This window comes from Coturnix japonica, chromosome 5, assembly GCF_001577835.2.
Source record: "Coturnix japonica isolate 7356 chromosome 5, Coturnix japonica 2.1, whole genome shotgun sequence".
In the NCBI taxonomy this organism is placed as follows: domain Eukaryota; kingdom Metazoa; phylum Chordata; class Aves; order Galliformes; family Phasianidae; genus Coturnix; species Coturnix japonica.
Genome location: NC_029520.1, coordinates 8,178,599 through 8,449,049, shown reverse-complemented (window position 1 = coordinate 8,449,049; position 270,451 = coordinate 8,178,599). Strand labels below are relative to the sequence as shown.

The window sequence follows — 270,451 nt, the reverse complement described above, 5'->3', positions numbered from 1 at the left end:
AGGGTTTTTCTGTCATCACTTAGACTGTATCAGTGAGCATTTTAGCCATGGACTCTATGCACTGTCATTTCTCTCCTACATATGGCAGCTGCTCCCTTTTACTACTTTGCCAGTAGTCCACCTCTCCCTAACCTTATTTAAGGGGCTGGCTGCAGAAGGGAAAGCATCTCTTTTTGGAGGTCACCTCCTTTGGGAGTTTCCAGTGAACCCTTATACTCAGAAGGGGGTAAGCTATTCCTGCCTTAGTACTGAATTGTGATCAGTACTATTTTTGGTGACCTGAAAACTGGTTGATGGCAGCTATAGGCCTTTGCCTTGTACTGTACACGTGTCATAAGATTTGGTATTCTGTGTGTATTAGCAAGCACTATCCCAACACAGATACTAAAGAACTGAAGTCTTTGGTATTCAGGTCTTGCTCTGTGGTAAAACCCCAGCTGTGTCTTTCTCAAAAGTATTTCCCCTCAACTCTGCATGATTCTGCTTTTCTCTGCATTCCTGAACAACAACCACGACAATCATCCTGCCTTCCACCACTTTATTTTACAAGCTCTTAGGCTTTCAGCAGATTACTGTGATTGTTCCCATGGGGTTAATGGAGAAAGGCAGAATCAGAAATGTAAAATCAGAAGGGATCATTGTTGTTTCCTAACTTCATCCTCCTCATTTGACGAAGGGCACAAAACTCCTTTCTTTAAGCCTAGAGTTGTGTCTTCTAACTTGTGGTTTAACTGGAGAATTGCTTGGATACCAATTTCCACATACCAAGAGAGCACATCAGAACAAGTTCTGGATCAGACCAGCAATTTGTTTATCCTGGAACTATATTTTTCTAAGCGCTAAAATACTTAATGCTTTAAATGACAGACAAAAACTATAAATGACTTAACATTTTGATAGCAAAATTGAAGGTAGGGTATTGACCCTAATACTTTTGGGTGCTGACATTAGCTGTTTCCTGACAAGGAGTGGAAATGGTACAGCAATAAAGTAAGATGCCAGTACAGAAATTTTGATATTGCAAGTGTCCATTGTGCCAGTGCACATATTTTTTTAACTGTGCTTGTGCAGACACATCCACTACATCTGGTCTAAGCAGTAACCCTTCACCCTCTTCAGAGTTGCAAGGAGGACTTTTCTGTCCTTCTATGTGGAACTCCACAGGCTCCACAATGACAGTGCTGCCTGCACTATGCTCATCACATAACAACAGTTTGTCCTCACTACTTTACCTTTTGCTGTTGATGAGGTCTGAGGTCTTGTTTTAAGATTCTAACTGGAGAAGCATTATTCTTTCAGGACCCTCAAGGTATGCTCTGAACGTTAGCAATTTCAACCACTGTTCAGGCTTTCTTATATCATACAACTTGGACTACAAAGAAGGATTTTTTCAGTCTAATTCTGAGATGTGTGCAAGGTAAAATACTTCTCAGGTACAAGCATATATATGATGTGAATGATCTTTGGCCTGTTTGCAGGTCAAATAACTGAATGAAATTTGGCCCAGAGTCACAAACCATCCTTCTGCTTGCCATACTTAGGATCAGAAATGCAGTCTCATAGCTGTGCTTCTCAAAGATTCCTAGAGGGAGCAAACCCTGCCCAGATGATCCTAATTCTGAGCTGTGCAGCCAGAGAGATGCTGACTGTCAGAGAGGATGGTGAAGTTACTAGAACCTTGCAGAAAGCTTCTTGTCTTTTGTCTGTGTAATTCAATACCATAATTTTCAGTTACGGAATCAATTTAATCTGGAGAACCTTTGCAGGAAAACGGTCTCTTTAATGAGAAAACCAAGGCTTTTCATAACATCACTTAAATTCTTATGAGTAGCAAAAAATGTGTCTGTTTAACACTATTTAACCTTGCCCTGTGAAAACAAGCCTTGCTGGCTCCTTTCTCTTTTCAAGGACCTTGGCTCAGCGTGATCCAAAGCTTTAGCCTCCTTTATGGAAGAGAAATAAAGCAAACAGTTTCCTTTCAAAAGGAAATTTGTTACTTCTCAGAGTTGTATCATCTTCCAAAGCATTCTGTTTCTGAGGGCCCTCAAACATAAAACACTCTGATTTACAGTATAGTGCCCTAGTGATATATGCCTTATTAAGAAGACAGTGATACTGTATTAAGAAGTTGTTAATAATGCAAATTCCTCTTACACATCATCACTCATGGGTAGGCTAAGGCTTGTAACAAAGCTCACTGAAATGGACTCAAAGCTGATTGAATTCAGAGTACTTTGGATTGAGTGGAGAGATATGTTCTGTCTTTGGTACACATTGACATGCAGCCCATCCCTGCAGTGATAAGAAGTCTTGGAGGACTGAGTGGCCTCTGGAAAGTTATTTGCCTATTTCTGGCTGTACCTGCATCACAGCAGATGCTTATAGCTGCCCTCACTGATAGCAAGTGGAGAGGAACATGGAACTTCATAACTTGATAAATGGCTCCTGCCATGTCTGAGGGGTACTGAGAATAGAACTGCAAAATCACAGAAGCAGTGATCCTTGCTGAGCTGGCAAGTTACTGGTTTTGTGTGGCTGTCTAAGGCATGCTCAGTTTTCCACTTAGCCCCTTACATAGCCTTAAAGTTTAGACTTGAAGCCATGAATTAGATCTGTCCCTCCGTATTGCAAACAGAAAGAGGGATGAATCACAGGGCACTTCCCCTGGCCCAGAAGGCTGCCGAAACAGTCTCTCAGGGAGCAGGGGACAACCTGAATCATAACATTTGTTGGCCACAGAATATGGATTTCCACCAGGCAACTGGGAAGCCAAGGTGAAAACAGAGGGGAGTGTGGTGTTAACAGGAGAAAATGAGCATGTGCTTTGGGCTCTATTTTGTATCAGTAACCTCTGCCTGTAGTGCAAGCTTTATCATTAGTCATGAGCATCTTGTCCCCCCACCTCCTGAAGTTTTACTGTTGTTGGTATTTGTGTTTGCTTTGGTTAAAGATTTACTTTTGATTTATTTGTTTCTAAAACCAAGTTCTTTCTAGAAGGACTCAGCATCTTTTGTTCTATAGTGGCCTTACTCCACTTTCGTGATTGTCCTGCTGGCTAGGGAAAGGAAACTAGGGCCTAGGTGACATGCATTTGTTTCTGCAGTACCATTCAGTTTCTTAACAACATTCTTAAACTTTAAGACCTGATTCAATTTGCACGTGTTATCTAAGGAAAAGGCGTTTGGGACAGTTCCAAATATTAAGACTGTAAATTTTACCATTGAGCACAATTGCATGGAGGAAAGGGAGAGATCAAAGACAGAGAGCCTGCTCTGCTGCATTTGTCAATGTCTTCATTCAGACAGAATCACAGCAATGTGCTGAATTCCTTGCTGTGAGCTATAAAGCAAGAGTAGTGTTTGTCTGTATGCCTGGCAGCATATCCCCAGTTTGGAGGAAAGGAAACTGTGGCAGAGGAGTACAGAGCAACTTGTTTTAAGCCGCAGAGCAAGTCAGAGCAAAAGTCCAGCTGCATGCTTTCCCAATGTGGTGCTTTCCTAACATTGGAATGATTAGTAATTCTGCTGACAAAGAACCCTAAAGGAAATCTCTTTGAGAGTGCTAATGGATTACGGTGAGATCTGGTGCTCAGAAACACCTTGGTGTCAAAGTAGCTCCATCTGAGTGCATCGTGAATGTCCTATATGAACTTCTGACTTGCTTGCAGAGGCTTAAAGCATCCTTAACCCTAAGTGCAAACAAGGAAGTGTGGACCTGCCTGTCATTCAAAGTTCAGTGTTTTGGCTTCAGTTGCCAGGGAAGGGGGGTTTGAAGTAAAATGTTAGTCTGGAAACTGGAGCATCCGGTATCTTCTCCCTTTCTACCAAATGTGCTGCAAAGCATGTTACTTCTGCAGCAAGGCTGACAAAAATCTAAGGACAGTGATGTATTAAGGTGCCCCAGGAAGTATTTGTGAAGTTTGCCCATCTGAATCTGCAGACTTACCTCTATAAAAGTTCTGCAGTGGTTTTAATCATGTACAAATTAGGCTGGAGGGGAGCATTTCTTTTAGAGGCAGCTCACATCTTGATTTTTCTGCTGCATTTTAGGAAGGGAAAATGCTCCTTTATCTTATCTCAGAAAGAAGTTATTATTATAAGACAGTCTGAAGATCAAAGTAACTATATAAATGATGAAGTATGGTTCAGCATTGCATTTGTGTCTGTGCAAACTCTTACATATGTACCTATGCACTGTTTACATTCACATCTCATTTGCCACAGACTGATCCAGAAATTCTTTGCAAACTGTAAGTGCTTCATCCCCCTACATGGATATATACAAATACCTTTGCACCAGCATTCTTTGCAATCTCAGTGTCTGAAAATGCAGAACCGAAACTGCCAGAGTGGGTGAGCTTACAGGAAGAAGCAGAGGCTGTCATCTGGAGCTGGACCCATCGCGGTCCTGAGCCAGCCTCCTACCCTGGGAAGAGTGATGTGGGATCTCCAGGTACACCATGTTGTCCAGCTCTGCTCAGCTAAGAGGCTGCCTTCAGTACTGTTTATCTTGGTGATGTGAAACCACACCACTGAAATGAATTGCAGAGGGAATGGAAACACAAGCTGAGCACAAGAAACAATCAATTGCTACAGTATCCCTCTTATAAGCCATCATCTAAGCTGACCCTCTGGAAGTTACAGAATAGCATATGACAAGATCACAGCCAGCAATACTATGGCTGCAGGCCAGGAATGAAGGAAGAAAGGCTAGTTCTTCAAGTCTGAGTTTTGCTGACACTGGCATGTATTTTTCCATGCTTAGTGTTTGGATGCCAGTCTGCTGAAGAAGAGGCAGAGCTGGTTTGGCAGAACCCTCCTTATGTTACAATGAGATTCCCAGAGCAGTGAAAATTTTCATCCATGTGGAAATCTTTTGATGTTGTGAACTGTATTCAGAATGGCAACAATTCTTCCAGAAGCCTTTAGCCATGAGAGTGGGGATAAAGACTTGAAGCAGAGGGCTGGAAAGCTCTGGATGAGATCTGTGCAAACCCATTTGATACAACAGAAGTAAAAAATAGGACCAAAACTAAACCCTTTTTTCCCTCTCTCTTGCCTGTAAGGGGGCCTACAATCTGAGAATGCCTGTGAATCTGTTTGTTTTTTTATCAGTAAGATGAATCAGTTGAACCAGCTCAGGTAGTAGTCTGAGAAGGTAGGGTGGAAATCATTTGAAAGTAGCAGTTCCTTGCACTGTGAACATGTCAGCTTAGAACTTAGTTATCAAAAATTGTTGAAAGATGCATAAGGTTATATTTGGTTATGCAGTAATCTGGACCTACATGGGGAGTGCAGAATTAAGGCGGCACAAACTTTGCAAACTTTCAAATGATGTTCCATTACTGTGAATCCTGAGTGTCACATTAATTTGGATTACTGTACTTTAAATAATTCATTCAGAATGTAGCTAAAAAAGAAGTCTCAAAGCCTTTCAGATTCATCTTAAAATTGAGATATTAGGGTCATACTGTGGGTGAATCCAAGCAAAACTTCCAAATTTTTTATGGCTTCCACCTGAAATCACCGTGGGCAAACCTCTTCCAAAAGCTTCTGAAAGTGAGCAGGATCCAGAGATGCTAGTAAAGCTGTGGTTTAGTGCCAAAACCTGAAATTTAATGAAATGCAGATGTTTGATGTAAATGGTCTGCAGAGATGCAGCTGGGGCATGTGGGCAGGCTTGAATTCTAGAAGCATTCAGTGCAGTGTGTCTCGCAGCACACCAAGCTGGAAAAGGTCAAACAAAAGAGCACAGGAACAGTGTATGGTGACAGCCTACATGTAGGGAAGAGACTTCTTAAAAATCTTATGCATGCATAGTCTTCTCTTGTAATGAGGGACTTATCTTAAATCATGTCCTACTCATCAAGAAAACAATGGCACAGAGTGTGAAAGATCTGGAAAGAAAGTTAATATTGAAGTTGATACTGAGTCTATGCAGCCCTGAGAAGTAGGGAAAGCACTGAAGGAAAAGCATCAGATGGAAATTAAAAGTTCCTGTTACAATTAAACTGGAGGAGTAAAGAAGGCTGCAACGGTACGTACCCAGAAGTGTGAGATAAGGACACTGGTCTCAGTAAAGGTGGCAGGAGGTAAGGCAGAGTATGTTGTGGAAAGGTTGGAGGTGTCAGAGGATCACGTATCCTTGTAAAAAAAAATAATAAAATAAAATTCTGTTTGCTATGGAAGGGCTTAAGGTGACTGCACAGAGCAAGGGGAAAATAGTACAGGGATTTGGAAGGGACTGGGAGGGCGTTTCTACCAGTAAGGGATATAAAAAGCCTCCTGACCAGATGGTCACACAGCACAGCAGTAACAAAATTCATAAACAGCCTCTTTGGTGAGTCTGGCACTAGAAAAGGCCAGTGTGAATACACTAAGTCAGGAGATCGATTGCAAATACAAGTCCAAGGTAAGAATGCTGAAAGGGTCCTTGAGTGCATGTAGCTGTATCAGTTAGGAAACAGTTAACAGGATGAAAATTGGTGGAAAGCAGAAAAATTCAATGCCAGTGAGGTAGCAGTCAGCACGAATGATGAAGGAAGTATGTAGAAGTTGTAAAAGACCTAGACTGTTATTCTGAAACGCTGACAAAGTGCAGAAAAATGTGCATACCAAGGAGGAAAGGGATTCCTCATGTGATGAGATTTTTTTAAAAGACTGAAACATAATTCAGCAAAATGAAAAGGATTTTCCAATTAACACTTGCAAACCCCCCATCACTGGCAGTGGCACAGGCAGTGTTAGATAAATATGTCAAATGGAACAGTTAAAACTATCTGTGGAGAACTTTTTTTCAGAAAAGCAATACCAGAGCTGGGATACTGCATTCTGCCATTCAAATGGAAAGGGAAAAGGCACAAAGACTAAGATACAAGACATCTAGCTTGGAGTTAAGCACATAGGTCCCTCAGTCTGATGAAGAAGCTACCTGCTACTGGGCTTCAGAAGGACAGAAGCTGTGCTGCATGGCAGGTTCTGCAAGCTTTAAAAAGGAGCCTAGAAGAAAATTGTGCAACATGGTGAAGAGTAAAGGAACCATTAGATCAGGTATGATCTGTAGGGATCACAGAAAGAACAGATGTAGGACTCCATGAGAACTCAAAAACAAACAAACAACCCACAAACCCAACCAACCCTCAAAACAAATGGAAAGGGTTGGTTTCAGTTGTCCATAACACTGAAATCCATCCTGATATGAAATGAGCCAAATGAATAAGTAAATTGAATGCAATGGCAGGATTTTGACAGATCATCTTGAACACAATGTGCTCCAAGTTCCATACTTTGACAGCACTGTCTGGCAGATATTGCATTCTTAAATGGCCTTTTTGAGTATATTCAGCGCAGTTCTTCTGACAACCGAATAACGAGCCCAGGTCTAGAAGAGAAGAAATCCAACACCAGTAGCTTAACAAACTACTCAACAGGGGCCTGTAATGTCAAAGAAAAGTAGAGAGACAGGACTGGAAATTGTGAGAGTTAATAAACTTGAACCAAACAAGGCTGAAAATCAACTCCAAAGAAGAAAATCACTTGTCTAGGATTATGAGACTGCTCTTGAAAGAAAAATGCTAGAGAACATAAAGACTTGGGCCATACTGAACATACAATCTGAAAAAAATCTTAAACTGTTAGTCATGGAACAGACTGCGTATCGACATATGGAGCGTATGCTGCCATGTATATTTATCATTACAAGGCAGGACCTGTGTTGCAACTCAGGGACTGCAAAGCATTTAATGGTTTTGGATGAACTGCTCTATCTCTGTTTATACCTCTCCTAGTTCTCTTCTATGTCCTGCAGCTCAATGTTTTGTTGTGCTTTGCTCTTTCATAGTTCCTGTTTTGAAAATCCAGAGAAGTCATGAGGTCGCGTGCTTCCATATGTCAGAATTTGTGTCTCTTTTCAATTTGTTTGCTCCTCTTGTCTCAGCTATTGTAGCATTATGTGCATGCAAGACTGACAACCTGTTCCATGGGCTTATCTGAAAAAAATTTGTAGGATAAGCAGATTGGTAAAACTGGCTGAAAATCCCTGACATAACATGCTTGCCATTATCTTTGAGCAACCTGAAGTATTTTATCTTTTGCAGTTTGATATCTTTACAGGCTTTCAAGTGAAAGAGGAAACTTGAAATGGGATCTAAAATAATGGTATATTTTGATAGAGAATGGCATTTCTTAATCTGGGGTCTATGAGACATCAGGAAGTGGGCTGCAAAGTATTTTCTATTTATTTTCTTTAAAACCTACGTGTACATATTCCCACGCATTCAAACTGGGGAAATTACCTAAAATTTAATAGCATCTTACAATGTATCTTAAGAGCACGTTCATTACATAAGAAAGTGTACAGCCTATTTTAGGTGCAACAACCATTTTTGTAGCACTCATACTCACTGTACCTAAATTTACTTTGTTTTGATATGACTTGACACAGTGACAAAAGACAGTGACACAGGAACACAGCAGTAAGTGCTTGTCCCAGCTACCTTAAGTACTGTGTCATACACATGAAGGATGGATGGGGAATCTAATTCGTGGGGGGAAATTTCTCAGGCTGATAAGATGCTGTGGGATTGGAAATCCTGGCTTCTGACAGAGGAAGATTGGAGAGGTTCTGGATTTTACATACTATAGAGTAAGAAGTTTTATTAGTTTATTTTGCATATAAGGCCAGTTTCTAATTAAAGTTTCTTCCGGAGATCAGCCTTGCTGTTCAAGCAGATATCATTTGTTTGACTTCAACATCACACAGTTGAGAGCTGAGCACTATGAAATGCTGCACTAGTGGCTCTAAGGAGCCTGGCAGGACACATTTTGTTCTCTATGCTCAAATTGTCTGCATTGCTTTGTGCTCTGCCTGGTAGGTTATCCCACTGAGTATTTGTGTGATGTCAGATTTTCTCTCTAGAAATTTACCTTTGTAAACTTGTATTTTCCATATACTTGCCCATATTATGGCAACAGCAGAGCAAGCTATAGAAAGTAAATTCTTCTTGTCGATCCTCGGTCTTGTAATTATCAGCTGCTGAGTGATTTTTTTTGGCTTTATCTTGATAGCTTGTGAATCAGAGTAACTGCAGGGTACAGTTAACTCACCTTCTGGTTCTCAGATGAACTAGGGGGGTGGGATTTAATTCACTGTTACTGGTAAAACTTGCTGAGACCGTTGCCTAAAAAGAATTGCAGAAACAATGGCAACATGACCATGACTTAGAAATTATTTTATACTTCTGCAGAGTTCAGGAGAAAAAAAAACAAAAACAGGGAGCTTCTATAGTAAATAAGATAACCTAATTTGATAACAAGAATAAAAATGTTAAGTTTTGGCAATGTAAAAGCATGGGGTTTTGATTTGTGGAGATAATAAGACTGCTGCAGGGAACTGGTTGCAGGTCCCTAAAGAAAGTTCCTTCCATCCTGTCCCAGGTTGGATCAAAGAGAGCCATAAGTCAGCTCCACCAAGTCTGCCTCTGTTGGTTCTGTATGTCTCTGTATGCCTCCAGGACAAAATCTACATCAGTTTTAGCCAAAGCTTGGAGCCAGCCTGCTCTGTTCAATTAGCAGCTCCAGAAGTAGCTCATTTCTCTGTCTAAGGGCTGAAGAAGAATCAGTGGGAAGCTGAGAAAGATTTAAGGAACAGGAATCCACAATGGACACAAAGAACTTTCTGTTTGGTGTTTTTCTATTAAAAAAAACAAAACAAAAACTGGCCCAAGCAATGCACGGGTGGAGTTGCATGTCCTTCCTGGGCAGGGACTGGCACCTGGTTCCATGCCAGCACAACCTTTCTCCTTCGCCTGGTGCGTGGTGCTGGGGAGGGCTGCCCTGGAGAAGGGAGCACTCATCTGTAAGTTGCTCTGCAGGGAGTTCCCAGAAAAGCTGAGTCCCTTTGGATGGGTGCTTAGGGACCTTACTCTGCAAGCTTTACAAACCTGAATTCACAGTTGTCTTCTATCAGAGCAGACAGGGCTGAGGGGTGCTGTGTAAGGAAGATGAATCATCATCTAAGTGAGGTCAGGACTCCCTGCAACTTGCAGGAGCAGCTGGGGCTGCCTGTGCCGGTAGGCAGACTTGAGACCAGACGTATCAGGGGTAGGGAGGGGCTGACAGTCCTACTGCTCCTGTACTGCTCCTGCCATGCTCTGGAAATAGCTGTGCTGTTATCTATCTCATGCATCGCCTAAAAGTCAGGCAGACTTGACAGCAAATGAGACCAAGCAATAAATGAACTCGCACTGTGTGACTTCATAGGTCAACAGGACAGGGAGGGGAGGAAAGGAGGAGGAGAAAGAAACAACAACTTCAGCTTCATTTCAGACTCATTTCTGTCTCCACTGCAGTCAGATGGGTTCCTGTTTAAATCAGGCAACTCCATTTTTCATTCTGAATGAATCACTGCAATTTTGAGGTGGAAATAATAAAAGATCTGTCTATTGTAATATCCAGCCAGGTTCTCCTACACTTTTGCCATTCTCTGCTACCCAAATCATTATGACAGCTCATATATGGCTAATAATTGGCATTTGCCTTCTTCAGGACTAAGGGTAAAGTAACTGCCTCTGTAGGAAACGTTGTGATGCTTTTTCTTTTTGGGTGGGAACATCCTCTAGCATAAGGTGAGAAGAAAGATTGATGAGTCCTGGGCAGTTTGATCTAAGGATGCAGGAAGCAAAGTTCTATATGTGGCTTTATATTTGAGAATACTGGCACAGTGAGGCGTTACTCCCTTCTCCATGAACGTTTGCTCCTAGGGAAAGGGAGGAATGGGACATAAGCATTAAATTGTCAATTATTGTTCTCAGCTTTTCTTGCGGGGACATTCTGCTTGTGAAGTGGGTAACTGTGCTCAAAGCATTGATCTGAGCCTTCCCTGATGTGTTGTGTAGCACTTGGCATGGGCAAGTCAAGCCATACTCTCACTGCAGAGGTGAGAGCATTGGGGAAGGGGTGCTCTTGGGGAAAGTTCCCAGTTTAATAGCAGCAAGGGCTGGGTTAATATTGGGATGAAATCCCCCTAGGGCACCTCTGTGTACACATCAGTGAAATCTGTCCTTGTCCAAAGCAGAGAGGTCTGACAATGGAAAAAGGGTGTGATGGCTGTGTGCTTGATTATGGGAGGCTGTGGCTGTGAGAAGCCATGTTGTTATGGTGCCACAGGTGGAGACATCATTAATGCCACTCTCCAAACACTGCTGCAGTTGCACCAGCAATATTGTATCTTATTTGGAGGGCCCACAGCCAAGAAAGATTATTTCATGCTGGAATGAATGTGTACAAGAAAATGTTGCGAAGAAAATCAAGGGATGAGGATCTTATTTTAAGTGAAGTGATCAGGTGGGCTGTGGCTGCTCAGCCAGGTAGTCTGGAATGGAGGAGGAAAGATAATTCCTGCCTTTAAATACAACACCTGTGTAAACACAGGCAGAAAGAAGAGAAAGTTAAACTAATGACTGATGTTGGCACAAACCCCAGCAAGTTTAACTGGGATATAGAGACGGTATGTGTAGACCTGAACAAGAAGTTAGAAGGCTTTTAGCTGTTCCAGAGATTCCTCAGCTGCTGGGCAATGGGTTTTAGAATAAAAGCCCTTGCTGTTTCCTTCCAAGGCCTGCAATAAAGGCATTATTTGTTTCCCCCCTCTGAGGAGGGAAAGCACGTGTCCCAAAATATTTCCAGCAGACACATGGAGTAGTTAATGTTCCTTCATGTGCAGTGCTATGAGATTTCATCCTAGGCTGAGGCTTGCAAGAAGTTTTAAAATGAAGAAACTGGTTTTTGTTCTACTTCTTCCCATCTTGTTTTGTCCTAGACTCCCTGGTTACGTACAGATATGACAGGCAGAGCTGTTTCTGTGCTAGCTAAGCTGCTGTGGCATGAAACAAAGTCGAGAGAGGAGACAGGATGAACTTTCATGCATCAACCATATCATATTTGCTCAGCCATATCATAGGCAAAGTGTTTTTTATGAACTTCAGGAACACCCCCTCTGAGCATAGCACATCCCCCTGCTTTGCCTAGTCTAAATCACACCTACATGGTGTATGGAGAAGAGGATGAATTTGCTTTTGAAAATCTGGAATGGTGCTCATAAACCCAAGCAGAGGCTTCTGTTCTTATATTCCTTCATGTACAGTACTGAGCAAACCAGTGTCTGAAGAAAGCACTGTCCTGCTTTTTGTATGGGGTGTAGAACACTGATAATGAGTCTTTGTGTCAACTGAAGATCTGTAATACTGGAGAAGAAGTAGCATCCATTGCTGCTGGCTTGAGGAGAATTTTAGTGCGAGATGAAGCTACTAGCACTGGGCTTAGTGAAGGCAAATCTGCTCAGTTTCAGGAACAGGGAACAAAGTAGCAGCTGAAATGCAGCCACAGACAGATCAAGCAAGGCACACTAACCAAGGAAGAGAAGCTCCTCTGACAACATGTTTACTCTGAACACCACATTCATGTTACAGGCTTCAAAAACACTGGGAATCATCCTGTCGCCTAGTGAAGTACTCCCATAAAGGCAGTGATTTCGTACCAATATTGCTGCTCATTTTTCAGCAGTGAGGAGGCAGGAATGTTGAAAGGATGGTTTTTTTTTGACCAGGTCTAGAAGTATTAATGTCAGTGATGAGGACTTACTGACGGCTCAGCTGTAAATAACCATGATAGTGTTTGTTAGCAAGGTCACGTTTACTGAGACTTAAAATTAGTTAGTAGCCATATCTCACAAGGCTGTTAAAGCCTGTGACATCTTTCGGGGAACAGAAAAGATCTATTTTTGGCATTTCCTCCTTCTAAAACTTGCTTCCTTTTTTGGGAGCTTTGTTCTTTATTGCCAGGGTGGTGCCGACTTCCTCCCTCCCTTCCCTGACGCACCCCTCCCGTGGCAGCACGGCTCTCTGTTGTGTTGTGACGTCTCTTTCTCTGAATTTGGTGTCACATTCTGTCACACTCATGGGCTGCTGTGCTACTGCCAAAAATAAATGCTGCAGTGGCCCTTCCCGAATGCGTATGGACTCAGCTGGGTCTCCAGGACTTTTTATAGCCCTTCAGCTCAGTCCTATCTTTGGTAGCATCAGCATCCCCATAGCAACCAACTGTGATGTCAAAGTAACATGTTTTTTGGTGAGAGCAGCAGGGAGCAGTGAACTCTTCATAAGCAAGGATCCAGTTTTCATGCAAATGTCTCTCCTAACGTTTGCCAACCACTGTTTGTGGTTCTAATCCTGATTACCTTGCTGTTACCTCTCTGTCCGCCATCTGTCCTACCCACCTGTTGTCTCATCCTTAGCTATGCTGCATGCACTTCTTTTCAGGGATATGCGTGTGCTGTTGAGGAGAAGGCTACACTCCTCTCAGAGCAAAAGGAAGCAGTAATATGAAAGGAAAAGACAGAGCAGTACCGTGTTAAATACAAACTTTTTTTCAGTAAGCCAGGACTGGTATATATAGAGTTAATGTCGGCCATTTCCAGGCCTTTCCTCTTTTCCTGGTGATGGGTGGATTGCAGTGATGTGAATAAAGACTCCTGACAGTACCAGTGGCTTTCTGTGGTGCTTTTCAGGACCTCTTACAAGCATGATCCCAGTATCTTTCAGCCCATAGGTGAAGGATCGTGGGTCTGTGTATTATGCTGACAACTGTAAGGGAATGGAGCAAACAAATGAGCTGTTAAGTTATGGAGGTTACTTGCTAACTGTGCCTTAAATAAGCCCTCAAAACCAGAGATTCCTCTCTTGCTTCATCCCTCTGCAGAGCTGCCCCTCTACATATCCTCTAACCCAGAAGACAGCAATGAGCAGTGGAGGATTTCAGCTGTAATAGGATCTGTCCGTCTTTATCAGCAACACTGCATATTCTTTGGACTGAAAGACTCACGTGATTCAGACTGCCCTGTGGCATTAAGGATTAAGCCTGTAATTTGGAACAAGTTTGATTTGTAGGACAGAGTTCCCCCTCTGCTGAGGGTGGAAGAAACAACATGTTGTAATTTCATGCTGCGAAAGAGTAGAATTTATCTACTCAGAGCTCTCCTAACTGCTATCTGCTTTGTTGGAATGATCATGTTTTCAGGCTCCTTGCTGCTGTCTCAAGAGCAAGGTGTGCTGCAGGCTGGAGGATGCTGGGATGTGTGGGAAGCTCTAGGGCTGGGAGGAAAGTAGGAGGGCAGCAGGCGGATTGGGAATGCAGTGAGTTCCCCAGCCTCTCTGTCAAATGGGAGCAAGGGCAGAGGGCTGCAGGAGGAGCCCTGGGAGTGCTGGGAGTCCAAGGAGAGGGCAGACTCAAACAGGGAGAAGCTTTTATTCATGGAAAATTCACTTACACCTCAGTGATGATATCAGTGAATGAGATTTACCCAAGTCTAATCTGGGCAATGGAGAGTCAACCTGCTCCTCCCTGCCTGACCTGAATCAACAAAGAAATGAGTTTACCTCCTCTTTAATTACAGATACATCATTGGCTCAATGGCAACTGAAAATGACTTGTGGTTTCTCTGGCTTATATATATATATATATATATATATATTTATATATATATGTATATATATATATATATATATATTTACAAGTATATACATGTAAAACAGATCTGAGAGAGAAAAATGAGTTACTCCATGACCCTGCAGAGAAAACAAGATCACAGAAAGCCTCCATCTGTATTTACTACATGGGACAACGTAGGCAGGACTCCTATTCATCTATAAACTGGTTCACAGACTGGCTTCTCCTCAGGGCTGTAAAGTGCAGCGACACTGGGGGAGATAAAAAGAAGCAAGCCAGGCCAATATGCAGATTTGAGACAGGATGGAAGGGAAGGAAGGGTGGGCTGCCCTGCATCCCCTGGTGTTATGCTGAGGAGGTGGAGGCACCTGCAGGGGCTGCCTTGTTCAAATGCAGCCCTATGCAGCAGGGGCTGGGTGCAGGCAGAGGGGATGTAACAGATGCTCACTGTGCTGTATATCCTTTGTCAGGGCTGAAGCCAGTGCTTTGCTTTGTTCTCTTATTTCATTGCAAAAGATGGCCAGTGTGCTGTCCTCCTGATGTGCTGTGGACTATCATCTGGTGGAATTCAGCATAGAGTGGAGATCACTGGCAGAACAAAAGGAAAACCAATCAATCGACACTTTTCAGAGGCAGAGGCTGTGGTCTTTCCCCCTTTTCCATTATTATCTTTGGAGGACAATTCTGTACTGGCCTCAGGTTGGGAAGAACCTCCCTTCTTGAAGTCTGGTGCAAGGGAGGCACTCACTGTGCTGAACTGGCTGGTGGCTCAAGCTGCCCATGGGACCATTTCTGCAGCAGCCTGTGTTCACCTCAGTGTGGTCATTAATCCAAGATGATGACCACAAATCTGGTGATGATCATTAAAAAACAATGTACTGGCACATTTAAAGCCAGTACCACCATAGTTCCTCCTTTAATATATGTATCCACAGCTTGCAACATGCAGATGTTCCAGTTCCTGGTTACAAACTTACTGCAGTTTGTTTCAGTGTCACCACTGCTTGAAAACAGTGTTTTCTATTCGTTACAGAGTTTTTCTGGTCATTTGTTGACAGTGGGAATTGTCTGAGGACAAATGTGCATCATCCTCCACTATTATTATTATTATTATTTTAATCAGAAAAACTTGTTTAGATTTGTTGAGAAAATCTGTGTTTCTGTGATCTGAGAATTCACACGTGTGTTCCTTCATGCATCTGATTGGTGTCTTAAACACACACCCATTCAAAACATCCATTCCAAGCTCTGTGGAGGAGAAAGGCCGTTAGCACCAGACTTAGCATTGTAAGGGAGCTGAAAATAATGCTGTGTGTTAATGAACTGGTGAATGTGAGTGAATCCCTTGGCTGCGACCATGTATCCCAAACTGATTATTCATCCATCCAGTCTTGAGCATGTAACTCTATGCAAAAGCAGTAGACAGCTGAAAATGGAAGCCCAAGAAATTAAAGGATTGGATGGCAGAGCTTAAGGGACCAAATCTGAGTGTCAGTTGCATACCTAGTTAAAATCATGCCCCAGAGTGGAGGCCAGGAGCATTTTGGTTCTGAATACATGTTGTTTTCTCCAGCAGAGCCTGAGTCACTGCAGCCTGTTGTGCAATCACCCCAGGGAAATGGTGGAGGGAACATACATTTGTATTCTTCCTAGTCAGGATGGAAGAACCACAGCACTCTGGGACTGTGGGTTGGAGAAATACACCCTCAGACTCCTATCTTGTGCGTCTGGAATATGCTGCCATGGTGCTGATATCACCTGCAATGGAGCCTTCAGTCTATTTCTAAAGACATCTCCTGAAAAGTCTTTACATTGGCAGCAAACTTCCATGGACTCCAAAGGGAGTTGTGAGCTGACAACTGGACACAGAGTTTTCACAGGGTTCTGTGTAAATCTAACCTCAGATTATGACACTCAGTTCTGGTGTCATGCTTTTTTTCCCAATCCTGGGCATTTTCTGAATTTTTTCAAGCCAGTTTTATATTGTCTTTAGCTTTTCCTAATGGCAAACTTAGGGTATATGGATTTTGATTTTTGTAACTAGTAGAACTCTGCAGCCCTTCTAATCTGTGAGATGCAGAAGATCCTGTACCTCTGGAAATCAAAACATTTTCCAAAAGGTAGCCAAAACCTCAGAACCCCCAAATGATGGACCACTATGAGAAATCTGGCCTTGTTCTCATACTGGAGAAGGAAGATAATTTCCAAGATGGCAGGAAATACAATAAACTGCTTTGAGATCTTCAGGCTGGAGCCATGAAAGATGAGATCTTTTGCTTTGAGATCTTCAATGGTTGAACCATGAAAGCTTTTAGACTGGAGTAGGAGTAAAGACATTCCAAACTCTTCTGGATAATGAAACCACTGATTAACTGGAACCATCTTTGCCTGGGCTGAAAACCGTGTAGCTCCTTCTGAAGCTGTGTGATTGTTCTACTGCCAGAACTCAGTGCACTAGGGCATCTGTCTTTAGAGTGGAAGAAATAGAAACCCTTTAATAGAATTTGGCACTGCCACCCTAGAAAGCCTAGAAAAGCTCTGAGGAGATCCAGCTCTTTGTACAGCACATAAAATATGGTATCACATATAATGCTTCAGAGAAGCTCATAACACAGAGGAGATCAGCTCAGATAACCAATGCCTCCTTAGGGAGAGCAGACAGGTAATTCCAAAGGAACTTAAGGAAAGATCTGTCAGTGCTGAAGCACTCAGCACAAAACCCCACACGTCCTGTTCTCAGAATGTCCAGATCTTCTTCATGTGCAACACCATCATTAAGATTAGACATTAGTGCCCAAGGAACCCTTATGTCTGCCTCTCTATAGAAATGGTGTTTTGGTGCTAGCAAGAATATTAGAAAGTATTTTTTTTTTCTTTTTATTGCCAGCCTATTTATACCTATGAACTATTTGCAGACTGGTTTCTAGCAACCCCTCTACATTTTACCCTTCCAGTTGAAGACTCTGAATGAAATAATAACATTTGGTATCTCTTTGAAGCAATAGGGAAAAGTAAAGAGCTGTGGAAATAACCCAGGGCTATGCAAAATCATCTCCTTCTAGTTTTTGGATTGCAGTGTGATTTTTGCAGCTCTTCTGCAGTGGTATTTTCTGCCTTAGTTTTCTTTGTAACAGCGTTAACAATTAGCCCAGGACTGGACATTATCTTCAGGGCATTAAGTCATGTTCTGGTTCACATACGGTGCCAATAAATAAATAAATATATATATATGGAAAAATAATCTGCTTATTTGAAATCCTGGATAAAAATGTTAAGATTCTAAATGGCTAAACTTCTCAGCAATTCCTCTAGGATAAGGACCAACTGTACTTGGCCAGTGCTACCTAGTGAACAACCTCTTCCTATTATGCCGTAAAGTGTAACATGGGATTGTAGCACAGCCTGCATTTGTCTGGTGGTTTTCTGATAAACCACTGTGATTGTGATCACAGTTGTTCCCTGTGATTTCTAGTAGCACTTCAGATCTTTCAGTCTTTGTTTTTAAGGTGTTATTCATGTCCTTGTAGACAGTAAGAATGCTCCTGTCCCCACATGTTCCAGTATCCAGTAGGGATACAGAAATGTGTAGTTAATTTACTCAGCTAGCAATGTTTATTCACTTATCCAAACTGATTACAGCCATAGGATTTGTTGGTTGTACTGGATAAGGGCTCCAAGCAATTTCAGTCCTAAATCTTTGCAATTCTGGACAGAAAAGAATGGAGGACACAAATTTGGAAGCTGACATGGCCTGCAGAGAGGAGAGCTGTGTGTTGTCCTGCTGGCAGTGCAAAGGCAATCTGCAAAGATAATGCAGGTAAAAGAACAAAGCTGGTGGCACTTTAGGCAAAGCTGTCTGTAGCTGCTGTATTTGTTATATGAAGCTGTCTGGGCAAAAGCAGTGGTTAGAGCAAATCTGTTGTTTGCTCTGATATCTATAAATATGAGCCACTTGCTGTTACTGGTGCTACGTCCTCAGCTTTTGCCTAAATGTTTGTATAATGAAGGACACAAACTCCACCTTACTAATTTTTCTCTAGGAAAAGCTCAGGACTTAACTGATGGCTGTTCCACAGAGGCAGTGCAACAGGCACCTCTATGTCTGCCTGCTCTGTGCATCAGGGGGGAAAACAAGGTAAACAGGTCCATCTGTACACCTGACTCTTGTGTGTTATTGATCCTGCATTCCCATCTTCTCCCTGTCAGCTCCCATTCATTAACACAGACTGTCTCAGTGTACAGGCATAACAGTGCCTCTGTGCTGTGCTTGAACTGGGAGAAACAGTGGCAGCACACTGGCAGAAGCCAACACAGTGTTGATTTAACGTTGGTGGAGCACAGAAGAGCTAAGGCTCTAGAAGCTGCCTCTGCAGCATCAGCTTCAAATACCTTCCCGTCCATCTTTGTGAGGGTAGAGCCTCACTTCAAGCACAGGAAAAGTGCCTTTTCTCCTTGCACTGCCCACCTCTTCACAACTGAATTCTAGGGCAGATCTACTGTTTTTCCCTACCCACATAGGATGTGTCAGGCCAGAGCAGACTGGTTGCTGTATGCCCTATGTGACATATTTAAGCTGGCTGTCCACGTTGGTGGATCTGCTGCTGTCCTGCCTTTCAGACATTGGACTGAGCAGATTGTGAATGACTCAAATGCTCTCATCAGCAGACTTTGACTCTCCCCCTTTCACTTTCCAGGAAGGAGGAAAAGATTGATTTCTTCATATCGCTGGGGTGGCAGAGGACGGAAGCAAACACTAGTAAAGTAACAACGTATTCTCTGACATTATTCAGATCCTGAGGTTTAATGCATGCAATCTACCCTCCCAGGATTTCAGCCTTCTCATGAGTGGTATTTTAATTTGCATCCAATTACAAATAAAGAGTGCATCATTTAACTAAGGGAACTCTGATAAGATGACATGAGGGGCTCCTTGTAGTTTAATATGCTATCATTATTAATATAGCTTTGCACCTACATATGTGTGTGCTTATGGTTGGATCACTGCTTCTCAGAGGGGCGGGACTGCTTGTCTTTGTCACATGTTCCATACTGCAAACTGCTAAGGGAGATTCTTTTGCTCAAGCAGTGATAGGAGAAAAGAGAAAGTGAGAGGTGAGAAAAGAACAGCACACAAATCTGCCACCCTGCTGTACTGAGGTCCTGAGGGAAGACTTGGTCTTATTACTAATATTCACTTTTATTACTATGACAAGGCAAGGCATGCTGCAAACATAATAAATTGCCTGTCACCACCTCCTAGATTACCAGTGATCTAACAACCATCAGCAAACCTGAAGTCATTAAGGCTGGGAATTTGCCACAGCAAAGATGCAGATCACTGATCAACACCCCTCACAGGCTCAAGCCTTTCACAACCACTTCATGCCCTGAAGTGCTGGACTGCTGGACCTCTTCCTGGACTGAAGGCCAGCAGTTGGTTTCACCACCTTGGCTTATGCATTGTAGAACCTGCAAACTGCTTTATCAGCAGAGCGCACTGCTGGGAGGAGGCACGCTTGTCTGGCCTTTTTTGTCAAGACATGTGCCTGACTACAGGGCTGATGTACTTTAACCACAGTGCTCTTACTGAGTTATCTCCTTGATGCAAAGTCCTCAGGACTCACCAGAGACACAGGCAGCTCTCTGGAGGAAGGAAGTCTCTGCCATCTTTGTACACAGGATCTAGGACTCTCCAAGCAGTGGGCCCCTGCCACAGCTTTGGCTGCATGCCTCCTCTCTGTGCTTCCTTGGCAGAAACACCCAGAAAACATGCATTATGTCTTGCCAGCAACAGTAATAACTCCAGTCATGTACAATCAAGACTGACCTTTATTGCTTTTCCTTGTTCCAACAAAACAATAAAATTCCAGTCTCACATGCAGCAACTCCTTTTTCCTCTGAAAAGCACCAAACCAAACATCTAAGCTATGATCCCTGGGGCCTGTGACTCTTATCTTTGAGTGTAGCCTGGTCTCTGGAGTACGTGCACCAAACTGTGCAGCCTTCACCCATGAATGGATTTACATTTCTTTCCAGAGCTTTACATCCTGACAGCCAAATCTTTCTCTTAAATACCATGCGAAGAACAGAAGCACTTACTTGGAGGTTACCATGAGCATCACTTGCCATGAAGTATCATTCTGAGCCTGGTTCCACATTGCAGCTTCAGCCTTGATGAAGTAGCTTACTTAGACTGTGACAAGAAGATTTACCTACTGTGTGGGCAGCTTCCTGGCTCATTTTTGATAAAATGAAATCTTTAAAAGCTGGTTCTTCTTTATTTACCTCATAACTTTTTAAAACGTTTTTACTGAGCGAATCTCAAAGGAATGTTGCCAAGACACCATATTCACTACTAATAAGATTTATTTCTTAATTACTTCACTTGCCTTTTTTTGGTATTTTAATATTTAAGGGCATTTTCTACTCCTGGTGTTGTTTTTGCTGAGAGGTGAGGACACCCATGGAAGGGTATACCTGAAAAGCTTGCTGGCCTCCCTCACATGAAGGGTGGGCTCTGCCACATTTCCCATGGTGCTGACAGGAAGGTGACTCTTTCCTTTAATTCCCTTTCCTAATCTTAGGTAGTGGTTGAGTTAATGGTGATGCCGGCCAGAGCTGTTTTCTCCTCTGGTACAGGAGTTTCCCTCACTCTTCCCCGCTTTCACAGATTCTGATGGAGGACTAAAGCCTGAGATGACAAATAGTGAATCATACGTGGTAAGAGACAGGAACCTCTGATGAGCTGACATTTCCTGACCAAGCAATGCTTTGCCAAGCAATTCCCTCCCCTCAGCTCTTTCTCTGCTTCCGTTCTCTGTGCCAACTGCTAGAAAATACTGTGTGGTAGTGGTGCTATTTGCATATCATTATTCTGTTTTAAAGAGAAGCTGAGGCAGCTCTGCTGAGCTGGAGCCTGGAAAGGAGTCACAAGGGAAATGCATCTGTTTGCTGCAGTGCAAATGGCGCAGCATCCATCCTGGCCTGTTACAGGGCTGAGCCCAGGCACGTGTGGACTGCTATCAATCGTGTCTGTCTTCTGCTGTCAGTCCACGAGTATAAAGAGCAGAAAGGAAATCTAAACACTCCTAATCCATTTTCCCTAGGCTGCACTTCAGCCTCTCTCTGGACACATACCTTTTGTACACAAGCAGGTGATCACTCTTTATGTAGAAAGAGCTAAGCATGGCTGGTCCTTTTCTCTAAATGTTTTCCCCAAAGTAAGTAGTGCAGCAGAGAAAACAGCATAAAAGACAAAGCCTCCTGCAGCACTTAGGCTCAGTTACATTGCTGCAGTGTTAATGTGTGGCCATGTGCTACTGAGGAACAACTGGTGTGTGCCATAGGATCCAGGTCTGATCCCCCTTTCCCTGATGTTTTGGAAACTGCTGCATTGAGCTCTGGGCAACACTACATCCTGTGTCTGTGGGCTTGGGGGACCCCACTGGGTGCAAACAGCAGTGTGCAGTGCTGGATCACCAAGCACTGGGCTCCCTCTGGAGACAAGGACAGGACAGGCACTTCCTGTCAGATAGGGACCAAAGGAAAGGCTGAGAATCTGGCCCTGGGAACAGAACCTCTGCTTCTGTCTGCAGCAGAGCTTATCCCTGAAAAGCACCATCCCACTCCATATCCATCCTTTCTTTCACTCTGGAGGGTCCTTTCTATGCTGATTAACCCAAGAATTCCTCTAGTACCTAACACCCAGCTGTGTATAACACCCAACTGTGTAGTGCCTGTTGATGACCTTCAGGGTAAAGGCCTTGACTTTTCCAAGTGCTCCTTACCCTGTTCAGGAGGCAGCAGAATGTTAAAAAGTAAAAAAAAAACAAAATGACAAACAAAAAAGCAGGACTGCCATTCTCAGGGAAGCACTGGTGAAGCTAAATGCATTAGTTGAAACAGCCTCAAGATGATCTGTTCCAGCAGCTGTGTTGTGCACAGCAGGAAGTCCTGACAGGATTACAGGCTCCAAGACCTATCCACAACATACAGGGACCTGCTGATGATAAAGGAGCATCTGGGGCTGCTGTTGATGCCCGAAATCAAAACAAAAAGCAAACTGCTGCCTCTGGTAAACACTATCCCTATCTGAGAAATACAGCTTTATCCTCTTGCCTGGCTGAATGGTCTAATAAAAGCAATCCAGCATTGGTGAAGTGTTCCAAACCAATGCAGAATTGTGCCCCACTTCCTGTGGGGCATCTCACAGAATCATAGAATCATTAAGGTTGGAAAAGATCTCCAAGATTATCTAGTCCACCTGTCCAGCTACCACCAATATTGCCCACTAAACCATGTCCCTCACAAGAGCATCTACCCTTTCCTGAAACACCTCCATGGATGGTGGCTTCACAACCCCCTTGGGCAGCCTGTTCCAACACCCCATCAGTTTCTAAGAATAAATGTTTCCTAATATCCAACCTGCACTTCTCCTGGTGCAACTTGAGGCCATTTGCTCTTGTTCTATCATTGTTACCCAGGAGAGGAGCCTGACCCCCACCACCTTTCAGATCATTGTAAAGAGTATTAAGGTACCCCCTGAGCCTCCAATCTTCTTTAAACTGAACAGTCCCAGTTCCCTTGAGCACTTCTCCAAAAAGCCTGTACTTTGGAACAGCTCCACTGCCCTTCTCTAACACACTGCAGGGCCTCAGTGTCTTTCTTGCAGTGAGGGACCCCAAACTGAACGCAGCACTTGAGGTGCAGCCCCACCACAGCTGAGTATAGGGAGAAAATCACCTCCCTGCTCCTAGAGGCTACTCTATTACTGATACAAGCCAGGATGCTGCTGGCCTTCTTGGCCACCTCAGCACACTGCTGGCTCATGGTCAGCTGAGCATTGAACAGCACCCCCAGATCCTTTTTGTATTCCAGACTGAAAGGCCAAACATTACTGTAGATTCAGCTCCAGGGTTTTTTTCCACTTCAGAGGCCTGTTGTCCTGTATGGTGACAAACAATAAAAGATAGTAATTGTAAATACCCAAAAGGTTATTTACAAAGAAAACTTACCCATATGGAAGCCTTCAGTCTACAGGGAATCACTGAAGCAATCTCCACCAAGGAGTGATCTCCAAGAGATGCTGCCTTAATGGAGATCAGCCCTTAAATAAGGTCTAGAGGAGATGGAGTCAAGCTCCACCCCTTCCGGGAGCACAGCTCAATTACTCTCACCTGTGTTCTGACAGCTGACCCAACACTTGCCTCAGCTGATTAATCAGAGGTTCAGGCTGTGATTACCGATTTCCCATACATGCCCTCAGAAAACACCCTGGCTTTTCTCATGTGGCAATGGTTAGTTATCTCTGTATTTCCCATACCATCTCAAGCCATTTTAATCATGTCAACAGGCACAGAATGGTGGAAGGTTGCAGACTGTGTACTCTGATCACTGCAGTCAGTCAACATGGAGTGCTTTGATAGAAGACTCGGTATCTCCTGTCTTCCTTTGAAACAGCTGATTCTGGAATTTGATGGCATAAAGGAAAAGAGATGGAGATACCCAGGCAGATACTTCTCTCTAGTCTTGCAACTGTTAGACTCTTTCAGAGAAAAGGAAGCTACTAGCACTGTGAAACCACAACATCTCTTGCCTTATCCTAGGCTGGCTGCTTGCCAAGCCAGTGAGGCAGATCAAATCCCATCACATCTCACTGCTTGCAGTGACCTGATGCTGAAAAATGCAGCTTTTCTGTCCATGTCTTTACCTGCTACCTATCTCCAGGGCCACCCTTTGGGAATTCAGTTTGAAGCAGGGGGATATTCAGCTGTGCTTTACACTTCTCCAGAGAGACGAGTGTTTTTTAATATTTTATTTATTTATTGAAGTCAGAGATTTTGGAAAACAACCCATGCTCTCTACAAAATGCTGCTTGAGAGATTATGGAGATAGAAACAGTAAGGCTGTGGTCTCCGTTTCATATGAAGCAGAAGCAGGCTGCACCTCTCTGCTTTCTCTCTGCCTTTTTTTTTTTCCTTTAAATTTTATTCTTCAAGTCTTGATGGGGCCCTGGAGATAATTCCTTCAGACAGCCAGTCCCCAGCAGCTTAGAGGATACTACTGCCTGCACAAGAGCAGCTGGACCCCCCTTCCCCCCTGCATGCCCATGGGGCTAAAATGCACTGATTATTTCACTGAAGAAGGTGGAAGGGGAGAGATTCACTGTGCCTGCCTGCTCAGCCTCAGCACACAGAACAGCTTAACCCCTGCACTGCTGCACCTCCTGCTCTGCTCTTGTTCTGGCCAGAGCATGTGTGCAGCTTGGGACAAACCCAGGTGCTGCATGAATGCCGCCACCACTTCTGTAGTGGTAGAGATGGTAGAGGAAAAAGAAATGAGTAATGACAAGACTGTGGCAAGTACAATGGAAGGTGGTACCAAACAGCAAGGCAGAATGCAGAATTGAAAGCTTGAAGCATCTGCAATTAATGATCTAAGGCAGATAGCAGAGAGGAGTTGTGGCAGGAGCCCCACAGGGTGAGCAATGCCCATGCTGCTGTGACACATGCCACAGAAACAGTCGTTAAAAGGTGGTCCCTGGGTCCTTCAATTTGCAGGAGTGTGAGTGCAGGCTCTCCAGAATGCTCTGTGGTGGTTTTCAAGCAGACTCAGGAACTGCTTGTAGCGTCCTCCCTATCTGGATCACTGTAGCTCTTGCTCTGAAATACTCCCATGTGCACCTGAACACCAGTCTGTTCCATTTCTGCAGGGCTCTTCAGTGTATCCCAAGCAAGGAAATATTGCAAAGGAGGGCTTTCTACCCCTCTGTAGAGCCTCCATTTCTCATCCCTTTGCACAGAGTTCAGCCTTCTCTGCTGGGCACAGCCACATCCAGGACAGAAGGGGATGCGCTGCAGATACCTCAGCAGCCTGTGCTGCTCCTGTCCTGCTTGCAGCACTGCTGAGCAGCAGCAGCATGAGGGAGCTCTGAGCTGAGCTGTCACAAGAGCAGGAAGCTGTGGGGAGAGAAAAATGCATGGCGGACACCTGCTGTTGGTATGTTGAGAAGGGGGAAGAAAGCAAAGTTCTGGGGGAGAAATGTTGCCCTGTGGTAATACCACAATAAAGGCAGGGGAAGAGGGAGGCCTGTCCCTTCCCAAAGGAAGTTTTCAGCATCTCTCATTCTGCCGTCTTTTATCAGGAGTCCACTGCACCCCTTGGGAACTGATTAATCGTATTTCAACTGGACTTATGTCAGCAGGAATCAGCAGAGGATGACAGATGAGGTGGGGAATGTCAGCAAACCAGTGGTGCCTTTTCCTGCCCAATCCTTCCTTTTTGCTTTGAAACCAAGTATCTGCTGCCTTTACATGGTGTGGGATTTTTTTGTCCATAAATACAATTTGTCTCTCCCTGACTCCCACCCCAGAAAACAAAAACTTAGGGCATCCTCCAGGAGAAAATTTCTCTCACGGCAGTTTGTGAGCCACCACACTTACATAAGGTTTGGCATTCTTCCCCTTCTGCCTCCCATTTCCTTCTCACACTCTCTAAAATCTTGCAGACTCATTTGTTTTCTCTCTTGTGTGTCCTTGGCAGGCGCTTCCCTGCTCTGTGTTTGTCTGAGGTCTGAGCAGACCTTGCATTCACCTGTCCTGCACAGCACTCCTGATGGTGCCAAGTGGACATTTTCTGTCTGCAGCGTAACCAAGGCCATATTTGCAAACCCACACTGGTGTGGTGCGAGAGCTCTGATTCATTCATGTCTCATTCAGTGATAGGACCTTTAATTCAACCAGTGGAGTCCTGCAGTGATGAATCAGTTTCCAACTGACAGAGATGGACTACAAATTCAAGTGTAAGATGTGACTTTGTTAGGTCCAGATACTTTATATATATATATAAAGGGTTAGTTATTATTTCCCATGGTAACTTTTAAAGGGAAAGAAGACATTTTGCCATTTATTGTAGTAGTTATAAAATGAGAGCAAGATGTAGGTTTGGAGGTCTGGACTGTTTTCTAGGCAGTTTTTAACTGTTTTAGGAGGAATCTTGCCTCCTAAATCTCATGTGTAAACACAGACCAGTCTGCAATGAAAGAACCTGCATGTTCCTCTATACATTATTCACCCACGAGGAGCCTCTGTTTATGCAGAGATTTCCAGCAGTCAGCTGTCCTTCCTAATCCAGCAGCCAACAGTGCAATCTGAGCTGTGTGGAAGGTTGTCTGTTGCTGTGGCTATTTCCATTGGTGTAAGCACCCTGCCTTAAGAGGGGCAGTGATTACCTGTAACAGCACTAAGAGGAATGGTTCCAGGAGCAACTGATCACACCTGAGATGATACCTGAGGAAATCCTGCAGGCTTGAGATCATGGGTTATCCAGGCATCTCTGACCTCGCACATTTTGCTCATTTCTCTGTCAACTGATGTTAAATCCACATTAGTGAATAACAAAGAAGGAAGAGGCTGGCTGGCAAAGGGTGAATTTGACAGTATTGCTGGAGCCCTTCAAGCCCTTCTGTTCTCATTTGGCAGCCACTGCAGTCCAGCCCTGAGGGGGAGACCTTGCTAGCTGAGCTGGAACATGAGGTTTTTTTTTGCATTGCTGCTGACTCAGCTCACCTGCAAGGTGAATTCTGTATCTGACCTATCCATTAATGTTTCCTTCAATGTCTGGGGAGACAGAAGATGGGAGCAGACCGTTTGTCACTCCCAAATCAGAAGAAACACTTTGAAAGACTCACTTAGAGATTGAAATGTTCATAGGTTAGCGATCAAACTTTCAGCTATCTTACCCTTGAATAATCCCATATGGGTTGGCATTGGCAGGAACCAGAAACCTCTAGTGTATACAGGCATGCTGCATTATGCATCTGAAATGCATAGCCATGCATGAATATTGCCAGAGTCAGGCAGAAACAGCTGCAAAAACAGCGCCAGGTTTGGATAGAATATGAATTCAGCCCATGGACTGACAGAGGTATTAGGACACGAGCTGCAATGGGAAAAGGAATTATTTCTGAGAGCACAATGAGACTTTTATGTCACTATTGGCTTTAAGGCTTTTAGCCCTGCTATGACAGTGAATGCAGTTGTCAAAATGTGGGTTAGCTACCAATTGTAATTTGTGTACTGATTTTTTTCTAACCAAGAGAGCATTAGTTAGGGATCAGATCACTGCTCTGCTCTACCTACACAATTTGTTGGAGAGAAAGCACTAAAAGCTAAGCTCAGCTGTGCCTTGACTGTGAAGGACTGGAGCCTTATGGAGTGGAGATGGGAAAACTTGGTTGGCAGGAACCAGCTGAGAGCCTGGCTGGAGATTTCATTAAGTGGCTTCAAGCCTTAGATGTTTGCAGAGGGCAAGAGAGTATGAAGGCATTGATACCAGGGGCTGCTGAAGTGTGGGAGCGGCATCTGGTTTCACTGCCTGGAGGTACGGGGGAACACATTCTATGCTGAAGTTGCTGCTTTTTGTTCAGCCCTGTGGAAGGGCCTCTGTGCCTTTTCACTTCCCTTTCATGAATGCTCACTATGTGCCTAATGCTGCTTTTTTTTTTTTCTTTTCTGCAAACCATTGGCAAAATGAAACCAGTCTGAAAGCCCAGCTGGAAAAATATGGCCAATAACAATTTTAATTCTTATGTGATGAGCAATGTCTGCTGGCAGCTAGCAAGCTGTCGACATCAAGTTAGCAGAAGTCAGAGAGGAGGCTGAATAATGCCATGCTCGGCAGTGACGTCAGCAGGTGATAATTCTGCAGCCTGAAAGTAGTTCCCAATACAACTTAAAATAATAACTCGCCTTTTCTGGTGCTCAGTGGGTGGGCAACTGTGGAGCTGGTCTTGGCAGCAGGGAGTGCTGCCCAGTTATGCAGTGAGTGACTGAGATCCCGGGGTGGAGAGAATTGTACAGTCAACTGTATGGAGAATTATTTAGCAATCAGTTAGTTTAGGTTTATCTGGCCATCCATGGTGACAGACTGTTTGTATTGGCTAATAGACTCTACAAGCCCTTTTAAAACTCTTACCTTTGTTACTAAATGTGCTAATCAGCTGGACTCCAAGGCTCCAGGCTGAAGGAGGATCTTGCTGTAAAAATGATGTGCCTTGGAAATCTTATGGTATATAAAGAAATGAGATGGTGAGCAGGTGCGGGAAGCACAGAGAGCTGGGGCACAGTGAGGTGGTTCCAGTACACTTTGTTGTGTTTGTATTGAGTGCCCATTCTCTGAGGGGCAGGCATGTTGGAGGTATCTTTAACTGGCAGCTGGAATCTCTGTTCCCTCTGAAATGCTTGGCATGAGAGGTGAGTGGAAGATTAGAAAAGAGGTTTGTAGCAGTGTTGGAAACTAAACTCAGATCTGCTGAGTTTTGAATTGGAGTAGCAAGTACAAATTAAGCTGTTTTGCTAATATCTGGAAATATTACAGTGCTTACTGTGGCAGCTGTATTAGCAAAGTCATCCATGGGCCTGAGGGGGCCACAAACAATTCCAAAAACCTTATACGTAGGCAGTTATCTTCACACATACCACAGAGCAGAGTTACTTGACTGAATTTGATACCTAGTCAAAGTCCTGTGCACTGCTCAGGGTGTCTTGTGACAGGTATTGGTATCTACTGTATCCTCTTCTCTTGTGATATAAAATCACTTGCAAATTCAGCATTACACTATTTCAGCACTGCTGGGACTGGAAGAAGCATGGCATGGTAAGGGTACTGTATGGGAAATTGATAATCACAGCCTGAATCTCTGATTAATCAGCTGAGGCAAGTGTTGGGTCAGCTGTGGGAGCACAAGTGAGAGTAATTTAGCTGTGCTCCTGGAAGGGGTGGAGCTTGACTCCATCTCCTCTAGACCTCATTTAAGGGCTGACCACCACTAAGGCATCATCTCTTGGAGATCACTCCTTGGTGGAGATTGCCTCAGTGGTTCCCTGCAGACTGAAGGCTTTCATATGGGTGAGTTTTCTTTAAAAATAACCTTTTGGGTATTTATCATCATCTTTGTTACCACTTTATAGGTGCCCAAAGGAAAATGGTGGCTAGACTGGACTGGAGGTTGTGGAAATCTTACCACTGTGTTTCCATCACTGTGCCCCTCCCAGTGCTCTCAAGGTGAAGGTAGGTTCCGTAAGGAGAAAAAAAAGAAGAAATCTCCAGAGTCAGAAGTACATCATGTTGGGTTTATGCCCAGAACTGCCCTGTTATTCTGCTTTCTAAAGATAAGTCTATAGCAGCTGGTTGAGGTTTTATAACTGAGATCACCCTTGAAGCACACCTGCTGCTCCTGCAGCTGTGTAAAGGAACATACATCATTGAAGTAAGCAATGCCTTTCTTTGAGGAAGATACCCAGTGAGCACAGTGTTTTCCCTGCCTCTTGCAGAGGCTCCAGCCGTTTCAAAGGGAAAGCTGTGACCTATGGTAGTGATGCATGAATATGATCTGTGATAGGGACTTTAAAGGGTGCTAGCCCTCTCTCACAGGAGCTTTCATTTCCCCTTCTGCACTCTAGTCTACTAAATTCACCAGAAATCATATTCTACTACAGGTAAGAGTCAAAACTACTAAAAATGGTTTGTAATCTGTTGGAAATCCAGGGAGTTTTGTCTAGCAGTTTTGGGAATCCTGCAGGTTGTGTGAATTATTTTCTAATTTGCTTGGTCCGCTTCAGATCTGATGTATCTTGAGTGATGTAGTGAAGTTGCTGCACTTCATCACTAATGACTGGAGGGCCATATATCTCACTTATTCTGTTAATATTGTGCCAGCGTAGATAGATATTTTTGTTATGTTGTGTTGTTACTTGGCATGTTATGCAACCAGTCCAGTTTTGTAAGGACTGCACCCAGTGCCGCCTTAATTCAAACAGCATGTTGAAAGCTTCAGCTGGAGTGGAACTAAGGACCTCGTGCAGTGTCAGTGGTTTGTTCACATTGTTTTCTATGCCAACAGCTGTGAACATTTTGTATGGACAGAATTAGTGATGAAACTTCTGATGCTCGAGTTCTTTCTGATGGCCAAGAGATCATAGAAGAGGCATTTGTCCATGTTGCTTCATACTGGCAGAGAAAAGAAGCCTGTGAATTTATTTGTTTGCTTAAGGGTTTTTCTTTCTTGATGTGATTATTTATTTCTTTCTCTGTGCTTTTGCAATACCAGAGATGTCAAGTCCTCTTGTATTTCTCACTGTTGATGGAATACTTGGAAGGTACCTGAGTGGAGACAAATGTTCAGACATACCTCTGGACCCTGAATACGATTGCCAGTTACCAGCCAAGAATAACTCCCAGATTCCTCTTCCTGTGCTCTCCCTATAGACAACTCTAGGGTGTACAGACCTTTGATATGAGTTCCCAAGCCAGTAGCACCACCTGCTACAGCCTCACCTGCTGCTCTTTGTCTCTTGGCATGAAATGCCTGGTTAAGGCTACTGGCCCCAAGGACCTAACAGCTGCTGAACTGGATTATTATTTGCAAGAAAAGGAGCTAGGGAAATAGAGAGGCTAGTCAGTTACTTGGTGGTTTGGGTTTATTTTCCCTTTAAATAGGGAAAAGTCATGGGGGTAAATGGAAAGAAAAGAAGCTTTGTTTGAATTGCTGGTTTTGTGTCCAGTTCCTTCATCCCTTTAGAGTAATCAATCTATACAGCTTCTGCCAGTGCAAAAGTACCTGATTTAAGAAAAAAAAACAAAACCCTTTTCTTCTATGCCAACAGAAAATACAGCTGGCTACAGTTAGTCAACATTCTTCATAAAAACAGGGATAGCATTTTATTATGGACCTTGGCAGTGCTGGATGTAGAAGATAAGATCACATCAATCCTCACTCTTCCCCTGTTAATGCGCCCTGAAGTTGTATTTTCTGGTTTTGCTAAGACTTTTGGAAGGTTCTCTGTGTTTGTGTTCAGCTTTTATGTTACAACATTTACCGTATCCCTGTCCAAGACACATCCTGCGCCTTTCTCTATTTCAAACCTCTCGTCAGCTTGGAACAGAACTCTTTATTTCATGGTGGTTGTCCTTCCACACGGTTGTATTAGAAAGCATTTTGATCAAGTGGGCTTATGGCTGAGAAATCCAGATCCTGCCATACCGGAGTGGTGGCAGATACTCCCTGTAGTCTGTAAAACATTTTGCAGGACCTCACCTGCTCCTGGGCACAACTGTTGGATGTAGAGCACCACAACAGACATCCCTTCCCAGGCTGGCAGGGTTTGGGGCTGGAATCGTAGAGCTAAAACCCGCCAGGCAAAGGGCCAGTAGCACCAGGAATTTTAAGTCCAGTTCAAACCTGGATATAAAGAGCACAGAGAGAGAAGTGCCCCATATGAATAAAGAAATGACCATGGAAAGAGCTCTGATGGGTTGGTCTCTGCATATATGCAAACTGCATTAGAAGGCTGGACAAGCAGAACAAGTAGGGTTGACATCATTCAGTGTTTGCCAAGCAGTCGTTTTCTGTTTTGAAGGGAGGCTGTGATGTCCTCAGCACAGAGGCTGTCAGATGGTGATTTCTATTACAATGAAGGAGTACTTAGGACTGTCTTCAAATATAAGAACATACATTTTACTATCTTTATAGGAAGCGAAACATAGGCTGCACATAAAGGACAATGGATATTTTGTTCCATTAATGTAGATGCTTGCAAACTTTGTAGTTTGCTGTAGTGTTAGGCAGTGCTTCAGCATTCACTTTCAGCCTGTCATCTTAACGAAAATAAAGCATATGAAGCAAAGAAGGAAAATATTTGCCCACTGATGATTTAGGGACACGGATGCCTTATTATTTAAGAGAGAATCTAGTTTTCTTTTGTCTTTTTCTCCCTAGTGCTGTCTAGAGGTGTGAATTCAGGGTAGGAGAAGGACAGGAGTCATTCTGGCGGGGCAGGAGGGGTGGAAACCCTGCAAAGCTGCCCAGCATCGCCTCCGCTCCTTGACTTTCTTCAACCAGCGCCTCTTCCTGACTCTCTGTGTTACGCGTGTTTCTCTGTCTCCGTATTGCCATCTACCGGTGAGACTGCCAAGAGGCCACAGGGGGTGACCAAACTCCTCCAGCTGAGGGAGGTTCAGCCCCAGTGTGATGTGGGGCACATTCCCCACCGACTGACTCTAGCAGAAGGGCCGGTGCCCCGCAGCTGTAGATGTGTGGTGTCACATATACGGTTTGAACATTGTTGTTCTGCTTCTGCGGTGAGGTGGAGTGTGGAAGAGAACTCGGAAGAAAGCCCAAAGTGATCTGAGTGAGTGCTGGTGTCGGGGCATTAGGGACTGAGTTCAGCTCTGCCCCTCAGTTGGTTTCATTCTGCTGTCATCAAAGTGGTGTGAGGGCCAGCTTCTATCAAAGATGCTAATTTTGGCTGATGTGACAGCAGTGGGTTAATCAAGCAGAAAAAGAAAAAAAGAAAGAGCAGTGAAGGGAAGAAGCTTTAACCCTTCTCTGTTTCCTCACAAGCTCTTGAAAAGGGAGCTGGTACCTGAGCCACCCTTGGATGTGTAAGTGCCCCTCATCCAGTCCTGCTCCTCAGGGGTGTTTGTGCAACCAGCTTCTACCATCCCACTCCTTCTTTGATTCTTCTAGAAACCCTAGATGAAGGCTGGGGAATCAACAGAGCTCTGGCAGGCCAATGAGAAATGTCTGCTGGGGCACCTGGCACGGCCCCATAATTGCTTCCTCCTGCTGCCCTTTCCCCTGCCAGCCCCAGGGTAGTTTCCGAATCTCTCCTTGACTGGGATATATCCCCCACGTGGCAGAGGAAAATCCACAATCAGCTCTGTTAATGTTAAACAGATTACTTTCCCAAACAATTGCCAGAAAGTATGTTACTGGTTAACCACCCTCTCTTGCACTGGCAGTATCTGATGGTAGCAGCAGGATAAAGGCACTGCACAACACTGTTGTGGTGGTAAGAATGGTGTCTTCTAAAAATGCCTCTAGATGTGAGGCTGGTAGAAGCACTGCCAGGCATTGCTGGAACAATCTTTGTGCCTTTGAGATACGCAAGTAGTACAGTATCTTCATTCTGTGCCTGTCGAAGGCCAGGACGCTGGTGGTTCAATGGATGCCACTGTTAAGGCAGGGAGCAGAGAGAAAACAATTCAAAATTCATCAGCAAATGCATTGTCTGCACACACTTAGACTGGAAAAAGCAAAACCTCTGCAATGCATTTTACAGAGCATTCAGTCAGCCCCAGCTTCAGCAGCATTAAATCCTCAGGTGCTCTTGGCATAGGATTAAGATCCTGTTCTGTGCTGTGAGGAGGTTTGAAGCAGGAAACACATTTTCACTTGAATAGGTTATGCTGCAAATCAGGTGATGTGCAATGCCTGCTATTTGATTGGAGAGGGAGCTCCGTTCCTTCTCATGGCTCTCCTCTTCTAGCAGGACAAACCCACCTTTCAGCACAAAGGATCTAGGCTTAAATTCCAGGTTATTACTTTTAAGCACTGAAAACATCTCCCTTCTCCTTTTCCACTGCCATCAATAAAAGCAAAGCCTTTCCGCTTTGGACTGGCGTGCCATGGGTGGACCATTCATTTGTACTCAGCTAAGAGATTTTCCAAGTTGCAGTGTGGTAGCAGGGTAATGTCATAGGACTGTGGTTAGAAACTTCTGTCTTATGCCCAAAGGCTGTGCTAGAAAAACAAAACACCAGGCATTGTGGGCTCCCTGGGCCTCATTTTAGATTGGTGGGCACCCCATTTCTGCCCTACCTCTTGCACAGCACCTGACTATTGTGGGCCAAGGGTGGAGGAAGCCTGGGCTCACGTTTCTCTTTATCTCTGTCAAATGCAATGGGCTTTGCAAGGAGCTACACATGGAAGCAATGCTAGTCAGTGCTGAGAATGCTGGTTGGGTACTGGATGTTGGAGCAAATTGTTTCACGTGTCAGTTTCAATACGTGTCTGATAATGCGCTGCTAGAACTATCTCCCATGCTGCTTCTGATCTGTGAGGAGTTAATGCAGGCTTTCACTTGTGCTTCAGGGATTGCCATGGCTTCAGGAAGGCAGGACTTGTGGCAGAGCACGAGATCCATTTTTCATGATGAAGCTGCAGCAACGTGATGCCAGTGGGACAACAGAGTTTGAACATAACTGGAGCATCCTGATGGCTTGTGAGTAATGTTATATCCATAGTTCAGTGAATGCACAGAGCTGATCTTTTTTAGCTGTTTGCACGTATTTAATTCTTCATAATAGCTCAAAATGCAATCATTTGGGTGTTCTGTCACTGTGACCAATTCTTTAATTAGGTTAACATTGCTACGAACATGGTACTACATGAGAATCTTGGCTTTCAAATAAGTTTATAAAGAGTATTTGGAATTTTAATTATAGAATTTTAATTACAGAATTTGACTATTAGGTAATTGCTTGCAGTGAATGGAAACCCCTATGCTCGGATAGGAGGGGGTTAGCTCACTGAAACTGCAATTTGCTTATCTGCATTTCCACTTGTAGGGACATATTTTCACATTGCCCTGCAAACACCAAATCCAGTTTGAAATGACAGTCAGGATTCTCATTCATCTTGATTGAGGAAGCCAGGTTCTGAAAAGCCCCAACTGCAAGAGCTGGCAAGACTCACAATCTGGTGGGACTGAAATCAGGGCAGTGCAGGATGTAAGACCAGAAAGGAACTCCAAAGCATCACAGAATCACAGAATGACCCGGGTTGGAAGGGACCTCAAGGATCATGTAGTTCCAACCCCCCTGCCTGGCAGGGCCACCAAACACACACCTTTACTAGATCAGGTTGCCCAGGGCCCCGTCCATCCTGGCCTTGAACACCTCCAAGGACGGGGCATCCACAACCTCCCTGGGCAGCCTGTTCCAGGGCCTAACCACTCTCCTAGTGAAGAACTTCCCCCTAACATCCAACCTAAATCATCCCTCTTTTAACTTAAAACCATTTCCCCGTGTCCTGCTCTTGTCAGCCCTTTCCAAGAGTTTACTCCCCTCCTGGGAGTAAGTTCCCTATGGGCTTTTTATTCCTCCCCTCACTATGTGATTTTCATTAGTCATTTACTCAGCCTAGCAGATGCTAACATGAAAACTATGCAAAGAGCAAATCTCTTCCTCAAAGCGTAAATATTTACAGATCGTATTCAATGGTATTTAGAACTCTGCAAACATATTGTCAACAGTTCTAGCCAGTCTCTTCCCTAATTGCTGCCTGAGAGTTGGCAGAGGCATGTCCTCAGTGCGAACATGGTTATGGGGAAAATACAGAATGACAGCAGGCTAAATAAGTTTCTGGATAACTTATTTACTTATAATTTATTTACTCATGTCACGGTGCCGGCTGCAATGCAGCTCACACACCGCCTGACAGCCGGCAATCCCGGTCACCCGCTACGCCCCTCCCTACGTAACTTCCGTAGGCGGCCGGAGGGGGTCGTGGCTTGAAGAAGGGGTGTGGTATTGCCGGGTTGGGAGCGGGGCTTAAGTCCTGCGGGCTAATGGGAAGAGGAGAGGGGCGGGGGTAGATGCGGTGGCGGGGCGGGGCGCGGCCGAGGCATGTGGCGGGGCGCAGCGGTGCGGGGCTGTGCTCCTTCCCCCGGGGGCTGCGCTGTTGCCGGGTATGTGGCCGCCTCCGCTGGGGTGAGTTTTAATTCCGGTCCGGTGCGGGGCTCTTGGGCCTGAGGGACCGCTGGGGAGGCGCTGGGTGCGCGTCGTGCGGGGCTGGAGGTGACGCGACGTGCGTGGGGAGCGGGGAACTGCTGGGGTGATCGGGGGAGATGCGGCCCTGCGTGCGTGGAGGGCTGCGAGAGAACTCCGGCCTCTGTGCTCAGGTAGCGGGCTGCTGCCGTGGGTTGGTGCGCTGGGACCTGGCGCACAGACCTTACTGTGTGCTGGGGGAGCTCGGGAACGGGGGTGCTTTCTTGGTAGCATCTCTTACAGAATCACAGAATTATCAAGGTTGGAAAAGACCTAGAGGATCATCTAGTCCAACCATTCCCAACACTTCCCGGCTAAATCATATTCATCAACACAACATCCAGACGTTAGTCCCGTGTGACTCTCAAGCACTACCCAGCGGTTCCTCTGGTTGCCCCCTAGACCATCCCTGAGCTGTGGTGGCAGTGGTGCTTACTGGAGGTTGGAGAGATGTGCCCAGACACCTCCTGCTTGAATAAATAACGTCGGCTGCGTGGAGCTGGGATCACCTTTGTAAGTGGTGCACCACTTTGGCGTTGTAATGGAATCTCTTATCTCTTCATACCTTAGAGGAAGGTTCTCAGCATACTTAGCTGTCCCCTGGGCATTGCTGTGGTGCAGGTAGGAGGCTCTGAGCTCCCAGTGCAGAATCCTGGGGGCTGGGGTCAGGGCATCCCCAAGCCCTTCTCTGCAGTGTCCCAAACTTTGTCTTGTAGGATTGGTCAAGTCAAATCTTGTTTCAGTGTGCTTTTGTATAGGGTGTGTAGATGCCCATGCATTGGCTGGCCCAATCCCTTGGTCAAACAGCAGCACTCTTTCCCAACTAGCCATGTTATTTGGCTGCTTATCGAAGGCACAGCACAGAACTGCCAACCCTCCCTGCCTGAGCTAATCTGCAGACTTGTTGTGCTGGGTGAACTCCCTGATAGCGAGCACCCTGCGCCCTTTAGACCTCACAGCTTCGTGGCTGGCTGACAGTGTGTCTATAAGATCTGTGTTGATGTGGTGCCTCTCTCAAAAGTGTGTGTATTTCTGTATTAATCTCATTCATTTACCATGATCATCCACTATAGGTATATTAGTTCAGCCCATTACATAATAATGGGTGGTTTAGAAGGGGGTCATTCCATTCTTATTAGCTTGCATGTCTAAAGTAGATCAGAGCGCTTGCTATGTGCATCTCCTGCTTGGTTATTGTTGAAATGCATTGTATGCATTTATCGGCACAGATCCTTTTTGTATTTTCCTGGGGAAAAAGTTTGGACTGCGTGGCCCTTAACTTGTAGGTGCAGGCATCTTTGGTGTTTGTTTTAGTTGTCAATTCCCTGCTGGATTTGTGAAACCATCTGCCAGAAAGCGCGCTTTGCATCTGGTTATCTGCTAATGAAATTCTAATTGGAACCTCCGTGCAACCCTCAGCCTTCCAAATGAAGTCTCCTGGTGCAGACTTTTCAAAGGCGATAAAAGTAAATTAGCAAGTGAAATTTCAAGCTTCACTGATGAAAACTGTCCATGCTGAAGGCCTGATAATGTGTTTTAAAATCTCTCACTGCATAGCCTGGATTATAGGGCAGGTGCCCTTTTAAATGCAATAGCTGTCATTTCCAGCAGTGGGTGACAAAGTTTTTAAGGGAAAAAATGTTGCAGGGATGTTAGTGAATGGAGATATTTGTTTTAGGCAGCGTGTGCAGGAAGTGTCCAGAACTTTGCCTGATGAAACCCTGAAGAATGGATAGGTTTGGGGGTAGGTTTTTGCTTCCTTTTGTCTCTGGAAAGCCCATAGGAAACATTCTCTTTTAGTACACAGTCCTGCTGACATCTCCGTGTGCTCTAGTGTGTAGCATTAAGTGAACACATGTTCTGTGTGCTGTCATTCACGCTTGAACCAGTTTCATAAATGGAAAGCTTTATAAAGCAAGCCCAACTAGAGTTCCTGCCAGTGTTTTTAAAGCGAGAAATGATGGGGAGCGTGGAAGTAGGAGGAATGAACCTGTGAACGAAGCTGTGTGCTCACACACCAGAGAAGCAGGTGTGTGGCAGAGGCTGCTTCATCCTGGTTGGTGTGCGTGTTGTGGGCTTGGAGCAGTGCTGTGCTTGGTGTTAAAGTGTTTGGTGTTCCCTTTACAGGTGTGCTGCGGCTCTTCTGCTCTGACCTGTTACCGGGTTGGAAGTCTGCTGTCATGGTTGTGTTCGGCCAATGCACTGTTTTAGTTCATCCTTCCCCTTGGGCTGTTACTTGAGGTTTGATCGAAACTCCTAACATTAAGAGCAATTACGCAATGGGAAAGCTGAAGAACCCACTGCTTCCTCCTTCCTATGCAGATCCTCAGCTGCAGCGAGTTGCTCCAGCTGTTGTGCAGAATGATGGCAGCCCATGCCAGCTGACTGCCTGCCATTTGAAGGGCTTCCATCAAGGCCAGGTGACTTTTTGAAGGGGATGTTCATCCCATTAACATGTACCTGGCACAAAGTTCATTTCTGTGACAGGTGAGAGAACCCCTGCTCTGCACAGTGATTGCTGGATGGAATGTTATGGCTTGTGCTGAGCTGGAAGCCAGGTTGTGTGTTCTTAGCTTGGAGAGGTCTCAGCTCATTCTGATTCATGATAGCCACCCTGCTACTGAGATACCCTGCACGTTCAGGTTGAGGATGGCTCTCAAAGGGCAGTTGGGTCTGTTGGCTGGAAAGCCAAGAAGCCTTCCGAGGTTAACTGTGTGAAATTCCTTGAGTTCTGTTCTGAACCGCGTGGAATTAGCAAGCACTCTGTGCTTTTTTTTCCTCCTATCAGTCATGTTGCTTTGGACAGAGTTTGCCATTCCCGTTCTGTGAATGAGATTTGGAAGAATTAGTGAAGCTTGTGAGTTTGACAGCTGGGTGTAAGGAAGCTGCTGGCACTATGGGCGTGATAGCGATGCTGGAAATGAACGCTGGCAGGAGTTAGCTGTGTGCTGTGCAAATGTCACTCACAGCTCCTACAGCTCTTGGCTGCTGGTGCCCCAAGAAGGCTGCCTCCCAGGTGGCGTACTGTATTACCTGCAGCAGTGTTCCCTTCTGGGTCAGGCACTGTCTCCTTCCAGTGGAGTCCCTGCTGTAGGGGTGTGTGATTCAGGGTGAGGGTGGAAGCTGATGGCTCTGCTCTGGCGTTACCCTGGGTATCCCTGCAATGAGGCCTCCTCAGGTCCGTTTTTAATTCAAGCATTGTAGGTGCCAGAAGCCCTGGCAGCATTCTACTAACTTTGACGGCTTTGCTTTTCTCTGCTGCTGTGGGCTTTGCCTCCATGATCTGATTTTGACTTTTGGTGCAGAGAAGTGGAGGTGTTGTTGCACTGACACAGCTGCTGCTGAGCATCACTGGGTGGGACTGTTGGGTCACCTTGAAAGGGGAGGTTATTTGTGTACAAATGCCATATTTCTTCTTCTCTGAGCCCTCTTCACAACCATCACTGCTTCTTCTAAGGACAGCCCTCTTCCTTTGCCTGTAAGGTGGATGCGCAGTGGAGTGAGTCATCAGCATGAAAGGCCTTGTTGAGTCCTTTAGATTGCTGTGTATATGGGAGAAGCATCCTTGTACCGGTGGAGAACTGGGGAAGGAAGGCACTGGGATTGCCTTCCTGAAGCACTGGGGAGATGGTGCTCAGCATGGAGAACTGCTTGGGCAGAGAATCTTCAGCACACACTTCAGACAGAGAAGATGCAAGGGTTTAAAACTGGCTTGAAATAAGAATAATAGAAGTTAGAGGACTGTAATTTGGTGGAACGGATGAATGTTCTCATTGAATTCTGTGTGTATATTTGTGTTAGATTTATATTTCCTGGGCATGGGGAGGATTTGCACTACTTTAAATAAATCTGGCTTTAAATCCACTTACTTAAACTCCGAATACAACTTGAATGTGAAGACCAGGCTGAAATCTCATTAAATTTAATAGGATTAAGCATGTTCTTTAGCCCAGTCGTCTTCTCTATCTTTCTTTGTTTGGCTTCTCTGTATTAAATAACAGGATAAACCTCTGTTCTCTACCATCTCTTTGGGAAGATGCTTTGACAGTCTCAGGGGAGTGGTTGCATACAATCATATTTTACACTTCTTTTTTCCCCTGTGCTTTCAGCTGTAGCCATTCACTATGCTGGCTTTTAATGGCTTTTGCTCCCCTGAAGGCCTGAGAACTCTTGACAGCAAGTCACAGTTACAAGTGTTTGTGTGGTTTCTACCCTCAGAATGTTTTCTGCAGTGAAACAAGGTGGGGGAACCCTGACCAGTTCCTCTTCATGTCCTTTTGTTTCTGAAACAGGTTCTCAGCTGATCTGGGACAATGATGTTGTCTCTAGGATCTCTCAGTAGCTTCTCTGAATCTTTATCTGGGTTTCTGTCACTCTTTGACCTGAAGAAGCTTAATAAAGGAGCAATGTGCTTTCCTGGCCTTTCTCCTCTGGAACATCTTACATTTTTTTTAGTTCACATGTAATGAATAGCTTCGGAGATTTCTCGGATACGAAAGACAATTTCCTGTTACAAAAGCTGTGCTAACTCTTCCTGAAGCCTCGAAGCCACATGTAATTACTTTTTGGGTGTTGCTTTTCATCTTTCTGGTGTACGACAGTGCTTTTAGGGAGCGGCCTACAGTTTGTATTTGCCACACAGATAAGGCAAGCTCGCTGTATTCTGGCTGTGGTGACATCTCTGAGATGCCAGACTGTTGGATGAGGCACGTGCTGTGGTTGAAATCACACTTTTGCCAATTTCTGGAGATTACGTGTCTCAGGTGAGGGTATTTTGGGCAGTGAGCCCTGTAGGAGAACTTGTCTGGAATGGTTTATATTGAGTTATTAGCAGGGTGGCACATTGATCCCTTGGGCAGCTTTGTAAGCCAGCAGGGATCCATGTGGACTGGTGGTGCCCACTGTGTTGAACTGCAAGCAGCTCCATCCCTGATGAAGGAGAAAATGTTGACTTGAGTTTTGTTTAAAGAAGCAAACCAGTCCTTTGCAGTAAAGCAGCATGCATATTGATATGGAAGTGCAATATCACAAACCTGCCAGCGGTTGTGTGACTTTGTTTTATGTAGGTCACAAGTTCCATTGGTTCTGCTAGACTTACTCTCATGCAGAAAGTTATTTGTTTAACTTGGTATGTTTGAAGAACTGGTGCTGAAGGCAGGTAGCTGGCGTGGGAGCAGCTGATAACTTTCTTTAGGGTCACTTGCTGCTTGAATTTTAAAGAAGTGTGTTGCCTGCATGGATCTGTAACACAGATGGCTTTGCTGCCAGATGGAAGTAGGGCTGCATGGCAATGAGTTAATTTCTATTTTAGAGAGCAGCTTTTGACTGGATCGGGTGTATTTGTAGTTTCTCACTTGTTCTTCTGTCCGTTGCAAAGGGAACGGGGATTTCTTGAACTCAGAAATATCTCGTTATATCCAGAAGCTGGATTGGAGTTTCTGTGTCTGCTGCTTTGACAAATTGCCCCTAAAAGTGGTAAGTGCTGTCACTGGTGGTAGAAGTACCTTGTGTACAACACCTGCTAGGTATATACCATGCTGCACCCAAAGCATGCATGCTTACAGTTGCTCCTGCGCAGGATGCAATGGAGTCTATTCAGTGAACATTCAGCTGTAACAGAAGCGTATTTCCTGTATTGATGACCCATCTTCATAAGGAATATCTGAATGAGAGTTTTGGAATAAAATGGAAACAGAAAGTGCTGGTGGGAGGGGGGCCGTTCTTCCTCTGCCTTGCTGTTGTAGGTCTTGGTGCTATTAGCACATCATTCTTTCTGCTTTCTATGTTCTACACTTGGTCTTTGACCCCTCTGAAACTGGAAGCAGATGTAATGCAAAGTGGAGTAGGCAAATGGTCCCCTGGGGGTTGACTGGGAACTGCAAACCATTCTGTTAAATGAGCTCTTAGTTTATTACATGTCTTGGAGTAAACCCATTGATTTGTAGAAATGTATTGTTATCAGAGGTTCCTTCCAGCTTTAAAATACCCGCTCCACAATTATGATCCATTAGGTTTATCCCACAGTGCACTCAAGCATTCACGTTTACAGTTGCTACCACTGAACATATCCAATGAACACATGGTGCCATCCAATGAACGGAGGGCTGTAATGCTGGGTTTCCTATAGCAGTGATTAATCTTAATAAAGGGTGACTGGATATAGAAGAGAATTTGTAAATAAAATTCACGCACAAAGTTGTTTTAGTATTTCATTAGATTACATGCGTGAGACAACAGAGAACCCACAGGCAGATTTACCGTGTTTATGTATTTCCGTACCTATACTGCCACCCTGATAACAAGGTTAAGGTGAAGATGCTGAATGAGCAAAGATGTTAGAACTGAGTGTAAACAGTAAAGTGGAGCATGTCCTGTCTATTCTGCACTGAAGTAAAATGCACCTTTTTCTGGTACTGTGATAGGTTTAGTAGGACTTCGTCCTTGGTAGGTTGGGATTTGCTCTGTTGGCTGCTGCTGTGTAAATCCAAAGGCAGATTTCTGTGAAAGGCCAAAGTGCAGCTTTTAAAGAGGTGCTTCAGCATTCAGTCTACTGCTCTGTAGTGCAGAGTTTGACCTTGGTCTACACGCTGGCCTCAGAGCTGGCTTTTGTTTGTAAAAATGCAAGCTTTAGAATTACAGAAGCTTTACCACTAGCTGCATTTTACTGAATCAAGGACATCTGAATTGGTGCCAGTTCACCTTGTGTACCTGGCCCTCAACTGGTGCAGCTCCCTGTTGCAGCTCACTGCTGTGTTGTGCATGGCTGAACAATCTGTAATGGGAACAAGAGCTGCCAAGGGGTAGACTTGTGGGTGGAGGCCATGGCAGCCAGCTGGTGAGTCTTTCCAGCCCGTGAGGTTGTCTGATGTGTAGTTCTGAGGCTCCAAAACTTGCTTGTCTCTGTCCTCACTTATCAGCAATTATAGCCTCTTCTTATTCCAGGTTTGCAGAGACTTCAGCAGCAAACTGGGTTTGGAGCAAAGGTGGCATTTAGTAGGCAGGAGGTACATGTTAATTCAAATGCAAATTATTTAATTCTTAGCATGCCAATTACTATATGTTTGATTTCATTCAGTCGCAGCCTGTTTCACTTGTTGATTCTTGACTTGTAATGGCCTTGAGCCATTACAGATGAAATTAGACAGGTTAGTATTTTATTAGGCTGGAGCTGAATTCTTCTGAACAACATGCAGCATATTGACAAAAGTGATAAGAGTTCCTACTTGATCTAGCTGTAGGTGTCTCTGTTTATTGGAGGGGAGATGGACTAAGTGACCTTTAAAGGTACTTTGCACCTCAGGTGATTCTGAGATTCTACTTGTAGTGTGACTTTCACACTTATGTCCTTATTTCTGTTTTTGCTGTCCATGCTTGGTCAGCCTACATCAGACAGTCTCTTGTCTCAGATAATTAGTGTATGCTGACCAAAGTGGGCTGTTCTTGTTATTCTTTTGGTATTTCTAGTCCAATATTCCCCGTGTTACAGGATCAGAATACCTTTGGCATAAAACCAATGGCCAAGTTTTGTGAAGGGGTTCAGTCTGTTGGCTGCTTTTACAGTTCACAACATCTGGAGGAGTGAAACTAAGCGTAACCCGAAGAACCTTATGTTCTAGATGGAGCTTTTCTGTTTCAGTGAGGGCCTGCTGGGGTGGTTTCTCTGGGGGCAACTGCTGAAAGCAGTTTAATTAGAAACACGTGGGGTCAAATGCCCTGTGTATGATCTCCTGTTCCTGTGAGATAACAGTGAACCTGAACATTCAGCATCATTTTGGGTGTAGGTCAGAACAGGCAAGGTTGCACTTCTGTTGTACTGCACAGTTTCATTGCTTGGAAGAATTTGTGTTGACAGATTTATTGTCGGTTCCCAGCTTTATACGGTTACCCTTTGGCAGTTCATTTCTCTTTGTATGAAAATGGGATTGTTTCACGTTTTCTGAAACAAGCTGCATTTTCACAAGTGAAACAGCTGTCCAGTCATTTTTCACAGGAGAAGCCCTGTTGAGCAGTAGTTCTCACCATGTGAAGTACAGAACAAGGGGGTGAGCGTGGGTGAGGAAGGAAAATGAGTGGTGATGGGAGGGCTTCTTGTGTTTTAGGCTTTGACAAGGCTTGATGTGTGTTAGGAATGAAGCCTCAGTAGTGCCAGCATGCATCGTCCTCATTAGTTAAGTAAGAACTGTGCAAACTGCCTCATGCTCGGTGATGGAAGTGGGGAGGGGAGATGGGAGCTGAGGTGTTCTTTGACGTAGGAGGTGGATAAAGCTGATAAACATTCAAAACAAAACCAAACAAGACAAAGCCAACCACAAAAACCACTGCTGCTTTATCTGCCACAGACTGTGAGTGAGTAGCACAGCATGGCTCCCACAGGAAGCAGGAGGTGGAGAAAGAACCTGAGCTTTGGTTTTGTCAGCTGCCAGACATGGGTTCTAACTGCTAAAACCTCCTTCCTCTCTGGATTCTCTGTAGGGAAAGGAAGATTGAGTGAGTTGCTGAAAATCTAGAGCCTAAAGGGTGCAGTGCATCATCCATGGGAATTAAGTCTGCCATTCAGATCCTGCAATTAGTCCATCTATTGCATGGAAATGGCTTCACATTTATTTTTGCTGGAGCACAGAGGGGTTAGAGGGGATTTCTGGGCATAATCTAGTCCAACCCCTGCTGCTTTTCCCCGTTGCTATTACCAGAGAGCTTTGCAGAGCATGGCCTTGGCCCTGTTTCATGTGTCATACGTTGGTCAGCATGGAGACTGAAGTGCTTTCTACATGGGGAATGTGTGTGTGTCAGCCAAGTCTCCGTGTGATCACAGAGCTTCTCTGCCAAACTTGGAACTCCCACCGCCTTTTGAAGAGTCTTTGAAGTGTTTGTTCCAATTATGCAGAGTGTTTTGGAAGTTCTGATCACATTAACTGTTTGGCCATTTACAAGCAGCAGAATGGATTTTCTTGCAGTAGTCATAGGTGGCAGCTGGACACGTGCTTGCTGCAGCAGGTGCAGACTTCTTTTGAAGGTCACCATTTCCACAGCAGGCTTTAGAGCCTGCAGCAGTTCAAGCAGCTTCACCGGAAGCTGCCCTTAAGAATCTAGCATGGTGGAGTTTCTGTGGGCTCTGGCTTTGTAGGATTGGTTTTGTCTTTCTTATGGACATAGGTAGGGAGAAATCTCAGCAGAGGCAGTGGCAGACCACAGTGGTGTCCATCTAACGCTGTGTTCTGTTCTTCCTGCTGCAGTGAGGAATGCCTGCTGATGTGGAGGAGTGCCAGTTCCTCTGTAATACATGGGCAGCTGTGCACTGTTACATTCTGAAGAAGCTGCGTGATAGGAGAAGAATGTCATTTATATTCCTTCCTGACTTGCACCGACATCTTATTTCAGAGCACATGCAGCTTGCATCCTTGTGTAGCAGCAGATGGTGCTTCTCTTTGTGAAAGGGTCTGACTCCCAGCAAGGAACAGGGAGATGTTCACCTGAGAACATTTCTGTGGTTGTAATTATTTAATGCTGTTAAACATTCTAGGCAGTGCTTGTAGAAAACGAGTGGGTTTTGTACATCCCTGTCCTTATGCTGAGCTACTAGAAAGTGTGAGCCGCTCTGGGGGCACAAGCCTTGAATGCCCTGCTGGGCACATCATCTCCCAGTGGTTATCAGATACAGCTTGTCAGGCAGCAGCCTAGCCTGGCTGGTGTATCCATGGCTGACTTCTAGGTGTGTCTTTCTTGAATGTTCCCTCGGAGAGTACAAGATCTCTGCACATCCCACTTCAGTCATCCTCCCAGTGGAGAGTTTTAGTAATACTGGAAGTGATGGGGAGAGTTTTCATTAGAACTGCATGTGGACATTTGACTGCAATAGCTTGGCTTTGCTAAGAATGTAGGCTGCTTCACACAGTGTAAATGTCTTGGAAATAAAGGAATTGAGCTCAGACCTGGGACCTGGTTGCCCAGAGAGGTTGTGAGTACCCATCCCTGGAGGCATTCAAGGCTGGGCTGGAGCTGGCTTTAAGGTCCCTTTCAACCTAAACCCTTCTATGATTTTATGACCTCCTACCTAGACATCAGCAATATATTCTCTGCCCTGTGATCCACAGCACTCCTGCTTTACAATGTCTGATCGGTTTGTCCTTTGTTGTTTATAGCAGGGGACATTTTGTAGAAACAGCTGTGTCATTTGTCATTAACTCAGGGACTAAGGCAACTTAATGACTCCAAGGCTGCTGTTCAGAAAGTGATGCAAGTTCCTCTGGCTGTGCTCAGCTAGCCATGGGTGGTGCCCAGTGGGAGATGTTGGGGAGGACATATTAATGGGGGTGTTGAACTTGCCTTTCAAGCTGTATTTACTTGCTCTGGGGGAAGTTCTTCACATAATGTAGTTAAAATCATTTGAAAACTATCTAACTAGCTTTTTTTTTTTTTTTTTTTTTTTTCCCTCTAGCAAAGTAGCAATGTGGTTTTCTTGCACATCCTCAACCTGGTATGTGACAGACACTGTTATAGATACAAATCATGACCAAAGTAAAGCTTTCTTGCTGGGATAAGCAGTTCCCTGCTATTATCCTCGTTTCTCCCTCTCACCCACTGGTGCAGCTGTGATTCAGAAATCTGCCTTGTTTGCTTGGGTGCTGCCCCTTCTGTTCCCAGACCTGTCCATGTGTTGCCACTTCAGGGGCAGGCTTGGAAAGCCAAATGCTTCTCAAGATTGTAGCACAGATTCTTTGCCTCCTGTGTTCTGGCCTTGATTTGCAGGACAATATGTGCACATCTTTCCTTAGCAAAGCCTGGTTTAATTCTGTTTTCTAAAAATGTGAAATACACACTTGTTCTGATAGCTGACATCACACAGAATATTTAGCAACAATAGCAAGTTGAAGCCAGGCCTTATGTCTTTTCAGCTTAATGTGAAAAATAGCCTCGTTGTTTATAGAGTGCATTCCACCCTTGTTTTCTCTGTGTTGTTGTTGTTCTGAGGACACCAGGATCCTGTAGCGTGTCCTCATGTTATTTCCCTGCAGCACGAGGAGCCTTGCTGAGTTCCTTTCTGCTCTGGCCTGGCCCACGGGAGCATGAACTGCATGGATCCCTTTCTTGCAGTGAAGAAAGTCCCTGCGGCTGCGTGCCATGTTCTTTTTCTTTGGATTCCTTTGGAGTGGTTCTGTGCTATAACCACCTGCTGTGCACCTTCCTACCTTTATCTGTGCTGAACCTCAAAGTTTCTTTGCACCTTCTGTCAGAAACGGGCAGAGATGCTCCAGGGGAACAGAAGATGATTTATGTGCAGCTCTCTGACCTTATTTCGTGCCTAGTCCACACACACTTGTTAGTATGAGTTTTCGAGCAGTATGTGCTGACTCTGAGAGCTCAAAAGAGCACATGCTGCCCTAAATGACTTGCTTTGTTTGCTCACTTTGCACCTGTGATCTCTAACATACTCTTTCCCTCCCTCCACATACTGGTCTAATTGTACCTCACTCCTTTTGCCATGCTGCGTTCAGGCAGTGCATGTACCTTGCAGCTGCTTAACCAAGGCTGACCGGGAGGGCATGGAGCCAAGAGTTCATATTCCAGGGGCTGCTCTTGCAACATCACCTCATTCAAATGGATGCTGTTTAAAATAACACTTTGATTTTATTTATTCCACTCCCCCCATCATAGATTCCTTTGCTCGAGTTCAGGGAAATTAGCAAGAATGGAGGCACACTTCAGAAACCCAGCAGGCAGTGCCCTCTGGATGTCTGTGTACATTGCAGAGCCATCAGTCATTCAGTTGTTGACTCAAAGTTATTCTGGTTTTGTTCCCTGTTGATTTGTAGCCACAGATGGTAAAAGTAAATTTTACACTTCTCAGAGTCTAAGTTTGTTTTTTGCTTTTTTGTTTGTATTTTTTTTTTTCCCTCAGATTTTATTCCTTCACTGTCTTTTGTGGTTTGGTTTGACTTTTAATTTCCTCGGGGGATTCTTTACATATGGAGAAGGTGGTGCTCAAAGAACAAATTGTGCCTGGATTTCTCAAAGTTGCTTTTGAAAGCGCTAGTGTTGATTTTTGTTGTTTCTGACTAAAGCAGGGGATGGTTTCTTCTGGGGAGCAACAGAGTCAGGAGGGGAAGCTTTAGCAAGTGCTCTTCTGGGACGTTCTCTGTGAAGTTTCTTGGGGGCAGAGTACAAATGGAACCATATGGGACAAGTTAAAAGCAGGAGAGGAAGGGAGAAATAAAGCCTATTATTGCTTGTAATTATAAAAGGTGGTGATTAAGTTGGAAGAGCTATCTGTAAGTAATTCTGACTCTTGCTATGGACATATGGAATTGTGTGAAGGCTTGATTAATCTGTATGTAGTCTCACCACCACACCACCCATATTTACCGCCTCCTGAGCTGTGTGTGTGCCATGTAAGCATGTCCATGCTATGCTATCTGTTCTTAATCCCCTACTAGTGCTGTGATTGGTGCTCTCCCAAAGCCTTTTGGTCATCGGGTCCAATGACTGCTGAGCACCAGCCATGTTTAGAGTCATAGAATCATTAAGGCTGGAAATGACCACAAAGATCACCGAGTCTGACCACCAACCCATCCCCACCGTGTCCTTTAGTACCACATCTAAATGTTTCTTGAGCACCTCCAGCACAAACAGTGCTCTGAACACCTTGATTGTTGCACAGGGCTGTGGTTGTGCAATGCACAAGTCTCCCCTCAACAGAACTGGGCTGGCTGGCAGGCCTAGATGGGGCTGGTGAGCTGCCATTCCCTGCCAGGGCTTAAAATGTTTCCAAATGCCAAGTGGGGAGACCCAGGCATGAACTTATGGCTGGAATGAGAAACCTACTTGGAAAAGGCTCTTTGTAACTGGGATAAATATGAGATAAGCAGGAAGGGTGCATTGGGAAGCATGTGGCACTTACAGAACTTACAGAGCGACTAGGGATACTCGATTTGATACACTGCAACTTGCAGTCAGGATTCGTTCCCACCTCTGACTTAGTGGCAGCCCAGCACAATCTCTAATAGCTGTTGAGGCTTCACCCATTTCCAGACAGGATAGTTTTGAGTTTAAACCTGTTACCCTGATCAGGACTTTGGAAACTGGAATTAGAAGAAAACTCAGAAAATTTCCTTAAGACATCAGAATGTCACAAACTAGAGTTAGTAATAAATATTATCATGGGTTTTTGTGGCTGGGGGGTAGAGGGCTCTAATGCAAATTCTTAAATACCCAGATGTGGCTGGGACCGGAGTTCAGAGCTCAAGGTAAACCTTGCATGTGTGTGGGAATCAAGATTGCAGGCCGGTGCTGATGGCTGTTGGATGCTTTCTGCTCTGATGGCTGTTGGATGCTTTCTGCTCTGCTATTTATACCATTCACACTTGTGGCTCATTCTCTGTGCTATGATCTGTTTGCGTCTTCAAATGCAGTAGTCATGTACACCTCTGAGACGTCAGGCAGAGTTGCATCTTGACACTTCTTGAAGCACATGATGTGTCTTATCATAACTTTGGGTTGAAAACTAAAGCTTGCTTCAGGAGTGAGAAAGAGAGTTGCCTTTAAAAGCACCTTAGGGAAGAAGTCAACATGGTCTGTTGAATTTGACCATCATCAGCAGGAAAATCAAAGCAGAAAGGAACCAATCCTGATGATTGATTGTGATTGACTTGCCATTAAGGCAGCACTGGGTTCTGGGTATATGCAAGATCTGTCGATCCCTATATTACCAGTATGCTCAGGTTGGTGAAAGCGTTTCTACTGAGCCTGGAGACAGATGAAGGATTCCAGACTGAGTCCAGAGGCACCACATCTGTGCTGCCATGGCCGTTCAGTTTGGCTTCGTACACTATGGGTATTTGACAACAGCCAGATAAACTCTACCAGCTGAAGTCGGAGCAATACGTAGCAAAGCTCTTCCTGCTCTTTGTTGGTGATCTTGGCTGCAGAAGATAAATTTCATATCTTAAAAACCTTTACACCTTTAAACCTTTTCACCTTTGAATGTTAAGGAGAATAAAGGAATAAAGTATAACTTTAGTTTATACTTTTAGCTTTTGCATTGAGTTGTTCTCTGTTGGAGTCTAAGAAAGGGAGAGCAAAATGCTGTTTCCAAAGAAAGACACAGAACTTGGGAATAGTCTTTTCCTGCCTCTGCTTCATTGCTTTTATGTTGTGCAATTATATCCACTTGCCTTTTGCACTTTTTTTTTCCCCCATTCCTGCTGTTAGGAACATGTTTAGTAAAACACTTCAAGCACAACCTTTTCATATAAATCAGCCATTTTCTTCTTCTTTTGTTGCAGAGATACAGCAGCTGATCTGAAAGTGATATAAGAAAGCATTCTCCTGTACTGCAGGCTTCTGGAAAGAGAGCTGCCTGCAAGGCCAACGCTGAAGATGTGGACTGCCATTGTATTCTTCCTACTGGTTTCCTTCTGTATATGCGAAAGCAGATTTTCTGTCCTGAAAGCCCAAGGAGTGCATGTAGTGCAAATAAACAGGCTGACAACTGAAGAGCAATGCAGGCAGGCTTGTAAAGGCCCAGCTGCTTCAGGTAAGGTTCTTGTTTTTTGGGTAGGAATTCCAGCTGGGTTTTCCCTTCCCTAAAGGTCTCTTCTGCTCCCCTGATAACAATCTTTTATTTTTTTTAATAGCTCCAGTTGTTTACAGGCATTTATAAGCATGGCTTCTTTGTGCTGTACTTCACTTCTAAATAATTTCTGACAGCTCTGGTTAAATTGAATCCAGAACAATAATTTCCTATGGCCTTTCTAGCTTTCATAAGAAACAGCATTCATGTGCACTTAGTATGTGGTAGTAGCGTGCAAATGGTGTTAGGTCACTTGACTTGAAGGGTAATTCCATGCTGCCAGATGTGTGCAAGTGAACAGTGCTACAGAGTAGACAGCTGCATTGGAATGAATAGTCTTTGCTCACTGGTATTTGTATAGTTGTTTTTTTTTTGGCCCCTTAGAAATGAGTTGTTAATTATCCTGCTATCAAGAACAGAATTAAACAAGACCAGGGAAGGTGAGAGCCTTGTGGTGTCTACCTCTGAGATGTTTAAGCCTCCTTTAGAAGTATAAAGACTTCTAGACAAGTCTTTGAGAGGTGTCCTTGTTAAGGACCCTGAGTTATTTAGCCATGAGTGAAAGCTTGCAGCGCCTACAAAGAATCAGTGATGCTGTGGTAGAGGTGAGACAGTAAATGAACGTTTGACATCCAGGTTGATAGGAACATCATAAGGATGCCTTCTTTTAACACCTAGAGTTTTCCAGCTCTTGGCAAGGATCTGTAACAGTGCTGACCCCATCCAGCCTTTTCTGAACTAATTTGAACTGATGTAAACTGACTTAGATGTGTGGCTAATGCCAAGTATGGTGATGGATTTTTGTTTACCCAAGAAGCAAGAAATGACACAACTTACAATTGTAGGTGGTTTGTGAGTCTTTTCTAGCATAGCTTGTCAAGAGAGGAACAGAAGGTGGGATTAGGAAATGGCACATTCAGCTGCATGTAGGGGGATTTCTTCGAGCTCATAATTTTTCTCCAAGCTCTTCTGGTAACAGTGGTAGCGTGAATGTTTTATTATGTAAAGTTCAAGCCTCTGATATCCTTAATATTCTCAGTGAAGGTAACTCTCCTGGTAGATAAGAACTTTAAATAAAGCCATATGTACCACATGTGCCTGTTCTTTGCCCTTTCTTAAACTTCTAATAGAAGGCAGAAACAAACTACTGCTACTACTGTACATTTAAGTTTTCTTTAATCTGCTGATGAGTGGTCAGTTGGACTCGTACATGATTCATCACATACTGAGTGTTCTGTTATCTTCTCCCGTGGCCGCTTGTTACAACACATGCTATTTCCCAGTCCCTGAAATGAACCACATGGTATGGTGATATTAATATAGAATTACAGCATAACTAAGTCACAATGGGACCTGTTGAAGATATCTGTGGTCCAAACCCATGTCAAAAGCAGCACCAGCTTTTTTTCTTCATTAAGTCATCTAATGTCTAGAATGCTAGCATTTAAATGGGATCGAGGCAAGGTTTTGAAGAATCTGACTGAAAGTGAAGTGTGTTCTGGCCTGAAGGCTTTTGAGGGTTCTCTGTGTGTCTTACCAGGATTACTGACCAATTACTTGTCTCCTGCTGTTTTTAGGTAACCATCAGTGCAACTGGTCTGTGTCCTACCAGAGTCACTGCGTCCTCTTGCGGTGTGACCGGTTGAGCGTGTGCCGGAATGCTGGAGAACAAGACCTCAGAGATCTTCTGGGAGGTAATGCCATGCTTCAATCTCTTGCTAAATCCACCATCCGATCCTTTTGCCTTAAATTTAGACCATCCACGGCTTTCAGCTTTGGGAGATGGGCTGTGAAATACCTGCATAATGGTTCTGTAAACTGGAAGAGTTGTTTTACTTGTTCGGTAACAGCTCTGGCACTTTTGTGTGCATGATGTGCTTTTGGGTAACTTTTATTGGCCTCTCTATTTTAAAGGCATGATTCATTCAGGCCATTTGTATTCGACACTTTGTCCTTTGGAAAATAATGGCATAACAGTTGTACTTGTATTCTTTTAAGAGAAAGTATTTTGGCATTGTTGTTTTCTTTTTATTCTGGAATTTTTGTGCCAGAGGCAGCAGGCTGCTTATTTAATCAGGGCAGCCTTAGTAACGTTTTAGTTTCAAGGCAGAACACTCAGAAGTCACCTCAAGCATGCGTGAGTGAGGTCAGATTTGGGCTTCAGAGTTTTATTATTAGGGAACTCATTGTTTCTTTCTCTTTAAAGAAGTTGTCTTCCGGGGAAGGGAAACTCTCCTGTTTCATCACCAAAGCTATCAACAGGAAAAAGAGAGGACAGTAAATGCACAGGTTGAACAGCGCAACAGAGAAAATGGTTTTTTTTCAACCAGTCAGGCTTACAGGATACGCTTGAGGCATTTGCTTGTTGCTGACTCAGAAAATACAGGGGCAACATCAACTGCAAGCGATGGTACCACCACTGCATTGACCACCAGCACTACCACAGTCATAGCGACTGGTAAAACGATGACTGTCCTCACTGCAACTTCTGAAACAACTACCGAAGCCTCCAATGCCTCTGGAAGTCTCCAGACTACAGCCATATCATCCACTGTCTTTTCTCCCACTCCTGCTAATGTTACTGCTTCCACTTCCAGCAATGTCACCAAGCTTCTGATCACCACTGAAAACATAGGAAATAATAGCTTTGGTTCAGTACTGTCTACTTCTCCCACTTCTACTTCTCCCCTTGCTGCCACTTCTAAAGCAGGTACTCAAATGAGTGTAACACAGCAGTTTAACCCGGCAAGCACATCCCGCTCCAGTACCCTCACTTCTGTTGGAGTTGGGCTGAAGACATCAAGCCCAGCATTAAACACCTCCACCCAGCAGGATGCCCAGACCTCTGCTGCACTCACCCCTTCTGTCAGTCCACATTCTGTGAAGCAAACAACTGTAATGTTGCCAAAAACAAGCAAAGCTCCAACATCCTTGAGTGTATCACCTTCTTTGCAGGGTTCTACCAAAGGTGCCACAGTTTTGACTATTGGCCCTACATCAGAAGCTACAACTGAGCATGTAATAAAGTCAACATCTCGCGTTCCCTCTACTAAGCATACAACCGCAGCTCCAACAAACACACCTGGTACAACAACATTGAGCGCTGCAGAAACTCAGGGCATGAACAATGAGTATCTTCTCATCGCTGCTGAGCCTCTGACTCAGTACTTGGTGGATAAGAGTTTGCTTCTTGCGGTGCTTTTATTTGGTACCTTTTTTTTAATAACTGTTATAGTTCTTTTTCTCATGCAGGCTTATGAAAGTTATAAAAAGAAGGATTATACACAAGTGGATTACCTGATCAATGGAATGTATGTGGACTCAGAGATGTGAAAAGGTGGGAATGAAGTAATGGGAAAGGGAGATGGAAAGGAGACTGAAAACCTACCCAGCTTTGTCTTTCCCATTTGCCTATAACACAAACTGAAAGTGCTTCCAAAGTTACTTCTGGTGCAATTTAGGAGAAATGCCATGTACTGTAGTATGAAAAAATATATATATTTTTTATTCAACTGCAAGAGATCGCTTTAAAAATAGTCATTCTTAAAACTTTTCCATAATGCACAGTAGCTTTGGCCATTATTTTTCATTGCAAAACTAACCTATCACGAGGTAAGACGGCATCCTCTGAAAACAACATGGTGCTTTTTGCACTGTTAGAGTGCAAGTTCATCATGTTTCATTGGCTTCATGTGCTCTTCTCTGGAAACAAAGCAAAGGATGTTCCCAGCTCTTACAAAATGCTCTGACATCACTAGAAGTGCAAAGTATTGCTGCAACAGGGAACTTCTAATCCAATGTCATATTTTGGTACGCTTCTTGCTTGTTAAGCGGTCTGTTTACAAGGCATTGTAAACACTGTCCACTGCTAACCCAAGATATCTTTTCACCGTGGAGCAGATTACTGTGCCTCTACATTTACATGATCTTATTTTTGTATTCATTCAATAAATGGGGCCCTGGAAGGGCATACCTTGTTGTATTTCTGTTTTCATTCGTGTCCTTGCCAGCTTAGCAGCAGAAAAGTGGCCTTTTGGGGTTTATGGAGATGAGCTCTGCTTGAATGAGACTACAGAGTCTTAGAAGGCTGCGCTGGAGCTACAACTGTGTTGTAGGAAATGCTGATCATCTTTCCAAGTATGGCTTCTGTTCTTTCAGAGTATTATGCTGTCATTCTCCCAGGTATGCAGACACACACTGACCTTAGTGTGCTTATTAACTGCCATGAATGGAGCATCAAGCTCTTTTCTTGCATTCTGGACCAGCTTAGAGTCACTGATCATCTGGAACTCTTACTATGTGTGTACATGCAGCTGACCTCAGAACTGCAGCTGAGAGAGAGTAGAAAGCATTTGATTTTTTGGCAAATGAACACTTAATTTCACTCTTATTTGAGCAAAGTATGTTTAATGCTAGCAAAACATCAGATCAACGTGCATTGTATTTCTCTTAGCTAGACTGATGCATCTGATACAGCAGTGTTGGGAACGTCCCTCGTTATAGCCTGGGAGTTGCTGCCAGTTGAGATGCACAACTGCTCTGAGCTATTAGCAGATGTCAGGCAGATGCTCCACAACTGCAAAGTCCAGAGACTTATCTTTACATAGAGATCTCAGGTTTCACCTTAATTGCATGACTTAAGCAGGTGAGTCACTAACCACAGACCTAAGCATGTGGTCTTTGCGCTGTATTCAAGATACTGAGATAAGAGCTGTCTCAGCTCCCTGCTGTCTCCTGAGTAAGGACCTGGGTGTTGTCTTGGATTCACTTCTCTACTTTTTTTCCTCGTTTAGACATCTCAAATAGATGCTTGCATTTAGGTAGGGTGCATCCAGGCAATAGTGCTCTCTGATTTGATCTCTTGCTGTGTGAGTGAATTCTCTGCAGGAAGTGCCTTCCTGCATAAAGAGTATCGCAGCTGTTCTATAGTGATTTTTCTTTCCAGGTTACCTGAGCCATTACACCGGGGCAAACATTGTCATCGCTGCAATTGAAATTGCTTGTTTTGGAAAAAAGAATTTTCTGAATGAACTTCACACCAACGGTAGCCTTATTTCTGCTGGTCTCCGTGGATCTCCTCATTGAAGAGGAACAGAACTCAGATGCCAAATTCTGTGGAGTGGAGCAGAAGCTTGTGAAGTTGTATTAATTATTTGTTCTCCTCTTTAAGGTGATGTTAGAGCCCTGTACTGATTTCTCAGAGTGGGAAGGCACCATTACTCGAGACTCTTTTTTTTTTTCTAAAAACAGATACTTTTTAGAGTTTGTTTATTAAAACACAAAGCCCTGCAGGGATAATTTAAGCATGTATGATATAATTATGAGAGTTGGAGTTGGGTTACAACTGTATTTACAAGTCTGAAGGAGTTTCTCATGGACAGAATGAGGGTGTTACAGATGCATCGCAGCTTAAAGAAACCACCATCATAAAAATCCTTGTGGCTTCTTGACAGGTTCTTACAGGAAGGTGATTCCTCATCAGGAGCTTTCAGCAGTTCCCACAGCCCCATGTATGTTTACATCTCTCTCTCTTCCTTGTATACTGGCACAGTTTGTCATGTGTTATTCTTAGTTATGGCACTTCCAGCTGTGGATTACTGTCTCAGCAGAAACTGAAGGTTTTAGTGCAAGTCAGAGCACTAGAGTCTGTCTTGCCTGGTGCAGTTTTACACACAAGGTAGAGATCATCATGCAAACCATAATGATCTCAAAGCACAGTGCCAGCTGGTGACACAACAGCTGGTATATTTGCATCCCAGTGCTTTTGTGAGACAAGATCAGTTTATACATTAAAAACAATTGTCTGGAGCCTAACCTTTAAAACCCAAAGTGTATTTTGGGGCTTGTACATTGAAACCAATTGTAAAGATGTGGCAGCTTTGCTGCTTTTATAATGCTTTCACATCCTGCTACTCAATGGATGTGAGAGAGGGTGGGCAGTGGGTCTGTAGAAGCTTGCTCGTGGGATCCTCTGATAGGCTCTGCTCTAGCAGTGGCTTGATAAACAAGTCAGAAGGTATGAGAGCTTCCTCCCTGCTGGCTCTTAATGTGTTGGAGGGCACCAACAGCAAACACTGGGTTGTTTCTACCTCAAACCCATTCTTTCTGTTGGGGTGACAGCCTGCCTCCCAGAACATACTCCTTTTTCTTGGTAGAGTGCTGCAGTAGTTAACAGCAAGTACGTTAAACACGGAAATGCAACACCTTCTGAATGTTTGCTTGCTGTATTGATAGTGTAACAATACTCGGGGTCCTACCATGCTGTCTGCCAAGAACAACACTGCTGCTGTGAGGCACAGTGTATCTGACGCACACTGGGTTTCAACCTGCTGCATGGCCTCTTTCTTGAGAAAACACAGGGACATCCTGGAATTAAATTTAGATTTCATTAGTTCTAGTTTAACTTCCCTACTATTTACTTGCCTGTAGAGGTATGCATCTCCCCTGGCCATGGCAGCTCTAGTTGTTTCTTCTCTATGGCCTCAAAGCCTCATGAGACTTCACTGCCTTTGTTGTGCTTTGCTGAAGTTGGTCCATGCATTCAAAATGGAATACTCTCATCCTTCACAAAATACAGGCCTGTAAGAAAAAAAAGCAGGCTAAACAACAGGAACACCTAGAGCTAGTATGACTCCCATCTGCTAGAATGTCTAGGTAGTTCAAGGCTAGGGCTCTGCTTTGATATGTTGGTTTTACTGAACAGCTGCTTCTCGTGGGCAAAGCTGGTCTTTGCTCTACAGCATTTGGGGCCAACATCCTTGTACTTTCATGTCCAGATAAACCTGATCTCCTGCAAACACACTTATGCTGTTCAGTGTAATTGTCCAGCCTGTGTCAGAACAGCCCAGATGTGGTTGGGGGGGGGGGTGTAGCAGCACATTATCCTATGCTTTGTATAAGTTTCTTAGAGTCTTGTCTTTCTATGCTGTTCATAGGCTTGATTGAGTGCTGAGAGCACCGCTGCTTTGACTGAGCTGTGCCAGCAGGCTGTGCTGCGGGGCAGCTCTTCCCCAGCCTGCCTGCTCAGCATCCCTCTGGCAGGGAAACCCCAAAGGTTCAGGGAAAAGAGGTTCTGCCTAATCTTGGGCTTTCTGCTTAGCCTTGGGTGATGCTTTGCTTGTGCCTTGGCTGGAGTTCTGTTTGGATTACCAACTAGGTTTGAAGGAGAGATCTTTTGCTGGTGCACAGAACTTGCCCCACATCCTGCTGCTCCAAATAAATGGGCTTAAACTATTTGGACAAGAATGCGCAGTCTGTTTGTAAAAGCAAACAACTTATTTTTGCGAAAAGCAACATGTGTTTTAACCCCTTCAAGCTGGGCCAAGTGAAAGCAATTATGTTGGTTTGAGGGTCGTGAACTTGGCCAAGTGGTTCCTGTTTTTTAGTGGAAGCAGATGAAATTCCCAAAGCTTGTAAATGTAAACACTGTTAAATCCTCCAGTATAACTCCTGTGGAACTAAGTTCAGTCAGCTTGAAAATGCTCATGTTTAGAGGTGACCATTCATAGATGGGAAGAAAAAGAGGTCAGGATCAGACCAAAGACTACAATAAAATTCATTGGAGATTTCAGACACTGCTCAGATTAGAATCATAGAGTGGCCTCAGTGGGAAGGGACCCTTAAAGGCTGTCTAGTCCAACTCCCCTGCTATGAACAAGGACACCTACAGCTCAGTGATGAGAGTTTTCAAAGGTACCCAGAAAGGGGCATTAAAACCCCAAAGTTCTGCTGTGATTTCTAACACTCCTCCCCTCACTGCAGGTGCACTTCTGGGGAAATCTGGCTCACCTTTGGTTATTGCAACTAAGCTGTGTTCAAGTACCAGTGCAGACAGGGCCTTAAGCACTTTTCTTACTGAGCATTAGTACCCTTTGATTTTGAGCAAAAGTACGTGTGTGTAAATTTTCCCCATTGAAAGAATACACAAGTCTTGTTTTGACTCTTTTCTTCCAAGGCTCATGTTGCCATTTTAATTTCTTTGTTCGCCTTTTTCCAACTTCAGAAGCAGTGAAGATTTAAGCGCTCATGATTCTGGGGCTCAAATACCTTTTGTGCAATACTACAGCAGCAGTGGAATGCTTCACTCAGAAAAGCAGGTAAGATGAAATGAGAAAATCCTGGGGCAGAGTGGCATTATTGTGTTCCTGGTAGAAGGTGGCTTTGAACTGGTTCCCTCCACATACATCTTGGTGAATATTCCCAACAGTGAGAGACAGCAGTAGTGCTGCACATTACAAATCAATGTCTAGAGATTCCAGAGAGGAAAGCTGTCCAATCTGTAGGATAAAAGTCAGTTCTATCTCACTGTTCTGTTTGTTGGGTATTGCAAGGATGTTGTAAGGGTTGAAGGCAGTTTTATTGCTGTTGTCTTGTTGATTTGACATATTTCAAAGTGAGGGGCTCTTCTGTAAGAGAGAGGAGTCTGGTCCCTGAGCACTTTGTGCCATGCAGTGAGCATCCCATTTGGGAGGAAATGGTGAGCCTCATTAACACGGCCTCCGCACCACTCCTAGATCACATGCAGCCCTGGGGTTTGTTTGTAGCCAAGCAGAGAGCTCTTTCAAAAGATGAGCTCATTGCTTTAAAACCACACACATGTGAAGCAAAGCGGGAAGGGGAGCAGTGGCTGGAAGGGATGGAGGGCTGCACATGGGCAGCACATGCATGTGGCTTGCACAAGGACAACCCATGTGTTTCACCAGTTATAAGCATCACTTCTGCCCTCAGCATGCATGGGGCTGAGCAGAGTGTCCTTTTCTTTGAATGTTTGCAGTTTTGTTAGTCAGCAGGGAGTTCTGGAAAATGTTAGTGAGAGCTGTCAGGCTGTAATGAGCTCCAAAGGGAATGAGCAGCAGCCCATGGGAGTTCAAAGCCACGAAGGGCTATTGTAGCACAGGACAAATCCTAAGAATGAATAGGATCATGGAATCATTTGAGTAGGAAGGGATCCTTAAGAGCCATCTGGGCCAACTTCCCCACATCAAACAGGGACACCTGTACTAGATCAGGTGCTCAGTGCATGTCCAGCCTCACCTTCAGCATGTCCAAGGACAAGGCACCACTGCCTCCATGGACACCTTGTGCCAGTTTCCACCCTTACTGTAAACATTTTTTTCTTACATCCAATCAAAGCCTTTCCTCTTTTAGTTTGCAGCTATTTCCCTTTGTCCCATCAAAACAGCCCGTGCTAAAGAGTCTGTCCCCTTCCTTCTTACAGCCCCCCTTTAGGTACTGAAATGCTGCTGGAAAGACTGAGAACTCTTGTGAAGAAGTAATGAATGATGGAGATCAGATCAGCTGAAGAGAATTGTGGGCATGGTGTCACAGGTTACCTAGATTTACCTGTGCCCAGGACTGGGGGCAGCCACCTCATAGGGCCCCCAGCCTGAAAAGGAAGGGAAAAGGGAAATGGGAAAAGAGAACAACAGTGGAAATCTAAGGAGGAAAACTTATTTTAATAAATATGATATCAGAATACAAGATGCAAAATATAATACAAAATGATTGAGGATAATAAATCGAACAAAACAGAGAGAGTCCCCTAAAACCGAGGCCTACTGTGAACTCTAGGCAACACAGCTGGAACGCTTCCCACTCTTTGAGAGGCCAAGAGAGAGAGAGCTCCAGCCTGGGAGTGAGATTATATGTGTCCTCTGGCCATGAAGTCCTCTGGGATATGTAGTTTTCTTCTGAGAGCAGAGTATTCAGGATGTTGTTATTCCATGGAACTGGAGTATGAACCTTCTTAATGATCCATACTGCACATGCTGTTTTAATGTGGAATATTGACAGCAACATTACAAAACCATGACACTCCACCCCTTATTCTACGTTATTACATCATGTTTAATATAGATACACATATGTATATATATATAAACATAGAAAACTATGATAACTAAATAGTACAATTAAATGTAATATAACTAAATGTATAACTATAATAACTAAAATACACTACACATGCAAATATATACATAGATACATAGAACTTTATTTATAAGGGAATTTTTGAAATGCTTCCCATTATCAGACTCGATTCTTTCTGGGGTGCCATGTTGCCACAGGACTTGTTTCTGAAGACCCAATACGGTGTTTCAAGCGGTAGCATGGGGCACTGCATGTGTTTCAAGCCACCCAGTGGTCACCTCCACCATGGCAAGCGCATAACACCATTGTGAGATTGTGGCAAGGTGATATAATCAACCTGCCACACCTCCCCATATTTATACTTTTGCCATCGCCCTTCCCCCCAGAGAGGTTTCATCCTCTTGGCTTGTTTAATCATGGCACATTTCACACATGAATAATTTGCACAATAGCGTCCATAGTTAAGTCCACCCCTCGGTCTCTGGCCCACTTATATGTCACATCTCTTCCTTGAAGGCCTGAGGTCTCATGGGCCCACCGAGCCAGAAATAATTCACCCTTATTCAGCCAGTCCAAGACGATTTGAGCCACCTCAATTCTGGCAGCTTGATCTACCTGATGGTTTTGTTGTTGTTCCTCAGTAGCCCAACACTTGGACTGACTTGATTCTCCTTTACCTTCAGTGGCCTCTGCAACCTGTTGTGTGGATCAGGGTTGTACAACATTTCCACCATGGCCATTTCCCTCAGGTACTGGATACCTTTTTTGATGGTATCCCACTTAATAGTTTGAGGCTTCAAAGCATCCTTGTAGGGGTACCTGTCCCTCACAGCTTCTAACAGTTGGTCCCAGAGGGTGGCAGCTCCATCTAAACATCTGCTAATCCCTCTGTCGATAGCTGGGTCTCTGGCAATGCTTCCTAGCTGGCAAGATTCGTTACTATCTGGAGACAAGCTGTTGGCCATGTTGTCCCAGCAGTGAAGCAACCAGGCAAGGAGACCTTCATCTTGACGCCGTGTAAACTCCTTTCTTGAGCCTTGGATTTCAGTCACCTTCAGAGGTCAACAAACAGTAACAGCAATTTCTTCCTCATCACTCTCTCTTTCATGGCTCTTAGTTTGTTCTTTTGCCTTTCGCAGTGCTGATCCAGACCCATCACCTGGATCTTCTGCTGCCTCCTCCTCCACTTCTTTTTTCCGTTCTAGACATGAGGACACCCATTTCCATTTCTTGCCTTCCACAGGGGCAACTGATATTGTTACTGGTGCCTCCTGTGATTGATCAGCATTCACCTGGGGATTATCTTTTGTGGCTTGAATGTCAGAACAGAATCTCTCTCTCTTTCCAGAATAGTATTATACAGAGCACAGTATGCATAAGCCAAACCCCAAATAAGGTTTACCTCCTTAGATCTCTGTAAGCCGCACCATCTCTGACTCAAATACTCACTTAATTTCTCAGGGTCCCTCAGGTGTTCAAGAGTGAAATCCCACGACACTGCAGGTCCCCACGCTTCTAAGATTTTTCCTGAACCTTTCCATATTCCCTGCCAGTCAGTATTCTCTGGTTCTGGAGGAGACTTCTGCATAGAACAAATGTATTGGAATACATATACATGCATTGATATTGATAACATAAACATGAGTATGAACACTAACTCGGCTATTGAAAAGCATGCAGCAATCTGAGAAGACAGCCTGTACACTGGATTAAATATAGTAGTGTTTGTAAAATTGGCTATGCCAATTGGGATGCAAGTGTTTGTAAAATTAGCTATTCCATCTGGGAGGTAAGTGCCAGAATTCAAATTATACCACATCACATATAAGTACCAGGCAGGTGTCTCCATCAGTGCCCTTATTTGGTAATATATGAACACAATTCCACAACAATAAATCATGGGATTGACAATTGGCCAATACATTGAGATGATCATAATTGGTTTCAACCCCTTAAACAGAGCAGTTGGAATGGAGAGTAGATTCATAGCTGGTAGTAGGGAAAAGGGAAATGGGAAAAGAGAACAGCAGTGGTGATCTAAGGAAGAAAACTTATTTTACTAAATATGATAACAGAATACAAGATAGCACAATATAATACGATATGATTAAGGCTAATAAATTGAATAAAACAGAGAGGGAGTCCCCTAAAACCAAGAGGCCTACTGTGAACTCTAGGTGACATAGCTGGAATGCTTCCCACTCTGAGAGTCTGAGAGAGCTCCAGCCTGGGAGAGAGATTATGTATGTCCTCCTCCCATGACTTATCCCTGGCCACGATGTCTTCCGGGATACGTAGTTCTCTTCTGAGATCTGAAGAACTCAGGACATTGTTATTCCACAGAACTGTAGTATGAACCTTCTTAATGATCCATACTGCACATGATGTTTTAATCTGGAATATTGACAGCAACATTTCAAAACCATGAAAGCATGGTAAAGGACAAGAAAGACTAGGTGTTCCCATGAAGAAAAGTATTTTCTCAGCTGTGCAGGCCTATTAGTCTTCATGCTTCAGGGTGTCCAAGATTGCTTGCCAGGTGAAAGAGAACACACCTCTGCCGGCATTTGTGCACAGCTGTCAGCAGAGGGGATTAATGACCCAAAGAGAAGCATTTGAGGTACCCAGTGTTAGTGCTGGGGAGAAGTTACCTGGCTAACTTAAACTGCTAGCTAGAGATACTGGGGTTTTCTAGTTGTTTTTGTAGCAGTGTCACAGAGCCAGTTTCTGGTCACAGGGCTGTGTAAAGGCTTACTTCATCAAGCTGTCCTCTTCCCAGCTCCACTTTAGGGCTTTTATTCTGGTTTATTCTCAGTCTGGTCTCACTATGGCTTTAAGTAAGATGGCCTCTTCTTACTAGGGTGCTACAGGAGGGTTTCTCCTTATTCTGAGCTGTTATTGCACTCCCAAATCCCTTTAGCACTGCTAAATTAAAACTAAACTCTTCTTATCAAATAGCCACTTACCTTCCCCAGAGCTGCCATGTGCTGTTTGTTTTCTTATTGGGTTTTCTGGTCATTCCATTGAGCTGAAGAGATCATAATGTAGATGAAGATAATCTACAAGATAAAACATAATTTGAAGCAGCTGTATTGTAGAACAACTTTAAACCTGAAGAAAAAAAAAAGGCAAGGACAGTTTTAACCACAAAGTACTCATTTAATTGAAACCTGGGCCCAAACTGACCTGCCTGCCTTGAGATACTGTGTGGGTTGGGTGGAGATTGAGACTGCAATGTTAACTTATCCCTGCAATATTTACATAGACAATTTTAGCCTCTGACAACATGAAAACTATTTCTGGGCAGCCTTTGGCTTGGGCCACCCACAAGCCACAGGAGATAGGAGACCTCAGGGGCACACTCATAAGAGCATTGCTGTGCAGGACTACTTCTAGAACAGGTGATTTGCAATCTGTCTCCCATTTTCTTTTCTCTTGCTGGAGATACAGTAGCTCTGCTGAAGGCTTTTTTATTTTTCAGCTTTTTTCTTTTATTTCCCAACACAAATCACTCTCAATTTCCCCCCCCCCCCCTTGTGTTTACACAGACTCTTACCTTTACACGGTGCCAGCTAGAAACAGTGATGGTAGAGCTGAAAGCAGGTATGGAACAAATGGAACAACCCCTGCATAAGGTGGAAAAACAGTAGCAAAAACATTAACAGATATTCAAAAGGTTATTTTGAAAGAAAAACTCACTAATACAAACACCTTCATTGGGAAATGCTGAACCAAAATCCACCAGGCAGTGATCTGCAAGAGATGCTGCCTTGGTGGTGGTCAGCCCTTAAATGAGATCTGCTGGAGGAGGTGGAGTCAAGCTCCACCCCTTCTGGGAGCACAGCTAAACTACTCTCACCTGTGCTCCCACAGCTGACCTGACACTTGTCTCAGCTGATTAATCAGAGGTTCAGGCTGTGATTACCAATTTCCCATATACCATGTGACAAACAAGGGGTTAAAGTGCCTCGGCTGGAAATTCTATGCTGTGTAACCACATGCTTTGTAAGGTTTCCAAAGTACCTGATTGTAGCAGAAATGTTGCAAATCATAGCCCGACCAGTGATTGAGAAGCTGGGGGAAAAGCAGGGCTAATCCAGGGGAGCTCAGGTGTCTGCAATATACCTGAGTGACCAGAAGGGTTAGAGCCAGGATCCACCCCTTCCCAGACCTCATTTAAAGGCTGGCAGTGGAGGTGAGGTTTTCTTGTTGAAAATCCCTGCCTATCTGAGGTCTTTCAAGTGTAAGTAGGTTCTTTTTTTCTTTGTTTTTGTGCTTATGGCTGCTGCCTGGGACTTTGCTACTCTATTATTATTGCTGTGTTTTCCATCTTATTACACTGACCATTGTGCTTCAGTTGCAAACTTTATGTTGGGGGTGTGCTGCAGTGTTGCCTGTTCCTGATCCAGAAGAGCTTAGACAGACATAGGTGTGCTGAGGGGAAATCCAGGCTGGTTGGGGTCTGGCCTTACTTACTGAAACAATTTAGAATACGGAGAGTTTTGAGCACCACTTGTACTGAACATTCTCTGAGAAGCTGACCAAGCCCCTTCTGCGTGGTATGGCTTTCACCAGCAGATCTTCAGTTATGTTAAAGTATTTCAGCTGTGCTTCCCACTGTATCAGGCTGGAGGCTGACATGTATTGGGAAGATGCACACTGCTTGAAGGGCTTGTGACAAATACAGAGTAGGTGGATTAGGGCTGGAAAAGAAATGTGGTACACAGAATGAAGTGGTGAATGACTTAGGGGGAGGACAGGAGTGTGGGGAGGGCCAGAGAAGTGGCTGGGTCTCTGGTTTCCAGACTATTGCTCTCTCTCATCTTCCCCTAACAATGTGGTTTCTGTTAATTTGGTAGAAGAATGATCCATGGTGGGGAGGAGGGAGAACAGAAGCTGCTGTGCTCAAGAGGCAGCATTAGTTTTGCTTTGGAGCTTTCCACAAGACATCAGCTCACCATCGGAGGTGTCAGCTCCAAATAAAACTGTTCCAGGACATTTCCTCAGTGTGCTGCTCCGCAGCAGGCTGCGTTGGCTGTGACACTGAACAGACCCTGCAGGGCGGTTTGGAAGAGCAACAAACCCACTGCCAGGAAACACGCCTTCATTTTGTGGCAGGCCAGGAGAAAATGCGTACAAGGCTCCAGTTGTTTTGTGTGTAAGAAATGCTGGGCGTTTTGAATCACAGGAGAGAGAATGTGGTACTGAGGCTCAGCGTGTCTTGAAGGGGCAGTCAAGAAATGATGTTCCAATTAGGAGGTCTCAGAGTATGTGGATTTTCATACAAATAATTTTCTAACTTTGTCTCTTCATGGGTTACAGTAGCTTCACAGAACCAGGGGGGCTGGAAAAGACCTTTGTAGATCATTTCATTAAACCCTACTGCTAAAGCAGGTTACATAAGGTGGTGTTCAGATGGGTTTTGAACATCTACTTGCTGAAGTCAAGGTACACAACACCCACTGCTCTTTCCTCCTCTACCAAGCAGGTCATGGCCTTGTGAAAGGCTACTGGATTGGTCAAGCATGATTTCTGCTTGGTGAATCTGTGTTGACTACTCCTGATAACCTTTGACTCTTACAAATGCTTGGAGATGACATCCAGATTAAGCTGTTCAACTGCTTTCCTGGGGATGAGGTGAGGCTGATTGGCATGTAGTTACCCAGCTCTTCCTCCTTGCCCTTTTTAAAGACTGGAGTGACACTGGCTGTCCTCCAGTCTTCAGGCACCACTCCTGTTCTCTCTGACCTTTGAAAGAAGATGGTGAGTGGTTGGGCAGTCACTTCTGCCAGCTCCCTCAGTGCACATGGGTGCATCCCAGTGGGACCCATGGATTAGTGTGTGTGGAGTTCACCTAGATTCTCCTTGACCAGATCCTCCTCAACTAAGGAGAAGCATTTTATTCCCCAGACTCTCTCTCATCTTCAGGGTCTGGGATTCCCAAGAGGCAGTCTTAGCAGTAAAGACTGAAGCAACAGTTTAGCAACTCCATCTTCTTGTTGTCCTTCATTACAGGGGTACCCACTTCATTCAGCTCTCTCTTGTGCTGATTCAGCTATTTCTGCTGCTGCACTCTGTACTCAGTTGACAGCACAACTCATTCTGGGGGAGAGAATATTGTTTGCTTCTCAGTTTTTCAACTACAACAAAATCTTGAAGCTGGAATTGGTTCATCTCACAGGTGAGTGTTATAGCTGAGCTGACCCCAGTGGGATCATTAGCAGTAAGAGGGGAGTAAGGGAGAGGAAATGTTTCTTTTCATTCATGCTGCGGTTGTTGCTCAGAAGTGCTTTGGCCCAATCAGCTGTCTGGGTAGAAAGCTGAATATTGCTTTATCCTAACATTGCTTTTTCCTATTCCTGGTTGGGGTTGATCCCAGAACCACCTTAATAATTTCAATGCAGCAGTTTCCAGTAACCCACTCCTCCCTACCCTGGTTACTCTGTCCCTGTGAAGCCCATCTGCTGCAGGCAGGTCTCTTTCTAGGACTGAAGAAGGGAACTTTGCTGTGTCTCTTCCCCACACCCATGGGTGAGCTCCTTATCCCAGGAACAGGCTGTTCTCTGACACCCTTGTTCTCTCTTCTGATGCTGGACATGACCTTTCCTTTAAAGCACCTTCCTCTTCTCAGAAGAGCAGGCTCTGCAAAGAGCCTTTCCTAGCACCGAAGGGGGGTCAGGACCTCGATCACCACTGCTGCTATTGAGTGGTTATTGCCTAAGAGACTCATCTCCGGATTTGCTCCTGGATTTTAACTAACGGATTCTGGGTAGATTAGAGCTCAGTAGGCGTTGATGTGATTCAGTTAATTTGAGATGTGTTTTTGCTGGAGAATTAACAAGTGCTTGTCTGAGCCAACATGGGAAGTTCTCTCTATGAAGGATTGCTCAAGATGAGGTGACAGAATATTTATTTTAACATTTCAATTACGGCAACAGTTGCATTTTTCCCTGCCTGCTTATTGCCTTAAGCTGAAAAACAGTTGAACCAAACCTTCCAGAAATAGGAGGCAGCAACCCAAAGGGCAGAATTCCAGCTGAAAAGGTTAAAGTCCTAAAGAAGCTGCTCATGCCTGAAAAAGCTACATGAGAACAGATGTGATTAGGTGGCCTTAGAAAGAGTCCATACATGTTTCTCTTCTAACATATACTAATGGCATAAGGGTGCTATATGGCCAAGTAGCATTTTATAGGTACTTTAGGTATCCAGGAAGAGTGCAAGAGTCTCTTATGCAGACATGTCTTAGCATTATATGGCAGCACTACACAGCAGCTCTTCAGAAGTGGAGGAAGATGGTTCTTGCTGAAAACTGGTTTCCTTTGAGTATATGAAGAGAATTACAGTTATTCCAGCAGTACTATGGCATGGCCAGTAGAATTTTAGTGTGCTGGAGGCTTAATGGTTAGTTGTTCACTTTGCACCTCACATGGAAGCCTCCTAGAGCAAAGCAGTGTTAGAAGATGCAGAGCTCAGCCTAGGAAGGGAATAATCTAAAAATGCAAATGCCACCTCTGGCAGCACAAGGTTTGTTATTGGCAGCTGCTTATTCGAATGTTGACTAAGCCTGTTTTTTTTTTTTTTCCTGGGATCTGACAAGATCAAGAGCCCTGAAGGGTTATGGCCGTGAGCATTAATAAAGCAATCTTGTTAAGAGATAATTAAGTTACGTTTATTAAATTCCTAATTAAGAAGCTGACTGTAAGTTTGTTAGGTAAGGAATGCTCAGCTGGAATTATTCACTTTCCACACCCTTGCGAAAGATTAAAATGGAGGAAAAAAAGAAAAAAAAATAATAATAAATAGAAGAAATTCCCCACCTTCTGAAATAGAAATTACATTCTAGGTGTGGTGTCTGTGGAGGAAGCAAAGGCCAGAGCCTCTGCTCCACTGAGATGGGCTGATTAGCATTGGGTGGGGTGGGGGGCTCATTACCTTACCCTCATTATCCGGGGGAAAAATTGCACTGTGTGAACAGTTGGTAGCACAGCAGTAGCTCTGCATAGTTACCACTCTTTGGGAACAAGAGAAGTGCAAATCTAAATGAGTAGCAAGTGATCTTTTTTACATCTCTTGCTATCCTGGGTTAAACTCCTGCTCTGCTGTGAGCCCATTGCTCCTCAGCGCAGAGTTCTGCTCTTGCCTCCTGTGAGCTTGAGATCTTCTTTGCAGAACCTCACACAGATCACTTCTTTCTCTGCTTAAAGCAGGGAAAGAGAAAGAAAGTACCAAGCTGATATTTCCTAGCCTGGGAACTTGAGTTTCCAGACTGAAAATCTGCTTTATTTTTTTTTTATTTGTTGGACTGTGGAGGCTGGCAGAGGGCTCCCACAGCGCACAGCAACCTTTCCCAGAGCTGGCAGGGGTCGGCGATACCGCGGTTGGGCCGCACCTAGGGAGGGAATGGCACACAGCTTGGCCTGGGGCTGCAGGGCAGGCTTCGAGGTGGAGCATAACACCCTTCTGCGGCTGTTCTTCCCACTGCTGACAGCAGCCCTGGAAGCTGAGCTTGGCTGCTAATATGGCCTTGATTAATAAGGCTTTATGCTTTTCAGTTCTTTTCATGGTTTTCAAGATCATTTGCCCTTCACCGTTGCAGGGCATGCAGTTCCAAGATCACACGGCTTTATTTTGACTTGCCCAGCTCAGGCAGCCTCAGCTGACCTGGATGGTGGGGTGTGAAGATCACTCTGGTGATGGAGCAGAGTCACTCTGGCAAGGAGCAATTCTTACTGCTTCATTGCTTGCATCTTCAAGTCGTGGAAACTGGTACAGAGTAAACAGCAGGAGGTGTTAGTCTAGCTCTGGGCTTGTGTTCTGACCTTCTCTGAAGGAAAAAGGGTGCCTAGGACATGGGGTTTCAGTTCCTGAAAGACTCATAGTGAGTGGGTGGCAGCAGCCAGAGCTGTGTGATACCTGGTGCCACCCATGGAGAGTGGCAAGCAGAGCTGGATTATTGTGCCTTAAAGCTGTTCACTTCAAATCTCTTTGGGTGTCAGTGTCATTGCAAGCTGGATGGATGTTGGCGTGGAGGGCATCACATTTTTGAATTCCTCCTTTTTGCTGTGCAAGTTGCAGGACCAGCATTCAGAGCAGTATTTTCTTGATCATGTCTGGGTCCCATTAGTACCCCCCAGTGTTTATTTTCATTTCAGGCCGGTGGGAAAGCAATTAGCACAGAGGTGAGATCTCTGATAAGATCAATCCTTTTTCTGGCAACTGCTCAGAGTCTGCAGTCATTATGAGGATGCAAAGTACTCGCAAAATGATCCATCAGTGTTGCCTCCCCTGTTGATCCAGGTCTGGAGTTTGGTAGGAAGGGAGGATTTGAGTTAGCACACGGAGCTGGCTCTGCCACACTGTGGGCACCACCCAAAGCTGAAGTATCCCTTCTATGTACGTTGATTTTACTGATCACAATTTGCACTGGCAGAAGCTTGAGAGGCGATCGCCACTTGTGTAGCTGTGTGTTCAAACACATTCATTTCTATGTATTAATAGTGCATTTTTTTTTCACCCTGTTTTCTTTCTATTAGGTTTGCTTTCTCCATGTGAACTCTGATTCATAGCAATGCTCTTTCTGGTTATGCGGATTCCTTTTCTCTACCCTCCTCCTCTTGCCTCTTTCATAGCCCAAGCCAAAATATTTGTCTACCACAAGCGATCAATGCCAGATTTGTTGTGTGGGCAGGACTAACACAGCGAGGAGTAACAAAACAGAGAAAATTGATGCTTTACTAAAAATAGACCTGCTGCAGAAGGTTGAAACTGGTTCCTCATGTCAAAGCCGAAGGGTAATTAATTGAGCAATTGGGATGAATTTGGAAAAAGATGCTTGGTGAACCACATCCTTCCTGTGCTCAATGAGCAGACAGCGAGTGCGCTCTGAGGGGCAGCATGATGCAATAAAATGAGTGCAGTGGTGGTGAGAGGGGCTGTGTTTACAGCTGTTGGTGACTACAGATGCCCGTCAATTTGTTCTGGTGTCAGAGGTTAGAGCTTTATTGCTGAGGCACGTGCTGGCAGTTTTTGAGATCTACCTTTCTGAATGAGGAGGATTCAATATGGCTCTTGGTCTCACCGAGCAGAGGGAAGGTGACAGGACAAGGTTGCTAATAGTGGCATCACCAATGTCTTTCCCTGGGCTTGTCTGCTCTTGGATGTGCTTTGCATGTTATGCCCAGAGGTCAGGGGCTGTCACTTGCCATGAGCACAGGCAGTGTCCAACTCTCTTTTTAATGCGGAGCAACCATGATCTGGTCTGGTACTGCTGATAGTAATTTAGTCTTAATTCCGTCTTTTGTGGTCCAGATCAAGCCCTAAAACATACTGCATCAACACTATTGGATCTACTGAAGAGCACTCTGTGTTCCTATCCCTTGACCTGTATCCCTTGATTTCTGCACTATGTAGCTCAAATCTCTAAAGCGTGGGGTGGTTTCCTTATTTTGCTACAGTGGATTATAGTAATGTATTCCTGAGGCAGCATCTGGTATTTAATTATAGCTAATAGTTTGTCAGCTACAAGAACCACAGTTGCCAACCTGGGGAAGAAACCTGTGCCAGAAATTATCTGTCACCCCTCCTGTGGAACTGGAGGCTGCTGGGGGAGTCTGGTGTGCTCCTCTTTGAAAGAGTAAGATGGAAAGTGAGAGTAAATGGAAAATGGCCTAAAACATCCATGTGCAGAACAGGTCCTGTGATGCTTTTGTTGTCAATCTGCACTGTTAACATGGTTACATATGGACTGAATGTATGAAAGGTGGGCCCTGCCGTAAGCACTGTGTCCTCTGCCATTAGTTAGGAGCTGTAACTGTAGAAAAATACCTTAATAGGAGGTCATATGGAACAGTTCAGCTCAGTGTCGGGTGTCTCCTGCTGATCAATAATGAATAGGGAAACCTATTCATGATTGTGTTTATTCCATAAGACTGTCATAGCTTTCAGCAATCAGTGCTTTAAAAACTGCCTGTACTGGAGGCTGCACATATATCATCATGTTAAACAGACCCTCATGCTCTAATTGGTTCCTCAGTTTACATGCTATCCACACAAAAAGCTGTCTTTCCCACAGCTTGTCTTAGATGTGTTTGCCTGGCAGTTTATTCACTGCTGCCTCCTTTCTCATTGGCTCTTCCATTGTGAGAAATAGCAAATGTTATCCATGCCTTCCATATTGTTTGTGTTTGCATAGGCCTGTGGCATACTTCTTATCTACTGCCAGTATATATCATCCCTGTAGTCCTAGAATAAGATTGACCTCTTCTAGACAAATTATGTCAATCCGTCTCTTATTTAGTTTGTGCTTTGGACTAAGTTGTGGAGATGTGATTGTGAGCCTGAACTGTGAGGACTCAGGATTATGGGCTCTCATAAAGTAGACTGAGAACCTCTTTCATCTGCTGTGAGTGCTGTTTCCACAAGAGAAAGTCATAATTAAATGCTGGGCCTTAGCTAAACTTGCCTGTCAATTCTTGCATCCTATTTGGTATTTCCCCATAACAGTTCCATAGAATTTCCACCCCCTCACCCCCTTCTATGAGCAGGGTCACCAACCTCCAGACCAGGCTGCCCAGAGCCACATCCAGCTTGGCCTTGAATGCCTCCAGGGATGGGGCATCCACAGCCTCCTTGGGCAAAGGATCCCAAGTATCATCCTAAAGCTTATGGATGAGTGGTAGTGCTGGGATCTGTGATCCCTAAAAGCAAGTGGAAAGGTCCGTTGAGTTCCAGCAGCTGCCTGTAAGATCTGGACAGCTGGATGACAACCTGCATCCCATACCAACCTCACACTCTGTGTCACCGAGCTGTGCTGAGCCACCAGAGGGAGACGGAGGGTAAATTTCTCAGCAGACCTGATTGCATTCCAGCTCCTCTGAAACCTTTCCAGGTGCTGCTGTATCCCCGGGACAGCCCCTGTGCGCAGGTGGGTTCCAGCAGCTCCCTATAAGGTTTGGATGGTTGGGTGATAACCTGCATTCTGCTGCCAACCTCACACCTGGGTCGTAGCATGGGCTGTTGTGATCACTTCCCTCTCTTCCTTATATGAGCTGTTGGGAGCTGCTCATGAGAGGTGCCAGCGTTTGATGTAGAACACTCCTTAGGCAGTTGCTAGAAGGACACAACAAACATTCAGTGGGATTTTACGGAACTTAGAAGGAAGTCTGTTCACTGGGTAAGTCATGAAGGTAATAAGAAAATCAGGAGCTCTGCTGTGATGATACAGTTTGGAGTAACCAAACCTTCACATTTATGAAAGTTATGACTATTCCTCAATCTATTCTGTAACTACTTTCCTGCAGAGAAATGTCCTGCACAGTTTCCTCCCAAAATACAGCAGCAGCTGCTCCTGCCTTTCTGCGATGCCACAAATCTCCTGCTGAAATAGGGGGTGAGATGCTGCAGTTTCCTGCACAAATTAACCACAGATTTCAGCTGCTGAAGTAATTGCCTGTGGGAAGGGGACAGCGTGTAATTTGAGAAAGGGAAGGCAAAATCCTACTGTGTGGAGCAGAAACCTGCTTGGCACATATATATATATATATATATATATATATATATATATATATATATATATATATACCCAACACTGGGAAACTGGGGCTGGGGATTATGGCTGCACCTGTACTCTCTAACCTCCCTGTGCTTGTATGGCCCATAAGCAGGCTTGCTCACTTCTCACTTCTTTCACCTCAGTCATGTTACTGGAGGGGGTTGCTGCATTAAACCTTAATTCTGAGATCTGTGCAGTCCTTCATTCTGTTTCAGTAATGTTATGGGTCTGGTTTAATTGACATAAATGCTGTATTTATGCCTATAAATATAATGAAAGGGCTTTGTTTTTTCTCCTCTTACTGCATGTTCTGCATATCTGACCTCAGAAAAGTTGCTGGGAATCTTCCATAGAACACAGCTGGGTGTGGGTGATGATGTAAGCAGGGGGATGTAAAAACCATACGGCAGCCCTGCCTCTATATTAAGTATAATACAGTTGTGTGTAACACAGGAAATCACAGGCCGAATGTTGACCACTGTGTCCTGCATAGATTTTGCTAAAATTGGGCTTGATTGCCAACTGGTGGCCAGAAACCAGCTCTGACTCAGTCATTCTCTATGGCCACCCACCTGGTTGCTCCAAGGCACTGAGGTAGGCACATTGCTTGTGGCTGCAGCAGATGATCTGGCCAGAGGTCAAGTGAGCAAGAGAAGACATTTCTATGCCAGGGCACAATGGGTTGTGTGGATCCCATCTTACTGATAGATCTGTTTTAGGAAAGAAATGAACTGGCTTAATGTGCTGTGGTATTAAAACCTATCATATATTTATACTCCTCCTTCTATTCAAAGAGTACAAGCATCAGGTCTTGATGTTAGTTTGTGGAAATCCATTGGGAGCGCGCTGCACTAAATTGCCTGAGAGACCCTGGAGGAAGGTGAACCTTGAGACAGTTTCAGGTGGGGCTGGGATGGTCTTACCTGTTCAAAATGTAGCTGCAAGTACAAGCCATAGCATGTCCAGTGAGGGCTGGTGTTTGCTGTCTGTGTCTTTCAGGTGCTTTGATGAGTATGACCTTTGTGGGATATAGGAGAAATTTGCTGACCAACAGGAGTAGGGAAGGTGTGGCATAGAAGGATTGCTCCATACACAACCTGTGTCTTATGCTTTCTCAGCTGACTCTTAAACCACACAAGTCCTAATAGGCTCTTAAACAGAAGGAGAAAGGTTAGGTGAACTTTCAGCCTAACCTAGTTTTGCTGCCCTTTTTATGTAACTGGAAATGAAGGGTGGTGTGACTGAGCCAATGGATCTTTCAAGATGAAAAGGCTTAGCTGAGGCCTCTGAGAAGTGGTGTGTGTGTGGTGGTGGGGATTATATTTTGCTCCTTTGATCTAAAAAGAATTGAAGCTGTTTTTGAAGCAGACCTGAGAGAATGAGGTCCTTTGCAATCCTTCAAGCTCGTCTGTCCCAAGTGAGCTCCTCACCTCTGAGTCACTTGAGTGCATGAATGAGCATTGTGTACAGAGATGAGAACAGAAACAGCCTTTCCTTTGTGGAAACCATTGCTTTCATTAAACTTGTAATTTTTAATTGCAGGGGCTAAAGATCTCTGGAGACCATCAAGTCGAACCCCCTGCTGAAGCAGGTTCCCTACAGTAGCTTGTAAAGGAAATAAATATCAACCTTCTTGTAGCCCTTTTGGCTTAGTGGGTTAGATGCACAAGGCAGCTAAATTTCACTATTGATTTACCTGTACGGAGGAGAAGGAAAAACCCTGCAGGCCTCTTCTATTTGTGCATCAGTCTACTCTGGGGAGGAACTAGATTGAGCATGCTGCCCATGTAGCGGTGCTGCTAGGCTGAGAAGCAGAACCAGGTAAGGGTTAAAATGCAGGAAAACTTGTTCTTTGGCTGTCAGGCTGATAGAAGGCTTGTCTTTCTAAGCCACAAGAATTCCAGCGTTAAGGAAATTAGTTCCTGAAGACAGCTTACTGAGGAGTAATGTCTTCAGTAAAGGTCTTGTGGGAGAAAAGCTTGCTTTTTGACCTTCCTTTGCTTGGCTCTGCTTTCAGACTCTTAGTTGTTTGCTTAATGCTAGGACAAATTTTAATAACTTATGTTGCTGGCCTGGAACTCTGTCAACTGGAGAAAAAGGGATAAAGAAAGTACACTGCCTGTATTTCTCCCTGACTTGAGACCACTCCTTTCCCCATAAGCTCTGAAAGTCTTTGCATGACAAGAGGTTGCATAGAAATGTACTGATTGTGTCTGAAATCATTCAGCATGTCTGGGATATGTCGATGACTTGCATATGGTTATTCTTTCCTCTGATGAGTAGCTAAGATTACAGATGGTAACATTCTGTAGTTGGTAGAGAGATTCAGATCAGTTTTTGTATTCTCTGGGTTCCTCAGAGAGCAATCTACCCAAATAAACAGAGAGGAGAGATGTTCATCACCTGCCAGTTTTAAACAGGATTCCACCTGGTAAGACGTTCTAGCATGGTTCAGTCAGATTCACGTTGCACTGCAGTGATTTTCCTATCTCTTACTTCAAACTGCCCTCTGCGGTGTTTTTAGAGATGGAAAAATGTGCTGCTCTGCTCCACAGAAGCTACTTATAGCAATGTTCATGGTGCTGGAGGGATGTCAGCTTTGCAAAGCAGTGGGGCAGGGGGGAAGCAGGGACTCGAGATAAGAATAGTACATGAAATCTTAAATTTGACAGGCCTGTCAGGGAGGAAATTACAGCTTGGAGGAGGAAAAGTGGTTGTCTTTTGGGTTTTCTGTAGTAAATATAAAGTCTGGGGGTTTTGGCGGTGAGGAGGCAGTTCCACCAGGAATGTGTAAGGCTTTGTTTGGGACATGCCTGCCACAGCTGTTTCTCATTATGAGAGAGAAAGAGGAGGACTTGGTGACAAGGATCCCTGTATGCTATGGCAAAGCTAGTGTAGAAGGCAGGCAGTGGTGAGTGTGGAGAGAGAGGGGCTTGGGGCTGGAAGTTCCTGGGAATCACTTGAACAGCCCAAGTTGCACTTGAGTGAGTTTGGTGTAGGGGTTGCCCTTTCCTTCCATTTCTACTGAAACAAGAACTTGCTGAGCTCACCTGGCAGTAACTGCAGTGCTGTGTCAGGGGTTGGACTGTTGTCTCTTTATGGTCTGTGTTGAAGAATGTGTTGTTTGATTCTTAAATCGTATTTTAAATTCTGCTCTCAAGCCGGCTTAGACTTTTACTGCATCAGAAATGTTAGCACTTACAGCTGAGTTTCTGCAGTGATTTGTGCCAGAAGGGGAGATTAAAGATAAGCAGAGGAGCTCTGTGGCTCCTATATAGAAATGTGCTGGCACGTATACATGCACTATCAGTTGCTATTCACAGAAGGCAGAAAGGTGAAATAATGTGCCTGGGGCCACACACCAAGCTGCTGGCAAAGGATAAGCACTGGAGCCACATATCAGCCCCACCTGCTGGACTGCTCTTTTCTTGCTAAACAGTCCTAGCAATCCAGTGATACTGCAGTGTAATGCTTGTCTGTAGAGCATCAGCTTCTTTTTTAATGTTTATCCAGTCTTAAATATGTTTCCATGTAAACCAAATACAATCTGGAATGAGAATAGAAGAGAGATCCTCTTTCCTCCCTTTACCCCCAACCAGGCTGCTGAGAGAGTTTGGTGCTGTGGTGGTGATGCTACTAGTGATGTGTGGTTATTGCAATCACACTTCTGTGAATTTGGTATCTTTGAGCTCTCTGCTGTTTGTTGGTTTGGACAAAAAGGGTTTAAAACTTTTCAGGAGAAGAGAGGAAAAAGCTGATCAGCAGGCAGGCACATGGGAACTGGAACTTGGTGATCCTTGAGGTTATAGAATCACCAAGATTGGAAAAGACCTTAAAGATCATCCAGTCCAACTGTTCACCTATTACCAATAGCTCCCACTAAACCATGTCCCTCAACACAACATCCAGTCTTTCCTTGAACACCCCCAGGGTTGGTGACTCCACCACCTCCATTCCAGTAAGGTCCCTTCCAACCAAAGCCATCCTGTGTAGAATATTGTCACATAACCTGTAAATATAGTTCTGTTTCGGACCAGCTGTGGCCATTTGAAGGGGCAGTGGTGCTCTTTGCATTGTGTATGTGAAATGTATCTGGACATTTCACTTTATTCTTCCTGATTGTGTTCCTATTTTGAGGGGAAGGCGGTGAATGAATTATTTGCTTCTAAGTAAGCACCAATCATGTCCTGCCTTACAAGAATTACCAGTGTGTTTGGCCATTGAATTCAACTCTTTGGTCCCATCTATTCCAGATTGGATTTAACTCATAATCTGTAAATTCCTTCAGAGACCTCTCTTGTTCTTCTAGCTAAAAAGCAAATGAAGGGGAGTTCTTAGCACAAACAGAAGGGAAATAAGGATGTCAGAGCCAGAAGCTGTCCTGCTGGTGTAATAATGGGGAGCAGGGTAGCTGGTGACTAATTCAGTATAGTGCCGGAAAGCCTGTCTGATGATCACTGCTCCTCCCAAGGGTCTGGTCCTGGCTTCTTCTGGTGACTTCATGGCATGAAGAGCTTGGGTCAGAGGCAGTCATGGAGACCAAGCTAATATTTAAGTGAAGGCTGATGAGCACATGCTACATCTCCAATGTCATGCGTTTCTCAGAAATCTGAGCGCTAAGAACTTGAGCATTTTCATATTGCTTGTAACAACAAAGGCAACTCCTCAGGCAACTTTTCTCTCCTCTTTCAGCTCTTCTCCTACCCTAAGGTCCCGAATAGCCAGTGTTAATCATTTAGAAGGCTTAAAAGTAGAAGGGAGATGGCGGTCGGGGGGAGGGACAGGGATTCTGTAGACATTCCTATACAGGTAGCGTGGGCTGGAACATGAGGTAAGCAATGAGTACTGTGTCCTTACTCCTGGCAGAGGCCATTCAAAGAGGGTGTGCCAGTCTTATTGCCAAGGAGCAGCAATACAGCATTGCTGAATTTCAGGATAGTTTGAGAGCCTGGCTGTTGTTTCTCCAGGTCTTTGTTCTTTTTGGCCCCCCACACAGGCTACAGTTTATAAGAACTAGTGCTGGTCTGGCTCCTGCTTCCCAGTCAGCTGAAATTCCACAGGATGTGGCTTCTCTGCTTTTCCTTTCTAGTCCTCCAAGACAAGACTCTAATGTTCCAAATACAACCACTTCAGAGAGGAGATGCAGGCAGATTTCCTCACACCTTTGTTCTCCAAGCAAGTGACTTGAGTGCTCTCCCTTTGACCAAAGAGTGAAATGCTGAGGGCATTCCATGGCTTCTTACTAAAATGAACTGCCTTAGATTTAGCTATCACTTGCCTTGTTTGAATTGTAAATTATTCAAAGATAGTAGACATTTTTAGGTTGAGAAGGATGAGTTCTGATATATTGTATTAATTAGATTGGTCATATTTCAGCCTGCTGTTTCTGGAGGCTTTAAATAAAACATTTGGTTTTCCTCAAAACCAAGCTGCTTAATAACCTGTTGCAACCTACACCTACTAATTGTCTCTGACACAGAGCTACTGCCCTTTATAGTCATTTTTTTTCTCTTTTCCATGGCATTCCTTCTTGAGGTTGATCTTGTAGTCTGGAAAAACAAGGAACTTGTGTTTTATCTGTCAAGTAGCCACCCTATACTTTCCACTATGACTTTTTATTGCCCAGTTGCTAAGGATCCTTTATTCCTGTTGTGTTTTCCTTTTATTTTCCATTTGGTTTTGGATTGTTTCAGAGTCTATAGTGTCTCTTCACAATAATAATAGATGTCAACGTGGCTTCTCTCATGTCACAGTGTGCGCAGATCAAAGCAATATCAACCTTTGTTGAAATGGGCCCATGCATACGAGCTGGCAACATATTCTAGAAGTCCTATAGCACTTATCGGAAGGTAATGATTAATAGATTTATGCTGCAGAAGCTTTAGAACCCTAACCCTGCCTCACTAATGAACTGATGGACCTGGTTGTAGGTATTATGTGATGGTCTTGTGCACTTGAAAACATTGTTATTCCAGGACAGCATCAGAGTCTGTGATGCTGAAGCTGTTCTGCTGATTGGGTAGAGTATGAAGAGTGGCCTTGGAGTAAGAAGCTGTGTACTGAAAATTTGTAGGGCTTGGAAATAGAAAGCTTGAAGTCACAGGGAAAAGTATGTGCAGAAGCTGGGTGGGCATCTTGTCACCTTACAAACCCAAAGTGGGTAACATCAGACCTTTGGAGAGTTGCAGAGCATTTCCAAATCCTGTGGCTTCTTCCCCTGTGTGGATTTATGCCACAGTGACTGTTTAAATGCTAAGAAGTACTGCCTTGTCTAGGTGATTGGTTTCATGGCAGCCAGCATCAACATCCTAATGTAATGTTTTTGTAAGAAAACATTAAAAGCAGAGTAAGCAAGGGAGAGGAGGGGACCCCAGGAGGTCAATGCCCTGTGCCTCAGCTTCAGCACAGAATGGGCAGTGTGCATTAAATCTTAGAGGTGTTTGTCTTACTGGATTGCTGAAATCTCTGCTAGGGCTGGTTGCTCACTCCCACGTGGATTCTAACTATCCTTATTACTATTATGTTTTTTCTTTCTTCAAAGCTGAACCTCCCTTGCTGTGGTTTGAGCTTCCTGACCTGTTACCATGGGCAGAGAGGGTAGATCTTTTCTCTTTACAGAAATGACTGTTTTCACTTTTTCCTCTTTCCTATGGACCAGCCAAGACTGATGACTACTGCAGCTACTGATGCAGTTTTCTGATGAATATCACAGCTACTCTGTAGTATTTTCATCCAACCCATATTTTCCTGCTGGATGCTTCCAAATGGTACATTAGTTTTATTTTGTCTTGGAATTAAACTAATTGTGTAATACTTCGAGTCCTCCCTTTTCAAAGATAAACACTCTCTTTATGGCTCTTCTGCCTTCCAGAAGCACTTCTAATCCTGCACTGGCTTTCAGAGGTCACCAGTAATGGCTCTGAAGGTTTCACTGAATTTCATAGCTTTTAGTTGGATGAAATTAATTCTGTGTATTGCATCTTTTCTTTCTGAAATCTAACATGAGGTTTTCCCCCATGTTGCTGTTGTGTTGACTGCCTGATCCATAGTGATTTTTTAAAATAGATACTGAAGCAAAAAAAATTCATTACAAATTATACCTGTTTTGTGACAACTAACAAGAACTTTCACTGCCTTATGATAACTCAGTTCCTCACTTGTTTTCCTTTTGTTATTGTAGCAGTGCAAGCTTTATCATCATTCTTCACCATGCCAATTGTATTGTACTTTTGGCTGTGGCCTCCTTGATTTTTATCTCTGTACACCTGTACTGTTGTAAGGAAAACCCAGAAAGGAGAGGTGAAAATCAGTAAATCAAAGCTAGCTTTGAGGCTAGTCTGGCTCTGCAGTGTGGTCAGTAAACTGAGGGAACTAGTGGAAGCTTCTTGTGAAGACTCCATTTTTCCATGGACCAAGACCTTAACTCAGTCACGTCTTCCCCTTTAGCAGAGTGTTCTAATGCACTGACTTAAGCAACTGTTCTGATCTTGTCCAAGAAGTAATAAAGCCTCAACTCTTCTGTTACCTAAGCAAAATATTGTATCCTCTCTATTTTAATTGATCAATATTATGCTGATACTTTCAAAGTAACATGAATTCTTGTGCATAGGTTCTGAGCCTCCTGAGTGATGCTTCAGCACCACATTCCTGAGCCTCTATGTGTAGTGAGCTGTATCGTTCTGTCAAAATGCATGACTATTGTGTATTTGTACTGTGCAAATGTTGTATGTTTAAAACATAATCACACTGTCAGACCGAGATCTGTGAAGGAGGGCCGTAAAGAGTCCAGAATCGTTAATGATTGAAAAAATCAAACGCAAAAACCTTGCTTCCCATCAGTGAAAGATGCTACAGAAAGTTCCTATGAAGCTGTGGGTGTGAGCTGGGCTGCCTGAAGCTGCGGTTTAGCTGATGATGCTCACCAATGCTGCCATCTACGGGAAATTATTCGCCATTGCGGACCTTGAGGCGCATCTCTCCCTGCTGCACTGCCGTGTAAGTAGCTTCGTTTTTCTGTACAGTTTCAGTCGTCTCACTTGCCAGATAGGAAATTCCCAATAGGCGTATTATAGGTTCTTATATTTGACAAGGTGCTGAGCTGATCGTGTTCAGGTAAATGCTAAATGCAGTGAATTTGTGTGTATCAACACCTGCATAAATCTTGTAGAAAAAGCTTTATCACCACTCTTTTCCCATTTATTCCTGTCTTCAAATTTTCCCTTGCATGCCACTTTTTTTTTGTCCTTTACCTTCCATATCCTTTCCTTGGCAGCTGCCAGGAGCTTTCAGCGTAATCCCATCAAGCACCACTCCAAGTGCTGTCAGCAAGCAGTCAGCAGGTAGAGTTCATGTAACAGATTGTTTTCAGGATCAGTTTCGACATCCACCATTTTAATATTTAAATAGTCATGGCTCTGAGCCGTATCGTGGGGCCTTTCCCATTGCGTACAAGAAAGATTTCTATCTTGCCAGGACAGAGCAAGTCTTGCCTGGCATCTGAACCGCCCACAAAAATTAGTCAGGCAGTAACTAGTTGAGTGTGGCTTCACCTCTGCTTACAACAGGCTGTGTCTTAAGTACCTTTCAAGAGTCAAAGAAGTTATTTTTTGTGCTGCAAATGTCAAAGGAATAACTTTTATCTGTGACTTCTCCTGTATTGTAGCTAAGGGTGGCATCTTACCATCAGTTTGTTCTGAATCGTGGAATTGTTAAGGCTGGGAAAGTCCACTAGGATCATCTAGTCCAAACATCAGCCATATTCATTCTGATGCATGTCTACAGTTTCTAAGTCTTCTGATCTTATGGCACTTGACTTGACAATGTTTTTAGTGGTGCAGGTGAACTTTGTCTGGCATGTGTTAATAGACCACCATGTTTTGCAATGTTTCCTCTGTACACTCAATTTACTCTGAAAGGGAGACCACACTATAAAGACTGCAGGCTCGATGGCCACCTAGATTCCATGGTCACATGGACTGTAGCGGGTTATTTTAATAGTATTACTTTATTATTTTGATTCTGTTTTACAATTTTTATGATATTACTTTAGATGTTGAGTATTAACCATGATTGATTGGGGATAAGGTGAGGCAGGACCTGGCTGTTATGTGAATAAATGCTGTGTCTCTGAAGACAGATGGATTCCAGATTTACCTCTTGCATTCCCAGTAATGTGGGCTCCTCAGCAGCTCAAGTATGACTGTGGGGAGATTCTATTTGCAACCACTGACTGGAATTTTGCCATCTGTATCAAACCTGTGGTGCACAGAGGAAAGAAGGCAAGTATGTGAATATCACGTGAAAGCAATGAACTGGATGCTGTGGTTTAAAGCTAGTTATCGTGGGCAGGCAGATGGAAGGTAGGGAGTGATCACTTGTACACTGAAAAACATAATGCTTTTCTTCCAGAAATTTATACAGGGTTACTCAGTTCTTTTGAAGGATTCTGAAGGTCTTTTCTTGCTCTACTTGGTACAGGGCACCTGTGCTGTGCATGGATGCTTGGAGCAGTATAAAGACATGTAAAGATGCTGGACTAAATCACAGCACTTCTGTGTGATGCATTCAGCATCTGTTCTTGCATCCTCCTAATGAGACTGGCTCTGTTACATTAATCCTGCATTTGGAGAAGGAATCTCGGGTGCACTTTATCCCACATCACGACTACAGCTAAAACACTGCTTAAGTGATTCCCGCCTGATGGATAGCACTGGAGTGAGGCTGAAGGAACCTGCCACTGCCTATTGTCGGAAGGCCTTAGGAGATACCTTGTGGCAATGGGTATGCAAATGTGAAGTTTTAGGTCGCTGCATGCACTGCAAAAGGGGAGATGCATAGCTGCACAAACTGACCTACTTATCAATTGCTCAGATGCAGCACAGGGTAGACTTAACCCTGCAGTCTGGAGCAGGCAGAATATATTGTAGATGACTTTTTACTTGAATTTCTTTTTGTGTGTTTCACTGGGGGATTTTTACAGTACTCCTTGAATACTTGTCTCTGTGCCCACTCCTTTAACTTTTGCTGACGTTTTAGATTTCCACTGCAGTGTCGGAGTTGCCTGTAATAAAAGACGGTTCCTCATAAAGAGCATAGGAAAAAAGAGAACTGCTATGGACTTTGTGTTCAGACAGTCACTCTCCTTTTGTAGTTCCCATATTTGCCACCAAAGGGACAATTTTTTCCTCTCTTTGGAACAGAATTTTGTTGTCTAAGAACTAGACAGAAAGTGTGGCTCCAACACCAGAAATAGTTAATTTTATAAGCAGCTCCAAAAGGGCAGCTGGAGTGGAGGCTTAAACAGCAACACTTGCTCGTGCAGCACAGAGAAATGCGATGACTGCTGTTCTGGTAGCTGCAACAGGGAGTGTAGTTACGACCAGAAAAGCATTCAGAGTCCAAGAATCACTACCAAAAAACCCACTGAACTATTTTTATGTTTTCAGGACTTTTTATGGTGCCATGTTCCTCCTCCTCCTCAGGCAGTGCCAGCTCCTCTGTTCCTGAGGCTGCCAGCCTGCAGGAGGCTTTGGGAACAAGCTCTTTATCCTCACTGTTTCACTAACACAGAATACCCTGAAGTGGTGTTTCAATTGGTACCAGTAGGACACTGGCTCAGGATGGCCTCAGCTTTCTGAAGCATGTCCTGATGAGTCTATGACCTCACCCACCCCTTGCTAAAGTTTCTTTGGATGTCATCTTGGGAGCTGTAATCTTAACTACAGCTGTTGTATGTATATGTTGTCCTCCTTGTGTCGATTTCTTTTGGAGGAGATGAGGGAACCTGCATCCAGAAAGTATTTTCCTCAGTCATTTCTAACTTACTGTAGACTACCTATACGCATCTTTCACTTGTGGTAAATGGTGAGAAGGACTAAAAATCCCTGTGTACATTTAACTCGAGGCTGCTTTCTGTCTGAAAGATGGGTGAGGAATTATGAAGACCTATATCCAAGATGCTGGAAAAGGAAAGTGACCGTCCTGTAGCTTTAGAGGAGGAAACTGTTTTGTTGCTGTCTTTTTCTACAGTTCTCTTTACATCCCCTTTGCAAATCCTCACAGAACCTCTTCAGCCTGTTTGGATCTGGTGACTTTGTCTTCAGTAAACAATGCTGACCAGGAGGAATAAAGATGCATGTCTCGGTACTGATATTTGCCATAAAATGAACCTGTGTGTCATTTATAAGGCAGTAAATTCACTTTAGGGGCTTCTGCAGTTGTCATTAAGTGTTTAGCTCTACAGGAGCTCAGACAGTTCTGGCAGCTGGGAGAGGAGGATGCTGTAAACTGGAGTAGGAGAGAGAAATCCAGAAGGAGTAAATATGTAGAAAGCATTTAGAGCATTTCAGTAGAGCCAAGTTTTCCAGCTGTGGTGGGATGGCAAGGTTATCCTGGAGGACATCCCTGGGAGCTCAGATACAGCTGGGCTCTTTGTTTTCCTTTCTAAGCCTCTGCACTTCCCTCCTTTCTCTGTCAGAGATGATAACAATGGCAGAAAACAAGAGCTGGCCTGCCTGCAGATCCGGGGGGAGTGCTGGGCTTGCAGTCTGCATTTGTCCCCTTCCTTCTTTGCACAGCCAGGACCTAAACCTGCTGTGACTTTCTCTATGTTACGCAGAAGGGATGAAAGGAAATTTATTCTCCCTGCCCCTTTTATGTAGGGGAAACTGAGGAAATGCTACACTATGACTTGCTCAGGTTTACGTAAGAAAAGTTAGGTGATATGGGCATTGGCTCCGTGCTTGGAGTCCTGTGTGCTGGGACCATACAGCCTCCTCTGAAAGGAGTCCCTCTTTCTTCCAATAAGAAGATGGGGGGAAAAAAAACAAGTGAGGCCTGATAAGGTTACTTTTAACCTGTTTTTTTTTTGTTACTTCCTAACAAACTTATGTCAGATGTTTCAGGAATGTCGCAGCTTTGCTTCCCCTGGCTTTGCTGGAGGAATTCTGGCCGGGCTGGCAGAGAAGTGGGAGGCAGCTTCCTCAGCATGGAGCTCAGGCTTCTTTTCGCAGCTGCCCAAATTTAACTTTCTCTAAACGCCCCTGCAATATATGAATGGGTTAAAACTGCATCTCTGTGATTGGAGGAATACTGAGCTCTTGGCAGCTACTAGATTTGCCATCGCTCCAGATTGTGACCAATGTCCTTTTAGCAAAGGTGTTGCTGTTAAAGTCTTAAAGATGCATAAACATAATATCTGATAAATATAAAATCTGATAAGTCTATCTTTCCTAGCTGCCTGCCTCCATAGCCTGGTCTTCCTTTTCTCTGTTTCAGCTTGGAGACTGCACTTTAGTCTGTTAATTAGAGAAGGGAGAGGGCTGCCAAGCAAGAACACCACATACTTTGGAAATAAATTTTCATTCCAGCTCTGCACTACTGCAAAGGACGAACTTCCACATGGTGTGAAGCTCGGTGGGCTGTGCCTGCAAATAGTCCTTCATCACAGCAAAGGTTGGTGTGGGGCTCTGAGCAGTCACTGGTGGATCTTCTCAGTCTCAGTAACTCTCCTTACAGCAGGTACTTCCCTTTGAAAAATGCTGGTCTCTGTTGAAATCTCTCAGTCAGAACCATCTTTATCTCTTTGTACAAAGTTTTGCCATTAGTGTTTCACAGCGGCTCTGATCTGGGCTCTGGTTTATTGTGGAACTTCTATCAAGGAAGACCAGCTGCTGGTTTTCCCATCTTAAAGAACGCTGAGGTTTAAAATGCCTCCTGGAATCGGACATCTTTAAAGTAAGCATTCTTTATGTGTTTAACAAGCAGGAAGGTAGAGCAGGAAGCTTTATTTTCCTTTGTGGGTTAGTGTGAAGGTCAGTGCTATAGACCTTCTGTAACTCCTCAACACTATCCCAACATTAAACCCTTCTTAAGAAAGGGGGAAACCTGCACCTGGTGACCATCAGGTCCCAAAAGAATTCCTGAGCTTTTAGTCCCACTGTTGGAGATGGGTAGTGGTCCATTGGGCACTGAGAAGAAATCTGAACCATGGCTGCAGAACCTACAGCAAGGCAGATCTATTAGGACACATCCATTGTCTGAAAGGAAAAGCAACTTTTAAATATCTATTGGTTAAGCATGTGATTTATGAGGGAATGCCTTGATGATGCTGTCTGTGTATAGACTGTAGTATTTCTATTTCCTATGGTAAATTTGGTGTTGGCACAAGGGAAAATGGAGACTCCAAGGGAAATTCTTGACTCCGTCCCTGCTGTTGAGGTGTTTGTGGTAGCTGGGAATGAGGGAGATGTGGGATGTCTGGGTTGCAGGTGGCACAGCTCAGCCCCTGCCATGTGTCACAGAGCAGCTTCTGCCCATTTCTCACCGCTCATGTACTTGTATCAACAGGCTGCGTGTTTGATGGGGGGAAAAGCAACTGAACTGCTGCTGGAAAGTGACTTTGTTCGTGATGCGAACACAGAGCACTGTGAGGAGATGCTCGTATTGCTGGGAAGAGGAAGGTGAAGGAAAACCCCCACCTGGGAACAAAACAGCTGCGTAAAGGAGCAGGTAAGCGCACACTCAGCGCAGATGCACAAGTAGTTTCTTTGTAAACACACAGTGAGCACTTTTGTCCGCCCCTTCTCGTGCCCCTCGCGTTCTGGGGGGAGCCGGGAAAGAAGCAAAACAAACCCAAACGCTTCGGCAAGAGACCAGGAGCTCGAGGATCCCCGGCCCGAGCCCGATCCGCCGCTCCCCGCCAGGTGCACGGCGCGGGCCTGTGCGGACGCACGGCTCCTCCCCGGGCCGCCTCGCGAGCGGGAGGATCCCAGCCCCCTTCGGGGAGGCAGGAGCGAGGGGGGAGCGGGCGGAGGAGGAGGAGGAGGAGGAGGAGGAGGGCCGGGAGCGGCGCCTCCCCCTTCCCGCCTCCCTCCCCGCCGAGCGCAGCGCCCCGAGCATGGAACCTGCCTGAGACGCTCGGCGGGCTCCGCTCCGGCAGCTGCTGCTGCGGCACAACATGGAGGCGGCGCCGCCGCTCCCGCTGCTGCTGCTGCTGCGGCTCCTGGCCGCTTCGGTGCTGCGCTGCGAGCCGGGCTCGGCCGGGGGTGAGTGCTGCGGGAACGGGAAGGGGGGGCGGGGAGGGGGGGGAACGGCGGAGGGAGCTGCTGCCCCTTTTGTTGGCGGAGTTTGGAGAAACTTCCCCTGAACTCCGCCGGGGCGAGACGCGCACATGGACGGGACGGGACGGGCGGAGCGGGGCTCCCCGGGAGCGGCTGCGGGAGGGCGGGGAGCCGGCGTGTGTGCCCGCAACTGCCCGGCCCGGGGCGCGGAGGGCTCCGCCGCACGCAGAGGCCTCCCCGTCCCCTCCTCGCGGGGACCGGGCTGCACGGGGGGACTCTCGGTGGCCGCGTCCGGTCGCGAAAGAGAGACAAAAGTCGTGTGCGCGTTCCCACCCCCCCCTCCCCCGCGCCGCGCTTCCGCGGTCCCGGATTTGTGCGGGGTTTGGAGGAGCTGGTGTCGGGTGTCGCTCACGGGCGGAATCCGAGGCTCGGCGGGGCTGCCGAGGGGGGTGGGGGAACGAGGCCCCCCCTCGGCCCCCCCTGCGCGGCCGGGCTCCGTCTTAGGGCCGTGGGCGGCGGGCGGGCGCTGGGCTCCGCACGTGCGGGGCTCCTGCTGCGCGCTGTGCCGCGCTGCGCTGCGATGCTTCCCGGCCGGCTGCGAAAAGTCGGTGGTGCGGCCGAGTAGGGCAGGAGGGCACCACGGGGCCTCCTTTATTGGGCCACCCACCTTAACGAAGCGGCTGCAGTTATTAACGCTGTCATTGGGAACGGGAGCGCTGGCTGCTGGCATCGCCGCTCTCTATTTTTAGTTGGAAGTTCGTGTAGGTGTGTGTGAAGTTTTGCTCGTTCTGTCCTGTTTCCGTGAGGAAGGTGTGCATCTCGGAGTGCCCCTTCTCCTAACGCTGACCTCCGTCTTGCCAAATAGTTTCAGAAAAGCCAAAGTGAGACTCGTTCCATTCTGAGCACTCGTGTCGGTGTGAAGATGTTCGGACTTGAGTGAGTTAAGCTATGCAGCTTCAAGAAGTGAACTCACAGCTGTTTTATATGGAGCATGAGGAGCTCATAGTGTTCCTCGTGGCTGCTACACGTTTACTTGCTGGTCTTACAAACGCCTTTGAAATATTTAGTGGCCTTTGACTGGGTACAAGGATGAAAGTTTTTACAATAAGGGTGGTTGCCCAGGGAGGTGGTGGATGCTCAATGCCTGGGGACACCCAAGGTCGGGCAGGACGGGCTCTGAGCACCTGATCTAGTGTAGGTGTCCCTGCTCATTGCCACAGAGTTGGCCTTTGAGAGTCCCTTCCAACTCATGCAATTCTCTGGTTCTTATTTATTAAGGAGAGAACTTTTAATAGTCTTAGGGTAAAAGCATAATGCAGTTCACGGTGATGTTAAGTTGTAACTTGGAGGATGAATTTGTTTCATCTCATTGTAGAGGCAGCGCTTTTGTTATCGTGGCACTGAGTTGCTGCCTTCCAGACCTGTTGATGAAGCTGTGAGCCCCAGGGATGAGCGTGCTCTGTGCACGTGGGGCAGAGCAGCTGTGTGTGCTGAGGAGGAACCTGCTTCCAGCTCCCCGGCCCTGTGAGCAGACGCCTGACTTTAAGGGGCTTTTACCTCTCAGAAGTATTTTGATGTGCTTATCTCACAAGTACGTAAATAGATCAGCAGGATTGGGAATGTGCTGGAACTTCTCTGGTGTTGAAGCTTCAGCTTGGTAGAGTGGATTTGGAATGCTATGGCCATGAAATAACTTCACTGTGGAGCAGTGTCCTTGCTCTGTATGTGGTCGTGGCAGGAGTTGGTTTTATTAACGTGGCTTGGAATAATGATAAACCTCTGTGAGATGTGTGTTGCACTGACCTGGAGGTGAGGCAGGGCAATTGCTGCACTTGCTGCTTCTGTGGAGGGAGGGCTCTCTGCCTCTGAGAGTTACTCAGGAACTATGGCAAGGGTGTATTTTTCTCTGAAAATATTGAAGTGCTTAATGCTGTATAGCAGATGTTTTATGTCTGGCTCTTAAAAAGTAGAAGCGTTTGAAATAACTCTCGTTAAAACGTTACCTTCAGCAAGAATTGCTCTTAAATTCACCGGAGCTGGGTTAGCTGCTGCCTGTGGTGTGCTGTACTGGGAGATGGTGATTTGCTTTAATGGGATGATGATTTGTCCGATACCAAGACGTGCAGAATAAAGACATCTGAACAGAGGAGTGTGCTGGATCATGACAGAAGCTTGGAGCTTGGGATGCACTGTGAAATAAAAAATGCACTTGAGCACAGCCCTTACAATGGCTTTTAATTCATACTGTTTTTCTTGAGATAATCTAAAACTGATGAAACTTCTCACTGTGCCTAAGTGTGGAATGTAGCAAGATGGAACACGTGTTTAATTTGGTGACGAGGGAATGTGCTGTGTGGGAGTCCCTATGACTTCAGTGCCGCTTCAGTCAGTCCTTCATTGGCTCAGGGAGCTCTTCTGGTAACCACTGCCAGCACAGCACGAGTCATGGGCACAGGTCCTCTGGGCTAGAGAGACAACACCGGAGCTTCAGGCTTACCATGAAGTTTAAGCTCATATTTTCCAAGTGCTGGCTGTTCTGTCTCCAGACGAAGGCTTTCAGTCTCATTCAGGTGTGGTCTCTGAACTCATTTGCTAAGTCTGAGCACTTTAAATGTACTCTCAGGGTAGATGTTTACATAATGAATGCATCAGTCAGACACATAAGGTCAATACTTCAGAAGAGCGTGAATGTATTTCAGCAGTAGCCCAGTGTGAATTCCATCATTGCCTTTTGCTATTTTAAAAGTTGTGGGTTTTTTTGTGCTTTTGGGTTGTTTTTTTTGTTCCTCAGCTGCTTTAACTTTTATTTTATGATTGTTCTCACTTGCTTATAATGTAATAATAAAATAGGCCTTGGTGTTGTTCCAGCGGTGAATTATTTTCTATCCTGCTTGTTTCTTGGATAATACAAGCCAAGGTGACTTGTAACAAACACAGATTGTTTCTGAGAACTTGTTATGGTAAGGTCTGTCTGTAACAACAAATAAATGTTACAAAACCTCTCCTGGAATGAACACTCACATGGCTTACAAAAGAGCCTCACAAGGGAGTCCAATGTGAATTCGCTTCTATTCAGCCAGTAAGGCAAAATTGAAAGTATAAATAATAATAATAAATCAGAAACAGCTTTAATGGCAGCAGTTTGGTTTGTTTATTCTCACATTATGTCTGTGTTTTTGGTATGTGTAGCATATGGTATGAAGGCAACCTGTCTGCTTGGGGTAGGGAGCAGCTGCTGATTTGAAACCCAGTGTTAGGAAGAAGCTGCACGTTGTAGGTGACTTTACTGCTCTTTGTTATGAGACATGTGGACAATTCATGACCAGTTGTGATAGTGTTGGCTGTGGGGATGCTGGCTGGCTTGAGCCACGTGCTGCTTGGGCACTTGGGATGTTCCAGAGAAGTGCCAGCTGGGCGTTGTGAACTGGAAAGTGCTTCTGGAGGGCCCTGCACTTGTCAAGTTAGGCCATGGAAAACGTCATGATAAGAGTCAAAGGATATTTTGAGCAGATTTTGAGGTTGTGGCAGATCAAATGGTTGTATGTGAGAGGAGGAGAGAAAACTGGAAGCATGCCCCAGAAAGAGCATTGTTCCATACAGCTTTTTTGTTAGGAGTTTATGTGCCAACAATTCTTTTGGTTCCTTCTTGTACTTGGAAAGCTTAGAATGGGGAACTCACCAGTGCTTCATCTCGGTGGTTTCTGTTCTCTAAAGAATAGACGGGAAATGTCAGTCAAGCCACAGGATTCTACTGAGAAGTTCCAGGGAGTTCCAGGAATGAGTGCTGGGTGCTGAGGGTCTGGGTAATGAGCAGGGGTTTTAGTTTAGCTCTTGTTTCCTTTGCTTTTTCTTGTCTTGTGCTTTGCCAGCCAGCGCAGGCACGTGTGAGGTGGTTGTTTTGTATTAATGCAGAGTGGTTGTTTTGGATTAATGTTACATTACTTCTGCAAGGACACCAGTAAATTGACACATGCCTGGTTTAAATTGGTTAGTTTGCTCTGGATGATAAGAGTTAAAGCAATCAAACCCACTTGTAAGCCAATAAATACATTAGGTGAGCGTGTTACGTTAAATTAGCTTCAGGGGGGCAGGCCTACAGGAATATATCAAAGAGCATCAGCTACAGTATTGCTTCATTTCAGAGTACGAAGGTTTATTGCAGTGGACAGCACTGATAGCGCATGCAGTAGGAAGTTCCTGGTGCAGCTGTGAATGGTCTGAGACCATTGAATGTGGTATCTGAGTTTAATAGTAAAAGGTGCTTAATAGTTAAAGATGTTGAATACTCCTTAACTCTTTTGGGTTCCTCAAGTGTTTTAGGTCGTTTTGAATAGTCTTTTTCCCCAGATTTTTCTTGTGAGTTCCTGTTAAAGGCCAGGTACTGCCCCATGAAAGTGAAGCCGTCCTAATGTGGGGATTCTCTTTCTTTTGTTCCCAGAGGGCTCCCATTGGTTTGAGGTTTGCCTGGGGCGGCAGGTGCTTGGTTACTGGGGGGGGCTCTTTGAGGTCTCTCCATTTGGCTCAGAGGTTGCCAGAAATTTGTGATGATGGTTTCATAGAACCACTGACTAGACTGGACTGAAAGTAACCCACAAGGACCATCGAGATATCAGAGGTTCTCTCTTGCCCTTTCTTTAGGTTCTTGTGAGTGTATGTTGACTTTAATTTCTCAGTGATGTTGCATTCCATTAATGCTGCGGTAATTTAAACCTCCTTTTTACAAGTGGCTTATTACATGTGATAACAAAGGTGATAAATTAGCACTGATGGACTCTGGATGCTCAGCCTGCAAGAACTGGACAGATCTGAAGGAGGAGAATGCTGCAAGTGAAGACAGAAGCTTGGCTTCTTCTTTCTGTGGTGTTGAAGAGTTAACGAAGCCAGAGCGTGTGAAGCGGGCTTTGTCTGCTTGGTGTTTCTACACCTCTCAGCTGATGAGGAAAATCTGCTGATTGAGAGGACCTGCTGAGTTAATTTCTTGGCTTGTGTTTGGGAATTAGATAGTGTTGCTGCAACGCTGTCTTGTAGAAGTTCATTTTCTTTTCTGCTGTTCTCTGCTGTTGTAACTACACCAAGGGGAAAAGGAGGGGAGAATGCAAGAAAACATTGCTGCTGTAACCTATGTATTTTTGAGGGGTCATTTTGGAGCTGAGAATGTGTCTTCAGTCATATGTTAAAGGTATTCAATTAGGCACGAGTTACGCCTAACAGCAGTGGCCCACCTAAAACCTTGTCAGTAACTCAGGATACCTTCTGCACAGCTTTCAGTTTTGCCTGGATTTTGGGCTCACTCGTGCTTTGTCCAGTGCTTGTACTTTACTTGGATTTCATTTTGCACTGACACATTCTGTTCTGCCTTTTCAAATTAAAACTGTCCCGACTGGACTTCAGAGTAGGGAAAATGTTTAAAAGAAATGTAATTAAGTGCTACTTTTTATGCAAAACTTCATACTATAAAGTGTGACTGTGTGGAAGCTGAGTTTCTTCTTGTGGTGCCAATATGTATTGAGAGGGATACTTGACTGGGACCAACTGGCAGCGTATGGATCAATTGAGACAGAATGCCTTTGCTGGACTTGTATTGCTTCTAGTTACCCTGAGCATCAGGTATCCTGGCCTCAAACTTCTGCCCCTGGGTAATGCACTTCCCACCCCATTTCTTCCATTCCATTTTCTCTAGGTGATACTGTAAGAGGAAGATGTGCTTCTTTCTTAGTGCTTGTAGCTTAATGGAAAAGCCAGAATGCTTGAAGAAGTCTACAAAGTAGCAGCACATCTTAAATCTCAAAATGAACCCTTTGTTTTATAGACGGTGTCACCTTTAAGCACTGAACCATAGTTTAGCGGTGTTAAATCCATCTCAGTCACACTGTATGTTGTGCACGTTTTGCCTGGGTTTAGAGGAGCTTTAATTTACACAACTTTAGTCCTAATTCTAGAACAACCAAGGAGCTCATGTTAGAGTTGCCTCGTGGTAGGAATGAATTTTGTTGTAATTTCTCTTATAGTTTTCATCTTGCTTTTGATTTGTTTCCCCAACATGTGCTTGAAGAACATGTTTAATTTATTATTATTATTATTATTTAATGGAAAAATGCATTAACACCAGAAAGCTGGCAATGGCTTACCTGGATGTACCTTTGCAAGAGCTATGAATGCAAACTAAAGCGCTGCATTAGTGGTCACAGCCTCAAATGAGAGCCAATGGGATGAAATGCATGTGGGTAGCGGTACGTTTGGAAGGTATACGCAGCTGTGGGTGATTAAAAGAAGTCTGTACATTCTCTGCGTCTTCAGTAGTTGAGTTAAAGCAATGTGTGCTGTGGAGAATTTCTGTCTGTCGGGGATTGAACAGCTTGCTTTTTCTATCTGGATTAAGTTAAGGCTGTGACTTATCCTTGTGCTTAAACTCACTTTGCAGGTGTGGGAGCGCTGGAACGTGCGTATGCAGAAATAGTTAAAACATCTGGACCCATTTGGGCACAGTGAGATTCAGGGAGGGTGCGGCTGATGCAGGCACCTTTGCCTTTGGCCTGCCTCAAAACCTGTACAGACCTGGATCTTCATCTCCCCTGATCTGTGTTCTCGATAAAAACCCCTTCCCCCCCCTCATGCCAACTGCTAGAAGAAACCCTCGTGCCATAAGGAGCCAGGAAATATTCCTGGATATGTATTCTTTTTCTTCTTTTGAATGGAATAAATCCAGTATTCTGGAGAGGTTACGTCATGGTTGCAGACAGATGACTGAAGTGAGCTCTGTTGTGCCTGCAGATGAAACCTGTGCCCGTGGCAGGGATTGGAGCTCAAAGATCGTTAAGGTCCCTTCTAACCAGGGCTGTTCTGTGGTTCTGTGCCAGCTGGACTTTGAATTGTGTGCTTGACACTTAGTGAGTGGTTGAGGTGTGCTGCCTGGTCTTTGCTACCTGATAAACTCTGACAAACAAGTACTGCAGATGGTTAACTTTTCAGAGAAATTCTGTCTGTTCATAGCCACTTTGTGGCCAAAAAATGTGGTACACGTGATTAATTTTCTCTCTGAAGTGTTTTCTTGGCCCTGGTCATTTCCACTGGTTGTTACTGTTTGACTGCAACTGGAAGCGATACCTGTCTGGGAAGATCTTGTCTTTCAAAGGCAGAGGGTTGGCTGTCCAGTCAGCTTAGCTGCTTTTGGGCTTCCTGTCTGCTACGAAGGCAACAGAAGACAACGTGTTTGCTGGAGTTGGGAGGCTGCAGTCCTTCTGCTAGAATGAATCTTGAATGGTTGTGACAAAATCCATGTGCTGGGTGTCTGTTAATGCTGAGGTCATTCTGCTGTTTGCAGATTTCACTGCTTTAAACAGCCTTCCAGACATTTATGGAAAGCGAACGCATTTTGCCTGAGCCAGAGGCCTGGAAAATGCCAGGGCTTTATTTAGTGACTGGTAGTTGCTCCGAGTTTAAATGTGCTACCAGATAACTCAATTCCCCAGGGCAGAGACGGATTTGCTCATAGTTCAGAGAAGTGCTGACACTGGCAGAAGAAATCTCTTGCGAGGCCCTGGCTGGCTCATGCAGAAGTATGTGCATGGGGAAGGGTGTGAGATGTTTGAGAAGGGGATATATGCCATATATGTCTGTGCGTGTATATGTGCGAGTGTGGATATAATATGTATGTATGTTCTTATGTGCTTAAATACTTGGTTAACCAGTTTCTCCTGCTCTGTTTTCTTCTTTCATTCCAGTGGTTGTGTTACTGAATAACCTCCTATTTCTGGGGGGTGTGGGGGGGAATAAAATAAAATAAAACCCCTGCTTTTTACACAGACTTTGCCTCCGTATCTGTATATATAATTTAAAGAAGGAAAGTTTTGCAGTCACTTGGTGTTGGGCTGCAACTCAGCATGCCTGGTTTTGCTGTCACTTGGTGTTGCAACTGCGGTCTGTGAACTCCAGCTTTGCATCTGAGGAAAGGTGACAGTGATATATGGATGATCTCTCTGAACACATCTTGGAGTGTTTTACACAAGAAGCCCCTCAGAATTATCTTTTCCTATACATATGCTTTTTAAATAACCTCCTGGCAATAAACCAGCTCTATTTGACTACATTGTATTTCTCTGTCACTGCATGGTGTTTCGTTACAAGAAAATGAGGCTGCACACCAGCAGAACTGTAGGTAAAGTATCCCGGAAAAGGCAGGAAGATGCGTGTTTTATTAACCAAAATTGCATGCATGATCAGGTTTGTGCAGCTGAATCTTTGATCTTACGTAACTATCACCTTCCAAACTCTTTATTTTATCATCCCTGCATGGTGTGTCCTTCTCCTGTGTTGGTAGTGTTGGTAGTGTTTTCTCTCAGCCTGTAAGCTGTTCTAGGCAGGGCTCTGCTGTATTATCTTTCTTTCTACCTGCTTGGTTTCTGCTATTTTCCCACTGTCTGAAGAACCACGATTGCTAAAGGCTGTAATGTGTGTAGGTGGGTAATTAAAAACAGTGGTCAAGAGAGCTCTTGGAAACTTGCTGGGTTACTTCTCTGAGCAGGATGATGAGACAGCATCACTGAATGGAAGAAAAAAAAAAACACCAAGACAGAGAACCACCACCCTCCTTTTCCTGGCAGCTGGAAGAGGCAGCTTGCTGTCCTCTCAGCCTGGGGTTCTGCCAATGGTGTCTGCTCCAACAGACTTGGTGAAACTGGAGCAGCTGCAGCATAGCTGGTGTTTGAGGGCTGCTGTTTGGCTCTCAGACTCTCGCACAATGGAGAGGAGATGAGTAGGTAGAAGTGCTTTGTTTGTGACTTGTTCCAAATCACCTCTCGACTTGCCTGGTCTATGTTAATGTCTTCATTGTCATTTAACAGATTTAAGTGATCCAAGATTCATTTACCTTTGGGATTATCACCTCAACACATGCAGCCCTTCTCCGTCCTGCTACGATAATTACAGCTCATGGAAAATAACTCTGGCTGCTGCTCCCCAGGGTGTGGAACTGCTGGCATCTAGAGATGGAGCACATCTGGCTCTGGTCCTCAGAGGCAGGAGTCAGCCAGACAGAGCTTATTGCATGTGGGGAATGATGCTGGTGACTTGTTTTATCTGAATAATGATCAGGGGGTCTTCGAGCTTTGGCCTCTCGCCTCCTCCTGCTTATTCTGAGTCCTTTCTGGTTGGTTTTTTGTTTATTTATTTTTCCTGCGGAAGTCTGTGTGCACTGAGGGAGGATGTGGAGTGCCGTTATGTTCTTGATGCAGTCAACCCAGTTCCCCAAGCCACTCTTGTTTGGGACTGTAGCTCTTATGCAAGGAAAAAGCACGTGTACAGGCTGCCAATCCCAGCCATGAGGCAGCTGGGAGATATTGGTGCTGGTGTGTTTGTGCTTTTCTTGACTTTTAGATTCCATTGGGTCGATATCATAGGGACGTGCAAGGCCTGAGTTTCCTTTTTGAAGAAGGTGCAATTCTGAGGGTGTTTGAGAAATGCTCTTGGGACCTGTTCACATCACCTTTCTTGTATGGATTCTGAGGCTTTCATTAGGGAACAAAACTTGCCTAATGGAATATGAATTCAAAATTGAGCAGCTATTCCAGAATAACTCTCCCAGGAGCGCTCTTATTTTAGAATGGTTTCCACACAAATATCTGTTCTGAAATATTTGACTGTAGTTCTTTCCCAGCATTAGGCTTGGAGCTTGTTTCCAAGTATAGGAGCTAGGACTGTATAACAGGCTCAGTGTATTCAATCTGAATATCTTCTGGTCCCATCGTGATGTAAACTCCTCGACTAGCATGGTTGTTCATAACATAACACTTGTTCATATGCTTGTTGACAGCCTTTTCAGACCTTCTTGTGCATTAATGCTGGTTTCTGAGGTATTCCTGTATTTCTTAACACATAGATAAGGGCTTACAAGAACATCTCTGAGGCCATGTGGGAAGGGTGCCTTCTCCACACGTGTTTCTTGACTATGACACTTGGTCATTGTGGAGGTGGATGGAAGGACTACTTGAATGGACAACAGGGAAAGTAATGCTTGGTTTTGCAGCACACGTGGCAGGACAGGTACGCTCAGAGGAGTGAACCAGTGTGTGGCAGGAGTTTGTTCTTGTAGATTCCGCTGTTCTTGAATTTCAGCTGCTCGTCTTTACTGCAGTTCCGCAGCTATTAACGGGAAGAAAGCTGCTGTACAGAATCACAGAATTGTAGGGGTTGGAAGGGACCTCTAGAGGCCATCGAGTCCAACCCCCCGCCAATGCAGGTTACACTTCTTTTCCAGTGCTTTGAGACACTAACTGCAACTGTATGGTTATGGTCTGTGTTGGAAACCAAAATGACTCCATGTCTCTCTTCCCCGTTGTGTGACTGCCATTGCTACTGCAGACCGCTGTGTTGACAGAACCTCATCACTGCTTCAGTAAAACTTTATGGCCGTTTAGAGGCCGTATACCTGCTGGCACCTATGAAATACTTTTGCAAGTTTTCTGGAGTCTCAGGCATCAACACGTGTGCAGAGAGGCTGCAGGGATGAAATTGCACCTTGTCAGCTGCTGTGCTCTGCATTACAGCTGTATTCAATGCTTTGTCCTGTGTAGCTTGTCTGCTGCTTCATTGTGAGGCAGAAGCAATGTACTGAGCTGTCACAATCTCTAGGAGTTGTCCAGGAAGAATTTTGATGACTTTTGTTTTTAACTGGAGTGTTGGTATGCAAGAATAAAGCAGTGAAGCTCAGTAGGAGGGTAAGCATTACGTGCACACACTTAAGATTGTAAAAAGAAGCTTTAGCACCAGTTTGTTATTATAAAGTCTGAACTAACGTTGGCTGTTTACGTAAAGGAGTGGACTTTGCAGGGTTATTTTCTTATTTAAACATCAGCTGGACACTGGGAAATGATTACTGTGAGCGTTTGGGTAAGTTGTGTTTGCTTAGTGTGCTTGACAATCTGTTTCTGTCATTTAAAGCTTTAGCTGCTTGAGCTATCCAAGCTCAATTTCAGAACTAAAGAACTGAATTAGGAAGGTAAGACAGGTACTCCTTATTTATTAATGATTGATATACATGGTGTCAGGTGAATATGTGACCAGAATTGAGTGTTCTATTATCTTCACTTAAAAAACCCCTGTGACTCAAGAACTGGCAATCAGTTCCAAGTCCTGTAATAAATATTGCTTGTTCCTAGAAGGATCATTTTTGCTGGAACATTAACAACTAGATCTGTCTGCAGCAGGTAGTATTCTGCTCCAGGTTTTCTCTGGTCCTGTGGAGCATAGATCAAATGTGTGATCAGACTCTTTGCTGGACGCTACATCTCTTCTGGCTCTGATCCCACTCAGTGAGCTGGTGTCAGTGGTGCGTTGCTGGGGCAGTCATGTTTCAAAATGCTTCCCCGTGTCTGAAGCAGCATGAAGTATTCTGGTTCTGACAGTGGTAAATTCACGTTAAAAACTGATCTCTAAATAAGCATCCCTGAAACTTGTCCATCAGCAACTTCAAAGGACAGTTTTCCATACAGTTGTAAAATTGGCAACAGCAAAAAAAGACTCAATTTGAATTGCACAGAGAACTTTACATGCAAACCCCAAATAGCCCAGAATTTTGGTTTATCTGCAAGTTACAGTTTAGATTTTAATTAAGTTTTTCTTCTTCCCTGGAGTCTGACTGGAGATTTAAATGCATGCAACAGGTAGTTCTCCTTTTGCTTCTTAAATGCTATACAAGGGTGGCTCCCCACCCCCCCCTTTCTGCTGACCCAGGATGAATGAAGGGATGTGTCCCATGCTGTGGATGTCAAAGGAGGAGTGGGGGGATGTTCAAGGTGATGGCGTTTGTCTTCCTGAGGAGCCATCCCATGTCATCAGCCCTGCTTTCCTGGGAGTGGCCAGACACCTGCCTACTGATGGCAGTCAGCAAATGAATTCCTTCAGGACATCAGGGGTGTTTGTGGGGGGGAGGGGGAGATGGGGAGGCTTCTTCATGATATGGGGCAAAGTATGAATTAAATCATTTTAGTAGTCCCATAAAATTGTGATACTGCAAGATGAACGGTTTAATGGGGGTGACATGCTGAACTTTGAAGGAAGGGCAATGCCACATGTTTCCATGCCATTCAGATGTTACACAGCCTGTGTTGTTTTGTTCTCTGTTCTGTGTTGGCTTTTTTTTTTCCCCTTTAAATTCTAAACTCAATGTGTTATTTTTTGCAAGTCTTTAATTGTTTGTTCTGAGCCTCATTAGAGGCAAGAATGGCATCTTGGAGGATCTTCTGAGGAACACAGTGGAGCATGTGTTTGCATTTACGAAGTGATGTTACAGGGGGTTAATTGTATGGATTTAGCTGTTATGCAGGAGTAGATAGTTGCTTTCCTCTTTGATGTTGTGTTGTTCTGTGGTGTGCCTGGACAATTACTGCATGAGATGAAACTTTTGGTTTGAAGGCTTCAGCTTAAGTAGCCTTAAGAAATGTTAGGTGTCATTTGATGTCAGGTCTTATTACCATATTAAGCGTGTGTCTACTCATGCACGCAAGTATGTATTTGTCTATATGTAAGAACATACAAGGCATTTTGGGGTTTTGCAAGGTTTTATAAGGGAGGGAACGTAATGCTGTAATTGGTGAGCACCTTATTATATATTTGTATTTATTTATATATTTTTATGTATTATTTATTCAGTTTTTATACACATAGGATGGTGATGCACTGAACAGGTTGCCCAAGGAGGTTGTGGATGCCCCATCCCTGGAGGCATTCTAGGCCAGCCTGGATGTGGCTCTGGGCAGCCTGGTCTGGTGGTTGGTGACCCTGCACAAAGTAGAGGGGTTGAAATTAGGTGATCATTGTGGTCCTTTTCAACGCAGGCCATTCTGTGATTACTTACTTACTTACTTATGCTGTGTTTGCTCTTTGTGTCATGCCACAGTGCTTCCTGCCAGCAGGAAGCAGAGGTTGCCCCTGCTGAGCAGGTACGTCAGACTGAGGTGCCCTAAGCTTGGGATGCAAGCGAAGGCCTTCTGTCAGCTGTGCTTCAAGTCCCTGCTTGTTTGTGTGGGCTGGGTTGGTTTGTTTGTTTGTTTTGGTTTTTGTTCTCAGGAGAAAGCTGAGTTTCATAAAAAGCAAGTGCTTTTGTGGTCTAGTTTACATCTAGTCTTTGGTGAAGGTAGGTTTCCCTTTAGTTTCCAGTACTCTTGTCGGTCAGTTTACCTTCCCTCTCTGTCCATGTTACCAAGGCTGAGTGGGTGCAGACACAATCCTTGATTTTCTTGCAATTCATTAATGATTTTTGAGATGATGGTGTTGTTTAAATTCTCAGAAACCTTATGGTTGGGTCAAAATATATTTTGAAGGAAGTCTTCCTTGCTGTGGTGTATACAAAGAACGGCTCTCGCCCTTCCCTTGTAAATGTGTGGGTTAAGCTTTGTGCGTGTAAGCTCCTGTTGTGTTTTAAGAAGGTAATGTGTGCTTCTGTTCTTGGTCGTATCAGAGGGAGTTAGTGAAAGACACGTGGATGTTTGCTGCATCTATTTCATGCTTATCAGCAACTCCTTCCTGCAAGAGATTGCACAAAAAAGGTTAAAATGCAGTTGTTAACTTCTCACCATGCACGGATGTCTGGCGTGTTGAACATGTCTTATCTGTTACCTTTCTGGGTTGGAAATATGGCTTTTAGGCTGTGAGTCTGTGGCTTTCTTTATTAAATGGCACACTTTTTATTAATGAAAAAAAAATGTATAGGAGGAGGCAGAACCCACAGCATTGCAACTTCATTGTGCTCTGCAACAGCTAGACGTAGCAGAGATGGGAAAGCTGGTTGCATTAAGCTTACTGTGGTTAAAGGGCATTGGCAGGGGCAGTAATGCTCTGGCCATGAGTAATGCTGTGTTAGATGCAAGGCAGTGCATTGCAGCAGTGGATGTATTGTCTGTATTGTACCTAAGTTACGTTTCTCAGTTTGGCCATAACATGGAGTTGGAAGTGTTTGCTGAGTTGTGCTTGGTGGTTGTTTGTGAAAGTACTGGATGTTTTCCAGACACAAAGGGAGATTGCTTCCTGCTCTGGGAGGCGTGCAGTCTGCAGTTGTCTGTGCTGCTGAAACAGGTGTAGTTATAACTATAAATATTATTATTATATATATTGATAGAGCAATCTTGCTGTAAATATCCTGAGATAGAGTCAGTGCAGCTCCATGCAGCTGATACAATCTCAGGTGAGGAGTGAAATAATGGCATTGGCTTTTCGCTCACTGTAGAAGTTTCCTTCTCTCTACTGGCATCTTGGCATTGAAAAAGCACATTACATCTCAATGTAATAGTTGCATCTTTCCCTTTAGCAAGGAGGACGCACTTAAGTAGGATAGAGGAAAGGGTTTCCATTCGCAGAACAGGATAATGAGATCCCTGACAGCCACAGGTTGTTTGAGTTAGCCTTGTTTTAGTATAAAGAAACGCGTTTTGTTCAGCCCTCTGCAATGCTGCTTCCTTGTGTAATGCTAATAGGCTCATACCCTTCTTCCTGCAGAAATAAGAAGTACTTTGCTGACTTAACAAACTAATAAAGAAGAACAAACAAAACCCCCACCGGTGGATGTTTTGTCACCTGTGTTCTTTGAGCTGATTCAGAATTTGTGTTTTAATTATCTGTGGGAAAACCACCTGTGTTCCCATTTCCCTACCTATCCTTCCAGCAATGTGCTGCTTATGTTCGTGGTCTTCTGATTTGGGAGATGAGCCAAGTGTCTTTTGATTATCAAAATGGCAGCTTGTATCCCTGTTTTACTTTGATCTGACCCATTTGTTTCTGTTTTTCTTTCCCCCTCCCTCCCCCCTTTTTTTTTTCTTCTTCCGCATTTGAAACAATTGCTCTGTAGTGTAGCCTGGGAGTTATTTCTTTTGGCACTTTAATTTTCTGAAACCAGAGAATGGAGAAGGTGGAAAAACACTTAGTCACATTTCTCTTGATGCATTGTACACCAGGATCCACGTGCTGTTTGCTTGCAGTGCACCTTATCCAGGCTGCTTATGGGTTGGGAGGACTGGGTGACTAAGAGCTTCCCTAATCCATTTGCAATAGAAAATGTGTGTCTTTCGTTATTCTAAACTTTGGACTATTTTAGATGGAAAATAAAAAATAAAAGGCTTATTCTGACTGGACAGAAATGATGGTTATGGTTCAGTGCTCCACTTGGCTCTTGTGGGTTCTCATCTTGGCTCTGCCATGGGCTGCAATGGGCAGCCACAGGCAAGGCCCTTAATCCCAGCCTTCTGTTGAATTCTTTGTCTTGTGTATCTAAAGAGCAAGTTCTTCAGGTTGGCAGCCCTTTAGAGTATGTATCTCTATGTAGATACATGTATCTATGTAGTCTGTATCATATAATTCAGAGTGAGAATCTCCATTCTGACTTCTAGCTGTTACCATAAGTTATCGTGTAAAGCTTGTGCTTTTTTTTCTTACTTTTTTTTCCCTCCCCATTATTTCCTTTCAGTGGAACATACTGTATTCCTCTTCATTTTAGACCTCTTCTATGGGGAACTGAAAGCTTTTTAGACATGCATTTCCTTTCTTGTTTGGGAAAGGCAGATATGTGTTGGGTTAAAACAATAATTAGGCCTGGCTGTTTATACAGGTGGGGAAGCATTTGGGCAGAAGTGAACTACTTGGAGTGAACTGGGAAGAGAAGAATAACACATTTTTTTTCGCTTTAACCTGCTGATGAGATTGAGGTTCACAGAAGTTTTCTAGTGTTTGATGACTTCATGGCAGCTTCTCCTCTTCGTGCAACAAGGACGGTTTGTTTCTTATGCCAGTAGTAATTCAGTGAGTAAGTCAGTTGGAAATTTCAACAGGTGTATAGGCATAACTTAAAAAGAATGGAATAAAAGTCAAATATGAACTGTAATTTGTTGCAGCTCTACATGAAAATATTCTGTGATAATAATTTTATGAATATGTGGGTGGCTGGATTGGTGGTCAGACATCAGATTTGCATTATCCATAGCTGCTCACATACTTCAGAACAAATACTTCTCTCTGGAGCCTATTACACTGCCTGGTTAGCTGATATTAATTTTGTTGGCTGTTTGCTCAGACCATGGTTGTGTTGATCTATTCTGATGTGGAATTTAAGAAATGAATGGCTACTGCTTAATACGAGTTTGTGTGCCTGGTGTCCACCCCGTTACCCTGTCTTTGCAAATTATATATTATATATTATATTATGTATTATATTACATATATTTGACCCAGAGAGCTACAATAGGAATGGATGTTCTTGGGGTCACGGTACTGGTAAACCACTTGGTAGATTCTAAATTCATTTCCTTTCTACCAGACCACCTTGTGCAACCACTCTTTAAATATTGCCACTCTTTGCATTGATTCTGAGAAACCATTTCATACTTTAGAGATTTGTAACATGCTAACATATTTTCTCTAATAGAGCAGGTCACTCCTTTCAATTCCATAACTGTGTTTACCATTTTCAAGCCACTCTGGAGCTGTCTGTCAGTTGATTCAGGGCAGTTGTCTTTGTGCAAATGAATGTGGCACTGCGCACATAACCACAAACACTGGTAACAGCCTGTCCATTGAGATTTCTGGTATTTTCTGATTTTAGAATAAGCAGAAGCAGCACTGAAGTCGTCTCTTACGTGGTATTGCAGTTGGGCTTTGTCAGAATGGATAAGTGCAAGGGCAGTGCTTAAAAATAGGGATGGGGATGTGGCAGGAGAAAACCATACTTGGATGTTTCACATTCTGTGATGCGGAGTACATGGCAGTAACTTTGCTGTTGTTGTTTCAAATGTAGTAGGCATCAATTCCAGCCTGCCCCCAATGTAAGGCTTGGTGCAATCTTAGAACAGTAGCTGAAGCTGAAGATTTGTCCTTATTATGCATCAACTTGTTTAGAAAAAAGCGGGTGAAGGGGTTCCTTCCTTGAACACCCAAATGCTGGTTTTGTTTTGGGTAACAGTTCAGGTCATGAACAGGGGAAAAAAAAACCCTGCAAAACATTGTGTCCCCTTTTAGATTCTGGATGCCAAATGTGTGTGAAGGGAGTGAGGTCTCTTTCTGGGTCATTTGGTTGTGGTTTTTTTGGTTTTTTTTTTTCCCCCAGTTTATTTTATTCCTCCTTGGTTTGGCAGACGACTGTCTAGCCAATAATAGTAGATTATGCAGCAGTGACGGTTCCAAAATCTTAATGGATAAAATAGTGGTTCTACATCATTTGGAAAATTTGGCTTGCAGATTTTCTCCAGGACTTCAACTAATACAGGCTTGACAAAGGTATGCTTGTTTCTGATCGGAGTTGTTTCCAATTTCTAGTTCATGTTCCAGATGTTATGTTAACTCCAAAGGACACAAATCTTAAAATAAAAAGCTGGGAAGAGACTTCCCTCTTTATTTTTCTGCACTAAATGTGTAAGTGTCCTTGGAAATCTAATGTATTTGTAAAACTGCTCAGAAGTAACACATGGTTGAATTGGTGGCAAATGTAATTTGTGACAAGTATAGTCTTGTCAGACTCTCTGTCTGTAGGTTCTACAATATGACTTTCTTTTCTTTTAATAGTTAAAAATATTTTCCCAAATAGAACTGTCTTGTTAAGGGAGACCTGACGCACGGTGCTGTGCTCTAGAAGGTAGGAACAGGGAGAGGTTTTTGACGACAGGTTGTGGTGAGGACATTTGTGCAAATCGTTTGGATGTCAAGTATTCAGGTTTTGTTTTGTTTTGTTGATAGCTTGTCAGGAAGGAGGGCAAATGCAAGATGAAGTGAAAAGGATTATTTGAGATCATGAAATCTGAAGTACTGTGCTTGTATTCATATAGTGGATAATGCTGGACTTGCTTCCTCTAATGTAGTGCACATACAGTAATCTACTCGGAGCTTTGTAAATCACTCCTTGCTGGAGATGATTCTGCCTCAGCCAAGAACGTTGATTAAACTAAATTCATTCCTTATGGCTCCTTTTCTTTTTTCCTCTGCAAGGCCAGTGTTTGTCCTGCTGGAACAACATGAAGGAACATATATGTATTTTTTTCTGCTGTCTTCTGTATTATTCTATGAGTCTGACTGTAGTTGAGTGTTGTGGAGGCAAAGGCACAAATGACACTAATGAAAATGTAGCTTCTTCTGAAACATCTGCTCAAAAATAGCTGGAATTGAACTTTTGGGCTCTTTGGGACCTGCCTGCACTCACTTAAGGATGTTTCAAGACAAACAGCTGTCATTCTTGTACCCCCAGCATCAAGCTGGCTCTCCAAATTTGAGTGCCTGTAGGTTATGTTCAAAAGAAGGCAGATTCTGATGGTCTCTATGTAACTAGTTTTGTAGGTTGTGTGTTCAGGAATTCAGCCCCAGAATTACCTTACTTGTTTTCTTGAAATAGGTGTTGAAGGTTTAGAGATTCAAAACTGAAGAAAACCTGGGAGAAAGTAGAGATGTGGGGCCTTGCAACCTTAAAATTTTGAGTTAAATAAGAGATATTTAGGATTTTTTATCTGTTTTTTTGCAGCTGACTAATTCTCTGTTCAATCTCATGGTTATTAATCTGTTGGAGTCTTGTTTTCTCCTGTGATACACAGCCATGGATAAAGCCCAAACATGGGTGACATGAGAAACATGGCTGAGGTGGGAAGGTGGCACCAAGACTTGGAAACAAGTTCTGGGTATGATGGGGTCCATAATGTGCAGGAGAGGAAGCCAGAAGCTATGTGGCTATGTGGGAGAGGCTTTGTCCTTGCTTAACCATCTTCTGTCTGTTTTCTCCTGTCAAAATAGGCAGGTTTTCATGCAGATGGGCATGAAAGCTGATCTGTGCTCAGAATGCAAGAAGGCCCTTTACAGGTGGCTTTGTGCATTTAATATATGTATGGTGACACAGAGGGGTTTGCTTTACTCCTGCAGGAAGTGGAGAAGCCCTTTAATGCTGCAGTAGGTTTGCATTTAACACGTACTCCAACTGGCGCTCCAGTAGAGACGCCAATGTATTCTCATTAAAAGCCATTCTTGTAGATGGCAACTGTTATCTTAGCTGATGTGTGAGACCTATGATGTACAGCTGGCTGCTTGTTCATCAGAGCTGGGTTGTGAAAGGTCTGGGATTTGCTGTCTGTATTTATGCAGGGATTTTTAGTGGATCTTTGGCCTTCATCACTGACATTTGATGGTAGTTCTCAGTTTAAACACTCTTGGAACTCAATACAGGTTGAAATCTAACCAGTACCAAACTCAGCTGTTGACTTTTGAGCAGGGTGTGCTTTCACAGTGCTAGATTTCAGAGCTCGCTATTAATTCCCACTTGGAAGAAACTTGTCCTAATCCCAAATAGACACCATATTTGCTTTAAAGCTGTTTTGTACACTGTACTTCTTCAGAAATGCTACGCTTAGAATCACAAGTTGCAGCAGGACCCTCAGTAGAATAAACAAGCTGTTGTGAACAGTATGCTTTTGCTTTTTGCTATGTTGAAACTGGAAAATCCTTTGGCTATTTTAACCTCTGTAGAATGCACAGATGGGAAACCTGAGGTCAGGAAGAGGTGGAGGTTCAGTCTGTGGAGATATTATCTGTTTAGCATTAGCTAGACAGAATTGCATGAGACTGCAGTCCTCACAACTGTTTGGCTGAATACCAGTTGTGCATTACATACAGAGAGATAGCCAAGAGCCAGGAGTTTTGCAATAATGTTTAGAAATTTCCTCTTTTTAACAAAACAGACCAGATGAAAATTGCTTTCTTCTCCAGTGAACTGTGTTCTCCTCTAAATAAAACAGCTAAAAGTGCTTGCAAGTCTCGTCTAACGCATATCTGAGTGGCTTCGGCTATGTTTCCCTAAATCTCTGCTGATATTCCGTTTTTTGTTTAGTTATTCAGCAGCTCTCTAAACACGTTCTGTGTGCTGCTTGGTGGTCTGTGCCGTGTTGGCCGCTCACATGGGCTTGGCTGTCCTCCCTCCCAGCTGCTGAACTCTGCTCGGAGATGATGAAATGTGCTGTTCCATGTAACTAATTTCAGTATTTGCTACAGGGATATTAAGGACAGTCTGAGAGCTATTGCCTCGTACGCCAGGAGGGGAGTGCATGTGGTGTGCTTAATGGGTGGTCTGTGGGAAAAGAAAGAGAAGTTTGAGGAACCCCCCCTTGAAAATACGTCCATAGGAAAATGATCTTAAAGGCACACTTGTCCCCAGCCTCTGCAGAGGTGGAAGCGTGTTGGATTATGCCCACCAAATCCAGTGCTTTGCCTTCTCTGGTATGTGAACGCTTTTTACTTGAAGTAGGTAATGTAATTACTGGTGGAAGCAGGAAAAAACAATGAGCAAGTTCAGAGTGTGCTGTCGGAAAGTTTCAAAACAATTCTTGCCCTCCCAGGGAATCTGAACCAATCCAAAGTTTCAAAGAAGGGGGGGGGGAGGGAGGAGGGATGGGAAAGATTGGGGAGGGAAGTGGGGGGTGTATGAAAAGTACCTTTGGATTTGTTCAGAGAAATCCTTTCACACCTTTCATCCAGGGGAGGTGAACTAATTCAGGCCTGTTGAGATGAAATCGCGTATAATCACAGCACCATATTTAGTTGTAAATAGCAATGTTAGCAATAACAAGCAAGAGGCTGTGGATGAAATCAACATTAAATTCAGCCTCTTTTCTTCATAAAACACTGTTTTGGGGGAGAATCCTTCACAATGCAGAAAATACCACAAGATCTTTAAAAAAAAGCTACCAGCATCTCGTTGTTTATTTAAAAAGCAGCAAACAACAGAAGCTGGCCAGCAGTTTATCCTTTTTTTATCATAATGTTTGATAAATGTACTAAATGCATTGGTTTTGGGTGGCTGAGAGGAGCAGTGGTGTGACTGTTACATTACTGGGATAGGTGTGTATGTTTGTCCTGGTATTTGTTGCTGAGCACTTCAGGGCACACAGATGAAACTCCTTTACTGGGACGAGCAGTGGTTGTACAATCAGTGTTTTGGAGGACTGCTGTCCATGGGCACTCAGACATCTCCTTTTGCTAGCAATTCTACAGCTTTTGTAGCGAGTTCTGTTATCTTTGGTGCACTCCATCCGTGCTAAGAAAAAAGGCAAAGCCTGGACAGAACTAACATCTTCAGTATGCCCTTTGTCCTGTCACTGAGAGTACATGATCTTCTAAAAGCTTTTACTGCTTCGGCTGTTACTTTGCTCCTCTTTTTCTCTCTGCCTCCCCAGTGCAAACAATACATTCTTCAATTCTTCATGTCTTTTCTGAACCTACTGAACCTTTTCTTTGCCCTTTTCTGTGGGCCCTTTCCAACTTGCTGCTACAAAGCCAGATGTCTTTTAAGCTTATGAGTGATTTGTGTAAGCCTTCCCTCCAACATATGTGTACCTAAAGCTGCTTCTCATAGGTACGTTGGTGGATGAGCAGCCTCTTGTTGCAGCCTGATAGCAAATAGGTGGCTGAGGTCCTATGTGTCTTCTAGTGTTTAGCAGCAATACTCAATATACTACTTAGCATATATAAATAAAACTGGTGTCAACATTGAGACATTGATTACACTTGAAAGGAAATTAACTCTAATGAGGAAGGAAATTAGCTCAGATGGATCTACCTGGATGGTTAGAGGAGCAGGATAAGGGGGAAGGAGTATATCTTCCCATTGAAGTGGGAATTGAAGCTGTCCATCCCTAAAGAGCTGTGCCCTTACAGCTCATTGACCCACACACTCACTCCCTGACTCACAGAGGTGTTGGTGGCAGGGATAAAAGGTGTAGCACATTGCGGGGCCTTCTGCTGGAAGCGCTTTGTGAACAAGCACTAGCTTGGCTTCCAGACAGCCTTCTGGGATAAATAACAGCAGAAGGAAGGGGAAGTTTGTAATGGGTGTTTTTTTTTCCCTTTTTAATTTAGTTTAATTTTTTACAAATGAAGTGAGGCTGCTGAGGCACCTGCCTTAGTCACTGAGGTGGTAAATGGAGTGGAACTGAGCAGCCTTGGTTTTGAGTCAGCTCAACAAACTGCTCCCTCTGTGCTGCAGCGGGAGTATTCTTTCATTCAGTAATTACAGTAGGAATTCACCTTATCTGGAATAATGGGTTTTGAGGATGGAAGTTGCAGTCCTCTATTCTTTGGACTGTATCTGGCATGTTTAAACTCGGATTGAATGTGTGCAGTGTGTACAGGAAGATCAGCATTTAATCTATCTTTTTGAAGTTGGTGATCAATGGATTTCAGATTCTCTGCTGCAACAGCAGCTGCCAGCAAAAAGAACTGGGGTTCGGAATACAGAGCTTGGGGTTTTTCAGGAAGAGGAACTCTCTTTTTTTGTTCTTGAGGATTATATAACAATTGTGTTAAGAGTGTAATCAACAGATGTGAGTTAGTGGGATTTGTATATGCCATTCTCTTCCTGCTTAGTGAGGTGCTGGATTTATTTTAAGAGGTGGGGTTGGCAGAACTCTTGGTTCCTGTCCTTTCTCTTCCATGTGTGATTGTTTCTCCTTTTTACCTTCTCTCCAGTTGTATTATTCGTGGTAGTGGTTTGGTGTTTTTTTTATGGCTCTAGTAGCCTCGATGTGTTCTGGCACAGGAGTTTCCTGCTGTCACCAGCTGCTGTATCTCACCCCTTGAGCTAAGCCATGAAAAATAGGGATTACACCCAAAAAGGTGACGGTATGTGGAATAACTTCCTTCCCTGAATGTTTGGAAGCAGGCTTATGCTTCATATCAGAGGCCTAGTTTCCATGTGTTCCAGAATTAAGCTGAAAAAGAAGACAGATCACTTAATTCTGTGATTCTATGCTGAGATGCTGGGGACCCTTAAAGACTACCTGGTCCAGCTCCCTTGAAATAATCCAATGGCATCTACGCTAGATCATGTGCTCAGAGCCCCGTCCAGCCTGACCTTGGATGCCTCCAGAGGCGATGCACCCACCACCTCTATGGGCAAAAACTTCCCCTTTATATCCAGTCAGAATCTCCATCATTATTTTACAGCCATTTCCCCTTGTCCTATCACAGCAACCCCTGCTAAAGAATGTGTTCCCTTTTTTCTTCCAGCCCCCCTTTAAATACTGGAAGGCCACTGAAGCACTTTGTCTGCTAGAACTGGTTTATCTGCTGGCTTTAGAGCTGGTGTGACCCTACTTACATTCTCTGTTTCTGTACAGTGGCTGTTTTTAAGTCTAGAAAGCTGATACATGCATGCTGGACCCGTATCCCCTCTTAGTGTTTCCTTAAGACTGTACGCACTTGGGTGCGACAGTTTTGACATGTTTGTTTTTGCCATCTTGTGTGCCTGTGGCAGCGGGTGTGGGGGTTGTTTTTGTTCCATGGTAATGAGTGTTTTTGTGGTCTGGGACATCGACTGCTGCAAGAATTATATGCTCTTCTCGCTGTCCGGCACTACAGACAGCTTAACCACAGAATTCTCCTGCACGCTTGTCTTGCTAAGAATTGATAGAATATTTAACATATAAGCTGTTGCACATGCTGTTACTTTGTGTAGCTGTGTTACCATGCTTCATAGAATGAGGCCTTGGTTCTGTGTTGTCAGCCAGGCTCCCTAATCCTTGGTCACTTCTGTTTATAAGCACAGCCAAACCTTTCCATGACCTTTAGCCCAGTGAAGTGCTTTAAGAATGGTTAAGCAAGGCTTTTCTCTTGTGTTGTTCAGAGGGTTCTGCTCTTTCAGTGTTCTCGAGAGGAAGAACTGTGCGCCTGTCTGGAATTGTCATGTCTTCTTCAACTGTAAGGAAGTGCAGTCAAAATGTAGGCATGTAAACAGGCACAAGACCACGGTATAAATATCACTGTTTAAAACTGCGTAGCCTCAGCTTGTCTTAATAGAACTACTGGAGCGTAGCCAGCTACTCTTGATGTGTTCTGCTGTCAATTCTTAATGATCATCTTTGTCTTGATACGGAAATGGGTGTCAAACTGGTTTTCAGAACTATTACTGAACCTAACAGCAAAGCCTATTTCTGAAGGCTGCATATTTGCCTGAGTGCAGTTGTCAGTTTCTTTCGTAGAATCATACAATGACTTGGGTTGGAGTGGATTTTAAAGCCCATCCAGTTCCACCCCCCTGCCCTGGGCCACGCTGCCCACATCCCCATCCAGTCTGATCTTGAGTATCTTGAGGGATGGGGCATCCACAAACTTCTTGGGCAGCTGTGCGAGGGCCTCACTGCCCCCTGAGTAAGGAATTGCCTGCTAACATCTAACCTAAGTCTTCCCTCTTTTAGTTTAGAGCCATTCCCCCTTGTCCTATCACTTAGTAAGATAAGGACATATGTAAGGGAGCTGTCGTAGGCTGCTAAAAATGGCACTGTGTGTAGTGGCCAACCAAATGAGTTATACAGCAGGACCACAATTCCTCTAGTTTTATGTATGCACTGGATATTGGGTAGTTAGGTATTGGAATAGGCTCCTCAGGGAGGTGGTTGAATCACCATCCCTGGTTGTGTTTAAGAGCCGTTTGGATGTGGTACTCAGGGATATGATTTAGTGTAGGGTTTTTAGAGTTAGGGTACTGGTTAGGCTGCGGTTGGACTTGATGATCTTCAGGGTCTTTTCCAACCTGGGTAATTCTATGATTCTATGGTATCTTTTCCGATGCAGGTAAAAACTATCCTGATTCCATAGTTAAACCCATCTAGCACTGAACAGGAGGTTTGCCGGAGAGCATTCAGAAGATCTGTAGCAAAGCTGGAAATTGTGAGGACTGCTTTCAAACCGGTTAATGAACTGATGAGAAGCTGTATTTTCACCCTCTTGTGCAATATTCCTCCATGTAAATAGCTTTGTCATAAACCCAATTATGTGTTTTCCAATTAGCAGATCACTAGCAAAACAACGTTTGTTGAAATATAGTGTCTTTCTAGAATGGAGTGATGTTCTACAGCTATTGTGTGATAGTAAAATTGCTACAAATCTGTACCTGAACTATAGCAGTTTAGGTTGTTATCTGTTTACGTATTGTTTGATATTTCATGGGACTTTAGATTCTCTTTTTTGCTTTATCAGAGGATTGTGAGCTGCATCTACGTATGGCAGTTTAAAGTACTGCCTATTATGGGAAAATATGAACTGTTCTAACTTTACTGAAAAAGCAGACAACATTTTTTTTTTTGCTGTCTACGTAAAAAATGTTGCCCTTGCAGCCTGTTACCACCCAACTGAATGAAAACAGCTTGTCCTCCACGTTCATCACTGTAATGTTTATTCTTTTTTCTTTTCAAAATAGAAGTTGGTTTCCCTTTTCAGGCAATTTGCAGTTGTCAGGAGCATTGCTGATCAAAATAGAATGTAGAACTAAGCCTTCCTTTGAGACCCTTGTAACTTGCTAACCGTGAAATAATTTCTCAAGCGAAGTATCTTGCATCTTGTTGTTTAACAGATGAGTTCATTTGAAGGTCAACTCTAATCAAAGCTGTTAGTTTTTGGTGTCCTCATCATGTCTCTCTCTTTCCCTGCTGTCCCAGGAGGTTTCACAGAGCCTGGAATAGGATGCAAAGTGAGCTGACCACATATGGGTTTTATATACAGCCTGTAGTGTCAGTGTTTACAAATTACTGCTTCCACTCAGACTTCTGTAGAAATGCATTGGTGGTTCAACAGAATAAACACGGCTGAGTTTTTGGGGTGAAGAAGTTGGAGACAGTGGTAAGAACAGAAATTGTTATTAACTGGCTTTTTATTGTCATTAATTGGCTTTCTGGTTTGCTCTGTTGAGAGCTGTACAGTAGGCTTATGAAGATGAAATCACAGAAGGGCTTGGGTTGGAAGGGACTTCAAGGACTACCTAACTCCAGCCCCTGTCATGGGGGAATCTTCAGGTCCTTCAAGGATTCATGTGTATTAGTAAGACAGAATGACTCGAGATTGTTTTTTTGGCCTTCTATTCTAATAGGACTCTGAGATTGGTAAAACATGGTCTGAATAAAACAGGATAGTGGGAAAGAGTGGAGGAGTGAATGTAATTAGCAAAATCTGCAGAATGTATTTGTTTATTTTGCCCTGAAGGAAATGAAATTCTCATTTGTTTTCAGAAAGGATGAACTTAGTGCATCTTTCAATGATCAATCGGTTTGCATCAGTGTGCAAATGCAGTAAAATCTTAACACAGTTGCAAGCAGGTCAGCACGATCTTCCTGCTGGGTGTTCATAGGGAACACAATGCATCTGTTCTTCCATCAGGACAACTCCAGAGCACAGAAGTGACAGTCAGCACAGTAGTTAATGTGTTATCTGTATGCTGTTGTCCTGCTGTGTGCGTCAGTGGGGAAGAAATTTCTTGAAAGCGATGGAGAACTGGGATAATATTGATACTGATTGGATTAGACGTTGTTCATGTCTGATCTTTAGTTAAGAAGCTGTTGAGTTCCTCTGCTCTTGATTGGACTTGATGTTTCAGGTTGCTTTTTCCATTGTAGTGCTGTTTATAATGGCTTCAGCGTGGAAATGTCTAAATGAGAACATGTCTCTTCATATTCCTTATAACATTTGGGGGACTATATATATATATATATTTAATCTTGTCTGTAGACTTTTTATGGGTTTAGTCTTCGGCTCGATATGTGACAAGTCTGGCAAGGAGATTATGCATAAATGAAAAATTCTCTGCCCCAAAGAACTTGTGACTTAAACAGAGCCTGCTAACATCAAACTTTACAAGTGTTCAGATGGTTTGGTATAGTGCCACTTAAAATAGACATAGCTTTGGGGAAACAATGAGTCGCAGAGCAGAAAGCAAGCACTCTGCATTTTGAATGTTTTTTCTTCTGCTTTCAATAACTAACCTGCTGGACTTTCATGATATCACTGGTGCTTTTAAAGACAGCAGAGAGAAGGACGTGGCAAGTCAGGAAATGAGATGGGAGTGTTGCCAGGACTTCGTTTCTTAACAGATAAGTCTGTCATTGCTGCTCTGTGCATTGAGTGGCAAGCTTATACACCTCTGCTGGATGTACACTGGAAGCAGAAGCATCAATTCAAATGATGACGTGTGAATCAAGAGTAAGCAGTTGACTGATGGAGACCTCTGGCCATTGCTGTTTGACCTAGAAAAATTGGGGTGGGGTGGGGAAGTGTACTGGGGCTCAGGGTGAGAAACAACAAGGGCAAATAGAAATTTTTTGGCATATGATCCCTACCAGACTTCTGCTATGTGCAGAGGAGTTGAGGGAGCTCCATTCCTTCCAGCAGCTAGTGGCCTTTTTGGAATGCTGGCATTCTCCTAAGCAGCTGCTGGTGTCTGCAGCTGTGGCTGGCATAGTGACATAATTGCTGCTGTCTCTGTGGCCATACCTGAAGATGAACATTTTTCTAGTTTACTTCTGGGTCAAGAAGCAAGACTGTATTTTTAGAAGAGAGATGAGGCGGTTTATTTGGCTATTGTCAGTAAAAGACCTGCTTAATGTCCTCTTCTGAAAGAAGCAGTGGGATCAAATCATGCCCTTGCCTAAATCTACCCTTTATCTCGCTCCCCATCTGTCGTTGCTCTCCCTTTCCTAGAGTTTTGTAGTACTCTGTGGGGTGGGAACAGCTTGGTAAGCACTTGATACAAGCATTTCAGTTGGTGGTACCTAGTACTGCTAGCTTCCAGCCTGCTGCTGAACAGGTATCAGAACTTATCTTCTATGTGTCTTTCTAGCTTAGTGAGAAGCTTTAAACCATGTGGAATTTGTTCTACACCTGGGTTGTGAATTATGTGGAAAGCCCCGTGCTGTGTGATTTGGGGCGCTCACAGTTTAACTGGAGAGTGTGTGTGCAGTTTGGGGTTTGTTTTTGTTTTTCTGTACGGACAAGATGTCAACACTAACACTGAAAATACCTCACCTGTGTTGGTCTCTACTTAGATGCTCAGCTCACCTGCTAAAATGTAAGAATGAGTTCTAAATTAGTTTGTCCTGAACAGTCAAAGGTCCTCTGTGTAAGAAACTGGGTCTGTTCATCCCTGTCTTTCCTTCTACTCCTTTTTCTGATGAGTGGAGGCAATAGGTTATATGGGTACTGTGCGTTTTTCTCTTCCTTGCTGCTTCCGCTTTAGTGCCTGTTCTGCTGGTGTATTTATTCTCTGTGCTTTAACATCTGTAGATGCTGATAATGCTAATATGTTTTTGTTCTTTCTTCTGTAGCGTCTCCATTCCTGCTTTTTGCCAACCGTCGGGATGTTCGGCTCGTGGACGCTGGAGGCACAAAGTTGGAGTCCACTGTGGTGGTCAGTGGTTTAGAGGATGCTGCTGCGGTTGACTTCCAGTATTCGCAAGGCATCGTTTTCTGGACAGATGTGAGCGAAGAAGCCATCAAGCAAACTTACATTAACCAAACTGGGAATGTGGTGCAGAATGTCATCATTTCTGGTCTGGTTTCCCCGGATGGCCTGGCATGTGATTGGATTGGGAAAAAACTTTACTGGACAGATTCAGAAACCAATAGGATAGAAGTCGCTAATCTCAATGGAACATCTAGAAAAGTCCTCTTCTGGCAAGACCTTGATCAGCCCAGGGCAATAGCTTTGGATCCAGCTCATGGGTAAATATTAATTTGACTTCAATGCTTAAATGGATACGGTGGTGATTTATGTTGGTTTTTTAGTTCTGGGAAAGAAACACGGTCTTTTGTTTTAGTTTACATTTTCCCAAGGTATTTTTCTCAAGATCTAGAACTGAACATATGTTTAAACTTAAATATTTTGTGGCAAGAAATGACAGCCCAGAGCCAAAAAGAAAAATACAGCTGCTCTTAGGTGCCAAGTCAAATACTCATTCAGTACCATTGCCTAACGCATTCATTGCACTTCTGAAAGGCAATTAATTTTTCAAGCTTTTTTATTGTTATTCCCTCAGTTGTCTTGTCTGGTAAATTAATTTTCATTTGATGTGCAACGTACAGTGTGTGCAGTCAGCAAGGTGTGTGTATCTCTATGAGTCAAAATAGAAATTTGCTCTTGATGTGCTCTGGTAAATGAAACCAGGATATTTTTAAGTGGTGATTTTGAACAATTATGTTTGTTCTGGCAAGTGAACGAACCAAGGTAACGTCAGGGGCTCCTTCTGCTTTAAGGTGACCAGGTTTGGATGTAATAAGAGTACAGGATGGATGTGTCGCTGTGGCTGGCCAGGTGCTCGTAGTGCTCTTGAAAATGCTGGTGTCTCTTTGTAGCTTCTCTCTTCACTACTCCCATCTCTGCACATTTTTGCTACCGTATGCATGAATAGTGCTGATGTTGTTCACTTTGTGTGCCCCATATTAATTGCAGTGATGACTGAAAGTCTGCTATGCTAGCTCTGCAAGTGTCCTCTGCTCTTCAAAGAAGTCATACTAAAAACAATAATAGAGTGAGCAAAGCTCACATGCAAGTCTACTTGTTGTTTTTAATCTATTGTCATTTGTACTTTTTCTGAGGAGTTTATCTTCCTCATCTGTTTGGTATGTGTGGTAAGGTTTCTTATCTTTAAGAAAATCTAACATCAGTTGACATTTTCACCAAGCCCATCCTCCTTTGTAAGAGCATGGTGAGTTAATACAGGGGCTTGAGATAAGCCACAAATATGGAGTCATATTATTGTATATTGGCAAAATGGAAATCACTGCTTTGGGAGGGGGTGTTTTCTGGAGGGGATGTACCTTCTTCAGGTGTGTGAGAAGGGAAAACTGAAACTAAGCAATGTGATCGCCATATTAGCAACTGCAGACTGGAGCTCTGAAAGTTTATTTTTGCAGTGATCCCTGCATAGTGCTTTCCAGGTGCATGGAGGGAGTTATGGGTACACTTATGATTTATATATGAACGATACACAGGTACTAAGTGAAACTATGTGTAACCAAAGAAACAAAATCCTTAGTTCTGTTGACAGTCCAAGTGCAGGACCTGCCTGTGTTTCCCAGATGACTGATGGAAAGAGAAGTTATAGTCAGTATGAGGAAAAGAAGAGTGACTTTGTTGGAACACAGGACTTTGAAGAGGGATTTTATCCTCTTAAATCCTCACTTTGCCTCTGCTACTCTTGCCTTCAGGTGAAAGGAAGAAAACGGGAGAACTGACCTACAGGGGTCAACAAATTCAGCATAAACCCTTAGTTTGAGTTTAAGCCGCCCAGTCAGGATGGTGACGCTGGTGAATTCAGAGATACCTCTAGATCAATTGTCCTTGTCCTTGTAAGTGACTTCAACTTGTCAGCCATTAATTGGGAATACCACACAGGTGATAGAAACCCTGAACTTGTATGGGACTTGCTGCTCCAGCTGGATGCATATAAATCTATGGAGCATGATGGGATTCGTGCCAGGGTGCTGAAAGAGCTGGCTGATGCCATTGCGAGATGTCTCAATTATTTTTCAGCAGTCTATGGAATCTGGAGAGGTCCCAATAGACTGGAAACTATCAAATGTTGTCCTGGTTTTCAAGAAGACTTCAGTAATTATAGGCCTGTCGGTGTCATTTTGGTGCCTGGCAAAATTAGGGAAAAGATTGTTCTGGGTCTTACTGAAAAACATGGGAAAGACAGTGCAGTCATTGATCACAGCCTGTCCAGGTTCATGAGGGGGAAACTCCTGTTTAACAAACTTAATCTTTTATGACAAGGTTACCCACTTAGTTGACCAAGGGAAGTCAGTTGATACTTGCCCAGCCCTCTACGACACGTTTAAGAAGAGCAAGTGCTGGGTTCTGCCCCTGGGATGGGGCAGCCTTGGCTATAGATACAAACATGAAGCTGGAGAGGAGCCCCACAGAAAGGGATCTGGGATTCTGCTTGATGGCAAGTTTTATGTGAGCCAGCATTGTGTCCTGGCAGTCAGAAGGTGCATCTGTATGCCTGGTTCTTCAGGGCAGTGGGCATGGCCCCAAGCTTCTCGAGTTCAAGAAGGATTTGGACAACGCTCTCAAATGTGGAGTTTGACTTTTGCGCAGTCCTGTGTGGAGCCAGGAGTTGAACTCAGTGATCCTTCCAACTCGGGATATTGTATAATTCTGTTACGTCAGGCTGACATTTTGTAAGTGGATCCAGTTCTTTACCTTCTGATTGTTTTCTTTAAGGTTGCTTATGTATTAGTCGTGGTAATGCATTTCATGCCTTATTAGGTGATCTTTGACTACTTTGAAAAACTGAGGGGATCTGTTGGGGGTTTCTGGTAGCATACTACTCCTACACTAGGTTAAATGCAAAAGTACTGGTCTTAATAAAAACTGGATTGAAACAGCTGCAAAAGAAAATGTATCTGGTACAGTGTAATGAAGAGCCTTTGCTCTTTGTAACGAAGAGGCTCAGTGCTCTTGGTGAAGTTTTACTTCTGTAAATCTAATCTTTGTGCTTGGAAAAAAGGGGGGATACAGGCATGGTTAGTTCTACTTGACTTTGAAGGGCAGTTCTATATGGCTTTACTCTTCACAGAACGGATGTGCAGCGTTTTTTCAACATACACAAAACCCAGTATGTGTAACAATAGAAGACGTTGTTTCAGGCTTGCTTCCCACTGCCCTGGAGTTGTGCTACATTCAGCTCACTGCTCAATATTTGGTTTCTGGAACCACATTGAAAGATTAAGTATCCAGTGTCAGCACATGAAGTTACCTCACATTAGCTTTCTGGTGTGTGCCAGGCATCATCGTACCTTGGTTTTACCTTTCCTCGGGTTCTGCAAAAACCTCTTTTTTCCCTGGAGGACTCGTCTGTTTCTCATTACATTTAATCCTTCAGGGAAAGTGTGCAAGTGTGAGCGATAACTGTGGAATGGCGTAGTATATCAGGAACAAAATTGATTTGCCAGAACAGTAGATGTCTGCAGGTGAGATAGTCACCTTGCAGCATTCTGGTTTTGATCATAATTACTTCAGATGAGGAGAGAATGACAGTTCTGATTTTTGCACAGATAAATTTCTTGACTTGCTGGTGTTGCTTTTCTGAGCAGTTAATTCAGTCTGTAAGACTTTTTTTTTCCCCCGCTGGGAGCAGCAGCTTGGTATGAAGCAACTTCGTTGGCTTTAACTTGTGGTAGGCGTTCTTAATGTTTATCCTGTTTGATTTATGTATCAATCCAGTGCTTCAAAGCAATGTAAGCCTTAAATAGCCCATGAAAATGAAGATACATGTATCCTTTATAATTAACCAATTTTTCTCTGTTATGGTCTATTAAAATCAGCCTCCATAGAGCTGCTGTTGTGGTTAAAATGACAAATGCCAGTATTGCTTAAATTAATGAGGGTTGTATAAAATTTAGGGTAGGTTTACCCAAATAAACTGTGCCCATAGTTTAATACGGTAAACTAAAAGTATCAAATCATGTGTGACATACATTTGAGGAATAACAAATATGAAGTTAAATTGATTTTACAATTGATTTCATGTTGTACTTCTGAAGTATTTTATTAGTGCATCCATGAGGTAGTAGTCATGACATTTGATTTAGGTACAGCAGGCTCTGAGTTTGGACTCTGCTAGAAACAGTTGTTCTTTATTTACAGATGTTTTCTGCGGAAGGGAAGTGGGTGACAGAAGGAAACGGAATTTGTTAATACATTCTCATTTGTCATTTTGTTAATAGGCTCGTGTAGTCACATAGCTAATGCAGTTATTACAACTGATAGAAGAGTGATGAGAATTAGGGCTAAACTAGAAGGGAACACTTGAGTAAGGTTGTCTTTTTTTTCCTAGATCATGAAATCTAATTAAAGTTAAACTAGGATTCTTAAACTGATTGATGCAGTCTTGAAGTTGCTAGATGTTTGCTTGCAGTCTAGAGGAATTTCCATAGGTGTGATTTTGGCCATTAGCATTTTCTTATGGAGAACTGGGGGGAAGCTTAGAAGATCAGAAGAAAATATAATGCAGCATTGGTTCTGTTAAAGGTCCTGTTACTTGGGATAGGTGACATTACACAAAAAGAATTTCGAATGAGGCAGTAGTACTAATTAGAGTATAATTCAAAATGGAGGTGTCCTTCATCCACCGCCTACCTCCAAACAATCACTGAGAATATTCTTAGAACTTATTGCTTTTAGGACAAGCAGTGAGGCTATTTTACATCATCTTTGGACCTCTGCTTTTCGTAGTGCTGGTGAAAATTTAACGTTGAAGTCCTGTGGAAAATCCCTAGAAGTGTTTCAGTATCTCAACCATAGATGCATTGTTCAGTGGCAAAGAAGGAAGGAAATAGGGTGCTTAGTTTGCAGTCTAGAAAGTTCTGTAGTAAGTCTGCAAAACTATTTCAGTGTCTCAGTTGCTTAGCGGTGAAGAAGGAACGTGCTTTGTGTGCTTAGTTTGCAGCTGGAATTAGGGAACCAAAAGTGCTTGCCAAAGAGGGTGCAGAATGTATGGGAGGATGAACAGCTCTACCTCCCATTGTGCAAGTGTAGGCAAATTCCCCTATTGCCAGAGATGCCTGTATGACTGGTGTGATAAGGGGCTCTCCAACTCAGTTGGAAAAAGGGTCTGTGCTACCATTCCCCCTTCCATGCATGTGCAAATGCAGAATCCCACCTACTGCCACCTTGTGTGCAAGCTACAGATACGTATGCAAAAACAGTCCCTTTTTGCAATAAATAAAGAGGACTATGACACAGTCATCTGGTGTGAACCCACCACTGGGATATTACCTGACCAGAGGCTATGCTGGAACCAGGGGTGGTGATCCAGATTGTCTGTTCCTCCCTATCCAAATAGCACAGTTGTTTTCTTGTAATGTAAGAAATGTACTCAACTGTAAAACTGGTTATGAGTTGTATCCAGTCTCCTGGTGTGGCTGTGGTTTCTGGGAGCTGGAAAGCTGTTCATATGTTATGTGCACCAAATATCTGCAGATAGTTTGCACGAGAAACTCGAGGTTTTGGGGGGAATTGTTAATTCACTCTAATTTTCAGATGGGTGCCCTTGACAGCAAAAGCCTCTCCATAAGTGTTTTGTCATTTTCTTTTATGTTTCCTTTTTTCTGCTCATAGTTATGTCAGAAGGATGTAAATGGTTCAAAGACCATTCGCATTAGTTGTGCAACAGAACAGAGCTGTCTGTTCAGGGAAGGCAGAATAAAGCACTTTTTTCCCCTCCTTTACAGCTGAGATTGTGTGGGGAAGAGGTGGAAATGTGTAGACTTTCTTAATAAGCCCATTGAGCTCTCTCCTCGATTAGCACTCATCACTACAAGTCCTGCGATTCTTCACATCCTGAAAAAAAGAGCTGAGTCCTGGCAACTGAGATTTCTTTGTCTTGGATGCATGTAGCCTTCTTGAGTAGTTTGGAAATAATGGTATTCTTACCTTTTTTTAACTACTACACTGTTTGTTGAGGGAACAGAAGGGTGCTGATAGAATGCAGCAGGAGGCTGGCTTTGGTTGTCTCAGTGCCAGTATTTGTCCTCGTGTGTTGGACGTGATTGGTTATGTAGCGTTTGCTTTGGCTCTGAGGCCGAAGAGATGGGAGAAGCTGAAGTTCTCTTTGATTAGGAGTCTTGATGGAAGCAGCTTTTAAATCCATAGGGAATCATGGAATGTGTTGAATGTGAACTTAAACAGGGCTACGCATGTTTCATTGTGTTTGAAATTGCGAGCATGCAGTTGAACAAATCATTGGCTGTCCTTTGAGCTTTCCCAAATTTTGAGTTGATGCATCAATCAATACACTGAAATAAACAAAATGTATTAGTTTGAGTGAAGCATATAAGGGTACTTAGGTACAGTGTCTGTGGGTAGCAAAGCAACCAACGTTTTCTTTGTGCAGTTGGTTTACTCATGTTCAGTACATCTGTTTGATCTGTGCCCTCCATTAAGTCAGTGCATATGAAATGTCTTCATCTCTTCTCAGAAATGTTTGGGAAGAAAATGTTATATTGCGTTGTTCCTTGTACCTTCCTTGTGTTATCTGCTTACCACGCAGAGTAGCTCTAAGAGCTTGTTTTAGCTAATCGTAGTTTCACTATTTTCTGCAGAATTTTGTCATATGAGTGTGCTAAGCAGTCTTTCACAGAGGGGAAAGGCTTCATCTCCATCTTCCTTCACCCCCCTCTTCTTCCTAGGAAACTTCGCAAGTGCAGTTTCTTTCTGACATAAGTATTGGCCTGACTTGTGGTAATACTGCATTCTAAGTTACAAATTCTCTTCCTTAAACCCCTGAGCAGTGCTATAACTATCTCCAGTGCTGCCTTCTTCCAGCACAGCGTACTTGAAAGTCTTCTTGGGAGTTCTGAATTACTTGCACCATCTCCCCAAGGATTCCTTGACTTCATGTAGCCCGACTTCTTAATAGGCTGTTGAAGCCATGTTGAATAAGTGCTTGCTTACCTTTGAGAAACAACTATGATGCCTTACTCCTTTCTGTCTTGATAAGCATATGGAAAGAAGTGCTCTTCCCTTGCAAGCAGTTCATTGTGGTAATATTTGAGCACTGATCAATTGATAGACTGCTGTGTTTTGTCTTCATCCAAATCTGACAGGTAGTGTGCATGTATATATACATATATATGTACGTGTGTTTGTGTATGGAGTGATTAGTTATGATTGTTGCCTGCATGTTACTGGGCTGGAAAGAGATCTTTTAATGCAACACTTTCTTTTGAACATCATCTAGATTGCAAAGTGTGTTGCTTGGGGAGGGAAAAGGAGGCAACTTGAGTAACTTGCAACTTATTACTATGCAAGGCAGCCCTTCTTTTTCCCTCCTGTAAATGATTGGCACCGTTTCATTTAGCTGTAGAGTTTTTGTAGCTTAAGCAGTGGGGTGGGGGAAGTGAGTTTAAAATGTGCCGGATTCTAAACTTCATAGCAATTTCCTGTGAACTCCTGTTTTTTGCCCTGGGCTTGTGTAAGTTTGGGAACTTTGAAATTGGAGAAGTCTGTGCTGATTTACATCATCTGTACCACTGGCCCCTTTTGTGTAAGCAGGTTATATAAGATTTGGCAACCATACTGCCTTTGGGAAGGTGGAAAAAATGTTCAGCCCGTGTGACTTCGTTTTATTATGGCTGCGATACCTTCCAGCTCAGATGGCTGATTGGCTGCTTGTTGAGGGCATGGCTGCGATTACTAATCTTTTCTGAAATGATGACCAAGGGGATGAAGTACCAGGAAATAAGAAATGACCTGCGGCTTTAAAGCTGAAGGGAAATATGGTCTTCATCCTGTTTTTGCTCCTGCACCTGGAATTTTAAAATTAAGGCCACTGGGCTGCAGTTCACCAGCTTTATAATCTGTTTATTTTGCAAGGTGGCTTTCAGTCCCATTCTTCTGTCGTTACTGAAACATCGTTTAAGCCCCAGTTCATTGCAGTAATTAAGTATGTGCCAAAATCCAGTGACTTGCTGACCGCAGTTAAAGTGCATTTGTTTAATTGTCTTCTTACTGGAAAGCTCCTTAGTGAAGCTTGCAGCTACTGTGCTAACTGCTGCTAATAGAGCAGTAATTGGATTTTATGAGCTCTATTTATTCTAGCACTTTTGGCTACTGGATTATTGATTTGATAGTCTGTTAGTGGTTGTGTGTACAGAAGGGTGGATGTATTTGTTTTCTCACTGATGATGCTTTGGATTTTGCTTTGCTTGGTTCCTGCTACTTGTGTTCAGCTTAGGGGCAGAATTGGCAGAACTGTTGTCAAGTTATTGTTCGATGTTGATTTCCTCCGCGGTAACCCTGCACTTTTTGGCTTGAAAGTTTGGTGTCAAAGGAGAAGACCTAGTAAGGGTTAAGAAATAAATGACACTTAAGCTTCCCTCAATAACTACATAAAGAAAACAGGGAATTTGTCCCAGGGTTGCTTTTTGTTCTGAGCGCCTCAAGTGCTGTTTGTTTTTTATTTGTAGGAGTATTGAATTGTGTTAGTTGCTTAGCAGTGTTTTTTACTCACCATGGCATTTTTTATTAGCTCTTTAGGAATTGATGTTTTCGTTTGCTTTTATAGCCTCAGTGTTGTTCTGCTTGTATTGACCTGTTGCAACCCAGGTGGTTGCAAAACTCCTGGGATGCCAAATCGTAGCACTGAAAATGCAGACAGCGTAATGTGCACAGAGATACAAGCTGGTGCTTTTGGTTCTTTTTGCTCCTTGCAATTGTTACGATTCACCATAGCCCCAGGGGTATTTAAAACTGTGTAACCTGCTCTTAACCAACCAGCCACCTTCCCTGAGCAGCCCTCAAATAGCCCAAGTGAAAAAAAAACAGACTTTCCTAAGTGCATGTGGATGACTCTCCAGTATTATTTAGCATATCTGTTTTCAACAGGCTTTTGGAACAGCGAGCATTTTAATAGCACGGGCAGTAACAGACTGACACTAACAACGGAGTTTGTTAATGTTCATGTTAGATGCCAGCAAAAAATAAAATGAAAATATTACATAAATATTTGAAAAACAAGAAAATTGTCCAAATACCATCAGCTGTGCATGAAACAGTGGTGTCTGGGCTTTTTTGAAGGGCTTGGTTTCTGCTAAGGACAGAGGAAATGAGTACAAATGAGACTATTGAGTACATTTTTAAAGCAGAAATAACGCATTGCTTAGCCCTCCTGGCTCCTGAATCAGTTTAATGAGTTTAAACTCTCTATATCAGGTTAATTCAGATTTCTTCCTAATGCATCCAGCGTGCAACTGCAGCAGCACGTGGCCTGTGTCAGTGGAGCCTGACTTTCCTTTGAGAAGCCACACTGAGTTTCCTGTCTTGTTTTTCAGTACCTCCTGCACCCTGTCCCCTGCCAAGGCCATCAGAGCTGTCTGATGTGTGCATGACTGTGCCCTGTCCTAATGGCGTTTTGAAGATGCAAAGTACAAGAAGCAACTGCTGTTAATGGACACTCTATAATACATAATTTCTCTACTGTCTTTCCTGTGTGGATCTTGCTCCAATTAACCTAAATTAAACAAGCAGATTTTAGTCGTTTGTGTAGGCTCTGATGTTCTTGATCCCTGTGCTGTTTCAAGGATAGGTTTGAAGCCAGGTTCTCTCCTGATTGCATCAAGAAAATAGGCATGTTGGTTTGGGTTTTTTTTCCTTACCCTGAAATTTGTATCCTGTGGTGTTTGAATGATGAATGATTATACGTATATGTACAGTTATACTACGTACAGATCCTGATTATTAGTTTTCTAATTTAAAATTGGTGAATTGTTACATGCATTTAGCTGCTTCTGGTGTGAAATTCTTGCTACTCTTGCTGTCTCTTCTTCCTCCTACCCCTTTCCCTTGGCACTGTTGCTCACCTGGCTGCATTAGTGCTAATATTAAGCCTCTCTGCATTGGCTGCTTTTCCACACTGCTTGTGACTATATTTTTGGGCAGGTTGTTTCCTTATGATACCTGAAGATCGGGGAACTTGTTTCCCAGCCCCTTGCTGACCTGTCTTAATGTTCTGACTCTTACAGACTGACTTTTGTCTTATACTTCCAGTTGGATTTGCAGTGCCTCGCAAGCTGAACTCGTGTCATTCCTTCCATAACTGGACTTATTCACAGGGTTTATAACTTGTCTGGAAAGTACCTGTCTTGTATGACTCTCAACATAGCACGTCTCATCCAGAGACTGCACGTACTTAATTTGGTCTGAACTGCCTTTGTCACTGTTGCAAAATAGAGGAGGATAAAAAAGGCAAAGTTTGACACTGTACATTCTTGAAAATCCCACACAGCCATCATTTAAAACATGTCATTTTATGGCCTTATTAATGCCTTGTGCCAAGTGCTGCATTGTGCTTTGTGATGACCAAAAAAAGTCAAAACAGCCTTGGATGGTGCTATGGTGGGAGAGGAGGGCTGAAGAGGAGTGTGCTGGGTGGTTGTATGGTCCAAGGCATGTCTAGGCTGGTGGGAAGTGTAATGCTGCTTTCTCTGGGGATGTTACGTAACGGGATTCAAAGTTAGTAATTCCTTCTTATAGGGTGTTAATGTCAGAAGCAGGGATAGGAACCAGGGAAGGACCTGCTTGATTTGGCAACAGTGTAATTTTAAATAGACTTGCATAGACCAGAGACTCGCATCCCCTGCTGCAGGTCATCTGTTCTTATAGTGATGTCTTAACTCCTAGTTTAGTCCTGATGTGTTAAGAGATCCCAGGAATGGTGTTGACTTGCTGAAATTCCTGGCAGTTCAGCAACTGCTGCTTGCCAAAAGAGTGGAAAGCTGTTGGAAAAGGGCAGGAAGCTATAGCTGAAACCAAGAGTTGCTTTTGCTATTCTACTGACATCATGCCTTCTTGTGAGATGAACCAAGGGGCACTTGAGAACATGTGAGGTGCACAAAGCTGTCAATGGTGCTTGATGACAAGGTGCTTGATGGCGATGGAGACTCGGTATATCTTGAAAAACTCTCCAGGAAGATCATCTTTATTATACTTACAGGATTGCAAGGACACCCTACAATCAGGGTGAGGCGATGACAGGGTAATAATGACCTTTTCAGTGTTGAAGTCGAAATGGGAAGGGTGTGCTTTGAGAGCTTGCTGCTTGTGTACAAACCATTCTGCATCTTGTCCAAATGTACCTTTATGCTGCTAGCCTTTCTTACCACTTCCGCTACTTTAGCTGTTATTTTAGAACTTTAAATGATTGAGCTCATTACCTGTTAATTAGCTAAAAAGTAGGAATATAGCTCTTCTGTGGCAAATTGTTTGTAAAGGCAAGTGTATGGGTATTGTCTGGCAGTCTCTGTAGCAAGGGTGTGCTCTATGAGAAGGCATATTTCATGAAATAGGGCAACAGGTTTGAAGGGCAGAGGGGAGACACTTTAGAACTGGAGCTCTTTTGATACAGTTGAAAAACCACGATGGCCCGTTGGCTTATAGACCTTTTCATTATTTCTCATCATCTGATCACGTTAAGCTTCAAGGCAAGCTGCAAGTCTTGGTTTTTTTAATAAGAAAACTGCGGATGAGAATTTTGCCAGAGGGTAATTTAGATATTTTTTTCATCCTTGTCATTTAATGGGACTTACCTAGTTTTGTCTGTTTCATTTTGCTTTTAAATAATTATCACGTGCTTTCTAATTTTCTTATAAGCTCCTGTTTTGTCTGCTTTTGCGCATTAAAGGATGTGAATAAATGTGATACTGTCATAATCAAATTATGAGGACTGCTTTGAAAGTAGTGCCTTCTATTTTATGATGTTTGACCGATGATACCAGAGGTGGATGTTGGTGGTGTAGCAGTAGGGGTTGAGCCTTCCTACCAATATTCCATTACATTTTGTTGCCATGTGACAGGTGGCGGCAGAGAGGGGCAGTCTGACAGAATGGTGTTGGATATGAAGGTGTGAATGTAGCAAGGGTAGGGCACTGAATTCATCCATGTGGAAAAAAATGGCACCATTAATGTTCATTAACGCTTGCTGAACATATGTATAGACCAAACAGTGGAGTTCAGCAGAGTGGTGGGTGGTGCACTACAGCAATAGCAACACTGACATGAAAGACAAGCTGTGTTCTGGATGGCCATGCACAGCTGTCACACCATAAGATGGAGAGTCTCAATCAGTTCATCCATGCAAATTGTCAGAGAGCAACCAGGAAACTGTTTATGGAGCCAAATATCAGCTTCAGTGCATTGGAAACGATGGTGGCAGCATTGGAACAGGAAGAACACCATGTGCAAGTTGGTCAGGATCTGCTGAACCAATGCAAGGCCAAAGATTGCTTCCTGGATTGCATCATTACTCACCAGTAATGATTACTCACAAAATGTTATTTCACCACTGTGAGTCAAAACTGTGGTCCATGGAGCGCCAACATATGCATTCTTGATTGAAGAAAAAAGTTCAAGATGCAGCCCTCAGCAGTAGAGTAATGTGCACTGTTGTCTGGGATACAAAAGGGTGATCCTCCAGGATTTCCTGGAGCCTGGATAAACCATCAACTCTGACCATTACATTATGACACTGACTAAGCTGAAGGCTCAAACTTCCAGAGTCCAGCCAAAGCATGAGACAGTGTTTCTCTTGCAGCATGAAAACACCAGGCCCCATGCCAGCTTGAAGACTGTTGAGCACGTTGACAGCACTGTCTACTATACCATCACTGTTTATTTCAGGAAACTGATGTTTTGTACCAGAGAATTTGCTCTATCAAATAGTGTTATTGTGCGCTTAGTATCTGCTACAGTTTTCATGGGAATAAATAGCCCTTTTTGTCCATTTTCATTCTTCTGGAGGTGTCTCAAGATGTCCTGTTCATACTTGAAGCTAGTTTAGCTGTGCCAAATCTGAGAACCGATTTCACTGAAAAATGACCTGACCAACAATGACTGTACAAGGACTATACTCTCAGTTTGATTCTCCAGCTTGTTGTATAGACGGCTGCTTTAGTATCTACCCCTCTCTAATTGTTTGTCAATAGCTGCCTCACCACACAGTTTGAACTGCCACAAATTACAGCCTGACCTGTTAAGGAAAACCAAAATGAGTGGCAATTTACATTCATATGTCGGCCTGTGCTCTGTGGCAGCTCAGCTCCTGCTTCTGCTTCTTCAGGAGCAGTTGGCCTGTCCTGGCTGCTGGAAGTGGGATGTTTTGGGGAAGGCATTATGGGACAGAAACACACTGCAGCCATCCTCGGGTGAGCTGTCTCAGTTCGTCAATCAGAAGCCCAAGGCCTCGGGTGTATGGCAGTTTTACCAGTTCATCTGGCAGATTCCTTGTTTTACCCTCCCACACTCATGCATATGTGTATTGTGATACAAGTGAGCCCTTTCTTTCCATCTGTACTCCACTCTCCAGTGAGATAAACAGGCCAACAGTGAAATGCATGCTTCTGTGATCAGAATGGTTAAAATTAATGCTGTGGCATCAGACAGAAGAATCTTATTGTGTGGTACGACTAAAACTGGAGCTGTGGCTGGAGCAAGGTACAGCACCTGCAGCGAGATCAGAGCATTTTAAGCCTGAGTTCTGAGGGATGTGCACTGAGAATAGCTGTCATGACTGCTGTTGCTTCACTGAGAGGATGGCTCCAGCTGCCTGTGGAGGGGCTACGGACATGATAACAATTAGAAGTGTTGTCCCTGCTTCCTTCTTCCTGGTAGGCAGACTTCTTTCATAAAAGAAATTATGAGGCCTTCCCAGCCTGTGTGCGTGCTCAGAAAGCACTTTTGTTGACCTTTGTGGTTCCTAGCATGGTTGTATAGCTCTGGCTGTCTTCTTCAGGGGATTTGAGACAAACCAGATTACAAAAACTGTAAGCACAGGTTCTGCAAGGCTGGAGAGGTACCACTTCACTGTAGTTTCTGGACTTAGCTCAGATGTAGCTCAGTACAAACGCTGAGCTGGTGCCTGTCTGCCACTGCTGAAGAAACTGGAGCGCTGGTGAGTTCCGTGCATAGACATCTAACTGGTTTTGTTTGAGAGCTCGCTCAGGTCAAGGGTGACAAGGAAAGTGAGGGCATTGATGGGAGAGGGAGAACATCTGGAGTCTTAATTTAATGTAATTCTAAATTTGCATGGATTTGTGCATTTTATTTTTGTGCATCTTCTTTCTTTTTTAGATACATGTATTGGACTGACTGGGGCGAAACACCCAGAATAGAACGGGCAGGAATGGACAGCAGCACACGGAAAATAATTGTTGATTCAGATATCTATTGGCCAAATGGACTCACAATAGATCTTGATGAGCAGAAACTTTACTGGGCTGATGCGAAACTGAGTTTTATTCATAGAGCAAATCTGGATGGCTCCTTTAGGTAAGTTTCCTTTAGTCAATAATATAGCGTGAATTATTTCTCACCCCCTGTATTTGTTTTGAACAGAGACTTTTCAGTAATGTAGAATAATGCTTATACCTTGTTGTTCATTAGTGTAGCAGAAATGCTAACTCAGGGCCTGAAGCAATGATTGAGCACCTGGTGGGAAGGCTGGGCCAACCCAGGGGAGCTCAGGTGCATGCAGTATACTTGAGAGACTGGAAAGTGTGGAGCCAGGATCCACCCTTTCCCAGACCTTGTTTAAGGGTTGGCAGTGGAGGCAGAGGTGTCTTGCTGGAGATCCCTGCCGACCTGAGGCCTTTGGAAGGTGAGCAGCTTTTTTCCTATCTGCATCCACAGCTATTGCACTTAGACTTATCCTCACTTGCTGCAGCCTGCAACTCTGCTATCCTGCTCTCATTGCAGTGTTTTCCATTGCATTATAACATTACATTTGTGGGGAAAGAGTGGAATGTTGTTATCGTATAGTGCTGTGTTGACTTGTGACTTGTCAGGAAGTGTGTCAGAAGCACCCTGAAACAAACTGGAGATAGCATAGACCTTTATGTAGCGCACATGAACTCTATTTCAAAACATTTAAAATTTCCCTGTTAGGCAATCATTCAGTATCGATGGAAATTTGGGACTTTCTTATACTCCTGTCTATGTTGTATGTCTCTCCCCCAGCAGGTAACACTGTATTTTCCATTGATATCTTTCAGTTTTTTGCAGTTGCATTCCACGCCTGATTTTCATACTCATGAAAGAGGCATAACGATATTGACGTCCTTTATAAAACACTCTTAAGTTCTATTGAGAGCACTCTGTTAGAGCTAGATAATGGTGGCATTGTGGTGAGTGACAAGTACTAAGTGACTGTCAGAAGTGTAGACAAGGAAAGGGTCCTTTATAGAAGGGAGTGGGAGCTCAGAGTCTTGGTGTAGGCTCATAGAAAGGAAATGCTGTTTCAAAATTCTAAATCTTAAGATTTTCATGCAAATATGAATATGTTTCTCTTGTTTAGGGATGGGTGACAGCATAAGTTTTCCAGTCTGATTCTGCAGTTCTCATGCACATTACAATGTGATAAACTTTACTTGCTTGTTTGTGTAGAAATTTGGAGTTGTAATGCATAAGTAAAATGTATTTTGCTCATATTTAGATAGAGGGAGACCACCTGAAAGAGTGCATTTATCCCAGCTGTTGGCCTTTGTGATAGATTTGGTGTATGCCCACCCCCCATGCAGTGCTATCAGCAAAAGTCTTAACACAGTTATGGTACTGCAGAACTACATGAGAAGAAAGTTTGCACTCTGCGTGGTGAATTAATGTTACCAGAGCAATCTGCCTGTTATATTTGCAAGATTCTAAGTGTGTCAGCTGGAATGTAATTACAGGAGAGGGGGAGACTTAATACCTAAGAATGATGAAAATAGGGACAATATATGGTGGAAAACAGCTGCTATGGTACTAGAATACAAGTGCAATATGTGAAAATGCTTGCATATGGGTTTAAATCTGTCCTGTGTGTGCAAGACTGATGTCTCAGTGCATTTGAAGAATTCTGGGAGTACTTTTTATTCCACCTTCAGAAACTGCAAGTGGTAACTATGCTGAGTTAAAAAAAACAAAACAACAAAATGAACCTTTCCCTCCCAAGTCTTTATTGTTATTAACCTCATCTATAGAAATAATTCAAATGCAGATTGGAATGCAGGTACAAGAAAAACGTGCTCCTTGCTTTCCTTCAGGATGATGCTGGGAGTTAAAGGCCTCTCAAATTTGTATGCTGATTTATTTGAACGCTGCTTGGCTGCCTCAGAATCCTGGTTTAGAAGGCCTCTATACACACTCAAAATGCATAATTCTTGTGAAAACTGAGTTTGTGTTATTTTGACTGAGGAGGAATTGTCAAGTGTGCTTTTATTGAGTGGGCAGACCCTTGGATCTAAGCTGCATGAATAAATTGCAGTGTGTATGAATTTGGGGATCTCGTGAGTTCAGAAAATGCGTTGGAGGTTTCATATGTTCTGTGGCTTCTGGTTCAACTCATAGCAAATGTGAGAATATATGCATATACAGAAGAAAGGGAGTGCAGCTGAATGCCATCTGAAAGTGTCTGGAGTGTTTTTGATTTATATTCATCACGAGTATTTAGTCTTAAACAAAGCATTACTGACAGGAGACAAACTGTTGACTGCTACCTTAGGGAGAATGCTCAAAGAATTTGGCTTTGAAGAGCCTGGATTTTGTGATGGACGACCTGTGTTTTGTCAGCTTGTATTGTACAGGGTTGTTTTGAGGCAGACAAATGGCCCTCAAGTCACTTCTTCATTTTCTTGCTCTGAGAAAGTATTGGCTGCAATTGATAATCACAAATGTGAAAGTCCTTGGTGAAGATGTCATGTATAGCAAATGAGGACAGGGAGGGGGGGAGATTTTAATGGGAGGAGCACATTTCAGACCTGTGTTTCCTCAGAGAGGTGGTAGTATGTGGATGTTTGAACAGCTCTGTTAAGGAACTCTGGTGTGGCCTTTCAGAGGTCAGTGTGTAGCTGAACCAGTTACTGTGTTGCTATGAAACATGGTGTATTTGTTTTCTTATCCCTGTGAAGGGGCAAAGTCTAAATTGTCCTTCCCACATTTTTGCATAGCCAACTATTCATTTGGAAGGCACTTGCCTTTGCAAATAGGTGTAGGGGCATGCCCCAAGTAGGGGCATGCTGACGTGAAGTGACTTAATGGTTGCTAAAACCAGGTGTTTTTCTTTCATTCACAACCTTAGAGGTTAATTGTTGAGTTTGGCCTACTGTAGCTGCTGATAACTGTGGTTTATTTCAAAGCATTTTCAAGTTGATGTGTGAAGAAAACTAATTTTCAAGTTAAAAAGACTGAAAAAGATAGAGAAAGGAATTTATAATAGAAATCATGAGTGTTTTTAACATACAGTACAGGAGGATGTAAGCAAAATATATATATATATATCTTATAAAGATAAGCAAATAAATGTCAGATGTGTGTTTGCTTGGGCTAAGTTCCTTCTGAATTAATGTAAAAGGTTGTTTTATGCTCCAGTGTGGTAGTTACTTTTATCACCAGATGATTCTCCTGGCTCAGTCATTTTAATAAAAGGTGACAATTTCTATATGAGTTTTTAAAAAGTCATGTTTTGGGAGTTTTTCTTTTCCTGAAGGGTGTCTGGTGAAAGCAATGCGGACTAATCCTCACCCTTTCTTTCACCTAGGCAAAAGGTTGTTGAAGGAAGTCTTACTCATCCATTTGCATTGACACTGTCTGGGGACACCTTGTATTGGACGGACTGGCAGACACGTTCCATTCATGCCTGTAACAAACGGACGGGAGAGAAGAGGAGAGAAATATTATCTGCTCTGTATTCACCCATGGACATCCAGGTCCTAAGTCCAGACCGGCAGCCCTACTGTATGTTTTACTTTTCCTTGAAGCCTTTTGTGTAACTGTTACTCATCTGTCAGGACAACATTAATCATAAAAACAAGTAGTGTGAAGTTTTACTGTTTTGAAAGCATTTCAGGGAATTAGCTGTGAAACCAGAAGTGCTCAATCCTTTACCTTTCTTTCTTTACCAGTCTTTCTTCAAGCCTGAATAGGTAAGAGCTCATTCATCATCTAGGAGGCAGTAAAATTCCAAATCCAATGCAGTACTTCAGTGATGTCTGTAAAACTTGCCATAGAACTTTTAAAAATACTGTGATTTTAAAGACATATGGGAACAAAAAAAGCATATCACTGCATTTTTTTTTTTTTTTTTTTGTGAGTACAATTATAAAATATGTATTATTTCATCTTGTACTTACAAGGGCAGTTTTTGCAGGCCAGTCTTGATGTTGCTTATCTTCAGTATGTAATAAATATTTTTGATGCTTCATTGTGGAAGGTATTTAGCTTTCATAAGAAATGTCTTATGTCTTATCATTCTTCCCCTCCCCCCCCCTTTTTTTTTTCCTTTGTTTGATGATCATTCAAAGGAAGGGAGGTGTAGAGAACGGAGAATGTAAAGAGGATTTCTGTATGTTGTGTGTGTGTGATTTCATATGGAAATTGACCTAGACTTTTTTTATTAGAGTACAAAAAATGAGATAAAAACGATAGTGTGGGAATTTGTATAATTCAGTAGCTCTGGGAAGAATCATGTCTTGCATAGAGGAGATACTCTTATTTGTTTGGATTGTGTAGTTCAGCTATGCCAACTCTGAAGTCAGCTTCCTTGGCAAAGTCTATAGGATATCAGCAAACAGGCTTGAAAGTAAGCAAAAGGAATTTGGAGATGACTTTGTGCAAGTTTTCATGGAGGTTGTAAGTTATGCACAGCACCCTGGTTTATCTTAAAGTTCCAGATAAGAATTTGTCTGTGCTGAATTCTTGCCATTGCTTTTAGCTCAGGGAATGTCCCAGTCATGGGTCACAGTATTTCTGGGTCAGTCACAATGAAAATGATGAAAATACAATCTGCTGAAAATAGCTCAGATGCCATTGACTTCATTAAGACCAGGCTTATATGTAGTTTTTTCCATCTCTGTGTAACTATCAGCAGAAGTAACACAAATCAAATTAACTGGAATTTTTCTGTTTTTAATAATAAAGTAGTTAGCTTATTCAAAGTATGATTTTTTTTGAGGGCCCTTGCACAGCTTGCAGTGTCTTAGGTTTTTAAATGTGACAGTGTTCTCTATGATTTTTTTGTGGCTACTGCTCTGTGTCTTGCAGCCATTTTTTTGCTCTAGATAAACGATGTGGATGAGGGTGCAATTACACCCCCTTCCTTTCCACCCCACTCCCCTCATTTTTAAGCTTTGCTTTTAATTTTTATGTTCTCAAAATTACTGGGGTGCTGAGAGGAAAGAGTAGATATCTGTAATCTTTTCGGTATTTGTGCTTTTTCTAATGTTGATATAATATCCATGGGGCTTCAAGTGTTCCCTCTGTACATTTTCTGGTGATTCAGAGAGAGAGGTCTTGTAAAAACTTTGCAGTTGAAAAAACCCAGCAAAACTATTTCCAACGTGCAGCAGTACTGTGATGTACAGGCTGTTCCAAACCCCAGTTTCTGTTTCCATGCTGCTTAGCAGACCCAGCAGTGAAGTAACTAGTGTCCAGACTTTGTAACTGTGTTCAACTTCAAAGACATTGGAAGACCAGTACAGTGAGAATGTGCTGATCTGTCAGCTCTTTTGAAATTGGCTTTATATCTCAAATTAGATACTCCCCAGAAATAGGGAGGTGGGGAATCAAATGCTTTATTCTGTGGCTTGTTTGTCATTTAGCACCAACCTCGTGCCAGTCATTTGGCATCTATGATTATTTCTTCTTCATAAGGGGGGTGGGAAAAAAAAAAAAAAAAAAAACTTAAGAGGGAAAAAAAAAAAAAAAAAAAAAAGCAAGCTTCATGTGTTCTAGAAAAGGAAAAATTAACCTGATTGATTGTTTGGTTGGTTTCTTGAAGTTCACACTCCATGTGAAGAAAACAATGGTGGTTGCTCCCATCTGTGCCTGCTGTCACCAAGAGACCCCTTCTACAGCTGTGCCTGTCCCACTGGCGTGCAGCTAGAAGATGATGGCAGGACATGTAAATCAGGTAAGAGATTGGCTTTTCTTCAGTAGTGGTGTTGGCTTGGTTTGGGTTTACTTCTTTAAAGTTGAATCTTGAAAAAGTAAATTGGATGGAACTGTCTGACATGCTGAAATTTTGATGTTCTCCTGAAATTGCAGAGATGTTGTCCTTATTGCAGAAATTTTGCACTCAAATATCCTTCCGACTTATCAAATTTTGCCAAGTTTTGTGGCTCTTGGCTGTATTTTGTGTTGCCCGTTCACTGTAGGAATGGAGTAGCACGTGGAGGCCATTGTAGAAGCAATTTATTAGAAGGAAGTTAGTGTAGGACCTCCTTGCATTTGAGCAGAGACCCATGGACAGAGGTTTGCTCCCTCTTGTTCAATGGCCTGCAGTTACTGGCACACAGTGGTGGCTGAGCTGTTGCCCTCCTGTTGCATATCAAAGTTCATTGTGCTTAAGACCTGCCAAAAGCAGTTGAGGTTCAGTCTGGGTGAGAGATAAACGCATATATTGTCTCTGCTTCCATTAGTTTCATAATGAAGTAAATCTGAACAGAAAACAAAAAAGAAAAGTTTTAAACTGAAAATATCACTTTTCTGGTGCTGAAGATGACTAATCCATCTTTCCCTTTAGGCTGTTCTTTGTGAAGAGATATATGAGCTATTGTATTTTTGGACATAATATTAATTTTTAAAAGTCAACCCAGGCTTTGTATGAAGCAGCTTATAAAACTGAATGACATGATAGAAGCAGAAAAAGTAACTTTTCAGGTGCCAGTTCCCTATCACTGAAACATTGATGAGGAATCTTTTCTTTTGTTAGCTGAAAAACAAAGCTGTTCAAAGAATAATAGCTTGAGTGCACGCTTTAAATGAAGTATGTAATTAGATGCATATTCATGTCAATAAATTGCATGAGTCAAGTGTTATACTTGGAGAATTTGGCTTTATTATTGTTCAGGAAGCTTCTTTTAAAAATTAATTGTAGCAAAACATGGGATTAACACATGTAGCCGTAGGGATGCTACCAGGCAAGGTTCTGCAGACAGACTGAAGGACCTTCCACTGCCTGTCTCTGCTGTGTTTTCACAAGACGAGTCAAAGTGTGTCTTTATTTTCTGATGTGGCTCGATTCCTCTAAGTACTAAAGCAAGCATAATAGTCTCCTTTCATTTGTGAACTTGAAGCAGAATTTGAACGCTGAATCTCCAGGGCTTAAGGGCCAGCTTTATTAGCTCATCCTGATGCAATTGAAAGGCTTATAAGGTAGTTCTTGCTGCTGCTTGAAAGACCTTTCTCTTCCCTTCTTCTAGCTTTGGAAATTTTCCCTTTCACAGTCTTAAAAAAAAACATTGCTGAATACGCTGGACAACCTTTTTAGATGTTCATATTGACCTTATGTTTCTGGCAGTGGGAATGAAGGTCAGCCTGCTTTTGGCATTTTGGCAGATAGCACAAGCAGGAGTGACTGCTTATACTGTGCTTTCACCTTTCCATTGTTAAGCCAGACAATCTGTCAAGAGTGTTTTGTCAAAGGAGGGCAAAAAAGTGGGATGGGAACAGGAAATCTGGTTTTGCATAAGAATGTGGCCTTTTGGTTCAGTTTTATGGATTATTTCTTTCCCAAGCTCTACATCTTTTGTTGCCCTGTCTGCCTTATGCCAGCATCCATGTGCTTCTCTTTCCACTCTTATTAATTAAAATTAACTCCTTGGTTGCAAGGAACTGACTTCTTGTTCTCTGCACGAGTCCTTTGTGGTGGTGTTGTGTCAAGAACTACAGATGCGACAGTGTTGACCACCTCTCCATTTTGCTGCCTGTTAGCTTAAAGCACTAGGTCTCTTAGGCATATCTGCTTCCTTGATGTTAGACTTTGAAATGAGTTGCAAAAACAGTACCAGGAATTCCTCTGTAACAGGAAAAAGCATTTTGTTCTCAAAATCTCTGTCCGTGTTGGCAGTTTACTGCTACAAATATAGCTATATGATGTTACTGTATAGTTCTGTCAGAAAGTATTCTTGTGCAATAAGCCTTGAGTCTGGGACTCCTAAGCAATTCCAGCTCACTTAGATGCTGAAGGATGTGCACATGCAGAACATTCAGATATGAGAGATGTAGCTTGTTGCAGGGTAACAGTATTGAACAGTAATTTGCCCAGGTAATTAAGAAAACGTGAATTCAAGGACTGGCTATGCCACTATTTTGTTTGATGTTGATCATGTCATCTCTACGCATTGAAACTTCAGAAGTGGATCCTTTAGCCTTTTTCTGAGCATGTAAATATTGATTTGTTGAAGCAGTAACTATCTGTGTTAAGGAGTTACTATCTGAAAAGGGGGAAAAAAGGGATACGGTAAATACATATCACTAATAACATGAAATATATGGATTGAACATATGGATAGATGACAACTAGCATCATGCATAAGATTCTTTCTGGGAAGGTGTACTTGTTTTGAGCAGGTATCAGATGTTTTGTTACTTCTTTCAGATGCGGTGTTGCTTCGTTTTGCCCTGTTGGTGAATGACTTTTTCTTTGCTCACTGATAACACGACCTGGTACTTACAGGGTTCCTGAAGAACTGCCTATGTAGAGCTCTCTGCAGTGTGAGGACAGGCTCCTCACAGGGAACAGAGGGCAGCACTGAGCTCTGCTCTGTGTGACAGCAACAGGACCTGATGGAGCTGCATAGGTCAGGTTGAGTGTTACAAAAAGGTTCTTCTCCAGAGAATGGTGAGCTTGGAAAAGGCTGCCCAGGGCTGTGGGCACAGCTTTGAGCTGCTGGAGTTCAAGGAGTGTTTGGGCAATACTCAAACATATGGTTTAATTTTTAGGTGATCCTGTGCGGAGTTAGAAGTTTGACTCAACGATCCTTTGGGTCCCTTCCAACTTGGGATATTCTATTATTTTTAAAGTGAGCTTTCCAGCCAAGGTCTTTGAAATTACTTATCAAGTTGTACTGGACCACCCTTTGCTGCATGAGAGGACAAGGAGATCTGTTTGTGTTATGGCCTGAGCTACTAGAAACAAAGAGATCATAATCATTGTAACTCCCAGGAAGCTGCGAGTCATGCAACTTCAGGAGGTTCTGTAACCTGAGTTGGTAAAAGCGGCTCATGAAATGGCATTAATATCAATTGCCTGACAGGCGGTACTGTGTGAACCAAAAAGTAACACATTCCTTTCAGATCTTTGAGTGGTATGATTTTACTGTTTCATATGAATGGAACCAGGATTTTTCCATCCTGTTCTGCTTCCTTGGAGAGTTTTGCTTTGTTCTCCTGGGCCGAGGTGCAGTCAGACTTCCACTGCTTTTTCCTCCTGTCTTTACCTTGGCCTTGTAGTTCAATTAATCATAGTCAGATCTAGAGGATTGTGGTATACCTTGTCAGCTAGTTGAGATTAAACTCTGGATGACTACTTTCTAATTAGCTAGCTGCTTTTGCAGGTATCTTGTGCCTGGCATGTCAGAATGTAAGTGGTTATCTGAGACACAGCATGTTGACCTCAACGCAGAGAAGCATGTCTGCAGTGCAAAGCAGTTGTTATTTGCTTTAAAGTTAGAAAGCTTTGGCTTTTGAGTCAGTCCCTCATAGGAGCTGTAGGATTTCTTCTGTGGAGGCAGAACACTTGTAGTTTTTGAAATGAACTATGGAATTCTGGCTTCTCGGAGTAGAACTCTGTTTTTGTAATTGGGGAATAAGGCAGTAGATTCAAGTGTTTAGTTGCCTGTTTTTGTTTTGTTTTTTTAAATCCTTGATTCTGTTGTTGAGGCAGTTCATCAGGGTTGGGTAATATTCCCAACTGTGTTATTTCTCTTTCCCTTTCTTCACAATGCAAAGCAGAAGAAAGGAGCAATCATGTGCTAATCTCTCTGTCATGGGGAAGACAAACAATAGAAAGATTCTAATTCCAACAAAAAATATTGTGGGGAAAGTTATTGAAACAATGCCTACATGCCTGTCATTTTCCCTCTCATGTTATCTGATTTAAATGCAACCATGGGGGAAAATAAATAGATACTTAGGTTGCACCATGCTTTGACTTCACATATCTTCTGCCCTATGCCTGGTATCCTGACTATCATAGGGAGATCTTGTTCATAATATTGCGAGGACTTTTTCTTGTTCCCCATCTTGCTGCTGTGCTATTTCCTTTGCCTGTCAAGGAGTAGCTTACCCCATGTATTCTTTCTGTTAGACTGACCTGGAGCCTCCTTGAAAATGGCTTCTCTGAGTTAGTTTTGTATAATTGGAATCTCTGTAAATGTCTGCTACCATCTTAGTTCTGTAACTTTATTTGTATTATTTCCCACCCTCCAGCAGATGATCTTAGGAAAGGATCTCCGGGTGTTTTGCACCAGATGAGAGGGAAAGTTTGGGTAACAGATCACTTGCAGAAGGGTTGTGCAGGTGGAGTTCCTGCAAGGAGGAGATCTATACAAATTCTGGGCTATGAAGATGAGGAAATAACATTTAATTCCCATTCCATTCCAAAATGGGTGTCTAGACCCATTTTGACCATGGTATGCTACTCACTCCAAACATATCACACTGATGTTTTAGCATTCAAACGGTGAGCTGGAATTGTTTATTTAATTGGTAATTGTATGTGTGGAGCTACTTTTCACTGAGATGCCTTTACAGTTAACCAGAACGAACTGTACAAACTATCCACCAATGAGTAATGGATTAGGAAGTCCAGAGTCTGTTCTGCAATAGGAAGTCTTAATCCTTTTGGGTATAGCATATATATAGAGGATATATATATATTCTCTAAAACATGTCCTAGGGTTCTTACACTTTTTTTTTGTGATGTTTTTTTTTCTGTTGCTTTTGCACATATAGGAATTGGAATAGTGGAAGGTTTGTTCATTTCTGCACTGGTTTTGAATCTGGGTTGTATAAGTTAAGTAAAGCGATAGAGTTTCCATCCTATTTCTACTCTGTTTCATAAAAACAAATTGTTTTTTTTTCTTTATTTGTGAGTATTGTTTGTCTTGAATCTGTTCTCCCCTTGCTTTTGTCTGTATGTTATGGTTATGATTTCATTTGATCTGTATGAAAAGATTACATTATTTTCTATTCATAGCATCTTTTATCCTCCTAAATGGGGAGTACTTTGTGTAGCGCAGAAATGAAACAGCCTCTTATGGAAATGGCCTTGTTTAAAATTTCACTGGATAGCTGTCATTGGAAACCCGCTGTAAAGAACAAACCTGGAGGGAGTGGAAGGTCTGCCTTGTCTTCTAGCTCTGTTTTCATCGAGTTTACAGGAGCAATGAATGAAAGATTGGTGCGTGTTTCAGATTGAGGACTGCTTTGAAAAAACTGGTAGGCATTCTGGTCAGGGATGGTAGTTGCTCATTTTGTTCATGTTGATTGGCTCAGTTTTTATACTTCAGTAGAACCGCACCCTTTGTCTGTGCTGAGATGGTTTATGTGTAAACTTTGTTATCTCGCATTCTCCATGCACTAAGTACCTGCCCATGGAAACTTACCAAGTCTCAGTGCTAACTTGTTAAGCTTCTGCAGCTTGACTGCCTCTTCAGAGGTACTGTGGGCAAGCACCATTTTACTGCAGCAAAGTAGCAACAGAAAAGTTGAGAGCTGCAAACCAGAACTTAGAATTGCTGATAGCTTTTTCCATTATGTGTAACCTTTTGGCAGGTGATGATGGCCACGTTTTCTGTGGCTCCATCATACTTGGATCATAATAATTAACACTTAAGCTTTAGAGCGCTATGCAGCTATCAGCCTCGGGGGGAGCCTGTGGGACATGATGTTAAGAAGGAAAACAGCGCAGAGAAACTGATGTATGTAAAGTTTCTAGGAGACTTTGAAACTTTTGACATTAGAATGCAACAGAAATGGGACTGTAGTAAAACTGTTGTGTGTAGCTTCTGTCTAGTATTTTAGGAAAAAAAGTAGGATGTATCTTGTTGGGTGCTTGGTCCATCCTTTTTCCTATGGCTTTCAATGTATACTGTTATTAAGAATTCTCTGCAGAGAGGTGTTAGTTTTTTGCTAATTAAAAGTAAGAGCTGAGTATTAGTTAACATTCAGATTTACCACTTGACATTTTCAACTTCCTGTGCTCTCCTTTTAAAGCACATAGCGTTTAGGCAGCCAGACCTCAGGGCAGGGGCAAAGACTTAATTATTGAACTGTTTTGAGGTCTTTGGATGGAGCCTCTGTATGAGGAGAAATTCTTTTTCTTGGTACAGCAAGAGCCTCACAGTTGTGCTGGGTTTTGATTTGGGTTGCTGTCACTGCAGTTATAACTGGAAACATCTCCCTCAGAGTTAGCCACTTTTCATAGCAGTAGCCTTACAAAGCTTTGTGCTACCAAATGGAATACAAGGTATGTACGCTCTTTGGATGTTGTACAGATCCTAGGCCCTAAATGAGAACTGGGTGTTAATGTGTCTTCTGTGTAAAGCCTGGAAGAAGCATTGCTTATGTTTTAGTCAGCTGTTCTGTGCTGATGATCCTATCACCTGTGGAGTTTAATTAATATTCTGTTTGAGGTATTTGTTTGGTGAATGTGTCATAACCTTGCTTGAAACTGTAGCTCTTTCCTGATTTAGGCAAAGTAACTACTAGGAGTCAGCTACTGAGATAATAGAAGAAACTTTGGACAACAGCTTTTCACTACAATGTGCAGGGAGATATGATGTAATTTATGAGTTACGTGAGTGCTCTGGTATTTCCTTTCTTTGTCATAAGTGTTAGTTTTCCTTGTGCCTTCTTACCTTTCAATTCAAGCTCTATCTAATTGTGGTCACTTAAAACATTCTTTCAAATGAACCTTTCCTGTTTCTGTTTTGTTGGTTGCATACAATCGCTGCTTGCAATTCTCAGTTTTTAACTGATAAACCTGATACGTGTTGCATACTTCTCCTGGTGTAGTGTCAAATAGGACAATATGTTCCCTGTTTCTCCCAGCTTGGAGCTGTCATCACTGCAGTTTGAAGCAGCGGTCTTTATTTTGTGGGTATTCCCGAAGTTTGTTCGATGTCCTTAAATGTTTTTATGTTCTGTAGAAGTTGAATAGCAAGAGTAGGGTTTGATACCAGCTTTAAGCCTCTTGTAATTTCATTCTTCCTGTGATGTAAAGTCTGGCTGATGCTGAACATTATGCAAGACGTTGTAATTGTTTTAAATATTGTTGAGATTGTTAAACAGCACGGCAGCATTTCTTATTTTCATACACTCCATACAGAATAATCAAGTTTTCTCCCACCCCCTTATTTCAAGCAGCTTGTAAAAGAGTTGCCTGCAGTCAAAGTACTCTCTAATGGACTGCTTTCAAAAAGAGCTGCCTGCTTTGTTCTACAAAAGCTTTACCATTATTGCAGTTTATCTGATTTTATTTTTTTTTTTAATTTTTTTATTTTCTTTTCGCCCCACAGATATGGAGATCTCAAAAGTTGCCTTTATATAGACTGGGTGTGTATGCACATGCGTGTACACAGGACTAGGGGAAGAGTCCCACAATGGAGCATTGTTCTGGCCTGATTAGCAGGCAGACAAATGGGAAAGGAATAGCATGGTGTTTTCTGGCATAGATTAGCAGAAGGAACCACTGCAGTCTACATTTGTTTAGATTGGGTGAATAAATTGGAGCATTTGTTACTGTATTACAGACGTCTTGTCACTTGTCAAATGTGAAGTGGGCCAAGGGAAGAATAAAAAAGGCCCTTGTCAGGCTGGTGAGATGGCCTGCTTCACTGCTGTCAGCTCTGATTGCAGTTAATTTTGCAAATAGAATGCAGCTGCCATTTTCAGTGCTGAAGCATGAATTTTTAATAGCGAGCGCACAGAACAAGGAAATCAAAGCAAACACTGTACCTAGCATTGGTATTAAAAGTAATTGGTTACTGGGAATGGAAGGAAAGCGTCACACGTACAAACAAAGTCTCCTAACCTGCTTCTGTGGGATTTCTTGGTTGTAAAGAGAGAATAGAGTCTTCAGGAAGTGAGAGCCTTACATTTTTCTGTTCTGTTTGTTTGTTTTTTAAATTGAGATATTGTTTGTGCTGGTTCTGCAGGTTTAGCAGAACATTTAATGGCTTTTTATGGTTTTCAAACATGCTAAAAATTCCATGGAAGGTTGCAGAATGCTTTTAGTGAATTAAAAAAACCAAACACCCAACAATGTATTAAAGTAAAATAAAGAGTTAAAAATTTTAAACCGGTGGGAAAAATAAGAGCTTGGAACTGAGTCCTTTTGAATGCTTTCTGAATGACAACGCTGGAGTGGCCTCATTTCTGCTGGTGTTTTGACCTATGGTTTGCATAAGGGACTTCTCACAAACTACTGTGATGTTGTAGTACTTGGGGTAGTTTGCATTCTCCCCTATGTACCCCACAAGGAGGAAGAAAAAAAGGGAGTAGATCGTGGTGTGATGTTCTACATGACTGTGCTATAATAGTAATTCTCTGGGAATCTCTTGGTTCTGTGGTTACAAGAATACAGTGTGAGAGGTTTGTGAACATCCGCTTAAATAAATGCTATAGCACTCAAGCACTAGATAAACAGCTTGCTATAATGTACTAGGCAGGTTCTGGGGTATCTGGCATTATGGCAGACAAGTCACAGCGTAACACTTCTATAGCCTTGAAAACATTCATACCAACATTAATAATCAAATGCCTCCATGGTGCAGATAAAACTAATGAGCCAGACGAGCGTGTTTGTCCAGGTTTTTGGAAAGAACCAACAGCGCTGCTAAGTTCTCATCTCATAGTGCTGTGCTCTGAGCCCAGTGCCTGATTTCTTTTTTAAACTACAAATGGGTTAGTAGAAGAAAATACAGTAAGAAAAATCACTGCAGTGTTTGGAGTGCGTTGTAATAAAGGCCGTGATTCCTGTGCCTATCAAAAACTGTCCTCCATGGTGGACTTTTACCAGCTTTCAAAAGGGCTGTGAGGGAGAATGTAATAAGACCTACAGCGTTAACATTTTCTCTGCTCACGTGTCTTGTAATGTCTGAGGATGTAGATAGTGTTTGTCAAGAGCTTTGTTGTGTAATAATTTGTGTTCGTTTTAAGCACTTGCATCTCTCCAACACAAATTGCCAAGCAGCCAGAACTTTAAATCAATCAAGTAGTTCATTCCCTTTATGATTTCTTTTTCCCACAAATGTCAGCTAGAGGCATGTTAAAAATCACAAGAATTTTCCAAAAAATGTTCAGTTCAACTACCCATGAGCTGTCCTGTCCCACTTGTCAAGTGGAATTATTGTTATTCTTTTCTGGTCGGTTGGGTCAACAGAGAAAACAGCCTAATCCTGAAGCCCTGGATTGCCAGATTATCTTCTCCATGATTGTTTTCAGCTGTGTATGTCTATGGTGGAGAATATTCCCAAAGTTACTCCTGCTTGCAGCAAGTTTGAATGGCTGACTGTGTTAGAAGCAGGATTGTTTTTTCCCTTTGCTAGGAGGTTCTAGTCATCATGCAGTTGCTGATCCAAAGGGCAATGGCTGTTCTGTTCCTGCTTTCCCAGTCTTAATATTATTTTGTAAGTAAGTGAATGTGTACATAGGACAGCTGGATGAGATACAGCTGAGTCTGGTTATTACTGCTGTTTTGCTGTTATTTGTGGTTTTAAGGAGGGTATTAACGATGCCTTACAGCCTGTTGTTTAGCCAGTGCCTGTGGGTGTAACCTGGGCCTTAAGTTTTGATCTGCTGGTTCCTTACTCTGGTACATTCAACCCTGACCTTGTTCCCCATGAACCAAGGTGAAGATGCAATCATTCATGTGAAGAGGCAAAACGTATGCATTTGATTCTTATCTGTCTGTTCCCATGCAGTGATACCTGTAATGTTGGTTGTCTTAGAAATGCATGTAATGCTGGTAATTGCTGTGTTATCAGTTGTATGCATATATTTGGTGCTATTCAGCTTCACACTGCACATACTTCGATATTAAGATTATGATTGCAGACATTAATATAATGGAGATTGGAAGGTGAGGTGAATATGAAACCAAGTGCTGTGGGTGGCTGAGCAGCTGCGGTGCTGTTTGCTTCTTGACACAGTTGAGCTGCAAGTATTTATCCCTTCTCTTTCTTTTATGGAACATTTTGATGACCAAGTGCGTCCCCTTTCTGTACTGAGTATTGGGGCCTGAGTTTTTGCTTGTGCTGGGTTTGGGGTTTTATTCTGACTCCTACCAGTGAAACATTTCAGAAACATTGGGGCAAAATACAATACTTTGTTTCACGAGGTATTTTGTTGTTACTGTTGCTGCTGTGCTACTGTAGCTTGCTGTCTGAGCTCCGCAGTTGCAGATCAGGGTCTGCAGATGCTCTTTCCAGTGGCTTTTTTCCTTTGGCTGTTAGGGAGTGATCTTAACATGCATTAGAAAGCCAGGTATTTTCCATGTGTTTGTGTTGCCAAACAATAGTTATGGGAATTTTTTTTTTTCCTGTAAAGAAGCCAAGTAGTGGTGGACCATCTGTACTATTTGAGGTAGTGCCTAGGATCCAGGTGACCTGGCTTCCTTTTCATTTCTGCTGCTCCCAACACTGACACGTACTGGACAAGCCCTTCTATTTGAACAGGCTTTCTAAAATTATCGTTTTTAAATGCATTGATCTGCTTTGAGTACAAACCTTTCATATTCTGAAGGTCCTCCACTTCAGCTGAAAGCAGATTCTTGTCATAATGTTAGAAGTAGCAGAGCACTTGTGGACCTGTATCCTATCCAGAAACATCAGCTTAGCCCTGCTAAGGTTATCTTGCTGGGGTAGTCTTGAAATAGAGAAGAGCTTATCAGACTCTGAACTACTTTTGTTCCCAGGTGGCTTTTTCAGGTACTTGTAACAGCTATGGTCTTCTGCTTGCTTAAGAAAGGAAACTGTCTTGCATTTGGTAGAGTAGGTGGAGTAGGTAGAGTTGCTGGCTGCGTCACCTTTCATTTGCACTGTATGCCATTACAGGCAGTTAATCATTCAAAGACTGTTTAAGGCGTATGGAGGAAGAGGGAGGTATAAGCTATATATATTTTGCTTACCTTGCTTGTTTACCAAAGCACTTGATAAATTTCCACTGTGTGGCGTGTCAGTCAACGCTTCTGAGCATGACAGAAAATATCAAGTAGCATCTTAGGTATTCCATTATTTTTCCTTCTCTTTCCAGGAGATTCACAAAGCTTTTGAAAGAAGAGTAGTTTTACTAGCAGTGCTTTCTAGTGATTGCTGGTACAGGTTGTTCCCTTAACAGAAGGGAAACTCAACAAATAAAAAACTGTTGCTGTGGATTCCTCAGGGAGCAAAGGAGGAGAGAAGCCTTAGAAGCTGTCTGGGCACCCGGGGTTGTTCCGTTCTTTACTTGGGCTGCCAGTTACTGGTTTTGGTATGTTCAGATAAGCAATCAGAAGTTTCAAGCATGAGGAACACTTGCTGAAAATCAGTTTTATTTTGTATTCTTTGACATTAGAAAATCTTAAAGAAATTTGAAGGCAGACTGCTCTCTTGCTTCACATGTGGGGTCTCCTTTCTCCTAATTCTCCATGTATTCTTTTGCTCTGATTTGTTTTTGCTTTCCTTCTGCCCGTGTTTTCCTTCAAAGTTTGCTGGTTCAGCTGATGCTGTAGTTAGCAAACTTTGTAAGCTAGCACTGACTGGAAGAAGCATTCCTGCTGGAGGCCTTCCCTGTGCCAGCACAAGTATTTGTGGAGCTCTGTAGTGAACTGATCTGGCTAAAAACTCAGCCTTCTTTCTGCTGAGTTGGTTTTTGTTTAGATCAGGTCTTTTGTGTGGTTTGCAGCACATAACCTGCTGCGTGTTGTGCTTGTACATGGGAAGGAATGATACAGAAGTGAGAACAGGCAGCCAGTGCCAAGGAGGAGGGCAGCACAGCTTCACTTGGGAAGATTGCTTGGATATTGTTCAGACACTGCTCTTGTAGACCCTTGTTTTCATTTTATCATATCCTTGCAACCTGAGCACTGTTGGGAGTTTCCAAGATATTATTTGAAGGTGAAACTCTGATAGCAATATCGTCCTGCTTCTGATGGGAATATGAATTTGGTTTCAATGCGCAGTTCTTCTGAGTCTCAAAGTTCATACATATGCCTAGGTGAAATTTTGTTCTAGATGAATGTTCTTGTGAGGGTTTGAGTTTCTATTCTTCCTGGTGGTCTCAAGAAGACGTGCCCCATGTTGACTGTTTTCATTTCATCTTGGCAGTTGGTGGGACCTGGAATTTACCACCTCCACTGGTGTTTCCTCTACTAGACAAAATGGAAGTGACTTTGTTCTGCTTTCCAGTTCTGGAGTCTTGCTAAAATGTAAACACTTGTCAGTTCTGAAACTACCTTTAGGGAGAGAAGGAAAAAGAGATATATTGCCCTTAATGTGCTGAAGCATGTGGGGGAAATGTCTTCAGCTACCTTATGTTTTACTGTGTCCTGGTTTTGTTCTGATAGAAGTTGCCAGAAAGAAACTACTGAACGCTCTGTTAGTCTTTGAAATGTGTGTGCTCCAGGTTGTTTTACTGCATTAAAACTTTGCAGTGGGGTGGCGGAGCACAAGAGAGAGAAAAGTATCCCATTGCCTTAGTTTTGTGTCACATTTGACCAGATGAGAAATATTTGCTGTAGCTGTTACTTGCTTTCTTATTGGGCTGTCTGGAACAAATCCTTAACGTGATTTGTTTGTGAAATACTGAAGCCTTCTGTTAGTTCTGTTATTTATGATGTAGTGTTTGTCTGTCAAACAACGTGTGTAATGTGGTGATGCAGCTGGTGGGAAGTTTAGCTGAGCTGGGGAATTCAGTATAATGCAATGAACTATTTGGACATAACCCCACTGAATTACTGTTTTGGTCCATGCTAATGAAAGGAATGGCATTATTCTGTACTTAGCCTGGGTTATCTTTTGTAACTTCTTCCATTACTGTTTTCTTGATGGTGGAAAAAGTAGTTTGGAGAAGCATTCATTATGTGGCTGATACTTTAAAAAAAATTCAAATCTTTAGTACCTGGAGGGATGGCGGAGACACAGGTGGGATTTGATACCAGCAGCCTTTCAAAGAGTGGCTTTATGAGTATTGGTTTGGAATCTTTGTTAATTGTTGGTTACCACCAACACTATTTTACCCCTACAAACAGAGTTGTCAGTGCTGTGCAGTTCTTGTTTTTCCATGGAGAATGTGGTAGGCTGTACTGTGTGGAAACTGGAGCTTTGTGTCTGCAAGCTGCATGTTTGCATGTGTCAAAATACATTTGATCTGGCTGTTGGTGTGCTCCTTAGGAATTCACCTGCATGTAGTTTTTTCTTTGGCTAATGGAGGGCAGCTCATCTAAAGCAAATCAATTGACTAGCTAACTACTTGCATGGATGTCCTTATTCTAGATTGAGAGTGCAGTGTTCCATGTTAGTTTGGGAGGTTGGAAAAGATGCGTTTTCATTGTGAAATAAGAGTGCCAGCACAAATAGCTAGTTGAGAAGTGTTTAGGATAGCTCCCTGTTCTGACAAGTCTGTAGTTCAGTGAAAGCTGGATCTCCTTATTATATTGACAGCAGCAATTCAAAGGCTGCTCTGTTGTGTTAAGTGTTCACATTAGTAGTGAAATAACTCTGTTGCTGAGGCTTCAACAACAACAAAAAAAGCAATACTATGAATGGTTTTCTCACCAGGTGCTGAAGAAGTGTTGCTGCTTGCTAGGAGGACTGACTTGAGGAGGATTTCCTTGGACATGCCAGATTTCACTGACATTATTCTGCAGATAGACAATATCAGACATGCAATTGCCATAGACTATGATCCTGTGGAAGGCTACATCTACTGGACTGATGATGATGTTCGGGCAATTCGTCGGGCATACCTTGATGGCTCCGGAGCACAGACTCTGGTAACCACAGAAATCAACCATCCAGATGGTATTGCTGTGGACTGGGTGGCAAGGAACCTGTACTGGACTGATACTGGAACAGACCGCATTGAAGTGACCCGTTTGAATGGGACATCAAGAAAGATCCTTATATCAGAAAATCTAGATGAACCTCGTGCAATTGTGCTCAATCCTGTGATGGGGTAAGTTTTGTTTTTATTGTTAGCCCTGCAGTAGTAGGTTTTTGGGCCCAGTCTGTGCCCTCTTGAAACTGAAAAGCTGCAAATTACAACATGATGTATATATTATTTGTCAAATGTTCATTTTGTTCTAGACATGATGAGCTTTCCCTTGCTTCATCCATCAAGTACATATGCTATGCATGTAGACGGTGACTGCTAAACACAGTGTTCTTAAATGAAAATGTGTTGTGTGTTTGGTCGAATTTTATTTTCTCTATATCTTCAGCATTATAGCTATTAAAGAATCAGGGCACTGCACGCTTTCAGTACTTTGGTGTAGTTAACAGTTAAACTTGATCGTTGCTACAGTCTGGAAAGCAGAAAGTTAGCAAGTTCTTTCAAAAATAGAACAGATCTTAACACTTTCTCTATTGCAGGTTATGTGTATTGACTGTTTCTTCCCTTTTCTTTACAGCTACATGTATTGGACAGACTGGGGTGAAAGTCCAAAAATAGAATGTGCTTATTTGGATGGGTCAGAGAGGAGAGTTCTGGTGAATACATCCCTGGGTTGGCCTAATGGCTTGGCACTGGATCTTGAAGAGGACAAACTTTACTGGGGAGATGCAAAAACAGATAAAATTGAGGTAAGAGTTGATCCCATGGGCATTCTTAAGGAAACAAGTACTGTTATTATGTGCAGCTTTGCGTCTCGGAATCATCCATTTTTTGAGGAGTCTTTTGCTTGTTAAATATAGTGCTAAAATTAATGAAAAGAGGCATATCAGAGAAGTTGGGAAGCACAATCGAGTGTTTAATTGCTTCAGAAGACGTGTGCAATAGGTGCTATGTTATGTCAAGAAATACACAATTAGAAACTCCTGTATTGCTGGAAATATAATTTGATTGCTTGAAAACTCAGGTTTGATCTGGGGCCTTTGCAACAGATGGGATATTCAGGTATAACCTCCTTAACTTTTTCCTTCTCTGTGGTGCTTGGAACTAGCATCTGAAATTGCTGCATGTAAAGACTTAATGCAAGATTTGTACAGGAGAAGGTGGATGTGGAGGCCCTAGAGAGCCATACCAGGACCTTGATGACTATGTGTTGTCCAGAGATACGTGGAAGAAAAGTTGTTTTTGCACTTGGGAAACCTGAGATGTTCTAAGATGTTCTTCTAAGGAGATGCCTTTATTTCTCATTGTTTTTGTTTTAGTATCCCATGATTAAATCTTAATCTGAAACAGCAGTTGTGAAGTATGCTGCCACAGATATTAGACTACAGGGAACTGAGTCTTAAGTTTCACTGAGAACAGAAGGTGACAAGTTAAATAACTATAAAATGTGGAATCTAGTTTTGGGGCAAGGCAATTTGGACTTCTTAATGTCTGTGAGATTCTGGTGTTTCACTGCATTAAGTTTTTTGTCTGGAAGATGATCCAGCAAATTTGTAGAGCTTGTTAATATTGTGGTGCAGAAGGGGCTGGGTCTGTTTTGTTGTCAAGGAATATTGATCTGCAGCCTCTTTGTAAATGCCATGTGGATGCATTCATAAAATTGCTGAAGACAATTACTAGGAGCAAGCTTACTTACGTGAGTTGGTCTGTTTAGTTTGAGGCAGCTGAGAAGAATAAAGGTGAGGTGTGAGAAAAAGAGAAGAAGGCATCTCAGGAGCTGCTACACTGACCTTCGTGGGTACGTGCTCAGATAGCTCACAAAGTGGTTGTCAGCTTTCCACTACTTTTCTATGGCCAGCAGAATGGTCATGATGTTAGCTGGGAAATAAGGATGCTGGAGAGACTGTTGGAAAGAGAGGAGTTTTTTTCCAAGAGAAAATAAAAGAGTGTGGATACAGCTGGATGTTGTGACAAGGCCTGATCAGTTGTGAACAGTTACTTAAGATGCCGGTGTGTTCACCTGGTTACTCGTCTCTTTTGCTCCAATTTCTGAGAAAGAAGGAGAAATTGGATTTTGAACCTCAATTTAAATTAGCTCTGTAGTAGCTCGTGATTAATCTGAGGGTTTGGATGGCAGCATGAGATATGACCTGAGGTCAGGCAAATTCAAGAATTCGTACTCTGTTATTAGAGCTGTCATACTGACAAATGTTCCTTCTTAATATGTTGTTTTAGTGCTCTGGGCATCCGGTAGCAAAAGGTTCCTTGAGCTATCTGTGGTGTGTTGTTGTTTATCTTTCACAAAGATGCTGGAAAAACAGTTGGAATGTTAAAGGTGCTAAATAATTAGCTCAGAGTATTTTAATTTCAAAAGGGAATTCTCCAGGGAATTTGAAATGGCTTCAAAGTAAATTAAGGGGAATAACCCAGCTAATTGAAATAAATTCATAAATAGAATTGCCAAACCAAAATGTGAGAAAGAAAGAGAGCTTTTTTCACCTCCCCCCCTTCTTTCTAAAATAATAATGAAGTTTTCTTCCTATGGCATGAGCTAGTTTGTTGAGATTGTGTTCTGACTATGCTGTTAAAAGTCTCTTTCTGTAGAGATACTGAAGAAAAGCAAGGTAGAAATTCATCCTACTCCTGTGAAATCAGTTGAGTTTTTACCTTATTTGGGGTAATAGCATGTACAGAATAAATAAATGTTGAGGCCATTGGTAATGGCTGTGCTCTCTGAAGTTTTTGCCATCTGGAAGAAGGGAATTAGGACTGTCTGCTAGCTTCAGACATGGAACTTGAATGTTTGGCAGTGACTTGGTGTGCTGGGCTTGATGACTTGTGGAGCAGTCCTCTCCCTCCTTACCTTTCAGACTGTAGGAAAGAGAACATTCCAGATTCCACCTTTTGTAGCTGGAACTGAAATTGTGCAATTCATTTCACTGGTTTAAGCTGCCTGTTCGGTCTGTCTTACTTCATTGTAAGACAGTGAAGCCAATGGTACTGTTTGGTTTGGCATCAAAGTTTAGGAAAATCAGAGAAGCCAAAGTAAGGGCTTTTTATTCCCTCCGTTTTTCTTGTGCTTATTATACTTTTTGTGGTTCTCTGCAGCTTGCAAAAATAGAGGGGAGGGTAGTTCACTTGGTCTTAGGAACAGAATATTGTGACATCTCTAGGTTTTGTTTTGTATATTGTGCAACCCAGTTTTAATTGTTAGCACAAAGGTTTAAATACTTTAATCTCCGTGCTTCTAGCAATGAGTTCACGTGTTCTTAAATTAAAACAGGTGTAAATATTCTCATTTTAAATCACTATTCTCTCTCGCTGGATTGTTCTTTCCTACACTTTTTGTTTTCATGTTAAGAAATTACTTTTGCTTGTTAGCCAGGTTCCTTCAGACATTTACAAATACATGAATAGGACCCTTTAGGACATAATGGTAAAAATATCATGGATGCTTGCCTGGGGCTCTGACCGGTGCTGGGAAGGGGCATGTTGTGGTCTGTTCTGGACTGGTACTGTGCAGCTATGTGAGTTAAAATGGCACTGGCATGCTATCAGGAGAAATGGTAAATGTCTAAAGCAGAACTTCCATTAGAAAATAAATTTCCAGTTTCCCTTCTGGAATATGTGCCAGGCATTTATATTCTGCTCACTTGGGAAAGAGCTGCATGACTTAAGTGGCTATTGACACAGCTCAGGTATTGGCTGTCTCCACGTTGGTCTCCAATAAGGTTTATTTTTATTAATCCTCCTTAAAAGATCAAAAAATCGCGCTGGTGAAATATTTCGGAATATCTGTGGTTTATCTAACGGATTTTATTTCACATTTCTTGTTTATCTTGACATATTTGCAACCCTAGTTTTTTCCTGAAGCACTTTGATGCTTGAGAGCTTCCTTCAGTACCATAGGTTTTCCCAGTAAGCCATACTTAGCACTACCCTGCTAGCCAAAGTACATGTCTTGCTGTATGGTATATGAGGTGGGACATTCCCATCTGTACTTTCTATTGAAGCTTTTCTTCAGTTCAACACAAACTCATTCTTCTCATGTGTGTGTTCCTTGCCAAGAGCATTTAAATGGCACGCCAGCACAGCTAGTGTGTCTTGGTGGGTTGTTCTGTCTGTGTGAGTATATTGTCTACTGTTTGTCAAAACCAAAAACTAGCTAACTGGAAATCTTCTGGAGGCCAGAGATTAACAGGAGAGATGCATGAGGTAAAGGAGAATTTCTCATCTCCTCTATTGTCCTCTATCCAGCCAGTTTCAACAGTCTCGAAGTGTCCCAGTTTACACTGTACAACTTGCAAAGCTGAATGAAAGCTTTATCTCTGATGCTTTGCAGAATGTAATTGTGCTTAGTCTGTCCATGGGAAAAGTAGTTAAGCCTGATGCCTGTAAGTGTAAAAAATGCCCTGTATAAGCATGTACAGTTTTCTCTAGTTATCTCAGAAACTACTTGTAGATCAGAATTGCTTTCATTGTGTGCTGTCTATCCAACTGTCTTACGTTTAGGTAAAATGCATGTGTGTGCTTGTGCATTTCTCTGCTCAGTGTTCTGCTTTTTCTGGTGTTTTAGATCTGCAGGAAGGCCTCTTTGTGTCCCAGGTTCTTAAAGAAGTGACTCAACTTCATACAGCTTGGAAAACTGATAAGCCTGGGGCATCGGTGCTGTTTTTGCTAGACCTTGGGATTGAAATGAACGTCTGGTTATTCCTTTGTTTTGTTGTTGTTGTTTTTTTAAACACTTTTTCTTTGTTAACAAGTTGTGACATTGCTTCTGCGTGCACTCTTCAGCAAATAGAAAAGAAACGCTGCAGAGCTGTTCAGGGTGCCGAGCAGTGTTCTGTACCAGGAGAGTATGTTCTTATTTGTGTGTCTAAAACTTCATGCCGTGAAAACAGCAGTTACTCTTTCCTGACAGAGACCTTCCCATCTGCAGCATTCAGCTGCAATACAAAGGGCCCAGTCACTCCACAAGCAGTTTGTATCCTGAAGAAACCATTTGGCAAGGCTCGTCAGACTTTGCGTGACAGCAGCCTATGGGGCTTTCACTGCAAATTTGGCACCCCGTGGTAACATTGTTCCCAGCTTTTTAAATTTGTGCTTGGTTTGGCAGAGTCCGAGGCAAGGAAAAATATATACTGAGTTTTGAGTCATGTCTGTTGAAATCATGTGTTTGTCCACACAGCTTGGGCTGTGAGTAAGGGGTGCACGGAGTAATCCAACAGAAATGTGGATTTTACTGACCGGGAAAAGGTACTTTCCAGGAATGAGCAGTAGATTAATAAGGATTACAGGGTTCCAGCAGAGAGAGAAGCAAAGGCCCAATGGCATCCACGTGTAGAATTTCCTAATTCTCCTTAAAAAACAATTTTGTGGTTAGCCGTGTTTCCCGTGTGTTATTCCTTCAGTATTTGCTTAAAGCGCCCCAGGTGTAATTGCATAATGAGCAATTACAGAATTCTCAGGTGCCGCTTATTAGGTATGCGTTTTACTTCAATTTGTGCAATATTCCTGGAATAAACGTTGTGCAGACTTCTGGCAACTTCCTTAGTCCTACTCACCTCCCCACCCCCCAGCTGCTATCCTTCATTTATCTTTGCAGAAGACTTATAATTAAGTGCAGTAGTTCTTTACAATAGGATGTTCACGTCCGAAGTGTAAGTCGGCACCAGCTGTCAGTCCTGGAACTCCATGAAACATTTTCCAAGATGCAGATATGTGAGCCGTCCTTGAAATTTAAAGAAACAAGCTTTATAATTTCTTTGTTGTTAGCAGTATGCTGCTTAAACACCATAAGATGCCATTTGGAACAAGGCGCTGCTTACACCAGAGTAGTCCGTGCAGAAGTGGATCATACAGAAAAGTTAGCAATCCAGTTTATAGCTGTGCTTTCTATTCAAGTCTGAGTATACTTCACACATTACACTTTGTTTTTCAGCCATTTTACACACACACACAAAAGCGCAATATTTATAGATTAGAAGTTCTAACTGATACATTAGAGTATAAATCTTTGCTTTGGCATTTCCTGCTCAGGGATCGAAAAGGCAGTGCACTGTAGTAAACTCTATGGGAAATATTCTGTATTCTATTTTTGCATGGGCACCAGGTATGCAGCAGTGTCCAAAGAACCATGTGTATAACTATCTTCCAGGGTTCTAAATGGGGAATAATCTATAGTAGTGAGTGTGGGACCAAATTTTTGCCAGCAGCCACAGTGGTCACTGTGGAGTGGATAGGAGGAGTCATTTGATGAAACTGCTGTCTTGAAATACTGTCATAATTTTATGGCAGTTATTGGACTTTATGCCTGATGACAAATTGGTTGTGACTGCTCTTCCCAGTGGGACATTGCTGGAATGAAACAAGCTTTCTGGGAGGGAAGAAAGCTGCAATTTTTACTTCAGTGCTTTAACAATACTAATTCTACAAAATGATACCAAGCCTAGAAGAACTTCAGTGAAAAGAGGGTCTGCATCTTTAGGAAGAAGAAAGAAGGGGACGAGTGTCTTCTATTTGTTCATATTCAGGATCCCTCAGTCTTTCTTCTGCCTATTTGCAGTGCTCCATTTGCACCACCAGCCTCATCACTAGGTTTGCAGTCAAGATAAACCTCCCTGACCTCAAACTTCACCTCATTTGAGTCTGGCCAGGATGTTGTTGGAGTCTCAGCTTTGTCTGCTGAAAAATTTTCAGATTTCTGCATTAATATTTTTGGAACTATCCCTAACTGGCTTTTTACCCAAAAAGTGATGTTATAGTTGATTGAACCCTATGCACACCAGTCTCTAGTTTGGAGCAGAGACTGCTAAGCACACTGTAATTTTCTGAAGGTCAGACTGCTGAACAGTTTCAGATCCTAAAACTTTCTAATGAATTTAAACTCTCTGTCTGTGTTAGATATTTCTGAGATGGACTCTGGTTTAGGATTTCCTGGTGTGAGACTGCCTCTTTCTGGTATGCAGAAATATAGTCAGCCTCTACCTGCTAACAGATGCATCCTACTAAAAGAGCATAGAGCCTTCTAGCTCCATTCTTCAAAATGCAGGGCCATGTCTATAAATTGCCTACTGCTTAATTAGGAATCTCCATGTATTATTTTATACTATGCACTACATAGGATTTGTTTGCTTTCAAGAGGACTCTTACCAAGTGTGGTAGCTGCTGAAGAAAGTGAAATCTCAGCAGCCTGTGGTGCCGTGTGTTCTTAGTTCTTTAAGCTAGATTTCCCATTCAACTTAAAATCAAATTCAAGACCCTAGTTCTTTTATCTGTGTTCTAGACCCAACGCATTGAAATGACAGCTTACACATCAGGGGTGAAGTCTGCTGTTTGGTGTCCCTTACAACATAAATGGGTTTTTCCACAGTAAAGGCAAACCTGTTTTGTAGTCAGGAAACTTTTTTTCTTAAGGATTGTGCTGAGCTACTGAATTAACCTTCCCTCTTCCTTCCTTTTCCCAGTTTCCAGAAACTGAAAAGAAAAACCACCAAAGAGTTCAGTACTGTCTGCTCCAAGTGCAAAGTTCATACTAGTTGACCTCGCTTTCACCTTTGTAAATAACCAGAAATGTTAGTCTGTGAAGAAGTGAAGCAAAACCAGCCTTGCAGCATAGCTCCATTCTGCAGAAGCTTGGGCTTCATTTCGCAAGTAGAGAGTACGTGAGAAGGTGTGGGCTGTGTTAGTTGTACCCCATAATGCACTAGGAGAGGATTCTCAAATAGTTATTTGATTGAAAGAGGACCCTCTATAGAATGTATCTGATCAGGGATTCTAAGCTTGATGTTTCATCCAGCATCCTCAAAGTTGAAAATCCACAAATACTTGTAAATGCCATTTAAATACTCCTCAGTCTTTCTACAATGGAATCTGTACTAGTATTATTTTCTTCTACAACTGTTTGATCTATTAGGATTGCTGAACAGTCATAAAAACCTCTCAATCTTGTCTATTTTCCAGGGGTTGTATTGTTTTGTACTACTTCTGTAATGGGACAGGCAGCATCTAAATTCGGTCTTTGCAGAATGCTTAGGAATTACTTCTGTATGTGCAGCTTTTTGCTATATTTATCAAGAGGAAATCCTGAGGATGTATTTAACTGTGATGTTGAAGAATTATTTGAGTTTTCCATACTTCAGGCTCTCCTTTCTCATTAAAGAATTATTTTGGGCTATCTGCTGTCAAATCACCCTTTACTACTCTGCTAGGGAGAGAATTCTGCTTTGCTGCCCCTGTGGAGATTGCTTTCTGTATTTAAAAGACAGATTTTTGTATTTAGCTGTATCAAGGCTTCTCTACCTACAAGAACGTAATGCATTTTCTAGCACAGAATTACTAGTGTCTCCTCTCTCTCTTTCCCAAGAATAATACAGAGCATTGCCATACAGCTCACCCCTGACCTGGGAGGAAGATAAGGAGCTGCTGCCCAGGAGTTGTGACCCCCACAGATATTGCTTTATTCCAGGGTCAAGAGCCATTTGCTTCTGTCTTAGGGAAAATTGTGTCAGTATGCACAGTGCACCCTACCAGATGATCAGGTTTATTTGTCACTGTGGCTTGGGAACTGACTTTTCCCTGGTGTGAAATCTTTTCCCAACTACTATTTTTCTATTGCTATTATTGAAGGAAAGTACCGAAGATGCTTGACCTTTCAGTGTCTGGAACTCTCTTTTCTATATTTAATCCTTTGAAACCGCTGGGAGGACACCGCACCCTTTCTGCTGTTTATTGATATTAGGTGTGAGCTTTTCAAATGAAGAATGCAGTTTAGTGCCATGGACACAAATTTTAGCATTCTTCTAGTCCAGCTTTAGTGTCACTTAGTCTCTGTTAGACTCTTTTCTGTTCAATGTGATTTTTTCCATAAGTGAAGTTGGCCACTAAAGCTGCTCTTCTTCCATTGCCTTACACCAAGGAGCGCACAGTGCAGCTGCTGGATGGCAGAAGTCACCACGTGCCTGCCTCAGGATTCCTGGAGCACTGGGTTGTAAAATGCATGAACCTGGATGCTATTAGGAAAAGGAGCCCTGATGCTATGCAGAATAGGGATTTTCACGTTTCTAAAGAGTGCATAATAAGAGCAGAAACGTAGAACTTGCTTTTTGTGCCACATCTTATCAAGTAGCGAGGACTGATTTTAGATTTGTATCTTCTGGCCCTGATGAGAGCAATCTGATGTATTCCTGTGATGGCCACAACCAAGCTACCCTAGGACTGCCGACGTTGCCTGCAGCGGTGGGAAATTTTTCTTATAAATGTCTGTAGTGTAGATGAAACCAAAGGTTTTTGTGTCTATTTAGCCTTTCTAAAAATTCTTCAGTATACTGATGGGATAGCAGTCACTCAAAGGAAGACTTCCTTTGCTGGCTTGATTGACCGGAGTCATTCTGTGGGAAAGGAAGCTAACTTATTCTAAACTGAAGGTGACCCTTGCCTTTTTGTGAGCAATAAAGACATAATAGAAGCCCAGTTAGGGTTCAGTGGAACCCCCACGGCCATCTGCACACTTCATTGGCAGAAGTGGCTTTCACTTGAACTTGCATTTGACAAGTGTTTTCTGTCTCTTTCTCATTCAGAAGGGTCCTTCAAAGCCAAGTAATTGAAATGCTCTCACCCCTCACTCCTTTTCCTCCTTCCCCCAGACTCGCTTAAATTGCGGGGCGTTGGTATTCCATGTTAATGAGCGAAAAATGCATGCGCTTCCAAAGCTCCTACATTTCTCCTTCCCATAGGGAAGCTTCTGAAAAACTCTTTTCCACATTCTAGCAGCCGCTTCATAAAGGAAAAGTTGAGAAAGTGTTTCTGTTGCCTGTTGCATTGCTGCTGCTCTCCTCCCTCCCCCTCTTTTTTCATAGCGCTGGACTTTTGAAATGAAACACAAATCAGGTCTCAGGAATAAAAGGTTGTGAGTATGCCTTGTGGCATTTGGAATGAGACTATTCACTGCCTGAATGACTATAAATAGAAAGCTAGGAGCTGTGTATTTCTCAGTTCAGGCTCCCTGCAAAGAAGCGCCCTTCCCAGTAAAGGGTGACTTTTGAAAGAAACCTTGTTCCTTGTGCTGAATTGAATTGCTCCAGGAATTCTTCTTCTCGCAGCTCGCATAAAAGGCGTTAATCTCTAATTTATTTCTCCTTTTAAAGGCAGCGTTCTCCGTAATAAATGTATATTCTGAGCCGTGTAGCCAGATAGGCCCGTCTTCTCTGTGCAGAGTTTCGTGTAAAATTCCAAATGCAGAGCAAACATTGTTCTCTGCGTTTTTGCTCCTGAAAGCTTTCCTTTGGCTCTGCTCCAGCTGTCGGCTCCTTTTTATCTGGGATTCATTCTTGGGGAAGAAGGCTAAATTAGTGGCACTCAGGTTTTTTAGGGTTTGAGGAACAGAATGGGAATTGTGATTGATTTTTATAATAAAAGATTTGATTCTCCCCGCAGACTTCTGATGTTACCGACATAAGAACCCCAATAGCTTACTGTTGCATTTCTGCAGACAATTTGTTTGGCTGATTTGGCTGTTATAAATGCTCATAAATCTCCCATGTTGTGCACTTATGCAAATTTAGCACAATCATTTTTCTTCTTGTTCCTCTTTTCAGAAGTTCTGTAGCATTAAAAGAAGCAGCAGAGTGGACAGGAGGAAAATGTTTGATGGGTTTGAGTTGGCAGTGTTACATATCCTACCACTCAAACTGTTGGCTTGGCTTCTTTTTTTCTTTTTTTTCCCCCAGTTTTTTCTTCACCCTTCCCCCTCCCCCTCCCCTCTTTCCCCCTTCCTTTCCTAACACAGTGCTGTTTTGTTATTTTGTGTGTTATTTTGAAAGCTGCTTCTAATTTTCTCCTCAGACCTTTTGTTTCACTTAGTTTTCTGCCTTCTAAAATCTAGCAAGGGTAGCCTTCTTTGGACTTTTTTTTCCTGGTTCTTAAGTTCTTAAAGTCTTAACGATGGCATTCGTGTACCCCTTGCATTGCTGGTTCCATGACTACTGGATTTCTTTTTCACTTAACAGGAGTGTTTAAAGATGAATGACGCCCACCTGTGTGACCTGCTGTAGGGAATCTACTTTAGTAGGGGAGTTGGACTCAATGATCACTTGAGGTCCCTTCCAACCCCTGCAATTCTGTAAGTGTGATTTGTAGTGTGAGGTTTTTTCATTAGTGTAAATATAAAAAATGACAGAAACAATGGATAAACAAGAAGTAGAAGAGGATTGTATATACAGTAATGGCCCTTTCTACTAGAAAGGAAAAGCAAGCAGAAAAAGAAGCATACTCTTCAGTAAGCCTAGGAAAGTCTCCAAGCAGGAGAGAAAGCAAGTCATCCATAATATTTAATTTATTTTCTTTCAGTTTACTAAATTATAATTTCCTTAGCCTAAGACCCACAATCAATGTCACTATAATAGGATTTTTTCATATCTGGACGTATTAATAAATGTTGTGGACATATGTATTCAAGTTAGACATTTCCTTCTCTTAATCCTGACTGTTAGGACATCTTGATTATCCTTGTCATTTTACATTTTGTCTGTGTGTTGGTTTCCTTCTGTGTACCAACTGTTCTCCTTGTCACCTCTTTATTGTGGTGACTTCTTTCATCCAAGATGGGCCCCAGCCACCCTCCTGCATTTGCAGCTGGTATAGGTATTTCTCTTGCCTCTTCCTTTCCTCCCAGAAGCCTGTTGTGAGCCACTGTATGAGCATGGTGGGTTCTTTCTGTCACATTCCATGTAGCCTCATCTCTGGTGACTTTTGTCCAGTGTTTAAGGGCACGCTGTAGATGTCACTTACTGTCCATTCATACCTGTAAAATTTTCCTGCTACTATTCCAATCTTAGCTCCTCATATAATGTACTTTTACTGCAATTTTTATCTGCCTCTTTGAAGCGACTTTGATTCATGGAGTGTTCGACATTTATAATATCCTTGAGCAGAGATCTTGGTTTGGAAAGACAAGCGGTTGCTTAGTTATATTTTGCCAGTTATTCATTTGAGTTGCCCTTGAGTTCCTTCCTTGCTTGACCTATGGTTACCTTCCAGCTAAAACACACACGCACAGCCTTATTTTTAACTATGTTGCCCACTAGTTTGATTATTTGGAATATTGGATCATCCACTTTAAAAAAAAAAACAAAAACTTTGAGCATATATATTTATTTGTTATTATGAATGTATGTTATCTTGGAAAGCAAAACATTATGGTTTGTTAAATGGTTGGCAAGCACAGAGTGCCCCTTTCTTCTAGCTCTAAATCTGATTGTATTCCTTGTTAAAATATGAAGTGTATTTTCCAAACTGATGTGAAGAGCAAAGTTGCTGAAAAGGGCATAATCAGAACCTTGGTAGTCATGTGTAACATTAAGTACCTTCTTTGTGTCATATAGATTATTAAGAGTTATTTAGAATGTCTGAAAACCCCATTGCTCTCACCTAGAAGGCAAAGCATGGGAGAGACTTCAGCTTTAGAAAACAGTCATGTTGTTGTTTATAGTCCCAGCTTTTTACTATTAATCTGAATGACTGAATTCATATCAATCATTTAGAATAACTACTCTTTCCAGGCCTGACTTTTGCTGGAGTAAACTGTGTGATTTAACCGCTGTGGGCTTATACCATCTGGTTCTCTCACTGAGACACAAGTGTATGGTTCAATCTGCGTAGCAGAGCTTACATTCCAGTTTTAATGCATCATAAATGTCTACAATGAAAGATCTGTTTTGGTTTGAGGCTTCCCTCCCCGTACTCAGATAGCAACAGTGAAGGTTTTACAAATTGTGCTGTAGGTTTTACAAATAGTGCACAGACAGTCTTCGAGTTCACCTCTTCAAGTTCCCTTCTGCTCTTTCCTTGTGAGCTTTTTCTAACCCAAAAGCAGTGCATGTTTGATTCTCATCTGAATTCTTTGCTGCCATGTGCAACCAACAGACTTGCAATTTGAATCTCAGATGTTAGAGGCTTAAAGCGGTATTAACTATAGAACTGTCTTTTCCAGTGATGTGAGATAAATTGAAACGGTGTTTTTGCTTGAATAATATTGTTACCATGTATTTCTGTCTATTTGTTGCTGCTTTTTTTTTGCTTTGCTTTACTTTTCTTTATTCTGACCCCACAAGGTAGTGTGATCAGCTGCACACCTGTAGGTGTCAGGGGATTTCTAACATATAACTGAGAAGTTGTGTTCAACTTGGCTGCATCTGGAGTCACAGCACTGAATAAGATCAGTGGTCTGAGTTGATGCAGAAAATCCTTTTTTAATTTGTACTTGGTCTGCATTACTTGTTTGTGCAGAGTCATAAGGTTAACTCGATCTGGGGCTAGAAGGGAATATTCTCTAGGTGGTTGATATTTTGCTGTCCAGTCTCTCGTATGAATCTCATACTCTTTCTTAGGATAGCAGTGGGAGCCATCAGTCTTTGTGGCAGTATTAGGTTCATCCACTTTGCTCGTCACGTGCTGATTAGTCATCTTCAGTGCAGCCAGAAAGGAGCACAGTGTGGAGGAATGTGTATGAACTTAAAAAATCCATGTTTTCATTTCTGGTTGTGATACTGAAGGCTGTGAAATGTTTAATGAGCTGGTGGTTTAATGGTTGTTGGCTTTGGGTGTTTTGTTTTCTTCTCCCTGCCTTGAGAGACAAAGTATTTATGCTACTTTTTCACAGAGTTCTCTGCTTTCCCTGATTGTGTCATCTCTATCCAGGTCTGTTGTCAGAGAAATTTTCTTCCAGAATATTTACAGATTGTGCATGTTTAAATTATTTCAGACTTCTTGAAAGAGAAACTACAGCCTGTTGGAATATAGAGCGGCCTACTACCTGTATGTAGCAGTGAGAAGCAGGACCGGGGCTGAAAGCACAGAAATGCATGTCTCTATTAAAGTGGGAATTAAATATTTGTCATGAGCATTAGAAAGAGAAAATCTTGGGTTTTGTCTGCACAAAATACCAACTAAAGCAAGGTTCTTGCTAGTACTAAACCAGTATAAGGAACCAGTACAGCAGGAGCCAGGATCATCTGAAGTTCTTTCCAGAGTAGTAATTATGGAACTTGATAGCCTTTTCTGTTGAAGCCTAGTGGTGTTCTGATGGCCCAGAAGACATTTAAGAGAGTCCAGTCTTAAGATTTGACTATTACTTCCTAGACAGGTGCTTCATTTTGCATTGACTTGTTAAGAGCATCCTGAGAGGCGGTGATACACAAGTATTTTCCTTCTAGAGAAAGGCAAATCCTCCTTGCTTCCTGCCTCTACAAAGGTGGAGGGTTTTGTAGGTAGGGAACATCATTACTCTACCCCTACAATTGTGTTAAATCAGTGCTAGCTGCTACTTAGCAGCTGTAATAACTGAGTAAAATTTGCATTACTTTGTCATCATTATCCATTTCCTAGGTTTCGAAAATCTGAACCTCCAGTTTTAATAAGGTCCCTGATAGCACAGAATAGCTTTGTGGGTTCAAAGTTAAAGTTTTTTAGCTTGTGATTCTCCCAACTTGCTTTGATCTTTTGGAAGAAATTAGAAACACTTAGCAAATGATCCTCAAAAGAGGAAATATTGCCAATGAGGATTGGAAGGGGAAAAAGATGGGCTGAGATCAGAGGTAAATTTTGCTGGAGACTGACATAAACCATTTGGTTTTGGAGTGACAGACCAAGTTCTGAAATATGTCAAAACTTTCCAGTCTCTGAAGTGGGATGGGTTAAGATGATTTTTCCACAAATCAAGCTGCAGTGGAGGTTGGTGTGAAAGTCCCATGTTTTTCATTTCCACCATACTATGGCAAAAGTTTGTAGGGAAGGTGTAATTGGAATGAACTGGTTTTTGCACATTCGTGTATGTAGATGTATGTACAGTATTAAGGTTTGACACATTTATGTTAGCAGGTTAGGCACAAGTTATCAGTGTTATCTAATAACAGTGATAACTTTGATTCTGATAACTTGTGAGTCTGGAACTTGAAACAACTACTCCACTGATTAATCAGCTTGAGAACCACTGTAGTCTTCAGTCTCAGTGTCTGAAAGTGCATGGTCTTGAGCATGTCCATTACAGACCCCAGCAAAGAGAGAAGTGAAATTGATTTTGGTAAACTCTCAGATTTCTGCTGCTTAGGAGATGTGAATGTTAGACAAGTCAAAGGCGTGCTGCTTCTCAGCTTCTCCCCCTTGTGTCTTTCCAGATAAAGGGGTGAAAGTTGTCACCCCAGGTTTATGCGTGTGTTTTTTCTCTGTATAGCAGTTGCTTCCCACAGTGCCTTAGATAACCAAGGGAGTGGGCAGTGCCAGCTGTTCACAGCCAAGGGGTGGATACGAGTCTCTCTCATGGGTATACAGTTGGAGCTCATGGTGGCATTAAGATACAGGCAGCGGAATGTCATGGGAAGTCTCCTATTTCTGATCAAATCGGCTTCAACTTACTTTCTGAGAGTAACTTCCTTTTGGTATCTGACAGTAGTTTGAGAGCAGTGGTTGTTTAACAGCTGCACAGTCCAGGCGGTTCCAACATTTTTGAAATATCTTTCATGTGGAAGCAACCATTTCTCTCTTTTTTTTTTTTTTTTTTTAACAGTAATTGGCCTTGGGTGCAGTGAACAGATTCACTGCAGGCAGTGTATGAGTAAATGATTCTATTTGATTTTTTTTTCTACTCACAATCAGAATAAAACTGACAAATATAAACAGCGTAACCCAGATCAGAAAACAGCCTTATCCCTAACACAAACAAACATTCCCCCTACCTAGAGAAATCCCACAGATGATAAACCATCAAGTCCAGCTACGCTCCCAAATTTAAACAGGAAACCAATATTTTTGTAGTCACAGTGGCTGCCTCCTTCCATGTCCTCGGGCTCAGAAAATGTGTATGTTTCCAGTACACACAGGGAGCCATTGTTAGAAATGCTGTTCTTTCATGTCGACTCAGTAACTTAGAGAAGAAAATCAATTACTTTGGTCTGTTATTCTGTTTAGGGTACTCTCTCTAGTTTTCAGCCTTGTTTAATAAAAACAGGGGAGAGATTTTAGGATTTTCTATCCTGTGTTGAGGATCTGGAGCTTACTGTGCCTCACAGACCAATCGTGGAGGTATCCAACATCAGACAGTGCCAGAGTGAGACTGCCCCTTAGTTAGGAGGCAATGAAGATGATATTATTTAGCCCAGCAGCAGGATTTAATCAGATGGCATCTGTGTTCCCTGAATAAAGAAGAGTTTTACAGTGTCTGAAGAGTGCTTATAATATCTTACCCCTGCTGGGTCAGAGAAAAACTCCAGTCTTCTCATACTCATAGATGAACAGTGCAGTTGTGGCAGACAGTAGCATCCACGTTCTCCAGGTATTAACTGCTTGCCCTCTGTGGCTGTGGTGAGACTTCAGAAGGTGTTGAGAGATGTTGAACAGTAGAAGGTCCTTTCTTACCAGTGCTGTAACAAGATAGCTCTCGATCCCTTCCCCTGCACTTTCACCCAGCTATTTTCTTCCCACCAGCATACTGTAATTGTAGTAAATAACCAAATTGGTCAATACAGAACTGAATAAATATGTAGGGAGACAAGGATGTAGGCTAAGCAGAACTTTTGTTCTTCGTGGAAGTTCTCCAGAGCTTCCTTTTCAGTACCCTGAAGAGCCCATGATGTGCTCTAAAAAGTTGTTCTCATAGTGCAAGGGGTCAGATACTGTAATTTTTAAGGATCCTTATGATAAAAGTGTTTAAACGAGGCTAACAGGAATTCATGAAACTAAGATGATAAAGGCTGCTGCAGCATTCTCAGAAGGACCACTGGGAGATGAAACTCAATTTGGTTAGGCAGATTTACTTTGTGGGCTTTCATACATTTAAGAATCTGGTATTTGGGCTTTGATTGACATGGAAGTGAGCTGCTCTGGAAATGTCATTTGACTTATTTTATTTTTTAAAGAGCCATCTCCACCTTGGAGAGATTAGCAATGAGCTTTCATTCTCTTGTTTGGTGTGGGTGAGTTGAGTTCTTGATTCTGATGTAAATGCCTGCTATCAAGAGTGTAATAATCTGTAAGAGGACTTTCAGCTTCTAAAGGGAGAAAAAGGTAGTGTAGCTTGTGGGCTTAAAGTTTGTCTCTACTTGGCACTGGTGCACAAAGCTCTGCAGCACTTGGAAGCTGGAGGAGTGACAGAGAGCTAAATATTACTTGTATTTGCCTGCGAGGAGGTGGTGGAGTCACCACCCCAGGCGGTGTTCAGGAAGCATTTAAATGTTGTACTGAGGGATGCAGTTTAAAGGGAAATATTGGTGAAAAGTGGATGGTTGGACTGGGTGATTTTGGAGGTCCTTTCCAACCTTGGTGATTCTGTGATTTCTTTTTCCAAAAATGTACCAGGACTCCATTAAGATAGTTCCTACTTCTTCAGCCAAATCTTCCCCTCAGCTTTGTTCTTTGTGTCCTGGCTGCTAGGGATGTGAAAACTATGGATTCTTATTTCTGGTGCTTCCTGTGCTTTTTTCTTCCTTTTTTTTCCCCCTCCAGAATGTGTGTTAGCATTGTCAGTGTGGAGGCAGCAGGGCATCCTGCAGCTTTGCTGGCTGCATCAGCACTTTGTCTGACCTACTACAGTGTGTGGTAGATTCCTGACTCAGTTTCCCTGCTTGCAGGACAGATAACTGATAGCTTTTTGTACAGAGCGCTTGAATCTGTGGCTGGAAAGAGCTATTGACCTCTAGATGTATTCCCCCTCCTAAGTATACACTGTGTTTGTTTGATAGTGGAAATGTAATCCTTTGGGAATCACGAGTTCCTATAACAGCTCTGATATATAAATACAAACGCTCCTCATTACAAACAACTTCAAAGCAATCACAATATGGATTAAAATACACAGCCCCCATCCTCCGTACTTAAATGCAGCAATGTGAAGTTCAAATGAAGCCATTAGCAGTATCTCCAAATATTTGGCAAAAGCAACCACGCTTGTGTAGCTACAGGCAATGAAAGTCCCTACAACGAAAAGGGAGGGACGGGGGGGAGTAGCCTGCATTGATCTAATTAGTCAGTGAGGCACAAAGTATGTAAAATCTCATTATATATCTCCGGGAAAATTTGGCTTGAGAAGTAAAGAATATGTAACTGATTTGTCTATGGGTGGGTTTTTCATGTCTTTGAATTTTCCAACAGGAAACTGGATTTCTGAAAACATATTAAAAACACACAGAGATACGCACACGTATGTATGTGTATATCAGTGTTTAAGCACATATGTGTCACCAGGCCCTGAAACTCTTACTCAGCCTTTACTCAAGGCAGGCTTTCATCAGAAAGTTCCTGGCAGGGACAAAGTTAAGATTATTTTTTTGCTTCCTAATGAAGTCTGAATCTTGCTAATGCCAGTCACAGCCTGAAAACACAGTGTGTGGCTGTTCCAGCATTTCTAAACCCAGACGATGGGTTTGTCCCATTGCCCCAGGCGGTACAGCTCATGCATGAAACAGCTCTTCTGCCTAAAGAAGATTTACCTAAAAAAAAAAAATAGGGACTTAAATTGACTTTTTTATAACTTGCCTTTTGCCCTTTTCTTTTAAGCCTTTCAGGGATTCATGTTACATTTTTAAAATTTCTCTGAAACCAAGAATACTTGAAACATTTACATTAGAATTTAAGCCAAGATTCCCACCCAATCAGTTTGTCTCGAGAGCTGAAGACTGAAGTCCAATGCCAAATAGAAGTTACAGTCGTGTATTGTCCCCCCCCCCAACATGAAAAAAGAATCCCAATAAGAAATAAAACCAACAAGCAGTCACCCACCAAGTCCTAAAGCTAAACAGCCAAAACAAAAGGGGAGAGGGAGGGGAAAGAGGCGCTGAAATGAAGAGACTCGCTCAGTCTTGCAGGAAGCCAGGTTACAAATAGAGAAAGAAAAGGAACAACTCTTCCCAGCCAAGCATTTTGAAGAAGGGATGGGATTTGGAGGAAGTGCTGAGTGTTACCAGTGCAGGTGCAATTAGTGATTTAGTTCTTGTTTAGAGGGTTCTTTAATAAATATTTAATATTGGCTATGTTCCAACCAATCTGTTTTGCTCTTTCCCCTTTTGTGTTTTCTTCTACACTGACAAGATCATTTGTTTAATCCTTTTCTTGAAGAAGTTGCTCCTATTCTTTAAACTGGATGTTAAAATCTGATTTCACCTAGACATCTTCTCCTTTCTCGAAACAAAGTGGGAGTCATTCTTGTTCCTTGCTTGCTCTCTCCACTTTCCAGTGCATCTCTTAAATATTGAGAATTTGGATTTATTTTACATGCTTCCCCATCTGTCTTCCATTTCTACCTACCCTCCCTCAACAAACAGATGTCATTCTGGCACTTGCATACTAGCAGATCAGAAGCTCTTTGATGGGTGAAGACCAAGGTGTGAAGCTGTCCCCAGTCACTGCTTAGCAGGCAGGTGCAGTGACGATCATTTCTGTAACCTGTTAAAAGGTCTGAGGGGATATTAGTGGTCTGCAGCCATATATGCAGACATCCCATGAAGCACAGGTGGGAGTTACGTGTTTAAAATAAATTTCCTACCAATTTATGGAAGAACTTGAAGAATTATGTTATTAACCCCTTGTCCCAGCTGTGTGAAACCTGTATTCTTGCCTACTGAATGCTCAAGCCTCTGTCTTGAGGGAACAAGAGCCTTTCAACATTACAGAATGAGTACACCCTCTGTTGTATATTGATGTTTATCCTTATGAGTCAGAGATGGCATCTTCTGAAAGGCAGGTCCACTAGGTCTGCTGCTCTCCGAACCAGACAGCAGCTGCCTAGCGTAAGGCAGCCTGTCTCTGTGCCTTCATCTCTGCCACAGACAGACTGCTAAGTTTATTGTTGTTAGACGTCTTTGAATCTGACACGCTAGTTTTGCTTTGCTTCTCTCCCTTGAAATCTGCTGAAACACAACACGTTCTCTGTCCAGCTCTTCCTTTTACTCTGGTCGAGGTGGTGATGTGGATCCTGCTCACATGGGAAGTGACCTGGTGATGATAAAAAAGATCTTGTGGCTCTCAGAAGCTAAAGTGAGTAAAGTCTGAAGTCAGATCCTATAGCTCTGACTGGGCACTGCTTGCTGAGCTGGCAGAAAAAAACCCCAACAACCAACCAAGCCACAAGAAGCAGGTGCCTGTTGTCTCCACTTGAAGGTGAATCCAGCTAGGTCCCATCTTGAGCTCTTCCTGAGCCCTGTGTTATGCCTATGCCTGTCTACAGATTGTTTTATGTGACATGAGGTGAGCTTGTTTCGAAGGCACACGCTGCAGAAATAATCCAAGTATGGCTCACACACACACATACGTGTGACTAATTATTCTTAGTTTCTGAATGCACGAGTCAGCTTCCTCATTCCAAGGCTTGGATGAGTTGAATATCACAGTGGAAGTTTCTTATGCTATTGTATCAGTCTGTGTGAGAGTACAAGTCTGTTAGGTGGTCTTTGGCCTACAGTTCTCAATTTAAATGTACTTGCTGGGAGGCTATAAGGTATGATGACTGTATGCTTTTGTAAGAAGGAAATCTGATATAGATGTGTATCACTTGGAGCACACATCACAGGTTAATTACTGACACTTGCGTTCTTCTATAAACGGCGCTAAGTAGAACTATATTAAGATGCAAGTAGCCGTAGGCTTTTTCTTGCAAGAGACAATGCCTTAAAAATTGTATTTTAGCCTTCCCTAGAGTACTTTACAAAGGAATTGTTCACGGTTACTGGTGAAATGGTATATTGAAATGAAACCCTTTCAGATAGTTATAAATGAAAAAGAAACACACCTGAGGATCTAATGTTTTAAAGGCCAGAATGAGGCCAGTCTTATCCCTGAAAATCTTGTATCCTTTCTTTCTGTGCCTTGTGTACAGCAAGCTTAAAGCTAAAAGTGCTGTGTGAGGTATTAGCTCAAAAGTATAGCTGGATCTAATGCAGGAATGCCAAGCCCTTTTTGGAACAGAGATAGAATGCCTCACAAGTGTTGGGGCCCTGAACATTGAGCCAAAGTTTAAATCTAACTATAGAAAAGAAGTTGAATATTTGTGTCCGTGAAAACTGAAACCAGGTCTTCTTGCAGGCTTACAAACTTGGTGGAGATTATACTGAAAAAAAGCATTGTCAATTACTGAGTTTGCTAAATGAGCGATTGTTACCATGTGGGGTTGGCAGAGATCTCTAGTAAAGCAGGGGCTCCACAGCCCATTAATGTACTTCAGCTGGCATTGGGAGTCTTCCACCTAAAGCCCTATGGGAGGTAAGTTTCCTGCGAGGTGGAACTGGGCCAACATTCTCTGTAGCTGGACTTGACCCTTGAGTGAGATGCTGGAGGGAATGATTTATACACATGGAGTATGAATGCAGCACAGTGTCTCATTCTGAATAGCTGATGTGCTTTTCAAGCAGACTTCTTAAATGAAAAATGCAGAAGGTAGCTGAAATAGACTGTCTAGCATTTTTTTGAGCTGCTTTCAGTGTTTTAAAGTTGGCTAAAGGGAAGAGTAGAATATTAGTTGTGTGATGTTGAGAAAGAATACGTCTTGGCTAAACAGGCAGAGAAAAGAGTTTGGATGTCCCCACAGTACCTACTGAGACACAACCTTTTTTTTTCCTCTATGATACCAGTCTATCAAGAAATGGTGGTTCATTTCATCACAATGGCAAAATTACGTTTAGTTCACAGTATCTTTGGTATGAGGTGTCTTGGTAGTCTAGCATATGGCATGCAGATTTTCCCACTACAGCTACAATTCCTCAGGTTTTTTTCTGATTCAATATAGAATAAGCTTTTGAATTGAATGCAATCATATAGATCTGACAAAATGGAAGCCTGAAGAAATATTCGATAATACCGTACAGGTGGTGGTACTACTACCAAAAGGCTCATCAAGTAGGACAAGCTGCAGTGCTATTGAAGGAAATATTTCAAGAGCAAGTCTGTCACCTATTACAAATTTATTACTTTAAAATATGCTTACAAGTCTTGTCTTTCTAGAGTAAATCTAGAGTAATAGAAAATTCTTAGTCATTTTTTTTTCCTGCTCTGGTTATGTTTGTGGCTTATTAACATAATTGCACCAAAACTGGGGTTGAAGTTTCTCGTTTTATAGCAGTGGTGTGGTTCAGTCACCGCCACTGCTGGCACATGGTTGGTTCACTATCCTTTCCATATGTGCTGGGGACCACAGAATAGAAGAACCTTGCAGAGTATAAGGTGGAGTGCAAATAGTGGAGGTGAGTAATGCTTATCTCTATGTCTTTTCTGAAGAAACAGTTAATAAAATAGCTTCACGGGGCACTGATTTTTGTTGTTGTGCAAATGCACGGTAAATTTCCAGATGACTTACTTTCAGCTGAGGGGATCACAATGTTGGCAGGAGGGGTTCACCAAACTGCAGATGTACGTTGTACGTGAAACACATTACCCTTGTATTAATGTAACATGGAATTGACTGTGTCATTGATGTTACTACAGAAAAAGCATCAAAAATTGAAAGTATTGTGTCTGCTTCAATTTCTGTATGATTGTTCTGTGTAAGAAACAAAAAAATGTGAATATAGAATCATAGAATCATTGGAGTTGGAAGGGATCTTTAAAGGCCATGTGGTCCAACTCCCCTGCAATGAACAGGGATACCTACAAGTAGGTAGGAGATCAGAGTCCTGTCCAGCCTGACCGTGGATGTCTCTAGGACTGGGGCACCCACAACCTCCCCAGGCAACCTGTGCCGGTGCCTCACAGCCCTTGTAGTAAAAGTCTTTTTCCTTATACCCAACCTAAATCTACCATCTCCCTCAAAAAGAAACTGGTGATCATTATGTATTGTTCTTTACTATAATTGTATCATTTAGACAGTTGAGAATATCCAGTAATTTTGCAGAGCTGGAACTGGAAAGTGGGAGAAGAAGTTTCCATGCTTGTTTCACCCTTCTACCTACAGCTTTATGGTGTTTCTTCAGCTGGGTTCTATTCACACAGGCCACCTGATAGCATACGTCCCAGGTTGGGCTGGAGTTTCTGTTGTGTTACCTGCAGTCTAGGCCCTCAGTGCTCTCTGAGAAAGATTGGTGGAAAAACAAATAAGAGCATTTTGCTTCAGGTCACAATTGAGTCATGAACCTTCCAATGAGGTTTACAGCAAAATATTGAGATTTGTTTAAGTCAGCACTGTAACTGAGAAAGAACAGGAAAATAAATTAGTTTTTCTGTGTATTAAATCCTTGATCTGGTTGACGGATCAGCCACAGAAATGTGTATACTGGCACAAAATGAAATGAGAAGGAGCTGCAAAGGCTGGTGTGTAGGAGTGAGTTTTGGACCATCGTTTCTAATGGCTGTGTCAGTTTAAGTTGATCATGAAGCTGCAGTGCCATTGTGTGGTTAAAGTTCTAGCCTCAGCTTACATGTGTCTGTTGAGGAAGGTAAACAAGCATCCTGAAGCTTTACTTTGCCTTAAATATTCTGAAGTTTGTGGAGACAAGTGTTCTCTTGGGAGAAGACTTAGGCCTTCTTATGGGTGCCTGTCAAACTACTGGCTTTCATAGCTGAAAGTGAACTGCTTTTTTTTCTGAAATCTTTGTTTGGGCAAGGCTGATGTCTCTAGATTAGACTAAAATAAAGGAGAAGTGAATAATTTTTGTTTTCCTATAGAAAGACCAGGAGTAATCCAGCCTTCCTCACAGAATAATTGAAATTATGGCATCCATCTCACCAGAGCAGTGGGAACTAGCCTTGCAGTTAAATTAGCTCATGATCTCTATGAAATATTATCTAAATCCCTAATAGCATTTGTTTTAACAGATTGGTGAAGGAGACCAAGTTGAAAATGGCCTTACAGCTTGTTGCTATTATGGTTTATAGTTTTGAGTATGTGAACTCTGAATACACTAACAAGGCTAAAAGAACAGTCTGTAATGTTGTATAAATCAGCTTTAGAATTAAATTTATTGAGCACGTTTTGTTTGCAAATCTAAGTATTCATAGCTCAAGTATTTGTTCAGAAGTAATCATTTTTAGATGATTTCTTGCTGTTCTTCTGTTGGACAATGAAATGGTTATTACAGGTGTTTCACACACATATATATATATATATATATATATATATATATTTTTTTTTTTTTTGTATGCAACTTACCACTGGTTTCTTAAAGCTGCTGTTTCTTCTTGTTAGAAATTCCAGCAGGTTTAAATAAAGCTTGAACATACGTTTCTGATTAATTTGTAAGTTTTCTGCAGGGAAATTTGCAAGTAGACCCATAATATGACTGCAAATATTTTTTTTTTAATTTAGAATGCGTGCCTTATTGCTGTGTTAAAAAATAAAAGGCAAACAAAACCCTACAGTGTTATGCCATGCATAAACAAGTGCTCAGATGGGGTAATGCCTTTGTGTTATGTTGGTAGATAAAAGTGACATCCAGGTTGAACATTGTTTTGCTTGCTGCTGCATGTGCATTTAATTTTTTAGATGAGTTCTTTTTAAATTCTGGTTTGCGTAAATTAGTTCTAGTCTTTGATATTAAACAGTAATCACGTTTTTCTGCAATTCTCCCTTTTCCAAGGGGGAATGGTTTTATACCGAGACAGGGGAGGTTTAGGTTAGATATTAGGAGGAAGTTTTTCACACAGAGGGTGGTGACACACTGGAACAGGTTGCCCAAGGAAGTTGTTGATGCCCCATCCCTGGAGGCATTCAAGGCCAGGCTGGATGTGGCTCCAGGCCGCCTGGTCTGGTGGTTGGTGACCCTGCACATAGCAGGGGGTTGAAACTCTGTGGTCCTTTTCAGTGCAGGCCATTCTAGGATTCATTCTATGATTCTTTTTTTCTTCATTTATCTGTGTTACAAGTATCATGAACCAGAAGTGCCCCATGCAGTCTAGTTCTGAGCAATGCCTGCTACTGCTAATAGAAACAACTTTGGGTTTATGTTCATTGGGTACAACCCCGTGTCCTGTTGCTGGTCACCAGCCTGCCCCTCTGCTGCTCTTGGGGGTAGAGGTTGACTTTTGAAGGGAAGAGCTCAAGAGGGCATTTTGACTAGGCTAGTATTTCTCAACCAATTGTTCATGGATCTCTCATTGTCTGTAAATAGATAATTTAATAGAGAGAAATAGGAGTAGTAAATACTATGTTTAACTTAATCCTAACTTGAAATGAAATAGAAATTGCCATGGTAACACTGAAAAAGGAGACAAGTCTTTTCTTTAGAATGGTTGACCTGAACTGATGCCACCATCAACTTCAGTGCAAGGTAATGTCCAGCTGTTATTCTTGACATCCCTTTGACTTCCTCAAGAATAATGTTTGGATGCTTCAGTTGCTCAATGATGATCTCAAAGGTCTTTTCCAACCTTTGAGATTCTATGATTCTGTGCTAAATATTTATTGATGTGTTATTTCCATGGACTTCTGAGTATCTATGAAGTTGAAAAAGTGGTTGGTTTTACTGAGGGGGGAGGGATGGGGGAGTAAAAATATTACAGAACTATTCAGATCGCTTTGGAGGAAAGGGAGATGAGGAGAAAAGCAAATAAAGAGCAAGATGTGTATTTCTTATTTTAAAACCTATATATTCTTCCCCTTTCCCAGACTATTGAACTATAGTTGGTGAAGAATATTGTTTTCATAACAGATGTTAGCTACAGATTTGCTGGAGGCCCCTTTAAACAACTTACAGCAGTGTTCAATGTTTCAAAATTAAAAAGTTTGTTTACAGAAGGTAAGATTTCCCTGAAGTGTATTAAATAAGCAACTTCCACCTAAAAATCAAATTGAAATACCGATTTAGTGAAACATCTGTGCTTTAGGTTCTAGCCACCAGTTGCCATAAATTAGTTTTGAGTATGTTTGCATTTAACTTTTTCCCCTTTTAAGGAGCCACGCATGCCATATAATGTTCCTGCTTAGCACAGAACAGTTGCAGAATTTACCAGCTGCACCTTTAACTGTTTGATATCCTGTGAGCAGAACTAAGTCCTGGAAATGTCAGGCTGATGTAACAGTGCTTCATATGGAGAACATTAGTTGTTCCTAGATTAGATTCATAAAATGTAAACAGGTTCAAGATTACAATCACGCTAACGCCACCTTCCCAGCAAGAAGAAATTTATCTATTCATCAGTGTCTGTAGGAGCTTATTATGTGTGCTTGTGTTTTGTAAAGTCTGTCTGAAAATGCAGTACTCTCTGTGGAAATAAAGATGTATTGTCCTAGGAGACGAGTCATTGAAGGTCATCAGGTATGGTGGTAATTTAATGTGAAAAGTATGAACAGATCTGTGCTGCAAATAAACAGCCACTTTACATGCTGATGCTTTCAGCACAGGCATGGGAATATATTTTGTGCATGTAATTCCCAGTGAAAATGAGGGATCACTAAAAATTACTTAAGACTGTATTTTTTTGTAATGTGAAGCTATACTGTGTTGTATTTGGCTTTTTCATAGGAAGTTTCTGGGACTTTTTGTTTTGTTTTGCTTCTAAACAGGTCGCTAATTAACATTTTATATTCATTTGGCAATGTAGATTTTATTTTCATGAGACAGAACAGACTGATATGGTGAAACCATTCCATATGAGATGACATTGCGTAGTGAGAATGAAATGAACTTTGTTGATATCTTTGTATGATATCATCAATATGGTCTTTGCCTTATAGTTTTAAATCATTACTAATGGATGGATCTCAGGATTGGAGGCACTTTTGAGAGATGTCCTGAGACAGGTTTTTTATTTTTATTATTATTATTATTATTATTATTATTATTATTATTATTATTATTATTATTATTATTATGCACCAACTACTTTTTGTTCTGTGTGCCACTGCAGCTCTTTGAAGACAGTTGGCCATTATTGCTGTGCTTTAGCTTTGTAAAGGTGCTTGTGAGGGAAGGCTGTCAAAAAAAGTCATGAGATTTGATAATCCTACTTGTTATCCTCTTTTTCGAACATCTCAAAGTGGCTTTTGTGTTATGAGTGAAAATCTGACCCATGTGTAGCCACAGAGAAGTATCTTCTCCTGCTGCTTCCTCAGCAAGCTAAACTGTGACCTGTAGTGAAAAATGATGAAAGTCTCTGAGTGGAAAGAATCTGTACGTGAAGGATGATGCTGTGTCACTACCTGCATCTGCAAATTGTGGAGTCTGCAAATCTGTAATCCGTCTGTGTGTAAATGCCCAGATAGGTCTGCTGTCCAACTGTCCTCCAACCATTTTTGATATGTAGGTTCTGGGACCATCTGCTTTACTTCCATTCTCTTTTCAGCTTGCCATCGTCTGCCAACACATGCCTGGCATTAAACCTCATTAGAATGAGAGGGGAGGAACCCACTTTTATCCTGAAGCATTGATGAAAGGTGGTTCTTCTTCAGCTGTTGGAAATGTTAACGAACGGCTTAAACCCAGCTGAATATAGACTGTGGTACAGACTGCTCACAGCTGCTTTGCTCTTCTCTTTTGGAGGCAGCTTTTTGACCCTCTGGAGTTCTCCATTTCTCTCCCTTTTTCTTTGTCTTTTTCTCTCATGTTGGCTGCCACCCACATGGTTTTTCCTGCAGGTTCTTTCTCTAGCCAGAAAGACTGGGCATAATTCCCTTGAGATGCCTTCTTAGGATCTTCTGGAGAGAATTATCGGAAGCCATTCAAGGAACTTTCCTTTCCCACAGACTAAAATTACACACTGAGAAATGAGTCGTAGACCTGTACCAACCTAGTAATATGGCAGTCATGATGTTCTATCATTGCCAACCTCTTATGTCCGCTTACTGCTCACACAGATTTAGCGCAACCTGAGAACTGGTTTCCATTTGTTTAAGCTTTGTAGCAATTGAATGAATTTTGTCTTTTCTTAATGAATTAAATATAGGAGCAAGGTGTCTGAGTTCCCTTTGTTGTTCTGTCAAAAGACGTTCTGTATATAAGCTGAATGGTTGTTGTTTTTCACAGATGCACCTGAAATATAACTTGACTACACGAATCACACTGATGTGTAGAATTTAATTGCGTTGTTTACTTTAATCTTCTTCAAAGAGCCAGGAGCCTTGGAGTGTTATATTTGGAAATGCTAAGTTGCTTTGCATGCACTGCAGCAGCAGGAAAAAAAAAAAAAAGAAAAAAAAAGAAAAAGAAAAAATCAAGGCACACTTTATCCCCTCACCGTGCTTTTGTGTGTAATTCAGTTCATTAAGGCGTTTGATGTTGATTTTGTTTTGCCCACCACAGGTTTTGGCTGAGCTTTGTGATACCTCGTTAAGAGATTTATTGAAGTCTGAGAACTAATCAGGAGCTTCTAGAGTGTGTCTGTTCAAGGGGATCGTTCAGTGTTCCGTGTGGAATATATAGCAGATTTCAGCCTTGCATTTGTCCTTTGACCTAAGTCAAAAATCCATTGATCAGTTATTGAAAGAGGATGAAAACTCTAAATAGGAAAAAAAAAATACCCACTTTCCTCTGCCTTTAAGGTGTGTTGAAGAAAAGTTCTGCATAATAATGGCAAAAATGCTCCATGACAGCTTCCCTTTGGCTGTAGTTGGCAGGCTGCAAGCAATAAATGATGAGATAATAGGATATTTTATGAGCTGTGCAGTTTTAGCGGAATGAGTCGTGCTTCTGGCATTACTGTGAGGACTGTTTATAAGGTTTTTCTCCTGTGTCCTCGTGGTTTAAGTTAATGCTCTGGAATGGAGATGATCTCTGGAAAGATGGATGACAGCAAAATCCGAATGGCAGCGTGCCTGTACCTTCAGTGAACTGTCTGACCTGTCTTGCTGCCAGACAGCCCAGTTAGTTCTCAGTTAGGTAATGCTTCATGCCCATTGCCGTGGATTGGTTACCACCAGGAAGGGTCTGCAGCCCATCACACCACCCCTCCAGGTCAGAGCTGCACTTTGCATCCAAGGGAAGCCTGCTGGGATCCACAGGCTGACACGATGTGGCGCGGGAGTGTTCAGATGGAGAGGAAATGCTTATTCCATCTCCTTCTTAGCCAAAGTGTGAGCCATTAAACATTTGTTTGCTGTCTGATTGCACCTTTTTCTTTTGTGCTTGATCAGGAGGACTGGATTGCCTAACAGGCTTTCATTTGGTACTTTCAGTAACGAGTGTGGTTGTTGACAACATGTGCAGGTGTGCACAGATATAGATTAATAGGAAAAAAAGTATGTTTCTGTGTCCTCAGATCCAATCAGTGCCTGGCGTTTTTGGTCAACAGCTCTGGTGCTTGAAATATACTTGTACTGCCGGTATCTGTAAAAGTACTCACAAATGCACTGGTTTGAGTGTTGTCCTGCTGATGCACTGTTGCGTTTGTAAGGGAAATGTCTTATTTACAGGACGATGCACCAGTTTGGCTCTGGCACCTGAGTATGTGTGATGAACTTTTGAACCTGCAGTACAGCCTGTGGGATTGATACTGTTCTAAATAAGTGAGCATTTGGGGTTTGCCTGGACATGATGTAATGAGATAATTGCAGAACCATTTGGCTTTTAACCGCAGACGTAACCTTTTTTTTTTTTTCCCAATGTACTTTATTTAGCTTCACAAAACAAAAAGGCATTAATCTTAAGTCTCGGCTGCTTCATCACAGAATGGATTGGATGACACGAAACTCCTCCGAAACTTAAGTTTTAAAGAATGTCAGTGTTATTTTTAAGTGTCTCCAGCAGGAGGCTTTCTGTCTGGAAGGAGCCCTGAAGACGTCTGTACTGTAGCAATGCAACATGAACTGTTAACGGCAGTGATTTCTTTTGTGCACAGTGTGATTAAATACAGGGCGCAGCAGCTGACTGCTTACCTCTGCTGTTGTGCTGGTGGTGTATGGGAGACCTATTTTGTAAAGTATTGCAAGGGTGACTGTAATAGGAACAGCAAGCTTTCAATCTGAAGGTTTCTGTTGCTGTTATTTGGATACCTACCACAGGTGTGAATGTATGTTAAAAGTCAAATAAAGTCAAATAGTAATTTATTAAGATGTGATTATCACTAATCACATACGAAAAATAAATTATTGTCTTTTGAATTAAGTATGGTACAGAACTTGATGCTGTCTGCAGTGAAAATTTTCAACTAGGACTTACTTTTTCCTATTTTTTTCATGTGTCTCACAGGTCATAAATGTTGATGGAACAATGAGGAAAACCCTCTTAGAAGATAAACTTCCGCATATATTTGGGTTCACACTGCTGGGTGATTACATCTATTGGACTGACTGGCAGAGGCGAAGCATTGAAAGAGTTCACAAGATAAGGGCTAGCAGAGACATTATTATTGATCAGCTGCCAGACTTGATGGGCCTTAAAGCAACAAGTGTTACCAAAGTTTTTGGTAAGTCTGGTCAATTATGGAGTGTGTCTAAAGTAGTTTCTAGAAGCTCTTGCTTTCACTAAGCAGCTGTTCATCACTTGTAATGAGGATGACTATGGTCTTTAGTGTTTGAAGCCTTTTAAAGGAAAGCTGCACTTGTTTTTGTAAAGCTGGGGAAATAGAGTGTTGCAAAAGAAATTTGGGCTTCCAATTTTATAATGATATTATAGTGATTTTATAATGATTCCTAAGTCCTCTGCAGCTTCCGCCTCACTCTGAATTTTTGTGAGAAGAATTTTATTGCTGGCTCTGATCTCTAGAAGTTCCAGTGCTCACAGGATTGCACCATTTTCTGTTGCCCTTTTCCAGTACCAAGTCCCAGTGTTCTTCTGTTGGCAGAATATGTTTTACTACATGGAATGATACAGGCAGAGTTAGTGGCTATCATATAGATACCTGAATGCAAAAGGCACTCTAATTTTTAACATCTCAGCAATTAAATCTTGCCCTGACGACTGAAGTATAGAAAACTCTCACAATCACGTGGAATTCTTTGTTTTGCTTGAAGGACTGTCAAGTCTTCAGATTGTAACTCGGTATAAGTTGACATTGATCTGTATGTCTTAAAAAGGGAAAACTAAAAGCTGGGTGAGACTGATCTTGGAGAATTTTTTGTGATAGCATGTGAATCCCTGGTTCCAACTGATGGAGAAAGACGCTTGTCATTTGATTCTTACTTTTCCCTCCTTATTCCCACACTGCCTGGTCATGGTCATTGACTTGAACAAAATAAATGAGAGATTCTAGTGACTGAACAGCTCGGAAAGAACTGCAGTTACCCAGTTATTTTCTTGTTATTTTGTATTGTTGGACTCAGAAACGTTTTTAAAACTGATGATTTCAAAGAGATATAAAGATGGAGCACTGGATCAAAAAGAATGAGGATAATTGCTTGCTTTCTGTAAAGGAGCTAGTCTTTGGGGAAGTTATAAAATATGTTTGTGGTAGTTCTTCATATATAGGAAGGGGGTGGGACCAGCCTCCTAATGCCTGGCTAGAGGAAAAGAACCGGTTTTGAATGGCTTTGTTAGCAATCCATAGGGTTAACTTATTTTGAAAATGTATAGTCGCGCTACATTTTCACTCAACTTTACCCTCCTCTTCCCCCCATCTCCATAACACACCAATATCTGTTTTGTTTTGTTTTTCAGGAACTAATCCATGTGCAGAGAACAACGGAGGCTGCAGCCATCTCTGTTTCTTTACACCTCAGGAGACCAGGTGTGCCTGTCCCATTGGCCTTGAGCTCTTGAGTGACATGAAGACTTGCATCATTCCTGAAGCCTTCTTAGTTTTCACAAGCAGAGCAGCAATTCACAGGATATCCCTTGAAACCAATAATAATGATGTTGCTATTCCTCTTACTGGAGTCAAGGAGGCATCTGCTCTGGATTTTGATGTTTCTGATAACAGAATCTATTGGACTGATGTTAGTTTGAAGGTATTACTGACATGTGAATTCCCTGAATATAAAGCCACAGAGCAGTTTCTTTGATCTAACAAAGGTCTCTGTTACATGATCTATCCTGCAGTTGCTAATGTTGTCATTGAATTGCATCCAAGGAGACTCTTGGAGATGAAGACAGTTGCATTGTTGAATGCACAGTTGGGTGACAGGCATGTTCCCATTTCAGATAAAAGTCCGAAGTGTTGTCTGCTCATACTGAATGCATACTCTGATGCTGCATATGCTGCATCCATATATGCTTTTATTGTAGAAATGCTGTTTTCATGTCACATAGTAAGCTGGCATCCCCCCCAAGCTTTTTACCACCTTCCAATTTTGATTTGGAGGACAACCCTACTTAATATTCGCTTCTGGCAAGCGAACTTTGTAGTGGTTGCTGTTAGCCCAAGGCTTCAGCTTGGCACAAAATAGACCAGGGAACTTGTCTGGTTTTCTCCATGTCATGTTAACTGCACCCTGCTCACCCCCCATCTTAAGTCAGTGTGTTCTCTAGCAGTTTGAAATTCCATTCTCATGTGTTTGGTTCATATCCAGGTAAATGCTGAAGTGAACATTGTGTTCTTTGTCAGTGTTACTTTTTGAAGTGAATTAAGTAATTGTAGAAATCAGTACATTCGCTTCACTGGAACTGAATTTCTCTGTTTAACCTCTTAATAAGTTTTCCAAGAACAGTTGTACTTGTCTTGCCAAGGTACCTAAACCATAATAGGAAAACCTTCACTTGTAGGGATAGTTTACATAGCTCTCTAAGACTAACGAGGGTTGTGCTTCAGCACTAAAAGTACTGATGTGGGTACCTTTATTCTAGGAACAGTGCCAATATAACAAATTAGGGTGCTGCAGACATGATTACTAAATAAATATCAGGCAAGCATGTGGAAAGCTGAGGCTGTGGTTGTCTTAACCATTGGTAGTGGAAAATGCTTTACTTCAGCTGTATCATTCAGATCCTAGTCTGATTCTGTGTAGAACTGGGTACTGTTTAACTTGTATATGGCCCCTTAAGTTATCCATCTCACTGTACTTTACATATGTATCGCATACATTTCAGCGTATCTGAGTTTTCATTCCCCTGTCCCTCCACATTCTGCATCTTGGCAGCAAGTAGTGTAACTTAAGAGCCCTCCTCTTGTTCCCATACTGTTCTCCTTGATGGTTGCTACATCCCTAATCTCCTATAGCCTCTGGTTATGTGAGGACTCATGTTCAAAAGAGTCTTATACACATTAAAATACTAATTTTGTGATTTGCCTTTAAAAATGTAAAACATCTTTTAGAGCTAAGATGCTACCAAAAGTAGATAATTGTGCACTGATCTTGGTGTTCCCAGTGGTGAATTTGGAAGTTGTTTTGTTGTTTGTTTTTGGGAATGGCTTATTTATTCATATACAGTCCTTGCCTTATGGCTTATTTTGCTGACTGTATAGAACTAAAATATCGATAGGATCAGCAAATTTGCTAAAGATGACCGATCATGAGAAAAAAGGATAATTCTGATTTTGTTGAAACTGTGACTTGTTCCTTCAACTTAAAACACTATGGAAAATTAAATACTTCAGTATATATATATTTTTATGTACTATCAGGGGAGAGGAAGAAGGGTCAAGGAAGAATCTGCAGGTACATTGTGCTTTCTGGAAGTCATGTCCTTTTAAGGCACTTTGGATCGGTCATAAGAAACTGTTAACCTTTCTGAAAATTCAGGTCTTTTTGTTCTGTAAAATGCTGTATGCTTTTTTGACAACAGACATTTATTTTCAAGAAGTAACACCAGTCGATAGTTGTTGTTGTTTTACTAAACTCTCTGTAAGCTGAATTTGATAATAATTACTTTTTACCTTGGTTGCAGTATCTGTAAATGCTTAAATATTTTTACACAATTGTTTTTCAGACCATAAGTCGAGCATTCATGAATGGGAGCTCTGTTGAACATGTGATTGAATTTGGGCTAGATTACCCCGAGGGAATGGCTGTAGACTGGATGGGAAAGAACCTCTACTGGGCAGATACTGGAACTAATCGAATTGAGGTAGCCCGTCTGGATGGACAGTATAGGCAGGTCCTTGTGTGGAAGGACTTGGACAACCCAAGGTCTTTGGCTCTTGACCCTACCAAAGGGTAAGGGACAGTGTTGTTCTTCTATGTTTTGTTTCTTTCTGCTTGTATGTGACAATGCATTTGGCAGATCATTTATCTTAAGCAGATTTAGAAAACAAAGCTGAACAGCTTAACTCAGTCTCATGAAGTTGTATCATTTTGTTCCACTTCTCGTTGCAGGTACATGTACTGGACAGAATGGGGAGGTAAACCTAGGATTGTTCGAGCATATATGGATGGAACAAACAGCATCACTTTGGTGGATAAAGTGGGTCGTGCCAATGACCTCACCATTGATTATGCAGACCAACGGCTGTATTGGACTGACTTAGACACCAGCATGATCGAATCATCAAATATGCTAGGTAATCTATTAGATTGCATCACAGAATTACTCCATCAAGTGTAGAGATTTGCAGTGGCCACAGTAAAGCAACTGAATGGAGTTATAGAGTGTTCTAATTGAATCCTTTGAATTACTGTCTCCATAATGAGCTCTTAAATCACTTATCTTTTTCCCTAAGATGCTGAGTTTATTACATTCATTAGACTTAGAACCTGCATGTGACTAATTGGTGGTAAGTAGGAATTGGAAAAAGTTGAAATAACGTTATTAATATTAGATCTGTGTGTATATCTTGTGTATTTTCATATTTTCCATTAGGATTCCATTTATTTACTTGCAGGTGGTTTAGTAAACTCCGATGGTTGAAACCAACTTAATAATTAATTGAATGAAAGGAGATAATTTGGGGTTTTTTTTTTGCAGCTGACGTAGAGCTTTTGTATCCTTTAACAGTTCTGTAATTATAAAATAGTCTTTAAGCTGTTAGGTGAGGCAGATGTAAGCTCATGTGTGGGAAAACAGAGGTTATGTAAGTTTCCAAATACCACTCAGTGAATCCGTGGTAGGATCAGAGGTGGAATCCAGGAGCTTGTGACTTGACATCATGCATTCCATTTCCAAGGAGAGGCCTTTGGTAGATGGGAATCAGCACCTCTGTGGTATCCCAAAATAAAGAACAAGGCTGATTAATCCAACATACTTAAACCAATATTTAAGGAAACTCATACAGGGTTGTTGTAGCATTGATCTGGTTGATGACACACACTATTTCCCTGCATCCCGTTTATTTTTACTTTTATATCTTCAATGAAAAGCTACCGGTAAAATGAGGTGGTTTTTTTTTTAAGGTGTTATTATGAGCCTGTATCTTCTGAGTTAGGGGCACCTATTTCCAAGGGTTGATGTGCTTTTATCTGGAGATCTTATGCTTTGGTTGTGTGTGAGAGAGGGGGGAGAAACCTGGTTAAAAAAACAAACTGCTAATGGAAAAAAGACTTTCTCACACATTTGGAGTGAACTTAACTAGAGATTAGAATTGAACTGAATTAACTTACTAGAAACTAGATACAACTAGAGCTGTATCAACGGTTTTACTTACCCTTTGCAATGCCTTAAGGTTCTGTACACACATACTGAGCTACAGGTCTTCAATTTTAGCTGATGACCTAAATACGTTTGAATAATTGCTTTGATAGTTTCTCAGGATACCACTGTGTGTGTCCCAGAAAAGGAAGTATTAGAAGGAAACACATGGTGATGACTGTATATCAGCTTTGACTTGTGTATGCATTGTCTTGATCTCCAGCTACAGTAAAATGTTGATGTTAATTCACAAGGTGATGCTAGAGGTGGATGTTTAAAGAAAGGACTTTCTAAAAGGCCATAACAAAAAGAAAACAACAATCGAAGCTCAGGAGAACAGAGCCATGCAGTTCTGGATTCCAAGGCTAATGGTGGCTTTGCATTGCTTGTATATATGGCTTTGGGATAAGTTCTGCTGCTACTTAGAAATTGCATTGCTGCTTTTTCTAGAGTTTTGGTGGGGCTTTTTTTTTTTTTTTTTTTTTTTTTTTTTTTTTTTTTTTTTTTTCCCCCCCCCCCATCCAGTGTATGATCTTTCAGAGCTCTTGCTAAAATTCTGTGTTTACTTGGAGAAACAAAGTAGCCAGAGGCAAATTTGGACTAGAAGCTGATTGTGGTACTGGGAAGAAACATAATACTTAAATAATCTGTGGTAAATTAAACTAGTTTTTAAGCAGAACCTATGGTTAACGTTACTTTGCGGTAAGGAGGGGTGCTGAAGCTTACAAAGCTGTGTGCTTGTATTTTTAGTTAGCAGGTTCTAAAGTCTCGGGTGGGCTCTTCATATAAAGTGGCAGATTCATAGAAGTTTGTGTTTGAAAATGTTTAGGGGAACTGATTCATGTTAAGACTTTGGTAGTAGATCTCTGGCAGAGGCCACCTGATGCTCTAGAGGTGTTAAATCTGTTTTGAATGTTGCTAAATGAGCCACCAAGTGTGACAGTGTTGGGATTTCTGCCCAACTTTAGGTTTCTGTGGGTTGAATTACACTGCAAATGATTTGTTTCTTGACTAAAATGCTATAATTTGTTATTTTTGCAGGACAAGAACGAGAAATCATAGCAGATGATCTACCTCATCCATTTGGATTGACCCAGTATAGTGACTACATCTACTGGACAGACTGGAATCTTCACAGTATAGAAAGGGCAGACAAGACCAGTGGGAAGAACAGGACACTTATTCAGGGTCATCTGGATTTTGTGATGGATATACTGGTCTTCCATTCTTCACGTCAGGATGGCTTGAATGATTGTGTGCAAAATAATGGTCATTGTGGTCACTTGTGCCTTGCTATACCAAATGGATTTAGATGTGGCTGTGCTGCTCACTACACCTTGGACCCCAACAGCAGGAACTGCAGTTGTAAGTGTTCTTTGTTTGCTACAGTGATCTTCATTGCTTCTGGCCACCAGGTGCTTGTGATCACTTTCAGTACAGAACCCAGCAGGCAGCTCAGCAGCACCCAGATACTTGCTCACAAACCCTCTGGACAGGGGAATTGGATCAATCACAAGGGTGTGTTTGAGAAAATTCTAGTTAAATGGGAAGGCAGACTCTGTAACTACAGATGCTTCTCATTTCCTCCTCCTTTCCCCCAGTTTTATTGCTGAGAATGATATTAAATGGTTAATGATTATGATTAATCATTATGATTAATGATTAATCATTAATGATTAATGATTAAAAGGGTGGAACATCCTTTTGGTCTGTTTGGGTCAGCTGTCCATGCAGTGCCCCTGCCCAGCGTCTTGTGCAGTCCTGCTTGATGGGCTGGTGGGGCAACATGAGCAGCCCTGAGGCTGTGTAAGCACTGCTCACCAGTGACTAAATTGTAGGTGTGTTATCAACACTGTTCTGATCAAAAATCCAAAACACAGGACTACACCAGCTTCTATGAAGAAAACTGTCTCAACCGAAACCAGTACAATCCCCACCCCTTATTCCATACACTGTCATTCTCAGGTCCTGTGCTGTCCAATATGTTCTCTTTAACCACAACCTCCATTCTTATCCTTTGATTCTCATGAACAGGTATTATTCCTTTAGTCTATTACTCCCTTAACCTGTTCTGCACAGCCTTACTCATGGGCCACAGTTCCTTCAGGGGTATATTTGCTACATCATGACCTTATCTGTGGTTACAGATGCTGTGGGGTATACCTGCTTCAGTGTGGACTTATTCACGTCCAGAAATGCTTTGGGTGCATGATTCTGTGATTCTCATGTGAGCTTATCCCCAGGTCACAGTCCCTCTGACTTGAATTCGTGCTGTAATTCCAGTCTGCCCAGTTAAGCAGCAGTGCAACATCAGTAGTTCCCTGGCCATCTGCCAGCCCAGGCTCATGTCCATAGCTATTATCAAACTGTTTCCAGGCACAGTAGAGTAAGATGATAAAGGGTGCAGCAAACAACATACATGCAAGCAGCAGCCACTAGCAAGTGCTCCCATTACTAAGCCAGCAAGTTCTGGGGTATGAACAGGGCCTGCCAGTTAGTAGCTAAACAATCATAAATGTAGTCTAACACTCTAGTAAAATCTGCTGTTATCTCAAACTCTTCGTGCTCCTTTTTGGGTGCCAGGAAGGACAGTTGTGGGTTAAATCTGGTAGGCAGCTGAGCACCATGCAGCTGCTCACTCACTCCCTGCAGTTGGGGTGTCAACAAGAGTTGTACTTCAGCACCAACGCAGCTCAAAATCCTTTATACACTGCCAATATCTCTTATTTGGAGTACAACAGGCCTCGCATCCTCTGTCCCAATTCCAAAAGCCTAAGGGTCGACCTGAAGTCTCTCCTGCTACTTTCTGCCGGGAGCTCCAAGTGGGGCCATCCTCGCCGCCTGCAGTGTAGAGCACATTCTTTTCTATATCTTGTGCTGCTTGGCTGGCCAAAGGGACGCTGTATGAACTATCTTCCTTTTAATTTATTCAGAGGCTTGTTGTTGCTCGTTTGGTTTCGAGCAGTACGTTTGACCACGAGTCACATTTTCTTATGCATTCTGTTTTCTTTTGTTTCAGCACCTACCAGTTTCCTTTTGTTTAGCCAGAAATCTGCCATCAGCCGAATGATACCTGATGATCAGCAGAGTCCAGATATCATCCTGCCTATGCACGGCCTAAGGAATGTGAAGGCTATTGATTATGATCCCTTAGACAAATTGATTTACTGGGTAGATGGGCGTCAGAATATTATAAAAAGAGCCAAAGATGATGGCACTCAGGCAAGTTTACATGGTTTATATAATTTTGTGTGGGTTGTTTTCTGTACTTTATAATGTTCCTTCCTGTCATTGCACCAAAGAATCATCAGTCTAAACTTTTTTTCTTCCCAATGCTTATTCACATATATTCTGTTTATGTGTGAAAATTATAGAGGGCTTTCAAGATGGTGTTTTTAATGTGTACACAAAAGAGTATAATAGAATATAGTACATCATATGTATATGAAACTACAAGCCTTGAACTGTGATGCTTAACTAAGTGTGGGCAATGAAGTAAGGGAGATTCATCGTCTGAATTATATTAGAGAACAAAACAGTACTTTAAAATCAATATTGTTCATGCCAGTTGTGTGATCATGTTGTCATCATTGTAAAGCTCTCACAAAATGAAGACTCTGTCTATCCAAGCTGTAGTTAAATCCTAATTGAATGTACAACTGACTGTTGTGTCAGATGGGGATAGGCTTATTCACATGCTTCATTGTTCTGTTGGGTTGGGTGCACAATTGTTTTGGGCTGGCTATTCACACAACAGTAGAAAGAAGTGTGCTGTTCTTCTGGGCAGTGTTCTGTGTATGTTAGCATAGCTTAACTCCCAGGACAGCATAACAGATCATTTAAAAGCTACAGTTTGAATAAGAACACAAAAGGAAATGTAGAATGGGCAACATATATTTTCATTGTTCTGAGCAGTTATCTAAACAGTGTAATATGATTTCAGTGGAACTGGGCTGGCCTCTTTGTACGTGTGGGGAATCAGTGGTTTTATAGTACCTTTAAAGAAATAGATTGTGATTTTGTTTTTTGGCCATCTCTTTTTAGACTGGGAGGAGGTCTCTTAGTATAAGCAGCTCGCTGGGTTGTGGATGAATTTAGAAGTGTTTATTTTGCTTTTTTGGATTAGCTAGGTGCTAATTGTTGCAGTCTGTCTTCTCTTTGGTACTTGCCAGGTGCAAATTGCAATGGAGAGTCATCTGCTCTGCTTTCCACTAAGCTGGTCAGACAGCTTTGAAGGCACAGATCCCCTGCAAATTTTGACTCTCCAATTTTCACTGTTTTTACTGAATTTTGCTAATTTGTGCTTTTTGCAGATGATGTATGTTGCATTCATACCTGGGTAATGTTACCCTTAATTTCAGTAAAAGGATTATTTCTTAGTATTTCTAAGCATGCTGACAAGCAAAAGCAGGGATAAAGATTAAAACAGGAAAAGAAAGCATTATATTGCTACGTGGAATTTGGTGGATTAGAACAGAATTATTGAAATATAACTTCCTTAAGTAGAGCTGTTTTGAGTGACTCGTTTGGATTAAGCTGAATATGGAATAGCATGTTTCTAGACTCATATCATCTGACTAGTAGCATTCGTCTTTGAAACATACATAGATGTTGTGAGCCCTGCCAGTACTATTAGTATCCCAGTGGCAATGGGATTTGCAGTACACTACTGAAGTGTCTGTAATGTTAAAGAAGCAGCAGAAGCATGGTTTTAGGGACTCTTGGTATGCTCCAGTGTTCTTCATAGAGGTAAAGCATTGAAGTGCATGTTGGATTTATGGTATATAGAGAGTAGTTATTAGGTTACTTAGGTTTTGAGGCAGGTTGTGAGGGGAGTTGAGGGTAACGATTCCTGGAACTTGACAATAATGTCAGATTTTGTAAGGAACTTCTTAACGACACAAGGGTTAAGGCAAAGTAGTTTTTTTAGTGCAGGAGTGAGGCAAACCTATGGCCATCTGGTGTGTGAGCAAACTGAACTAGGTTTCACTGGAAGATCTGAGTTGATAAGAAAAGGAAGGTCTTAAATTATCTGCAATGCTACAAGTAATGTGGGAAGGAGCCTGTAGGAGGAGATTCAGATTTATTCAGCTGACTGGGTAGCAGTACACATCTTGCCAGAAGACTGCCCTGTTTGTTCTACTGTTTTGTTCAAGATTGTTCTTTGTGCAAATACGCACTATTGTTTTTTTCCATCTCCTACTAATTAATTCTACTTATAGGAGGCCCCACAACTGCTTTCTGGAGAGCATTGCATAGTCTTATGGATTTTGTTCAGATGTTTTTCCTTGCATCCACAATTTGAATCACATAATTTTTTTATTGTGCTTTGTCACAGTTATTTTATTTGGTGTTTCCTTGTGGTTTTAGGCTTTTCTGGATGCCCACGTAGGTAAAAAATGCTTTTTGTACAGAGTTCTTATGGAGCAGTTACTGGAAATCATTCTCTAAATGCTGTTTTGCAGCCTTTTACTGTCATGAGCTCTCCAAACCAAAGCCAGAACCCAGAGAAGCAGCCACATGACCTCAGCATTGATATATACAGCCATACCTTGTATTGGACCTGTGAAGCCACAAATTCTGTCAACGTTCACAGGCTGAACGGCGAGTCAATTGGGATGGTGCTGCGAGGCGACCACGACAAACCCAGAGCCATTGTAGTGAATGCAGAGCGGGGGTGAGATTCCTTTCTTGTACCTCACACAGAACACATATGGGATGTGTGTCAGCTGAGTGTGCTGATCCTTAAATGCCACTTTACTGGGAGGTGGCTTACCATGTGTTTGACAGATGTTGAATGACAATATGACATAACCATGTGGATACAATTGTACCCAGAGATTCTGTCTGGAACATCTGTGGGACTGTTTTTCTGTACAGTGCTGAGCATATTCTTCACAGTTCAAAAGCTTCTGTGGGCAGAGGGGGATTAGAGGAAAGATGCTAATCTCATTGGGACTAACTCACTTGGACATGGTTTGTTTTTATAAAAGCTTTTCTGCTTTCTCTGTTAAAATGGGAGTTTAGCTTTGTTTAGCTCTTGAACACTCAACATTTCAATTCTGAGTTTTTAAATAATTTAAAGATAAACTTGCTTTAAATTACAAGAGGTAAAAATGGCAGAGTCTGTGTTGAACGCATTGACTACCTGGGAGGGCTGGATTAGTGGTCTGAGTCCTGAATTTGTCCTGCCTTTGTTCCATAAATCCTTCCCTCCAGCTCTTCATTGCCTCTATGTTCTGACTGCTGCCATTCTTCACTGATGCCATCGCAAATAATTGTGTATTAGTGTAACCTGTGGTATTGGGGAATCTGCCCTGAAGAAATAGTGGAAATGTCTCAATATGCCAGTTAGCAAATATTTGGGGTTCTGCAGCTGGTTAGATCTGGGTCTTTGCTGTGGAGAGCAACAGAGACCACAGTCATCCCTGTGTAAGCAGATCACGCTTACTGTTTCAGAAGCCCTGTGCAAATGTGAGCTGCTTCCCCTGAGTTCTGAAGCCGTCACCTTAGCAGCTCCTGCCTTTGTTCTCAGGTACATGTATTTCACCAACATGCAAGAGCGAGCTCCCAAGATTGAGCGTGCAGCCCTTGATGGCACAGAGAGGGAAGTGCTTTTCACAACTGGGTTGATCCGACCAGTAGCGCTGGTGATTGACAACAAACTCGGAAAGCTTTTCTGGGTGGACGCAGATCTGAAGCGCATCGAAAGCTGTGACTTGTCAGGTATGTGGTATGCAATTAAATATTTGGAGCAGCATATGCATGTGTACAGGACATTATTCCCCCTTTGATGCTGACCCCCATAGCTTCTACAGTTGCCATTTCTGCGCAGGCAGTCACAGCTAACAATTACTGGTGGGCTTCTTTGAAGTGATTGGAATAAACGTGTCTGTAACGATTGCCACTCTCCAAGAGGGACATTTGACTTTTGATATCTTTTGATATCTTGCAACTCATGCAAGATCAGATTTAAGTAGGTGTTAGCTGTCACAGAACCTCTAAATCGCTCCCTCCTTTTATTTTCCTGTGATTAAAAAAGTTGGCGTTTAACTCTTCAGTTTTTCTTTTTTTTCAAGTTTACAGCCTACTACATTGAAGTAGCATGAAGAACAAACTGAAGGGGGTGGCTGATGTGATACGCTAGTGCTGCAAAATAGTGGAGAGAGATCCATTTCTTGCACTTTCCCACATTAGTAAAACAAAGATTATGTAAATGCCACAATCTTATTTTGTGTAGATGTCCAAGACTTAAATTCCAAAAGTTAAATTTAAAGTTAAATTCCATTTTTCCTGAATGCGGAGGTTGAGTTTTCTGCTTGGCTGCTGAACTGGACTTAAAAACCTCAGAAACTGCCTCCGTATGTTTCAAGAAGTGGTGTTTCTTTATTTATTTTTGTTGGTTTTTGTTTGTCTTTTAAATGAGTTAGAAATGGTTTCTGTTGCTCTCAGGTGCTAACCGTGTGACTCTGGAGGACTCCAACATCCTTCAGCCAATGGGCCTGACAGTGCTGGGGAATCACTTGTACTGGATTGATCGGCAGCAGCAGATGATTGAGAGAGTGGAGAAAACTAATGGGTACAAAAGGACTAGAATTCAAGGCCGAATTGCGCACCTAACAGGCATTCATGCTGTGGAGGAACTTGATATGGAGGAATTCTGTGAGTTTCTTCAACTACCTGATGTTTTTCACTCTTGGTCTCTGTCTCAAGCTCCTCATCCAGCTGTGTGTTTAAGTATTATTGGCTTTAAGTTAGGCCATGGATTGCTTTCAACTTTGGGGGCTGGACTCTAATAGAGGAGGAGAAACAAGTTTCTCAGTCCAGAGAAGGCCTTTTTGCCCAGCTAGAATATGCGATTTCACAGCACTTAGTTACCTGCTTTGTACCAGCTCACATGGTAGTGAATTAACTCTAAAAGCTGTTTGGAAACAATTAATGATTGCTAATTTTTAAAGTACAACCAAGTAAGTGAGTTGGAAATACCTTTATAAAGATAGAAAAAGGAACAGTGCCTGCCTTTTCTCGTGGGGTTTCAGATCTGTTTGTGAATCATGACTGGTTTGACTCAGCATGACTGATGGTATGAAAGCCTTCAGTAAGGGAAGGAGAATGGGCAGCGTGCTCTGAAATCCTGCCTTTGTGGATGTGGAATTTCTCCTTGAATGGAAGTTGAGCCATTTTAGGTGCTCCATTCTGAAAGAGGTTGGTCACGTTGGACCTTGTTTTTCTGGCTTGCTTGACTCAGTTCCTGTGCTCTGTTAAACTTCAAACATTATGTGTAGCATTATCCTGTAGTGGGTACCTGGGAGACAGGAGAAGCCTTCATCTGTCCTCATGCTGCCTCCTTCAAGGAAATAGGCCAATAAGGTCGCTACCTCAGGATACACTGCTGTTGCAGGGAGAGAAGCAGTGAACTCTTCCAGATGAACCCTGTCTTTCATATTTCTCTCCCTTCACAGCACTCTGAACACAGAGTGAAGAAACCTGGGAAGAGGAACATCTTTACTTTATTTGGGCAGTAGTCAGTAAAGTTTTTCCCTTCTACCCATGTTCCACCTTGCCCTGTGGAAAGATGGAGGAGTACAAGACTACAGTATGGCAGAGTAAGGGAATGCAGGTCTGAGGTCTGGAGAGGAGTAATGCTTCCAGCATGTGAAGGGTTGGGGGTAGAAGTCTTATACAGGGAGGATGCAGTTAAGTGCAAACTTGCCTACAGGGGTAAACTGTTGGAAGGAAGGCAGCGTATTTAAGCTGTAGCTGATTCTATTTGCTAATCCTTAACCAGGTGTTCTTTTTTCTTTCACAACACTCAGTTTTTCTTCTTGTGTGCCATTTCTCTTACTTTAGTGCATTTCAGAGGTAGCACATAATGATGGAAAAACAACTTTTCTTTAAGTCTCAACACTGTTCATAAGAAAAAAGGGAGAGAGGGGGCTTTATATCCCACATGGTTTTAAGAAAGTTTATTTTATTATGGCAAGGGTAATGTTTCTTTGGGGTTGCACTGAAAGGACACACTTTCTTACATCTGAAATCTGTTACAACAGGAGAGTAAAAGTAAACATGTGCGTGTACATGAGGGCACTTTGCAACCCGTGCTTCAAACAGTAACATCTCCAACACTATGTTAAATTGTTTTTTTTTTAATTGAATTTTTTTTTAACACCACCCAGTCATTCTTTCTGTGTGCTTCTCCAGCTGCACATCCATGCTCCCGTGACAATGGTGGATGCTCACATATCTGCATTGCCAAAGGGGATGGGACTCCAAGATGTTCGTGCCCAGAGCACCTTGTGCTCCTGCAGAATCTCTTAACGTGCGGAGGTGAGTTGTGTTTAACAGCACTGCTAAGTGGTTTACAATGGGGAAAAAAAAATTAAGAATCACTGGAATATCAAATTTGGTCTATGACGTGCTGCTGGGTTTTGAGAACTGTCTATCTGGATGATGGTATTTTCAAAAACAACTGAATGAAGTCAGAATGGCCAAAATCAAATAGTTACTATTGCAAGAAAGTTGCCTGCCAAGGTGCTTGACTTCCATGTGATACAAAATTATATGAACTTCCTGCAGGAGTTTGCATCTGAATCCAGAATGTGGAGTTCTTCATTATTGTATGATGTGACAGTTTGTGCCATAAATGAATGTATATAACAGTGTTGATAAGCCATGATGATCTGGCAGTTGAATCTGTATGTATGATTCCTGCAGTACTCCAGCTTTTCAAATAACATAGTAACGTAACACACCATGCTGTCTAGTTAATGACAGAGGTTCAAAACCTCAGTTGCAGTTCTTATTAATTAAAGTAACTGTTGTCTTTCCTCATGGTAGGCATTCCCTTTACAATTCCCTTTCACAGCCCCAGGTATTTTGATATTTGTTACCTTACTATTGCAGAGGGCATTAAAAATGGGGGAAAAAATACTTATTTTTTGGGAGATATCCAATGTTAAATTATTTGGCTCTTTTGGTCCTCTGGGCTTTTTTTTTTTTTTTTTAATGTATTCATTTTGCTGTGGATTTCATTTTTCTGGCTGAGCTCTGACCTCCCGTGGGACAGTCCTTTCCATTATAAACTGTTTTCTTTCCCATGACCACAACACACTATGTGGTTGTAGAGTAGTGGAGGTTACATCTGCAGTTGGAAAAATAAAACATATTTCTTAATCTACTTCTGTTGAAAAACGTGGCCAGTGAGAGATTCTTCTGTTCCACTGCTCTGTTGTCTTCCCCTGTAAGCCTTAAAATTAAGGGGCCTCTTGCAGTCTCTGCTTCTTATTTATTTGTTTTCATTCTCATCCTTCACTGAGGTTGCAACAGCTTTTGTAATCTGTCTTGCCTGCAGTAGTAGTAGCTCATAAGCAAGTATTTCAGAGTTGGTTGACAGAGCCATTTTGGTTGGAGAACATTTTGTTCATATATTCTCGTGAACACACTTGACAAGGTTTTAAATGCAAATTCGTGGCTCTAGATGCACAAGTAGAAATCTGTCTGCCGAATTATCTAAACAGTACACTGCTGCCCAAACTAATGTCAGAATTACATTGATGCATCCATCTGGCATCCTTCCCTTATCTACAGCTGCCAGGTCACTGGATAGGTTTGTAAACCTCAGTATTGCTACGCCCAGTAATCATAACTCAGAAACTTGGAAACCATAGGAATGTCAAAAATTAAACGTATGGATTTTTACTTGGCATATTTGTTTTTGAAGCACTTGATTTTACTTGAGTCTCATTCTTAAACATTTCTCCTTAATGAAGGACAACAGCACTTCAAAAACAGTTTGTATTTTTACAGAATAACTTCAGTCCGGGCATACACAACTTTTTCTCCATCACATTTGCACTCTGTTGATAGGGCTAAAATTGATTGAACGCACAAGTGTTTTTTGTTTTCTCTTTCTGCAGAACCTCCAACTTGTTCCCCAGACCAGTTTACCTGTGCAACTGGAGAGATTGACTGTATCCCAATGGCGTGGCGGTGTGATGGATTCCCAGAGTGTGATGACCAGAGCGACGAGGATAGTTGCCCAATATGCTCTGCATCTCAGTTCCAGTGTGAGAAAGGACAATGTATTGATGCACATCTGAGGTGTAATGGAGAAATTGACTGCCAAGATAAATCTGATGAAGTGGATTGTGATAGTAAGAATCATGTTCTTCTCTTGGCTCTGACATAAGCACCTATTTGGGATTCTGTCTGTTTTGATACACATTCATGATTTTTGGTTTCAAATGGGCAAGAACGGCCTTAGTTTGGCAGTCTGGCAGAACTGTCCACTTGATTCTGCTTTTTTCTACAAAGTGAACCTTCGAGGGCTGCTGATTACTAGCCCTCATAAGACAGTCTCTTTTCTGATGATTTAATATAGTTTGAATTCACATAGAATTTGAAATCAGTTAACAAGACCATTTTACTGAAGCAGGGGCTTGTGGTTATAGATAAGAATATAACAGAGCTGTATTTGATAGAATGATATAAGGTAGTATAGACTATGTAAGATATGACTATATCTTCAGATACCTCATGTTTTAAGATGTCAGGCAATCAGTTACACCCATTTAGTTACTGTAGGAGGTCCTTTCTGATTTGCTTTCAGTTTTGCCTCAGCTGAACAAAAATGTGGTGTTTCAGAATTTTATATCATTCTCAATAAGTAGAATGTGTAATGGTACAAAGCAAGAATGAGAAAAGTGCTGACTGAATTTAAGCTACTGCAGCAAAACAGGTGTTCTGGTGCCTGCCTGTTTATAATTTAAAGTGCATTGTGGCTCGGCATATCTGACATCTTTTGGTTTTCTTAAGATTGTTGAACAGTGCCATGCAAGTCATACTGAATCTTCTCTTTCTTTCTGTGCAGCCATTTGTCTGCTCAATCAATTCCGATGTGCCAGTGGGCAGTGCATCCTCCTGAAGCAACAGTGCGACTCCTTTCCGGATTGCATTGATGGCTCAGATGAGCTCATGTGTGGTGAGATGTCTTTGCTTGAGACCAAGTGCTTAGTTTTCAGGTCTAACACCTTACAGCTGAATGCAAAGCTCCAGTCTTTACATAGGGAAGCCTGATGAATCTCAGCCCTGTACTAACTAGGTCAAATTAGTTTCTTCCTTCTATCTTCTAGGTGGGTTTCATGAGCAAGAGTGCTGAAAATAGCCGGGGTGGCAAAGAGAGAAAAGGCTAAAAGAATCAGAACTAGAGGATCTGTTTAGCTCTCCTTTTGTAGATCTCAGATTGCACGTGCTTCTTCTGATCCTCCCACATATCCCGTTTCTCACAGCCCTCACTCGGTTCCCCCCAGTTCCTTGGATACTGTGGAGCCACTTTTTCTTTCACTTTTATTTTTCAATTATTTTCTTTGTGCACTTGGCAAAAGTTTTGTGGTGCCAAGTTAATGCAAACGTTTCCTGCTTGCACTTTGGGTCTAGTCCTGCAATTAGGACTTAACTGATTTAAATGGGTTTTTATGTAGACATAAGACTGCCTCTTCTGAAGTTTCTTTGTGGAACAGAGCATTCTGTGGTTTCTTGATTGACTGAGGGAAAGTCAAGTAGGAAATAAAAATGATTGCTACTTTCAGGATGAAGGTCTTGCATGTAGAAGAAGCTAGGTTTAACCAAAATGAGAGTTTTGTGGTTTAAACTGGCTAATTCAAGAATCTGTTTTAGTTCTGGGTTTGCCTTCTTTCTGGTATCGTATCGGAGTTAATGTGCTTATTTAAAGGTTAAGTCCTTGGCTGACCTATGAGCTGTCATGCACTAATAAGAAAGACAGAAATGAATTCTTGATGTTGAACTGCTAAAAGTTCATTGATACTTCTTTACATTTCCTTTGTCTTCCTTCTCAGCTTTCAGTTCTTTTACATTCCCTTCAGCTGAAGGGCAAGAATTTAGAATGTAGTCAGTGGGAGAATGATACGTATCAAATCTCAAGTACTGCAAGACTTTTTATTATTTAACACTGGGCTATATGGGTGAAAAAGAAATTAGTAGTAGAAAGTATTTGAGATATTCTGGTTGTGTGTTTTTATTCCAATCTGTAAGGTTCTTAATAGTCACTAAGAATACTTTTACATCCTAAAATGTCACCTCTTAAGAGCTTTTAGCTAGGAAGACATCCACTGCTCCATGCATTCTGTAGCTTGCCTACCAGTCAGATCTTAGAAACAAAATCCTACTGGCTGTTGTTATATCAAGATGACAAGTAATCCTCTTACAAGGTGAATTGCTAGACAGAAAGAAGAATACATTGCTGTTACTGCTTTATTTACATGTAGGGATAGAAGTCTCATGCATAGAATCAGAATCTATGTAGCAAGAGATGGCTGAGTTTAGATGCAGTGACTTTCAAAGACATGATGTAAATGACTGTGCTGACTTATGTACTATGCAATATCCAGGATAGCATGATATATATTGCCATATTTAATGACATCCTTTTGTTTCTCCCCTTTTTCCAGAAAAATCAAAGCCATCCTCAGATGAACCTCAGCCCCACAGCAGTGCCATTGGTCCCGTCATTGGAATAATACTTTCCCTTTTTGTCATGGGAGGAATGTACTTCGTTTGCCAGCGAGTAGTGTGTCAGCGCTACGCCGGGCCCAACAGTCCCTTTCCACATGAGTATGTCAGTGGCACGCCTCACGTCCCTCTTAATTTTATTGCGCCAGGAAGTTCTCAGCATGGCACTTTTACTGGTAAGGATGGTAAGAACCCTAATAAGCACCATTACATTGTCTGGATTTGAGGTTCTGCAGGTTATTAAGAGCTGACTGTTGCCTGAGGTGTAATGAAAACATCCCCTTTGGTTTAGTCCATCTCTGAGACAGATTTCCTGTTTGCTTTTGGACAATGTGTTTGTTCTCTCTCTGTCTCAGGCCTTCATCTCTAAAGAAGCAGAATTTCTCTACCTTGCCAAGTAATCAAAACATCCGTCCAGAGAACTGTGTGCAGATAATAAGTTGAGACTGAAGGAGAATGTTGTTATTTCTTTCTAATTTGGCTGCCATAGATTTTCATGGCTCGTTATTGCTGTGACAGTGACAGTCTGACCACTGATGTTAATTCTAATGAGAAGACGTATGTTGAAGCGCGGTGCTTCAGAAAAGTGATTGGTCATGAACAGTGGTCACAAAGAGAATCATCCTGCTTTTCCTAAGTATTTCCCAAGGCTGAAACATTTCTGAAAGCTTCTGAGCTCAGCTCTTCCGTTGGCACTGAATATTTTGGTGGGAAGAATGAGAATATGATTTAAGTTAAAAAAAAATAGGACTGTGTTGTTTTCCCCTTTTTCTGCCACCCAGGCATCCTTCCTTTTTTCAGTTTAAAAAAGTGGGGTTTTTTTTCCAGTAAGAGTATATATATATTTCCTTGCTCTTGTTCTTGTACTTGCAATTGAATTTCATTGGATGGAAATGAAAACTTCGGATGTCTCTGGCTTGTTTCTCTTGGGCAGTGTATAGTGCTTATTTTTGCAAATACTCAAGTCTGTTTAGATGGAAAATTTCTTCGTTAGCAATTTGGGTGGAAAATTTGGATCAACTGATCTGGAGATTCCTTTCTCAGCGGACTGAGAGCACTCCTTTGTGAGGAGCTGCAGGGTCACAATAGGTGGTCTGGGGGTGAGGTGTTTGCTTTACATAATATAAAATTGAAAATATGTTGTTCTTTGTAATCCTGAAGCTTTTATGTAGAAGATCATTCCAAAAGCAACAACCAGTAGAGTTACGTGGATTTGCCAAGCTCTGGATTTGTTTTCTGGTTTGCATTAATAGATGAAACTGTGGTTTACCTAACCTTGGATTCCTCTCTGTCTCACTGCAGGAATCTCTTGTGGAAAGTCTATGATGAGCTCCATGAGCCTCATGGGAGGGAGCAGTGGTGCCCCCTTATATGACAGAAACCATGTTACTGGAGCCTCTTCTAGTAGCTCATCCAGCACTAAAGCCACTTTCTACCCACAGGTATGTCTTGAACATAAGGCTGTGACTCAGATATTGGAATTCAGCAGAGCTCCTCATTTAATTTTCTCTCGTGCTTCACCAGAATCTGTGTAACTTGATGTACAATTTCATGCTAGCACCCAGTTGTTGCATCAGTGCCACAGTAAAGGGATGAAGAGAAAAAGTGTAGGTGGATTTATTAAAAAAAATAAATTCTTAGTTAAATGAATCTTAAAAGACAAAAGTAGCCCAGGAGCTGATCTGCCTGTACCATTATGTTTTGATATTTCTATTGGCCAAACTCTTCCACTGGGGGTACAAGCCTAAACTAAACTCTTACTTGGAATTCTTCTACCCTTCCAATTCAGTGCTATGTGAGCCAGGACCTGCAGGGACAAAATGTCTGCCTTCAGAAAGAGTGCCATGCCAGATTATAATACAGAAGTTGTTGTGAGGGCTTTGCTATCTTAAAGTTACTGCTGACCCAACTGTCAGTTCTTCCTGGTAGCTTTGTGTTTACCCAGCTTTACGTTAACTACAAAAAGAAGCAGTCTGAGCAATCTAAATGTCTTGGCTTTGCACCTGCTGCCCTGTATTTGTTTTAATAAATCCAAACCCAAAATAAGGTCTCTTAATTAACTCATATGATCTTAAAAAAAAATAAAAAAATAAGCATCAATCCGCCCAAGCAGCAATGAGAGGAATAGCAGATAATGTCAAGTGACTCACTGAAGGAGTAAATTATATTTTCAAAATAAGCAGAGTTGTGCAATTAACTCAAACTGAAATACTGATTTTAATCTTCCTAGATCTTGAACCCGCCTCCGTCCCCAGCTACCGATCGCTCCCTGTATAATGCAGAGATGTTTTATTCTTCAAACATTCCTTCAACCACAAGATCTTACAGGTACAGCTCAGATAAAAAGGTTTGATACACATTCCATTGGTCTGTCCTTTACTTTTGCATCTTAAACAGAACGTTCTCGTTTAGACCTTTCCCTTGATTTAAAAAAAAGAAAAAAAAGGGGAAAAAAAACCCATCAAACTTTGCCTCTCTTAATAAATGACCATTCAAATTGAGATTATGCTATTTGTGACCCATAAGTGTTAGCTTTGTTTCTTATTTTGATGCAACAGGGTGTATCTGCGCATTTATATTTATATTGCTTTGTAGTGGCCACTTGGCATCCTGTGAGGAGGGTTTGGTCTGGTCTGCTCTGATGGGTTTAACTTATTTGTTAGTTCTTGGGACCAAACTAAGTGGTCACGTTGGTCTTCTCTGCTGCCCAAACCTATGGATGTACCACCAGGTCAGAAGCTGGCAAAATGCACTGCGAGCTCCAGGTTGCTGTGCCATTCAGTTGTAACACAGTTCAAATACTTCTCATTTGGCTCCCATGAAAACCTGAGCTACAGCTGATATAGAATGAAGCAACATCTGACATCTTGACTGTGGACGTAGGCATTCGTTTTCAATGTCTTTGTTTCCCTTTTTCAAAAATCACAACTAATGCGTGTGCTTTTTATTTTGTTACCTCGCAGGCCTTACCTTATACGAGGGACAGCTCCACCCACAACCCCGTGCAGCACAGATGTTTGTGACAGTGACTATACCACTAGTCGATGGAAAGCCAACAAGTACTATATAGATTTAAACTCAGACTCAGACCCTTACCCCCCTCCACCCACACCTCGCAGCCAGTACATGTCGGCAGAAGAAAGTTGCCCTCCATCTCCTGCCACAGAACGAAGCTATTTTCACCTATACCCACCTCCACCCTCTCCTTGTACAGACTCCTCATGACCTCAACAGAAGGAACTTTCCCTGTAAATATTTTTAAATATGAACAGATTTTAAATATATATTTTATGATTTAAAAGATAAAAAGGGGTGGGAATTAAAAAGGAAAAAAAAAAAAGAAAAAGAAAAAGAAATGTGAATAAAAACGGGTGGGAGGGATGGGGCTGTGAAAATTGTACAAAGGAAGAATATTTATAAAATTGATTTTTTTAACTTAAATTCCCTTCTTTTGTGCCATATTTGCCTTTTTGAAATCACGGAACTGACTTATTCCCCAAAGGATTTGGGGAGGCAATGTTGAGCCTTTTTGCATTTCAAACCACCTTTTTACACGCAAAGTGTATGCAATTCTTTTTACAAATGTGAGAAAAGAAAGTGAAATGGCTTGTGGAAGGAGGAGGCTAAAGACCAATATTCACAGAGAAGAAAAACGTGCTTAAATAGTTTGTCAGTCTCTCATCCCTTGTACATCACTGGGAGAAAACATGCAAAGTGTACCACTGTCATAAGCTCCTGTTTGCCAGTGAGCTGAGTGCTTCCCAGCAGAACCTGTGTCTTGAGACCTGGATTTTGAATCCCGGTCTACATTTGCTCAGCACTGAACTGGAAAAACACCTATTTTAACCAAGTCTTTCAAATCGGCTGTTCACACAGGCATGGTGTCCTGACTCACACAAGTACCGTACTGTGTACTGGTTCTGGAACTGATAGGAGCTAGAAACATACCCAGATTTCAAATGCTTGGTTGAACTACAGTCAGTTCCCACTTTGAGTGCATGATAGTAGAAGTTGTAATGGCCTGCCAGTGAGAGCAAGGGGCTCTTAACAAGAGAAATGCCTGACAAACTGCAGCTTTGCTCAGGTTCACCATTTTAATTTGAATGAAACCGGGTTCTTTCCTCCTTGTCTAGCATCTACTTCCTTGTGAGGCTTTGGTGACTTCTCAAAATACAGTGGTGCCTCACCTTTCACCCCGAAGTTTGGTAATTCCTCTGTTCTGGGTCTTTGAGATGTTTACCCATGTTGAATTCAACAGTGAATTGCTTCACCTCCAGTGTTCATTTCCCAAAGCGGGACAATACAGTGGCTTGTGTTTGAAGTGATGAAAGTTGTTTGTTTGTTTGTAGGACATGTTGAGCTCAAAACCAAAACATCTGCCATTCATGCAGTTTAGTCATGTCATCAAAATTTGCCACCAAGTTAGTCTAGATTTAAGTACGTTAAAAGCATGGGGCGGAAGGAGAGAAGGCAAATACATCCGATTGTATTAAAAGAAAGAAGCTGCAACAAACTACTGTATCCTTGGGACACCATAATCAGTGAAGTGCTCCTGCTTCTAGCTCAGGCCAAACCCTTTTGTGAAAGGGAGGCTGGGATAAGAGCCTTTCACAGCACAGAAGATAGATTTTTGCTTTGATTCATCTCCTGTTGTAACAAAGGGATTTGGGTATTGAATGGCAGTTTTCACCTCTGTCAGTGATGATGTGTGTGCCTACCTGGGATATCTGAGGGAAAATCTGAATATGCAGAGCTGCACCTGTTTCTGCAGCTGCTGAATTAACACGTGGTGACTCTTTGACAGCCTTAATATTGTTGGCAACAACAAGAGGTTTTTCCTTTTTGAACTTTAAATTATGTTTGGGTCGGTGTTTTTTGAACAAAAGACGCCTAGGACTCCAAGGGCAAAGGTTGTTGCAGTGGTGGGGCTAGGACCATGGAGTTCCAATCCAGTCTGTGTTGACAGATTTGTTAGTGCAGGTCTGTTCTTCCTGTGTTGTTAAAGGACAATATTGGTGCTGTCATTGTTGCATTACTGGAACTGTTCAAGTAGATTTCAGTACCTTCATGGCTAAATTTTTGCTTCTGAGTTTCGCGTTTGGCACAAATATGATGCCCACCATTTCCTGTGGAGAAAAATAGAGAACTGGAGAATCCAGCACTGGAGTTTAAGAATGGATTCTCTTCCCCCATCCCTTGCCAAAGTTTGCAGTTAACACCATACATTGTTTTATGCGTAACTGTTGGTCGTTTGTAATGAATGTATTCATTGTTTCATGTTACAGTTCTAGTACAGAGCCATACCATACTAATATTCCTGTGTTCCTGTGATGACACTGAATGCAAGATTACTTTTTTTTCCCCCTTTCCTTAAACCACTGATGGTTTCAAAGAGCTGCCACTGTAGCAATCCCAACCACTTTGTCTTATTCTCCTCTTATAAAGTTTGGAGTTGAGTGCAAGAAAATTAGCTGAGAGTCAGGCTGACTTAAGGACCAATGGAACTTGACCCCTAAGTACTCAGAAGGAAGCGAGCACTTGCTGAATGGAATGGATTAAGCATGTGTGCTAATTGTATTTCAATTGGATGTTCGGAACCTCTTGCTGCTGATGTTTGCTGAGCAATCACTTCATCTGAGGCGCTTCAGGTTTTGTGATCAGAATGCAGGTTCCACGCTGCTCCATGGAACTGACTTGAAAAGCCTCTCCTGAAGAGAACTTGTAAGCAAATATGTAGCATCTAAGGATTTAAAGAATAAAATATTGCTTTTTGTTGCCGTAGGCTGTCTAATCTAAAAGATCTGTGCACTCCTGCTGTCAAAAAAGACCGTATATTTGAGAGAGAAGAGCTGCTTTTCTCCAGAAATATCCCCTGGTGTGTTTTTAGTGAAGTATGTTTTCCATCCTGTGAACCTTCAGGCTAAAACTTTTAAAACAGATGCTTGCTGCTTCTAGATCAGGATGAGGGAAAGTGCTGGGTGGAATTATTGAAGGTGTGTGGCAAGTTGTAGCAGTGCAGGGCTGAGCGGGAAATAAGAAGGGAAAAGTTATGTTTTGCTGAGGTTCAGGTGTGGTTCTGTTAGTGCAGAAGGGTGCTATGAGAAAGGCTTGAGGTATCCTGGTGTGTCCTAGGAGTTCTGCACCAAGAACCTGCAGGGGGCTGCAAGTGGTTGGACTTTCCATGTGAGCATCTGAGTACTTGAATCAGTTTACTGAAGTATTTTCAGAGCCCATTACGACTGTATATTAGCACTTTAAAGCAGCTTGGGGTGGAGAATGGAGCTGTGTCTGTATAGCAGCTAGTAATGGGCAAATGAACTGGGTGATTCTGTGTTACATCTAAGGGCAGATTTCAGAGCAGAGAGCTGTTTCTTTGCCTTCTGGTGCAGTCACAAAGGCAGCTATGAGGGTCATCTTCTCTCTGTTGAATTTATTCTGTCTGTGCAACAAATGCAGTAGCAATGTGAAGCTGTAAGGTAAATGGGCAGACTTAAAAATCATGATCATCATTGGCAAGGTATCCTTTGATTTCAAGCACAGAGTTGGTGTGAATTTGAAACTCTGAAGTGTCTGTGCATGGCAGCAGTCGCTAAGGGCTGGCCATGCTGTGCTGAGCTACCAGTGACCTGGGCGTTCACCCTCTGCCTGTAGGGTCAAATCCTTTTGCTACAGAGAGCTCTGGGGCTGTTCTGCATCAGAGCCTGTGGAGTGCATTGTAGTACATTACGAGTGTGCTCGGTCAGACTTGACAACGTTGTGTGCCCCGTGTGCTCTGTGCATTATCAGAAGCAGATCTTTTCTGATGTCAGTCATTTTGTTGGAGTATGTGTTGAGTCAGTCCAAATGAGTAGCTGTGCTTATAATTGTACAACAAGTGATACCCATTAATGTCAGGAAATGAAAACAGAAGGCAGGCATGTTCCCAGTAATTAATAACACGCAGGAGTGCCTGGCACGGAGCCCTGAATTAGAAATAATGTATTTGTTGCTACGGTGCTGAGGGACGTTTTGCAAACTTCCATGTTTGGGCTGAGCCTCGGACAAGCCATAATCCAACATGACAGACATTTACAGAACGGTTATTCAGTTGTTTCTGTTTAATAATGAGTGCACTATAAATGATGAGTGCAGTCCTCTCCACAAGTTTCAAAGTGCCTGCTGTTCTGTTAGTGTTCCTTTACATACTGCAACGCTTTTGTCATTAAATAGAAAATACCCTTTCTTTGACTATCGGGAGTTCAACTGAGCAGCTTTAAGGTGTTTCCCACGTGTTAAAAGTATCATTAATATACATAGGTATTTTCATTCCCATTCCCAAGAACATGTACTGAAGGGGTTTTGTAAAGGGTATTCTGCTCTACTTTGTGTATTTTGCTGTTGGCCAACTATGCTGTGGATCTGCTCATGTTAGATCATGCTCCTGGGCAGGGGGAGGAGAAACAGATTTAAATCAGTGTTAAACCTACTGATAAGAATGATGGAAACCAAGCTTATACAAATGGCTTCTTCATCCTGCAACCAAGTTCCTCCGATGCTGTGTCCCACCTCTGCAATACTCCCAGCTGCCCATGGCTGTAAGACACCACAACCGGGCTGTCCCCAGCGCCTGAGAAGGCAGGAGCCACATACAGAGCCAGCACAGAATCCTGCTGGATAGAAGATGACGGAAACAATTCCTAAACAGGACACTTGACACCAATGAAATATGTGCAGAGAACACGCCTTGAAAGAGAAGAAAATCAAGTCTCATAGCTACAGAGATGGACCAGCTCACCAGCATTTATGTCTGTTCAACGAGTGCCCCTATGGATGTACCTTAATCTGACTGATGCTCCCAGGGAAGCTGTGTCCAATGAAGGCCACCATGTCCCACTTGTATTTGTACAGAGATCCTGCAATGTGTAAACGAGAGCAGAAGTATCTTAATTGCACCCACGAATGCAGCAGTCATAAATGGTATTAATCAGCCTGCAGAGGTCAGAACAAAAGCTGTGGAAAAGTACTTTGCTGTTGGATGTGAGATTTGGAGGGCATCATTGACTAAACTCTAACCCAGACAGCTTTTTTACTTATCTAATTGTATTGTAATTGCTGCTATTTGTAAATGTACCTGAATATACAAAGATTACCAAGATTTTTTATGGTAAACACACGCAATCTTTTTTATGTTTATATTAAAACGTGTATTCTGCAAACAACCTAATAATAACAGCTTTATATGTGTATCATTTTGTAGGATCTGTTACTACAAAGGACAACCAAACCTAGTACTGAAGTGCCTTCTGTGTTTAAGCAGCTCAGACATTGACTGGGGAACAAATTAAAGCTTTAAATGACAGAAGCCCCACGAATCCTATGTTGAGTGCACTCTAATGATTCTGAGTAAACACAGTGTTTGGTTCTCCTCAGCTCAAATGCGTCCACAAGTAGTGGAACTGAAACAGACAGCTGAGGGGTTTTTAGGGCGTGCATATCTTGAGTTTGTAATATATTGGGGTTTGTCTCAAATGCATTATTCCAGGTGGACATTCATTTCCATCTTTGTTTTGGCAGCAATTTGAAAGCGTTAAACACGAGTTATTAAAGAAGTGCCAACAGGTGACGCTTTAGTATTTGGGGATTTCATTGACGTTATTTTCAGATTGTCATTACAGTATTTTTTGTGAAAGCCATTTGCCGTGTTTCAGGTCTTTACCAGTTGTTTTCCAAAGGTGGCCTTTAAGATACAAACGAACCTGGTTGGAACTGTCATAAGGTTTCTTTGAGGCTTTCATCACTTCAGACCATTATACACTAACAGTTTTCTGGTCACGAAACCACGATTCTTGGTGTTAACAAAAGTGCAGTTGTTGGAAATAACTGCTATTTTGTATAAAGATTTGTAAAGATAAGAGTGTGCCTTTGTACAATAGATTCTGTGGATTTGGTTTTTATAATAAATATATTTTAAATATTTGATTAGGAGTCCTTGTGGGCAGTGATATTTCAGCATCTGCAACAGAGGCAACCAGCCGGTGGCACAGTGGTATCAGGCCCTGTTTGCTAACAACAGTGCTGCTGTCTCCTCGTTTTTACTTTAAAATATAGCAGCAAGAGCAAGGAGGTGAAGAGGTTAATTGGAAAGCTGCATGTCTTTAGAGTTATGACTGTAAGCAAGCTATCCAGCTTACCACAACTTTGTCAGCATCATTACCCTGTCAAATCCATTGCAATTTGTTTTGATAACTGCTGTGGTTTTGCTATACCGGGTCAGGTCAGTATTTTTTTTTCTTCCTTTTCAATGTATTATATGTTTTAAATCATCTCCTTAGGAGACAAAACCAAATTTGTGACTAAAGACTCTGTTTTTTTCAGGTGGGCATACTCGAGAACTAGCTTTGCTGAGTCTAGTTTGGTCTTACATTCCTGCAGTCAGTACAGATAATCTCAGGTGCGTGAAGTCAAAACAACCTTTGTCTTTTCCTAACTGTGAAGTCAAAATAGTCCTTACCCATCTTCCTGTTACATTCACACGAGTGAAACTCAGTGTGTCTGGTGAGCTTTGACAAGGTAAAGGTGAGTTCTCAGCACTGAATATCTGTTCTTTCTAAGGCCTCGGTGTGTCTGTGATCTCACAGATTGAAGGTTTCTGAGAGTAAGCAGTTCCATTAGTTTGTTTGTAATAGGGATAGGGGAGAACTGACTGTGGAGCAAAGATGAGGGAGAAGGTGGACCAAAAATGATAAGAAAAGGCTCCTGGTGTCTATGAGAGGCTCCCTGCAATCGTGGCGGATAAGTCAATGGGCTGGAGAGGGCAAGCCAACTAATTTGCAAATAATATCCTTCTGAGATCAAAGCCTGTCATTATGTCAGAACTGTTCTGCTAATGAAAGTGTGACTTCTGTCTCAAAGACATATACTTTCGCAAGGTAACAGTTCTAGCCACAAACGGCCCATCTGTAAAGCTGTGTGTCTCTAGGTGTCAGCAATATCAGGAGCTGCCAAGGAAATTAAAAGGAGAATCTGGAGATGGATTTAGAAAAATCTCAGCATCACAGTGTATGAAACCTATGTTTGGGGGTAGATCAGTTATACAGAAAGCAGATTGTTTCCCCTTTTGCTTCAGCCCTGCTAAAAGTGCCATTTCATTGTGGCACAAGCAGCCAGAATAAAACTAGTCACCAAGGAGGGTGTCTGCTGGTGGGATTTTAGGCTGGTGTGTTGACTTGGGCATACGGGCATTCTAATATGAGAGGGTAGGAAGAACACATGTGCAGATATAGCAGCTGGCTCTTCAGTCCTACAGTAAGTCCTTTTAAGTTTGGAGAAGACCACACTGCTGGTGGGTGTAATGGGTGTACCTTTTTTCAGAGTGAGATATTTATTCTAAAGGTCTACCATGGAGACAATTACGTGATGACAACGTTTTTGCTGCTATTGCTGATTTTCCTTAACCCTAAAAAATCTAACACAGCAAAACTTTTGCCTGCAAGCAACGTCTTTGCTAGGCAACACCATCTGCGTAGCTATAGCAGCCATTTATTTAATGCATGACCCAGGGATGACGCGGGGGAATTTTGCCCGACGTGATGGAGAATGTGAGAAGTTGACAACTTTCCCAACAGTGGCTCATCAGCGGGTGAGAATAATCTCTGAAGGCTCCAGCTCTTGTCACTTTGGCAAGGATGCTTTCCCCTTGTCTTAGTATGCCTCGCTATGCTCACAGTTCATTCTTTTTACTTTTTGTTTAGCACTGCTCACATTTGAACTGTTTGCATTTTGCTGAGTTATGCTTATGCTTAAAACATTTACATTTTACTTAGAAATTGTCTCGTTAAAGTTCACTGCTACAATGAACTCACTGTAAGTTGGCATTCAATTTGTTGTCACTATGTTGTCCAGAATCCAAAGAACCTTGTTGTTGTGTGACATTTTTGGCCTAGTCAGTGGGATACCAGGCATACAATGACTGACAGCAAATGGAATGCCTCAGAGGAAAAGATGCCTAGAGAGGGTTGGGAGGGACTGCCCGGTATCCTGTACATGATCTGATCAAACTGCTCTGACCCAGCTAATGTTGGGGAGCATCTGAAAATCACAGAGATCATTTAGAAAGAGTAATCGAACGATTGGAATCTGATTTGCAGATTTAAGGTGATAATGTCAGAACAGGCAAAGTGATGTGAAGAATCTCGTGACCACTACAGTACTCTGGGGAGATAAGATTGAAAATTCTGTTATTAAAAATCACCATACGAGGGCTGAACAACCCTAATCCTCAATTTTAGAGGCAGATTATATCGATCTGGGGGACTTGGATGTGAATGTTTGGTTGTCCGGTGGCAATGAGGAGCGATCTAATGGCCCTTTTGGATAGGCAGATGTCTGTCCTTTAGCAAAGATTACTGGCCAACTTGGTCTTGGTAATGTAACAGGAAATGAAAGAGACAAGGAATTTTGCTTCCACAGAAGTGGAACTCAAGTGAGTTTAGATTACTCACTTGACCAGTAGAGGAGACACAGTAAAGGGAATCCTCAACGTGTCTTTCTTTCCCTCTGTCCTTGTTATCAACCATGGGATAAGTGCAAGCACTTCGGGTTACTTTTGTTTGCAGACTGTGATGTTTGACAGCAACTGGGAATAGTTTCTCTCATATGGGCTGTTTGTTTTGCTTGTCTAACAGGAAGTAGGTGAGCATCTGACTTCTAACAGAAAGTTAGTTTACCCAGCAATTATGTGTCTCCTAACTATTGCTTGGAATTTAAAGAGATTATTTGGTGCTAAGGAAAACAGGTATATAGTGCATGGTTATTTCCCTGTCCCTCAGTTCTCTACTGCCCCTGCTTTGTTTTGCTCCGTGCCACAGGTGAGCCTCCAGTCCTTTGTTTCATATACAGATGAGGCCTTAGATGCATGGGTAGGATGCTGTGGGGATCCAAGGCTGCTGCTGAACCTAGGGGAGCTGAAAAAGAGCCATACTCTGGGCCAGGAGCTCACAAATAACCTGTCCAGGTAAGGTCTGCTCTAAATTGTGCTGTTTATCAAGCATTTGCTTATGTCCAGAGTGTATTTTAATGAGAATGAGACCAAATTTCTGGAGATGCTTTTACACCTCCAATCCAGAGGGGAGGGATTTGTGTCTGCACGGGGTGGTATTTCCTTCCATCGTTGATCCAAACACGCCACCTACTGGTTGTTGGAAGGGAGACATGGTGTAGTCAGTAAAAGCAGCGTAAACCTTAACCAGACTAGATGCAATGCACCTTTGCACTGCAAAGCCAGCTGGATAACCTGACCATCACAGGTTCATCTGTTCTCCACCATCACAGAAGAATCATCCTGCAACACGATGCTTCAGGCATGCAAATGTCAGGGAGCAGAAAAGCCAAAGCCTGGACAGTGGGAGGAAGCAGACAGAGCAGGGTGGGGAGTTAGTGGAGGTGGGAAAAACTGGTGTTAAAATGATACTGGCTTTTCAAAGCAACACTCATTGACTGCTTCACAGCAATAGCACAGGGGTCTCTGAGAGAAAGCCATGTCTGTAGAGAAGGGAAACTTGAGGAATGAACCACAGAACAGATGGGCTTGGTGGGGTCCTGTGGGTCCACGTGGCACAACCCCTGCTCCAGCAGGGACAGCCAGTGCAGGGTGCCCAGCATTTTCCTTGTTGGACTTCGTGCCATGGCTGATCACCCAGACCCCCTTTCTTTCTATCTAGATCCCTTCCTAGTGTCATGCATGCCACTGACAGCAGTGCAGCATGGGGAAAGATCCGCTCCTGCTCCCCTGCTGCCCCTCCTCACAAGCCTTGGCCCTGGCCCGCTGCTGAGGAAGGGAGGCCATGTTGGGCCCGTGGGCTGGGGTGCCAGGTGCCCCAGGACCTTCTTGCTTGTAGGGGCCCAGCTGGCTTTGGCGATGCAACAGGGGTGCCCTTCTGTGGCAAAGATAGAGAACTGCAGCCCTCTTTCAGTCTCCTTTGTGCAAACACCTCACCATGAAGGTTTGCAGTGGGTGGGAGAGCCACAGGCTGAGCTCCTTGGAAGGACTGAGGGGTGGCAGATGCCCACAGAGAGGGGAGGAAATAAAGGGTTAAAGCACAGAGGGAGGGACGAGGCTACAGCTAGCAGATGTCTGGGGCTGAAAAGTAGGTCACCTATTTCTGCTGGGGGGGTGGGATTTGAAAATCGACATCCATGTGCAAACAAAGCCAAGTAGCACATCAAGGAGTAGAACTGAAGGCTGGAGCCTGGCAGAGATCCTCTGAGGACACCAGTCTGCACATCAGAAACTGCTATTAATTAAGATTATCTTTTCAAAATTACTTTATCTGCATGCACACATTTAGCTCATGTTGATGCCTTTGCCACAGAGTCCATGGAAGACCGTCACTCCTGAGGCTGTGGTCCTTGGTGTGTGTGTCTCTCTCTTTCCTAATGTAAAAAGGGTTAAATACAACTGCCCAAGCAGGTCATGAGGTCTCTGTAAAGCATTGTCTGTCTCAGAGGTTGCAACTGTACATAGATAAATGTGATTGCTTACACATTTTAGGAACCTAATTCAGGCACTCCTAATCATGTACATACACCACACAGATTGGGACAGCAGGCTGGGAGAGATAGGAAGAGCTGGGACAAAGCAAAGCAAGTTAATCTGCAGAAAGTGGATTTCTCTGGACAAGTCATTTGGTAATGATTTTATTCAGAAAAAAATTTAAAAAAATAAAAAATTGAGGAAGAATTCAGACTGGTGTAAAAGCAGCCACTCTGAGCCGTTCCGATTCTAGGTCTCTGTCATATACTGATTGCTCTTGACACGCCATTATCATAGAAGTATTTGGCTCACTGCAACGCAAGAGATCTTTCAGGCTTAAAAAACAAATCTGGGAGAGAGAACTTTACAGCAAAAATGGCATGGAATTGATGAGGTGATTATTCCATCGTTCACAAGTACCCCTGGGTGAGCCAGTCTATTCTAATCATCTCTTGGTCCCCTGCTTCAGTTTCACAGAAATACAGAGTCAGTACTTACTGGGCAGTTACATTTTAGCTGGTCAGGAAGTGATTCAATCTGTGTGCCTTTATTTTCCTAAGAGAAGTACCACGGAGGTAATTTCTCCACCTTGTTTTTCCTCTGTGCTTGTTTAATCAGCTTAGCTATTAAAAGATAACAAGGGTTTAGGACTATCATTAGCCTGGAGTGGTCATGTGGCTGTACTGGTAATTAGCACTGCTGTTGAACTCAGCATTGTTTAATAGGTAACTATAAAAACAGTACCACTACATTGCTACAGAAGCAAGAAAAAGTGAAGTTCCTCGGTTCTCCAATCTGCATCCATTTATTTGTTTGCTTTCTTATCTTGTTTATCTTCTGTGATATTAGCATCTATACTCCAATCGTTTAACTGCTTGAAAAGGCATTAAGACCCTACAGTCTAAAACTGCACTCCTGCAACACTTCTGCTGAGCTGCCCCATAAGCTTTCAGGTACCAGGTATCAGGGAAGGCCCTGAAGGGGGTCAGGTATCTCCAGTCTGAACCTGAACACAGGAACTCTGTACTGTTTGGATTGTGTCCCCAGGAGTGCCATTCAGTCAATATCCTGAGCCCCCTGGGCATCCTCCCAAGGTATTGGGCTCTTCACAACTCTCTTTGGTTACGTTTGCTTTTGAAGCACTGCTGGAGGAAGAAGTGAAGATGGGTGCTCCTCATACATAACAGTCTAGTGTTCATCTCATGCAGTGGAGTCTACAGGGCAACATTCTCCCATTCCCTTCTTTGCCCCTGAACATTAACAGTTTGCTTCAAAGGGCTAAAGAGCACTGCAAACCATAACCTCAGGAACTAGGGAGAGAGAGAGGGGAGGAGATAAGCTAGGATATCCTGAATCAATCTATCTGACATCTGTATAGTTTCTAGCTCTGGAAACAGTGGATTCACAAAACTTCAGGAAAAAATATCCTACATGTGGTTACTGTGCATCACAATTCTGTAACAATAATGCTTTGCTGGAGTGCAAAGGATGCAAACAGAAAAGAAACATTGAAGTAGTACTGTGGAGAGGACTTTGATGTAAAGTAAAGGAATGGTCCAAGAAGTATAAAGCCTTCAAGGTAAGAAAATTCGTGCATTGTGCAATTGCTTGCTTCTGCAAAGTCCTGGCTTTGCTCAGCAAAGATGTTATTTGGGCCCTGGCCTAACTGATGAACTACTTTGTGATCCGCAGCCAGGAAGACCAACCTTAATGCAAGATTGCATTGCTTCTTTCCATGGATATATTGCTTGCATTGTCTACTGCTCTATAAATTTTCCTATCAGCAGGGGTAAGGTAAGCATAAATATCACTGGGGCTATCAGGAATGAGAAGATAAAAGTTCATGCTTTACACTTTATACATGGAACTTCAGATCCTGAAGGGAAAATGCCAGGCTTCCCATGTTGAAATAATGGGTTTTCGTGACTGTACATTGCAACAAGACATGCATCTTTGGCAGATTTAATTTATGGGCAATTTGGGTCAGATGATGCCCACGTGGATGTCCATATGTCCTTCAAGGTTAATCTATAGGCACGTTGACCAAATTTGACTAAATGAAAAAGGTCTGAAATCTCCACAGTAAAGCTGTATGTATTTCCCAGAGGTTGGTGTAGAGGGGCAAAATGGAGTCCATGAGCCAGCACCAAGATGGCAGGATGGTTTGCAGGGTTTCTTGGGTTCAATGCGGTGCACACTGTCTCCTGTTGAAAGAGTAAAGGTGGGGGAAAGCGTTACAGGAGATAGGGAACTGAAATTACTGTGGGAGGGGAAAACATAGGGGACAGAGTACATGATGGTTGGACGCTGTACTTATTTCTGCAGCTTACAGTATAACTAGTTTTATTACCAGGGCCTAATTTGGTGTCTGATGTTAATAATTAATATAACTGGGTCTTCCCCTGCTCCCCAGCATTTCTAATGAGTAGCATTTGCTTTTTAGCTTTATAGTTAGGCCTCATTGCCTCAGGAATCTTCTCCCTGTTGTTGCCTTCCGTGATCCCAGAACGGCCCTTTCCATTGAGGGATGGCGTGGAGATCCCACCCCAGTCCCCAGCAGCTTTTGCTTAGAAATGCTAATAGGATCAGCGTTGGAAACGAGATTAAAAGACCGAACTTGAACATTTTGTTTCAACTAAATGGATTAACTCGTGGGGTTTGGTGCAGCCAAGCATCCACGTTCCCCCTCAGCAGCAAAACCATGAAGTCGTTGTTCAGAAATGCTTCTTCCTTCCCCTTAAAGCTACTTAGTTTTCACAATGCTGATAAGCCCTCGGCCTAAATCATTAACATTCTTCGAAGGTTCTTTTTTTTTCCCCTCTCTCATCCTGTGAGGAGGATAAAGGGGTTTGTGAGGGTTATGGCTAAATCTGGTTGTTGGCTCAGCTGGCCTTGCTCTACTAGTCGTTACTTTGTTGTTGAATTAACACATAGACAAGAGTGGCGGTCCCGCACCCCACTGCTGGAAGGGCCACGAGCTGAGCTGGTTGGGCCGGTTGCGAAGTAGAGCTTGTCTCCCAGGGAGTGCCCTGTGTAGGGTGAGCACAAGAAAAAACACATTATTTAAAGCCTTGCTTTTTCTATCCTAGACACAGCCGCGTCCCAAAACGAAAACAGAGAGCTCCACACTGCAATTTACATTGGGGTTAAAACAAGCCCTCTGGGCTCGAGGAAAGAAAATAATCCCTGCGCTGGAGAATGCGGGCATCGATCCCGCTACCTCTCGCATGCTAAGCGAGCGCTCTACCATTTGAGCTAATTCCCCACTGCGCAGCCTCCGCTCTCCGCGCCTCCCCACACGGCCTCCCCCGCCCCCCTTGTTGTCAGGCAGTTTGGCGCCGTGCTTGTGCACAGCGGCCAATGCGGACAGCGCCCCTCCCGCCATGCGCCGCGGCTCCGGATTGGACAGAGAGAGTTTATTATTTTTTAAGAGGCTTCCGCTCTTCCGATTGGACGATGGAAACGCCCGTCACGGTGACGTGCCCTGTTGCTAAGTGGGGAAGGTGGGATGAGAGGTGCGCCCTTCTCGTGCGCCGATTGGCTAGAAAGAAATCGACGGCCCGCCCCCATCCCCGCTTAAGCCTGTAGGAGCATTCTGACTGGGTGACTGACAGCGAGGATACTGCCAATGAGAGGCCGAGCCGCACACGCCACCCAATAGGAAAGGGGCGGGGCGGTGCCGGGGCGCTATGATTGGCAGGCAGGGCGGAGGGAGAGGAGGGCTCGCAGGCGCTGATATGTCCGCCATCTTGGAGCGTAGGTGATGGTGGCGAGCGGTGGCTTTCCCGCCTGAGCGGAGGCAGCGCGGGGCCTGTGGCGGGGTGACGCTGTGTCCGAGGTACGTTGTGTGCAGCGGCTCCTCGGCCTTCCTCCGCCACAGCTCCGGGGGGCGCAGGCCGCGCTCGGGGCCTTCCCGCGGCGGCGTGGGCCTGGCGCCTGCCCCCTCCGCGCGGGGGCTCCGCGGGGTCGGAGCCCGGCGGGACCGCGTGGGCCGGCCCGTATCGGCCCCGAGCCCGGGCCGTGCCGGGCTGCGGGTATGGGGGGCAGCCGGGCTGGGCGCGGCGGGGAGGGCCCAGGGCCGCCGCCTCGGGCCCTTCGGTGGGGCTCAGAACTGCTGGGCGCCCGCGGAGGGGCGGTGCTGGTTCGGAGCAGCGAGCGCCGCCGGCTGGGGCGGAGCGGAGGGCCCTGAGATACGGTGCGGTACGGTGCGGTGCTCCCGGGGCAGGCCGAGTGCTGCTCCGTGCCGCCAGCAGTCACTTGTGTGGGTACCGCTTACAGAACTTCTGTGCCTCTGTGATAAGCCTGGATCACATCACTGATGGCTAACTTTGTTTTTACTTCTTCAAAATCACTGTATTCCTGCTGTTTTTAAAAAAATAATTATTTTTATTCATTATTATTATTATTACTTTTTGTTAGAACTTGCTGGGAGCGCGGCACTATTGATTTATCTGTTGCTAAATACACCTGGCAAAACCCAACTTTGAACCTGCTGCTTGTTTTTGTGTTGCTTTAGTAGTTAGAAACTTCTGTGAGCATAAGGGGGAGTTGGTTGGTGATGCAGCCTTGTGACATAAGCGCAGGTGGAGCTGAGGTCAGGGGATTCTCTCCACCAATGTGACATAAGGAGCAACACGCCTATTCGTGCTATCCCAAAGTTCTGGGCGGAGGAATATAGAAAGCTTAAGGGGGATGTAGAAGCTTTAGGAAACCTTCCTGGAGAGGGATTGCTTAAAAATGAAAGGTTGTATCGCGGCTTGTGATACTCTTTAGGTAGACAGTGTCATAAGTGGGATGGGTGTAAATGTACTCTTGGCTGTTTAGATGTGGTGGTGGCTTTTTTTTTTGTTTAAATGCTGAATATTAAGCAGGTTTAATCTATGATAGGATCGTACAAGTGAACTGCACAAATACCCGGCACCTTTCTTCTTATTATTAGTCGTGAACTGCTCAAACCCGCATTTCAGTGATCTTGCTGGAATACCCAAGTTTGATAAACTGCTACGTAGTTTCAGTACAGCACATATGAGCCCTATTGCTTAGCTCTGCGTTACTTCTTTGTGCTCCCGTGGGGAGGCACGGACTAACTGTAGCTCGCAGGAGCCTTTATTATGCAAATCTAAAAGAACAATACAGAATTATGTTTCCAATATACAGCTTCTAAACGAGACCCCATGCAGATGTGGTATACAGCCAGCATGTGAAGTTCTTAACAGCTTAATATTCCATTACGGAATGAAGGATATTAATTAGTTTGTGTGTGCATCTTTACAATATTGCTTGCAAACTGTTTGCTGTGCTGCTGTTGATTTGATAAAGTGAGGAAATCTGGCTGTTTCCTTCCGAGCGCTTATTTCTTGCACTTAACAGAGGTGATGCTATAGACAGGACACCAAGTGGAGTGAATCAGACGATGATCTCAGGGTGAGCTTCAATTAACTCGAATAGAAATTCTCCCATATTACAGCAGAAAATGATGTGTGTAACATTAACAGATGGTTAGAGAGTGAACTCTAGTGCCGTGGCTCAACAGCTTTGCTTCTGTGCTCAGCTTAAGCTTGGGGTGCACATACTGTGCTGTGCTGCACTACGCAGCTGGCTCTGAAGCAACCAGTGTGTGACTGAAACCTAAGGAGAGGGATGCTGTGCTGAGCTCACTGGTGGTGTTCCCTTTCTCTAAACTGATGATGTCCTCTTTTGTCCAAGTGCTTAAAAGGCTCTGTAGTATTTATTCAGCTCCGCAGGCAGTTAAGCAAATTGCTTTGTATCACTGTATTATTTCATCTACTGGCTTCAGTGTTGCAGCACTGGACGCAGTATCTTTGTAGCAGTGGACTTGTGTGTTCCTATGAGTTCATTCATGGCCTTTGGAAGCTGAGATGGAAATACAGCCTCTGTGGGCCTGTTTCCATAGTAAGATGGGATGTCACACCATGTAGTATCGAGTTCTGGTGGTCATGTAGCATTTTCATCTGTGACCCTCAAGGTTTCCATATATTGTGTCACATGGCAGGTTTAGGATGGTGTGTTTCTCAAAGCAGGCGATGCATCTGAATTGACACAAGTAGATACATTTGATAGCACTTCTCTAGAGCAAGACGAGAGCCGTGGTTTTTGGCAAAGCTTCCCATGGTAATAAAACACATAGGGATAGATGAAGTTGGAGGAGAAGAGCAAAGGACTCGAAGCCATTTAGTGATTGGGTTCGGTTCTGGTGTTTAGGGTGTTGGGGAAGTCTGGAAGATTAAGCAGAAAGTACCGAGAGAGTCTGAATGCTGAAAGCTTTGCATGTCACATGGAAGCGTTTTGGTGATGTGTCAATGTTCCGGCATCTGTTGTAGAAACCATATGCTACTAAGCAACTGAAGTAAAATGTTTTTCTACTCTTGGGTATTACATACAGCTCTATAGCTGGTTTGGGATGTTTTTTAGGAATCTGGATGGACTGAAGTTTCTTTTTGCTGTTTCCTCAGTATCATAGGATTGTTACAGTTAGAAAAGACCTTTAAGATCGTGTAGTCCAGCTGGGACTCCATGTGGTCCTTCCCTAATCCTGTTAAGGAGACCTGTCAGTTCCTCTCCTGTGAGGTTTAAAAACCTGGAGCGCTGGGTGGCAGCATCTGTGCCACCTGCTGTAGGAGAGAGTACCTGAATGGCTTTGGCATGGAGCTGTATGGACTGTGGAGCTGTGGTATGTGATCTGGCAGTGGACGTTGTCTCTCCTTCTGAATGTAACCGAACAGACTGAAAATATTCTCTCGACAGTACTGGGAACCTGTTGTTACACAGGAGCGAGGGACTGAGTAAGAAACTGGAGGTATTTGGGGTGTGTTGGTGGAGTGCTTAAAGGAGAACATATATGAAATGGATAGTGAGGATTTGGTTAAGATGGAAGTGTGGTGTGAAGGGCAGCAGATTTTAATTCAAAACCAAAAAAGCTACATGTATATGAAAGCAGGAACTGCCTGACGCTGAGACTTGCGGGTTGGTTTCCTTGGAGAAACACCTAGGAACTTTCCTATTTAATTTTGGATGAGGTGATTCCAAGCATTTATACATACGCTGTTACACATCTGTGAGGAGATGGAGTGTGTGCCCTAGTGGTCTCTTTTCCGTGTCCATTGGGTCTTCTGGAAACAGCTCTGAAAGGCTGTAGGTCGGCTCCTGTTGGTTGCACCAGAAGATACTTGTAAAAGCATGGAAAACTCCAAAGCCTTTTTATGGAGACTTTGGTCCTGGGTGAGGCTCTGTGGAAGGGCCACCTGAAGCATTCACATTGTTAATAGCTCTCAAGTGAATCCTAGGCAGCTTTTATCCCTGCTGCACACTGGTGTTGTCCCCACTTTCAGTTTGAGCAGTGTGAGAGCGGAAAGCAGGGAAGCAGTGGATGTTTCTGTTGGTCTGGCATGCTACAGATTGCTGTTATTGCAGTGCTACTTGTGCAGTGGGAGGGGTATCAGCTGCTGCCTGCTCAGGGTGGATGTCTGCATCTTTATACCAGAGTACTTACACACTTAGCATCTCTAGCTAAAACTTTTTCCTGTGAAACACCTTGTAACCTTACCTTTAAAATAGGCGTAGGGCTCTCTTGGTGTACTTTGCCTTTTGTCACTGCCTTGGCAGACTTGCCATGTAGCCTGTAATTAGCAAGCAAGCCCATCAGGAACACCTAGTGAATTACATTTGTTTGACAAGTTCAGCTGCTGGCACCAAACATCTTGGGGGGGGGGGGGATGGAAATCAAGATGGAAAGTCTAGAGACAACAGAAGCGAGGCCATAGCAGTGGAAGACCCAGTTCTGGGCAGGTGGGTTTCCTGCTGAAGTTGTGACTTGCAGCTCCAGCAAACCAATTTGCTTTCATTTTTGTTGCATTCCAGATGGAAACCTTTGAAAACTGCCAAAGCACAGAAGTTGCATTCCTTACCTCCCATGGTCTGTCTTTGTGCCCTTCTGGCTGACATGAAGGCTGAGTTTAGTGCTCCTCATGGCGCTGACTTGGGGCTAACAGCACTTTGGCTGAGGTTTTTCCATCCCGTGAGTGGCAGCTGTAGAAGTTGTACTGAGCTGTGTATGAAGTAGTGAGTGCTTCCTTTTGGCTGTGACAAGCTTGTGTTCATCAAACGCATCTTTGTGTGCTTGATGCCGATGATGGACTTTTTGTTACTCGAACCCACCTTTTACTTAACAGCAAAAAGGAGCTGTGTGGTGAGCACTGTATTTAAATGAAATTTATCCGAGTCTCCCTGAAATAACGGAGGTGGTAAATATGAGTCTGTAATTCTTCAGCTTCCTTGTCTTCTGGATGAAGGCTCCAAGAGTCGCAATCCAAGAACTTAATACTACTGTAATACCAGTACGAGGTGGCTGGGGGCTGAACTGAAAACTTTGCTCTTTCTCAACCTATTACACTGTTCGATTGCATTTGTTTCTCAGTAGATGTACCAGGTACTGTTTTCCTGCTTATTAATATGTTTTTGCTGGTGGATGGGAACAAATGCTTTTTCTTTTGGTCTGTTCCATTGTGCCCTCCTGCTGTGCTTATACACCCCAAACAGAACCTTGGTGTGGCTGAATCTCTCAGCTGCCACCGTGTTTATGTTTCCTTCTTTAATGGATACATTGGAGTAACTTTATTTTGTCCTGTTGATAAATGTGCAAGTGGAGAGGCTGCAGTAATAAGCATAGAGGGGACCTAAGTTTTGGTACATGAAGTCAAGATTAGGAATCCTTTTCCTCAAGTGTAAGTTGAAGTCAAGGACTTATTTTAACCTACTTGAATTACAGATTAAAAGAAGAAATATCTTCAGTTGTTCTTTTCATGCTGCACACTCCAAATTGCGCTGTAGGGATTCCAGCCTTCAGTTTGAAGAGCGAAACGTGTTTGTTTGTGATATGGCATGTTAGCCTGGCTGTGTGCACGGAGCGGGTTGATTAGGTCTGTCCTTACAGCATGTGGTAGCACAGAAATTCAAGATAACATATTTAGGGGCTCAGCTTTTGCTTTATGAAAAGGGCAGTCTTCCCTGACACCTTGAAAATGTGCAGCTGTCAGAATGTATCTTAATGGTTCTCTCAGCCTCAGTATGAAGAAAAGCAGGAACATTTTGCCCGCAGTCTGTTCACTAGTGAAGTTTGGGTAGTCTGTAATGTGAGTGGGGAGGTCCGGGGAACCTGTAGTGACAGCAAAGAGTCAAATGAGGAGGAAGTACATGGCAGACAACTGTGGGTTTAATTTTTAGGGCGTTAACTTAAGTCCATTCTAATTCTGGCAGCAGCAATAGCTGAGGGGAACTTCGAGAGGCAGAGCAGTGCTGGGCTCCGAGAGGCTGTTGCCAGCTTCCATTTCTGAACTGCAAACGTTATTAAGTGAGCATTTTAACAAGACTGACATGTTGCATACAAAGAAAACTTGTAGGACTTGCTTATTCTGCCCGTCCAGGAGGGCACTCTTTGCTGACCTGGTTTGAAGTTACTGAAGCAAGCAGCTTTCTTCTACCTCTGTTTTTTCACATACCTCGAAACTTGACTTGCATCCAACTTTCAAGGTCTAATCAACAAGGTGAAAAGGAGGATGAACTTGTTTGTCTGAGCAGTTAAAGGTTGTCCAGATTAAGCGGGTATGTTTACATTATGCACTGCAATGCCATGGAGGAACCGTGCAAGCCAATTATGCATAGGCTTTTATATTGACAGTGTGCCATGCCAGGTACTCACAGAGGGTCGGAAAGCTGTGTGGGCAGTTGTGCTCATGAAGGCGAGCAAAGCGTAGGTCTGAGTGGCTGTAGTGTAGCAAAGTGTCTGACACAGCTGTGTTGTTGTCTGTTAATGCTGCTTCTGCTACTACCTTACTATGAAAAAAAAAGTTTCCTGTTGCCTGGTTCTGGTAAACACATTCAAACAAAGAGCCTTCTCATCCCTTCCGCGCTTGTTTTCAGCAGTGTCCCCGCTGGTTGGGGCAGCATGAGGCAGAGGAAGTGAGACACTGACACAGCTCTAGTGCAGCCATGGTGCCAAATACCATTGATTTTTATTTATTTTTTTTCTGTTGTCTTTCAAGTCTAATAACTTGAAACTTTTGTTTGTGAACTTAATGTTCACAAACATCAAACCCCCCACCCTTGTTGCGAGCACCAACTGAAGCAGAAAGGAATAAATGTGTAAAGACTCCTGCTCGAATTCACATACATGTGTCTCCTTAAGTTAGGATCTTCTCCTTTAGTGTTCAGACTAAAAACCTGTATGACCTCAGCAGTAGATTAGCAGTAGTGATGTTTTTTCCCCATTTCTGAGGAAGCAGTGCAGGAATTCAGGAGCTATGCTGCAAATTGCCATCTGGTTGGTTGGGAGAATAGAACCACTGCTGAATTGTTTCTCCAATCATAGATATCTTACTCTTGTCATCAGCTGCAGGAAAGCTTTCACGCTACAGTCTTGATGCAACTTAAAGTCGCGTGATTAGGAACAGGGATGGAAGAGATGCATCCTGTTAGGTACCGGGTTACCCTGTTCCTTGGCCATGCAGACCCTGGTGACTGGCAAACCCTGTGAGCTACTTCAGAATGTGGATTTAAAAATAAATCCAACCCAAACCACAACCCTCTTTCCTTGCTTCTCACAGTAACCTCAGCTGTCACCTCCTAAAGTGCGTTTTCACTTTGAAGTGGCTTGCAGAGGTTTGTCAGTTGTGGTGTCAAGGTGAGACCATACTGAGTGGATAGTGTTGGGACTGCTGGCTTCAATGTGATTCTGGGAGAGGAAGAGATGTTCCTGATTAAATTCTATAGCAAACTGTAGTATACTAGTGTTCTAGTGAGGACATATTTGGATTCTCTCCATCAGATGTTTGGAGGGGTTTGCTAAAGAAATGATGATGATACTATTCAGTCTCCTAAATGATTTTGCACTGTTCTGCCTTGAGCCTTAACATTTAGTAGTTTCCTGTTGCAGGATGGTAGCTTCACTGTGGAAGATTTCTGGGGTAATAAGCTGCTGGGAAAAGGGGGAAAATGCACTTGATATGTTGTATGTTCACACTTAAGACACACTGAATACCCACCACCTCACTGTGCTGACATCCACTGTTGTGTCTCTGTAACCTCAGTGAATGTCAGTAGGTGTAGTTTCCTCCTGGTGGAGGAATTCAGTGACACACCTTTGCTCCATCTGCACTTCCATGTCAGACGCCATTTTGTCATGCTCTGCTGCCATCTGCCACACAACAACAAAATGGAATGGAATAGTGATGGGAAGGTTCAACCTTTACTTCTACAGCACCACCATCTGCCTCTGGTGCTTTGGGCCAACATCATAAAATAGTGTTACTTTCAGAGCAGCCCTCCTATTATTTTAAGGAAAGTGTGGTTTTTTTTCCCCTCTATCCATGTGCGTGCATTTGAAAACCAGAAATGGCAACCAAGAAAATTTGGGTGAAGCAAAGAAAATTCAGCCCACTTGTTTACTTTTTCTGCTCTAGCAAGTCACTTGGCTCACAAGGGATTGGCAGATCTACTTGACATTTGGACCTGAAGATCTTGGGATGAAAAACATGCTTGACCTTTGAAAGTATTCTGGTCAATGTATTATGCTGACCTTCAGTTCATGTGTACGTTGGTTACTAAAATAGCCTTAGAGAAGGCTGGATTTAATGTTTGTGTATGTCAGGGCCTGGAATCTCCGTGCCGTTGTGCGTGAAATAGAGGAGTGATGGCTTCTGGTTCCAGCGCTGTTGGGAGGTACCAAATAACATGGTACTGCAAGCAAAACTTCCTAGCCCTGAAGTGAATCAATAAAAAAGTACCATCCAGAGCACATTCATTGGGCGACTGTAACTGAAATGTAAATGCTACTTTGAGTTCAGAAAGAATTCCAAGAATTCCTTCCAACCCAAACCACTCTGTGAATGTATTTTTCTTGCATATATTTAGGTTGATGGAGTTGTTTCCTCCTTCAGCTCGTGTGCCTTATTGCCTGCAAAGCAACACTTTGTGTTCGTGCAGTTGTTGAACTACTGAACTGAGAGCCTGTTAACAACACTAAATTATAAAATGTCTTTTTTGTCGTTGTAGGAAGAAATCTGCTTCATCTAATTCAATCCTAATTCAGTCCTGCTAATCTGCTAATACTGTAGATTGAAAGATTTTTGCTGTTGCCAGGATACCCTGTAATGGGAAGGAGCCTGAGAGAGTACAAATTCTGTTGTTTAAATTTTGTTAAAGCTTTTGTTTAACAGGTAAGAAATATTGCTATTAAACTTCATCTATAGCAGTATACTTAGCTTCGGCATCTATAAAGCCTCAGATTAAACTTTAAGTTATTCCTAAATGCTTTAACTTTGTCTCTTGTCTTCACTAAAAGCTTATTTACCTGCTTTTCCTTTTTCTGCAGGTCAGGCTTTGTGGCCATTCTTTTCTTTTCAGCCTTTTTTTCCCCAACAACAACTTTACAGACAGCTGTTTTTCACTTGGTCTTTTGCTTTTATTTTATTTCTTAGCCCCTGTTCCACCTCTTCTTTTCAGTCTTAGTTGACCCTTGAGGCTCGTTCTAGACATGCTGTTGTGGTTATTCTATTTGTTTTGCAGAGAACATGTTTTAAAGTGTTTTGATTTTGTGCCTGGAAGTGTATCAGCTGCCCAACCTCCCATTCTTTGAGTTTCAAAGAGTTTCAAAGCAAATGTGTTCATGCATTGACATACGTTAGGTACCAAACATTTTTGGCGCTATAGGTTCTCATATTGGAGTACAGTAATCCTGTCTTCTGCAGCCTCATTTTTTGTATCAGACTGAATGCTAAAACCTGCCTTCTATGTAGGTATGCATTATGTAGCAGTCTTGGTATAATATTGCTGAACCATCTGTTCTTCTCAGTACATAAATAACCTAATTTCCATTTTGAAAATAATGGGAAGAGTTCAAAATACTGAGGATCTAACTGAATTCCCTGACCAATTGATACTTTACATTTGTAAATGTTTGGCTGCTGGAGTGAAGACAGTAGAAAATTATTCTATTGCATTTGGGTAGGGGGAGGCCAGTGTCTCATTTGAAGTTGCAGGTAACAAGAACATTTATTAACGATTAATTAACCAGTGGTTTGCCATAGTGTAGGAATCACCAAGGCTACGCTGGTTGCTTGGTTTCAAACTGTTCTTGTAACTTGATTGTGAAGTGTAGATTTTTTTTGTCAGACAGTTACGACCTCAGGAATTTGGAGGTATCACTGTCATCGAGTCAACGTGAACTGTTCTGGATGTTCTTCTGTACTTCATCATAGCAATTGACCACTGGGACACTCAGTTAGTAGACGTCTGTAGGTGTGCACGTGATGGGTGTATATTATCTATACTGTGTAAAAACACACATATTTGTAGCTCTGAGCTAGATGTAAGGGCAGCCAGTGGGAGTATGGAATGGTAAGTGTGAAAGAGATGTCATTTCTGCCTCAATTTGTAGCTGCTCTACAACTGACACAGGCCCCTGCTTTAAGAAGTGAAGGTACTTACTGTTTAGTAAATAGAGAATGAAAGTCATCCCTCTTTATTAGATAATTTCCCTTCTGACTGGGAGCTGGAGACAGCTGTTTGAGAGCGTTAGGAAAATGATTGTTTTCTTGCTGTTTACAAACATGGTTTTTCTTCTAGTCGAGAAAGGACTGCCAGGTAGGCACATCTCTCAAGTGTGCAGTTAGCTAAGGGCTTTCATTTCAGGAGTATCTATGCTGTAAATGTGTGCAGGGTGGAGTCAGTTGTATCCAGTAGTACATTGTTAAACTGTAAAATAGTTAATGCATGTGCTGAATTTTTTCTGTTGTGTTCCCAAACACACTTTAGCTACACAGGAGTTGTTGATAGTACTTGGGAGGAGCAGTGTGTTGTTTTGGTATGGAAGTGGAATTCTACCTGGTAAGTGTTTAAAACACTGAACTGTCACTGGGTTATCTGCAAGGTATGTTCCCCTGCAGTCCCTGTATCTTAGAGCTCAACGGTGGTAGGAACTTAGTCATATGATTCCACCCGTGTTTAAGAAATGCAGGAACTGTCTCACAAAAACACTGCTGTGTTATAGCTTTTATTTTAGTTTGTGATCGCTAGGTGTGATACAGTGCAATTGAATCTAGGATATAGAACAGTAATTGCTGTCTTAGCAGTTTAAGAAGTAGCCACTAGAGTGTATTGTCTGTCAGCGTTCATGACTGCTATTTCTGTCTCTCTCTCCAGTTTTTTTCAGGGGCAGACTTTTGCTTAGTTTTACTTTGAAGAGACTGTAAATTGCCAGTATCAAAGTAAGGGCTTTATGAATGCCAGTGTAGTATCTGATTAATGTTCACTGTTTTGGGCAGAAATAAGTTGGAAACTAATGAAGTGTACTTAACCAATAGGAATTTTGGGGACCTGGCGGAAGGACATGCCTAGCATTTTAAAGAAGCCACTTGCTGTTAAAAGTCTTTGAAATGTTGCCAAATTCTCATGGTGTTACCATTAAAAGATGCTGTTTCTCTCATTACTTCCCCTGAGCATACTCACATGTTTGGTTTTTGGAAGACAGTTCATTGTTTGCATTGAAAATGCTTTATGGAAGTACTGAGGAATTAGACATGGTTGAGTAAGGTTGGCGATGTCAAGGACTACGTTTGTGGCTCCTCTCCTTGCATCCAGTGATGAAGTTGCCTTCTGTCAGCTGCTGCCTGAGAGTGGGAAAATCCTGTTTTATTGAAATATCCTGCTTAACTTAGGATATGTTTGATCATAGGAAAGTTGTTGGGTTTTTTTGGTGCAAAAGTAATTGATTTTTTTTTTTCCTCTGTGCTCTTGAACTCTATATGAAGAAAACAGTGTTGTGGAAGGAAGTTGCGTTCTCAGTTTGGTACTTGGCAACACAATCCTTACTACTCTGTGTAGCACTTCTTAGGGTCTCAAAACACTGCAGCAGCTTCAGCTTGACACCCGATGCATTTGAAGATTCTCCTGTGCAATTGTGTAGTGCTGCAAAGGCTCGTGAATTTCTGATGGAAGCTCTGGGTTTTTGCTTTTAACACATTCAGCTGTCAAGTGAAACATCGTACCTGAAACATCATCCTTCTAGTTCTGTTTGTGTGCTGGTTTAGATGGCCCAATGTGCTTGAAGCTACCACAAGTATGAGCTACCATGCTGGAGGTAACTCCTGGTTAAAGATTCACCTGTGTAAGCTGTATAGAAGTCCAGAACTTAAATGAGCAGGTCACCCAAACAGTCTTAAAGAAGTGCGTGTTGTAAAGAGATTCAAGACAGGAGACAGTCCCCAGAATTATCCTTGTAGGGGCATATTTGTCTAGGATTTATGTTCATTTTGTAGACTGAGAACAGTGATACAAGCTTTCAGGAAAGCTGTTTGACTGCTACATCTATTGGAGACTATGGAGAATCTTGTTTTAATTACATCCACAAGTTTTGTTCTCATGGAGATCTCAGCTGAGCATTTTGGCCTTGAGGCAGCCCATCTAGTTCCTGTGGAGCAAAATACATCGTGGTTTTCTTCATCTGTAGTAGACAAAAGATGTTAAAGGTTTGGGGAAGGTGCATTTGTAAGCTTTATTTCCTCTCTAAGCACTCAGTTATGAATTTCAGTTATCTGTGGCTCAGAAGAGTGAAGAATTTCATCAGTTTATCAAAAGGCTTTCTTTTGCTCCAGCTTTTAAGGCAGGTACTAACTATATGGAGTGTTATTTCCCTATTAGTTTAGAGAAGAATCTGTTACAGTATTAACTGCAGGAAAAAGGTCAGGTTTTTGTTTTGGTCACAAATGCTACATAGTAACTTTGATGCAACTTGTATCAGGTTGGTGTGAACTATCTAAGGAAATACTTAAATCGGAAGTTTGCTGGTCTTGCTTGCTGAGAGCTTTCAGAGAGCAGGGCAGGGGAAGCTGACTAAGTGTTACGGGAGAAGAAAGTACCTGCAACAACTTTGCCATCATTAATACGATTTTTCTTCCACATGCAGGAGTTTTTAGCGTAGTCCCATAGTATCTAAAGCACTGTTCTGATTTGTCAGTATTTTCCATCTGTTGTTGAATCAGCGCTGTGGTTTTGCTGCTGGTATCAGAGCTGAAGTTGAGTAATAGAGCCCACCTGACCTTTGGAGTGGATTGTGAATTAGCAGATAGTGAAATTTGGTGAGAAGCACAGCTGGAAGGTTCCTCCTCCTGATCAGTAGACATACGTTCTGATTCTCTGCTACTCTTAATCAGACTCAAGTTTGAAAGAGCATGAAAATAACTGAGGACTGGTTAGGTGTGGGGGGAGAGGGTGTTAAAGTAGGCTATGTTTCCATAGCTCTTTCGAGCAAACTTGCTTTTTGTACCTTCCGTTCAGAACTGTGATGAGCTGTTCTTAGATTATCATCAGTGCTAACACTTGAGAAAATGATCTTTGGGGTTCCTGGAATTCCTCACTTGCACATTTTATGGTGTTTATTTTTCCTTGTTCCAAAGGACCTGGGCTCCTGTTGAACAGTGATGGAATAATCTCTGGCCGGCACCTGACATGCTGGGAGAGCATCCTTAAAAGAGCTTGCCTGGGAGACAGTGTGGGAAATAACGCAGTAACATGTTCGCAGTAGTATGCCTCTTTTTATTTGTTGTTGCTGTTTTCTGTTGAATTTCTCTTGAAATGAGTAACTTGAGAAGTGCACTGAAGCTACTGAAATGAGCTTTAATCAGTTCACAGGGATTTCTGTCTGGAATTAGCATTGGTTGGTAGTGGTTACTCGCAAAGATGCTACTTTCACTAAATGGGGCAAGGGGAGGGATTTGATCTACTTATTAGAGGCTTAAGGAAGAAAATATTCTGTGCCTTTAATGTTGCACTACTTTAATTACTCCCAGTGAGTCTGTGCGTAGCCCAAATAATCCATAAGCCAATGTTTTTAATAACTCTGTGTAATTTGATTTAAGATGACGTAAAATCAAGTGCTTTTGACATTTGCTCATAAGATTTATTTTCTTCAGAAATTATTTGTATTTTTTATCCACCTAATCACTGCATGGACTCTCAATGATTGTGATACTGATACTGCAATTAAATCTATCTGTACTTCTTCTAGAATGATTTTTTTCACTCCTGTAAGTTTAAATGGGAAGCTGTGTAATCTGAGGGCAGTTATTTATGCTCTAAAACTCCTGACAAAATCCTAAGCAAAGTGAGGCAGTACAAAGTGATCAGCACGTAATTAATGCAACAGGGCAAACCTTAAAAGCAATTGAAACATCACTGTAGTGAGTATACCAGGCTTATTCTAATCTTTAAGCTAAGAGTTGGAAGTCTTGCTAATGAGGTTTTGCTAGATGTGTGGATTTCTCAGTACTTTAGTGGGTGAGGTGACAAAATTTGACACCTCATTTTGAGTAGCAATGGTAGGCATGCTAAATCCATTTAAACTTATGCAGTGAACACTTAATGATGTCTGAATAGAACAGTTCTTATAGAAGAGACCTTCAAAAGATCATCTGCTCCAACTACCTGACCACTTCAGGGCTAACCAAAGGGTTAAAGAAATGAGGGCATGGTTCAAATGCCTCTTGAGGGTTGACAGGCACCACCCGTCATCCACCACCCCTGTGCCAGTGTTTGAACACTCATGGTAATGAATTTGTTCTTAATGTCCATGTCAAACATATTTCCAGAAGGATGCTGTGAGGGATGGTATCGAAGGCCTGATTAAAATTCAGACTGATGTCCACTGCTTTCCTTTCATCCTCCAAGTGGACCTTAGCATTGAATGTGGTCAAAGTAGTAAAGCAAGACTTTTTCTTCATGAACACACATTGTGCCTGATCATAGCTTTATTCTTCAATTGACTTTCAGTCACAATGAGGGTGATCATCTCTGAAGCTTCTGCAGGTGCTGAGGCTGTTCTAAAGGGGCAACAGTTTACTGGGACTTCTCTCATGCCCCTTTTTGCATTTTGGCTCTCGTGCTGGCAAACTTCCACTTAGCAGAGACCCCCAAGGCTTTTGGTAAATTGTTGAGAGGGGTCCAGCTGTAGCGTCTGTTTTACTCCCTCTGGGTGAATCCTGTCAGGCCCCATGGACTTCTGTTGAGCTGAGCCATTGGTCCCTTGAAATTTCAGTGACCACAGATCGAAAGTCACTGCTTCCCTAATTACGGTCTTATATTTCTGAGGACCGGGCAGCCCAAGATCTATCATTATTGAAGACAGGTGAAAAAAAGAATTGAATGCCTCAGTCCTTTCTTCAGCCTTCCTTGTTAGATGGCCGTCTATTTACCCTTCAGTTTATATAAGAATCTATATAAGAAGTAACTAATGTAAGAATTTAGTGTATATAAGAACATTTGTTTTATATGTTGTAGGTTACCATAAGAATTTATATGCCAAAGGCATGATTTGATTGTGGTAGATAAATTTGCACCTTCTTCATATATAACTGCAGCTTGTAAAAGTGTTCTTGCTCAAATAGTACTGCTCACCTACATTCTCTGCATTAACCTCATGTCCTTGCAGCTAATACTTTCACTAATTTTCACCATTAATTATTAAACCTTCACGCTTGGAAGACAGTTACTAAAGGAGCAAAAAGAGGTTTTTATTTTATTTGAGTACTGCTTAAAACCATGCTGCTTCTAGCTGTAGGGGAAAAGCCGTTCTTACTGATCTCTAGCATCTCTTTCAATCCATCTGCTCAAATTCTGCATTCGTACAAGACTAGTTGATGTTCTGTCTTGCAACTGCTTGCAGGTTGTCTTAGAGAAACAGAATGAACGCGGAGGTGCTCAAAGCCTTTCTGTAAGGAGAGGTTAAACTGCTCATGCCTATATTAGTCTTCCTTAGTGCTTACTGGGGATGCTGTCCTTTCAGACATCTGCATAAGAGATTTTACTGTCCCTTGTTCTGCTCCTCCTTGTTTCATGTTTGCGGAGGGGAGGTACAGTGAGACAGTAGGCCTTGCACTGAAATTAGCTCCAGTGCTTTTGGTGCGTGCTGCCCGCAAATTAAATGGTTATAATTCTTGTACCTTTGGAGGTATTCTTTTCAGTGGCAGAGGTAGCACTCTAATATGCTAATGCTTTGCCTGTTTTATTGTCTACCAGATCTAGTCATTGCTGAGCAGGTAGTTGTGAATTTGAGAACTGGGGGTGTAGATCCGAAACAGAGTGGCAAGAGGAAACATGTAGGTGAAAACCCCAGAGCTGAATAACTTTCAATCTCAAAATATTGGCAATTGCTGAAGGTGTAAAACGTGCTACAGAACATTCAATCTTCTCTAATCGAATAGATTTTGTAGCTCTGTGATGGTCTTTAAGCATCTGCTGCTGCATATTGTTGAAGTTCTAGAACGCTTCTCTGCGTGCAGATGCCTTTGGGGATTAGAAGCTATGAGGTAGTACTGTGAATTGTTTCTGCGTAACTGCATGTGTGAAACTAATGCTTTGTGTATGTTCTTTTATCCAGACCAGCATGTTTTGGAAATTTGATCTCCATTCGTCATCCCACATAGATACACTTCTAGAGAGAGAAGATGTAACGCTGAAGGAGTTGATGGATGAAGAGGACGTCCTGCAGGAATGCAAGGCTCAGAATCGCAAACTTATTGAGTTTCTGTTGAAGTCAGAATGCTTGGAAGACTTGGTTTCATTCATCATCGAAGAACCACCTCAAGACATGGATGAAAAAATACGATACAAGTAGGAGAATTTCTAGGGGGTTGAGGGAGTTGGGAATGTAGAAAGAGAGGTGACATACTTCAGTGTTAATCTGGTAGTATATGTGCATTTCTGCACAGTGTTCTTTAGTACAATGTTGTTTGAGCTCATTTTCAAGTGGCTCGTGGAACTTTTATTTAAGTCATTCTAATGTTCACATGTTTTCTGAGCAGGAGCCCCTCAAACAGGTGCTGCCCAAAAGAAATGCTAAATGAAATAATCAGAACTTAGATGAAAAAGCTTTCATTTCTTCTTATGTGATGAAAGGTAGTTGAGTGAAAACCTGTGTTTGCATAATTTAGTTTGGAGCTTAGCCTTGTTATATTAATGCTTAGTAAGCTGTTTTGGGGATGCATTTAAGAAAGTCTGTAGCACTTCTTGGAAGAATTTGCCAACCACTTGATTGCGAGTGTTTTCCTTTGCAGAGCTAGAACTGTTAGAACTGAGCACGGCCATCATTCTTGCTGGTCATCTCTTACTGGTTTGTTGAGAAGGTTCAAACTCAACACTCAATCTAGCAATTTATATTAAAGTTTTTCTGCCAATTTTGACCTCTTTTAGGGTTGTCTGTGCAGAAAGCTGCCCTTTCTTAAAGTAGAAGGCAAAACTTAATGTGAAATAGAAATGCTTCAACTAAGAGATTACTCTCTTTCTGACAAACCAGACCTCCTGTATTTCTAGCAGACTTTGAAATAGCAGATATCTTATGCTTATAAGCTTTACTCTCATGGCACTATTGTAACTGTCTTTAGTATGAGCGGAGGCTAGAAGTGTAGTTCAGGTTACTGAGTAATTAAGCTAAGAGACCATCAAACCCAATAGTTTCCTGTATTTGAAATTGCTAACTAGTTTTATAGGCTTTATCGGACATGAGGTAGTTTAGTGAGCCTCCACAGTTGCAATAGATGTAGAGAGATAATCCTGAAACTTTTGGCTTTGACTTTTTTAGTGTAAGCCTCGTTATTAGAAAGGGGCAAACCCACTGCTCCCTCTCAGGTATCAGTCTGCTGTTATCAGCCTACTTAATTTCTTGGCAGCTAATGTTTTCCTCTTCAACTGAAGGTCATAGCAGTCTATTTTCTAAATGAGAGAACACAGCTTGTAGCTGAGTGTACAGTTATGTTATCTTGCAGTCATTTGCTTTTTTGTAATTAGTGCAGAGTGATCATGCTTGAAAAATTGGTCTTAATAGAAGCCCTGTTAGGTTCTGATTGGATATGTATTTCTTTGAAGTATTGAATGGCTGATGGATTATGTACACACTTCTTACCTTTTTTGCAGGTATCCAAACATATCCTGTGAGCTGCTTACTTCAGATGTCTCACAGATCAATGATAGGCTGGGAGAAGAAGAATCTTTACTCATGAAACTGTACAGCTTCCTCTTAAATGAATCTCCTCTAAACCCTTTACTCGCCAGTTTCTTCAGCAAGGTGCTAAGTATTCTCATAAGCAGAAAACCAGAACAGGTAAATGCTTGAAAATGTTAAGGTTTTGCTGTTGAGGTTTTGCTGTATTCCACTTTGATTCCTGACCTGGGTGTGGAGGAACCTCTTACAAAAAAAGCTAGTCTTGAAAGGAAGCCCAAGATGTGCATGTAGATGGGTTCATCTTGCACCTCTGTTGCTCCTCGGTGTGTGTGTGCCTTTTTATCTTGTCTTGTAGTGCTAGCTTTACAACTTGGAAGTGTTTAAGTAGTCATTTATTGTCTCATTTTACTAAGTGACAGGAACTAAAACCGGTCAGTGTAAGTTGCCATATAAAATACAGAGTAAGCAACCGTAAGCTTCTTCCTTGTTCATTTCTAGATTGTGGATTTTTTAAAGAAGAAACACGATTTTGTAGACCTCGTTATTAAGCACATAGGGACCTCTGCTATCATGGACTTGCTGCTCAGGCTACTGACTTGCATAGAACCTCCACAGCCCAGGCAAGAAGTGTTGAATGTGAGTAAAACTTGCCACAATTTTTACCTGACTTCTGAACTGTCAAAAAAATACTTTATAACCAGTTTAGACCACTTAGACCATTCTTGACTCATGACACCCTTCTGGGCATTTTGGGAAGAGATTATCAAAGGTTGAAGGGCTTTTTGTTCTTAATTTTTTTTTAACATGTGTTCATGAGCTCTTAATTTTGCTTCTGTCCTTTTTCTCTGAAGTGGTGTTAATCCTTGTTTAGAAACATCAACAGCATTACTCAGGGCACTTTTCAGACTACTTTTAGTTCTCTAGATTAAATTCATTCACTCGGACAACATTCTTACCCATGTCCACAAATACTTTTACAGTGGCTAAATGAAGAGAGGATTATCCAGCGGCTTGTAGAAATTGTACATCCATCTCAAGATGAAGATGTAAGTATTGGTCTGGTGTTCTTTTCGATTACTGTACAGTAGTGTTAGAACTCTTCTAGTTGGACTGTTTTCTGCCTGTTTATTTTCAGCAAGCTAATTCCAGTATTTAGTGGTGTAGTAGTTGGTGCTTGGGAAGGGCTTGCTTTTGTTCTCTCTTCCTTTGGGATTTGCAGAGCGTATGGGATCTGGGTCAAAGCATAGCATAGACTAAGCATTATTCTGAGTATTCAGCTCGAATATTCTTCCTTTGTAATACTGAAAATACTTTCAATACCAAAAGCTTTTTGGCTTGTTAAGGCTTAGATATGGCATAATATAGTTGTCTGAAGTGTTTTGTGGTAGAAAAGACTGTAAATTTTGCAGCTTATTTTAATAAGGAATTCTACTCCACCATGTTATTAATCTAATGATACTATGTTTTTCTGTTCCAGAGACATTCAAATGCATCACAGTCACTCTGTGAAATTATTCGTTTAAGCAGAGATCAGATGTTACAAGTACAGAACAGTTCAGAACCAGATCCCCTGCTGGCAAGTCTAGAGAAGTAAGCTGGGTTGCCCAATTTCTGATATTTTGTTTCAGTGAATCAGAGCAGTATTTAGCATTTGTCCTTTAAAACCTTTGGAATTGCAAGCTCCACTTTCCTGAAGACTTCTGACTGCCTGTTATCTGTATAATTGAAAATAACTTTGCAAATAAGTACAGCTCGCCTGGATGTATTTCCTGGTGGTTTCTCTTAACATTTTGTCGTGTTCTCGTACCTTGCTTATGACTAAGGGATGTTAGATTAAAATATTTCCTGCTCTGTCGAAGTTAATGAAATTGGGTATGTGGAGGTCAGCTTGGTATTATGCAGAGTATACATTGTGAACTTTGGCTTTGATCTGTTATTTTAAGCTAATCTAAGTGTTTGGTTGTACCTGAGAAGATTTTTGGCTATCGCCTTCTTTGGTTTGCTGGTTCTAGGGTTAGATTTGTGGCTGTGTGACATGGTCGAAGTGGTCTTTTGGTCTGACTGCAAACTATCCTCTTCTATCGTATTGATTGTCAGATTTACAACCAAACAAGATCGGGAGGAGTTAGGGAGATCTTACTGCAGTGGTGATGATGGAAATGACTGTGGTAATGACACCTATTAGATTGAAATAATACTTCACTTTATCCTGTTCATTAATTTGATGTGTACAAACAGTAACTAGTTCTCTTTAACAACTGTATTGTAAAGAACTGTTGTGTCTGATGGCAGTGCTTTGTTTTCAGACGAGAAATCATAGAGCAGCTGCTGTCTAATATTTTTCATAAAGAAAAGAATGAATCTGCAATAGTCAGTGCAATCCAAATATTACTGACCTTACTTGAGACAAGACGACAGACGTAAGTGTTTTTATTACTTATGCCTGCTTTCTTTAACTCAACTTCTGAAATGCCTTCCATGTCCTTGACTGAAATGTTTTAGTGGTCTATCACAGCTTAAGTGAAACAGTGAACCATGTGTAGTAATGCCAGTATCGATCAGTTCCCCAGATGACTGATTTTCCCGCAGGTTTTTTTTCTTGGAACTTGCCACTTGATAGATCAGTCTCATTTCCTTTCATCTTCCTAGGAACAAAGAATGGAGCCACTATGTGCAGTGTAGCAATTGGCTATTAACTTCCAAAAAAAAAAAAAAGTTATTTGGAACTCTATTACAACTTCACTTTGAGAAGCTAGTGAACAGAGGTTTGACTGTTCAGTAGGCAAGTGAAGCTCTTCCTCACATAAGAGGGAATGTAGCAGCTGTAATATTCTATCAGTGGCTGAAAACCATGCTGGAGCTTTAAAATATGATAAATCTAGATACATTAGGTCTAGTGTTCAGAAGAGTCTTTCTCTGCCCTAAGTTTGTGCTTGATTTTTATATTTGTAACATGATGTTTTTGCTCTTTATGCTGTTTATGTCTTCAAAACAGTGACGCTCAAAATTATGCCTTAGTGTTGTTTTAGAACTTGTTTTGGTATCTATAATCAGACTTGGCTTGTGTACTTCAGATTTGAAGGCCATATAGAGATGTGTCCTCCTGGCATGAGCAATTCAGCGTATTCTGTCAATAAAAGTGTTCTAGAAGCCATAAAAGCACGACTTTCATCCTTCCATGAACTCCTACTTGAGCCTCCAAAAGTAAGTGAAACCTGGTACTGTCCAAGAATTTGAAGCAAGACTGTCACCACATGATTGTATTTCAGTTGGGTTTCAAGAACAAGGCCTAGTTTGTCCGACAACTTCCAGGCAAGAGCCCAGGTTCCTTCCCTGCCTCTTGTGACCTTTTCTATTCATTACATTTGTCTCTGAGCCAACGTTTTTTGCTAATTGGTACACTTTTCCAGCTTAAACTCTTCAGCTGGCAAGAAGCCTTGAAGATTACTTCCTTCTGAAAGCAAGGAAATAAGATTTTTCTTTCTATTTTTGGCAGTCAGTACTGTGTTCTGCTCCTAAATCCTATCTGAATAGGAAACAAGGATTCTGGCTGCCTCAGTAGTTTGGAACTTGTGCGAGCCTCATGTTGGCTGTGCGGAGTTCTTCTAGACTTGTCCCGGACCGAGAGTAGACCAGCTCTACTGCATGTACCACACTCCAACCATACTAAATGTTCCTGTTTCTTTGTTCAACTGTTTGTTTGTTTTTTTCATAATAAGCAACATATTCATGTCATGTTGTTACTAAAGATAAATGCGACCAGCTGTTTGAATTGCTGTTTTATCTATGGTTGATTTTTATTTTTTTTCCCCCCCCCCTCAAATAATTACCACCAGTATTTCGGTTGGAGCATGGCTCAGGTCAGGGTGCTACAGTCTGTGTAGTATGTGATAACAGGTCTGATCTGGCAGCCAGCTTAAACTTTGGTGTAAAAGCTATGGCATGTGTTGTAAAACGAAGACCTGCATGGATAGGAGGTTCGTGCTGATGGAAGTAACTCATTAGGACAGCACGGATGGAGCTTGTTTTGTTTATAACATTAGAAGAATGCACCAGGAGAAACTTCTGACATCAGTTTCATGTAAATGAAATCAGGGTTGCTGAAGCATAATGTGTGTTTGGAGATTGCCCACCTAGCAGTTTTCAAGTACTGTAGTAACGCAGGCTGTAGATGAGTATGTGGATTAATGAGCGAGAAGCCTAAGTATTTGCTCATCCTTTTTGTGGAATGCATCTGTTCTGATAATCTGCAGCTACCAAACAACTTCTAGTGTCTTTGGTTTTGTGTGGCTGTTTTCCATGTTAAAATAAGCTTTAGTTTTCAGTATTGAAAGCTGCTTTTGTGCGATTTTTGTGCATAGTAGCAACAAGCTGTTTAGTTTTTATTTTTCCACTGTTCTTTCATGTGAAATTTTAATGGTTGTGCCTTTTTAAATTTTTTTTTCCCCAGAAAAGTGTCATGAGGACAACGTGGGGAGTATTGGATCCACCTGTGGGGAACACACGCTTAAATGTGATTAGATTAATATCTAGTCTTCTACAGACAAATACAAGCAGCGTGAATCAGGAGCTTATAGAACTGAACAGCATAGGAGTTATACTGGTAAGAGTTTCATGCTGCCTTACTTTTGCGAATTGCTAACAAGGACTTTACTGACCTTTGTTGATGCAAATATAATACGGTCTCCAGCTTTTTGACTTGTGTTGTAGCTTCTCTTGCCTTGACAACTTTCAGTATCTCATTTCAGTGTTAGATTCATTTATTTGAAATTAGCATTTTCTTTCCTCTGATCACTCCTATGCATCTTTGCACCTTCATAAACCTGCATGATTCTCTTGGACTAGTTTTCTTAAGCTTGTTTTTTCATCTCCATATGCTTGAGTTTAGTATCAGAATATAATAGGAAAGCTTCTGATTCTAAGCAGGTAATTACAAAGTTGAAAATACTAGTGTTTTTCAGACCCAGACTAATTTACTCTAAAATCTTTCCTTCAACTAAAGTAGCTGTAGTTATGTCTTCTTTTCAGTGTCTTCATCTGCATTTCTCTGTCCAGCTTGGGTTTGCGGACAGGTATTAACATGTATAGAAATAGCTAACTTCATTCTAACATGAATTCCCATTATCTAAGGGAATACATGCGCTGTGAATGTTAGATTGTTCTTGTAAGTAGGTTTAGGAAAAAAGACACAACTAAATTCAGTGAGTTTGAACATGCTTTTCAGTTGCAGATTTCTTATAAGGAAAAACTTGAATTTCAGTGCTTCATGGTGTTTGCTGAAACAACACATACTTTGCTGTGTAGACTTTATTAGAAATAGTAATAGTTCACATCAGTAGCTTAGCTTTAGGTAAGGGTGCCATTAGTTTAAGAGACCTGAAGTGGAACTGTTAGGTTCTTTAGGTGTAGCTTGAATGAGACTTGAATTATGTTATTCAATGCTCCTTCCATCACTGCATGTATTACTAATCCTGTTTTCCAGGGACAGCAGTCATTTGAGTTTTGTAGTAAGGAATAGTCTAAAATAACTGGACATAAAGTTTGGAAAAAAGAATAAAGTGAAATCTGATGCTTAAAAGGAGATCTAGATGAACACAATTCACGGTCTGTCAACCTCAGTATTTGTCTCATGTAAAGCATTAAATAATCTCAAGTTGCATTTGGATTATCTGAGATAGCTTTCTGTAAGAGAAGAATAAAACTAGTATAGATGGTAGGTGCAAAGCAGTTAGATGCAATTTCTTGTAACGCCTCTCTCAGTAAGGGCAGAAGCATGTCACAGAAGGATATTGTAGGCACTAAAAGTCTGTGGTGAACTCAGAAAAGAAATTTGTTCAGGGCTAAGGAGGTCATAAATAGCATTACTTTTTCAGGGCTGCTGCTGGCAGAAAGAATTTAATGGGGAGTATCATTCCAGCTTTCTTTGTCTAGAGTGCACTGTCGGTTACTCCCAGGCTAACTCTAGCTGAGTATTCATTCTCATCCATCATGATAGTCCTTAATGCTCTGATAACAGTAAGCTAAAGAAATAACTTCTTTGTAGATCACACTTTTGCTTGCATAGTAATGGTTATTGCAAAACTTGAAGAACTTGCTTGTTGCTGTTGAAATTAGATGCTGGAGTAAGTCTTATGTTTGAAGAGACCCTGGTTTGTATGAACTCTGTTGAATTTTGTGTTTTTCAGGACATGTTCTTTAAGTATACGTGGAATAACTTTTTGCATACTCAAGTAGAAATCTGTATTGCGTTGATTCTTGCAAGTCCTCTTGAAAGCACAGAAAATGGCACAATTACAGATCAGGATTCCACTGGGGACAATCTTTTATTGAAACATGTAAGTTGTGTTCTGGAAGGAGTTTCTCAAATATTTCTACCCCCATGGTAAGGTAGCAGTTACTCTTACATAAAACATAGCCCAGTTTTACTTCATGTAAAATTAAGAGTTCTTGGTTTTGTGCTTTCTTAGCATGTCAGTTCTGGTTGTTAGACCTGAGAGTGCCACAAAGTGGGTTTTTGCTGCCTTCAGAGCAAGCATGTGACTGCTAGGGCTCCCTTTTAATTGAAGTTTCTCTTGTTGCTAAGAATTAGAATTGCTATCTCAGTGTCTGTCCACTACTACAATGCAGCAGCTGCCATCAAAGAGAAGTCAAATTAACATAACTTCAGCCTTCAGGTTTCCAGCTCAGATCTGGCTGCTGCTTCTGAGCACTGAGACCCTTAATCCGAGTATCCATCCAAAACCTGAAACTAGTTGCCTTGTAAGACGTGAGGATTTTTCTTTAAGTCATCCCTGATATGCATAATGTTGTTCCACTTAACTTTACAGCTCTTAAGTATGTTTTGCGTTTTATTCTGTAGCTCTTCCTTAAGTGCCAACTAATAGAACGAATACTTGAAGCATGGGAGATGAATGAGAAGAAACAGTGAGTAATTTATTTTTTTTTATTTCCTTTAATTGTCTAAATACAACTTTAATTGTGAAACATATGTATGACCAGTTCTGACTGAACTGACCAACAAATACTCTTGCTTAAGTTGTTTTAAAGACAAATGCATCGCTTTCATTGAAGTATGCAGTGCATTAAATATTTATTTGGAAGTACAGTTTGCTTGGTAGTAAATGTTTTAGAAACAGATAATATTTGGATTAAAGCTTTCACACGTACTGAATTTTCTTTCAGAATCCTTCAGTTTTCTCTTCTGGTAATGCCTGAAGTTTAGGCCATCTTTTTGGTAGCATTTGAATACTTTTCCCCTTTGCCACACAGGAGTAGAACTAAGTCTTTAACTCCTACACTGCGTAAAACATTACAACAGCCTGTTGAGTCTATCGGTCTTCAATTACAGAAACATAGCCCGAAGTTTTAAAGGAATGGGGGGACAAAACATGCTTTGCTCCAGTAAGCAATTAATGAACAGATCAAAGCATAATACGTTCTGGGGAGGAACAGACTCATAAGTAGCAGAAGTGAAGATCTCAGCAATGGGGAATACCTTCTGGAAGTGTGTGATCGTGGAAAGGATGGAAGTTTCAGATAGCCAGCTGTCTGAAACTGAGTTCATATCATGAGGAAAAGCTTCCAGACTTTACCTGAAGTGATATAATGGTGCTCTGAAGGCTCATGTATTTGAATTGGGAGACTTCTGAACAGTGAACATTAGAGCTAACTTATGAAAATACTGAGTTAGCTGACTGGGATACTGTTGCTGGTTTGCTGGTTTATTATTTGAGAAACAGTACTGTTCCCTGAAATGCTCCTATTCCTATCTGGTGTGAGTCAGAAAATACGTGACTAGTGCAGCTGACCTAAAAATAAGGATGTTGAAATATCTGAAGAGTGTTATGGAGGAAAGGGAGGCAGTTAATAGGGACTGTGGCTTAGTTAGATAAGGCTGTCCCACCTATATTTTATTATGTCATATGAGCAAGTAGATTCTTGTTTCTATATGTGCAACCTAAAACTATTCTTTGGTTGGATTTTCTTGATTTTTAATGCCTGCCATGTGGCATTACCTATTTGCTATTGTATGTTTGTGGTATTACTGGGAAAGCCTTTGGTATAAATATTGGATTCTGCTTCTGTCTGGAAAAAAAACTGATTTGCTCTTTGGTTTAGTTTCCATGGAAATAAATAGGAAGCATTACTTTCAGAGCAGCCTACATAATATCCCAACAGATAATGCACCAGAGTGCTCAGTGTATAGAAGTGCTGAAAAATATTCTCAGCAACAGTGTTTTTCTGAATATTACAGATGTGTTGGCAGTTCTGTCTTCATCTTGGTAACACAGCACATTCGTCTTTTCCCCACACACAAACATGAAAACAGGAATGATCTGTTCAGATGCTCTGTGCTTCCTTCTTGGTAGTTACAGCCCTGTTAGTCTTCTGGTTGGCTCATTGTAGTCTAAACACTTGTATTTTAGGTTGAGTATTTTTGTGTACCTCTAGTTTTAGGATACTGCTCTTATACTTTAAGAACTGGGAGGTTAGCATGTCTGTCTTGCATAGCTTCTTAACTCTGGTAGAATATTTTGTAACAACATGCAATAGCAGAGTTGCTCAGAGTGCATGCAGTTTACATTTCTTTGGTCTCTTGCAGGGCTGAAGGAGGAAGACGGCATGGCTATATGGGTCATCTGACAAGGATAGCAAACTGTATTGTGCATAGTACTGATAAGGGCCCTAACAGCACACTAGTCCAACAGCTTATTAAAGGTAACATTAATGCTCATTATGTTTTTGTTTGTGACTTTCAGCATCACGTTTTTAGGAAATTGATAAAACTTAATTTAGAAGGCAGTTTTTTGGATTAAAACAACTATATATATTTCTGACACATTCAGCTTAGAACCATTCCTCCTTAAACAGAATTTTAATGATCTTTCAAACTTAGCTGAATGGTATTGGAGCTCCTTGAAGTAAACTCAAAGAGACACTGGCCTGCCTCGCTAAGACTTTTTTGCTATAGTTGAAGTAATCCCCATAGATTTAGTATTTGTATGTTGTTTGCAGTATTTCTGATAGCTTTGATTTATAAGAGAAAAAGAACAACTAAAAATGGTGATGCTTTACTGTTTATTACATTGTTTTTCCTATCCTAGAGCTTCCAGAGGAGGTTAGAGAGCGGTGGGAAACATTCTGTACGAGCTCTTTAGGAGAAACTAACAAAAGGAATACAGTGGATCTGGTAAGTGGTGTCAGATAACAATAGAAAACTTCTGCTGTTTGCTTCAGCCCCATTGTTGTATTTTCTTGCCATCAGTACAGTCGGTCTTTCTTGCTGCCATGCTACTGAGGTAACTTGCATGAAATCAGGTGCTTCCAGTCTGCAAATTGTATTGCAGGGCTGGATGGTAGATATGTAAGAATAAAGCACTCCAGGTCACATGGCTTTTAAATAAATGTTACACATCACAGGAGAAAGTGTAGAAACAGAGTATACTTAAGGAAGTTGAAGGAAGTTGTGAAGTTTTTACATTTTCTGTGTTTAAACACTGCTCTTGTGTAGACTGATTTCTTGTCAAAAGATAAGTAAATCTAAAAAATCACATAAACCAACTGTGTTTACTTGAGATTCTGTACCATGGAGTTCTATGGGTGTGTGGAATAAGGCAGTGTAGTACAGTACCGAGCAAACTGCCATCTACACATTTGCTTCACATAAATGATCTGCCAGAAGGGTCAGCTATAACTGCTGTTACTTAGCCTTACTTCTTGTAACTACTGTTACTTTGCCTAATTGCTGTCCCAGCTGAAATTACTTTCGGAGTGCTGTTCTGATAGAAAATAGCTACTTCCAAGAACAAGTTCAGCCACACTGCTACTTGAGGAACAAACTATTCCCACTGGTTTTGTGCTGCGGGATCAAAATCATCCCTTCTTTTTAGGGTAATGGTTCCAACAGTTGTTGCTGTGGTAATAATACCATGTTTACTTCTGCAAGTAGATGTTGATGATGAGTTTTTGAAGGTGAATTTTTTTTTTTTTTTTTGTTAACTTTATTCTTGCAAATACTGTAGACACCCAAGACAGTCTTTTCATTTTCCTGTGTTCCTTATTTTGGAAAGGAAGTGTATAATCCAGCCTTTTAGTGGCTATTAATTGACGTATCTTACAATAAAAATACAAGATTCTTCCTCTGGTGTAGGCTAACAATATTGAAATATTTCAGAGTCTGTTTTAGGTAGTGTAGCAGCTGAGACAGCTGCAACTAATTCAGTTGCTTGTTTGGATTGGAAATTGTCACACAATAAGCAAACGACTCGATTGTTTTGTATAGGTTACTACCTGCCACATTCATTCTTCCAGCGATGATGAGATTGACTTCAAAGAAACTGGCTTCTCACAGGATTCTTCTTTGCAGCAAGTGAGTTGACTCTTTTAGCTGTATAATTTGTTCATATCTTTAAAATAAACAAAACAAAAAAATGCCCTGGGAATAATCTTTCTAGATTTGTATTGGTTGTGATAGATTTTTTTTTTTAAGCTTCTTTAGATGTGTTCTTATGCACCCTTTTACTTTATTGAGACCCTCAATGTGACTCTTAGCACACGACATGGCCTCTCGGTCCTTCGGTTTTTAAACTGAGATGGAACTGTGCATGCAGATGTCTGCTTGTTCTACCTGAGCCATTTCGTATGCTAGCTGCCTGGCTGAGCTGAACACAGTTTCTGTGACCTTTGTTCTTACTAGATGTAGAAGGTTGATATGGTGAATTCTATTTGCCATTTTTATGAAGCATGACAGAATTCTTCCAATAATACTGTTTGCAATATAAATCTCCTTTAACTCTTCCATGGATGGTGAAAGGGTGGGAGCTGCTGGTGTGTAGTTTTGTCATGCAAGACTACCAATAGATGCCTTGTACAAAGCATACAACTTGTTTGGACTGTTAACCAAAACCATATTTCTTTCAGCTAATGCTGTCTTTGGTACTTCTCACATTTTCTATACTTTTAATAACAAAGAATTGGGAGTGGTGGCTCAAATTTAGAGAATTAGATTCTTTTTTATCTGCTCTATGGGTCTTGTGCATGTATGGTCTGCTTGAATACCAGCATGATAAGTTGGATGCCATCTGAAGCAGCTCTAGTGAGAAAGTGAGATATCAAAACAGCTCTGTGCTTCTCATGCACCCCTTAATAATCCAGGCAGCGAACTTTCATAATCCCTTCATGTCGTGAGGCTCATGTCTTAATTTTCTGTTTATCCTGGTGACTGGCGTTAATGGCTGCACCCTGTGTCTTTCATTCCTGCACCTTTAACATCAGTAATAGTGAAGATACTTTACAAGATGAAGAGGAGATCTTAGTAACCAGCATAAAGATGAATAATGGTTTTATTGGGACAGTCAGTAATTGATTGTTGACCTACACAAGGCTGATTTCTTCTAGATGTTGAAGAGACACCATTATGTATGTATGAGTGATACGGCTAGCTATAAGTGCAGCTCATGCTTACTGGGTAGCTTTGTATCTCTAGTTAGTGTACTTCTGGATATTTTTCGGCTCATATCTTAATATTCATATTAAGAAATGCAGCTTGTTCTTTTACCTAATACGTTGTGTTGTTTCCCTGCTTCTTAAGGGTGCATTTGGAAGGATGCTGGTTAACTCAAGGTTGAACTAGAGATTGAGCTTTCTCATTAAGAGCTGCTGTTAGACTGGCTTTCAAATTAGTAAATGTAAGGCGCGTAGTTAGTATTACCATTAAAATTCAAAGGGTATGGCGTGTCCTTTTCCTTCTCTTATATTTAGATTAGAGAGGCTTTTATTTCTTTGGAGCAAAATGGGCAAATAGGATTTAGAGTATTATTAGAATCATTATATCACTGTCGTTGGTCCTGGGGTTGCCAGGCCTTTTCTGATTATCAGATGCAACAAATGACGTCCAATTTTATTGACCAGTTTGGCTTCAACGATGAGAAGTTTGCTGATCAAGATGACATCGGCAAGTGAGTATAATATTATGCTGGTTTTGACCATAGTTTCTGGACCTTTTTTTTTTTATATAGCGTATTTTGCTGTGGTTTTGGTGATGACAAATACCAGCCTTTATTGATGTGATGCAGTTGGCTATCAGTCCTGTCTTCTGGTACCAGAATGTGCTTGAGCACCCTTAAAAAGCCTCTCTGAGCAGTTTATATGAGAAAACAACAGCCGATCTTTCATTTGAAATGTCCTGACTGGGCCAATGTGAGAACATAAAGTTTGTCAGTGAAGAAATAATTTGTAGGTCTGTATAAATTGTATAAATTCAGTAAGTGGGCTCTTTTGGAGAGCACTTCTGTTTGCAGGCACAGTAGGACAGACTGCTCTGAATCAGTGTAGCAGAGCAGATGAGTTGCTTCTACTTAGAAGTGTGCCTATGAATCCATGCCCCGTTTCCTGTAGGGGAAAGTAAGGGCGAACATTATAAATTTACCTTTCTTTTTAAGGGTGTTGCAGCTGGGATGTAAGAACGTGTCTTGGTCAGGTTTTATGAATAACAAAAACAAATGAAAGAAGACAACAAAATAAAAACTGTGACAGACTTTCTGTTTTTTCGATTCAAAGTAAACTGATGCATAGTGAGGAGAGAATGGGAATTCTAACTGAAAACAGTACTGATTTAATTGAATTCATGGGTTGGGATGAAAGAAGATGCAGTTAAAATAGAGCAAAATCATTATTTGATGATGGTTTTTGGAAGTGTAAAAAGGCAATAACATGCAAGATCTTTGCTCTTATGTAAGATATGATTAGTAACTGATGGCTACCTGAAACTTGCATGTGCCTTCCAACAAGAAAGAGTTGGAAGTTCCAATAAAGCAGAGCTGCCTTATTATACCATGTGATCTGCTGGGAGGTTAGATGAAAATGGGTGAGCAAGTAGCTCAGGATACAGTGAAACTTGGCTAGAAGGAAGTGAATTTTGGCAAGGATGGGGGTTGGAACTCCTTTGTAGTGTGTATAATCTTGGTGGAAGGAAGATGATTTACTGAGACCTTGAGGTGACAGGTACACTGAGTTTAATTCAGTTGTAGATTAACTGCCTTTAAGATTATGCCTCTTGTGCAAGAATCAATTGCAGTTTAAATTACCTGCTTAGTGCAACTCCTAGCTAGGTGGGTATTCCTGAGGTGGATGGGGGCAGCTCCCGTGGTAGTGCGGCTTCATTTAACGCTTGGTCCTTTAGATCACTGATCTCGTACCTGCTTGGAGCAAGGATTAGAGGAAGAGAGTAGCACGTGCTCTAAATTGACTGCCATAGGTGACCAGAGAATGTTTTAACTCCTCCGATAGGTTATCCCACCTCTTCCTGTATTCTTGCTTCCCCCAGAGATTCAATTTGCCTGGTGTTATTTTTGATTTAGGCCAGATCTGTGATTTGGTAAAACTGCTGGAAAGTTTGATACGTGAACAAGTGTGAAGCCTCCAACTTAATGTGCAGCCTGGGGGGGGAGACAGGTTTAACTTCCATTTAGCAATTGTTTTAAAAAAACAGAGCTATTCAGTACTGTCTTAAGAAAACCTAAATTGATGTTTGGAAGCACTGGAAGCACTTCAGGAACCAACAGACTTCCTTAGTGGAATTTGCGTACTTGGTCTCATGCTGGGGATTACTGGCTCTTTATGTTTCTCACTTTCCTAGTCTGATAGTGTAAGTAAGGACTTGTGAAAGTGATGTGTCCTTGTGTCATAGCATCGTCTTTCCTTAGTGTATTTCATGCATCATTTATTTTGCAGCGTTTCTTTTGATCGAGTCTCAGACATCAACTTTACCCTCAATACAAATGAAAGTGTAAGTATGCATTCTTGTGCCTGCAGAAAAATTGCTGCCTCTTAAACTTCTGAGTGACCTTTAAGTTTTGTTAGTGGCTTTTGTTTATTGTTTTATGACGTACGTATAACGTTAGGAAAGTAACTACACCTTATTCCTGCCTTGTGGGGTTTTTCTAGTTAGATTACTTTATTGCTGTTCTTTATGGTTAATATTAAGCAAGTGCTTCTAATTTGTGTGTCCAGGTTCAAGAAAAGGCTTGGATCTAGTTAGTGCAGACTGCGCACGCATTTTGAACACAGACGCTGTTTCAGCATTCTGCCAAGATAGTGGTGACGGAAAGTGAAGAACAGAGACTTCTAGCATATGTGCTGCATGTCAGTTGAGCTGAAATGATACAAACTACAAACAATAAAGCTGGAATATTTGCTGTTGCAGTTTTGTGGAAAGCTCTTTGTTGTCACTTACTCACCATTCTGAATTGCGATGGAGCCTCCCAGCAGTTGTTGGATGAGTGCTCTCAGTGTGTTAGCGGTTGAGTAAAGCAAATTCCACTGTATGCTTTCCTGGGAAGCATAAAGCTGTCAATGTCTTCTGGTTTTCCAGTGCTTACTGGGTGGTGCTTTTTCTTCCCCACAAGTTAAAGATTCTCTTCAAACCAATCATTTATTTCCAAAATACTTGAAGTAGAATAATCAATTATAAAGAGAATTTTATATTTTTCCCGTATTTAGGGCAACATAGCATTGTTTGAGGCATGCTGTAAGGAGCGGATACAGCAGTTTGATGATGGTGGTTCAGACGAAGAAGACATCTGGGAAGAAAAACATATTGCATTTACACCAGAGTCCCAGAGACGTTCCAGGTAAGACATTTGTGTTTAGCACTATAGCGAGCCCTTTCTCAGGTTGGCTGTTTGCACAGGCTGTCCATCTTCATTTCCATTCTTTAGAGAAGATGGTAGAGGGATAACTATTGTCTTTGTTTGAGCCTTAATTTGCTTAACGTTGCTATCCTGACTACTCAGTTCTTTCTGCATCAAAGCACGTTTCCTTTTTTTTTCCCTCTGCTTGGCCCAAGGCAGCCCTACCTGTGTAGGCAGACCTTGCTATCCTACAATGCTACTAGGTTTGGAGTATCCACTTCTGTTGCCATAGTTGCACCTAATCATATTGCAGCTGTGGATAAAACTATACAGGCAGCTGCACTGAGGGAAAGGAACATCTGTTCCCCAGAACTCAGGGCTATGCAGCCTCCGATGGCTTCTGAATTTTGTCCCAGGATAGCTTTGGATTTTCTGACCTTCCTGTGATTTGAGTCCCAAACCACATGTGCTTTTTCTGTTGTGGCCTTTGGAGTGCATGGGGCTAAGCCCTGTACACAAGCAGTTGTTTTGTATGTTGGCATTGTGCATGCCTAGGTGATGTGTTTCAAGGATGCGCTTAGATATGTCATTACCTAACTGTTAATGCTGGTTGTGCTGACTAGGAAGGGAGATTCACCTCTAGGTTTCAAAATATATATGTAGGAGGACAGACTGGAATACATTTGGGTTTGTTTTCAAAATAACTTGTTGTCTTACATTGATCTTGAAAAGAGTTACAATTTAGCAATAACTGCTGTGTTTCTATTAAGCCTCAAACTCTCTAGCATTCTTTTGTGCCCAGGATCTAATCCCATGTAAACTGTCTCTTTGTTTTTTAAGTTCGGGCAGTACGGACAGTGAGGAAAGTACTGACTCTGAAGAAGAGGATGGAACAAAACAAGATCTGTTTGAATCGCACGCCAGTACGGAGGACAAAATGGAAGTAGACTTAAACGAACGTACGTAGCTTTTCTGCCAACTGCTTGGAATTATAGGAAGGTGCTACATTTAGCACAGAGTTATTTTGTAAGAGTTTTCCTCCTATTGTTTTTTATTCCAAGTATCTTAACCTCTCTCACTGTAAAGACCGTGTGCTGCACAGTTATGCAGGTACTGGGGAATCAAAATTCTTTACATGTCCTGAGCAAGTTACTGCAGTCTCTCTAAAATTCACACCTTACTCTTCAAGAGGGAAAACTGAGTAGAAATCAGAATGGGAAAAATGAAAATCAATTTACGTATCTCGTATGCTTGCATACCTGATAGGTTGTTAATCTCGGAGCATAAAGTATGGCTGTTCTTAGTAGAAGTTTTTCAGACCAACACTTCATCTTAAAATGTTCTTTTAAAACGCATTCTACAGAAGGGAAATAGATTTAGATCGGTGTCGTTTCGTATGTGAATAATCCTGTTTACAGTGTGTATCAGCAGGGCTCTTCCTTGGAAAATTAACTGTTGTAATTGGCCTAAGAGTTCTCATAATCAAGTTGTAAACTAAACTTGCTTTACTTAAACTGGCAACGTCTGTAGGCAAAAGCCCTGTGTTTATCTAGACTGTAAGGAATTAGAAACTACAATAGAAGGAATAGTTAAGGGTTTTCTTTTCTTTTGTCAGATTGGTGTCGTTGGCATCTGTGTGTCAAACAAGTTTTGATCCATGTGGGTCTCCTCCCATATCTTCCTGGGTTGGAATTTCTAATTGCTAGTCAGAGCTTCCTTTTCAGCCTGTTTTTTTGTATGTAAGTGTTGATGAAGAAAATGTTTCCCTTGGGTAGGTGATGTATTTTGAATTGACCTATCCTAAATTAGATTTTCTTAAGTCCAGACTGCTCCAAAATTTAATATCCCAGTAAATATTTTAAAGTTATAAGGGGTTTTAAGCTTTTCTGAAACTTAGCAGTGCTGCTAATGCATGAGATAGTAGAGACCGCCTGTACCTGCATTGTCTTGTTCATTTTCTGTGCTGAGGAAAATGTGCATAGGAAACTGAAGAAGGGATGGAAAACCTGAAGGTGCTGTTTGTTTCGTTTTTTAAGTGTAGAAACTAGCGCTGAAAATCGACAACAACCATTAATGTTAGGTTAAGGAGTAAAGTGCAACTGCACTTGTAATCTAATGTAGTTTTTGTGTTCCTCAGATTTATGCTATTGATTTTTCTCTCAGTACTGAGAGTTACCAATTCTGCCTTACTAGCAGAATTTCTCATAGAGAATACATTCGTGCTTTAACTACGTAGAGAATCCATTTGCATGTGCTTTAAAATGCAGTTAAGAATTTTGCTGCTCTTTTTGGAATGTGCACATAGAGAATGGGTGAGTTAGGCATATGTACATTTGTATTCTTCAAATTGGTTCCTAATAAATTTGCTGGTTGGTTTTCTAGCACCAAATTGGTCAGCTAACTTTGATGTACCCATGGAGACTGCGCATGGTACCAATCTGGATTCTGTTGGGTCTGATGTGTGGAGTACAGAAGAACCTATGCCAGCCAAAGAAACTGGCTGGGCTTCTTTTTCAGAGTTCACATCCTCCTTGAGGTAAGAACAGTGATGATACAGGGCGAGTATTGTTGGGGTGTGCCTCTACCCAAGGCTGTGTTGGAGGTGTTTTGCTAGTAATGCAGAGTGTGCTGGGTTCAAAGGCCTCCACACGTTATAGTCTTGTGTCTTTGTATGATCAATTTACACCAAGGTTTTTGTAGTGTAAGTGGATACTAAAGGGTCATTTTAGAGGACTTTTGAAGATTATTTGTGTGCTTGAATATTGGTCTCTGCCCGGAAATGGTCTACAACTTCTTTGGTATAGGCTGAACTTAAGGAACAAGTGTAACTGTTGAATGTGAAAGCCATAAAATGTTGATGGTGACTCTGTTTTGTCAGTACTCTAAACAAATTTTGTTTAGAAAAAACAACACTGGACTTCTGTTTAGGATGCCTTAGGCAACAACAACAAACCATACATGGTTACATAGGTATAGTGTCTAGAGCAGGCAGCTTTGTACTATTTTGACCGTACCTGATATATGCTTTCTTCTTTTGGTGTGATCAGTACATCAGAAATAATTGAGGTCCTCTGTGTGAGAACCTAATCATCCCTGTAGATGTAAAATTTGAGTTGCCGTATACTGTCAATCAAGAACTGATTTCTTATCCTGTCAGAAAATCCTTCTTTCTGTCTGCCTGGCTCTCAGTTGTCTATCAGGGCTTTAAACAGCTTTGATATAAGTATGATTTTCCATTGTGAAGCACTAAATTGTTTCATGTTTGAGGGAAGGAAGTTGATAACAGGATTACAGGTTTATAAATGAAGACATGGAGTTGCCATGTTAGTGGATTGAGAAGATGAAATGCTTCCATCATGTACGGAGTAGCAAGTGGTCAAAATTTGTATTTCGAATTACTGCACATTGGAAGAACTTGTAGCTATGCTGTATATACCACTGAGCAAACAAATTAAGGTATACAACTTCTGCAGTCGTTGATAATTAGGGCCTGTGTTGACAGTCTCAGCAGAGCACTGGATTTTCAAGGTTGCAAAAAGTCCATTAGAAAAGTAGCTGAAAATGGTGGAAACACTGCGAGGAGCCAGCAACAGCTGTGTGCCTTGCAGCGTCTCCTTTGCAGGTAAAAATAACAGCAGGGCAAAACTTACCCTCACTTGGCCCCGTGCTCTGGTGGGTTTTGCATTACTGGGCTGCTGTTTAGGATGCCTTAGCCAAAACTCTTGTGAACTTGGTGTCATTCAGGTTCAGTAATGCTTGAGGCTTCGTGCCTTTGAAAGAATCGAATACGCCTTTCATTCTGTTGTGTTTAGAACTTATTTTTACTTTGTATTTGAAGTTCGACAGATTCCTTAAGAAGTAATTCTCCTGTGGAAATGGAGACAAACACGGAGCCAATGGATCCCTTGAGCGCAAATGCAAGTGGTCTTGCAGCACAGCTGGAAAGTGAGTACATTGCATTCAGAATTGCAAATCAATTCATTTCTGATACTTGTACCGAAGAAAGACCTTGCTGAACTATAGAACTCTGGATCCAGAGACCTCTCATTTGGTTCTGTTCTTCTGCTAGCCAACGAGAAGGACTTGTAAAAGAAATTATGAAGTTCATTGTTGGTACTGTCTCTAAAAAGCTGTCCTATCATGAGCAGGGAAGCTAAATCTCTTCTGTTAGAGAAGCCCTGCGTATGGCAGCTCTTAGCTGAGCTGGTGCCAAAGAAAAGGGGTAGCCTCTGATCACTTCCTATGTACAATAGATCAGTAGCCTCAAAGTGTTCAAAATTCCCATTTCTTCTTTCTCCTTTGCAAATTATTTTCTCCATATACATATACTTTTTGTTCTTTGCATGTGAAACGATTAAAAGTCAAACCAGCATTAGTTAATTTTCTGTGCATATTAGCAGACAGAACTCAAAATGCAGATGGGAAAGTCCAGGAAGACTGGACTTGTCAGAAGCTTGCCAGTACTTGGGGATTTACTGGCAAACCATATAGAGTAAAATTATGCAATGATTTGGGCTGTACAAGAGCAAACTGTGTATACTCATACTAATGTTTTGGCCAAGCAAACCTACTGCAGTAACCACATAACCAGGCATGTAGTAAAGTACTTGGTTTCTTCCAGCCCCAGGAAGTGTTGCTATGGAGGCCAGCTCAGATGGAGAGGAGGATGCAGAAAATGCAGACAAGGTAACAGAAACTGTAATGAATGGCAGCATGAAGGAGACACTGAGCCTTACTGTAGACGCTAAAACTGAAACGGCTGTTTTCAAAAGGTGAGAATTTACTCCTTCTGTATTGCCTTCCCGCTCTTGTTTTACAACACTGTCATCAGAAAGAGTTATAAGTGATAATTCCTAAGTGTCTAACTAGAACCCTTTTCCTCCAAATGTAATTGTCTTGAGACTTTATTTCCAGTTAATTACTAGAATAAGATTTTTCTTATCAAATCTGATTTTTCATTGGAAGGTTAGCAGTAGAAGACTGACCTCATTTTGAGCCTGATGCACATTACCACGCCATTTCAATGTACATTAAAATAATGGTACAGTTGTAGATTAAAGCCAAAGCCTTTTAAACTTTGCGCTGAGTATTTGATTTGGAATTTGGTCTCTTGTGTGTGAAAGGAGGTTGGAAGGGAGAGATGGAATGGCAGCGAGGCACTGCTCTTGAGAGTAATTAGTCAGAAATCTCTCTTCTTGTTCTCTAGCTCTCATTCTTCTGTTTCCTATGTCTTAGTTTTAAATGATGAGAAGAAATTTTCTATGTGTTTTAGGGATTGTTTAATAGAGCCTCCATCTTTCCAAATTAAAAACTTCCCAGTTCCTATGCTGTCCTTAAATGCATCTTAATTCTAGCTGTCCTGTTAGTAGATAAGTACGGCTGATTCTGGAAGCTCTGGGAATTGAAATGTAACAGCTTTCAGTCACTCTTGTTTCTGTCCTTCTGAATATCTAAGTAATAAATTGTAACTCACATCAAGTGCCATGAGATGCTTTTCCACGTTGGGGGAGGGAGTGTTTCTGACCGCACAGCACTTAGAAAATCAAGTGGCTGTTAGAGAAATTGAACCTCAGCAGTTTATTGGAGCAGTGTGACTCTGGAGTGGGATATCATGGCATCAGAACGACTTCTTGACTTAGTAAATGATGCACCTTCTCTCCAGTTCGTTCTGTATTTTAAAGAATACTTTTATATGGTCTGCACTTCTGTTGTTACATTTCAGTCACGGTTGGATATCAGTGGTGCTGTTACATTTAAATGGCTTTAAATGACAGGTTCTGTGGCCTCTGATAAGAGTGCAGAAAATGAAGTTAATATGAGTAGGCAGCACACGGTGGCGGTTGCTGCCTGTCGTCATGTAGTTCTTTGCCTGAGCTATGGATCTTCGCAGCTGAAAGGAGAGAGGTGCAAAGGGAGGGAATATGAATCTGGGAGAGGGGATGTTAAGTGTGGAAGAGAGCTGAAGGGATGAGATCTTAAATGTGGACTGCTTAGGTCCATTGTAGAGATAATTGGTCTCATATTGGTCAGAGCTCACATGGCTTTCTTTGAACCTACTTATAAATATGTCTGGACAGCAAATGGGAAACAGTTATTTTTATCCAGAGGAAATTATATTTAAAAAATAAAATAAAATTCAATTCAGATGAAGAGTGGAGATCACACTCTGACCTGTGTATCTGGCAAAGTGGGTGCTCTCAGACCTAAGTTCTGCATAAGTTTCTGCCAACAGAAGATGGATGGTGATTAAATCAGTGCTGAGGAGAAGCATCGTAAAAACAGGAGCTGCTGTGCGGAAAGCTGCAAAGGAGAAAAATGGCTTTTGAGTTTAGCTCATAAGGGAGGAGAAGTTGAGAAGGAGAAGGGAGGCTACCTCTTTAAAAATAATTCCAAAAGAAATTTAGAAAAGGCCCGGTGTTTGTGGCAAGTATTTCAGACAAAGAGTTTTGATGCAAATGAGGTAATAAATCAGATGGAATAATGGGTGTTGGTGAGTGTTCACAAGGATAAGATGTTATTTTATAGGCTGCGTAGATTTAAGGATGTGTAGGAGGAAAGGGAAGGATTCTTTGGAAGAGTGAGGGTGCATTGACAGGAGAGCTGTAAGAGCAGGAAGAGAAAACAGCAATGACTTTAAAATGCTCCTGATGACTTTGCTAGACTTACTGCTGCAGGAAGCAACTCGGTCATCTGTAGAGCTGCCCTTTGCCCTTATAGGTGTACAGTTAACTTTGTACATTAATGTGCTAATCGGGGCCTGAATCAATGGGACAAGGTGGGAAGCCAGAGCTTTTGTGCTTATCTATAGTAGCAAAACACAAGTGTGTTTCCCAGTGTGAGTGCACTGCCTTTCCACCCAACTGTGTTCATTTTCATGTCTAAGAAGACGCTGATGAATTGAAATAGAGCAATTGATGGTATACGCAGCATATATGCTTCATGCTTTGCTATGTAGTCTTCAGGTAGTTTACTTACAGAAATGGTGATGAGTGATTCTGCTAATTTGCTTTACGGGCAGACGTTGTCAATTCCAATTTCTAAGGGAATCTTGAATTTCTTTTATACTTTCTTCCTTCTGTTTTTTGCATACTTATGGCTTCAGAGTGTTGAAATCCTATCGGTATGTACAGCAAAGGATTGTAACCCTGATTGTTACCGCTTTGGGCTTCACACACATTCCTTATTTACTTCCTGGTTGTATTTGTAATCATTGTATTTCCTGCATTTTTATCCAGTCAGTTTGTAATGGTTTTGAACGCCGGTGCCTTAATAAGTGTTTGTTAAGTCCAGAATCATGTGCCTGATCTTCATGTTTCAGTCATAATTTAAAATCCATTTGCATGTGAAACACCAAACCCTTCTCCCTATTTTCTGCTGTTGTCTGAAATGTATTGTAACTTAATAATCAAACTCACAAATTAAATGCCTTGTTTCCTTTCATGTAGTGAGGAAGGAAAATTGTCTACCTCGCAGGATGCTTCTTGTAAATATGTGGTAGAGGAGAATGCAGAGGTTGCAGAAGAGGCTCCTTCGGCTTTGCAGCCCGCTAACAGCAGTCCAGAGCAGAGGTAACTGCACTCAGAGATCCTTTCAACTCTCTTAAGTAGCAGCCCATACATTTTTCTATGCTAGAACCAATCTAAAGAGGTCTGAGTTTAATTCAATCTACACTTGCATCTATTTAGAAGATTCTTACAGCTGTGTTGTCCAGCCATGCTGAGATTCTTGAGTTGCCAGAAAGGTTTTTGCCTTGTATTAATTGACTTGCTAATATTGTTGTAAATATTTCTCTTCTCCCTCTGTTCTGTTCTATGTGTCAGTTAATAATACAAACTTGAAGATAATTAAGAAAGCTATGATTGGAAAAAGGGGGTACATTTGACTTTGTCCTGAGCATTGACATGAGGCGGGGCTGCCGTTTCTCATGCTGTGTTTGTACTGCAGGACAGCTGCAGTTGTGTGGAAGGGAAATGCCTCATCACGTTTGTTTAATTGTGAACTAGTCAAATAATTGCCTCCAGTTTTGAATTGCTTACTGTTTGCACCTTTGTCTTCATGAGGTATTAACCTAAATACTTGTGGATTTGGAGAAAACTTCTCAAGGTACATAAATTGTTTGCAATAAAGCTTTCTGGAGCAGTCTGGATTGCTCAGCATATGTGTTGGAGGAAAGAAAATTTGGTGCTTTGGCAGGTTGGCTGCTGGTGTGTAGTCTTGGAGAATAGTGGCTCAGTAAACAGCTCAGAGGTGACAGCTGTCAAACAGAGAAAGTTGTTTGTAAACACTGTAACAGAGAAGAATTTAAAGCAGGTGAGAAGAATCCCACCCTTGAGAGTGGTGCTCGGTGAGAGCCTTGCTCAGGGACTTAGGTCCGAGCAGTGTCTGGCAGAGGTAGCTTCCAACTGCTGCTGTGCAAAAGTAAGGACAATTTTGCACTGCTTCAGCCTCCTTCCTGACAGAAGTCTCAGATGGCTGGAACTGATCGTTGAAGGCAGAAAGCTGCAGTTGAGCTGGTCCACACAAGCTACGCAGCTCAGACAAGGGGAAGAGAGCCTTATTTCCCATACTTAGTACATTTGCCTAGAGATTAATTGCACGTTTCCTCTGGGAACGAATGGCTTGTTGCACATCACGGTATTACAATTCCAAAAGATTGTGCTGGCATTAATGCTGGCATTTCTTAATCCAGATAGAATTTAGTGCGCTAAAAGGAACTGTGCTGTCTTAAGTAAACCCCTTGTAAAAGGAATACGTGTTACTCAGTTACTGAATTCTGAGTAATCCCTGGGGTCTGTTCCTCCTTTTTGGGGAGCTGCAGGAGTTCTGACCAGGAGCATATTCTGAAGGGAGGGGGGATTTTGCTTAACTAAAAGCAATTCCAGGGATTGCTTTTGTCTTGCACTATAGACAGGAGTATGATTTTTGAATATATAAATATGCAAAGGTGTATTTTAATAGTTAACTTACAATAGCTTAAAGGGTATTTTCTCGACTTCCACGGACACAAAACTATTATTAGAGGCACTCAGTATTTCTCACAGAAATGTTCTGAACGTGTTAGTTATTTGGTAAGACTGTAGGCACCACTGCACTCTTTGCTTTCCAGTCAAGAGAAAATTTAAAGCTTTTGGTAGCCGAGATTGAGAAAATAGCTTGACATGTAATACAACAGAACTCTACTGAATGTTTTGATTATACTCTGTGGGAACTAAAGGGTGCGAGCCTATTCAAAACCAGAGATTCTGTCTGTTTGGGACTAGTTTGAGCAGGTACATTTTGCATCTGGGACCTGAGATTACACTGAAATTTTTTGGTAAGCCTGAACTTCCTAGTCTGCATGCATTCATTAAACTTAATCAAGAAATTGATTCTAATTGGAACGGAACTGCAGAAACACAGAAACTCAGTCTTCCATGGCCTCTTTTTTTTTATCTAGAGGTGTTGTTTTTATCAGTGCAGTATTTCTAGCAGTGCTAAGCGTTATGCGATAGGGAAGAAAGAACTGTGTGGGTACTTGCCTTCTGTGGTGATTGCCTTCTGAGTAAAGATGCTCGTCTTAACCGGCAGAGGGCTCTCAGAGCCAGCAGTTCCTCGGATTGCTTTTGGGTTACAGGGAATCTCGAGGAACTCCTTTCACGGAATGTGGCTGGCTTCATTACAGCTCAGTGATTTCTCTAAAGGTGACTGTCACAGCAGATCCTCATATATGTACAGAACAAATATCTAGATAAACCGAATTGTACTTTTGGGGCTCCATGCATGCGTGACTAGTGGGAGGAGTCCCTAGGTAGGTCTTTGGCTGGTGGCCGTAATAATCATCTCTGCTAGGAACCCTTTTCTGCCATGGGTATTTTCCAATTAGTGCATAGCTTACTGCTTTCTGAACTGTCAGCACTCCTCTCTGTGCAGCACTTGTTTCTTACCTTACGGGTATCTCTAAAAAGTGTTTAACTTTGTCTAGTGCTGTCTGTCTTTTTATCTAATGTGTACATATTTTTTCTTAATGAGTGTTTTTAGTGCTTAGCAGCCAAAGACTTAGCTAGGGGGACTCCTGCTGGTCATGTGCATGTAGAGCACGGACCCAAGAGTGGCTTCTCTGTGATGTACACCATCAGAGAACAGGAGTTACAGGTAACTTTTCTCATGCGGTTCCAAATGGTTTTTATATTTGTTAAAGGAAGCTCCACGTGTGTTCAGCAGACTTGCGCTAAATGGAAGCTGAGATATTTTTTCTTTTGCTTTTGTTGCTTGCAGTTCTTAATGTTTTTACTCACAACTGATTTGCTCTTTTCATCTGCATTATACCAGAGCAACTGAACTCACATGTTTACCCAAGCTTATCTAGAACTGTATATTCTGTTCCCATTTTCACTCTTACAGGTTTGCTCTTTGACTTCTTCCATACTTCATCAGCCTTTCATAGTAATGGACTGAAGTTCAAAGTATTAGTGAAACAGCAGCTTATAAACTTAATCAGCAAAGCGGTCTTTTTTCCTGTTGTGTCTTAGCTGCTTGTTTTCAAATGCAAACTGAAGTATCCCAGCATCATCTGTTGCCTCACAGAGTAAGCTGTGGAGAAGTCTCAGCAGCATGCTGTTTTTTAGGGGGAGAGATCAGCAGCTACAGAGATCATTCAGTAACTCATTGAGGATCAAACACATTTCACTAGTATGCTGAGCTACTTTGGCTATGCCAAACTAGATAGAACTCCAGAAAAGGATGAGTATGTAATTAGCTCGTTCCCTCTTTTTAGCTCTGCGGAATTCTGTTCTGAAAAAGTTTAATTATGCTTGCAGGAAAACTTGTGGTTTTTGGCTTCCCTGTGGGGCAAATGTTTAGAACCTTGTAATCTGAATTGTAGAAATCAGTAGATGGGAAGGAATGTCACAGCCTTTGCTTGTGACAACCTTGTCTGAATGAAACTTCCCAGGGACCCACAGAAATCACAGAGTCCAACTTCTGCACACCAGGACTTAACTGTATGTTTGAGCATTGTCTAAATGCTCCTTGAACTTGGGGCCATGCTCAGCACTCTGGTGCAGAACCTTACCTTAACATCCCCCTGACCCTCCCCTGGCACAGCTTTGTGCTGTTTCCTTGGGCCCTGTCGCTGTCTGTCACACGGAGCAGAGCCCAGCGCTGCCCCTCTGCTTCCTGTGAGGAGCTGCCTCCCCTCAGCTCCTCTGCTCTGGGCTGAACAAACCCAGGCACCTCACCTGCCCCTCACACACCTTGCCCTCCAGACCTTTCACCAGCTTCATAGCCCTCCCCTGGATGCTCTCTAACAGTTTTATGTCCTTCTGGCATTGTGGCACCCAAATGACATGCAGTGCTGGAGGTGAGGCCGCACAGCGCAGAGCAGAGCAGGACAACCCCTCCCCTCACCTGGCAGCAGTGCAGGGCCCGGTGCATTCCCTTTGGGCAACCAGGGCACACTGCTGGCTCACATCAACTTGCCACCAGCCCGAACAGCAGATCCCTTTCTGTGCAGCTGCTCTCTGGCTTTTTTTCCCCCACTCTGAATATTCAGCCAGGGCTGACCGATCCCAGGTGGGAAATGCAGCTCTTGTTGAACTCCACATGGTTGGTGATTTCCCAGTGCTTTAATCTGTCAAGATCTCTCTGCGAGGCCTCTCCACCTCGAGGAACTCAGCAGCTCTTCCTGGTTTTGTTACTTTAGCATTGTTTGCAGATCTGGGCATGTGGAAAATATATATATATATATATATAAAGAAATTGACACCAGCTGTTTCTTGTACACTTACATCCTTTTTTGGCCTCTTAGGACTGATCAGCGCACCCTTTTAGGAGAGACATCTGTTAATGGCCCTGTATGATATGTGATGTCTACTGCCTTGGCTGAAGAAAATGAACTGATACCCGGGTGTTTGAGCGTTTCTTGAGGATTTCATCTAGAGCCTGTTGAAGCCAGTTACTGCTGCACTAATTTTGCAAGGGATCAGGACCAGCAACATTTATATTCTAGATTTTAAGACATTGTACAGAAATTCATAAGTGTAAAAATATTGCACATTGAGAAATACCAATAATTTTTGCGTATGTTTATATTGTATTGTTCTAATTAACGGGTGGCCTGTGAAATAAGATCCTGCTGCCCATGTAATGATGACAGTAGTGTTACTATAGTTAAAAATGGCTGTAAGAATAGTTTTATAAAAAAAAAAGTGAATACACAAATCTAATGTATTTGAGACATGACTATTTGACGATTAGTGTGACCAAAGTATTTAGCAGGTTTTCATACATTTTTCACCTTGTAAAAAGAGGAAAACAAACAAACAAATGAAAAACAACCAAAAAAACCACACCTGAATTCATGTTTCTTTCGGGTCGGCGAAGAATTGTAGAACTGAAATGCCCTATAAACGTTATTTTGGTTGTTTTAGCTTACAGAAGTGGTTTAAAAGAGAATTTTGGTGTTCTACATTTTACAACAGGTTTTTTAATTGGTAATTGTTTTCTGTATTGTTTAAAACAGATCAAAAATGTAAGTCTATTGGTAGAGATTTTAAGTATTTATTGCTACAACTTAGTTGACAAATTGATACTACTATGAAGCCAATGTTCTGTTAAATCTAGTTTGCTTGAAACAATACCTTCCAGGTGAAACACGAGAATATTTGAAGTGCACATGGCTTGTTGTGTTAAGTGATTCACCTGCCTTTTTAACCCATTCACCACGATTTACTTTAATCCCGAGCGTTCTGCGATGGAACATTTCAGAACAATCTGCGTATTTAAAGCGCTGTAATCCTCTTAGACGAGTCAAGTCCATGCAATGCCCGTGCTGCTAATGGAATTACAGTACACGCATCGTAAAAGTATGTAGTGTTCTTTGAATACGAATTCTGGCAGCGGAGCATGTTAATTGTTACTTTCACTGTACTGATCTGTGTGAGGCTTTCATTTGTATGTTCTAAACCAGTTTTTTTTTCGCAGCTGGTTTGTGTATATATATATAGTGATTATGGAAACGAATTCTGTGTAATTTATAATTTTCTATGTCAGTGTACAATTCCGACGGCCTTCTCAAACAAACGGAAGCAATATTCTGTATATTGCCACACTGTCTGGTGAAAGGGTTAAAGTACTTCACCTCCTGCACTTTTAGATGCAAATCCATTTTTATTTCTGTAAGAATTATATTCCTTTATTTTTACATCATTTGTTTTCCTGACCAGTATTTAAAGCCAAAAGGATACTCTAAACAATGGCCAACGATTGATTTTAGGAAGCGTCCCCAGCAACGTGCCTAAACATTACATTGCGTACAGAAATAAAACGAAAGGAGAAAAGTCCAATGGCGTTGCGCTGACTGCTTCCTGTCCTGCATCTTCGCAGCAAGCGTTAGGAGCAACGTGTTGCAAGCTCATCGGCTGTGTGAAAACGGAGAGAAAACATGAGGGTAGAAGGCATTGGGATCTGTAGTTGCCTTTTCACTTATATGGATCGTGATGGAATTGAGTCCTTTTATGTTGTTTAATTGCGGAATTGCTTCCAGTTGCACCTTTGCCCAAAGCGTCTCCCGTTAATGCTGAGGTTGGCAGTTGTCCTTTCATCTCTTTCTAAGCTGTTTTGGAGACGGAAGTGCTCTCTTCAGTGCAGGAATTGCAGTCCAGGTGTTAATTCCACGCGCAGGAGAGCATTACGGTGTCTCCCTGCTGTCCTCTCAGTGAAGTGATCTGTCCCTTGCTAGCAAGGTGCTTTCACTTCTCATGCGGGCGAGAGGGGTAAAGGTGGTACTGACTGACAGCCTGCCAGTCGTTAACTGTGTTTCAGCCCCATTGCCTGCAGCTCAGTCAAGCCTTGTAGTTCGTCCTTCCTTCTGCTGGAGAACTGATGTGGCAGTCCGCTACTTAGTTCATATAGGAGATGAATATTGAAAAGGAGTTCTTTGTCCACTTTCTCTCAGTTCCTACCGTGTGCTTTCAGGTGAGTAGATGTGATGGTGGTAAGTGCTATTTGCTCCTTCAGTGTAGTCTGCCTTCTGTCTAAAGGGTGTGCTGGAGCGAAGGTAAGCCAACCTACTTTAAGCTGATTCTAGCAGCCTTATTCCGAGCTACTGCATTTGCTGTTAAGTTGGGAGGTGCCTTAAGCCCGGGCTTTAAACTAGATTTGATGTAGTGAGGTCTGTGGTCTGCTTTGCCCACGGGTACATTACTTGTACTGGAAATCCTCAGCTTGAAGGGAAAGCTTTGGCAGTGAAGGGATATCCTTGCATCATCTGCTCTCAGTGCTTTTTTTTTTTCATCATAGCCTTAGGAAGATTTGAACAAACTTGTATCAATTGTTCTCAATGGCTCTGTTACCCAACCTGTTCTATCAAAATTGACTTGCTTGCAGTGAACTTCAGTTCTCCTAGAGATATTTGATTTGCAAAATAGCCTAAAGTACCTTTGTATGGGTTTGACTTCCTGCACAATTCAGTAGCGGTTAGCCAGTGGTAATGAGCTTATTTCAACCTTGTTCTGAATGTGTGCGTGGCAGCGTGTCACAGCACTCGTGGAAATGGCTACAGGTGCAGTTACTGCAAATGGGGGCACTGTGGCAGTTAATATGAAAGGACTTGTACAAGCATAGCTAGACCTGCAGTGTGTGCAGTAGCTACCTCAGCCTTGTCAGACCTGTCTCTGTGACCTGGTAGAGTGGATGAATCTCACCACCTTGATTGGTTACATCAGTGCAAACTTTTAAGTATTAGCCTTGTGCAGAATTTTTCAGTAAGTTTCTTCTGTTTGAATGAAGTTATAAGCTGTGGGCTTGGTTAATAATATGATGCCTTCTGTTGAGTGAGTTGACAGGTATTCACTGACAGCAGGACAGCTGAAGTAATCTCATTAACTCCTTGTAAATGCAACTCATTTTAACCGTGCTTTGGAGTGAAGTTTCTCTCTGCTAGTGAGTCTTTTCTCTGCCTCTCAGACTGGGTTCTGCATTGTCAGCTGCTCACTGTGACGTTCCAATGAGGAGGTAAGAAAGACTTAGGAAGATAAATTTCTCATAATGAACTTCTGTTCCTGTTGAAATTAACTTTAATTTCCTTGGAGATTACTTTGTTTTGACATATACTTTATACAGTTAGGAAGTATTTATTGTACATAACTGGCTATTAATATACTTAAGCAAATCACCTCTGGCCAGTAGCGCAATGCGGCATGAGCGCTTCATGCTTTACTGTACAAGTGTGCGTTGTTTCTCAGAGTCAGATTGGAAATTAAAAGATAACGTGAAAGCAACGAGCTGCTTTTATGTTGATTTTGACTTTTTTAAGCTCCTGTCTTAGATTCTGCATCTTATTTTCTGTCGGGTAAGAAGGCCCTGACATCCTTCTGTGCCATTACTGTCAGAACTGAGGGCGCAGTGTGGAGGAAGTGTAGCTGGTAGAATTAAAATTATTCTTAGCATAAAAATAGAGGCATTAAACTTGTCTTTGTGACATCACGGGAAGTCCCCATGTACTTTTTCCTCTTCTGCTACAAGCTAAAGCATTGAAGGGAACTGTGCTTTATGTGGTGCTCTGCTAGTCACGATATTCAACATTTCTCTCTCCTACAGATGAGTCAGGGTTAGTGTCTGATGCATTTCTTTCTCTGTGAATCGACAGGTGCTGATCAGCAAGATGAGCTCAGACTACTTTTAGTCCATTAACCTGGCCTTAGCTTAAGTAATGCAGTGATGACTCCAAGGCCTGCTTCAGGAGGAATGTGTCTGTTTCTCATTTCTGATTTCTTAAGAGTGTTGGTAGGTGCCTTTCTGTGATCTGTGAGATCTGGATTCTGGAGACTCTTAACTTAAATCACGGTTGTCTGTTCTGTATGTGATGTGCAGTCACCCAGATCTTGACTAGCTGCTGTTGAGTCAGGTTTCTCAGCCGTGGGATGCAGTGTGTCCTTTCACTCAGGCTGTAAATGATCATGGTGGTGGTTGATGCTCAAGGAAGTCGTAGAGCTGCCTTATCTTTCTCACGTGGAACCTGAACCTGACAGTTACAGATACGCCTGGTCTGCCTTTGAATTCCAGTATGTGCGACTCTTCCTGCTTTTGTTGTTGGGAAGAAAGCGTGTGCTTGATGGTAGGTTCTTCCCCTTTTTATCTAAACCACTTGTCTGTGAGAGGCCTCAATTTCATTTTGGGTAGTAGGTTAACCTGGTTTGTTTGCTGAGGTCCTGAGGGTTGGTGATGCATAAATGATGAGTAAAACCTCTTTTCCCAAATGCAAACAAACAACAAAAATACCCAAGCGGCAAGAAAATCAGTCACTCTTGGTTGGTTTTTGGTTTTTTCTTTTTTTCCTGTGGGAAGATCTGAAGCGTTGACTGTCATCTAATGGCTGCTGGATCAGACAGTGAGATGAGGTGGCTAATATGAGTCTAGTGGCTCTGGCTGCTAATATTGAAGTGCCCTTCTTTCCCCAGAGCACTGTATCTCCATTTGTTACCTGCATCCTTAGAGAAACACTTACTAAACACTTGCTAAGGCTGCTTGGTTTAAAAAATGATGATAAAAAAGAGACGGAATTAGTTCTTTTGTTTTCTTTGCTAAACCGTCATTTTTATGTGCTTTCAAATGAGAAGTGTTCTGCTCTGGAGTGAGCTGTACAGGACTTGTGCATGTTGATCGGCCAGCATTCAAAACAGAAAGGGTTATAACAAGGAGTTTGGGATGCTGATGTATCTACAGAATCAGTCTTGCATTTTTCTGCAGTTTCCTCAGAATTAAGAAACTTGAGAAGCTGAAGGGCAAACTGAGAGTGCAGCTTCTTTCTTAATGCTGGCACTGAGTATGTCGTTTAAAGTACTTCAATGACTTAACTCTGAACTTGGGATGTGGAAGCTGACGTGTGTTATTTACCCAGTTCATGCAGTACGTCCAAGCACATAAGAGAACTTTTAATCTGTGTACAGAAACAAAGAGATGCATACATGTGTATGAGTAATGTACATCTTCTTATGCGGTATGGGGCCATGCACATGGTGCATATCCTAAATGCATTGAGGTCTGGAATCCTAGGAGGAAGAGGCCTGTGTGCATGTGATACATCCGTACCGTATTATGGAAGTACTTCAGAATGTTCTTTTGCTTCTGTCTCTGCAGATGTTGACATTTCTGTTGGTGTCTGGCCAGCCTGAATGGATTGGGTCTGCTTTAATTTTGGTATTGCACACATGCGAATTCTTCTAGCGCTCTCTATGGGAAAGGCACGGTCTCTCTGGTGTAACTAACTTCTGGATGGCCTAAGGAATGGTCTGATGGTAGTCCAAAGGACGTTAACTCACCTGACTTGTTGCCTGCTGATCTTTAAGAGTGTTTTTACTCTGTTGCAGTGGCTGCTGGCCGTTCGTGCAGTTGACTGGGCCTCTCCTGCCTTTGCCATCGTGGTATGAATCTGTGTGCAAGAACTGCTTGCTGCCATTTGTTGTGGCTGTAGATGAAACGGCTAAAACATTGCAGTAAATAGCAGAGTACCTAAGCATAGAAACAAACTTGTTCCTGCAAGAAATGAAGAAGAGGCAGCACTCACTATGTCAGTACTGCTCATGATAAAAGAGGCTTGTATCCCTTGTGTGCAAGAGCTTTATCCTTAATTACTTGCAGGACACAAGAGAGCAGTGCTAGAGAGAGATCAGATTTTTCTACACTCTAAAGAAGATAATTACACTTAGGGGACAGAAAGGCTGATTCCAGCTTCTAATTACTCTTCTACTACAAGTAGCTCTGGCTTTTATGGCATTATGAAGTCTGGGCAGTGTTGGCTTTGGCACACTCTTCTACTTGCAAGATGTGGCAGAAGTCCGATGGAGGGCGGTGCACAGAGGTACTGCCACGGGTTGGTAGGATCACAAAAACGATGCACTTGTGACATTCGTGAAGAAAATGTTCCTCTTTCCTAGAAGTTGGAAGCCAAATGTATGAAGATAGCCAAGTAAAAAGGACACGTGGCTGAAGCTGAAAGGGTCTGTTCACACTTCTCTTTTGCAAAGCTGTGTAACAAAAATGATGGAATTTCACTTCATTCTTCCTGCTCTATGAGCCACTACTTTGCCTCTGACTGTACACAGAGAGCATTTATTTTATTAACTGGCTATTTGTAATAGTTCTGGGTAAAATACTCTTCTGATAGCAATTGAAAAAGCACACTTTGTCAGTATTCTTGGTTTGGTGGTAGTTTTAAAATTCTGATGTGACGTACTCTATAAATGAAGGGGCAGCCGAACAGATAACAGTAGCAAGCTGTTGATAGATGTTATCGAAAGCCTCATAGCAATTGCTGGTTGGCTGGTAGGTAAAAGGGAGGGGAGAGCAGAATCTCCCAGAAGGAAAAAGAAAGACTTGTGCAAGAAGAAAGGCAGGAGTAAAGCTTGATCTCTGAAGCTGCGTTTTGTAGCCACTGACTGCTAGACAGTGTGACATCTGTCTGTTTGCATCAATTGAACAACAATGATCATTCTGTTTGCAGCCGAAATTTGCCTGAATAAATGGGGCAAAAGCTGTGAAGTTTGGGTTCCTGAGAACAGTTCTTTGCAGGTTCCAACACAGATTTAAGATGGATCTTTTGGCTCATCTGTTTTTATACAGTGAAGTAGAGCTTGTGGTCTAAATGGATGAGATGGATGTTCTGTACGAGGGGATGGCAGCCTGTATGCAAAAGGAGGAGGATCTGCTTTTGTTAATGCAGTTGAAATCAAATAGTTTGGAATGGGTGACCTGGCAATCCCACACGCCGCGTTCTCCGCCGTGAGCTTCTTTACTTTTGAAAAAGAAAATAAACTTTCCTCTCATTTACTGTAATAAAATAATCTTTGATAAAATAATAGAGGAAACAGCACCGATGCAGACAACAGACGAGTGATTTAAAACAGATGTGAAATTCCCTCTGTGTAGAAAATTATAGGCACTGGTGATGACATTAGACACGTATGACTAATCAGAGTTAATGCTGGCTGCTGCCAATTAGCCCTATTAGCACAAGCAATTTGAGCACAGGATGACATTACTTTAATTACTGCAAGCAGCTTGTTCATTGATTGAGCAGCGTGCATTCAGAAAAGGGTTACTCTGTCTGCAAATTAATCATAACCTCCTTCATCATTCGAAATTCAGGAAAACTGAGGGAAGAAAGACTTCACCCCCAGAAAGAGGGAAAATGGGGTGATGGAGGGCTGACGGTAATTTTTGTATTTTACCACTATTCTTTTTTGATAAAAAGACAAAAGCTATTGTATAATTCCTGTCTGAAATCTGTATGCGAGTGGGACAAAATTGCTGCCATTAGAGTTAAGGCAAAGACATTATGACCATTAGGCGGTAGCGATGTAAAAAAACAACAAGACCTTGTGAAGATGTGCAGCAAAAATAAGGCAGAATGCATCTAGTGGAGGGAGAGAGCTGACTAAGAAGCCCAGAACTTATTTCCTGCTCTTTAAGCACACTCCATTTTCTTTCTTATCCACACACGCTCTGGTTCTTTGGCATGGGATGAAGAGCATTTTTTTTTTTCCCTCTTTTGGAGCAGTGATTCTACATGGCCCGGTGCCACAACGTGCTCTCAGGATGAGTGTATTTCTGGCCAGCGTGGCTTCTTCTGTCTCCTTACTGTGCTGAAGGTGGTGCTGCGGAGATCTCCATGCACGTGTTAAAGGGCAGAGCTACGTACGTAGTAGGGATCCAAGGGAATAAATAGCAGGCTTGCAGCAGATGACAGCATCTGACAGCCTCTGAGCTTCCTCTTTTTTTTTTTTTTTGCTGGGGGTGTTTGTTGGTTTTGTTTCTAAACTGGGGTCGCTCCCGGAAAGTTTCTCTTCTCTAAGTCCATATGGCATGCAGCGGTGCCTGGAAAGTTACAGTGCTGGGATTGAGGCATCACTATTATAGCAGCTGTCAGACAAGGGTGGGGCTGAAGAGAAAACGATTGCTGCACCTTCCAGGCTGCAGGGGGTTACTTTGGATCTTCTTGAGGTCTTTGTATAAACTTAAAGAAAAAGACACTACAACCGCATTTGTATCCTGAGGAATACGAGCAGCACGAGGCACATTCAGCAGTGGCACTCCTCTATTAGCATACACCAGTGGTAGTACACTTTCTTTTGTTTATTTTTTTTCTGCCACAGGACTACTCCTGCATTGCCACTGAGAAATTCTGATCTCATCCTGGAATCCCTACATTTCTGTGGGGCCACAGAAAGCATTGCAAGAGACCTTTGTCCATTTTATTCAGGGACCGAAGCCCAGAGGAGAATGAGGCAGCGCTTCAGGCTGCAGTGGAAGAGAGGACGCGTGACCATGCAGTCCTGTGAGTGCGTGAGGAATCCAGTAAAGCCACGATTTCTATAATTTGCATCACTCTTAATCATCTAATTCATATTTAGATGGAGAGGAGGCAAGAAAGGAAGGAGCAGTGGAACTGCCATAGTTTAAATAATTTCTAGATCTCCATTTCCATAGGGGTGAAGCAGAACTTATTGATTCTCCTTATTTTGGCTGGGCTAGAGTTAATGGTTTCCTAGCACTGATACAGTGCTGTGTCTTGGAGTTAGGATCAGGCTAATGCTTATAGCACACCAGTGTTTTGGTTGTTGCGGAGCAGTGCTTGCACTGAATGAAGGCACAAGGAGCTACATGGGGAAGGGGCTCAAACTCTGTTAAGCCTTCTCACGCTATCCCATAACTCTTTGTTGTGCTCTGGCGAACCTCTGGCTTTTATCAGATTGCATTTGCACAGGCTAAGGGGCTTTTTTAAGAGGGCATTCACAGTGTGATCTCCATGCTTAGGCTGATAGGAAGTAATAACATAAAAAGATATTGAATTGTGTTCTGTGCTTGTTTAGTGACCTGCAGTATTGCTTTGGCTGAGGAGCAGTCAGCAGCACATTGGGCTGTACTCACCTAATGCAAATGGTTTCTGTGACGGTGCCTTTCCCAGTGCAGAGCTGCCCACCTCACTCAGGTTAGTCACAAACGCCTTTTGCTCCATCACACCCAGCTGCATTGCTTCTGAAATAAATAGGAATAAATAAGGAATATTCATTGTAATTGTATTTCCTTAAAACCAATTCCTTAATACTAAGGTAAACCAATTCCTTACTGCTGATCTTCCTGCTTTCTAGAGGCTTCCACCACCTTCTATACTGTTGAAGCTATTTTCTGTGGCTCCATTCTTAACATAAATGTCTAAATAAGCTTGTGTGCTTTAAAGCAGTCCGAGCTGCATATCTAAAGCCAGTTTTTGTGTGCAGCATCAGGTAGTTTTGTTTCTTGGCTTCTCAAGACACTGGCACTCTGATGAAGGCAATCCCACCTCTCTGTTGGCTTTTAAAACATGGTTATCACTTACCAGAATCCCTCACAGAACAGCGGTGGGGCTGTTGTAGCATTTGGAAGAGCTGCACGTGGTAGGTGAGCAGGTTTGTCCTCTAACATGAAACAGAGTGAAATTGGAAGTAATCAGCACAGTGTTGAAAAAAGATTTCACAAGACTGAATAACAACAGTTGATAAAGCAGCAGACTAAATTCTACATCAGTCCAAGCAACATGCCTGGGGTTTTAACACTGATAACACAGAGAGAAACTTGCAGCTGCCACACTGAGCAGGAAGTCTTGGGATTACTTTTATTTTAGAGCGACGTTCTGCTAGGCTGTAGCTTAAACAACTGGAAGGGCTTCAGAGTTTACTAGAAACAAAACAAGGACCTTAACTCAGTGAATCCATTGGTACCCACAAACGCAGAAAGAACAACAATCTGCAGCAGCAGAGATGAACAAAGGTAAGGCACATATATGTGCAAAAGTTCTTTTGTCTTCTGCACTGAGAAAAGGGGCTGAGAACGGGATGAAGGCAGAGAAAAATCACAAAGAAAATGACTGATTTCCTGCACCTCAAGAAATTAACTATCAAGCCACTAATCTGTAAGCTGTATAAAGCTGGGATGGGTTTAAAAGCAGTCAGCTAAGTTAACGACAGCTAAATGGGTCTGCTCACTGTGTAGAAATACTCCTCAGCTCAGGAAGCCCACGTGCCGCTGTTACCAATGGGGGTTATCAGGAGCAGGGTCCTTTTCTTCCTCATTTCTCCTGCCATCTATTACTGTCTCTCTGAGCCAGATCAGCTGTGTGTGCCCGCTTGAAGAAGTAAGCTGCGAACCAAATCTGTATTATAAAAGGAGGGCTCAAAATGTGGAACATTTCTCATTTGTGTAAACAGCCCTGTGTATTAATCACAGAACTACTGGCATAATCGAACATTTTAAAGAACAAATGGAACTTTTCTAGCAGCTGGTTTCAGTTTATTAGATGAGACATTAATAGCATTCCAGCAGTGCCTCCAGCTAGAGGGAATGAGGCCCACAGCAGTACTTGATTATTACTGTATTTTCATATACTATGTCTACAAGGATAAAAATTGGTTTGGAAGTGGAAGCTGACTTTAGAGCCCTCTGATTCCTTACTGAGATCCAGCCCTTTTATGGCTGTTGGTTGCCTTTGCCTGCTGCAGATGAAGAAATGTTGTATTCTCAAAGTTAGAGCTCACTGGCACGTGACACTCCCTCCTCACATTTGAGTTCTGTAGCCCCTTAGGCTTCGTAATACCATCGCAACAGTAATTTAAGTGTGCCAAAATACAGACAGATTGGCATTAACGCTGTTTGAAAAACCACTTTTTTCCCTTTGAGGAAGTTTTCCGATGCTTTGTGTCCCCTTTTAGACTCTAAATACTGGTCAGAGTTTGGTATAAATACCATCTACATCCTTACGATGCAGCCCATCTGTATAGCAAAGAGCACATACATAAAGAACTGTTTTTCTGCTGATTTTTTTTTTCTGTTGACAAGTTCTGTATTAGAAAAGCACTTACACCAAGCCACGTTTTGCACAACAGCAATTTTTCTGATTCTCCCAATGCACGTTCCCTGCAAATACCTACATTTTAATTATTTCCTGTTAAAATTAGTTCATGAATTCTCTCCCTAGAAGTCTTATATCTCGATGTTTAATTGAAATGAGAAACAAACATTGTTATAGAGGGTACCCCAGTGTTCTGATAGAATCCCATATCCCAGGAACAGCTACGGTCAGGTTGGGTTACAGTGAACCTCACCATGTGGGTTATGAAGGTGAATTCAAAGAGCAGCTGAAAAACTGTCCAGAGGCTT

At 42.3% G+C, this 270,451-nt stretch overlaps 3 protein-coding genes, 3 long non-coding RNA genes and 1 other non-coding gene across 24 annotated transcripts in view; 3 read left to right on the top strand and 4 right to left on the bottom strand.

Annotated features, from left to right (window-relative positions):
* Window positions 1–34,434: 34,434 nt before the first annotated feature.
* Window positions 34,435–54,658, top strand: C5H11orf24 (chromosome 5 C11orf24 homolog). Of its 6 annotated transcripts, none has more exons than XM_015863820.2 (5): window positions 35,934–36,053; window positions 36,513–36,623; window positions 50,390–50,640; window positions 52,254–52,370; window positions 52,886–54,658. In XM_015863820.2, the coding sequence occupies exons 3-5, from the start codon at window positions 50,484–50,486 to the stop codon at window positions 54,007–54,009; spliced, it is 1,398 nt and encodes a 465-aa protein (XP_015719306.1). In that variant the 5' UTR covers window positions 35,934–36,053; window positions 36,513–36,623; window positions 50,390–50,483; the 3' UTR covers window positions 54,010–54,658. The 6 variants fall into 6 exon arrangements, with proteins under 6 accessions (XP_032300895.1, XP_015719306.1, XP_015719299.1 ...); XM_015863813.2 differs by having other exon boundaries at window positions 52,883–54,658; XM_015863815.2 differs by having other exon boundaries at window positions 35,957–36,053; window positions 36,455–36,623; window positions 52,883–54,658.
* Window positions 54,659–61,553: 6,895 nt separating this feature from the next.
* On the bottom strand, window positions 61,554–63,807 carry LOC107314478. Of its 2 annotated transcripts, none has more exons than XR_001555460.2 (3): window positions 63,733–63,807; window positions 63,513–63,605; window positions 61,554–63,123 (listed from the first exon to the last, which is right to left on the bottom strand). It is a non-coding gene; the product is annotated as an uncharacterized LOC107314478 (long non-coding RNA). The 2 variants fall into 2 exon arrangements; XR_001555461.2 differs by having other exon boundaries at window positions 61,554–62,940.
* Window positions 63,808–86,952: 23,145 nt separating this feature from the next.
* Window positions 86,953–206,341, top strand: LRP5 (LDL receptor related protein 5). Of its 2 annotated transcripts, none has more exons than XM_015863807.2 (23): window positions 86,953–87,141; window positions 115,248–115,644; window positions 129,554–129,751; window positions 132,996–133,192; window positions 135,234–135,365; window positions 148,999–149,395; window positions 149,850–150,021; window positions 179,362–179,578; window positions 180,769–181,058; window positions 182,977–183,203; window positions 183,363–183,547; window positions 185,653–185,976; window positions 187,631–187,833; window positions 190,077–190,288; window positions 191,147–191,337; window positions 192,064–192,273; window positions 193,813–193,938; window positions 195,528–195,764; window positions 196,481–196,591; window positions 198,078–198,314; window positions 199,441–199,580; window positions 200,369–200,466; window positions 201,102–206,341. In XM_015863807.2, exons 1-23 carry the CDS (start codon window positions 87,054–87,056, stop codon window positions 201,361–201,363), a joined length of 4,851 nt encoding a protein of 1,616 aa, XP_015719293.1. In that variant the 5' UTR covers window positions 86,953–87,053; the 3' UTR covers window positions 201,364–206,341. The 2 variants fall into 2 exon arrangements, with proteins under 2 accessions (XP_015719293.1, XP_015719292.1); XM_015863806.2 differs by having other exon boundaries at window positions 86,957–87,141; window positions 198,078–198,323.
* A 7,078-nt stretch (window positions 206,342–213,419) lies between these two features.
* LOC116653459 lies at window positions 213,420–215,003 on the bottom strand. The gene is made up of 3 exons (XR_004307301.1): window positions 214,788–215,003; window positions 214,604–214,677; window positions 213,420–213,852 (listed from the first exon to the last, which is right to left on the bottom strand). It is a non-coding gene; the product is annotated as an uncharacterized LOC116653459 (long non-coding RNA).
* Window positions 214,841–214,913, bottom strand: TRNAA-AGC. Its single transcript has one exon. It is a non-coding gene; the product is annotated as a tRNA-Ala (tRNA).
* A 339-nt stretch (window positions 215,004–215,342) lies between the features above and the next one.
* PPP6R3 (protein phosphatase 6 regulatory subunit 3) lies at window positions 215,343–260,604 on the top strand. Of its 10 annotated transcripts, XR_004307609.1 has the most exons (27): window positions 215,343–215,486; window positions 223,715–223,878; window positions 228,115–228,241; window positions 231,093–231,325; window positions 232,625–232,811; window positions 233,151–233,288; window positions 233,633–233,698; window positions 234,130–234,242; window positions 234,959–235,072; window positions 235,727–235,856; window positions 237,103–237,255; window positions 238,838–238,987; window positions 239,512–239,576; window positions 241,255–241,370; window positions 241,757–241,842; window positions 242,935–243,021; window positions 244,512–244,609; window positions 246,384–246,438; window positions 247,152–247,282; window positions 248,123–248,241; window positions 249,665–249,818; window positions 251,121–251,227; window positions 251,904–252,054; window positions 254,385–254,402; window positions 254,728–254,850; window positions 257,291–257,413; window positions 259,068–259,146. XR_004307609.1 is itself a non-coding variant. In XM_015863790.2 (26 exons), exons 3-26 carry the CDS (start codon window positions 228,230–228,232, stop codon window positions 259,117–259,119), a joined length of 2,658 nt encoding a protein of 885 aa, XP_015719276.1. In that variant the 5' UTR covers window positions 215,343–215,486; window positions 223,715–223,878; window positions 228,115–228,229; the 3' UTR covers window positions 259,120–260,604. The 10 variants fall into 10 exon arrangements, 9 of the variants coding, with proteins under 9 accessions (XP_015719276.1, XP_015719282.1, XP_015719284.1 ...); XM_015863790.2 differs by lacking the exon at window positions 257,291–257,413 and having other exon boundaries at window positions 259,068–260,604; XM_015863796.2 differs by lacking the exon at window positions 257,291–257,413 and having other exon boundaries at window positions 244,563–244,609; window positions 259,068–259,496.
* Window positions 260,605–267,394: 6,790 nt separating this feature from the next.
* The window catches only part of LOC107314519, an 18,450-nt gene continuing 15,393 nt past the window's right edge, over window positions 267,395–270,451 (bottom strand). For both annotated transcript variants that reach the window (XR_001555478.2, XR_001555477.2), the window contains exon 8: window positions 267,395–270,451. This exon is cut by the window's right edge and continues 500 nt beyond it. This is a non-coding gene — a long non-coding RNA (uncharacterized LOC107314519).

Excerpts from the sequence above, each read along its gene's own strand:
- PPP6R3 (XM_015863790.2), top strand. Across the intron at positions 234,243-234,958 it reads CTGCTGGCAAGTCTAGAGAA|ACGAGAAATCATAGAGCAGC; the intron begins GTAAGCTGGGTT and ends CTTTGTTTTCAG. Across the intron at positions 244,610-246,383 it reads GATCAAGATGACATCGGCAA|CGTTTCTTTTGATCGAGTCT; the intron begins GTGAGTATAATA and ends TTTATTTTGCAG.
- LRP5 (XM_015863806.2), top strand. The coding sequence starts at position 87,054 with ATGGAGGCGGCGCCGCCGCTCCCGCTGCTGCTGCTGCTGCGGCTCCTG. Across the intron at positions 187,834-190,076 it reads CCAAAGATGATGGCACTCAG|CCTTTTACTGTCATGAGCTC; the intron begins GCAAGTTTACAT and ends GCTGTTTTGCAG. Across the intron at positions 191,338-192,063 it reads CGAAAGCTGTGACTTGTCAG|GTGCTAACCGTGTGACTCTG; the intron begins GTATGTGGTATG and ends TGTTGCTCTCAG.
- C5H11orf24 (XM_032445004.1), top strand. The coding sequence starts at position 50,484 with ATGTGGACTGCCATTGTATTCTTCCTACTGGTTTCCTTCTGTATATGC. Across the intron at positions 50,641-52,253 it reads TAAAGGCCCAGCTGCTTCAG|GTAACCATCAGTGCAACTGG; the intron begins GTAAGGTTCTTG and ends TGCTGTTTTTAG. Across the intron at positions 52,371-52,882 it reads CCTCAGAGATCTTCTGGGAG|AAGTTGTCTTCCGGGGAAGG; the intron begins GTAATGCCATGC and ends TTCTCTTTAAAG.